The sequence below is a fragment of the Dipteris shenzhenensis genome, chromosome 27 (genome assembly GCF_047967505.1).
Source record: "Dipteris shenzhenensis isolate YYH24624 ecotype China chromosome 27, Dip_SZ_1.0, whole genome shotgun sequence".
Lineage (NCBI taxonomy): Eukaryota > Viridiplantae > Streptophyta > Polypodiopsida > Gleicheniales > Dipteridaceae > Dipteris > Dipteris shenzhenensis.
This window is the reverse complement of record NC_141622.1, coordinates 22,833,803-23,122,160: the sequence shown is the minus strand read 5'-3', so window position 1 is coordinate 23,122,160 and position 288,358 is coordinate 22,833,803. Positions and strand designations below refer to the sequence as shown.

General features: G+C 42.9%; 3 protein-coding genes across 3 annotated transcripts; 1 reads left to right on the top strand and 2 right to left on the bottom strand.

Annotated features, from left to right (window-relative positions):
* Window positions 1-52,195: 52,195 nt before the first annotated feature.
* On the bottom strand, window positions 52,196-259,363 carry LOC147884051 (Carbohydrate-binding-like fold). Its single transcript, XM_087398136.1, has 31 exons — window positions 259,089-259,363; window positions 241,006-241,120; window positions 239,897-240,074; window positions 207,682-207,737; window positions 207,350-207,550; window positions 207,110-207,175; window positions 198,223-198,309; window positions 182,568-182,624; window positions 163,251-163,315; window positions 162,965-163,146; window positions 162,595-162,656; window positions 162,395-162,478; window positions 161,117-161,276; window positions 137,382-137,497; window positions 136,925-137,053; window positions 136,621-136,692; window positions 122,821-122,916; window positions 122,657-122,740; window positions 92,217-92,345; window positions 64,943-65,131; window positions 64,570-64,776; window positions 64,332-64,445; window positions 62,112-62,365; window positions 57,997-58,084; window positions 57,623-57,871; window positions 57,292-57,522; window positions 56,785-56,876; window positions 56,101-56,332; window positions 54,550-54,906; window positions 54,141-54,214; window positions 52,196-53,238 (listed from the first exon to the last, which is right to left on the bottom strand). Exons 1-31 carry the CDS (start codon window positions 259,361-259,363, stop codon window positions 53,130-53,132), a joined length of 4,410 nt encoding a protein of 1,469 aa, XP_087254262.1. The 3' UTR covers window positions 52,196-53,129.
* LOC147884052 (uncharacterized) lies at window positions 158,920-160,822 on the top strand. The gene is made up of 3 exons (XM_087398821.1): window positions 158,920-159,108; window positions 159,475-159,574; window positions 160,737-160,822. The coding sequence occupies exons 1-3, from the start codon at window positions 158,929-158,931 to the stop codon at window positions 160,820-160,822; spliced, it is 366 nt and encodes a 121-aa protein (XP_087254947.1). The 5' UTR covers window positions 158,920-158,928.
* A 4,634-nt stretch (window positions 259,364-263,997) lies between the features above and the next one.
* Window positions 263,998-266,239, bottom strand: LOC147884050 (heat shock factor protein HSF24-like). Its single transcript, XM_087398592.1, has 2 exons — window positions 265,188-266,239; window positions 263,998-265,035 (listed from the first exon to the last, which is right to left on the bottom strand). The coding sequence occupies exons 1-2, from the start codon at window positions 265,437-265,439 to the stop codon at window positions 264,166-264,168; spliced, it is 1,122 nt and encodes a 373-aa protein (XP_087254718.1). The 5' UTR covers window positions 265,440-266,239; the 3' UTR covers window positions 263,998-264,165.
* Between the last annotated feature and the right edge of the window lie 22,119 nt (window positions 266,240-288,358).

Here is a 288,358-nt window from a genome sequence, read left to right as displayed (position 1 = left end):
CTGGTGGAGTTTACAAACAGTTCAGTTGCCAAAAACGTTTTTCAGTCCATGTGTTGGACCCAGTGATTGGGACCACGGTTTCCAAAACCGTTTGTCCCATTGCGTTTCCGACACCTAAAAACCCGTACCTGTCAGTTCTTGCATGATTCGGTGGAGTATTTTCAGAGTTATAGATCTCTGTGTATTTGATTTCCTCTCTCTATTATGCATTTTTTATTCTAAGGTTTTGAAACCTGATTTATGCCACATGGTAGTGGATAAGTGTTGACTCCCATTTCTCACTCATCGGTTGGTATTTTGGAGTTCCAGCAGAAGAGAGATTTGCAGATTGTCTTGCTGAGTCTGATTATGCAATGGCGCCCATGTTTTGAGGCATTTCAAGTTCTATTTTTAGTAGCGGTCATTGCCATGGGACCAAGATTTCTTGAGCATACCTTACGCAGATCACTTTGGTTGTAGTTTTGAGCTCGTTTTGAGCCGTGTTTGCTCATTCGTGGTGTGCATTGGGTTGCAATGGATGATTTATAGGCCATTTGGATGCATTGCGATCCTCATTGGATGTGCTGATAGGCCCAAATTGCCTTGTGGGATGCTATTTTTTCTAGATTCTTTGCACATGGATGCTATTTTATGTTGAGGGATAGCCATTTGACACATTGCATGTGATGCACTGATAGTGTTATGCTCTCTTGGATGAGATATTGTTGATGCATATGCCCATGGACGGTGTTTATGCTTGAGCCATTTAGCACTTATTGGCATTTTGGATTGCCATTGTAGTTGGCATTTTCCTTTTGGGCCAGATTTGCTCATATGGATGCATAGTACATGCACACGAGTCAGCTGTATCTTTTGATGCTTTGAGCTTTAAGTTTTGGTGATATTTCACTCTATTGTGGCATACACATTTGGGTGCACCTGGTATTTGGTGTGATTCTCTCTTACAGGCACTATCATTTGGGATTTTGCTTTATTTGCATCATGGCATCCTCTTCCATGTCTGAAAAGGAGTTTTTTAGCATTAAAAATTTTGATGGGACAAACTTTTCTTTGTGGAAAGAACAGATAAGGGATGTGCTTATTCAAAAGAAGCAGATAAAATCCTTGCAAGGGATTGCATCTAAGCCTGCAGCTATGTCCACAGATGAATGGAATGAGTCGGATGCATTGGCAAAGTCTACCATTAGAATTCATCTTAGGGAGACAATTTATTTCACAATAGTCACTGAAAAGACTATGGAAGCTTTATGGAAAAAGCTGTGTGCTACATATGAGAAAGAGATTGCCTCAAACAAAGTCTATCTCATGAAGAGATTGTTTGAGCTGCACATGAAGGAGGGAGTACCCATAGCTTTGCACTTGAATGAATTTAATATCATTTTCAGTCAGCTTCAAGCTCAAAAGCTGAATTTGGATGTGGAAATGAGGGCAATATTTCTCTTATGCTTATTACCATCCTCATGGGATACTTTCCATGCTGCTATCAGTAACTCTGCACCTGGTGGAGTATTGAACTTTGATGATGTGGTTGGTAGCTTGCTAGCCGAGGAGATTAGACGAAAGTCAATGGAAGGCAACAAGCAGGATGCAGCCTTAAATGTGCAAAGGAGCAAATCACAGTCCAGGGGAAGTTTCAAGAAAGAGGGAAGTCTCGTAGCAAGTACAAGGCACGGAGCATTGAGTGTCACTATTGTGGCAAGAAGGGCCACATGAAAAAGGATTGCTACAAGCTTAAAAAAGAGCAAAAGGATAAGAAAAAGAATGCAAATTGGGGTGTAAATCAGAAGGAAGAGAGTCCAAGGGAGGACACAGGAAAAGTGAAGATCGAGGAGATCAACGCAGTCACACATGATAGTGACAATGACATTCTCTTCATGTCTAGTTTATCTGCAGAGTTGCTTACCATTTCAAATGATGCATATTCCAAGGATTGGATTTTGGATTCTGGGTCTTCATTCCATGTTACTCCCCATAGGGAATGGTTCTCCACTTATGACAGCGGAAAGACAAGTTGTGTGCATCTTGGAAATGACTATGCATGTGACATAGTGGGAGTAGGTGACATAAAGTTTTCTTTTGCAAATGGGTCTGCATTTATTTTGAAAAATGTGAGAAGTGCCTAAGCTGACCAAGAGTCTCATTTCAATGGCTCAGCTAGATGATGCTGGTTTTCAGACCATCTTTGGTTCTGGGAGTTAGAAAATTCAGAAGGGCTCTATGCTTTTGGCCAGGGGTGCCAAGTGTGGGACTTTGTATCCCTTACATGTATCAGGGGTGTTTGATCATGTTGTTGCAATAACTGAGCAGCCAAGCACCTCTTTATGGCATTGCCAGTTGGGCTATATGAGCCAAAATGGGATGAAAGTCTTATGCCATTTGGGTTATGTACTGCACTTGAGTTTCTCTAATTTTGAATTTTGTGAGCACTGTCTGTATGGGAAGTAGAGTAAATCAGCCCATAAAAGAAGGGGAAAGAAAGAGTTTGAAAAGATTGATTTGGTGCATTCAGACATATGTGGTTCCATGCCTACACGGTCATTAGGCGGGGCTGAATACTATGTGACATTCATTGATGATGCAACTAGGAAAGTGTGGGCTTATGCTATAGCTTGGAAGAGTGATGTGTTCCAGGTATTTTAGAAATGGCTGGCCTTGGTTGAGAATCAGTCAGGTAGAATGCTTAAATGCCTATGGACTGACAATGGTGGAGAGTATCTCTCTCATGACTTTTAGCGTTTCTGTGATACACGTGGGATTAAGAGGAAGCTCACATCCCCTCGTACTCTAAAGCAAAATCCAGTTGCAGAAAATATGAACCGTACCATTCAAGAAAGGTTGCGAAGCATGCTTTCCAATGCAAGTCTTTCTGGTGGTTTTTGGGCTGAGGAAATGAAGACTATAGTGCACGTGATCAATTGATCACGTAGTAAGAGTTTGGATGGTGGTATTCTGAAGAGGCATGGAGTGGCAAGAAGCCCTCTTACTCTCATTTGCGTATATTTGGGTGTGAGGCATATGCACATGTGCCAAGAGAGCTTCAAAAGAAGCTAGATCCTAAGTCTAGGAAATGCATCTTTCTAGGTTATGGTGAAAGTGGAGAGATGGGCTATCGTCTCTGGGATCTAGAAGCAAAGAAGATCATACGTAGCCATGATGTAGCCTTCAATGAGAAGAATATGCATAAGGCATCCATGAGGGATGTGGAAATGAGGAGAATCACTTTCCAGGATGTGAATCCACCTGCATATGTTGATAGACAGCAAGCTGTCCATGCACCAAATGTGCAAGAAATGGTACCACCAAGTACTCCCACAGGTATACAATCAAGGGTAGATGATGGGTCATCTATTAGTGGAAATGATGAGCCAAATGTGGCTGATATGCAGGTGGGATAGCAAGCTGAAATGCCCTTGAGAAGATCATCTAGAGTGTCTAAACCACTTGATAGGTTTGTTCCAAGGGTAGACTATGTGATGCTTACTGATTATGGGGAGCCTTCTTGCTACAGAGAGGCTATGATGTGCGAGGATCAATGCAAGTGGGAGTATGCTATGCAATTAGAGATGATTTCAATTATGAAGACTAAGACTTGGGACTTGGTTTCTTTGCCACATGGAAAGAAAGCATTGCCATGTAAATGGGTCTACAAGATGAAGGTCACAGGTGATGATGTGCCTAGGTACAAGGCCCGTTTGGTCGCTGAAGGGTTCAAGCAAGAGAAGGGTGTGAACTTTGATGAGATATTCTCTCCGGTTGTGAAGATGACCACACTTAGATGCATGCTTGGACTAGTGGCAACAGAGGATATGGAGCTTATGTAGATGGATGTCAAGACAGCTTTCTTGCATGGGGATCTGCATGAGGAAATTTACTATTGAGAGTTGTGGTGCCATGAGCACTTGTAGAGCAAAGGTATGAGTAAAGGGAAAGCTGCCACATGGCATGGAGGAGATACCCCACATGTGAGCAAGCAAATGGATCTAAGTACCCTCACCTATAAAAGGGAGGTTCATTTGAAGTAATATCAATCAAGCACTTTGCACTATCTCAAGATTCTCTTTATGAGTCTAAGTTAATCTATCTTGGAACCTAATTGACTTGAGGTACATGTCATGAGCACTCTCTTCATCATGTTTCCACACAGGTTTCATCCACCTTAGAGTGCTCCATGGAAGTTGAGGCACACATGTTTTGTCATTTACATGGTGCAGCCAGAAGGCTTTGAAAAAAAGGGCAAAGAGCATTTAGTTTGCAAGCTGAAGAAGAGTCTCTATGGTCTTAAGCAAGCACCTAGAGAATGGTATCAGAAGTTTGATGCTTTCATTCAGTCCCAGAGTTTTAGACGGAGTGAAATTCATCACTGCCTCTACACTAAAAGGGCTAAGGATAATAGCCTGATACTCCTGGCACTCTATGTGGATGATATGCTATTGGCTAGCAAGAATACTTATGCACTGGATGCATTAAAGGACAATTTGCATGAGGCCTTTGATATGAAGGATTTGGGACTTGCAGGTCATAATCTTGCTATGCGCATCACGATGATTGGAGTAGGAAACTCCTTTGGCTTTCACAGAAGGAGTATGTTACAAAAGTATTGCAATGCTTCAATATGGAGGGGGGGAAGCCAGTGAGTACTCCATTGCCTCCATATGTGAAACTGAGTCATACAGATAGTCCCAAATCAGATGAGGAGAGGGCCATGATGGCCAAGATTCCTTATGCATTAGCGGTTGGGAGTCTTATGTATGCTATGATAGCTACTAGACCAAACATTGCATTTGTAGTAGAGTTGTTAGCCGATATATGGCTAATCCAGGAAAGAGGCATTGGGAGGTAGTTAAGTGCATCATGAGGTACATGAAGGGTACCAAGGAGATGTGCATCTACTTTGGTAGAGGAGACATGCATGTACTTGGGTACATAGATTCAGACTATGCAGGGCATGTGGATAGTAGGAGATCCACTTCTGGTTACGTGTTCACCTTTGCAGGTGGTGCAATGTCGTGGATGTCTCACGCATAGAAGTGCGTTTCTTTGTCTACCATAGAGGCTGAGTATGTTGCAGCCACAGAGGGTTACAAGGAGGCTATATGGCTTGATCGGCTTTTGTAGGCATGTGAACTGGCAAAGTAGCACGAGGCATTTTATGTTGATTCATTGGACACTGTGGGGAGATTTGGGGATTCATACAGGTGTACCGACATTGCATAGTGATTCCATGAGTGCTATTCAGCTAGCATGGAATCCGGTCTTTCATGCAAAGACCAAACACATTGAGGTCAGGTACCATTTCATCAGGGAGGTACTTGAGGACAAGCGCATAGAGCTTGTCAAGGTCCATACAGATGATAACCTTGCAGATATGCTGATGAAGAGTCTACCTAGTCAGCGGCTTGAGTATTGTCATGTATTGATGGACATTGGATAGTATGCTCACTGGTTGTTCTCCCTTAAAGGCACATTGTCCTTTAAGTGGGAGGTTGTGGGGGTTAAAGGTCATTGTGCCTTTACCTCGATTATCTACAATACTCAAACACATATAAATGAGTGAAAAAGATTAGGGTGTTCTGCACCCACCAAAACTTGTGTGGCTCTCTGTTTCTCTCTCCCTCTTCCATTCTGCTTCCGTTGAGAGCACTCTCAGTTCAAGCTAGTATAGGACGGCTCTGTTACCACCACCAATACTGGGCCCTCAACCTTAACTACCTTGTATAGCTCCGGTCAATCAAGTATTGGTAGAGGAAGTACCCAATGACTAGGAGGAGATGGATCTAGATCACGGACCCCTCAACTACTACCCCTACAAGGAAGGAAGTGGCACCCTAAGTCACTATCTCCTGCAAGAGGATTAGCAAGTCCCCATGTTCTAGACTGTTCCCGCGAACTCAAGGGTGAGAGACCTAAACTCATTTGCCCAAAGGCCCCCGATCCAATGCTATGCCTGCCATGGCCCCCACAGGTCATCAGAGGTACTTCAAACCCTCTGGTGTCATACTTCAAGTGCTAGGGGCCACATTGCTTGAAGGACTATCCCTATAGGGATCTTACCCCTGCCACTCTGCCCATGACTAGCTCCACACCCTTGTGTGTAGGGTGTGGAATCGAGCATTTGCGGTCCATCGACAACCCCAGTTACCCCACCTAAGAGGACCAACCTTAACAAACAAGCCAAGGTGGCCACCGCCACAGTACCCTTAAAAGTCATCACAAGGATGCAAGCCAAAGCATTAGGTAAGGCAATGTGGAAACTAGCAAGGAAAGATAAAGGGCCCCTACCGCAAGGCCTTGAGATCCCTCAACATCCGCTGATCCGGTCCAAGAAGGCCATAAGGGTAGGTGATGGGTCTGCCAGGTGCTCATCCATGATGGTTTCAATGAGGAGATAGCCACCCTCGCCACCTCCTCTGCCTCCTAACATGCTTCCACCCAGGGTGACCCTGAGGTACCTCCGAGCTCAAAGGTAAACAAGCCAGTGGAGGCCCAAGGCCTAGCACCCCCGCCCTCTTATAAGGAAACCTATCATGACGCCCGGCTATAGAAGTAATACGTAATATAGGCTCAGAACTTGGTATGGGACTACCGGGAAAAGTTTGAGCATAGACTCAAGGCAAGCAGAGGGTCGGATACTATCCGTCCAGCCCACCTAATGGGCCACCGAGGGGCAAAATCGCTCAAGGTGCCAGAAAAGGTGGAAGAAGAGGAACGTTTCAGCTTCGATTAGTCAGAAGCTCTGGATGTGATGTAGAAAATGTTCTAGGAAGATCCTGTATTGCAAAACCTTTATGGTTTCAAGGACCTGTTATCCATGGAAGGAGAGTCTTCAAAAGAACCTTGCAATAGTGTCGGGTTGGCTACCTTCCTATTATCGACAAAGGTAAAAATGCCGATCGCCTCCTTGCTAAGAGGGAATCCCATCCATTGGCGCGACTTATCCAACTAGATGAACAGACCACTCTTGCCCCCATGCCCTGCCAGCATAAAGCCAACCAATTGTCACTAGAAAAGGGGCGAAACTTACCCAAGGTTCCCATCAATAAGCTATGCCAATACTTCAAGGGTGATGGCATGAACACCACTATCCCCATAATATATCAACACCAAAAGGTTGATGCCATCCTAGATGGGGGGGTGGGAGTGAGTGTTTGTACCAAGGAATGAAGGGTAAAGTGGGGAAAACCTACACTTGAGAAAACCCATTTGGTAGTGAAGTTGGCCGATGGTGGAACTGTAGAATCCTTGGGAGTTCTTACTGGCATTAACATTAAGGTATTCGGATTCATGTACCTCGTCAGGTTCGTAGTCATGGACTTCACTTGGCAGCAACCAGGAGATGAGGCAATCCTAGGCAAACACTTTAATAGCTCTCCTACGAGAATACAAGGACTTCATGTCCTGGAAATACACCGATATCAAAGGGGTGCCTATCGAAGTAGTGTAGCACATGATCCCCATGCTAGATGATGCTAGGCTGGTACATCAACGTCCCTACCCTATGAATCCCAAGTACGCACTCATAGTGAGGGAGGAAATCTGAAAACTCATAAATGCGGGATTCATTTATGAGATTGAGCATACGGACTGGGTGTCACCCATCGTGATAGTCTTGAAGAAAAATGGAAAAATTAGAGTATACGTGGATTTGAAAAAGGTTAACACTGACTAGATGTGACCACTACCCCTTGCCATTCACGGAACATGTTCTAGAAAGGGTAGCTGTGGAAAGGAAGCCTATAGCTTCCTAGATGGATTTTTGGGTTACAACCAAGTGTCTATCGCCTCGCGAGATCAACATAAAACAGCCTTTGCAAAACTGAGTGGGGTGTGTATGCAGCAAGAGTAATGATATTTGGGTTAACCAATGCCCCTGCCACCTTCCAACAGATGATGATCATGGTATTCAAAGAGTATCTGAGAGACTTTGTGGAAGTCTTCTTGGATGACATATACATGAACTCGATGTGGGATGATCACCTGAAATACCTTAGGCTTCGTCCTCGAGAAGTGCCGCTTATACCGCATATCCCTAAACCCTCTTAAGTGCCAATTCTGGGTCAAACATAGTTTAATCCTTGGCCACATAGTGTCCTGGAATAGAATCTCTATGGACCACAACAAAATCAAACTCATCTTGGAATTACCCCCCCCACCAACGCCAAGGGAGTCCAACAATTTACTGGCCATAGGGGCTACTATAGAAGGTTCATCTTGTTCTACGTGAAGGCCCATTATACAAACTGCTAGTATCCTTTGAGTGGACCGAGGAATGCCAAAAATCCTTCGAAACCCTCAAATTAGCCCTAGCCACCACACCGGTGTTGAGAGCACCCGACTGGAATCTAATATTCCATGTGCATATCGATGCCTCCAACTTTGCTATCAGGTGTGTCTTGCCCAACAAGGGGAGCATAACCTGGACTACTCGGTGTACTTTGCGAGCCACCAACTAAATGAGGCCGAGGTTGACTACACAACAACCAAGAGGGAAGGTCTGGACATGGTCTATGCAGTCAAGAAGTTTAGGCACTAATTGTTAGCTACTAACAAGTTCGTCTTCTTCATGGACCACCAAGCATTGTTATACTTGGTCAACAAGCCATGCATGAATGGACGCATCACTAGTTGGATTGTAATCCTCTTGGAGTTTGACTTCATAGTCGATGTACGTAAAGGGAAAACCCATCTCCTAACTGACCACTTCTTGAGAATCCCAAACAATGAAGCCCCAACGGGAGTCGAAGATGACCTCCTTAATGCTTCCCTCTTCTTCCTCGACATCATACCTGAATGGGCCATCGAGATCGATCACTACCTAGCCAACAGCCTACCCTTGGCCAAGCTCCAACTCTCTTCAGGGACGTAGCCGAATTCATCAAATGGTGCAACCCCTACCAGCATGTCCAAATCCCACACAAGCTGGACATGATGCCCCTAATCGGAATCTTAATCGATCAGCCCTTCGAGAAAATGGGCATTGATTTTATTGGACCCATAAGTCTAGCAGCTAATGGAACCAGGGCTAGATACTTCATCTTGGTTATAGATTTCTTCACCAAGTGGGTAGAAGGGAGAGCCACCATGAAGGCAAATGCAAGATCCACTGCCAAATTCTTATATGAACGAGTTATCTCGTGGTTTGGATGTCCCTTAGAGTTAGTTAGCGAGACCGATGAACTCATTTCCTCAACGAAACTATAGCAATCCTACCTAGTGAGTTTATGATCATACATAGGAAGTCAATGCCATACTACCCTAGGGAAAATGCCTTGGCTGCTGTAAGATCATAACTTGTACAGTAGAGGCCAGTCATACCGACTGGGAGCATAAGCTCATAGCAGCATTATGGTCCTATAACATCCTACAAGGTGGCCACGCATTGTACCCCCTTCAGCCTACCCTTCGGGGTGGAGGCAGTGATGCCAATGGAGTATGTAGTGCCTAGCCTTTGTCTTACCATTAAGGAAAGGCTTATAGAAAATGCGTTGGTAGAACGGCTAGTTGACCTTGAAAGGTTAGAAGAGACAAGGTTGCGTGCAGCCTACTCTTTCTAGGTGGAGAAGGCTAGACACAAAAAGTGGTTCGACTGCAACCTCAAGAACAAAGACTTGGCAGAGGGAGATTTGGCACCCCTCTACAATATCTGCAATACCAAGCGCAAGCTCAAGTACTGAGGTATGGGTCCCTACCACGTGGTTGAGATCACTCCACAAGGGGCATGCCGAATAGCCACCCTTGATGGGACAGAAATGGATGGCTACCTTAACGGGAGCAAATTAAAAAGATACTATGGACCACTCACATTGTCTACCCTTCAAGCCATCCATAGAGAAAAAGAACTCAAGGCCAAGGTAGCCAGGATGAAATACTAGGCCATCGAAGAAGCCAGAGCCCGTAACACTAAGCTCAGACAGTGTAAGCAAATGACACCACTTAAGGCAACGATTGAATAGGTGGAACTAATGGATGAGCTAATAGTAGAACCAGCTAGGTTGCTTGTTCAACTGCAGATCTTATGCATGAGCATCAAAGCACTCGTAGATCCGGAAGCGAAGCCACAACTTCATCTCCTGAGAGGTATGGGAAAAGCTACAAGTACCCCTACCCTCACTGTTGCTTCAAGAAGGGCCATCAACAGCCAACTCATACACACCTTGAGTTTTGTGAATTTAAGTCTAACAGTTGTTCGCCAGGTAGTAGAAATACACTTTTATGTTCTCCCCACAGAAGCAACTGATGAATAGATCATATTGGGAAGGACCTGATGCTACGTTGTGAATTGTCAAATCGACTGGCACACCCAGGCTGCTTCGCTTACAAATGGGGGTAGAATGGTGTAGTCCCGTTGTGTGGACCAAGTCCTGCTCCTTCAGTTTCACCCTCTCTAGCCCATGACAATGCAATTATACGAGAGGGCAGACCGGAAGCCCCATCCACCTCCAACCCCTCAAAAAGAGTCCAACCCTAAAGGGAGCAGAAGGCCAACCGCAGTGGCAACCCGGAGCTATTGCCCATTTTGTTTCCATTGCTGTCCTCCACTCAGGAAAGTCATGAACAGCAACAACAAGTACAAGTGGCTATCCTCTGTGCTCAATGCTACTTTAATCGAAACCAATGACTAGAGGGGGTCCAGGTACCACAGAAGTCCCTAATTGCTCCAGAGACATCTCTTTCGAAAGCATCCATGCCAAGAAGAAGGACATGCCGCCATCCCGCACTTCGGACTCCAAGCTCCAATCCAGCTCCTCAACCGCAACATCCCCCCAAATGTTGGGTCCCCACCAAGCCCTTGGAAGACCGAGGCAAGCAGGTCGCATGGGTGCCAAAGTTTAATGTACAAACTGCGAAGGTTCTGAAGGTAGCAACACAAGAACCTGTGTTGAACCGAGATGTAGAACCACAAGAACCTACCAACAAACCGAACATAGCAAACCAGCCCCAGAGTCCTGAACATGCTCTATTACCACGAATCATCCAACTCAACACGAATATTGCCAAAGGCAGTGAAGGAGCAACATAAGAACCGACCCCTACAATGCTGGGTGTTACACAAGAACCTCCCTCCAAATCCAAAGATGAACCCTCGAGGGTAATTATGATCGTACCATCTCGGACGATACTATCCTACCCATGAGAGCAAAAGTTTGCGCTGAAGGCAGTCACACAAGAACCCACTTCCCCCACAACCAAGGACCATTTCGTGATAACTAGTCATAACGCCAATGTGCCTCTCATGTCCAAGGTAAGACACAAGCTGGACAGTTGCTCTACATGGCTTTTAACATGCTATGCAGCCGCACAACGTCCGTCCACACCGCATTCCTCATAATTGTCAAGTCTAGGTCTAGGTGAGTTAGTATGGTAGGCAAATCACCCGATGCACCCATAGCCCACAAGTCACTGCCAAACACACACACACACACACATCCACGGTTAGCACTAGGTGATAAGGGTTAGTACGTCCCTTTTGCATTTTGTTGCCATCTTGCAGTAGCAGCTGGCCTCATAATCTGTCCCACACCGCACTGGTGCACCCCACCCGTCTCTATCTCCCTCCCACCTTTCCACTCCTTCACACTTTTCCCCTCTTTCCCTTTTCCTACTCTTCTCAGTCAATATCCTGTCGGTTGTTGCTATAGCGTTATCCCGTTGACCATCGCCATCAAAGAATCTCATCGATCGTTGCCATCTCCATATCACGTCGATCGCAGCCATAACCGTATCTTGCCGACCGCCACCATCCATGTACCCCACTGATCGTTGCCATCGAAGGATCCCACCGGTCGTTGTCATAACCTCATCATGCTGACCGTCGCCATCCATGTATCATGCCGGTCGACACCATCCACGTATCATGCTAGTGGTCACCATCCACGTATCATGCCGACCATTGCCTTCTGAAGATCCCACTGGCCATGGGGATACAAAGATCTATATAAGGAGGCCCTATCTCACCGGGTTATTGCCATAGCATTTTCCCCTAGACTCTGTCAAAATTTCAATAGAATTCTCACAACCCCCTGCCCTCTTCCATAGCCATCTAGCACAGTCTGTTTATGTCCTCCCACTCTTCCTCTTCCACTGATTCCCTCATCACTCACTACCCTCACTCTTCCCCATGGGTCCCGAAAATGAATTCTTAGAATTCAAAACAGAGTTGGAACTCCACCCCTGACCTATCCCACAAGCCATTAGCCCCTCTGATTCGCAAAGCATGCCTTCGGCAATGATCCACATGCCCTCCAAATTCCCCATCGAAGATTTGCAAGGGGAGGAGGAAGTGTCCAAGAGACAGTAGGCCGCCTAGGAGGGTATGACAATAGCAGGCACGCCCCCCTCAAGATCAAGGAAGCACACCCCGTCTCCCACTGAAGGAGAATACAAAATCGTGTGCTCCCAAACGCACTCACCGCTCGGGGAAGCCTGGCTCCAAGAATTAGATGAATGCACCATTCACTCGTGCTTCGCCTATGAGGGTCATGATTACACCCTCCATTACCACATAGCAGCAACTTATGCGGCAAAGAAGCACTAAGAGTTGCAGACCGCCTTCCATGCCATCTGGACATGAAAATCTTGGCAGAGTTCCTCCAGATGAGTTCACTCATAAATAATAAGACTTGAGACTTGGTGTCTTTACCACATGGAAAGAAAGCATTGCCATGTAAATGGGTCTACAAGATGGTCACAGGTGATGGTGTGCCTAAGTACAAGGCCCGTTTGGTTGCTAAAGGGTTCAAGCAAGAGAAGGGTGTGGACTTTAATGAGATATTCTCTCCGGTTGTGAAGATGACCACACTTAGATGTGTACTTGGACTTGTGGCAATAGAAGATATGGAGCTTATGCAAATGGATGTCAAGACAACTTTCTTGCATGGGGATTTGCATAAGGAAATTTACATGATTTAGCCAAAAGGCTTTGAAGAAAAGGGCAAAGAGCATTTGGTTTGCAAGCTGAAAAAGAGTCTCTATGGCCTTAAGCAAGCGCCTAGAGAATGGTATCACAAGTTTGATGCTTTCATTTGGTCCTAGGGTTTTAGAAGAAGTGAGATTGATCATTGCGTCTACACTAAAAGGGCTCACGATAATAGCCTGATACTCCTGGCACTTTATGTGGATGATATGTTATTGGCTAGCAAGAACACTTATGAGCTTGATGCATTGAAGGCCAAGTTGCATGAGGCCTTTGACATGAAGGATTTGGGACCTATAGGTCATATTCTTGGTATGCGCATCAAGTGTGACCGGAGTAGGAAACTCCTTTGGCTTTCACAGAAGGAGTATGTTACAAAAGTGTTGCATCATTTCAATATGGAGGGGAGGAAGGCTATAAGTACTCCATTGCCTCCATATGTGAAACTGAGTCAGGCAAATAGTCCCAAATCACATGAGGAGAGGGCCATGATGGCCAAGGTTCCTTATGCATCAGCAGTTGGGAGTCTTGTGTATGCTATGGTGTGCAACTAAGGAAAATGCAATTGGATCCCATGACATGCCATTAGATGACTAAAAACAAGCACGGTGGTTGTTTGGCATATACTAAAAACAAGCATGGGGTTAATCTATTGTTTGGGATTTACAAAAATAAGCATGATGGTTTTTTGGGACACATGGTGATGATGATACAGGTGGCCTTTCTTGCAACACATGATGAGGATCCAGGTGGCCTATAGACTACACATTCATCGGGTAGACATGGTCACGATCCCCATGGAGCAATGCTCCAATATGACTAGATCTCAAGTCATTCACAGCTTGCCTGCACAGGTCAAAGCATATGTGTGTTTGGCAAATTGGCAACAACAAAGTACATTCTTGTCTTTGAGTTTCCTGATATACCAAGGATTTCAATGCTCAAAGCTCCTCTGCCCAATTGAAATGTTAGGATTCTGTTTGTGGGAGCTATTTTCCTTGTGTGCAACTAAGGAAAATGCAATTGGTTCCCATGACGTGCCATTAGATGACTAAAAACAAGCACGGTGGTTGTTTGGCATATACTAAAAACAAGCATGGGGTTAATCTATCGTTTTAAATTTACAAAAATAAGCACGATGGTTTTTTGGGACACATGGTGATGACGATCCAGGTGGCCTTTCTTGCAACACATGATGAGGATCCAGGTGGCCTATAGACTGCACATTCATTGGGGAGACATGGTCATGATCCCCATGGAGCAATGCTCCAATACGACTAGATCTCAAGTCATTCACAGCTTGCCTGCACAAGTCAAAGCATATGTGTGTTTGGTGAATTGGCAACAACAAAGTACATTCTTGTCTTTGAGTTTCCTGACATACCAGGGATTTCAATGCCCAAAGCTCCTCTGCCCAATTGAAATGTTAGGATTCTGATCCATAAAATTGAGATACAATCCGTCTGCTGACCCAACATGTAGGCCCCCTTTTTGCACTACAAGGAAAACAAAACAAAATACAGTATGTGAAAAAACAAAATACAGTATGTGGGTCATTGTTTGCTTGGGTGTAGCCATTTTTGGTGAGGTTCAGGGACTTTTTTGTATATGAGTATCTTGCATGACCCATAACTTATGCATTGCTCAATGGAATTTGGCAAACTTTGTCTTCAAGTTGTAGTACACATTTCAAACTTGAACATGAGAACAAAAAATTATAAAATAAGGATCTGGAACGAGACTGTTAAAGCATTACAAGTGCTATGTTGCATGTGAAGCATGCATCTTGAAGACTATAGGATATAGCAATTTATTTAAAAACATCAAAATTTTGATCTATACATACATGAAACAAAGTAATCATTCTAAAGTACACTATGTGGGATTCTCCTCTATCCAAGGACATACCTAAATGAGATCATTATGTATGGGTTAATGGGCCTCCAATGGTGTGCTAAAGTGATGCATACCCATTTGAGGGCACGCTCCATAACTTTTTTTTGATTTGTTGAAAACCAAGATAGATTGAAAAATTAGAATCCAAACTATTGAGACTAGTGCATGGTGGTCTTAAAACATTGATAGTTGTTGGTATTGGTATCTACATTCACTCTAAAATGGAAGAAGTTGGAAAAGTGCAATTTGTGCATGTGCAAAGATATTTTAATAAATCCAACACTATTTTTAATTTAGAATTGTTTCTTTTTCCATGCACTTACTTGCTATATGGCTCATAAGCATGCCAAAGGTTATTGCATTTAATAATACATAGCATCAAACCCGATAGCATGAACTTTGGCCTATTTGTGTTTTGAAGCATTTTAGGCCACATTGCACTTGTTTGGGATATCCAAGTCTGCTGATGTGTATTGCCGGAGGGGGAAAAAACTGACGACTGAAATTTCGTTACTCCCATGAATTTTGAATTTCACACCTCCTGCCCATCAAATCTTAGAAGATTAAGTACTCGCAACCTGACCCCGCCCTACTAATGCCCTATAACCTGCATGCACCTTGACATGACCTTGCACAAACTTTGGTTTACCATTGTCTTCTTTCGGGTAAGTTGTCTTCTATTCTTTGCTTGCCTCACCAGCTAGCTTCTCTAGGTCTATTCTGGACTAATCGTGGCCATGGAGTCAATGGCAACATGTAGCTTGCCATGGTGTCAATGCCAACATGTAGCTCGCCATTGCTTGCAAGAGAAGCAGATAGAGGCTGCGAGACAGGAAAGCCAAAAAGCTAGGTCAAGGCATAAGGAATACAGTGTGGGTCAAGGAAAGCACTGGCACGGTATCAAATCGACAACGGAAGACACTTTTACAACATCTGCGAAGGGAGAAACAATGAGAAGATAGAAGACTCCTTGCAGAGCAGCAGTAAGAAGTGGTTGCAGATGCATGCATTTGATCATTGCCATCAAAGTGAAGAACACAAGCTATGGTGTCACAAGTGGTGGGAGCATTTGAGGCAGCAACATCAGGCCATTCAGGTGATTACCAGTCTCGAGTCTTCACAAGCTTTCACATGCACCCTAAAGTTTGTAGAGTAACAACCCTACCAACACCTCGGAAGATGCACACCCAAGAGGTGATGCTCTCTAACCTAAGAAATGGCCTACAAAAAGTGAAAGGGGTGCACAGCTTAGATTAACTAGCTGCAAAGAGGGCGACATTAGCTATGTTGGTGTCCCTTGAAACAAAGGAGAAATGGCTTGGGTGCACAATGTCAAAGATGTTGTCAATTAGGACCAATGTGGCTCCAGCGATTGAACGTAGAGCAAAAGCAATGCACGATCATCCCAATCTGAGAAGTCTGTGGGCTTCCACAAAACGCAAGAAAAGCAGAGATAGCCTAAGTGCAAAAGTCATTGCTACAGTGATGATGTTTTGGCACGAAAATACGAGAGTTTCTCCAAATAAAAAGGACATCTGTAAGAAGTGGAGGGGATGCAAGGTGTTTGAGGAGCACATCATACACATGCTAGATACAATGCAGGTCAGTGGTGGTGTCTAAACCAGCCCGGTGGTGGTTTGTGATTGAGCTTTGGGATAGATTACTTGTTTCATTCCTTAAACCAGGCTTGGACTAAATGTGATTGTCCTAAACTAGCCCAGTGGTTGGAACATCATGCAACCATAGGCTGGTTCATCTCAATCGCTAGTTATGTGATTGTCCTGGAGCAACATGATTGAATAAACATTAGTTGTTGTCCAGCCTGGTGGAATGGTTGCACAAAAATTAATAGCAATATATTTTGCAATATATTGTTATTTTACTAAACCATCTCGGTGGTTGGAACATCATGCAATCATGGTTGCTTCAGCTCAATCACCAGTTATGTGATTGTCCTGAACTAGCGTGGTTGAATAGACATTAGTTATTAACCAACCCGGTGGTTGAAGTTATTGTGTTTCTTAGTACTTAAATTTGTTAAATTTAATTTCTTGCTATTTAGGTCATATACCACTGTTAGATTGTGGAATTCAAAAATGAAAAAAAATATATTGTTATTTTCTAATGGTGAAATTCAGAAATGAAAAGCAATATACTTGTTATTGTCTAATATGTGAAGTTGAGACCGTCAGGCTAAACCATCTCGGTGGTTGAAATTGTGACTTTCCTAAACATGTCCTAAACTAGCCTGATGATTGAAATTGTGACTGTCCTAAACCAGCACAGTGGTTGAAAATTGTTTTGCTTCATTATATACTTTAATTAGACTGTGTTTTGTATTCTTTTAGTAGTAGCAAAAAGGGGGCTCATTGTTCTGTTGTTCCCGCATGTTGGGTCAACAAACGGAGTTATATCTCAAGTTTGTGGATCAGAATCTGGACATTTCAATTGAGCAGAGGAGCTTTGAGAATTGCAAGCCCTGCTACATCAGGAAACTCAAAGACAGAAATGTTTGTTGTTGCAAAGCACACATAGACTTTGACCTGGCCCGACAATCTATGAATGACTTGAGATCTGGTCGTGTTGGAGCCTTGCTCCATGGGGATTCGATGACGATGCCTCCCTAATGAATGTGCAGTCTATAGGCCACCTAATCACCTTCTTCACAAGTTGAAAGGAGCTATAGTATTTAGCAAAATCGATCTTAAGTCAGGGTATCACCAGGTGAGAGTGATCGAGCCTGATATTTTCAAGACTGCTTTTAGGACCCAAAATTATCACTACGAATCCTTGTTATGCCTTTTGGGATGACTAATGCACCTGCCATATTTAGTCAAACGATGAACCGTATTCTCCTACCCTATCAGGACATTATGGTAATTTTCTTTGATGATATCATGGTTTATATAGCAAGAGTTGAGAGGAACATGCGAAACACTTGGATCTCCTTTTCTCCCTCTTACGCAAGAACCAACTTTATGCCAACCCAAAGAAAAGTTCATTTTTAAAAGCTGAAATTGAATATCTTGGTCACATTATTTCATCTGAAGGTATTCAAGTAGATCCCAGAAAGTAGTAGCAATAGTGAAGTGGCCACAGCCTAAAGAAATTCATGAGTTTACAATCTTTTCTAGGTTTGTGTAAGTTTTACCAAATATTTGTTAAGAACTTTGCACACAAGGCACATCCATTGACTGAACTTCTACGTAAGACACATGCTTTCTCTTCGGAAGGACAACACATGTTAGCCTTCTAGCGACTTAAAGAGGCAATATTTTGAGCACCAGTTTTGACCATACCAAACTTCACAAGACCTTTCTTCATCATGGTCACTAACACTAGTGTGGGTAGGGTTTTGGGGCTGTGCTTATGCAAGATAACCATCCGATTGCATTTGAGTCATGTAAGTTGAAACCATCAAAGCTAAACTATTCCACATATGATAAAGAGTTAGCAACTATAGTCCATGCCCTTAAACTTTGGAAGCCCTATCTTATGGGTTCTGAATTACTTATTAAGACTGATCACCAAAGCCTTAGACATCTCCTTACTCAACTGGTGATCTCTGATAGACATAAAATGGGCTGGCTTTATTGACCATTTTAAACCAATAATCCAATACCAACCAGGCAAAGACAATATAGTTGCTGATGAACTGATCCGATGACCTAGCTTATATAATATCTCAATCATCAAGGGAGACCCTTTTGAGCCTATGAAGGATGCCTATGCCACTGATTGAGACTTTTCCAAAATTTGGTATAAAATTAAGCAAGCCGATGGTACCCCTATGGCTTCATATTCCATTCATGATGACTACCTTTTCTACAAAAAGTGCTTGTGCATCACTGCATCATTTTGGCATTTGGCACTAGAAGAGGTGCATCAAAAACGTTACATGGGGCATAGAGGTATCTTTGTAACATATCAAACTGCAGTTCAAGTTTTTTTATGGCCCATGCTTATTATTTGTTGCACACTGCCTTATTTGCTAGAAAGTCAAGAGCTACAAGGGAAAATATTAAGGTTTGCTTATGCATTTACCAATTCTTGACCGCCCATGGGAACAAATCTCTATGGATTTCATTATTGGATTTCCTATAGCTAGCTTAGGTTTCAATATGATTTGGACTATCATAGATAGATTTAGACAATAGGCTTATTTTATTCCGTGCAAAGAGACTTTAACAGCAGTTCAAGCTGCTCATTTATTCATCAAGCATATCTTTGTTCACCACGGCCTTTCGAAAGTAATTGTATCAGACCGAGATAGTAAATTTTGTAGTAACTTCTAGACATCGCTTTTTGATAATCTTGGTACGAAGTAAGACTTCTCCACACTGCTTTTCATCTGGAGTCCAATGGTCAAACTGAAGTCACATAAAATACTATTTGTGACACGATGCATGCTTATGTATCGGGTTAGCTAGGCAAATGGGACAAATATTTACACATTTTATAGTTCACCTATAACAATACTAAGCACTCTGCTATAGGAAAATCACCATTTCAAGTTGTGTATGGGAAGACTATTCCTACAATGTTGACCCATCTTAAGCATCAAGTAGAGGCTACAGACCGATTCACTGAGGACTTCTCTACAATTTTGACTACTATTCATAAGAACATAGAGCACGCTCAAGTTGTATATACTAAATGAGCAAACAAGGGGAGAAAAAGAGTTATATTTGAAAAAGGTGACCTAATGATGTTACGAATCGAAAAGTGCCAAGACTTAAGAGCATTGAGACACATACTATTGTAAAGTTTGCCCCTAAATCCTACAGTCCCTTTAAAATTTTAGAGCATATCAATGACAATCTCTATCGGTTAGAAATAATGCCACATTGGAAAATTCATAATTCTCTTCATGTGCATCTCTTAAAAAGGTCACCCCTAAATCCTATGGTCCCTTTAAAATTTTAGAGTGTATCAATGACAATCCCTATCGGTTAGAAATACCACCACATTGGAAATTCAGAACTCTCTTCATGTGCATCTCTTGAAACCTTTTTTGTGGAAACCCACCAATTTGACCTATTGTCCATAGGAGGCACCTTTTCTTCAAGGAGAGACCTAGCTATTAGAGCCAGACTGTATCATTGATACACAAATCACTGAGACAAGACATGGAAATTCATATCCCATTTATCTTGTTACATTCAAAGACCACCCTATAAAGGATGCTAAGTGGATGGCCACAAGTTATTTTTGCCCAGTACCCTGATTTTTTGACTACGTTTCTTTCACACAATTGAGGATAATTACAATATCAAGCAAGAGGCATGTTACGAGAATTGGGATTATCCCATTATTTTTTATCTTTCAATATTTAGTTGTGAGATCTATCATTTTGTCGCACAGCTGATGTAGTGTGTGCTCGCTGTTTGTATGAGTGTGTAGAAGTGTGTGCACCACTTACAAAACAAGCGACAGTATGTGTAGCAGTATGTGAACCATTTGTATGCATGGCTGGATGTATGGCTATGGTTGTATGAATGTGTAGCAATGTGTGCACCACTTATGCGATGATGGTATGTGTAGAAATGTGTGCACCATCCATATGATTATGCATGTGTACTAGTGTGTACACCATGTGATGTTATGTGTTGCATGTATACACCACCCACATCTATGATTTGTTGATTTTGCATCACTTAAATGCTAAAAGATTGAATAATATTGGTGATTGATTCCAAGGTTTCTTATGCTTGAAATATTTTCATTATTTATGGATGTTGTGAATTCAGGGGAAGAGTAATTAATTGGGCGATGGCTATTGATAGCAAGCATGATTTGCCATATTTTTGTGCGTGTGAGGCAGTGATGTGGGGAATAAACAAGGCTTACTTCAAAAAGCCTAGTTTTTTAAATTACAAATGCTCATGTACATATTTTACTTTTTAGAGCATTAGAGACTTAGCCTAAGCATATTAACTAAAGTGGGAAAAGCAAACTCTATTTTTAGAAAAGGCAAGCTATTTTGGAAAGGGTGTGTGTGGCTTATCTCCAGTTCATGCATGGAGGAGATGTACATGAGCTTGTATCAGTTGTTGCTTGGAAGTTATTAAATCAATCAAATACATAGGAGGTGGAAGACGAGCACCACTCCTATTGGGGGAGATTACACCTAGCACACTTTTTATATTTTTCGTTTATAAGTTTGGGGTGAGTTTTGAAAGATCGTGCATATTTTTGTGTATAGTTTTCATCGTGTTTTTAATGATTTGCAAGTTCCATGAGCGATTCCCATTGTACTCCTCCAATTTCAAAATGGCCCTGAAATCCAAGGCTCGCAAAAATTGTTGCCATTTTGCTTGAAAGAAAGATGATTCAAGCTGTATCTATGCTCACTTGGATTGTGACCTGTGGGTGTTAATAGTTTGGGCATCCTTAATTTGCAGTAGCACGAGGGAAAAAATTTGAATGCAGAGGGGATATCAAATGCTACAAATGAGGGTATACATGATTGAAACATCTAGCTCCCAAATCCCTTGTGTGATGTATAGGATAATAGGATGATGAGAACGTGGGAGACTAAAGTATCCACAAATCCAATGCTCTTTGATTCAAATTTTTTCAATCTCTTTGCATCAAACATTATAGATTAATGCCCAGGCTAATCCTTAATCTGACATGGATACTTTTGGTAACTAGCTCAATAGCGCTAGGCTAGTGAATTATGAGGTTATTAGTGCATCGGTTGATCCTTTTGCATTATGAGATTATATCCATCAAATGACAATACCTTATACTTTTGCACAGTGAGAAGGATTGCAAGAGAGTTGGGCCCCTTCAATGACTTTTATAGGAACCGCCGCAGAGGGATATACCCGATGTAACTTATCATACATGGTTTAAGGATGTTACAAGTTGCCACTTGGGGAGACTATGATCCAATCAATTTGGTTCGACCTCAAAGTGGATTGGAAGTTGTGGGCACAAGTAAGGAAGCAAGAGTTTTGATAGAGACTGAACTTAAGGTAAAACTCAAAACATAGGAAATAACTACACATGCCAAAAAAAAGGGTCGAAAATCTATGCATTGGTCTACTCATACAATGATCACCATTTGTGACACACTGTCGGAGCTTGCAAAACTAAGTAAGGAGCCATGGAATGATCTTGGAAAACAACATAAACCTCTAGGCGGTGGAGCACAAGGAGCAACGTTGATGTGAGGACACATGAAGATACAAATTCTTGACAAAATATGAAGAGGGGAGAGGAGAAGAGTGGAGATGAGGAGAGAGGGCACAGTTAGAGAGCACACAACAAATGACTAACTGTACACTAGATTTAGTTGAAAATGTAGAGTATATACAAACCCATTTAGGGTTAGGGTTAGGGGATCTAACCCTTTCCTTTATAGCACTCTATGCTATTGGGTTAGTGCTATGCACATATGATCACATGATGGTGCTATGCACACATGATCACATGATGTTGAGCATGAACTCTCAACACCTTCCCTCAAGATCAACATAATGAAGTAGGCCTCCCCTCAAGATGATGATTTTGGGGACTCGAAGAAGGACTGAACATTACATTCCATCACACCCCTTTAATGGGAATGTCCTTCCTCTGCGTCAAACCAAGAGCTAGTTGGTGTTTCTCGAATAGCTCTTTACTGAGTGGTTTGGTAAAGATGTCTGCAACATTCTCTTTGCTATCACAATGTTGCAGTGTGATGTCACCAAGTAACACTCTTTCTCTGATGAAGTGCTCTCTGACATCAAAATGTGCTTTGTCCTAGAGTGATATAGTGGATTCTTGGCTAATGCTTGAGCCGATTGATTATCACAGTATATTGTTGTTGGCTTTGACTCATCAAAGTAATCTGTTTCTAACAATAGTCTTTTGAGCCATATAGCTTCACATGCACCTGTAGTGAGTGCTTTCTATTCTGCTTCTCAGTCAAAGACAAAGAAACAGTTGGCTATTTGTTTAACAACCATGATATAGCACATTGACCAAGGAAACATGCATATCCCTGTGTCGATCTCCTGGTCTCATGATCTATGGCATAGTCACTATCACAATATCCATGCAACCATGGATGACTTCCTCTGTATTCTATCCCAAACTGTCTTATACCTCTGATGTATCTCAAGACTCTTTTGGCTGCATTCCAATGAGACTGTATTGGATTTTCCATAAACTGTGCTACTGAGCTTACTGCATAACAAATATCTGGCCTTGTGATAGTTAGATATATAAGAGATCTGATGAGCTGCCTGTAGTACCTATCATTGACTGTAGGATTTTCTGAATCTTTTGTAAGTTTCAAACTCTGTTCCATGGGAGTGGCCGCAATCTTGCAATTTGCCATATGAAACTTCTTCAGGAGACTGTCAACATACTTGAGCTGACTCATGAATGTGCTATCTAAATCACTCCAGAACTCAATTCCAAGACAATAGAGCATAAGTCTAAGATCTTTCATGTTGAACTCTGCAGATAAGTCTTGTTTTAGTTTTTTGATGAAGCTATCTTTGCTTCCTGTCACAATCAGATCATCTACGTACAAAAGTGCAATAGTAATGTCTTCCCCTTGAACTTTGTAGTAGAGAGTATGATCTGCATTGGACTTCATGTATCCCAGATCAGCAAAATATTGTCAATTCTACTGTGCCAACTTTTGGGAGCTTGCTTTAAGCCGTAGACACTTTTCTTGAGATGGCAAACCTTATTCTCCTTTCCTGATTCAACATAACCTACTAGTTGTTGCATGTAGACTTCCTCATCTAGATAACCATTGAGAAATGCATTCTTGACATTGAGTTGATACACATTCCATGTGCTGAGTGTCGCTAATGATATCAAGAACCGTATGGAATCCATCTTTGCTCTACTAGAGCATAAGTCTCATCATAATCTTGACCATATTGCTGTGCAAATCCTTTTGCAACTAGTCTAGCTTTGTATCTTTGATTACTTCCATCTGGATTGTACTTACTTTGTATAGCCATTTGTTTGCTATGGCCTTCTTTCCTAGTGGAAGGTCACATAATTCCCAAGTATTATTCGTATACAAAGCATCCATTTCTTCATTCATATCAATTTGCCATTCTGGCTTGTCTACTACATCTTCGAAGTACACTGGCTCTTCTGTAGCCATGATGGTAGTCATAAGAGCATAGTTGGTGGTTTCCACCCGAATTGCTTTGCCTTTCTGAGCATATGTCAATCTGGCTGGAGGTCTGCTCTCCCTACTAGACCATCTGAGCTGCTGTGGCTTTGCTTGGGGTGTTGCTAGCAATTCTTGCTCTTCTTCATCAACCTATTCTGTAGATAACTGTGAAGTCGATGCTTCCATCTCCTGTGTAGGTGAGGTTTTCCATTCTCATTCCTCATCAAAGATTACATCTCTAGAGAAAATGACTTTGCGGTTGATGGGATCATATAACTTGTATGCTTTGCTTTCCTCACTGTAGCCAACCATGATGCATTTGCATGACTTTGCATCCAATTTCTAGCGATGATCATCATGTATGTGGGCATATGCTATGCAACCAAATATGCGGAGATGCCCAATGTGTGGCTTATGTCCATTGAATGCTTCATAAGGAGTCATACCCTGTATCGGTTTGGTAGGGAGCCGACTAAGTAAGTAGTTCACAGTGGCTATTGCTTCTACCCAATACTGATTCAGAAGATGCTTTTTACTAAGCATTGCTCTAGCACTATCTGCTAAAGTCATCCTATTCTTTCTTTCAGCTCTTGCATTCTGCTGAGGAGTATCTACACAAGTGAATTGTCTTCGAATGCCGTGATTTTTGCAAAAGTTCATGAATGTTGAAGACATGTATTCACCTCCTCTATCTGATCTCATGACTTTGATCTTTCTACCTGTCTGGTTTTCTACCATGGCTTTGAATTCTTGAAATCTAGAAAACATTTCAAATTTCTCTTTCAGAAAGTAGACCCAACAATATCTATTGTAGTTATCATGAAAGTCAAGTAGTAAAGTGAACCATCGATGTTGTAGGTTTGGGCATAACCCCATACATCTGTATGTATCAAATCAAGAATACCCCGTGCACGAGAGGTACTTCTGCCAAAGTTGGTTTGCTTTTGTTTATCGAAGCAGCATGCTTCGCAAACCTTTCCAAGAAACTGTAGCTTCGGAATCCCAATTGCCATATTCTGATTCCTGAGATCTAACAAGTACTTGAAGTTGACATGACCATATCTCTTGTGCCATTTTGCAGATAGTGGCATCTGTTGTGAATGAGCTGACATGGCATGCTTTTCTGGTACTGTAGCTAGCATTCTATATAAGCGTCCTTCCTTGACACCTTTTACTACTAGTAGCTGACATCTTTTGGATTTATCTCTGATAGTGCATTCATCTTCATCAAAGATGACTCGATAATTGTGTTCCGTCATTTGACCTACTAACAAAAGGTTCTTTTTGAGCTTCGGAATATAGAGCACATCTTTCACCAATCCTTTCATACCAGTGAAATTGTTCATAGGGATAACACCTATCCCTTGAACTAGATTCGGCGTATTGTCTACTGTGTAGATGACATTTTTTCGACCTTCTAATGGTTTCATCTCTGTGAACCATTCCTAATGATTTGTCATGTGAGATGATGCACCGCTGTCGATATACCAAGGATCCTGTTCCACTTGGTCGACTTGATAGAGCTGAAATCCTCTTTGGGATTGAAATCAGTATCTAGGTACACTATACTAGTTTGATGCATTTCCTCCTTTGCAAGAAACATATTCCCATGTTCATTTGCAAAATGACTATGACTAGAATGTCCACCATGATGATTTCCTCTACTGCGAAAATTGCCTCGATTGCTGCTCTGACTGCCTTGGTCGTACTGCTTCTTGTGCGGCAATCTCTTTCATAGTGTCCAAACTTGTGAGAGTAGTTGCACTGGATGTTTGACATGTTGGTGGATGCATTCCCTCATCCTTCAAATCTTCCTCAGTTGGAATGATTTCCTCTTTGTGCTGATTCTGATGTTGTTGAGGATGATGCCGATGCTGATGCTAATTCTGATGCTGACTTTGATTCTATTTTGCTGATGATGACCACTCCTCTGATATATGATTTGCCTCTGCCTCTGCTTCTATCTGAAGCTGTAAATGCCTGATCATTAGAATGACCTTTATGTGCTTGAATTGCTTGAGTTCTGAGTTCTTTACCAAGTAGGACTGACTGAAGTTCTTCCAGTGTTGGAATTTGCTGTTGGATGGCAATACTCTGGACTAGATTCTTGTATCCCTCTCCTAGTCCATTCAGGATGAACCATTTTTGCGGGGTTCTTAGTCTCTCCTGCTGCTGCAAGTTGATTATTGTAGTCTTTTATCTGGAGTACATAAACATGACCGGCGGTCTTACTACTGTTGTAGAAACTTTGGTTGATTTGGTTTCTCGATGTGAGAATCCTGGATGTGTTCTTTGACTCGTAGAGAGCTGCAAACATATCCCATGCTTCTTTCAATGTCTTGACTGTGTTGAGCTGTCCTAGCATGACATCTTGCACATTCTGCTTGATCAGATGATAGGCGTACTTGTCTTTCTTATCCCATTTTGACTCAGCTCGGGCAATGGCAAGGTCTGCTACAAGTGCAAAAACTGTTTGTGTAGCTGTAGATCCCATTGTAGATCCTGCTACTTGTGCTATGACAATAGGTGGAGTAGAGCTACCATTGGCTGGTCATCCAATGGTCTAGGTGTAGACCCATCGACATACTCCCATTTGTCCTGAAGTACAAGAATGGTCTCCATTTGGTATTTCCATGTACCGTAATTAGAGTTGTCTAACTTAGCAGATGCCTCTAGATTGAGGTTGCTAGTCGTAGACATGGTGCAAGAAATATACTCAAAAGTGTCGTGAAAATCTCTGTATGAATCAACTGCAAATACACTGACTGTGCCAAGTGAAATCTCTGAACCATCGATGAAGATAGAACTGCAATATATAAAGTCTAATATGTGTTACAAGGCTTGTGGCAAATGATGCGGGGAATAGCCAAGAGGCTTTACAAGGCTGAAATGATGTGCATAATGCCGTGAAATAGCTGTGTAGGCTTTACAATGGTGGCATGTGTGTGTGAAATCAAATGCTATCTCCCCACTGAAACAATTTGCAATGCCTCCGAACTCTGAAGCCTGCTCACTGAACTAATGAACATCAGGTTTCAGGTAATGTAATGATGTGAAACCGTGTGTGAGCATATGGACTGACTCCGAGTAAGTACTAGTTGGGAATTTCGAGCATGGCTTAGATTGGCAACCTGGGGAAATTCAAAGCGTCCCCTTTATGGCGATCTAGTCTACTCTGATCTAGATCTATACCAACCATCGATCGAAGAAAGAACAACAAATAACTCCTTTTCTTTTGTTATTTTTAAGTGTTGGGTCAGATGCATCGATCTGATGTGCATGTAGGAAGTGGTTTTTTCAGAGGATAAAATGTGAGTGTAAGTTGTGCCAAAATGTGTGCATGATGTGACGAGCGCATAGAGCATGAAAAATCGAGCGACTTTCTTTTTTGGAGCACCCTCAAATTCTTCTTGTATCAAGAGATACGACTTGATCTAGGTGGAGGGGCAAAAGGAGTGCAAATGGTGCTCAATGATGATGTGTCACTGTGGGTCACATGCAATGATGATGTGGCACTGTGCCTAGCAAGAGGTGTGCCTGTGGAGCCTTGTACTAAGGTGGCACGAGTGGTCACATGGAATGACTATGAAGCACTGTGTGTGCCTGCAAAGGATCAGTGTGCCATGTGGCATTGATGATGTGGCAACTGATTGGTAGTGTTGACTGGTCAACTATTCACTGATGAGGTGGTAATTGACTATTGACTGGTCAAAGTGATAATGTGGCAATGATGACATGTCACTGATGACATGGTAGATGATGTGTCAGATAACATGGCATAGGTGATGTGGCAAGCGTTGACTGATCAACGTGTTGATGTAGCAGTGACTAGTCAATGAGATGATGTGGTAGTCAATGATGACATGGCTACTGATGTGGCTTGCTGTGATATGGCACGATGATGTGGCACAGTGGATGAGGTGATGACTTGGCAGATAAGGTGACAGGTGGAAGGTAAGATGATGTGGCTGATCAGATGACTTGATGACATGGTAGGATAAGAGAGATTGCTGACGTGGTAGAATCTAACTAGTGACCAAACCCAGGTTCCACTGACCTAACCCAGATCAAGGCCTATCCTACCACGTGTCATTGTATTGGCAGCCAAAATCTATGGAGATTTCGTCTATCTGTGGATTTTTGTTTGTTTGTTGGATGTTGAAGAAGTGCTACGCTACCATGAGGAGTTGTTGAGATCGAGAGCCATGTCGTGTGGAGTCGTGGGCTATTGTAGAGACTCTGTGTTGTAGGATGTGTGTGAGGCCCGTCGGTTGGTTTGCTGTGTATGGAGAGCAGGAGCCAGCGTAGAGTCACATTGGGCAGACGAGCATTGGGGGCAAGGTTAGAGCATTGGTGGCATCACCTGAGAGAAGGAGCAACTATTGTTGAGTGTCGACAGCCTGTAGGGAGCGAGGAGGCTAGCAGGAGGGGTGCGCTATGCTAGAGTCGGGGCTCTTGGAGCTGTTGGAGATGCAGGTGCTATAGAGAGGTGGTTGAAGGTTGTTTGCTATAGAAGAGTCATTTGGCAAAACGAAGGTCAATTGCTTGTCGTCAGAGATGGAGGCTCGTTGAAAATGCTGTATGCTGTAGAGGAGGCGTTGGAGAAGTGGATCGATGGATGATGGCAGAGCGTTGGCTATGGAGGTGGCTCATTGTGGAGCGACCGTTGAGACTGCTATTTGCTGAGGCTGGCCCTTAGTTGGGTTGCATGCGTTATCATTGTAGGAGATAGATGCATGAGCTACCCACTGCTGCTAATGTTTGGTCAAGGCTGTGCTACAGTCTCGCAGCTTTGCTCTATAAAATAGCTATGTTGAGCATTGCACTGGGTAGAGCTGAGTCATTTGGAGGCTCGTGGCTATGATGTTGGTCATGTGGACGTGTCAGAGCCATGAGCTACTATAATTGATGATGGTATTATAGAGGCGGCCTTTGTTGGAGATGCTTGCCTTTGCTGCTCTGCTGAGACCTAAAAGTTTCTCTTACTTCAAAAAACCAGAGATCTCTCTCTCTCCTTTATCTCAAAGCAAAAAAAATCTCTCAAGAAGAATGCCTCTCTTAGAACTCTTACAAATGGAAATCACTTGAGAAGGAAATTTCTCTGTCACACAATCTCTCAACGGAAGAGATGTCTCTCAGATCTTATTATTGACGGAAATCTCTAACAAAAACTTCTCTTTCATCAATGGAATGAAAGGATGATCACTCAATCGCTCTATCTCTCAATCAACCACACTCTCACACAAGGATCACCATGCCTCGGAAGGCAAGGGAGCTCTGATACCATGACAAAATATGAAGAGGGGAGAGGAGAAGAGTGGAGATGAGGAGAGAGGGCATAACTAGAGAGCACACCACAGAAATGACTAATTGTACACTAGATTTAGTTGAAAATGTAGAGTATATACAAACCCATTTAGGGTTAGGGTTAGGTTTAGGGGATCTAACCCTTTCCTTTATAGCACTCTATTGGGTTAGTGCTATGCACATATGATCATATGATGGTGCTATGCACAGTGATCACATGATGTTGAGCATGAACTCTCAACAATTCTTTCTCCTATGTTCTCCCTTAGTTTAGTTTTAGAATATAGGTTCTTCCTTATAGAATAATCCATATAGAATCAAGAGTGTTGAATAATATGGGCTTTTGCTAAAGACTAAGTAAGCATGAGAAAGAGAGAGATAATGGTCACATCATCCATAAGGTTCGATAGGGATTAGCCACTATAAACTATAGGATTATTTGAACTAATAGTAGTCAAGCATCATAAGGATATATGCAAATACATACATACATATGTACATCTTTGTATCTCTTCCTTGGTACATTGAAAAGGGATGAAGGACATATGAGGCGAGATATAGTCATAGGTTTGAACATAACTTCCAACCGTCATCTTCTCAACTACAAAACAACTCAGAGGAAAATTATGAGACTTCATCTTCTTCCTTGGGAGACACTATGTCAAGTAGGAGGGCTTAGCTGGAGCGGCAAACTCTTTGTCTCGGTAGAATGCATTTAGGCATGAATTGGTAGCTGTATTAGACACAGTGGGAAGACTAGGTGTTGTCGGGGTGGTATGAGTGGTACTCTTTGTAGAGGGTGCAATAGCAATATTCTTGGCAATCAGGGTAAACGTAGTAGTAGAAACAATAGGCCTATCACCAACAGGATGATACTGATAGTTCAGAGTAAAGGTCTCATGCTTGACTTTGTAAGTTGGTCATTTCGAGAGATAGGATGCTTGAAGAGGGTTTTGTCTATTAGAGGTTGGGGTGCTAGAGTCAAGTGTGGCATGAAGAGGTCAAGGTCCTATTGAGGGAGGGAGGGTCCCATAGGAGGATAATCATTGCCCAATGGGGGAATTGATTAGGTATTCTATTATTGGCTCTGGTTGTTTTGCATCGGGGGTTCCCTCTCTTTTCTTCAGTGGTTGACAATTAGAATCTACACCTGCTCCATGATCGTAGCCTGTTTTTTAGCATACTCCATCTCTTTCTTCATACAATCTTGAACCTATTTAGAGAGCTATTTTATGAGCCGAAGGTTGTCTCCATGGACCTGGGGATATCATCAAAAGCGAGAAAAGAGCATCAGTAGTAATTGTTTCATTAGAAAACACCTTGGCACATCTTTGAATCCAGATGCACCATAACACATCACTTCGAATAGAGTTCTAGTAGGGTGGGGCCCTAGTGGGCTAGTCTCCAACTAGTATGTAGGCAAAATTGAAGGGGAAAGATATTATTCACTTTGCACTATATCCCGTAGCGCTTTGGAAGAAAGATAGTTGAGGAAGAGGTGGGGAGTGTCCTCCTGTGCTCTATATCATTGTTTGCACAGACCATCTCCTTGACCAATTCTCCTAGCTCTACTAGCCAGATTAGCCACAAAAGATAGGATTGCTTTTCTGGAATACTCCTGTCCCATGGTTTCTCAAACCTTTGTGCCCATCTCTTTTCTAAATCTCGTCTGAGCTTAAGTTGATCTATCAAGATTTGCGCATCCAAAAAATTGTGGAATCTGGAAAAGCCCTGTCCATCTGAATTCTCGTAGCGAGGGTTGCACTATCCCCATCCAAGGAAGATTGTCCCTCTTCCAAAGGTTCTTTCTTTCCTAGAGCAAGAGTAAGTCGAACCTGTTCAATCTGAATCTTTCTTGGAGTACCTCATCTTTGATCCACTGGTTGTGCCCATGATTCCAGAGGTCATCCCAAACTTAGACTCCTTTTTAATTGAGCCTTATTTGAGTGCATTTTTCCAAAGCAAGCTATTGCCCTAGATAATGAAGAACCAAATAGAGTCGTGTGATTGCAAAACATTCCTGTCTTCCTAGTGAATCCTTTCTAGGTTAGGACTGAAAGATTCCCACAATCCCAAGCCTTCCACAAGCCCTTCTAGAGTTCGAACCCTTAGCTGTGCATGATTTTTTCCCAAAGAAGGCTTCTCTTAGTGGGAGGTTTTTCCAATGTTTACATCTCGTTATCTTTACCCGGAAGATATTTTTATGATTAGGGAGGCCCAAACTAAGCTTGGGTTTTAAAATGCTTTCAATATACATTGTACCATAAATCTGGCCACAGATTTTTCTACATCTACAATGCCTAACCCTCTAGCTGCCCTTAGAGGGTACAGACTTGCCACCTTACTTTGGCCATCTTTCTTTGTCCCATTTCCCCGCCCCAAATGAAGGTTCAAAAAAGACTACTTACCTGGTCAAAGCCTTTCTTTTATGGTAACCACAGTAGGATGTAAAGTAGATTAAAGAAGGATGGATATAGTGGTTAAGTACAAAGTTTCTTCTAGCAAGAGAGGGTTGGAGTCCCTGCCATCTTTGCACATTTATTCTAATTTTGTCTAGAACCCACTCCCATCTATCTTTGTTTGAGCACTTGAAGCCCATAGGAATTTTGAGCAGTCTAAAAATTTCTCCTTCCTTTATGAATTTGCACCCTTTATCAACTAAGAGATGAGAGGGTGGACTCCTAGTTCCAAAGATACCTATCTTTTTGTGGTTAATACTAAATCCAGAGGTGCTACAGAATATCTCAAGGCACTTTATCACATTTCCAATTGATTGTTCCTCGTTCTGTGGGGTGAGATTGGTGTCATCCATGAATTGTTGGTAGAGGATCTAACCTCCTGATTCTACACAAATGCCACCTATCGTTGCCTTGTCCACTTTATCTTGAGTGAGCCACTTGAGAGAATTTGCCACAATGGCAAAAAGCAAAGGAGATAACCTACCTAATTGTAAGTGCAAAGGAAGGCCAATCCCCATATCTTGAAGGGAACATAGAGCGAATCCCCACTCCATTCTATCATAAGCTTTGCCGAAATCGATTTTGAGAAAGCATATATCTTGATGGGTTTCAACTGCGTGTTCCAATCCCTTGTGAATTGCCTCTTAGATGTGCTTGCCTTTAATGAAACTCTTTTAGTCTTCTCGAATCCATTTCTGCAACTTCTCCTTGAGTCTTAGTGCTAGAGCCATTTCGAAGATTTTGTAACTAGTGTTTAACATTGTTAGAGGGCACCAGTACTTTAGCTCTATCTTAGGCCCTCCTTTTGGGATTAGCTTGATCATTCCAATGTTTATCATTGGGTCAAAAAAGCCTTTATCCATGGTTTCTTTCCATAGGTTTAGCAGATAGGGGCCAACCGTATTCCAAAAGATTTGGTAAAATTCAATTCGGAGCCCATCTTCTTCGAGGGTTTTTCATTTTTTCCATATGATCAACTGCACCCTTCATCTCTTCTAACATCAATTCTCTATCTAAAAAAAGGGCATCAAAACTTGCTACAGTTTTCTTCCTAGCCCTATGGTAGAGCAATCTATTCCTTGCCTTTTTTGTTGTCATCACTTTAGGTTCCCCTAGTAGGCTCTAAAAATGGGAAACTACGGTTGTCAGGATCTCTCCTGAGTCCTCTATCACTTGGTCACCTTGAACAATGCAATCTAGTGTTTCTTGAGCATGTTTTTTCCTAAGAATTCAGAACATATCCTCGTTAGCTCTATCTCCCTTGCCAGCCCACCAATCCCTTGTGTAAATCCTTGCCTGAGATGTTTCTATAGTAGCTTCTACCCAAAGCACGTCTTTGCACTATTTTAGCCTTTTTTTCCTTCCTCAATGCAATCACCCTCTGAGATTCTAAAGTTGTCTTCTAGATTTTGTCTCCTCTCGTTTCTTGCTCGGTCCGCTCTCTTTTGAATTGCTTGGAGAAAAATCTTGGTCCTTTCCATTGTGTTGACCCATTTATCCATAGTGCTCGCTGATCCTTCGAAAGTGTTATGCCAAATGTAGGTTACTTTGTTCTAGATGTAGGGGAGTTGGAAGAAGAATGGGTTTGCTTTGAACTAGGATTTGGCTCGTTCTCCTTCTCCTTTGTTGACGCTAATCAAAATTGACTTGTGGTCCAAGAAGGGTAGAGAGGATAGTGAACTGATCTTATAAGTTAGAGTTTCAACAAGTATTACTCTTGAAATCTAAGCTGTATCAATTCTGGCTTTCCTATGGAAGTTCCCTACTTGGTTTTTAGTACAAGTAAATGAATTGTCCTTTAATGAGTCTACCAATTTAGTTGCTTCTTTTAGGGCATTCCAAGAGGCAAGCTCTCTACCTCTAATGAAATTCTCCAGACCTTGCCAAGATTTAGAGAGATGGCTATTTCTTCACATGTACATAAGATTGTAATTAGACACACCAAATGAGCATTTGCGATTGACTAAACACAAAAATTATCCAAGTAGATGGCCAAGAACCTAGTTAGATATTCTCAAAAGGTGTTCACCATGCATTGATGGTGCATTTTGACATCTGAGTTAAGGTTTCTGTGAAATGAGACAGATATAGTTTAGAATATAACATGTTTGTGCTTGGCTAGATAATCTATAAAATGATGAAGGATTTGATAAATGACCATAGATAAATTTAAATTAAAGTTTTCAAGCTTGACCCTTTGCTTGTGTAGTTCATAAAGAAGGACATTATAGAGAGTTCATGGCAAATACCCCCACAAATAGAAAGGCACTCGAAGTGAGCCAAAGGAAACTTTGGAAGTTCTTCTTAACTAAGTTTGGGTACAATGATGAGCATACCATGTAGCACATCAAAGAGGACCATCAAATAAATGTATGGCAACATATATCCTTGGCCATGTCATTTAGAGGTAATGCCACCCTTTTGTTTGGATACCCACAACGCAAGCATGCATTGAAGTTGGTGAGGGTTCACAACTATTCTTGGAGAGTCTAATGGTGTTAAGTGATTTCTCATGTATCAATGTGCTTTGGAGGCTTTGAATCTCCATGAATCAAGCTACATGTGAGAGCCATTTTTTCATCAAATTGACATTTAAATGGGGCTTTGAATGCTTATCCTTTATGATGAGCTGATAGTCCCTTCACAAATGCATGAAGCTCATCTTTGCATAGTAAAATCGCATGTCCCCATGGCAATGATCCCTTTGATATACCTTGAGGTAGAATTCATGAGCTCTTGATCTAACGTCATTGCATCATATTGTAGTACTTATGGTGGTCAATTTCCTAGGTGCCCCTCTATATGGAGTTTTCCCCATCCCTTTGGAATTGCAAGATAAATTTCTTGCACCAATGACTTCTCTAGATTCCCTGTGTAGCCTATTCTCCCTCCCCTCCACCAAATAAATAAAATACCCTCCTTTGACATGAATTCCTGAGGTCCATTAGATGGTGTCTAGCACAGGTTGTGGAGGGTGTGGTGGAAATCCTTTAGAGGCACTCAAACCATGCATGCAATGGACAAGCACTAGCCTTTTCCACTTGGATGGTGTCTGTAGCACACAATTTGAGTATATGGTTTTAATCCTTATGCACAAGCATCATTTAGAGGTGTTAAAAGCATACATGCATTGCACAAGCACATGAATCCTCCAATTTGGCCTACTCTCAAGCAGTTAAGTAGTCTCTTGCCCCTATGTGGAGGATCTTCTATTTGCAACATGCTAGATTGTGTCTTAGAAAACACATGAGTGGGATGTTTGAGTTAGCACATGAGCAAGGGTGCAAAACGTGAGCACAATATTTTGCATGCATAAATACAAACACATCGATGTTTGAATTTCATTGCATGCAGGACATTACAATGCAAGATTGAAATTTTTTAAACAATTTTCAATTTCCAAGACATGACTCTACAAACAACCATGGCGCAACATTGTCAACATGATTTAACAGATGAAGATGATGCAACATGGTATTCACAAATATTTCAAGAGATTAGTGGTCGAGGCAAAGGCCAAAAGATGGATTATATTCCAAAAAGTGGTCATTTCATTTTTCAAGAATCTTTACCAAATTCTCATATGTACAAATATCTCAAAATATACTATTCTTTGGTTTGCATGACCCAATAGATTGATCTACAAGCATTATTCCAAACTTTGGCATTGAAGGTATGTTTATGGGTAGCGATAAATATACCCAACTTTCCATGAGAGTTTTTATGTATTTTCAAGGTTCTACACCACACATTGCAATCACAAGTTCCACCTCACTTACTATATGTTAAAATGTCACTTTTATTTTGACAAATGATGCAATGCTATAAGTTTATTTGAAAACAATCACATCCATAGATATTACATTGAGAAACCCTAAAACTACCTCTCTCTCTCTCTCTCTCTCTCTCTCTCTCTCTCTCTCTCCTCCCTCTTCTCTCTCTCTCTCTCTCTTCCCCCCCCTCCCCCTCTCTTCTGTCCCCCTCCCCTCCGCCCCTGCCCGCTCTACCCCCCCTCCCCCTCTTTGCACTCCCCCTACCCTCTGTCGCCCGCCCCCGCCCTACGCCGCCCCACCCGCCCCCACCCTCGTGCCGCCCCACCCGCCCGCCCCTGCCCTCGAGCTGCCCCACCCGCCGTGCTGCGCAACCCCACCCACTCATGCCCCGCGCCGCCTTGCCTGTGCCCCACCCCGCCCCCCTCCCCTCTTCCCCCCGTGCCCTCCCCTTCCCCCTCGCCGCTGCTCCCCCCCACCCCCCTCCCCTCTTCCCCCTACCCCCTCCCCTCCCCTACCCTCTGCTCAAAAAAACCCCTCGCCGCCGCCTCACAACCCCCCCTCGGCCACCGTCGAGCAACCCCCCCCCCCCCGGCTGCCGCCACCGCTGTGAAAGCCCCTTCCCCCCCCCCAAACCACAGTCCCCAAAAAAAAAAACTAACTAACCTAAACATAACCTAACCTACCCTTTGGACTAACCTAGGTTAAGTTAGTAGGACATGTTAGGTTAGTAGCATCGGTTAGGTTAGTGTTAACCTAGGTTAGGTTTACCCTAGGTTAGGTCCTAACAGTTAGGTTAGTTTAACTAACCTTTAGTTAGTCACTAACTGTAGTTAGTAGACTTAGTTAGGTTAACCTCCCAGTTACAATAACTAGGAGGATATAGGTTAGTTAATCTAACTAGTAAGACTTGGTTCAAACCCCTCAGTTAGACTTAAAGTCCATTCACACCACCCTTAGGACCCCCCCAAAAAAAAGCAAAATTTACAACTACTTTAACCCCTCGTAACTCATCCGTTTGGGACCCAAACTGGACCCCGTTTGAACCCAGATTTCACACACGGAAACACCACACTACGAGGTATTTTTCTAGCCCATTGCACACCATTTCAGCATCCCTAGCACTCGCCCATTCATGCCCCCGTGTGGGCCTTATTTTGCACAAATTCATTCGTATCTTCACGCCGTGACCTTCGATTAACGATCTGTCTGCACCGACACATTTCCCTACACATGTAGGACAATCTTAGGCACATTATTAACACGACAGTCCCTACACAAACTAACACCACTCTAACCCTCCCAACAAAACTTTATCCACACCCAAACTTGTGGCAGAGACACCCTTGGCAAATCTCGCCCAATCTGCATGCAGCTACATTCCAGCCAATGCCTCTGACTCCACCACTTGCCAAATCCACATACAACTCTGCTGCAACCACCGCCCCTGACAATCCTCTACCCCGAATTCCCCCCTGAGATTCAATCACTCCCTTTAACCCCTCCACACCCCAACATGGCTGGATGCCATCGTGACAATGATGGGGATATCAACCTCAATGCAGAGGCTGACAATTCCTTTAATCGAAGAAATATTAACAATCAAGGCAGATGCCCCTTGGGAAAACTAGAATTTCCCAAATATAATGGTAGGGGAGATCCAGTCCGATTCCTCCAGCATTTTGATGCCGCATGCCGAGTAGGTGGAGATCAATCCCATGAAACCAAGGTGTCTTGGTTTCCCATGGCCTTGACTAATGAAGCGTCTGAATGGTACCTAGACCTTCTCATGGAAGAGCGCGCCACATGGGACCTACTTCAAATGGAATTTAAAAGATGCTTTCAAACGGAGAGGCTACAAGATGATCCCGCTCTCCAACTAAGCAAGATCGAACAAGGTCGGCGAGAAGATGTACGCACGTACCTAGATAAGATGAAAATATTAATCGCCAAATGTGATCCATGCCCAGATGCAAAGTACCTCACGGCATGTTTCATTGCAGGACTAAGAAAGAAAATTCGAAAGGATATGAAAAAGATTAGCAGCTATGAAACATTCAGTGCTGCTCATGCGATAGCCATTGACATCACGGATGGCATGACCGACCCAGACACTAGCAGTGATGATGACAGATCTAGTACACGAGATAAGCGCTCAAAAAAGGGTAATTCAAAGGACACTATCAAAACATCAAATGAAGATCGCCTAGAGGCCATGACCAGCTGAAAGAAGACATGATGTAGGCCATGGAACAAAAACTTCACTTATCTCAGCCACTAACTCAGACATATCCACGGCGATAAAATGTCTGGTGTCCACAGTGCATGGCCAATCATACAGCAAATGAGTGCCCAGTCCTAAGAGCTAGGATCACTGCACAAGCAAATCCACTGCCAAGGTTGTGGTGCCATATCTGCATCGTCGGTGGCCATGATGAGAACAGTTGCATCTTCAACATGCGCAACAACTCGCCTCGACCTCAACAATACCAGGCGGCACCCATGCCAGTATACAGGCAATTGGCACTTGCATAAGCACCCCCAGCTCCGAGGATAAATCCTATTCCCATTCGAACACAAGTCCCATAAGTACTCAGGAATCCGAATCCACGACCATATCTAAGAGCACCAAATCCAGCTCCTCATGCAGTTCCAATACATCAATTACAAGCCGAGGAAGTAGACTCACCATTTGAGTATGAAACAGAGTACCCATTGTACTATGTAGAAGGTGCAGAGGTCTAATACTAGTTTATGCAAATCAAGTACGTCCCAACACATATTGAGCACCAATCAAGTGCTACAGTTGTGGTAAAAATCACTGGATCACGGAGTGCCCTCATCGTGGTAGCCCAGCTACTTTCCAACCACTCTACAGAGATTGTGGCATAGAACATGCCTATATGGATTGTCCCATGAAAAATAAGGTCCCAGAACAAACAGATGTTAAGTCTGATGTCCCGATTGGCATCATTGGGGTGGACCATCAAAGTTTGGGTCTGGCAAGTGTAATATCACAACCTGTAAATGTAATTACACGCTAACAGAAAGAGGCCACCAAGGAACCTAACATTCCAATCCAACCAAAGTGACTTCTGAAAAAGAAAGCACAAGTGCCTCCACCTCTGCCAAGCAATGAGCAGCCGAGCTCATCCACATCAACTCCTGAGCCTCAAATAAAAGAAGCTCCATACCCAAATGCAGAGGTGGAGAAGGCTCGTTTTCAGGCACTTCAACAATGGGTACAAAGCGAACAAGCTGAATTTGAGGCTGAGAAACAAGCTCAATTTGAGACTGAGAAACAAGCTTCAGACCCAATCCATGACTTGGCCCCACAAAGGATCGATACTGTACTCGAGCCTCTGTTCCAACAATAGACTCCACAACATAATGTACCGCCACGTCAACTTGAAGGAGTCGCACTCTCTAGCATCTTGAGTTGCCCTATGTCAATTCCCATCGGAATCCTCCTACAGAATTGTCCCAATCTCTGGGAGAGTTTCAAAGGATGGATTGAACTCGCAAATCCCCCTCCACCTATAAACAACATCAAAGATATCCATGTGCGGATGGGTGAGAGAGATGACATATGCAACATTACTATGCCTTTGATCCACAAGGCATATAATGAAGTCCAAGCCATAGTGGATGGTGGAGCACGTGTAAATTTCCTATCAAAGGAGCTCTACGAAGAATGGTGTCTCCCAGCAATGCAAAAGTCTAACTTTAACATATGCCTTACCGATGATTCACAAGCTAAACCCTTGGGAATAGTGAATGGTGTGTCCACAAAGATCGCAGGAGTCTGCTTTTCCCTTCAATTCACAATCTTGGATCTCCCCAAAAAATCCTATCAAATCTTACTAGGACGTCCTTGGTTACAAGAAGCATCAGTCCTCCATGACTGGGGAACTGATAGACTGACAATCCAAAATCGCGACACCATAGTCAAGGTCAATGTGGGAACAGGAGTTATAAAACCAATTGTCCCAGTACAGGGAACACACCTTTTCAATTGGTGTACGGCCTTGAAGCTGTGGCCCCACTCAAATTTATAATACCAAGTCTATGCATAGCAGTACAGGAACGCATGGGAGACTATGAATCCTTGCAAGAAAGGCTCTATCAGTTGGAGAAGCATACAGAGACAAGACTAGTCACCTACCATGCCATGACAACAGAAAAATGCAGAAGAAAGGCATGGTTTGATAGAAATCTGAAAGCTAAAGACATCAAGGAAATTAGTCCTGTTATACAATGCCAAAGTACACAAGGGGAAACTAAAGTATCTAGGTCAAGGGCCCTACCAAGTATGAAAGATGAATCCCATCGGAGCTATACTGCTAGAAACATTGGATGGAGTCCAATTCGACACAACAATAAATGGGAGCTGACTGAAGCGCTACTACATCAACACGCAAGCCATCCTCGACAAAAATGAAGATTTGGGAAACCAAGTCTTCCTTAGTTAGGATTGAATTGTATCACGAGCACTCACTTGCATATGTACGTCTTTGCACATATAGGTAGCATCAAACGATTTTAACCTAGGGCTCAGAAGTGATGCCTAAGTTCTAACTGCCCTATGAAAATCCCAGCGATAAAAAAAAGCATATAGTTAGTCCATACCTAGCTACTAGGTCGTGTGCACTCACATGCTTTCACTTAGACACATAGATGATTACATGAATAATTGTACCACACACTTTCATTCCACACTCTCAAAGCATGTATAAAAATAAGATCTCTCACACACACACAGAAAGGTCATACCAGCATTCCAACCAATATAATGATCAATGGTACACCACATGCACATGGATGTAGGTTTAGAAAAGATGCCGCCACTAAAGAGGATGCGCAGAAAGAGCCCACCGCCTCAACCATGAGACCCCCTCTAGAGTTTGCAACCATCTACATCCTCTCAACCACAGCGACCACAGCCATTCATGGTCCGGAGTGAGAGCTCCGAAGAGAATTCAGTGCATGACCAAGAAGAACAAATGCCACCCCAGTCACCACCAGCCTACGCAGCCATTGATGGGGCCCAATCACTGGAACTTGTTTGGCCACCCACATCGACTTATGCTCTTTCCCAAGAAGCAACATCTTACTTAGTGCAAAGGGGTCTAGGCAGTTTGCATGAGAGCCTAAAATCCTTGGAAGACAATCCCACAATGACCACATACATCAAGGACTTTCTCCATTCTTACCACTCTAGCAATGCAAAGGTTGGCAAGTATGGTACAATCACTATACATCAGAGCCCACTAAACATTATCCTCGATAGTACAGTTATTCAAAGGGCTTTCTCACTGCCAACACAAGGTGCCAAATACCCTAAACAGCCTGCTGATGCAAAGTTTCTCGAAGTACAGTCTCTCCTCACCAAGGGCACACTGATCCATAGAGACGGCTTATTGCTTCACACAATCCTTGACCATCGCCTCAAGGAAGTAGCACAATTCCTATCCACAATCTTGGAGGTTAAGTGCGGCAAGAATCGATCCCTTCCACTCTGCACATTTGTCTTGTTGAGTAGGAAGCTAAAACCAAACTGGGTCCAACACTTCATCATCTTATTCATAAAGAAACTAGATGGTTCTTCAGGCCAAAAATGTAAAATTCCACACTTATTGGCTATAATCATCAAAAAATCTCGATGATTCTGTAGTACTTGGGAGAGGTTGTTCCAATGGTATTTCAATCCCTTGTGTACAATAGTCATACTATTGATCTGGCACTAGCTCCCCTTGTGGCTCATTGACTGGCATGGTGTCGATGGGCGGTTCAAGTGCTGATGTAGCCTCAGGCTCTGGTGTCAATCTTTCCTTAGGTTCGGGTGATGATCTTGCCTCGAGCTCTGGTTGTTGCTGTTGTTGGAGAGATATTGGTTACAGTTGTGCATCAAGCTGTAGCATCTCTTGGGGCAATTCTACAATCCCGACCGCCAGAATAGGTATTTCTTCTAAGGCAACTACACTTATCACTATGATAGTAGGAGAAGTTGGTGACGGCTCCCATACTGGTGAGAAGGGTATGTCCAATTCCTCAATTGGTTTTGGTGACTGGGGCATAATCATTTCTCTTTCTTGTAGTTCTACATGGGCACCACTTGTATCAGCAATATTGCCAGACCTCATCACCGTCTGTCATTCTCCAACATTAAGCTAGCCAAATGATCCAACTGTCAGAACTATTCACTAGCTTTGGCAAGGAAGAATATGCAAGAGAATTGGAAAGACAAACTGCAATAGAAATCGAAGACCAATTCTAGGTAATCGCCATAGAGGTCAAATCTCACATCCAACTTCCCATATCTAACCACTCTTTCTACCAAGATCATAACCTCACTTACCCTTGTTGCTACCACCCTCTTAACCTTCCCCGAGCTCCATTCCAACATCTATTCCCTCCATCGTCTCTTTGCTCATGCCTCTCACCATTTTCAACTAACCCAATAGTCACAAACTTACGAGCCCCTCACACCTAGCTTCTTCCCCTCCCTTGCTAATCCTACCCTTGAGGATTACCAAGCTGCTCAAACCATTTTCCTAGTTCTTCCCCCCCTCCCCTCTGCTCCCCCTTCCGCAACTAACACTCTTCCATATTTCTCCCCTATGTCTCCAAATTCTCTACCTGCCCCGTCATCACCTCCAACACTACTTGTGCTTCCATCAGCAGAAAATGACACAATATTTGATTTTGAATATCAGGATCCGGATAATCCAATTTGTACTCCCATGCCAAGTTCCAATGATGGGTATGATTTTGATGAGATACCACTTCCCAGTAACCCCATCAAGGAATTTTGGAGCAAATATCCTGATATGAAAACTCGAGGTGGATGGACCCTAAACAACTTTCCTACCAACCTTCGTCAGTGTCAAATTAGTGAAGGTTGGATTAGCAAGTTGGATCCACAACCTAATTGGCTCCGCCCCAAGCTCTTTGATGTAATCTTCTTGAAGGAGTACCTGTGTGCACCTCCATGTCTCAAAACCCATACCAAGTTCTATGTAGTTCCACGGTGTAAAAAAATGGGAAGCTAATATACATGCTTTGGATGAAGATCGAACCATTAATTGGCCAATGATCGAACCATACTCTGGTGTGGAATGGAATATCCAAGGCACAATGGTCCGAGCACTTCAGCAGCATGAGCAAATAATGTGGGGCAACATTGATCGCTTCCTTCGCCTAAGTGCTATATTCTATAAAACATTGGAATTCATTCCGGAGGTCCCATGTTACCTCGATTCGCATTTACCTCCACTCAGTTTCAATCCCAATGAAAGGGTCAATGCTCAGATTACAAGCTGACTCTATTAAAGAGTGATCTTCTTAGAAGCATGCCACATATCTCTATTCGAGCAAATGGTGGATACAGGCTACCTGGAAATTGAGCAAAAATTGTATGGTGCCAAGGCTTTATAGCAGGATCGACTGGCACAACACAAGTTCGACAGCCACTGGACTAAAAGCCTAGCAACCCAGGTACGTGCTCACAATCAGCCATAACCCAAGGACGGGTAATAAAATGGATCCGGGAGTATGTTGTCTCTATGCCAACATGGACTTAGGTAGAACAGAATGTGTGTTTAGAGCAGTGGCAAAGCTCCACTTGTACTTACATGAGACTAGAAATAATCCCTCTTAGAAATCCAACTTGCGTGTTCTACATACAAGTTCTACATACAACTCCTACATGCAACTCCTACATACGAGTTCTTTGAAGACATGTCAAAGTGTGTGCAAAAGATCAATTTTTCCTAACTATCAACATTCACAACATTTACTTTCAAGTCTAAAAGTCACTCTAAAGGCAATTCAAAGATATGTGTTATAATTATTAGTAAACCATGGGACTTTAAAATTATGAAAAATCTTATTTTAAGCAAGATGTATGGCCCTTTTATCTAAAAGAAGAGAAAATCGCTTGATATTTTGGTTGACAACTCAACCTTAAAACTTCAGGTAAAACTCAAAGTCATAGGTGAGCTCCAATACATAACAGATCCAAGTTATTTTTAGCACATATGTTAATATGGTCAACAATCAAAACCCCAGAGTACCTCATTATAGGGGAATTTTGGACTCTAAAAGGGCCTCTTATATTAGGGCCTTAAGAAATTGAGATTAGGGGTTGGCCAATATGAAGGGTTGAGCATTTAAAGAATGGATTTTTTTAAACCTATTCTGATTGGTGGGACAGATGACAACCTCCCAAGACATCAATGGTAGAAGATTGACTATAGTTCAAGTTGATCCTCACCCTTGAATGTGTGGCATGTGACCAACTGTGAGCCCTTAGATTTGGTGATTGATCTAATGGTAAGGATGAAGTGACTTGCACACACCCTTAGATGGTGGCTAATCCAACGGTTAGAAGTCGATGCATTGTGGCCCACGCATTTAAGTGGCAGTTGTGAGCCCTTAGATTGAGACACTGATCCAAGGGTGAGTAGTAGGTGCCTCACATGCACCCTTGATCGAGAGTCTGCTCCAATGGAGGAGATTTGACACATTGCGTGAAGCATCCAATTGGCATGCATGCTGAATGGGGCCTGTGGGAGCTTGCTAGCCATTGGATGGGATGTAGATCCAAGGTTGAGGAGTAGGCGCCTCACCTATGCCCTTAGATAGGATGAGATTGGAGGGTGGAAAAAAGGCACTGAATCTACAACTTTAGATCAACAATCGCATCTCATATGCACCATTGGATGAACTACCAAATGACCCATTCCACCTCTATTTAATGAATGTAAAACCATCCCATTAATTGCATTTTACAAAGTCACTTTTAAATTGAGCATTAGGTAATTAGCCATTTTCCTAATCATATTCTTATGAATGTTTCTTCTCAGTGTTTAAAGAGAAAGTAAAGCAAGGTACTTTCCTTCATCATTCTGAGAAATCGAGTGAAAGAGAAGAAGAACAGGAGATTGACAATGCCAAAGATGAAACTTTGCAGACATCCATACAATGTGGAATATTTGATGACATGCTACCTAGCATAACAAAGAAACCATAAGGCAAAGAAGTGGTAAATGAGCGGAGGAAATTGTGAATAAGGACATGAGATTGCAAGCAATTTTAAGGTGTTGGTACCACAAGTCAAAGAGATTTTAAACTTTGAGAGGAGATAGAATCCAAGGAATTGGTTGAAACCATGGAAGAAGAATATAATGCCATTCTAGAAAATGAATCTTGGGAGTTGGTAGAACCACCAAGGGAAAGAATGCCGTTGGCTAGAGCTTTGACATAGCTTCCAAGTGAACTTCTACATGCGTGGGGAGGGTTGAACTTACGGAAGTGACTTCAATAGATAGAGAGCAGGGGATGGCCGTATTGCTCCGGCGGAATAGAGGTGCGAGAAGCTGCGTGAGATGAAGACGTTGGCTAGCCTTGGAAGGAGGGATGGCCACACGACGTGGAGCAGCAGGTCGCATGATGAAAGCGAGCCAGTCATCAGCAACCACACAAGTTTTCCAAATCTACTAAAGATCGACAGGTGTGCAGTTGGATTACCTTTCGGAGATGAACTTGAATGCAAGGAATCCGATCTCTGGTTGGACACAAGGTCAACAAAATCTTCAAATATCTGCCACAGCTCGAAAGGCTGACTTGACATTTCCAGCATCACTGCTTGCCGAGCGCTTAAGCGCCTTTACCTTCGCTATTCCAGAACTTGTGCGGTTGGCCCCATGTTTCTCAATTACATTTCCTCGAGGCACTTGAGATCTAAGAGTGCCAAATTAACAGTGCCTTCCTCACTACGCTATCCCGCTCTCCTCTCTTCCTTAGGAACTTGCCTTTATATCGTCAGAGGCCCCTGACGATCAGCAAATGGCCCTATTCCACCGGCGGAATAGGGGGGAGATGGCAGCTTGGATCGTTTTGATAGAGAGGAGTGTGATGAGATAATGAAGAGGAGGAGAACCTTGGATCCGCAATGTCTGCAGCTTTGGTTTTGCTGGCAGGGGAGGGAGTGAGAGGCGTAATGCTTTTCTTTAAATCCACTATTCCGCCAGCGGAATAGGGGAGATAGAATCTTGCAGGCATGAAGCCAGTGTAGTATCAAGCTTAGATAGACTTTGCTTAGAAAGTAGCTCGGCTTCAAAGTACTCATTCTGTCTCGTACTTGCTATCAGATTCTGACGAACTCCTATTCAAGCATTCGACAAAGAGAGGCTCTATTTATCGCTAATCTTGAGAAGATCTATGCTGATATATGCATATCGGACAATACCTCTGAACATAAGTAATCAAGAGGAAGAGTGGGAGTCACAATCTTCTATTATCCAAGAATTTGATTTACGAAACCTTACGAATCTTAAATGAATCGTGAAAGGAGAAATCTCATATGGGCTAGCTAGCATTTCAGCCAATGCTATGCAGGACGAATCGTAATCTCTGAGAAGCTGGAAACTGCTGAACAAAATTGCGGAATCAGCGCAAAACGGACGCACTGTTGCATACCGTTTCGCATAAGAAGCTGAGTTATTGCAAATTTGTTCATGCACTACAAATTTTTGAAAACAAACGAGAGGTATTCGAGTATGGATGATCTTCGGATCTAGCATCTTTCGGTCCCAACTGAAATGAAAATGCTCCTGCTGCGACCCAAAACTGAGGGAGACGTTAAACCATTGCGAGACAGCGCGGTTTAACGGGAACGAGCGAGCCACTTTGGAAGAGGAAGTCGGTGATTGGCGTGAAGGAGTCTTATCGGAGAGAACGTTTGTAGCAGAAGACTCCAATGGCTCTTGCTGCAGTAGAAGACGAGGGTGGCTATGCAGGGTGGCAGCCGTTGGAATAAACTAAGGCGGCGTGAAGGTATCGAATGGTGATGGAGAAGCTAGATCGGGTAAATGCATGCACGAACGTACATCAAGACCATTTGTCCAATCCATCATGTGTACAAAAATGCGTGTTTCACGAGGTTGATGGTTTCACTAGAACTCTAACCATGTGGCTAATCAAATCCAACTCCTCGAGCATGGTAGGAAATCACATATTTCAAATGGACATTGTAGTCACATGCATTATTAGAATGTTATCTTTCTCAATCTAAACAATAATTTATACCAAATTTTACAAGTGTCTTGGATTAATTATCAATGCAAATGAATTTCCTTTTTTTTTCATAATTTGAAACAAAATATTTATGATATCAAAATACAACATTTAAACAAAAACAATACAAGGTATACACTAAGTTTTGAGACAATATTATTTAAATGCAAAGTTGATAGATTTTAAAAACAACATTTGGGAGCAAATCCCTTAGGAGCAAATATATTACAAATACTTGATTGTTCATCGTTTCGTGATGGATGCTCAAGGTCCTAAGTATTTAATAGTTATGCAGTTGTATGTGATCATATGATGGATGCTCAAGGTCCTTAGTCTTTAATAGTTATGCAGTTGTATGTGATCAATCTTTCACATTGTAATATATCATTTGCAAGACAAATGCATTGTAATATGTTTTTCAATCACCCCCTTAAAATGTTTTTTAATCACCCACTTAAAATTTAGAAGAATACAGGCATTTAAAAGTATACCCCATCCTTTATTGGTGGCATACATCATATGATCACGTACAACTGCATAACTATTAAATACTTAGGACCTTGAGCATCCATCATGAAACGATGAACAATCAAGTATTTGTAATATATTTGCTCCTAAGTGATTTGCTCCCAAATGTTGTTTTTAAAATCTATCAACTTTGCATTTAAATAATATTGTCTCAAAACTTAGTGTATACCAATGCATTGTAATATGTTTTTCAATCACCCCCTTAAAATGTTTTTTAATCACCCACTTAAAATTTAGAAGAATACAGGCATTTAAAAGTATACCCCGTCCTTTATTGGTGGCATACATTTTCTCTACATTTTTCGAGCTCGCGTTACCGTATCACTACTCCACCACCTTCCATGGTAGAAGAATAATGGCATTTATAACTGTACCCCCTCCTTTCATGAGTGCCACGTAATTTAAGAGTTGTCATTACTGAATCACTAGTCCAGCACTTGCCTCCAAGTTTCATAGCTTGCTAGCCTTTTGCTATGTTCGCACCTGCCTCTATGTTTCACTTCAACCGTCATTTTTTCTTAGGTAGCTCCACATAGTACTTGAGGTGTCTTCGAAAACTTTCCCTTCCTTTTTTGGCATTATGTATGGGGCATTGCAAGGTAGATACTTTCTGTCTATTGACTCGCCTTCTATAGCCTACTGCAATTGCTTTCACAGATTTTGAAGCTTCTTCTGTAAAAGGAAAAGCAGTTATCCTTGTTCGAAAACTTTCTGATAAAAATGAAGAGTAGTGCTATGCTTCATGATGAGAATGGTGTTTTGTTGCTACAAAAGGTTGCTCAAAATGGTGTGTGCATGCTTGAGGAGAATGAAATAGTTTCGGTCTTCAATTTGATTTCTTCTACCATCAGGATTCACCAGTATATGGATGTGTCACAATAGCAAGACGTTGTGTTAGAAGTGAGTGCCATTTGCAATGAGAGATGGGAGGGAATATACCTTGGACATTCAATTTGGGAATAAGTTCATTGTGACTGGGGATAGATTGCCTTCAATAGAAGAAACAAAGATAAGCCATTCCACAGTGTCGTGGACTTGTTACGTGAATTGCCACCTTCTAATTCTCTTTTTATTTCTTTTTAAATGGTCTCTTCAATTAAATTTGTCGAGGAGCTACCCAGGTCATATGATGGAAATATTATGTTAGAGTTGCCTCCAACTTCACAGGAGCAAAAGACAGTAGGATTCAAAAACAAGTTTGATGGTCATGTCTGGAGTGAGGATGTTACAACAAATATCACCAGCTTCAATGGGATAGTTAGATTGAGAAAATGTGTCAGTCAATTGCAATGTGATTGTAAGTTGTGTCCTTTCTTTTTGAGATCAGGTGTTAGAAATGAGAGTCATTGGAAGGGACGATTAATAAAGATTCCTGAGATCCACCAAGTCACAGGTGGTACTCTCAAATGCTATCATTGTTGCAAGAATAGTCCACTTGCATTGCTAGCTGTCCTTGCAAGTTGTACATATGTCTTCCAAGAGACACCATGGAGTATCCAATGAGTAGATGTGCGATTCATGTTGGTTTTCATATGCATTTGGTGGCGGAGGGATCATCTAGGAGTGAGTTGGAGGAGTTGGAAGGAAAGGTTTCTAAAATGGTGGAATGTAAGCATCCTTCTAGGCCTAAGGCTTTACAAAAGAAGATGGTTGAAGAGATGGTGTTGGAAGCTATCATTCCAAACAATGAACAATACAATTCCTTGACTGACACTGAACTGGATTCATTGCTAAAAAAGATAGAGCCTTTGCTTGACAATAAGAGGTGAGGTGTTAAGTACTTTTTCATTACTCTTCTTCTTGAATGCACAGTTCGTACCTTTGAGTTTAATGAGTTATCTTTTGTGCATGTGTGTAGGCTGTCTAGATGGAAGAAGGATGTGGAGAAACAAAAGGGTGGAGATGAACAAAGCCTTGACAGTATTTTGGAATTGAACTCAAGGAGTAGATACGAATACATCCAAAGTATTGTTTTCCCAGGACAAGTATCCTTTTCATCCTTCAATAGGTGCCACATTTTCAAGATGTCTACAAAGGGTCCTGGTTCTGGTGTGGACCTAGTCAACAAGATGCGACCCAATGGGGAGCTTCGGCAGTGTTGGGTTTGCTTTGAACATGTGAAGAGGATTCAAGGTTGGTCAACCATGGCTTGCCATGTTTACAACCCTCATCTTCAAGAACTCTAAACAATAGTCATTGGGGATTTCAAAGGTGAGGACACAGAGAGTCAGATGATATTTTGGGAATTGTTGAATCCAGTCCTGGACAAAGATGGTTTTCATAAAGCAAAGTTTCATGGTTTCATGGGGGATGAAGCCCATGCAAATTAGACCGTTGTAGAATTGTCTTTAATGGGGACCTAGAAAATTTGATGCCGAGGAAGGAGCGCACTTGTTTGTGGCATTGGGAGGATAATCTTCATAAGCATGCTACAAGATGCATCCCACCTCATGACCAAGAGGAGTTCAAGATGAGATGTAGACAATGAGAGAATTCTCCCACCAAGGAGGCTGCCATGCATGCATTCAAATCATTGTGTGAATGGCTTGAAAATGATCATGCAATCGAAGGCAACATCCACTTTATCCAGACATGGCTTACGTGGTGACACTCAAGAGTTTACCACTGGGGAGAATACATTTTGAAAGTGAGTGACTTGAAAATTTTAACATTGTTAATCCATTAAAATTTTGCATCACTGCTTTCTTCTTACCAAAGTTGATTTCTTATTGTTGTGTAGGAGATGGAGGCTGAAGAACGTTACCTTGTTGCTAGGACTAACCTGTCTGAATCAATCCATGGTAGTTGGTTGAGCACAAACAATGGTGTCAAGTATGTGTTGTTGTATGATGCATGCGTGCATCACTAACATGATTGTAGCAATCTTGCAAAGTAGTAAACAAGGATCCTACATGAGAGGCAAACATATTGGTGAAGGTCCGACAGTGCAAAAATTGAGAAGAGAATCTATGTAAAGTAAACAATCCTATTCGAAAAGAAATTTCATTTACCTTACAAAGGATGTGGCTACAGAATTTGGAGTGGCACATAAAGATGGGATTGACCTTAGAGATATTAGAACAGTGCTGAAGAAAAGACCAAAGTCCATGTCCTCTACAATCCATAAAGATGACTCCCACAAACCTGAGTATCAAACAGTTAGCACACCCGTGCCAAGAAGAAGATATTCAGGTTCATTTGTAATGACAATAACAATCTTGCTGGTTGTGAACAGGGTGTGGCAGAGGTGCAAATACATCACACAGTGGGCGATTCGACGTACGCAAGCAGGGAGTCAAGTCTGCTACAAAAGATAACTGCATCGATGGAGGGGGAAGTGTAACAAGTTAATTGACTCAAAGGGCAAAACAGGAGCTTTGGGAGTGCCTACACCTTCATTTTTTGGGAGGATTAGAACACGAATACGTGTAAAGTCACAAATGATCTTGTTCTGTAGAGATAGCGTGGACCACTCTTCGAATCCAACAACAATTTAGGCATTGCAAGAACCACTGCCAGCAAAGTGGAAGGTTGCTGAAGGGACTAATATTAGCTTAAAAGAGTTGCATATTCTTATAAAAGAAGGACTTGTTTAAGAAGAACCACTTCAAATGGGTCAAGGAAATCTAAACAGAGCCATAAAAAACATTTGGAGAATCAAGCGAGACCTGAATTTCGAGAGGGCCAAAGAGTTGTCTTTAGAAAAAAAATAACTAAAGATATGCAAGCAAGGGCTATGGAATGTGATGTGCTTCATGTAAATGAGGTGGAGCCTAAGGAGCATGTGGAGTTTATTGTTGGTACACTTGGGTCTCGCATGAGGTGGCCTCAATATACAATGACCAAATCTATTTTTCCATCTTGCACTTGCGAAGACTTCCTATTTAGATTTGGAAGATTGGATCGTTACATTCCTTGCAAGCACATTTACTACATACTATTACAGTACTTGTGTCTAGATGCAAAAAATCACAAAGAGATCCACCAAGCATCAATGATAAAACAAGAGCTTTACAATGCACTTTCAAGAATCCCGTGATGTGGACATAAGTACCTGTTGCTGCAGTATTCTATAGATAGAAAACATTTTGTGCCGAGACACTGCTCACTACATTGTGGTTTTGTGTACTATTTGTGGTCATGACATGTCTCCATAGGTTTCTCACTACAATTTTGCGCTGCCATTTTGTGGTTGTATGGTGCACCTCAAATTGTCACTACATAAATGGTACAAATGAATTAGTGTCTACCTAGTGCAACTTTTTATAATTGTCATTTTTTAATATAGCTCAGTTTGGTAAATGTGTTTTAATTAGATAACAATGAAAGATTCCTTGACATTTTTAACTGCTAGTTCTTTGATATTTTTATTATCTTGTAATATTGCTAGGTTTGGTACATGTGTTTTAAACATATTGCAATGAGATATTCCCTCGCATTAAATAATCAAATACTAAATATACATATTCCTTGGAATAATATTGGTGATGTGATGTACTACATTTAGGTCCAAGAACAATGTTTTTGACAATATTCCCTCATATTGAATAATTAAATACTAAATAAACATATTCCTTGGAATAATATTGGTGACGTGATGTACTACATTTAGGTCCAAGAACAGTGTTTTTGGCCATATTCTCTGACATGCCGCTTGCCACTCGGGGATTTCTGCTCGGAAAACAATCAAAGTAGTTAAACCCTCCACCCTCAATCCTACACCCCACAAGCATCAACCTTTGAAAATCTCAGCATTCCTATGCTTGGCATGCAAAATTGCTCCAGACACATTACAATGTCCTCCACCGTATATGACCAAGGGTGCTTTATATGTGACACTGCAAAGACGAAAGCCTACATAATCACTTGGAGCAAATTGAACAATGGAAAGACAATGAAAATCACCTTCCTGTCCCTTGTATTATTTTCCACACCTCTTAATTTCTAAATTGAAAGGTACATCATATTTATGATATCCAAAAAGCCATGAAACCACAAGAGTTAGGAAAGATCATTCATCCAAATCGATTGACTTGAGTGAGATAGAAGTTCCAATACAGCAAAGTCTTTGAATAATATGAAGTAAAGTGTATGTCTTGCTTATGTTTAAAAAGCAGCGTGTGTTTCTGTGAAGCAACACAGATTTAAATACTTTACGTGTTTATGTTGCAGTCAATATTAATGCGAAAAGCAGAATCCAGATACTATTCTACATGAATAAGTGGCACAAGGTTGATCTTTCAAGCTTAGATTCGTTTCAAGCTCGTAAAATTGATTGACAGATTACAAAACATTATGTTATTTTGCACATGTAGAGAGTGCACTTAATAGTCCAGTAAACGACCAAAAAAGGCTACAAAAGAAAGAATTTTTCAGATGCATAACAAACTGAGCCTGTAATGCAGGAGGAGAGGAAGGACCTCTTTGCCTAAGCAATTTACTCTATGATCTGTAGTATTCATTGTGTGACTCTTTATTGTGCAACCCAAAAAGGACGCTGAGTCATTTAGTGGGATCTTAGTCTAGTAAGTACTTCTATCCTGCTCAAACAGTCTAGCACTGCTCAATTATCACGTGATGTCCTGCAATGAAGGCGGCATTCGTCTGCAATTCTGGTCTCACAAGCTTGCGGTTTCGACAGATGCATCTTTGTACTTTACACCATGAAGAATAACAACCATGTATCCTGTAGCAAGAGTTTACATTGCGATTCTGCAACTGCTATAGCTTGGTCAAAATTTTCAAATCCATCCCTTGTCGAAAATCAGACCATCTTCATGTACCACATCTGTCTGCATAGCCTCAAAGAACTATGTTACAAAATGCCAAGTAAGCATCCAGTTCCTTCATGTTCCGCTTCCTAAACTAATGACTCAAATTTTCAAGCGCCTCCAACTGAAGCATAAAATTGAGATTCTGCTCCTCAATCCCAGTAGTAGGATAGGTAGGATATGCCATGGAGCTTGGAAGAAGTTGCACTCTGCATTAAAAATGATATATTGTCTTAATCCACAAAATTCAAGCACCAGGGTCAAAACCGTAATGCCTTAGTATGTTCTTTTCCTGATCGCCAATTTTCGAATATCCCTTTTTGGTTGCACACTAGCAGTGCCGGATAGTCCGGAACCAACAGCCCATTGGTATGCATCCTTGAACCTGTAAAGATGCCATCAGTCAAATCGTGTACACCCAGTTCAAATGTGTCAGTTTAAAAAGTGAGATCCACAAAAAAATTCTTATAAAGATCCACAATAAGGGAAGCTCAGAGCACCATGCCAGCCAGTTAGTCCCTGCTGGAAGAGCAGACAACAGGAGGCAGAAAACCAAACATGACACAAGCTGTTAACTCACAACTCTGCAGAGCACAGACTCCACAACTTTGCAGAGCACATGAATATCAGCTCATTCAGCCACCTGCATTCTAGGACTATAACAGCTTGTTATCATTGACCACTTGCTGTTGCTAGTTGAAATACTGCAGCCACATGGCAACTGCCATAATTATTTCTGTTTCTCTACTTCCATGCAATGGAAGTTTTTGCTCGCCTAGAAGCATCAAACTCCTTTGTTTTGTCTTCATGTCAAAGTCACATCTATTACAGGTGGAAACTCGGTATGTACGATTTTCTGTGTTCCACCTTTTGACTCACTGTTCCCAAACGTACTGACATCGACACTCCCTTGCATCTAATCTTTTGCACTCCGTTCTATTTAAAAGATTTGGGGGGTAGCCATAAGAAGTAATGTAAGTGCTTTCCTTAATGCCCTTTCTCTTAATTACAGAATCTTGTGCTCGTGTGATGATAATACTTGTGGAGTTACTGCTAACAGTGTGCCAGAAAAACGAGTTGGATGAGCCAAGGCACAAAACATCAACTTTAATCACTTCACTTTTCTCACTCTCCTACATGTGTATCTTGTCAACAGCTATTTTCAAACTGCTATTGTTAACACCCTATTAATGTGGACCTGAAGGCATACGAGCAAGTGAGAGATAGCATGAAGGAAGCTCGATTCTATCATCCATTGCATGGGGGTATGCCACAATTCAAGCGTACCTTGGCATGCTGGCAAACACTAGAATCACCATCAAGCCTACTATCACCGGCAAAACTGGTGCAGGTGTCAAATCCTGCAAAAAAGGAATGAAAAGATTCAGTTGCAGATGCATACGTATAGTGATACATACACTTCAGTACATGGTGATGCCATCATCTGATCAGTGGGATCAAATTACTATCCGGTCATCCTCTTCCTTCCTCATGTAGAAAATTTAATCCTCCTTTCTTACAAGCAAAAGTGATAAATAAACCCTTGAAGAAAGATTTGGAAACTTCCACAAAAACCAGCTTCATTTCCCACATAGGGTTTGTCAAGGCTTCCTATATGAACATATAAACAAATTTAAAGATTGAAAGCTTGTATATTTCTAGAGATTGCAAGTGTTTTTGGTAGAAATAAGCATACCTGCTTCTGATACCGTTCTACTACTACAAATTGCAAAGGTCCAACATGAACTTGGGGATTCCGCTCAAGATCAACCTCCACAGGAAAAGATTCAAAGTTGTGTGTCTTCTCTGAAAGACCTAACATTAACTGTACGGAGTATTTTCCTTTTGGAAGGCCTTGAACTTCAAAGAAATACGACAATGGAAGAGGTATAACCCGTTCTATTTTTGGGGCATCATTAACGGAGATGATCCGTATTGTCAAATGTTGCTGCCAAATTTTAAGACCGGCACCTTTGGCATAGCCTGTGATTATGGTAGTAGAAGGTTGGTCAAAGATCACAAAATCCACACCAGCAGTATCGTTTTTTCCCACCTGCAAGTCATAGCTAACATGTCACAGGTAATCTTCAGCCAATAACAGCATCTATAAAACCACCTTCCAAGACAAGCCCATATTTATTTCCCTATAAAATCACCCCTAAGCATGCACAACGAGTGAAACCTCAGGCAACCAGCTATAGAAAACCATTTTGAGAATTCCTCGATAGCACATTCTCCTGACTCCTGCACTATGGAGAATCAACTCTTTGAGTGCTAGAGGGAGGCCATAGTCAGATTCGAGGAATAAAGGAAGGCACTTTGGTTTCACGTTCACCAAGAACAGCTTGAGGTGGCATAATTTGCCTCTTCATAAGTTGTTTCTTGGTATCACTTAGGTCACGTACTTAATCGTTGAGATGCTCTATTTGATGCTTGTCCATTCCATTGTTTTTGTTTCCAGAGACGTGATACGTTTTCACTTATTTTCAGCTATATCCCACTCAGACTAGTAAAGAAAGTGAATGCCTTCATAATAAGTTTACCCAAACAATGCACACGGGCCCAATGGACAATGGAATTTCAATCTATTTAAATGAAATGTATATGCATATGGGAAACAAGCTAAATGGGTACAAAAAGCCTTCATGAACAGATGAGGGAGCATCAGATGTCTTTCACGGTGCCCTGGTTTATGTCGGGCATTATTTTACATTGTTATATGTCCAAGCACGCACACGCAAGAGTCTTCATACACGGCAACATTTGCTAAAACAAACATCCACTGATATCACATTTATTTTGTGTGCATGATTGACTTAAACACAGCAAGAAAGTTTTTGCGTGCATGTTTGATTCAAACTTCTGCAACAGCCTGGTGCCTCATGGAAGTCCTTCAAAATCACCTCCCATTGCCAACCATACTTGATAAAACGACTCTCTTGAGGGAAGGAGGGCAAAAGAGAAGAGAAAACACTAGAGTATGCCCCATCTGCAACAGCTTGGCACTTTATGGAAGTCCTACTTAGAAAGGGCAAATTACCTCCCCCTTCTGGCTTTAATAACTAGAAGGACTTACTCTTTGAGGGAAAGAGAAGAAAACAGGGAGAGAAAACATAGGGGCACACCCAAAGGGGCACTTGGAAAGAAGGCGGAGTGAGGGTCAGGTGCTGGTGGTTTGGGAATTGTGTTATCTATGTAAGCACATTTGGGAGGAATATCTCATGTGAGACAGTTTCAAAGTATGTACCTGCACAGTGACTGATCTTGGCGAGGCACGTTCAATTCTTGCAATCCCCTCATTGTCTTCCTTCAAGACAACTTTGACCGAGTAAGCTGTCCCTGGTAATAGCCCTCGCAGACGATATCTTCCTTCTGCGTCTGTGATTGTTTCCTCGTAATAACCTTTTGATTCTGATCGAGCTTCCAAAGAGATACCTTCCTCCGGCTTTCCAGTCAGTGATGTCACACTTCCAAGGACACTGCCATACATAAATAGGGCATAGAAACCTCGATGCATTAAGACAACCTTATAACAATCTCATGCATTTACTGCACCATAGCCCAAGTGATATCCTGGATCCCTTCATGTGGTGCCAAAGATTAAAGACAAGGCCAGCATTTACCCTTGATAATACCTCCCTAGTTGACTCATTCTATTCTTGTACAGATGCATTCAACCCAAGGGAAGCAGTCGCTTTCTCCTTGCCACCAGTAAATATTAATTCTTTTTTTTTTTTAAAAGGGCAACTGTGTTGGTGTGCACATGCGCGCCTGTCCATGCATTGTGTTGTCTTGTTCTGTGTGCTTTGTTTGCATGCATGTGTGCGTGCACGCGCATGAGAGAGAGAGAGAGAGAGAGAGAGAGAGGGGGGGGGGGAGGGGATAGAGAGATTAGCATCTCCCAGTAAAAACAAAACATGCAAGAACATACCTGTAAGAAATCCGGGAGGCAGAAAACTCCACTTTCACAACATTTCCTGATTCCAGGTCAAGTGCTCGTGATGAAGGTGAAAAAGTGTACTCCTACAGATAAAGATATACATATTAAACATGGCAAAGGTATAAACACAAACATGTGAGCCACCCTTTCCTGATTCCAGGTTAAGTGCACGTGAATGAAGGTAAAAAGTGTACTCCTACAGATAAAGACATACATTTAAGGTACTCCTACAGATAAAGACATACATTTTAAGGTATATACAGAACATTTCCTGATTCCAGGTCAAGTGCTCATGATGAAGGTGAAAACGTGTACTCTTACAGATAAAAATATACATTTCAAACATGGCAAAGATATTACACAAACATGTGAGCCACCCTTTGCTGTATGGCTAGGAACCATAACTCACACCTCAAACCACTGAAGGTTTGCTTAAAGCTCATGACTATCAACAAAGGTCAGTTGTAAATATTCTGCATGAACTCTACCCATGTGTACCTTCAAAAGAGGACGAAGAAAGAAACTTCCTGGGAAGAGACTGTTAAATATGTATACTCCTTCAGAGCTTGTAATTGCATTTTTACGAAAGCCATCATCTCCACTAAGTGAAAGAAGCACTGAAGGCAACTGAACCTCAGCTCCTTCTCCAGGAAGGATGTGAACAACAATCTGACTCAGTTTCTGACATGAGAACGAGTGACCTCCCAATGGCTTCAAGTGATATCCAACCTGAGAACAAAAAAGCTCATTTTTACTACAACTAAGTGTCTTACAAGTTCCCTCCATCTCGGAACTTTTGGAAATTCAATATACATAAAAAGTGCTGTACCTTTGCAGCTTGAACAACATAATCAATATCATCATACAAAGGTCCGGCACGATAAGAACCATCATCTCCTGTAAGCATCATCATAACCACATCTCCCTTTTTTATGTCTCCATCAATGCTATCATTGTTTGCAAGAATCGTGATATTGACGCCATCCAGGGGCGGCGTAACACTGCCTTCAATGTACATCCCTGGACGGCCCGTGAAAGAAGGGATTTCTGGTTGGCAGCCATCCACTGTCAGATGAACCTGATCAATGACAAGGGTATTTTCTTTAGTTAAATCTCTACTCTGAATCGCCTGGCATTGTCTTTATAAGTGATTATAGTCAGTGGGTGTCAACCCTATAGACAAATCACACAGAAATTACTCACATTGTGTTGCCTAGGATAGTAGAGAAATTTCTTGGCAGGTGTAATGGAAATCTTAGAATGAAACTCCGGAACCATAATATCCAGATCACTGTCAAAACATATCCTGTGTAAGAACATGAACTAATCACAGGAAAAGAAATACAAAGAAGATAATCTGGGCCACACAAACATCAGCACCTGTGCAAATCTAACAATGCAACAACAGAATAGTTCATAAGAAGCAGCCCACTTCTGCGCTGCAAAACCTACTTAAGGTTAGGTCAACCTAAATCCTTCACATATTGAGCAAATTAAGCTAGTTGAAGTAACCAAACTGTGTCGACTGAACCAGCATAGTCATCTAGAGACCCCTAAAGAATTCGTTCCTTTACAAATAGTCATTCATCAATGTCTACCCATGGCTTTGTTGAGCAATATTATTTTGCTTCTGACAGGCATGTAGCGTTGTCCGGGACCCCTCTCGGTACTTGGAGGCTTTGGCTTTATAGGGGTGTTACAAAAAAATTCTTCAATTGGGCCTGGGCGGGTGGGGATGGATGGTAGCAAGCAAATACGCAAAGGGCCTTCCCTTCTTTGACTTTACATTAAGTAATGCCAGGAAGTTTCAGATTGCTGCCAGAGGTTGAAGACCCTCCAGAACTCATCATTGGGCGAGTTTTCAGATTACCTGGAGATTCAAATATCTTTTTGGAGACTCTGAGTTCCCTTAGGGATAGAAAAGTCATTCTCTTTTTCTGGCTTTCTATCGATGGAGGGATTGCAGTGAATCAGTGGAGGAGCACTTTTTGCGCTGATCCCTCTTGTCCACAGTGCCCCTTAGCTGCTGAGTTTTTTCGGCACTTTCCTTTGGGAGTGTAGACAGGGCAAGATCAAGGATTACTGAACTGATATGCAGGTTTTCCCTCTCTTCATTACTAGGGGTTCCAAGGCCTAGTTCTCTCTCACTTCGGCCTTATATTTTTTTAATCAGGACTCCTTGTAGGCTATCTTTGTGCGACAACAGCAGGTGCAGTTTTGCAGAATCCAGGCTGTCCCTTCCTCGTAGGACATACTCGCACATGCATTAATGAACACTTGCTGGGAGATTTTACTGAGCATTACTGCCTGATGTGTTTGGAGATCTAGATGCACAAAGGCTATTGATGGCACCCAGGTCCACCCTCCTCATACCTTGGCCAGCAGCATTTGGACACATAATGTATGCACTCTGCTGGCTATTTGGTCTAGGATGCATGGTTCCTCTGGGTCTGTCCTTACCATCAGAAGCATGACGCGGAACTTCTAGCCACAATCGTGGTTCTTATCTAGTTTTTCATCTTGACCAAACTCTGTGAGTCGCAAACTTTTCAAGATCATCACTCAGCTGTTCAGACCCATCTTCACCTACAATTTAAGCATACAAAATACACGTTTTCCCATGATCTTTTTAGGCCATCCGAACACTTTCATGGCCACCTTAAATGGGAATGTCATCATGAAATTATGAATGGGACTGCTAGCAGGACTGCCACATTATCATGAAAGTACTTCATGCAAATCCCTCAGCTATTATGGTCACCAGGAACATCTCAAAACAAATTATACAAAGGTTTAAGTCATTTCAGAACATCATTAAAAAACATAAATGCTAAAACCAAAGCTACCCCTACAAAAGCAAGAGGGTGCCATGCATACATGTGTACATATAAATGCATACATACCTCCCTGTGCGCACACGCCTGCATGTGTGTTGGAGGGGGATTCAACAAAGCACAATACATGCATGACGTCTTGGACAGTGCATAGGTGATGCAAAAAAAGGTACCACATAGGGCAAGGAAAACCATGTCTCTTTGTGTCTTGGGAATGATGGAATCCACCCTCACTCCTATCAGCTAGATAAACCTTTATTCCTCCTCCATCAGGCACTGTGGACGTTGATCTTAACAACAGAGTGATCCGATCCTGGCTGTGTATACTTGATGGACAGCAAGGTGCACTCTCATCCTTGGTCCAAGTCTCCTACATCTTACACTCATAGAAAAAACCTCCTTAGAAAACCATGTCATTGATTGCCCCAACCTAAACCCTCACTGGATCTAGGCGAAGAGAGAAAATATTTCACCTTTTAGCAAACTCATCTATTGTCATGAAATTAGGTAAGCTTCGAAGTTGTCAGTGTGACAACCAAGGGTCTTAAGGAGCAGATGAAGCTCCAAAACTGGTAAGATATCAAGAATACTACGATCACTACGGTCCAAGACCCATAGATCCACAAGGTGGATAAACTGTGACAAAAAATCAACATACCTTAAGAAGAGGTAGTATTGTGCAATGCAATGCATTGTATCTCTGAATCAGCTTCTCCAAATGACAAGACCTGCATAGCAATTGTATACCAACAGTTGCATTCCCAATTGCTTGACAGCATTGAGATATCGCAACAACTATGAAGTTTTTGAACAAAACTGTTCCAATGCATGTAAACATGTCCAGTACATGGGAATGCATGACACATATCCAAGGCTGAGCATACTTCGTTTTCACTAACCTTGCCAAGACCTCCACTTTTGAAAAAATCCTAGATAAGCGGCCCCAGTGACAATAACGTACATGATGTATGGGACCTCATATCAACTCATATGAGCGCTCAAAGAATGATGTGAATGAGAGCCCATCTCAATTTGGACATGAGCAAACTACTCTTGGTGACCATGGGTTTTTTTGCCCTTTCTGTATTCATTTTTCTTGCTGCTGCCCTCAGCCTCCCCCCTTGTTTTGAATGATCCTGAGGTTCTTAGGATTACCAATCATTTAAAACCTCATGTCAATGATTGTCATTACCAGTTGTGCAGAACAAGGTCAAGACCACTAAGTGACTTTGAGGTCCAAATCTCAGCATAATCACTTCTTTATTGCAAATATAACCTGCAAGTAAAAGAACAAAGAGACCCCAGACAGGGAAACATAGCATCACCACGTGCATATTTTCACTTTTACTTGTAGAGAGAAAAGCAAGAGGAGAGGAGAGCAGACTAACAAACATTCAGTCAAATCACAAATATAGCACAATAGAATTAACACTCATCCCTTTCAATTTTGGAGAGTATCTAAATAACACCTCCTTTGGATAGACCGAGTAATGAATATAAATAGCAAAAAGCAAACCTGAATAACGTTGGTGTTGGCATAGAAGTACAATTGAAAGAACAGAAAGCAAAACGTATTCAACTACCCTTTTTCCAAATACACCCACCATTGCCATTACCTCTATCTTGAAATCCTAAAAGACAATGTTTGAAAACGCTTACAAAAATAAAACGAGGCCAACACAATTGTTTGGGGGCCACCCCAGGGTCTTCATTATCCCTTACTCCACATGTGGCAACTGTCTCACTGTGATCATAAATTACACCCAAGCCATTACAACATGCAAATATGCATGCCCCTTGGCATTATTCTACACATAGCCAAATGTCTCAGTCTGCCCACAAATTCCAAATTGACCTGTTCCAGGTTCAAATGTTTGGCCACCTGTCTGCACACAGGTGCAAATGTAATTTGTATGCACATACACATGCATTTAGGTGTGTTGAGATGCATGCATGCATCATATATAGATTTTAGTTTTGAGTTTTAAATACTGAACATACATTGCATGCTTTAGCATTCCAGTCATTCTCCGCAGCTAAAAGGTGGTGTATGACCCACCCTTATTAACGCGTACTTTCCTGTCCTGAGGACAAGATTGCCAGCTGAACAGGAAATTCTCCGTAGTCCTACATATACTTATCAGACTCCAGACAAATTCCCTTTGAGTTCACCATTTCACATTCAATATCCTTATGCAACCAAAACCATCACTCTTTCAAGAAGGATCTTAAAAAATAAACGTTCAAGGGAAATTTCATTCATCTCAAATCCCCCCCCTTCCCTTTCGCCCACAGGCAAACGGAAACAAGACCCCCCCCCCCTCCAAAAAAAATAAGGCTTATGCTCCTAAATTAACCCTCACAAGGACAAATGCATGGAGGACATAGGCATTGGCTCTCAAATAAGCATGCAAATGTAAATGGATGAAAATTGAAGGTTTTCAAGAAGAAACACAGACAAATACTCCTATTAATCAGTTTTACCTTATGTGCTTGGGAATAAAAAGTAGCTTATCACCCTGCTGAGCCCAATGATTGTACTCCAGGGTGACCACCTCTGCACTTGCATTCACATCAGAGACAAGACGCAGTCGATTGTTTGAGTCTACAAAAGACCCATCTTCTTTCCAGACAATAATAACTGTTTGGTCAGCCAATTCCTCATCATTTTCATGATCGGTAGAATAAATATATATTTTTCCTGTCAGAAGATACTTCTCACCAACCAACTGAATGGGCTGCAACACAAATTCGAATAGACTGAGGACACAGGTCACAAATTAAACAACCAAATCTGATTATGTAACTTACATGTGCTTCCCCTCTTGAACTATACATCATAAGCAACAATGTTCATAAATGTCAAAAGGAACAAAACCATAACAAGTAGGGTCCATACTCTTATGAGCTTAGAAAGATTCAAGACTTTACCTAGATTCAGGAAAACTGAAGGTGAAGGGGAGAGACGCATATGCACCTTATGTGGCCTACAGGAGGTTGAGTCTAAGGAGCATTTCAATTTCAGATGCCCAATGTACTATGAGATTCGAAGGCGCTTCTATTGTCTAGCTCCGGGTTGTTATCCCATTTCCTCTCTTTTCCATATCAAAGATGCTTGGCCACATTAATTCACAAGATAGTTAGACATCGTAAGTGCCTACTTCGATCACAGAGACAGGAGGGTGTACCCTGGTACACTCTTCTCAAAGCATGATCACAGAGTTCTTCCAGCCAAACCACACAAACTCCCCCCCTATATGCCCTAGACACAATAGGGACCCAGAGCCAATGACACGACAGCTCAGGCAGAGGGTCGATGCACAGATTACACGCTTGGGGACATTCCCTCCCTGTTCAGAGTAGGAGCGCGACTGACAAAGATCACTGTCGCCCTTGTTAGACGTAGAGTTGTGACCACGAGACAGCACAGGACTGCGCCCACTGGCGGCTAGCCAACAGCATTCTACCTCTGATTTTATGCTCTCACTCCCCCACCCTTGATGAGGGGAGACCATAGTGACATTGGAGCATATTTCACTTTGAATTCTGATGAATGTTGATTTGATGATGATGATGATGATAGCAATGATGTAGAGGACTATTATTTTCATATCACTATATAGCATGTAGTTTTTGCTTTTTTGCATGGGTATTGATGCTCGGTTAATAGCTTCATCCTTTCAGCTTGCTTGAGTCAGGTTTCCCACAGTCTCATAGACCCATTGGTCTTCCGAAGACTTTAATAAACTTTCTTTTTTTCTTTCTCCCCCCCCCCCCCCCCCTTGCTTCAGCCCACAGAGGCTTATATGAGTTTCTTCGCTTTATGTACATTGTCCCATAGGCCCGTGAGGCCTTCCGAGGATGTTAATCTCTCTCTCTTTCTCTCTTTCTCTCTTTCTTTTTTTCAAAAATTTCTCAATTTGTGAAAATTGAATATATTCTAGTCTAATAAATTTGTGCATGCCTATAAAGTGCACACCTTACTTTAATGCAGCACAATATGCATGTGATGTATGCAATGTCAGCTCTAAGAAATTATTCACACTATTGAAAACCATGATGAAAAATCATCCAAGTTGGGTATATCTAAGAATGAGCATTATCCTTCACGGTTCTTATATTATCAAGTTATCACATAGGGCACTACCTCTGTCAATGTGGAGGACACTTGGAGTAACACTTTTGTGGGAATGTGGCCTAGGTTTCATGTGTAGGATCATACAAGGAAGTTTGTTGATATACCCAAGGGCAAGTATGTAAATAGGCTTACCAAGCTAGGTAAACTACAATGGTAACCATAAGGCTTTTACTCTTAGCCAAACCCTATTTACAAGAACATAACATTGACTAGAATGGGTGTCAGAACCAGACAAATCGGTTTTAAGGACATTTTGGACAAAATCCAATAGAAAGGATCTGGAAACATAAACTAGTATAATGTTAAAAATGCACTCGACTAATGCCAGTTTCCACAAATCATGTAAAACGTGATGCTTTGTGGAAAATATCTATTAAGAACAACATAAATAATCAGCCCGCCACAGCTTATTGTCTGGTTATATGATCCTTGTGGAAAGATGAAGCAATCAAATAATTTAATGTGTTACACATACAACAACAAATCAATATATTCGTGGGTCACTACAACAAGCAAGCTCTAAAGAAAGCACGGTAGATCAATTAATTCTGAGTTAAGAATATTACCACAGGGTTCGATGTATCATAAGGAAAAGAAAAAACTCCAAAGAACACACACGGTTTCAGGAAATGTAACTCGTGAATTCCTGGATGTTCCAAACAAATTTGTTGCCATCCTTTCTGCAAAACATACAACTTATGCTATTAGATAAAATACACGTAATAAGAAATCAAACTAACACACATCACTCTTTTTTGCCATTGCTGAGACTTGAAAATGTTGCACAATTATGAAATAATGCACCTTGATCTGGGTCTGCAAAGCTTCCCCATGGGGCTGTAAAAGTGACGCTTCAGCAGGATGTGTGGATTGGATATTCAGCCAGAATCCTTTCTGTATAAACTGCATATTTCTAAGGTCTTCTGTTCCAACATCTGTTTCAATTGTGCTCATCTCCCAACACCACCCATCATCCCAATCTGGGTGTCCAGAAAACGGTTCATGCTTTACCTGCCCAGAAGTGCAGAGGTAAAAAGGATATTCATGAGTGCCTTCTATTGAAGCTTGAAAAATAACAGTTTCTCTGCTATACATAATACAAAAGGTCTATACTTTTCACAGAACTCAGTAATTACAAACATATAAAGAGTTATCATAACAAAGAGAAGCATTTTACCTTAAGTTGGTATTTCCCAGGGAGGACCTTGTCAAAGACAAACTCATCTTTCCCACTTGTCAATCTTGTTATCTGCGTCCTGCCTAGGTCAATATCCCTCATCCCAGGGATGAAAGGGGAAAGGCTAACAGAGATATTGGTATCACATCTATCAATGCACTTCACAAAACCAGAGACAGTAACTTGAGCCTGCACATTAATTTTCCAAAAATGTGAGACGCAATATACAGAGTGGCATCAAGGTCAGAACTGAAAAGAACACAAATGACCCACTTGATGCATACAGATGGTCCTGCATTTCATCTTCATAAATAGCTTGCAGCATCAAGCAGACAGAGGGGGTTATCACATTGACGACAATTACTGCACCATTCAGGTATTCCAGTCTTCCTGCAGCCTTAAAGAGTTCAACATCTCCTTTAACCCAAGACCCTGTTCTGCAACTGACTGCCTTAATGAGGGGCTCTTCCCTATTAGAAAGATCAAGCCCAATATCCGCAACGCATGATAAAGGCACAAAGTAGCCCTCACATATAAGATCTACCCCTGGCTGGCTTCGCCAGGCCAGCTGCTCTCTCCCCATCCAACAAGGTCCCAGGGCTTCAGAGAAGGGGTCTTAGCAGCCCTTTTATTTTTTCAAGCTTATTTGCAAATATATTTTACTTGATAACCCACTACTTCACCACATGTTCCTCAGGATTTTTGGGAAGTCGTGTATGAGCATGTACAAGGAAAAATTCATTCCCAACAAGGCTGTTCGGTCCAGTCTCAAGCAGCACTAGGGTTAAACTCAAGTGCCCTTTATTCCCCATTCTTTTTTAGGCAGATGCATCATGGCAAGGGATCCGCTCCGCAATTTGTAACATACCTATATATATATATATATGTATGTATGTATGTATGTTAGAATTATTATTATAATTCAGCAGTGACCAATGTAATGTAATAAGTAGGTTAGGGGCACTTTTCCCTCCTTTAGAGGTTTTTCCCCCTAACCACAGTTAGTTCACTAACTACGGTTAGTGAAGGATAAGGTTTTGTCACTTAGACAAAACCCATCCCACTTCTTGTAACAGTCACTTCTTCTATTGCAAGCACTACGTTCAGCTCTCTTGCTTCCTGCTCTCTCACTCTCTCATTTCTAACATTTGGTATCAGAGCAGCAAGACCCTGCTCCTAGCTTCCTTGCCTGCAAGCTTCCTACCCAGCTACCCTGCTCCCTGCTCTTCCTGCTCGTTGTCCGTACAGTCCATCCGTACAATCTGTACGGACTGATTCCGTACAGCCCGTACACTCTGCCGTACAACATGCGCTCCTCTACCGTATAGTCTTCCGCTACATCACGTCACATCGTCTGTACTGTGCCAGTTCGTACCTGCGTTGTCCGTACCTACTGCCCGTACACCCCGTACATTTCTGCACAGTCCCGTCGCCATGCCGTACCAGTTGTTGTACACGCCTCCGTATCTGCATTCCGTACTGTCAGCGCCGCCGTCCGTACACACGTACGGATCCTGTACTGTCCAGAGCTCCGTACAAGTCGCCATACAGCAGAGCTGAAAGGCCCCGTACAACACAGCCCGTACAAGTTCAGTGCCATCCGTACAAATTCGCCGTACACAGCCCGTACATTGTACGGAATCCGTACAGACATTTCCGTACTGTCAGTTCCGTACAAGCTGAGGAGCCCGTACTTCGTGCAGAGTTTTTCTTTGCAGGTGGACTTTGGAAGGTGTTTTTTGGTAGGCATTTGCACAGAGAACCATTGTTTGGTTTGCATTTTGAGAGCTTTTGCATTTTTTGCAGAGAATTCAGAAATTTGGGCCTTTTAGTTGATTTGTCCCTTTCAGGTGCAATTTCTTGCATAAATTTGGGGCTTTTGCATTTGTTGCAAAGAATTGCAGAAATTGGGGGTTTCTAGTTCATTTGCGCCTTTCAAGTGCAATTTCTTGCAGAAATTTGAGGCTTTGGCAGGCAGAGTGCAATTTGTGCAACATTTGGGGCTTTCAGACCATTTGCCCTCTTTTGTATGCAATCTCCCACAAGAAATTGGGGCTTTTGCATTTAAGTTGCAATTTTGCAGGTAAAAGAGCAGTTTGGAAGTTTGCAGACAGTTTTGGACTCAGTATGAGTCAAATTGCAGACTTTTGCCACCTTTTGCAGATTCTATTTGCAGATTTTTGGGAATTGAGCAGAGCATTGTGGTGCATTTTGAGCCTTTGACAAGCTGTGACAGTATTCGTGACTGTGGGCATATTTTTCTTTGCAGATTTTACTTGTGCATCTTACATCCCAGGAAGGGATTCTACTTGTTCAGTTTGCTGTATTTCTGAGTTTATCTAGCAAAAATGGCACATAACAACTCAAATGAGGTGTTCGGGGTTCTCACACAGGAGGATAAGTTGGATGGCACCAACTACTCCTTGTGGAGTTTCATGGTTCGCAATATCTTAGTTGGCAGAAATCTTTGGGATTATGTCAAAGGAGATGAAGAAAGACCATATACAACGCCTATACCTGTCACTCCTACAGCTGGAGGCAAGGGTAGAGGTACAAATACAGCATAGGTAATTGAAGCAGCCGCTCCAGGAGCTCCCACAAAAGAGTAGAAAAGATGGGACTCTAGAGATGCACAAGCTCTTTCAGTAATTTCCCTTTTTGTCAAGAGGCTCATTATACCTCATATTCGGTCATGCAAGACATCTATGGCAGCTTGGGTAATACTGGAGAGTATGTTTGCAGCAAGTAACGATGCCAGAGTTTCCTTTCTGAAGCGAGAACTTTCCCATACAGATATGGAGGAGGGAGATTCCATGAATTCTCACCTCACGAAGCTTCAGGATCTCAGGGAAAAATTGCTGAACATTGATGAAGTCATTCCAGATTCAGAGATGATCACCACTCTGAACTCTCTTCCCGAGTCATATCTTGGTTTCCACACCTCGCTGAATTTGTCATTGAGGGGGGGCAGCAATCCTCTCTCCTTTCACGAGTTGGTAGGACTTCTATTGCATGAGGAACAAACATGCAAAAATATGGCAACCCGGGCTGGTGAGCATGCTATGCTCTCTAAGTTCAAGCCCAAGGGTAAAGGGCAGCATACGCCACATGCCCATCAGCCCACACATCAGCATAAAGCTGATTCTGGATAGCCTTCTTATAAGGCACAGGGTGATACAAACAAGCAGAAAAAGAAGGGCATCTGCCATTACTGCAAGAAGCCAGGTCATTATATTGGAGAGTGCAAGAAGCGCATAGCCAGAGAAAAGAAAGGGATTCCGGTATGGCTGTATCAGATGCATCAGGTCCACATTGCCATGATGGAGGAGATGTTGCAGCCAACTTGGTTGAAGAGCACTATACCTTTTTGACTTGCACTTCAGATTTTTTAGTGGGTAGTTCACATACTACAGCCACTAATGATGATGACCCATATGCTTTTTTGACTTGCAGTTACGATCCTTCAAAGGATGAATGCTCTTTCAGTGTTGATGAGACACTACATACTTGGTATTTTGATAGTGGTGCTTCAAAGCTTCCAAGAAAAATATGTTTGTAACTCTGCATTCTTCACCCACCAAGAAGAAGGTCACATGTGCAAATAATTCTTCTCATTCAGTATGTGGAGTGGGAGATATTATTCTCACATCCACTGATGGCACACATTTCAGAATTTCAGATGTACTCTATGTGCCAGGTATAAAGAAGAATTTGCTTTCAGTGTCCTCACTCAATAGAGGAGGATTTCAGGTTGTTTTTTATGATGACAAGTGTGCAGTCAGAGACAAAGAAAATGAATATGCTTTGAGATTGTCTGGCACTTTGTATCAGGGTCTTTTTCAGCTTGTTTTATATGAAAAAAGATCCCATCTTGCACTATCAGTTAGCACTTCCACTGCTGCAATGCACAATGCGGAGTTATGGCATGCCAAGTATGGGCACATGAGCTATGGTAGCTTAATGACACTTCAGAGGCATGATATGGTTGATGCATTACCTCCTTTGGAGTCGCTTCCTCCTCATGCATGTGAAGGTTGTATTCTCGGCAAAATGCATAGGCTTCCCTTCACGGAAATTACAGCTTATTCACAATAATGTCTGCGGTCCCATGAGAACACCTGCTTTTGGGGGTTATCTCTATTTTGTTACATTCATAGATGACTTTACCAACTACACTTGGGTCTATGGTCTCAAGGCAAAATCAAAAGTGTTTATGCATTTCAAACACTTTGTGGCTATGGTTGAAAATGAGACACGACTCAAGGTGCAGGCACTTCGCACAGATCGAGGGGGGGAGTACATGTCTCATGAATTTGAGACATTTTTTAAAGAAAAAGGGATTATGCATCAGCTTACAGTGAGGCTTACACCTCAACAGAATGGAAAAGCTGAGCGAAAGAATCGCAACACCATGGAAATGGATAGATGCATGCTCACAAGTAAGAAGTTGCCTCACAGGTTTTGGCTGGAAGGCCTCATGTGTGCCAACTACATTTTAAATCGGGCTGCTACAAAGGCTTTGAAGACAATCACTCCCTATGAGGCATGGCATGGGAGAAAGCCTTCAGTGGACCACTTCAGAGTTTTTGGTTGTGTTGCATATGCCCACGTGCCTGTGGAGTTCAGACACAAGTTGTCAGATAAGGCACTAAAATGCATTTTTGTGGGATATAGTTCACAAAGCAAAGGCTATCGTCTCTACAATCCTGCTAACGCAAGATTTTTGTCAGTAGAGATGTCATATTCTCTGAAAATTCTGCACATACAAATGCTGAATTTCAGATTCCGGCCTCTTCAAATGATGTATTTGAGGGGATGCTTCCTATAGCATTTGGTTCCCCCGCTGAAAATCAGAATTTACAGCAACCTCCGCCAGCTCCACAAGTACAGATTCAGCCCCCAGCTGAATTGGTACAACCTCAGGGTGTGGATGAAGTTGTCAGGCAAGAAATTCAAGAGATACATTCAGCCAAAACAGTCCCACATTGGTTGCTTCAGACTCTCAGGGAGAGTAGGCTTGAAGCTCCATTGCCTGGCAGAACTCCTAGTGCAGTAAGGCACATGGAGGAAGCTCATTCGGTTGAATCAGCTTATGCAGGTACTCTTCTTGATGAGGAGGAGCCTGAGACATTTGAAGAAGCAAAAGATAATGTGCATTGGATGAATGCCATGCACGATGAGTTACAGTCCATTAATAAAAATCAGACTTGGGATGTTGTGGATTTGCCACCAGGTAAAAATGCCATAGGTACACGGTGGGTTTTCAAAGTCAAAAGAAAGCCAGATGGGTCTGTTGATCGGTACAAAGCAAGGCTGGTTGCAAAAGGATATGCTCAGAAAAAGGGCATAGATTATGAGAAGACTTTTGCTCCTACATCCAAGATGACAACCATCAGGTCAGTTATAGCCATGGCTGCAAATTTTGAATGGAATGTTCATCAGTTGGACATTAAAACAGCTTTCCTTACTGGAGACTTGTTGGAAGAGGTTTATGTCACACAACCTCTGGGATTTCAAATTTCAGAAAATGCACTTCAGGTATGCAAGCTGAATAAAGCTTTGTATGGGCTGAAACAAGCCCCACATGCATGGTATGCCAAAATTGATGCCTTTCTGACCAGCAAGGGGCTGCATAATAGTCCAACTGAGAGCACCCTCTACATCAAGAAGGATGGGGGGATATTCTGGTCATCATTCTTTATGTAGATGACATGCTGCTCACCGGATCAAATGAGGAAGTAATTGCAGATTTCAAGGCCCAATTGAAAGCTACATTTGATATGTCAGACTTGGGCTTGTTACATTTCTTTTTGGGGATCCAGTTTATTCAAGAGAAACGTGGCATTGTTATGTCTCAGTCCAAGTATGTTCAAAAGCTCTTGGACAGATTCAACATGCATGATTGCAAGCCTATGTCCACTCCCATGGAGCCGGGGCTGAAGCTTACAATGCATGATGCGGGTGAATCAATTGATGTCACACTCTATAGTCAGGCTGTTGGATGCCTCGTTTATCTCTGCAATACACGACCTGATATTCAGTTTTCAATTTCTCAGGTGAGCAGGTATATGCACAGCCCAAAGATTATGCATTGGCAGGCTGTAAAACGCATCTTCCGTTACTTGCAAGGTACAAAGTCTTTTGGCTTGATGTTTCCCAGGGGGGTTGACTTGCAGATGCATGCTTACAGTGACTCAGATTGGACTGGAGACTATGATACTAGGCAGTCCACCAGTGGGAATTGTTTCTTTCTAGGACATGCTTGCATTTCTTGGTTGAGCAAGAAACAGTCTACAGTGGCTACCTCCTCATGTGAAGCTGAGTACAGGGCAGCTTTCACAACGACAGTTGAATGTGTTTGGCTGCGTCATTTATTTGCTCATCTTCATCTTTCATTGGAGGGTCCTTCTCCGATTCTCACTGATAGTCAGAGTGCTATAGCAATGGCAAAGAATCCTGTGTTTCATGCTCGCACGAAGCACATTGAGGTTCACTATCACTATGTCAGAGAGAAGTTGCATGCAGGAGATATCAGTATGATCTATGTGTCAACACATGACAATGTTGCAGACATCTTTACCAAACCACTTCCACGTGAAAAGTTTGAGGCATTTCGTAGTGGCCTGAACTTATATCCTTTCGGTGATTGATCATTTCCTTGTACATGACATTGGCACTGCAGGGAGGTGTTAGAATTATTATTATAATTCAGCTGAGGAGCTGAGGAACTGCTGCTCCCCGTGATGCCACGCCGCCCCTGGCTGTCTCCACCCCATCTGCCCCCTCTGCACTCCCCTGCCCTCCCCGCCATCTCTTCTGCTCTTGCCGCCGCTGCTGCGTCCCCGCCCGCCCCTTATTCTCCCACCTCCGCTGCCTCCCCGCCCGCTTGCTGCACTCCCCTCCGCTCGCTTCGCCTCCCGCCACCCCTCTTCCCTTCACCTCTGCCTTCTCTTCCTCCATCTCCTCCAGCTTCGCCCCCCGCCAACTCCACCTCTTCCACCTCCCACGCCCTTCTCCTCTCCCCCGCCGGCTTCATCTCCGCCTCCTCTCCTCACCTTCTTCTCTCCTCCCCTCGCCTTCTCACTCTCCGTCCTCTTCCACCCTCCGCCCTCCGCTCTCCTCACCTTCATTCTTCCTCTTATGACCTTGCCCCCTCCTTCGCCCCGCCTCGTCTCCACCTCCCCCTCTGACGTTTTTTCCCCCTTTTTCTTCTCCCTCCCTACAGCGGGAGCACTTGTGCTTGTGAAGGCAAAAGAAAAACCTTGGTGGTGACCCTTGGTCTGGCCAGAAGGGCTCTATGGCAGCACCCTTGAATCCCACAGCCGTTAAGGTTCTTCTTTCCCCAGCTGACAAGCAACAGGTACAGCAGGCAGTTCAGTCCTCCAAGACAAGGCGCTTGTGGGCAGAATTGTGGGCCTCACAGAGACAGGTGCGAGAGTGGATCCACGCGAGCTTGGCATTAGAGGAAGACCACATCCAGGAGGTCACCATCTATGGACAAGGCGTTTTCCTCATCCAACTGAGCTCCCCCGACACCGCCTCGACACTTGTGGAGCAGAGCCCCATACTCCTTGGCCCGCACCGTGTCTACCTCTTTCCTTGATATCATGGGTTCACAGTCGAGGACATGGATACGACACACCATGTTCCACGGTTTTCGGTTACACTCCGCTTCCCAGGGCTCCCCAATGTAGGCCATCTCCTAGTGGTTCTAGTGATGCTCTATAGGCCATGGTATGTGCCTTGTAGGCATAAATATAGGCACTCGTAGTGTTAGTGTCTTTTAAGCCACATAGGACACTTTGTCCTATGTGACACCTAGGACACTTAGTCCTAGGTCTAGGTACAAGTACCTTGAACTCCTTTTTTCACTATACTAGTTGACATGACAGCTGCTATCTTCAAGACTCTTGTACCTTGTACTTGCTCTCTCGGTTATCGATCCTACAATGGTATCAAAGCTAGGCTTGACTCGTCTTCCTGCCCTCGGACTCCCTGCATCACCTTCTGTAAAGTCCGTACGACTGTACGGACGATTGTACTCAAAGCTTGCATACAGGTCCGTATTGTGCTGTACATCTTCCGTACAAGCGTACGGAAGGTCTTGTGTCTATTCAGTACTTGTCACGCCGTACAACTACCGTATAGCTCCGTACTTCAACCACTGTACAAATTCGAATTTGCATTTCGTACAGTCGTACAACGTACATGAGCAACCGTACAGATTTGAATCTACATCGCCGTACGTCATACACCGTAGAGCCGTACAATGTACAACGTAGTACCAGCACCCGTACAGTCAGGTACCTGCATCCGTACACTACAGTCCATACCTACTCAGCACGTTGGACCTGCAGTCCGTACAACTTGTACCTTACAGTACATTATCAAAATTTGGGGCTTTTGAGGATTTTTGTTATCCTTATCTTCCTTCTACTGTTTGAAATCATCTCAAGACATTTCAACAAATTGGAAAGCCTACATTTTGAGGTCCATACTTTGGGACAGGTGCACTTTTGCAGTCAATTTGTGGACAGCAAGTCCTAATTTTGCAGTTGCAAGCCTTGAGGCTATTTTTGGGATTTGGTCTGCAATTTCTCGTTTGATCGCAATTTATTGGGTCAGATTGGAGAACATTGAGTCACATTTGCAAGACATTGAGTCTTTTCAGCCGGACATTGAGTCAGACTCACATACATTGGGTCACATTTGCCAAATTTCAGCAAAATTTGAGGCTTTTCTGCATTTGCCCTCTTTTTGGCCTATTTGCCCTCATTAGATTTGGGGCTTTTGCCAGATTTGCTGTTTTTGTAGTGAACATTGCCTGCCATAGTCACATTTGGGTCAGATCTGCATTTGCCCTTTGATTTGGGTCAGAAATTTGCAGATATTTGCTGTCATTTTTTGGACAGCCAGCTTTTGCAGTGATAGCCTTGAGGCTTTTGGGTTTTCAGGTCTCTTTCAAGGTATCACATTTGCTATGGCTGGGAACAATCAAGATCTATTTGGCGTTCTTCGTGAAGATGATAAGTTGGATGGCACCAACTATCCGATGTGGTCTTATCTTATGAAACATATTCTAGTTGCAAAGCATTTGTGGAATATTGTTTCTGGGGTTGATCTGAGGCCAGCCAATGCTACAGTGGCTGCCTCTACTGCTGGTCCCTCTGCAGGGGGTACTCCTCCTGATGCCTCATCTTCTAGCACTCCTGCTGCTGCTCTTCCAACTCAGGAACAGTCAAGATGGGATGCAAGAGATGCAAATGCGTATTGCTTTATCATGCAAGAGAATCATTATTCCACACATCCGGTCTTGCAGGACAGCAAAGGATGCTTGGAATAAATTGGCTTCTCTCTATCAGATTCACAATGAAGCTCGTGTTGCATATTTGACAAGGCAATTACAGGAAGTCAGTATGAATGAAGGTGACTCTATGGATGCATACCTGACAAAGGTCAAGGACCTCATGGAACAACTTGCCAACATTGATGAAGTGGTGCCAAATTCACAGCTCGTACCAGATTGAATGGACTGCCAGATACATACCAAGGGTTTGCTACAACCCTTCGATTAGTGGCCATGGGTAATCCAGACCATTATTCTTTTGATCAGCTAGTTACTTTGCTTTTGCAGGAAGAGCTAAGTCGAGCTAATAGACAAGCCATTATTCCTGATCATGCATTTGCTTCACCGCAGACAGGAAGAGGCAAGGCTTCCAAGCCTATGGGCAAGCCAAAATCTGCACATAGCAGCTGCAATTCCTCCCATGCATCTAAAAATACAGCAGACAAGTCAAAGAAGAAAAGATGCAACTATTGTCGCAAGCCCGGACATGACATTTCAGAATGCAGAAAGCGCATTGCTTCGGAGAAAAAGAAAGCAGGATTGATAGTTAATGCCTCACATGCTATTGAATCCCATGAGCCAGCAGATGCTTCACATGCACATGCTCTTCAGGATGATTGGGCATGGGCTATCCATTGCTCATTTGATCCCTCCAAAGCTGATGCACTCGTTATTGCTAATGATGCTCAGTCCTCATACTTTGATAGTGGTGCTTCCAAGCATGTCACATCTTGCAGACAATTGTTTCACTCTTTACCTGATGCACCTCGAGGGGGGACTGTCACATGTGCTAATAATGCTTCATATGCTGTAAAAGGAATTGGAGATGTGCAGTTCACATCTATTTCAAAGTCATCCTGTCACTTTGACAAATGTTCTCTTTGTGCCTGGAATTGAAGTCAACCTGATCTCAATTTCAGCAATTGCTACTTTAGGTTTGAGAGTGATTTTTGATGACTACAGATGCCTAGTTTATGATCTTCGTGATGACAATGCCATAGTTCTCACTAGTACTGTGCAAAAAGGGCTTTAAAACCTTGATCATCACTCAGCTGCACTTTCTATTGAAGCATTTGCTATTTCAGATTCACAGCTTGCTGAAACTCATCTTTGACATGAGAGAATGGGTCATCTCAATTATAGAGCTCTTGCAAAGCTACATTCACAGCAGATGGCAAATGATGTCCCTCAAACTCACACAGTTTCCCAACATGTGTGTAAGGGTTGTCTTTTGGGAAAGATGCATCGGTTTCCTTTTCACAAGAATTGTCCAAAACTCTCACAAAGGAAATTGCAGCTAGTACACAGTGATGTCTGTGGCCCAATGAGGACAAATGCCATTGGAGGGTACAAATATTTCATGACTCTCATTGATGATTTCACAAGATATTGCTAGGTATATCCTTTAAAAGCCAAATCTGAAGTTTTCCCATGCTTTTAGAGGTGGCTGAATATGGTTGAGAATGAATCAGGATGCAAGCTTGTCACCCTCAACACAGATAGGGGGGGAGAGTATATGTCTAAGCAGTTTGATGCATTTCTGTCTTCATGGGGCATTATTCACTCATGCACTACTCCTTACACTCCTCCGCAGAATCCTCTTTCTGGAAGGAAAAACAGGTCCACAATGAAGATGGCTAGATAAGCATGGCCCAGTCTTTGCCCAATAAATTTTGGCTTCATGCAGTGATGTGTGCCAACTATGTGCTGAATAGATCACCTACACGGGCATTGAAGACTGTTATGAAGCATGGAAAGGCAAGAAGCCTTCACTTTCACACATGAGAGTTTTTGGGTCTCTTGCATATGTTCATGTACCATCTCAGCTGAGACATAAGCTTGATGACAAGGCAATCAAATGCATATTTATTGGTTACAGCCAGGAGAGCAGAGGGTATCGGTTATATCAACCAAATACTGGGAAGATTATTCTCAGTAGAGATGTAATCTTTGCTGAACATTCAGCTTCTTATCTTGTGGACTGCAAAGCTAAGCCAGATGTTGACATGTTTGATGCCTTTGAATCTTGGTTACCTCTGCCATCCTCAGAAGAGGACCTTGTCAAGCAACATGAGGCTCCTGCAGGCCCTCCACCAAGCAATATTCAGCCACTATCCCATGCTGATTTGCAGGTTTCTCTTCCAGCACAAAATGATCCCACTATTCATGATGCAGTCATTGAAGAAAGAGCTGTCAATAGTCAGCAAAGGCAAGTTCCCATATGGCTTCTTGATACATTGAGGGACAGCAAACAAGATCAGCCTTTTGCTGCCCGAACAAGATCAGGGAATAGACAAATGCATCGTCACTTTCTTGAATTTGCACTCCTTGCTACAGCTTGCAATGAAGAGCCCTTGTGCCATAAAGATGCTTTTGACAGCAAAGAGTGGATGGATGCAATGAGAGCTAAGTTACAATCCATTGCCAAAAATGACACATGGGAATGAGTAGATCTCCCTCCCGGCAAGCATGCCATTGGTACCCGGTGGGTCTACAAATTAAAAAAGAAATCTGATGGCAGCATAGATCGATACAAAGCCCGTCTTGTTGCAAAAGGGTATGCTCAACAACAAGGCATTGACTTTGAGGAGACATTTTCTCCCACATCCAGGATTACTACCATTAGATGTCTCATTGCCATTGCAACCCATCATCATTGGCAAGTGCACCAACTTGCCATCAAGACTGCTTTTCTTCATGGGGATCTGCAGGAAGAAGTATATGTCACACAACCTCCTGGCTTTGAGGTTGTTAATTCTGAAAATAAGGTATGCTAGCTTAGAAAAGCCCTTTATGGCTTGAAGCAGGCACCCAGGGCATGGTATGCCAAAATCCATGCACACTTACTATCCCTTGGTTTTCAGAATAGTCCCACAGATCCCACTCTTTATGTCCGTGGGAGTGGATCTGATTTTTTAGTGCTGACTTTATATGTGGATAATATGCTCATCACGGGCCCAGATACTCAGCAAATTGCAGCTTTCAAGGCTGATTTGCAGCAGATTTTTGACATGTCAGACATGGGACAGCTCCATTATTATTTGGGCGTTCAGTTTGCTCATGTTGAGGGGGGTATCATGATGTCTCAGTCCAAGTATATTGGACAGTTCCTTGATCGTTTTCAGTTTGAGGATTACAAGCCAATCTCTACTCCAGTGGACCCTGGCTTCAAATTCTCAGCTCATGATGGGAGCCCACCATGTGATATCAGCAAGCTGTTGGGCCATGCCTTGGGGCCTATAAATGCAGAGGCTCTTGCCTCATTTCAGTATCCAGCAAGTCAGCAGACAGAGGAGCAGCAGGAGCAGCAGAAGCCTGATCTTTGGGCCTACATCCAGGAGGCAAAGCAGGGCCAGAGGTGCTGCAGACTGAGCTCACTTGGGGCTGAGCCTAGGCTGTCTACTAGGGCAGCAAGGTGCTGAGATCTTTGGACGGAAAGTCTACTTACGCTCGAGGTGGAGCACGCGGGCTTGAGTCTAGAGATAGCCAGCTGATAGGAGAAGGACCTTGTGGTAAGATTAGAGGACCACACCATTGGTGGCACTCTGGATCTATCTCTCTTGTATTGTGTCCATAGTTTTGGACGGAAATATATATTTTGGTGGTTTCTCTATCTGGCCGGTTCATTGTCTATTGATGAATCTGCACATCTATTGAAAGCACATAAGGAAAGAAGTTTGTGATTCCACACCCACACCGCACACTGTGTGAGCTCCTTGTCACACCAGACCTGACTTACAGTATGCAGTATCTCGGCTCAACAGATTCATGCACATGCCCAGTTCACAGCATTGGCAGGCAGTGAAGGGTCTTCAGATATCTCAGAGGCACTCAAGATTTAGCCCTCTTCTATGGTGATCAGGGTTCACTTACCATGCATGCTGACACGGAGAGTGACTGGGTAGGATGTTCCGACACCGGAATGTCACATACTCGCAATTGTTTTTTGCTTGGCAATTCATGTATCTCTTGGCTTAGCAAGAAGCAACCAACAGTTGCCACATCTAGCTATGAGGCTGAGCACAGGGCAGCTTTCACCGCTACAGTAGAGTGTATTTGGCTTCGACAGTAACTTCAGATCTTGGTATGCGCCAAACATCCTCCACTACTGTCTACACTGACAGCCAGAGTGCTTTGGCCATTGCGCGTAACCTAGTGTTTCATGTGCGTACCAAGCATATTGAAGTTCATTATCATTATGTTCGGGAGCGGTTGTCAGCAGGAGACATAGAGTTGTCATATCTTCCCATGGAGGACAACATGGCAGATATGTATACAAAGGCACTTCCTCGTCCCAAGTTCGAAGTCTTTCGACAGGCTTTACACTTGGTTCCCTTTGTTACATGATCTGACATCCCTTGTACATTCATAGGTGGCTATATCCTTTTGGATGAACATGTGCCACCATGACCAAAAATTACCAGGTATTCTGAGACATTTCCAAAGTACTTCAGCCCATCCCATGGAGGGGGGTTTGTAGGCCATCTCCTGGTGGTTCTAGTGATGCCCTATAGGCCATGGTATGTGCCTTGTAGGCATAAATATAGGCACTTGTAGTGTAAGTGCCTTTTAGGCCACATAGGACACTTAGTCCTATGTGACACCTAAGACACTTAGTCCTAGGTCTAGGTGCAAGTACCTTGAACTCCGTTTTTCACTATACTAGTTGACGTGACGACTGCTATCCTCAAGACTCTTGTACCTTGTACTTGCTCTCTCGGTTATCGATCCTACACCCAAGGAGCATCGAGCCATCCTCCCTTCCATTGGTTGGGTATTTGGCACAGTGCTTCAATCCCCGCCAGAGACAGCCGCCTCCGTTCTAGCAGATGAGTCCCCAGGATCAGACTGGTGGTGGAGAGTGTTGGAATATGGAAGAACTAGAAACTAGAAAGGAAATAACAAGATTGAAAGACAAGAATTACCTTGAGAAGAGTGTAGACAAGACACAAGCTAGACAGATAGATTGCAATGATGTGACCCAAAGTACAAGACATAAAGCAAGAGTGCTTATGGGATAATTGTAGAAGTGCCACATGGCACACACTCAAGACATAAAGACTAGACTTAGACTTAGACAAATGTAGACTAGGAAATAGTACACTTAGTGTGCACTTATCTCCAACACCCTCCTTAAGTGGACACTAGGAGTAAGACAGAAAGACAAGACTAGAAGACAGACATAAAGACTGATAGACTGAGAGACAAGATAGAAGACATGACAGACAAAAGATCCTGAGACACCCCTCCTCAAGTGATATCCTCATGTGGGTCCACAAGGGTAGGGACAAGATGGATCTAAAACAAAACACAGTCAGATTGATAGACAAATAGACAGCCAAGACTAGATAGACAGAAGACTGACTGTAGACAAACAGAAAGACCAAGACACTAGAACCCCTTGACCTACATCATCGGTGGTCAAAGTGGTAGACAAGAAATAGAAGTAATCAGAAAGCCCACTTCTCATCATGTGAGGAAGCAACAGCAGGATCAGCTGATGGAGATGTTGCAGCAACATGGGCTGAGGTCGATGCTGGGGCTGATGTAGAGGTTTTGGAGTAGCAGTCCCTCTCCCGGTGATTATCACGGCCACAAATGGTGCATGGATGAGCCTTGAAACAGTCCTTCTCCATATGATTAGTTTTGCCACAATGGGTGCAAGGCTTTCTTACCTTAAAACTTCCTTTCTTTGCTAAAAAAGCAGTGTCAGTTACCTTTCGTTGTTGAGTTCTTTCTTCCTCTTGGAGAGCATTGATGATACCCTCAAGAGAAGGATTATTATGATACTTGAAGGTAGTAACAAGAGTAGCATAGGTGTCAGGTAAGCTTTTGAGAAGCACAGCAATAGCAATATCTTCGGAGATGGGAGACTTGACTGACGCAAGCTGAACCATAAGACTGCGAAGATAATTGACATGGAGGCTATAGTAGCTCCTTCCTGCATATGTAGATCAAAGAATGAGATCATAAGTGCAATCTTAGAGTTTTTAGATCGGGCTCCAAAAAGGGTATCCAAAGTGATCCATGCTTGAGGAGCAGACTGTATGTCGGAGATGTGGTGAATGTAATCATCTCCAAGGCCGAGCAATATGATAGCATAGGCTTTGTCGTTCTTGGCAGTGACAACTTGCTCAGAGGGACCTTCGGGAGCAGCACGGTGAACAATGTCCCAAAGACCTTCTTTCATAAGATGGCACTTGATTTTGATTTGCCAAGTATGAAAGTTGGACCCATTGAATTTGTCGATAGATATGAGAGAATGAGAGGAAGATGCCATGTTGGGAAGGTCTTACCTCTTGCTAGGATGCAAGGGCAGTGTCTATTCCCTTACAATATTGCAGAAAGAAATGAAAGGAGAGATCCAAGAAGCCGGTTCTCTCACCACTTTGTCAAGGCCATAGCATATGACAGCCCATCGAAGCAAGAGGAACCAGCAAAAAAGAGAGACTGCTCAGCAAACTGAAAGAGGCAAAGCACAGTACCTTAATCCCAGGCAGAGGTAGAGGTGCAAAAAAGGGGCGCAGTCCAGGAGGTCGAACAGATGGCGCAGATCTCCGTGAAGATGGAGCAGATCTCGAACAGCAGCTGGAGAAGTCAGCCTGTGCAGGTACGGATTCCGTACAGTTGTACGGACTGTATGGACAGCGGAGTACGGAGTACGGACGGCGTACGGACGACAATGTATGGAGTACGGAGTACGGACGGCGTACGGACGGCGCTGATCTGTACGGACAGCAGGTACGTTGATGCAGGAGTGACAGCAGGACTGCGCAGATCTGGCGCTCAGATCTGGCAGAAATGGCGCTCAGATCTGTGGCTGAACTGCAGATCTGGTGCTCAGATCTGGCAGAAATGGTGCGCAGATCTGGAGCGGAGATCTGGCGCAGATCTGGAGCGAAAATATACAGATCTGGCACGCAGATCTGGCGCGCAATGGCAGGGCAGAAAGAGGGAAAGATGAGAAGAGGGAGAAATCTGAGAAGAGGGGCAGATCTGCAGCGGGGGAGAGATCTTGAGAAGAGGCAGACTGAGGGGAGAGAAGAGGGATCAACCTGGCTCTGATACCATGTTGGAATATGGAAGAGCTAGAAACTAGAAATGAAATAACAAGATTGAAAGACAAGAAATACCTTGAGAAGAGTGTAGACAAGACACAAGCTAGACAGATAGATTGCAATGATGTGACCCATGAATATATGGGCCAAAGTACAAGACATAAAGCAAGAGTGCTTATGGGATAATTGTAGAAGTGCCACATGGCACACACTCAAGACATAAAGACAAATGTAGACTAGGAAATAGTACACTTAGTGTGCACTTATCTCCAACAGAGAGCCCGGAGTCCCTCCCAGAGTTGATCCTTCTAGAGACCCTGGAAGGGGGCACACTTCGCCAGAGGGTGGAGATCCCCGGGTTACCAAGCCAGTGTCTTCGATGTAGACAGATGGCTCACCTCGCTAGAGATTGCCCCCGTGCACCTCCCCCCCTCCTCTGCAGAGTAGGCAGAGTCAGTAGGCCCGAGTTCAGCGCCCTCTCAGGGAGGAGCAACAGGAGTCTCAGACCCCATGGGTTACCCCCTCAGCAGGGTACTGGACATAGGTTTTTAAAAAAAAGAAACAAAGTAAGCAGGCCCGCAAACGCCGTTGGCAGAGGGCCAATCGCAGAAAGAGGGCAGGGTTGACCGAGAGGCCTCGAAGGAGGATTACCAAGAGCCACCTCCTCTGGTAGTAGGGGCCACCGCCCACTCTACTGATCCTCCAGCTTCGGAGGTTCAGCCTCCGCACCCACCCTTACAACAGCAACGAGCCCCAGGAGCTCCAGACGCGGTGATGGCGGAAGCTGCAGTCGCTAGTTCAATAAGGACTGTGGAGGAGCCGATCCGGAGCCCTGGCAAGCCAAATCAGCAGAGGAGACCTGATGTCGTCCTTATCCCTCCTCCCCCTCCCCCTCCCCCTCCAGGGTTCCCCCCGCCCCCTCCCCCGCCCCCTCCCCCCCCCTCCGCCCCCCCTTATATAGTCACCCTCACCACCCGCCCCCCTCCCTCTCTTGCTATCCCCCTCTGCACTTCAATAGCAGGTTCTTCCGCTTCGACAACCCTACCAACTGGCAAGGGAACAATGGCGCCCCCCTTCTGCCTCCTCATCGCAGCAACACGCCTGTTCAAGGAGGGATCCTGAGGGATGAGGCTCGTCTTTCTAGTCAGCGGTCCCTAACCTCCAACCTGGGCGTCCCTTACCGTGGGATTTCTGGAGGTTAGGACCCTGGAACTATCTGGAAGTTCCAAACTCTTATCCTCTACCATTGGAGGTAACACTCATGGTCCTTCATCCCCGAAAGGGGGGTTTGATCAGTGCAATGGGATCTCCGACACACCCCGTTTCGAAATTTCCGTTTGCCTCTACAGGGGTGAAGAAATGGTCCCCGGAGGTGTTCGATGCTATTTTGGGAAATCAGATTACACTCATGATGGATGAGCGGATGGGGCCACATGGACTAGACCTTTGGTACGCCCATGGTGCGGAGGTGAACTTTCAGTTAAGCTTCACACGCAAGGGGCCTGTGTGTGGTTTGGCGACATAAGTTATCAGATTGCCGCTAGAGGCAAAGATGGAGCAGGCACACCTCTAGCCCCTCCAGAAGTGTGCAGAGCTGTTCGGGGTGGAAGCCTCCTTCATGATGAAGTGGGCACAGAAGATCAATATTGAGCCGGTATCCACACTAGTACGGCGACGCACGGATACTGACTACTCGCCCTCTAAAGCCCCGACAAAATCACACAAAGCAGTCTTTCTGGGACAGGCACCCACTCAAAGGAGAGCCTTGTTCCCGACTCCCCCATCCTCATGAGCTAGACCATAGTGAGTTGGAACGTACACGAGCTCCACAACCGTGTTCGTAGCCAACCGCAGCACCTGATACTCCACCAAGAGTTGCAGAGGGCAGTGGTAGGACGGGCAGTGGACACCCTTATGATTCAGGAGCACATGTTTTCAGCTTCAGACGTCAGACAACGCCATCACCTTCTCCCAAGGAGAGGTCCAGAGGAGTGGTCCCTTCCGGTAGGACAAAGTGGAGGCGTCTGCATCTCAGTCTCACAGACTTTGGTCCCAGCAGAGGTCTATGATCAAGGCGAGCTCATTCCACAACGGGCAGTTTGGATGGGAGTTCGGACGGGAGAGTCCAAGATCGGGATCCTGAACGTGTATGCCCCAGCGTGCAGTACCGCCCGGCCTTTTGGAGGAGGCTGTCAGAGTGTCTTTCAGATGTAGACTCCTAGATTGTTGGAGGTGACTTCAACAACCTGGAGTTTGGGGAAGACAAGCAAGGCGGAGCCTCTTTTTCTGAGATGCCAGTAGCAGAGCGTAGCACCTGGGAGCAGTTCATTTTCATGATCAGTGGCAGAGACCCGTGGAGAGAGCCAGATTTCAGCAGGACACCTGGCAGCCTTCTCCTTTGGACAGAGGAGACACGAAGGATTGCTAGAGAGACTAGACCGTTTCTATGTTGGGGACTGGGCACTACACAGAGGCGGATCTATCGGGATTCTGGCAAGTACCACGATGTCAGACCACTCTCCAGTGGTACTTCACTTGGATCAGCCCCACCGAGGTCTCCCCCAGAAGGGGGTCCGCATTCCAAAGGACCTCCTACTAGACAAGGAGATTCAACAAGTCATGGCAAGGATTTGGGAGCAGTCAGAGACGACACCGTGTGAGGGCTGGGCTATGTGGGTGGCCGATGCCATTCAGAGTAGTGAGGAGCTGCAGGCTCACGCCCTTCGACGGAGGAGTACCCTTCAAGAGCGAGAGCGGGCTTTGAGGAGAGACCTCGCCTCCATCGAGAGGCTCAGGGAGCATGACCCAATGTCTCAGTGGCTTAGTGATAGATTCAAGAGCGCTCGTCTCGAGCTCTAGGACACCGAGGTGTGGCGGGCTGAGTTCTCCTATCATTCCTCTCGGGCCCGATAGGTGCAGCAGGGGGACAGGATGACAAAGCAGTTCTTTCATACCACTGGACCCTGATCGGCAGGCATGCAGCTACAGCGTCTCCGGGACTCGCAGGGCATCATGCACATTGACCCGCAGGAGATTTTGGACATGACCACGGGTTTCTATAACCAACTCTTTCAGACGGAGAGGATGACCCCAGCTGGTCTTGCGGCCCGAGAGCTAGTTTGGGATCACGTTCCGCCAATAGTCTCGCAGGACTTATGCAGCAGACTTGAGGAGCCTTTCACAAATGAGGAGCTCTCTCCCGACCCAGAAGTGCACGAGTGAGGATGGCTTGACTCCGGTCTTCTTCCGGAACTTCTGAAAGATTATCTCCACCCCTTTCCGTCTAGCTTGCCATGAGATTTTTGACATAGGCCTTCTCCCTCAGTCTTTGAGCAAGGGGTGGATTTGTTTGATCCCGAAAGGGGGAGATAGGTCAAACATCCGACAGTGGAGGCCGATCACTCTGTTTGATACTGCATACAAGATCTTCGCCAAGGTCTTGAGTTTGCGGTTACGGCCCCATCTTACCGACATCATCCATGACACACAGATTGGGTTTATCCAGGAGCGTAGCATCCTGGACAACATCTTCACGTTCTAGGAGGTAGTGGATTGGTCCAAAGAGGAGTCACAGCCGTTGGCCGTCCTTCTCTTGGACTTTGAGAAGGCCTACGACAGGGTGGAGTGGTCTTTCTTGGAGGGCACTATGAGGAGATTGGGTTTCTCAAACAAATGAGTCAGAGGAGTTTCAGTGCTATATGCAGGGAGCTCTAGCCAGATGCTTATCGGAGGACACACAGGCGAGGCCTTTCCTCTCCGCTCAGTCCGCCAGTGCTGCCCACTTGCTCCCTTCCTCTTCTTGTTTGTGGCGGAGGCTTTGGGCTACTATTTGAGATCACAAGTGGCGGGTCTCACAGGGTTGAAGCTCCCAATCAAACAGGAGGAGCTACTTGACTCGGAGTTTGCAGACGACACAGCCTTGTATGTTGAGGGCACCACAACGAATCTGGAGAGAGTCAGGGGCGCCCTGGCTATTTATTGTGAGGCCTCGGGGGCACCGATCAACTGGACGAAATCTATAGGTTTCTTCACAGGCTTTGAGGAGACACAGGAGATCCGGGAGTGGGGGAGTGACTTTGGCTTCACATGGATACTGTGGGGCTAGACAACGAGATACCTCGAATGCCAGGTGGATATTGACATTACAGCAGAGCAACAGATTGCCTGGTCCTTGAGAGTATTCGGCGCAAGCTTCTCTATTGGAGCTCAGCCAAACTCTCCTTAGCAGGTCGCGCCTTAGTGGCAAACCAGGTCCTTCTTGCCACGGCCTGGTATATCGCCTCTTGCTGGTTCTTTCACAGAGGTTGGATTGGGCTGCTCCGACGGTTGGTACGGAACTTCCTTTGGGCAAGTTCAAATGGCACAAGGAACACTAGGGCCCAAGTAGCTTGGCAAACAGTAATCATGCCGCAGGCACTGGGAGGCTTGGGTGTCATTGATCCGGAGATGCAGAGCAGGGCCCTTTTGGGCAAGTTGGTGGTTCGTGGCCTCACCCCAGGTGCAGAGCCTTGGAAGCTCCTCTTATAGCGAGGGCTTCAAAGGAACACCCCACGCACTGGGGGACATTCGTAGCCTTCACATCGATGGATCTTCTCAGAGGCCCCCCTTACAGGGTCTTATAGCGAGGGCTTCAAAGGAACACCCCACGCACTGGGGGACATTCGCAGCCTTCACATCCATGGATCTTCTCAGAGGCCCCCCTTACGAGGAAGGGCTCCCCCCTGATGAGGAGTCTTCACAGGGTATGGCAGAGACTGGCAAGGGGTCTCATCCGTGCTCAGCCCAAATGCAGAGAGGAGTTTGAGCGCCAACCCATTATGCGGCACCCAGAGATCAGAGATCAGGAGGGCCGTATGCTCAGACAGCGGACTCAGATTGATTGGGCACAGTGGGACAGTGGTCCAGCAGAGTCCTTTGGCCGTTGGAGCAGACTACCTATGGAGACAAAGGCGAGGCTTGATGCCCTAGTGCATCTGCGAGGGGCAAGGCAGCGGATGGGTGAGATTGACTTAGCCCATTCCGGAGGGGAAGGAGTGCACGAGATTTTTGAGGAGTACTTGACTTTACATGCAAATTTTCCTTAATGATTTTAGGGTCTTTAGTGACCATACACCTCAATCATTTTGTAATGTGCTTAATAAAGTGTCAAGAGGCTCGATCCTCCCTTAACTTGTCCAAGAATGCTTTTGCAATAGGTAGCCAAATGCTACTAGAACACATCATTGCTGCAAAAGGGATCACCATGAATCCTAGCACGGTAGAGTAGACCTGAGAGGCTTCACCATTAATCAATAGCAAACAATTGGCATGATTTCTAGGACAAGTTCGATGGCACAACCGAATGCTCTGGTATCTTGTGTATGTGGTAGTACACCTTAACAAACACATCTAACTCCAAAATGTGATATGTCATTCCAATGTATGAAGCCATGTTGGCCAATGCTCTGATAGCCCAACCAATGAACTTCCATTCCATGTCTGTGGATGCCTTCAACATTGAAATCCAATTTGTACGACTAGTATATTATGCGAGTTGGCTATTGTCAAAGGCTAAGAAAAAAAAATCCAGCAGTGATATATTCTGTGAGCAAGTTTTGACGCTACCTCTTGGGTAACAAGTTCACCTTCCAAATGGAACATTCCGCACTTCTGTACCTCATCAACAAACCAAACCTCATAGGTACGTGGGCCGTTTGGGGAAGGACTGGCACATTGACCGTCCTAGTATTTCAGAGCAGGGTGCCTCTAGATGGCGCCTTTGGCTGTGGGAGGGTAGATCCCTGAGGGAGGTCCAGCGGGATCCAAGAGAGTGGTTCTCGCCCTCCAAGGGCGGCCCAACTGAGCAGGTGGATGAGGTGCCCTTCTTTTCCTACACCACACGGATTGACAGGAGGCTTCAGATGGACTCATCGAGGTGGACCCCTTTGAGGGAGAGACATTGGGTGACCCAACGAGTGCCCCGGGATGTGTGCTCCAAGTTTTGGACGTAGTTGTGGTCCAGCTTGCGGCCAAGGAAGATCTCTTACTTCTTCTGGCTGGCCACCCACGGAGGCTTGCCCATCAGACCGTGGTTGGAGCAGATGCGAGTGGACGGGCAGTGCCATTGTTGCTCTGATGGTGCCCTGGAGACTATCCCGCATTGCTTGTGGAGCTGTCGTAGCGCAGCGAGGATCTGGATGGGAGCCCTCAGGATCATGACACGTATGCAGAGTCTTCAAAGAGACTACACCTGGGGGATGGTGGCTTGATTGACCGAGGGAGGACACGCATTTCAGATTGATGAGATCTCCCCTGCCTACCGGATACAGGGTCAAAACATCCATAAGATCGCACTCCACGAGGCAATCCCTCCTGACAGTCTAGCTCCTTCTCCTAAGGAGAACAGTATCTGGGAGGTGGTAGCCAGCATCACGGCTTGGAACATTTGGGTGGCTCGCTGCAGTCTTGTGATGGGTGAGCACCCGGTTCCACCCGTGGCTACCCTAGTTGCCATATGGTAGGATATCATTTACACTCTACAGTCCACCTGGGAGCGCCGGACTCCACACTCCACGGCGACTATCGAGAGGCATGCTCGTTTCTGCAAGGCTTGGCCTGCAGGTGTTTTCTACATCTTCACTCCGCGAGGGATTCGCTGGCTGTACAGTCCCCCCACTTGGCTGTTAGCCCCAGTTCCAAAAATCCCCTAGGCAGTGAGCTGGGTTTCTCTGGAACAGGCCGATTTTTCTTTCAGCCTTTTCCGGTTTTTTCCATACTCAGCACCTTCAGGGCTGCTGTCTTGTATGAAAATCTTTCAAGCATTAACAGAAGGTTCCTTTCTTTGGGGGGGGGAACACATACAAATCCACACACCCACACACTTGACAGTATCCATTTATACAAAGGTCTTCCTACTAGTTTCTCTCGGCACTCCAGAGGTGAAGGGCAGACGTGCCTACACTTTTTCTCCGCTTCATTCATGGATCATTATTGGATATCCTATTTTCATTTACTTTTCTTATGATCATAGCTTACTGAGACACATGTGAGTTTTTTTTGTGTGAGTTCTTGTGACAGGATTTCACACCCTGGACAGTTATCTTCCACGAATCATGTGGACATGGTTATTCACAGTTCAGAGCACTTCTCATGGCCAATAACCATATATGCTATCTTCAATATAGCTCTTGTCACCTTCAATGTGACCATTCCACGTTCAGCGTGACCACCTTATTTACAGTGGTATCTCCAATATAGCCTATGGCACCTCAGTTTGTCCATGACACCTTCATGTGTCCATGCCACCTTCAATGTGACTCTATCACCTTCAGTGTTCTTGGGTATAGCACCCTTCATAGGTGACTTTCAATACCTCATTTTTTGTGACAATTTATGTGCCTTGGATCTTTCATATGATTATGGTTGAGGGGTGGGAAACCCGTCGATATTCTAAACGGCTGTTGAAGCCTCCATGAAGATGTTCAACATGGCTACCTTGCATGGATCGGCTATGCACATGTGGTACATTTGAGGAGCTCAAGCAGTGGTTCAAGATTCTGTTCTCAGGTCGTGGCTGTTTATGTGCCTTGGATCTTTCATATGATTATGGTTGTGAGGAGTGGAAAACCCGTGGATATTCTAAATGGCTGTTGAAGCCTCCATGAAGATGTTCAACATGGCTACCTTGCATGGATCGGCTATGCACACGTGGTGTACATTTGAGAAGCTCAAGCAGTGGTTCAAAATTTTGTTCTCAGGTCGTGGCTGTGTGGAACAGCTTACTTGAAGGTTTTCCTATGAGAGTCGGCAGTGTGGCCTTTCTCTAGTTGCCAAGCCTTCACGACTGGCTGGTGATTTGCTTTAGAGTCCTATGATCTTCTCAGCTAGGTTGACAAATCATACTATCGAGTCTTGGGTCTTATAAACAGCAACAATCCTCAGTAGAGGTGCGCTGCAGTATATAGTCGACGTCCCTTTGTAATCTTCAATGCCTCTTTCATAGTTAATGTGTGAAGCTCATTTCGGGTTCTGATTATAAATTTGCATGTATTGATCAAAGAGAGAGAGGGAGAGCAGTGTTAAGAATATATCTGTTTTTCTTACAATGGTATCGAGCCGTTGTCATTGAGGGCTTGTGAGAATTGCCAAGAGGCAGCCGGTCATAGCTCGTGAGGGTTTGTATGAGGGATTCTGGTCTCGGCGAGAAGTCCGTAAAGGTTTGTAAAGCGGGGTTCACACCACTCGATGGCTATCCTCCAAAAGGTGGTGTGAATGCTGCCGTCCCAGTTGGCCCAATAGGAAGGGCGGCCCTAGACATTGACAACAAAATATTTGTGTCCGGCCACCTACTCCATGGCCAACTCCTCCAACTGCTACACGATTGGCCCATTCCATCTCCTCCAACCACTACTCCAATCGCACGTTGGTGACATAAATTAGCAGGCTGATGACCGCTCAACTCGCGTGAGCCACCACACCCAATGGCCATGCTCCAATTCTCTTTCCTCCTCCATGGACAGGCAGGTGGTCTGAATCTAGCCTAAGTTGCTGCAAGAGAGTCTGAAGATGGACACCTAGAAAAAGTCAGGAAAAAAAGTGGAGCATGCAGTCTTGAGATTCAATGGGAAGAACTCTGCTTCAAGGCAATTGTAAACACGTTTATATTTCATTCAAAAGGGTTTGTGGGGCATAGTTTCAGGAATTCAAAAGAAACTGAAGAGCGACGAGCCCGACAAAGTCTTGTGGGCATGCTGGCGAGAGCTCTTGGTCCAAAACATTCCCGGTACAAAGATGATGAATTCTAAAGCTATTTTAAGCAGGAACTATTCATCTTTCACATGGGTGAGTCGGGAAGTCTAGGCACTTTCCTAAATCGAATGCAAGTGGTTTTGAAACAGTTAGCTGCTCTAGGTTCTAAAGTTGACGAGGAAGATGCTAAAGCAATTTCAAGCTTAACTCATAGGCTTCTAGATCTAGTGCAAAAACTTCGTAGTAGCTTAGAGAACTAGATTCTCATGCTGTGGTTGCATTACTATTAAGTGAGGAAAAAAGAATGGAGGAAAGTTTACCTATTGGGGAGCATGCCTTTGCTGTGAACGCTGGACAAAAGGAGTCAGTAGCAAAGAAAGAGACAAGTAAAGGGAAGCAGCTGCTGAAATGTACATATAGTGGGAAGGATGGACAAACAGAGAAGTTGTGTTATCGTAAGGCATTTGAATCCAAGAGAAAACAAGAGAAGGCATGTAATGTAGATAAATCTACACCAGATGAGGACCTTGCAGGTTTAGTATTGGTAGAAGGATATGGATGATAATTGGGCCTTTAAAAAGACTTCAGTTACCATGTTTTTTGTGTGGGTGGCTCATAATTATTTTGGTTATGCGCTGTGTAAGTGTGATCACTTTTTGTTTGATGGCGCTGGTGGCTTTGGCACAGCCCTGTGTGAACATATCATCTACATGGCTCAGTGTTCCCTTCCTTTTCCGCTAGTATGTATTGGTCTCCTTCTCAGATCAAGGAGGGATTGTTCCGTATTGTGACCTTCGTAGGTGACTTTCAATACGTTATTTTATGTGACAATTTATATGCCATGGATATTTCATGCGATTATGGTTGTGAGGGTGGAAAACCCGTGGATATTCTGGATGGCCCTTAGAGCCTCAATGAAGATGTTCAACATGGCTACCTTGCATAGATTGGCTGTGCACACAGTGTGCATGGTGCCAGCTATGATCCTCCAATCTCCTTGCAGCAGTTTCAATATTTGAGGAGCTCAGGCATGGTTCAATTTTTGTTCGCAGGTCACAGCTGTATGGAGCGACTTACTTGAAGGTTCTTCGATAAGAGTCAGCTGTGTGGTCTTTTCTCTGGTTGTCAGGCCTTCACAGCTGGCTGGTGATTTGCTTTAGAGTACTCTGATCTTCTCAGTTGGGTTGACAGATATAAGACTGAGTTGTGGGTCTCCTAACCAGCACTAATCCTCAATAGAAGTTTGTCGTAGTCTATACTCAATGTCTGTCCCTTCAGTTCTTTATAATACTGTCTTTCGGTTCATTACTATTTAACCATGAGGCGGATGTGATCTTCAGAACACAATCTTTTAGCGTTAGGATTAGCACCTTGATCACCCGCATGCATCTTAGCTACAGCACAACGAGGTCTAAAGGATGGCTTCAGTTTGGGTGAATTTTGAATTGTTTAAAACAAGTTACGAGCATAGCAAACCTGGAGGGTTGCATTTGTTCTACGGCTACTTTTTTAATTAATTGCATGCATGGGTGGAGGGGACATAGGGCTACCAATTTGCATCACTTTATTGCTCCAAAACAGATCTAGTATCATACCTAACAATCAGCACACATGCAGCCCATAAGCTGAAAGTCCACAAAGCAATCTCCCTATCCCTAAATGGAGTAGCAGGAGAAAGAAATAACAAATGAAAACAGGTAACTCTCATGGGTGAAGGTGAATTACAGCAAATCACATGTATATAGACAAAAGTTGAGCGAGAATTGAAAATGTGTGAATGGCAAGGAAGCTCCACAGAAATGAACAACTCGTTGACAAAGATATTAACTGAAAGGGCTCTTTCTTTCAGATGTACATAGAAAACAGTTGAGCGAGAAATGAAAATGTGTGAATGGCAAGGCAGCTCCACAGAGGTGAACAACTAGTTGACAAAGGTCTCTCTCTCTCTCTCACACACACACACACACACACACACACACACGAACATGCATCTAAAATTACACATTCACTATTGTGCCCCATCAAACATTGGCAATAATCCAAAAATCTAGTCTACAAAATCTATAAAGAAGCTTTTAATGTAGTATGTGCACACACTACAGCTGGCCTCTTTACGCAAGTAACCCATATCAATAGACCTTACCTGTGTTAGCACTGTATCAAGAATAGGACCATTTACAAGAATGTCCAAGTATGGAGGAGAGAACAAAAGACCACCCAGACTCTCAGAATGACTGGTTATGGGCGAAAGTCTATATTCCCCTGGTGGCACCTACATAAAAATACAAGACACTATTTAAAACAAAATATTGTCCTTTTCTTATATCTATGCCTCAAAAGACTCTTAAAATGAAATTATAACATAAACCAAGTTAACAACAAGATTGACTTAGTCATGCTATATTTAACAACCTTCCTACAAAATGTAGCATTTATTTGCTTCAAACCAAACCTCCATAAAAATCATTTCCACGGTTTTCTGAGATAATTATCACCAATACAAAAAAAAGCTGGTTTTCAAACATGTTAAACGAAAAGCTATGTCTTCGATCCTTATCGTAGGACTAAAAGCACTGATAACACACTAGAACCTTCTATTATCCTACTCCCATGTAATAGCACCACCTCTTAAGATGTGTCTCGTTCGTAGATAGTTGTTGCCCTAGGATTCCTTGATCAGTTGATCCTTCTTATCATTATGCTTATGCATCCAAATTATGACAATGGCACATGTAGATTGCTAGAGTTGTCCATGAACTTCCTGCTGATCTGAATTTTATGAACAAGGAAAAAAAATCAAGGAAAAAAAATGGTTGTTCTCCTTGGCAAAGAACTAAGTAGGAATCTTACATAGAAACATTTCAAAAATATTATTGGCATGAACTCATCCAAATGTTTACAACGGATTAGGATTAACCATTTGCTAGGTCCATAGTTGCACACACAATAAGCATCCCCTCCAAGTTCACAGAATAGTCCAAATCCTCTACGTAATCCGGTCCCTCATCTGGTGTGAAGGGAGGATGATCGATTGTTTGAAGTATCGTCCCTCATCAAAAGGATGGGTGACATCTCCTAATATGCTCAGACATTCCACATATGTCCCACTTAAAAGGCCATGTTCCAAACAAGACTATCATCTGTACCGTCTGAATTAGCTTCCGAACCCCTCAATTTGAAAATCTCTATTGGGCAGTTTCAGGCATCGACTCCGCATTGAGAGTGTCCGAGCTGATGGAGTCCCAAAGAGAGATGCTATGTACCTTGTATGATCTATAGGAGATCAATTCAGAGAAGCATTCCATCTTCAAGTGTCCGCTGTCCTACGAGAACCGAGGCCGCTACTATTGTCTCTTTAGAGATAGCTTCGAGCTCCTCTCCCACTTCCTTTCTTATTTAGATCAAAGATGCCTGGCCATCTTCATCCATGAGGCAGTTAGGCATCGAGAGCGCTTGCTTAAACCACAAAGACAGGAATGGGACACACAGGGAGATCATCTCAAAGTATGAGTACAAAGTTCTTCAAGCTAGACCACACAGATCACCACACCAGAGAGAGCTAAGGAGAGAGAATCCATAGCCAACAACACGACACATCCAACAAGGGACGGATGTACAAATTATGCTTGGACACATCCCTTCCATGTTCAGAATCGGGGCACAACCGACACGGATTATTGTGGCCCTTGTTGGACACGGAGCTACTGCCAGGTGACCACGCCTGACCGCATCCACAGATCGCTGCCAGCGTTCCACCTCCGGGCTCCCTTATAGCATCACAGCATCACCAACCACTAGGCCCTTATGACCTCCCTTCTACGGGCCTCTAGTATCGGCTGTACCAAACCATACTTGGCACTGGATTTAATGTGATATGATGATGATAATGTGGATGTTAAGACTATGTAGTACAATGATTTTAAGGCCAATGGAAAAGCAGATGACACATTGCATATAAAGGCTGAGCTACTAAAATGGGCAGGTGACTACACACGAATTTGCCTAGTTTCTTTGCTTAATGATGCAATTGCTAATGGTTTCCCCCCAGAGTGGCAAGAAAATTGGGTGAAACCAATATATAAAGGTGGGGATCGTAACCAGCTTTCCAACTATAGAACCATTATGGTGGGATCCACCATGGCCAAGCTCTTTAGCACAATCGTTGAGACAGAACTTAGTCTATGGGCAGAACTGAATGGAAAGAGGGCCATTGGACAAGCTGGTTTTCAAAGAACCATAGCACTGTGGATCACTTGGTCACATTACGGGTTCTAATGGAAGAGAGCCGGCTACAAGGAAAGCCTCTCTATTGCTGCTTCATAGATTTTAAGAAGGCATTTGACACAGTGCCTAGAAACAATTTGTGGGAAAGAATGGGCTACTTAAGAGTGCCAAATCACTCGAAAATAGCAGTCTTCAGATTATATGAGAGAGTAACTTGCCAACTCAAAGGTAGAAACGGATTGTCAACTACATTCCATAGTAATATGGGGGTTAAACAGGGTTGCCCTCTGTCACCAACATTATTTGGACTATGTATTGACAGATTGGAGGAGTTGGTCAAAGAAATGATGCAAGAGCAGCAACTAGAGAGCCCCCAAATCTGTGCATGCACCGTACTACTGTTGTTATATGCAGATGATGTTGTCTTTTTCTCATACACAGCAGAAAATATGCAGCAGATGATGCACATTCTACACAAGTTTTGTGCAGAGAGCGGCCTCATGGTAAATGTCACCAAAAGTAAATTGATGATAGTAAAAACAAAGCAGCCTGCAAACACCCCAAGTATTATGTACAATGAGCAGGAAATCGAGAGAGTAAACACATTCAAATACCTGGGAATAGATGTGCCAGCAAATCATAGATGGAATGATTGTGTCCACAGAAGGATTGATGCCGGGTGGGGAAAATATTATCATTTTGAAAATGATTGCAAAAATAGTGACACTAAGAGATGGAGCATCAGACGGATTTTATTTGATGCTTATGTGGTGCAAACAGTCCTATATGCAGTAGAAGTATGGGGAGGTACCATCTCAGCATCAAAATGGAATGATATTGAAAAAATACAGAAATCATTTCTAAGACGGCATCTGGGAGTTAAAATTACTACACCATACTCAATCATGCTTATTGAGACTGGTACAAGGCCCATTGAACTGAGAGCACTACGAAGGGTTTTCAAATACATAAAGAAGGTCAAGTCCATGGGGTCGCAAAGATTACCAATGAAAGCATGGGAAGCAAGTAAAAGGCCTCAAAAGACAAACAAAAGCAAGACACTATCATCTGGTTGGTGGCAAGACATTCAGAGATGGTTCCAAAGATGGAGAGTAACATCCTACCTGGAGATGTCATCCGGGGAGATGGATGAGAAGGCATTTCATAAAGCTTTGTTGGGAATATTGCAGCAAAAATGGCAATCAGCTGAAAAAAGGGCTAAGTATGAGTACTATTGTACGCATGTCAATCCCATTTATTGGGACACCTACTCCAAGGAGGAAGAAAATGCACAAAAATACATAACTATGCCCATACCTGCAAATGCAAGGAGAAGCATTGCACTCATCTGCACCCGATCACACACTCTAGAGATAGAGAAAGGTGCTTGGGGAGACGTCTCAAGGGAACAAAGATTTTGCAAGCTGTGTGACCAAGAACAAGTAGAGACAGAAGCACATGTCCTCCTTACATGCACACGGTATGCCTGCATAAGGAGGGATTTTAACAATATTACAGAGGAACACGACACCCTAGCAAGCTTGCTCTCACATAGCCATATAGCCACTCTGGGTAACTATATTGCCAAGGTTCTTAAATATCGTGAATGTTGTATTACTCAATGTATTTCAAAATAATTGTTCTCCCCCCCTTCCATAAAAGGAAGGAGACACTTGTATCGTGACTTTTCTGGGTCCCATGGGTCGGTATTTCAGCCCCCAGAGGACGGTAATACATTCTTCTTCTTCTTCTTCTTCTTCTTCTTCTTCTCTCTCTCTCTCTCTCTCTCTCTCTCTCTCTCTCTCTCTCTCTCATGGATTAGGGTGCTTGTTTAGTAGCGCCACCCTTTTTGCTCATTGTATCTGCTTTTCTATCAGTCTCATAGACCCATCGTTCTTTAGTAGACTTTAATAAACTCTTTCTCTCTCTCTCTCTCTCCATCCTGAGAAGATGGCCACATATCGTGACCATTTTCTCAGGATTTCAGAGGATGGCTTCATCATATCCCCAGGATATATCGGCGTTCATATGTCGCACTCACTCAGGATTGCCTTGGGCCAGCTCAGAGTATCTTCCCACAGATTAGACGTTGAGGCCGGCAGGATGCGTCGTACAGCTACCGGACATAGACCCAGGCGAGAGACTAGGATATGCCCTTGTTGCACTATGGGGGAGGTGGAGACTGAGGAGCACTTTGTTTGCAGATGCCCTTTATATTATGAGATCCGTGGCAGATTTCACTGTTTATTTGGGCACGGATTTGGACCTCTCTCTCGGATTATGGAGTATGAGGATCAGTATCGCTTAGCGTTGTTCATCAGGGAGATCACCAGATACAGAGAGAGATTCCTCAGAGAGCACCGTCGCATCCCTGCCAGAGACCTGGTTATTCATGAGGAGCAGGACGAGGCACAGGACCATGAGCACAGAGATAGCCCATCTTGCCAGAGAGCACTGATGGTTCCACCCCGAGGATGTACATATGACATGATCCGACAGCACCGCAGGATGATCTTACACAGAGGCCGTACCCGTCGCTTTATTTCTAGACGACGGAGGATGATGGCAGATTTTCGGAGGAGATTGCTCCATGGAGACTTGGCACCGCCAGCAGCCCATTTGACACTTGCCCAGATCTTCACACTCATGGCAGGAGGCATGGTCGATGGCCATGACTTCCATCATTTCTTTGGATCACAGACCCCTTAGGGAAGACGATGTTCCTCATATTTCATATTTTACATTTTGTATCTAGGCATTTTTGGTACTCTATTTCATTTCATTTTGTATCTAGGATTTTTGAAGCCATTTTTGGCATCTTAGCGGTATTACGATGAGGCCACCTAGTTGGCGCATCGTTGATGATGTATTTTCCTTTCGGATGATTTTGTGTCCCATAAGCCATGTATGGCCTTCCGTGGACCTTTAATAAAATTTCTTTCTTTCTTTCTTTCTTCCGTGGACCTATGGAGTTGGCACGATCTGGGGCCCGATACTACTGGTACTTCAGACTCACTAGGTGGCTCACATCTCTTGGACTAGACATGGATAGACTGCCTCCCTTCCGATACAGCATAGATGCCCCTCATCTCGAGTTGACTCGCCACGAGCTTAGCCAGGTCACGAGAGCAGACTTGCTGCAGCTTCATACGTATCACACTTGGATTTATCCCACGCAGCTTCCGACGAAGATGGCCACATATCGTGACCACTTCCTTCGGATCTCAGAGGATGGATTTGCCATTCCACCAGGCTATACAGGTATCCACATGTCCCACTCACTGAGGATTGCCCTTGGCCAGCTTAAAGTCTCTTCGCATCAGCTCGAGATAGAGGCTGGTAGGATGCGACGCATGGAGGATGGACGGCGACCAGGCCGAGAGACCAGGATCTGCCCTTGTTGCACCATGGGAGAGGTGGAGTCAGAGGAGCACTTCATTTGCAGATGCCCGCTATATTATGAGCTCAGAGGTAGATTCCACTGTCTCTTCACGGATGGCTTTGGACCTCTCTCACGAGTGATGGACTACGAGGATCAGCATTGCCTAGCTCTTTATGTCAGGGAGGCCACTATGCTTCGACGAGACTACCTCAGAGACCATCAACACAGACCGGAGCGTGATAGAGCCCAACCTGATAGAGCTCAGGCACACGCTATACCAGAGGACAGAGACCAGGAGGAGCACGAGGAGGTCAGAGCTCACACAGGACACATGCCTCCACCCTGTGGATGTACATATGAGATGGTTTGTAGACGCCGCAGGATCTTGTTACATAGGGGACGTACTCGTCGCTTCATCTCCAGACGATCCAGGATGATGGCAGCTTTTCGGAGGAGACTTACTCATGGAGATCTCGCCCCACCAGCCGCTCACCTCACCTTTGCTCAGATTTGTACTCTCATAGCAGGAGGCAGAGTCGATGGACAGGATTTCCAGTATTATTTTGGTTCTCAGACTCCGTGACACCTGGACTTGTATCTTTGCATTGGCATATTGTACTCATCCCCCCATTTTGCACCCAGGGGCGGTTTCCTTGCATCTAGTTTACTTTGTATTTAGGCTCAGATTTGACATTATGTACTTTCACTTGCATTGTATTGCGTAGCACTTAGATGATATTCGACGATGCCTCTTCTTTGTGGCACGTTGATTTTGTGCTATCTTGTATGCAGAGTTCTTGATGTCCCATGGGCCCATTTTGGCCTTTAGTGGACAATAATACACTTTCTTTCTTTCTTTCTTTCTCTCTCTCTCTCTCTCTCTCTCTCTCTCTCTCTCTATATATATATATATATATATATATCAGTTTGTTGCAGTATGCTACTTCCCTCCCGAGACCTCCCACTTTGCTAGAGATATTCGAGATGAGGGTGAGACATCTCCATTTGCAGCTCTATATCAGTTTATTGTTGACTTCTCAAGCCGCGGAGAAGTCCTCCTAGTTGGGGACTTCAATGCGAGGACAGGCAGCCGCCAGGTACCACTCCTCGACTTCATGGATGATTCCATTCTACTGCCAGACATTGACCTTGAGAAAGCACGTATGCTACGGCTTTCAGCTGACAGACGAGGCCCGGTCACATCTTATGGGCAAGCCCTATTGGATCTCGGCAGGATGCATGATCTCATTATTTATAATGGTCTTGATAGATGGCCTGACTCAGGTGGTCTCACATGCTTTCCACATGGGGGAGGCTCTAGTGTTGTTGATTACATCATGGGATCCCTTGCGTTCACATCTCGCATTACTGATTTTATTGTAGCACCTCTTCCTCCAGAGGTTGATCATACCTACCTGTTCTTTAGTATTCCCACTCCCCGTCGCACAGCACCTTCGACTCCACTAATTTTTTACTCCACCTATCATGACATATGCTTCGACCGCTATCTTTCACCTATTTACTCAAGTCATATGTACATACTTCTCACTTAAATTGACTTCATACCCCTATTAGAGGACCGCATTGCCCTGATTACCCACTCACTACATGAGGCTATCTTTCAAGCTTTCCCTCACACCACTCGCTCCACCTGCCCACCACCCCCTTGGACCGTACCTTATAATAGTTGGTACAATGATGAGTGTAAGGCTTTACGCCATCAGCTCAAATTCGAAACCAAAAACAATCGTCCGAGTGAACAAGAGACGCTACGCTAGTATCGTCGACGACTGATACATAGAAAGAAACTAGATTTCGTTCATCGAAATGAGGAGGAACTACTGAACATTTTCTTTAGTAACAACTCTAAGGACTTTTGGCGAAGATTTCTCAAGGGACGGTCCCCCTCACCACTCACCTTATCTCATCCTCAGCAGAGGGGCTGCAGAGACACTTGGAGGCCCTAGAGGTGTTCTATAGCGAGAGATACCTAACAGTCAACCTTGGGAAGACCAAGGTTATGGTCTTCAATACCTCACATGCAGTCCTCCGTCGACTCAGCTTCACTTATTGAGGCGAGCAAGTGGAGATAGTACAGTCCTACACCTATTTAGGAGCAGTCTTCACAGGACCCCTTTTCACTGTGACACATGCAACCCATGCACGACTCACATGGGAGGGAGGTGCTCTAGCCTAATTGAAGAGACAGTGCTTCCAGGCACACTTTCACGATCCACCGACAAAGTGTTGGCTCTTCGATACCCTAGTGCAACCGACCGCCATGTATGCAGCACCCTTCTGGGGATGTGACCTACTGATAGCAAAGTGCAGGAGATTTGAGCGGCTACAGGTGACTATGGGATCTAGGATGATTCGGAGCAAGCCCTCGGTCCCGCATGAGATAGTAGAGGCAGAGTTCGCCAAGACACCACTACAAATTGATGCCATCTTCCAGACAGTGACATTCATTCACAGAGTCTAGGACTTACCCTAGTGGAGACTACCGAGGCTGGCTCTGTTGGAGTCATCCAGACGACTAGCTGAAAGCAAGGCAGACACATGGTATGCACGTATATCCACATGGTTTGCCAGACACGGGATTCATATGGACAAGCTCCCTCCCTTTCAGTACAGTATGGATGCACCCCTTGAGTCAATTCCATGAGCTGAGATTAACCGTATCATATGGTTAGACCTCCTCCAGCTCCACACATCTCGGGCTTGGGGGGGAGATCAGGAGCTCCCCACCAAGACCCAGTTCTACCACGACCATTTCCTGAGAGTCTCGGAGGAGGGATTCATCACCAGACCCCAGTATCTCAAGGTCAGGGGAGTCTCACACGCACTGAGGATCACCATTGGGCCGATGCAGGTCTCATCAACTGAGGATTGAGACAAGGAGAGCAGCACGTATACCCAAAGATCAAGAGATCTGTATGTTATGCACACTAGGAGAGATTGAGACAAAGGAGCACTTTCTCTGCGCCTGCCCAGCCTACTACGAGATTCGAGGGCGATACCACTATCTTTATCAAGATGGGAGTGGGTTCGGCCCACTATTGCGATTGATCCACTTCTATGACCAGGTCATTGGGCTCTATCTACTAGAGATGCGTTGCCACAGGGAGACCTTGCTACGACAGATCAAGGAGCAATAAGAGGGGACCAAACCACAGGATACGGAGGCTAACTAGACACACAGCAGCATGTCACAGATTTCTATGCATTTGAGTCAGCTCCAGGACAAAGTACCCATGACACAGAGAGCGACCAGAGCACACTCAATTAAGATCCGACCTATCACAGCTTTTCTCAAAGGAGACCGCCCGAAACGAGGAGTCACTCTGAACATGGCCCGACGAGTTCAGAGATCGAGGAGACCACGCCCTCCTCCACCACCACAACGTGAGACGACCAGACAGACAGATTCGAGACATCTTCGCCGCTCATAGACGAGCCACCACAGTGCCGGGTTTCGGATTCTGAGATCCTATCCCAGTCCCAACTCTCCTCCTACTTCAACTAGCACATGACATCACATGGTATGATGCAACATGTTTTGTATTTGATTTTGCTTGAGCTATTGAGCTCTTTATTTCAGCATTACTCAACCAGGGCCTTACCACACCCTTTGCTCCAGCCCTTTGTGGCTTGTATGATGAGATTTCCCCCTTTTGGTGTTTTCCGCACTTTGTCCCATAGGCCCGCGAGACCTTCTGTGGACCTCTCTCTCTCTCTCTCTCTCTCACTCACTCATACAATACATAACAAGATCGCCAAATATGATGTTTATACAGAGGTAAGAGAGCAGCAAGCCAAAGCAAGTAAGAATAAGATTTTACGTATTGGGGGATTGCAAGATAGTTGCCTTAGCTATTTTGAAATGGAAGAGGAAGAGGAATGTATTGATGAGGAAAAGATTATCCACCAACTCAGGGAGGCAATGCCACAAATCGGTTGGGATGAAAATGACAAAAGTATTATCACTCGAAAGGGAAACCAAGCACAGATTTAATTCAAAGAAAGGATTTTAAGAACCAAGATCCTTAGACAAACCAACAAGCTCAATGGTACTAGGATTTGGATATCTGAAGAGCTCACTCTGACCCAACTCAAACAAAGGGCAAATGAACTTATCAAAGTGAAAGAAGCAAGGAAAGAAGGTAAATGGGCGGTTTATCGAGACGGGCAAGCACTCATTAGAGATTTCAAACCTAAACCCAAAGACTCTCAATCTTAAACTTATGTTATTCAGACCACCCTTAATATAGTACTTGAATGTAGTTATGCTATAATAATTTGGGGCTGAGCTGCTATATATTAGAATTATTATTATATTCTCGCAGTGACCAATGTAATGTAATAAGTAGGTTAGGGGCACTTTTCCCTCTTTAGAGGTTTTCCCCCCTAACCACAGTTAGTTCACTAACTATGGTTAGTGAGGATAAGGTTTTGTCACTTAGACAAAACCTTTCCCTCTTCTTGTATTCAGTCACTTCATCTATTGCAAACTTACGTTCAGCTCTCTTGCTCTATCTCTCTCCTATTTCCTACATTTGGTATCAGAGCAGGACAAGCTCCCGGACCTTGCCAAGCTTAGCTCCCTGCCCAAGCTCCTCCTACAAGTCAAGCTGCCCAAGCTTCTGCTGTTGCATTGTCCCTACAGCCCTATGTTTTGCTGCTCAGCCGTACAATCCACGCCCAGCCCACACTGTCATCGTCCATACGACAGTTTTTGCCATTCCGTACAGAGCACGCAGGTCTTCGTACGTGAAGGACTTGTTGTCCATACAACTGCTTTGGCGTCATCCATACAGCAGTGATTTCAATCGTCTGTACATAGTATGGATTTTAGTACCAGCTTAGCGCCGTACGTATCTGTCCATACAATCTGCATCAACTTCAGCGCCGTACAAATCTGCAGATGAGGTATAATGAACCTCTTGACAGAAAGAGAAATCACTGAAAGAGCTTGTGCATCTCTAGAGTCCCATCTTTTCTGCTCTGCTGTGGGAGCTCCTGGAGCGGCTGCTCCTACCACCTGTGCTGCATTTGTACCTCTACCCCTGCCTCCAGCTGTAGGAGTGACAGGTGTAGTTGATGTATATGGTGTTGCTTCATCTCCATTGACATAATCCCAAAGATGTCTGCCAACCAACATATTGCGAACCATGAAACTCGACAAGGAGTAGTTGGTGCCATCCAACTTATCCTCCTACCCTGAATACCTCATTGGAGTTGTTCAGAGCCATTTATACCAGAAAATATCAAAAAATGCATTAGACTGACCAAGTGAAATCCCTTCCTGGAATATAAAATGGACAAGTAAAATCTGCAAAGAAAAATCTGCCCACAGTGACAAATACTGTCACAGCCTGTCAAAGGCTCAGAATGCACTTCAATTATCCTGCAAATGCTCTCCAAAACTGCGAAAAAAACATTGCAAAATTTGCCAATGTCTGCAATGTCACTCAAAATGAGTCCAAAATTCCTTGCAACAGTCCCAAAATGCTTGTACACTGCCAAATTGCATCAGAATGCCAAAAGCCCCAATTTCTTCAAGGAAATTGCATCCAAAAGAGGGCAAATTGCTTGAAAGCCCAAAAAATGCAAGAAATTGCTGTGTGAAGAAAAGAGCCCCAAGTTTTTGCAAGAAATTGCAACTCAGAAAGGGGCAAATTGTCTGAAAGCCCCAAATGTTGCAAAATTTATAGTGCAAAACCAAGAGCCCCAAATTTTGGGGTGAACTTGAACTGAAATTGAGGCAAATCCACAAATCCACGAAAAGCCCCAACTTTTGCAAAATGCCTGATGCACAATTGTACGGACGACTGACAATCCGTACGATTGTACGGATAGCAGAAGCAGGTGGTACGGCGTAGAGACCTGTACCTGTACGGACAGCAAATAGTTGTACGGACTGTAAAGTGTGCAGTACGGTCAGATGATGCACGTACCGGCTGCTGCTGTACGGAGGTACGGACGGGACATGTACAGAACAGTACGGAAGGTTGTCATGCAAGAAATGATGCCAGGGTTTCCTTTCTGAAGCGAGAACTTTCCCATATACATATGGAGGAGGGAGATTCCATGAATTCTCACCTCACAAAGCTTCAGGACCTCAAGGAACAATTCCTGAATATTGATGAAGTCATTCCGAATTCAGAAATGATCACCACCACTCTGAACTCTCTTCCTGAGTCCTATCTCGGTTTCCACACCTCGCTGAATTTATCATTGAGGGGGGGCAGCAATCCTCTCTCCTTTCACGAGTTGGTAGGACTTCTGTTGCAAGAGGAACAAACTCGCAGAAATATGGCAACCCGGGCTGGCGAGCATGCTATGCTCTCCAAGTTCAAGCCCAAGGGTAAAGGGCAGCAAAAGCCACATGCCAATCAACCCACACATCAGCATAAAGCTGATTCTGGACAGCCTTCTTGTAAGGCAAAGGGTGATACAAATAAGCAAAAACAGAAGGGCATCTGTCATTATTGCAAGAAGCTAGGTCATTATACTGCAGAGTGCAAGAAGCGCATAGCCAAAGAGAAAAAAAGGGATTCCGGTATGGCTGTGTCACATGCATCAGTTCCACATTCTCATGATGGAGGAGATGTTGCAGCTAACTTTGGTGAAGAACACTATGCCTTTCTGTCTTGCACTTCAGATTTTTTAGTGGGTGGTTCTGATATTACAGCCACTGATGATGATGACCCATATGCTTTTCTTGACTTGCAGTTATGATCCTTCAAAGGATGCATGCTCTTTTAGCGTCGATGAGACACTTCATACTTGGTATTTTGACAGTGGTGCTTCAAAGCGCATCACTTCCAAGAAGAGTCTGTTTGTATCTCTGCATTTTCCACCCACTAAAAAGAAGGTAACTTGTGCGAATAACTCTTCTTATTCAGTGTGTGGGGTGGGAGACATTATTGTCGCATCCACTGATGTGTTAGGGATAAAGAAGAATTTGCTTTCAATGTCCTCACTCAATAGAGGAGGATTTCAGGTTGTTTTTTATGATGACAAGTGTGCAGTCACAGACAAAGAGATGCTTTCATGTTGTCTGGCACTTTGTATCGGGGTCTTTTTCAACTTGATCCATATGAAAAAAGAACCCATCTTGCATTATCAGTTAACACTCCCACTGCTGCGATGCAGAATGCGGAGTTATGGCATGCCAGGTATGGGTACATGAGCTATGGCAACTTAATGACACTTCAGAGGCATGATATGGTTGATGCATTGCCTCCCTTGGAGTCGCCTCCTCCTCATGCATGTGAAGGCTGCATTCTTGGCAAAATGCATAGACTTCCCTTCACAAACGATGGTGCAGTGAAAGGTACACGGAAATTACAGCTTATTCACAGTAATGTCTGCGGTCCCATGAGAACACCTGCTTTTGGGGGTTATCTCTATTTTGTTACATTCATAGATGACTTTACCAACTACACTTGGGTCTATGGTCTCAAGGCAAAATCAAAAGTGGTTATGCATTTCAAAGACTTTGTGGCTATGGTTGAGAATGAGACAGGACTCAAGGTGCAAACACTACAGATCGAGGGGGGGAGTATATGTCTCATGAATTTGAGACATTTTTAAAAGAAAAAGGCATCATGCATCAGCTTATAGTGAGGCTTACACCTCAACAGAATGGCAAAGCTGAGCGGAAGAATCACGCTGCCATGGAAATGGATAGATGCATGCTCAAGTAAGAAGTTGCCTCACAGGTTTTGGTTAGAAGGCCTCATGTGTGCCAACTATATTATAATCGGGCTCCTACAAAGGCTTTGAAGACAATCACTCCCTATGAGACATGGCATGGGAGAAAGCCTTCAGTGGACCATTTCAGAGTTTTTGGTTGTGTTGCATATGCCCACGTGCCTATGGACTTCAGACACGAGTTGTCAGATAAGACACTCAAATGCATTTTTATGGGATATAGTTCACAAAGCAAAGGCTATCGTCTCTACAATCCTGCTACACGCAAGATTTTTCTTAGTAGAGATGTTATATTCTCTGAAAATTCTGCACATACACATGCTGAATTTCCGATTCCACCCTCTTCAGATGATGTGTTTGAGGGGATGCTTCCTATAGCATTCGGTTCCCCCGCTGAAACTCAAACAGCAACCTCCGCCAGATCCACATGTCCATATTCAGCCCCCAGCTGATTTAGTACAACCTCAGGGTGTGGATGAAGTTTCAGGCAAGAAATTCAAGAGATACACGCAACCAAAACAGTCCCGAATTGGTTGCTTCAGACTCTTAGAGAGAGTAAGCTTGAGGCTCCATTGCCTAGCCGGACTCGTAGTGCAGTGAGGCACACAGGGGGGGCTCTTTCAGTTAAATCAGCTTATGCAGGTACTCTTCTTGATGAGGAGGAGCCTGAGACATTCGAAGAAGCAAAGGATAATGTGCATTGGATGAATGCCATGCACGATGAATTGCAGTCCATTCATAAAAATCAGACTTGGAATGTCGTTGATTTGCCACTAGGTAAGAATGCCATAGGTACACGTTGGGTTTTCAAAGTCAAAAGAAAGCCAGCTGGGTCCATTGATCGGTACAAGGCAAGGCTGGTTGCAAAAGGATATGCTCAAAAAAAGGGCATAGATTATGAGGAGACTTTTGCTCCTACATCCAAGATGACCACCATCAGGTCAGTTATAGCAAAGGATGCAAATTTTGAATGGAATGTTCATCAGTTGGACATTAAAACAGCTTTCCTTAATGGAGACTTATTGGAAGAGGTTTATGTCAAACAACCTCCGGGCTTTGAAATTTCAAGAAATGCACATCAGGTATGCAAGCTGAATAAAGCTTTGTATGGGCTGAAACAAGCCCCACGTGCATGGTATGCCAAAATTGATGCCTTTCTAACCAGCAAGGGGCTGCACAATAGTCCAATTGAGAGCACCCTCTACATCAAGAAGGATGGGGGGGATATTTTGGTCATCATTCTTTATGTAGATGACATGCTGCTCACCGGATCAAATGAGGAAAAAATTGCAGATTTCAAAGTCCAATTGAAAGATTATGAGGAGACTTTTGCTCCTAGATCCAAGATGACCACCATCAGGTCAGTTATAGCAAAGGATGCAAATTTTGAATGGAATGTTCATCAGTTGGACATTAAAACAGCTTTCCTTAATGGAGACTTATTGGAAGAGGTTTATGTCAAACAACCTCCGGGCTTTGAAATTTCAAGAAATGCACATCAGGTATGCAAGCTGAATAAAGCTTTGTATGGGCTGAAACAAGCCCCACGTGCTTGGTATGCCAAAATTGATGCCTTTCTAACCAGCAAGGGGCTGCACAATAGTCCAATTGAGAGCACCCTCTACATCAAGAAGGATGGGGGGGATATTTTGGTCATCATTCTTTATGTAGATGACATGCTGCTCACCGGATCAAATGAGGAAAAAATTGCAGATTTCAAAGTCCAATTGAAAGCTACCTTTGATATGTCAGACTTGGGCTTGTTACATTTCTTTTTGGGGATCCAGTTTATTCAAGAGAAACGTGGTATTGTTATGTCTCAGTCCAAGTATGTTCAAAAGCTATTAAACAGATTCAACATGCATGATTGCAAGACTATGTCCACTCCCATGGAGCCGGGGCTGAAGCTTACAATGCATGATGCAGGTGAATCAATTGATGTCACACTCTATAGCCAAGCTGTTGGATGCCTCATTTATCTCTGCAATACACGACCTGATATTCAGTTTTCAGTTTCTTAGGTGAGCAGGTATATGCACAGCCCAAAGATTATGCATTGGCAGGCTGTAAAACGCATCTTCCGTTACTTGCAAGGTACAAAGTCTTTTGACTTGATGTTTCCCAGGGGGGGTGACTTGCAGATGCATGCTTATAGTGACTCAAATTGGGCTGGAGACTATGATACTAAGCAGTCCACCAGTGGGAATTGTTTCTTTCTAGGACATGCTTGCATTTCTTGGTTGAGCAAGAAACAATCTACAGTGGCTACCTCCTCATGTGAAGCTGAGTACAGGGCAGCTTTCATAGGGACATTTGAATGTGTTTGGCTGCGTCGTATGTTTGCTGATCTTCATCTTTCATTAGAGGGTCCTCCTCCAATTCTCACTGATAGTCAGAGTGCTATAGCAGTGGCAAAGAATCATGTGTTTCATGCTCGCACGAAGCACATTGAGGTTCACTATCACTATGTCGGAGAGAAGTCGCACGCAGGAGAGATCAGTATGATCTATGTGTCAACACATGACAATGTTGCAGACATCTTCACCAAAGCACTTCCACGTGAAAAGTTTGAGGCATTTCGCAGTGCCCTAAACTTATCTCCTTTTGGTCATTGATCATTTCCTTCTACATGACATTGGCACTGCATGGGGTGTTAGCATTGACCAATGTAATGTAATAAGTAGGTTAGGGGCACTTTTCCCTCTTTAGAGGTTTTTCCTCCTAACCACATTTAGTTCACTAACTATGGTTAGTGAAGGATAAGGTTTTGCCACTTAGACCAAACCTTTCCCTCTTCTTGTATTCAGTCACTTCATCTATTGCAAACTTACGTTCAGCTCTCTTGCTCTCTCACTCTCCTATTTCCTACACTATACTCCCCCATATACTCTCAGTCTCTGACTGATGTGTGAATTTTGTCCCATGGACCCATAGACCTGTGAGGTCTCCTATGGACGTTAATCTCTCTCTCTCTCTCTCTCTCTCTCTCTCTCTCTCTCTCTCTCTTGCACAAGAACAGTTCAGCCTGCATCTCAGGCAGTAAATTGAAATTCCTGTCTTCTATGGCACTTGCAACAGGGGGAGATCAGAGGTGTTGGTATGCACACACAGAGAGATGGTTTGCAGGACTAGGGCTCCACATGGACAAACTACCCCCTTTCCAATACAGCATGGATGCTCCTTTCTCTCCCCTCCTATCACACGAGGTCAACCAGGTTATCCGTGAGGATCCTCTACAGCTACACACATTCAGGACTTGGTTGGGCCCGAGTGATCTTCCAGTGAAGCTAAGATTCTACAGAGATCACTTCTTACATATCACAGCGGAAGGGTTCATTGATCCACTAGGATACATGCAGATTCAGCTACCCCAGTCGCTGAGGATCTCCCTTGGGCAGTTCCCGGTCTCTTGACACAGACTTCGTATCAAGAGCAGCCGAGCAGAGCGGTTACCCAGGGAGACGCGCATATGCACAGTGTGCGACATGCAGGAGGTTGAGACAGAGGGGCATTTCATCTTCAGGTGTCCTGTTTACTATGAGATCCGAGGGTGTTTCTACTTCCTCTTCAGAGATAGTTATGGGATGTTGGCTCGTGTCCTCTCCTACCCAGACCAGCGATGTTTGGCTGGTTTCATTCATGAGATGCTCAGACACCGAGATAGGATACTCTCAGACACCGAGATAGGATACTCCGAGCACGGAGACAAGAGCAGCCTTCTCCCTTGACTGATACCTCTCAAAGCTCTATCACGGAGTTCTTTCAACCAAATCACATAGACTCCCGTGAGGCGAGACCTCGACATGACCGTGACCCGAAGCCTGTAACCCGACAGCTCAGACAAAGGGTTGACTCACAGATCATAGTTGGGGACATCCCCTCCTTGTTTAGGGTCAGAGCCCAACCGACGGGGGTCACAATGGCCTTGGTTAGACGCAGAGCTACGACTAGGAGATGTAACCAGGACTGCACCCTTGAGGGGGCGACAACGTTCTATTGCTGATCTCATGCCTCCGCTTCCACAGCCTCATTCATCTTGATGTCCTGTTGCTGACGATGATGATGATGATGCCGACCATGATGCTGAGATTGATATATATATATATATATATATATATATATATATATATATATATATATATATATATATATATATAGTCAGGATATGACTATGTTGTACTTAGGACTTAGTACTGCCATTTTGCATTTGATTGCATTCTGCATTGGTGTGGATGCGCGTTTAGTAGCTCCACTACCACAGCTCATTGTATTCAAGTTTTTTTGCAGTCTCATAGACCCATCGGTCTTTCGAAGACTTTAATAAACTCTCTCTCTCTCTCTCTCTCTCTCTCTCTCTCTCTCTCTCTCTCTCTCTCTCTCTCTCTCTCTCTATGATTGGCCATAGTCTGGCCAAGATTTATGAATCGGTTCTAGAGAGGGAACTTAGCAGTCATACAGAGGCTCGGGGGCAGCGAGCACTAGGACAGGCAGGATTTCGGAGACAACACTCTGCCCTAGATCACATCTCACTTTGAGGGCTATCATTGAGGAGGCGAGGTCTACACACCAGAAAGTCTACACATGCTTTGTAGACTTTCGGAAGGCTTTTGACACTATCCCACGATACCGCATGATCAGGAGGTTACAGGAGCTGCAAATTCCAGAGACACTGATATGGGGGGTGATGAGCCTATATGAGTCAGTCAAGGGCCGAGTTCATGCCCCATGAGGCCTATCGGATTGGGTCAAGAGTACGATTGAAGTGAAGTAGGGATGTCTCCTGTGGACGTTAATCTCTCTCTCTCTCTCTCTCTCTCTCTCTCTCTCTCTCTCCGTACACGATGCAACAGGCGACCAAAGCACACACGATCGAGGTTCGACGCACACACGATCGAGGTTCGACCTATTTCAGCTCTCCTTAGGGGAGATCGACCAAGGCAAGGCATCACCCTTGACATAGCCGACATCCCGACAGATGCAAATACGTGAGCACTTTGCATCTCATCAGAGAGCCATCATGGAGCCTGAATACGTAGACCCGGTCCATGCACTTGGGACTCTACCTCTGAGCACTTGATATCTTCATGCCACTTTCATTTTGCTACTTTGCTATTTTGTACTAGTATAGCATTTTAGTACTCAGCAAGGGCCTTAGTGAGCCCTTTGCCCCGGCCAAGACTGGGCTGTACGAGTTACTTGATTCCGTACTTTATCCCATAGGCCCACAAGGCCTCCCGTGGACGTTAATATATCTTTCTTTCTCTCTCCCTTGCACCAGAACTGTTCACCCTGCATCTCAGGTAGTAAATTAGAATTCATGTCGTTTGCCCTCTCTCTCTCTCTCTCTCTCTCTCTCTCTCTCTCTCTCTCTCATGGTTTGCCAGACACGGGATTCAAATGGACAAGCTCCCCCCCTTTCAGTATAGTTTGGATGCCCCCCCTGAGTCGATCCCGTGAGATGAGATTAACCGTATCATACGGTTACATCTTCTCCAGCTCCACACGTCTCGAGCTTGGGGGGGAGATTAGAAGCTCCCCACCAAGACACAATTCTACCGTAACAATTTCCTGAATGTCTCATAGGAGGGATTCATCATCGGACCCCTATATCTCAAGGACAGAAGAGTCTTACATGCGTTGAGGATCGCCATTGGGCAAATGCGGGTTTCATCCCATCAGTTAGGGATTGAGACAGGGAGAGCAACATGTATACCTAGAGAGCAGCGGACCTACACGCTATGCACACTGGGAATGGTTGAGACAGAGGAACACTTTCTTTGCAACTACCCAGCCTACTACGAGATCCAGGGACGATACCACTGCCTCTATCAGGACGAGAGTGGCTTCGGCCCACTATCACGCTTGATCCATTTCCATGACCAGGTCTGCATTGGGCTCTACCTGCTTGAGCTGCACTGCACAGGGAGACCTTGGTACGACAAATCAGAGAGTAGCAGGAGGCGATCACACCATAGGATGCAGAGGCTTGACCACAAACAGTGGCACGTCGCAGATTTTTATGCTTTTGAGTCAGCTCCAATACACAGTGGGGTGGAGAAGGAGGAGCTAGCTGCTATGCGGGCAGTCTGGATTATCGAGAGAGGACTACTAAGCCCACCCATGACACGGAGATCGCCCCGAGCACACTCGATTGAGGTTCGCCCTATCACAGCTTTTCTCAGAGGGGACCGCACGAGACGAGGGGTCACTCTGAACATAGCTCAGCGGGTTCAGAGATTGAGGAAACCACGCCCCCCTCCGATGCCACAGTATGAGACAGCCAAACAGACTCAAATTCGAGATATTTTCACTGCTCATAGACGAGCCACCACAATGCCCGGTTTCAGTTTCTGAGTTTTAAGTCCAGTTCTAGTTCTCAGCCTCCTCCCAATAGCAGATAGCACATGATATGATATTATATATTTTTTGTACTTGTTTTTGTTTGAGCCATTGAGCTCTTTTTATTTCAGTACAGTACTCAGCAAAGGGTCTTAGCACGCCCTTTGCCTCAGCCCCTTGTGGCTTGTATGAGTTTTTCTCTTTGGTGTCACTTTGTCCCATAGGCCCGTGAGGCTTTCTGTGGACGTCTCTCTCTCTCTCTCTCTCTCTCTCTCTCTCTCTCTCTCTCTCTCTCTCTCTCTCTCTCTGGTCTTGCGTCGAGCCTCGTCCAAGAGACCGAGACGCACGGCACCCCTTGACGGGCACTAGCGTCCCATCACCGGCTATGCACCAGCCAGGGCGACATGACATACGGAGGATTCCGCTCCGCTCCGATCCTTTTCTTTTCATTGTTACATCCAGATGTATTTGATTATGTATGATCAGACTTAGGATTCAGCACAGATGATGATGCTTGTTTCAGTAGCTCCACCCTTACTGTGATTTGTATCAAGTTTTCTTTCAGTCTCATAGACCCATCGGTCTTTCAAAGACTCTAATAAAATTTCTTTTCTTTTCTTTCTTTCTTTCTTTTCTCTCTCTCTCTCTCTCTCTCTCTCTCTCTCTCTCTCTATCTCTCTCTCACCCCCCGCCCCCGCCCTCCCTCCCTCCCTCCCTCTCTCTCTCTCCACCCCACTCAATTCTTACTCCACCTGCCACAATATATGCTTTGATCAGGATCACTCATCTTCTTACTCTGGCCGTCTGTACATACTTCTCGCTTATATTGACTTCATACCCCTTTTAGAGGATCGTGCTGCCCTTGTCAGCACCCACTCACTACACGAGGTTGCCATTCACGCTTTCTTTCACACCACCCGCTCCACCTACCCACCACCCCCTGGGACCGTACCCTGTAATAGTTGGTACGATGATGAGTGTAAGACTTTACGCCGTCAGCTCAGACTCAAAACAAAAAATAGTCTTCCGAGCACACCAGATACGCTACGCGAGTATCGTAGACTGGTATAGAGGAAGAAACTAGAATTTGTTCGTCGGAACGAGGAGGAGCTACTGAACATTTTATTTAGTAACAACTCTAAGGATTTCCGGAGGAGATTTCTAGAAGGACGGGTCCCCTCCACCACTCACTGACACTTGGATCTGGTTTGATTATGCACGCACACTTTATAACATCCTAAATCAACCAGTCCCTGATCTCTCACACATGCCTCGACCCACATCCTGCACCCTCTTCACTAGAGGGGTAAAGGATGCCATAATGAAACTTCATAATGGCCGACGAAGAATCATGAGGGGTTATGCACTAAGTTCATTGCATATGGGATTAACCTCCTAGCCTCGATCTTAGCAAAGCTTTTTTACGAAGCTGGTTGTTTGCGGTTTCCACACACTTGCACCATTAACACTATCTCATCCATCCATGAGGCAGGGGATCCCATGAGCCCGGAGAACTACAGGACCATTATGATTGGACATGTCATGTCCAAGATTTATGCATCAGTAATTGATTCTTAGGTCAGCAGATTTGCAGAGTATCGAGGACTTAGAGCAGCAAGACAGGCCGGTTTCAAGCGAGATCATGGGACCATGGACCACATTCTCGCGCTCAGATGTATCATCGAGGAGGCGAGGGCACGGAAGTAAAGGGTTTATTATTGCTTTGTGGATTTTCGCAAGGCATTTGACACGGTTCCGAGAGCCCGCCTCATACGGCGCCTACTAGACTTGGGTTATGACCAAGAGATCATTTGGGCTATCATGGCACTTTACGATAGAGTTTCAGGCACAGCTCGGGCACGATCCGGATGGACAGACGAGATCATGAGCACCATCAGGGTCAAACAAGGGTGTCCTTTGTCGCCTACCTTGTTTAGCCTCTACATTGACGAGCTTGAGACCGTGATGCACACACAGGGGGGTGTAGGTTGCTCTCTTGCGGGCACGCTGATCCAGATATTGCTCTACGTAGATGGCGTGGCTCTCTTGTCTTCCTCGACAGAGGGGCTCCAGAGACACCTAGATGCACTACAGTCCTTTTGTGAGTCTCATGATTTGAAGGTTAACCTGGGTAAAACCAAGGTCATGATCTTCAATACATCTCAAGCCCTCATGCGTCAAGAGCAGTTCACATTTGAGGAGTCACCTGTTGAGATAGTTTCATCATACACTTATCTTCGGGTTATCTTTTTTGGACCCAGCTTCACTACAAGACCCGCGATGCAGGCACGCTTGAGCAGAGGGTATGCTTCATTGGCCAGATTAGAGAGGCAGTGCTTCCGCTCGCACTTTCAAGATCCACGCACCAAGGGGTTGCCTTTTGACTCCTTGGTTCGCCCAGCGGGGATGTACGGCAGCCCTTGTTGGGGGCCAGACTTGTCGGATACAGAGTGGGCCCGTGTGGAGCGGCTATAGGTTCTCATGTTATCACAGAGGATTCGTGGAAAGCCATCCGTTCCTCATCAGATCATTTAGGCTGAGTTTGGGTCACCCCCTTTACAGCTAGATGCTGCATTTCAGGTCATCACGTATCTATACCGAGTTAGGGAATATGGGGATTACACCTCGGGGCGTAGCAGGCTACCATGGATAGCTCTATCCTCTTCTATGGCACTTGCGGTGCTGGTATGCACGTACAAAGAGATGGTTTGAGCGACTGGGGCTTCACATGGATAGACTTCCTCCGTTCCACTACAGCATGGGTTCTCCCTTTTCTCCCCTCCTATCACACGAGGTCAACCAGGTTATCCATGAAGATCTACTACAGCTACACACATTTCGGACCTGGTTCGGACCGAGTGAACTCCCATTGAAGCTTAGCTTCTACAGAGATCACTTCTAAGTTCTTACATATCAGAGCGGAGGGTTTCATTGACGCACCAGGATCCACGAAGATTCAGCTACCCCACTCGCTGAGGGTCTCTCTTGGGCAGTTCCAGGTCTCTTCAAACAAACTTCGCATCGAGAGCGGCAGAGCAGAGCGACTACCCAGGGAGAGGCGCAAATGCACATTGTGTGACATGCAAGAGGTTGAGACAGAGGAGCATTTCATCTTCAGGTGTCCTATTTACTATGAGATCCGAGGGCGTTTCCACTACCTCTTCAAGGATAGCTATGGGATTTTGGCCCGTTTCCTCTCCTACCCAGACCAACGGTGTTTGGCAGGTTTCATTCATAAGGCACTTAGACCCCGCAAGAGGATACACCGAGCATGGAGACAAGAGCAGACTTCTCCCTCAGCTGATCCCTCTCACAGCTCTATCACGGAGTTCTTTCAACTAGATCACATGGACCCCCACGAGACGAGGCCTCGACGTGACCGTGACCCAGAGCCTGTGAACCGGCAGCTCAAACAGAGGATCGACACACAAATCACACTTCAGGACATCCTCTCCTTGTTTAGAGTCAAAAGCCCAACCGACGGGGGTCACATTAGCCCTGGTCGACGTAGAGCTACGACCAGGAGACGTGCCAAGACCGCATCTCTGAGTGACCGATAGCACTCTATTGCCGACTTCATGCCTCTACTGCCTCATCCATCCTGATATCTTGCTGCTGCTGATGATGATGATGATGATGTTGATGATGATGCTGAGATTGATATATAGTCGACCATGGACATGACTATGTTGTACTTAGGACTTAGTACTGTCATCCTGCATTTTTGCATTTTGCATTGGTATGGATGCTCGTTTAGTAGCTCCACTACCACAGCTTGTTGTATCAGGATTTTCACAATCTCATAGACCCATCGGTCTTCCGAAGACTTTAATAAACTTTCTTTCTTTATTTCTCTCTCATACGTCGCCTACAGAAGTTGGGTTAAGACCAGGAAATCATTTGGGCTGTCATGGCACTTTATGAGCGAGTTTCAGGCGGAGACCGGACAGGATCTGGATGGACAGACGAGATCATGAGCACTATCGGTGTCAAACAAGAGTGCCCATTATCACCTACCTTGTTTGGCCTCTACATCGACGAGCTCAAGACAGTGATGCAGACACAGGGTGGGGTAGGTTGCTCTCTCGCGGGCACGCTAATCCGGATACTGCTTTACGCAGATGACGTGGCTCTCTTGTCTTCCTCGACAGAGGGGCTCCAGAGACACCTTGACGCACTACAATTCTTTTGTGAGTCTCATGATTTGAAGGTCAACTTGGGGAAAACAAAGGTCATGATCTTCGAGTCGTCATGCGCAATGAGCTTTTACATTTGATGCGTCCCCTATTGAGGTAGTTTCATCATACACCTATCTTGGGGTCGTCTTTTCCGGACCCATCTTCACTATGAGACCTGTGATGCATGCACGCCTGAGCAAAGGATATGCTTCATTGGCTAGACTAGAGAGGCAGTGCTTCCACTCTCACTTTCAGGATCCACGGACCAAGGGTTGCTTTTTGACTCCTTGGTCCGCCCAGCAGGGATGTATGGTAGTCCATGCTGGGGGCCCAACTTGTCGAATACAGAGTGGGCTAGGGTGGAGCGGCTACAGGTTCTCATGTTATCACGGATGATCAGTGGTAAGCCATCCAACCCTCACCAGATCATCCGGGCGGAGTTTGGGTCACCCCCATTACAACTAGATGTTGTATTTCAAGTCATTACCTATCTTTCCGAGTCAGGGAGTATGGGGATTACACGTCCGAGCGTAGCAGGATACCATCGCTAGCACTGTGTCATCCTACTTCAACATGTATCCACTTGCTTGGTACTATTTCTTTTTGTTTTTCAATAGTATGCTTATTAAGAAATGAAATGTTTTCCTTCTGTTCAGTTACGGACAATGGGGACTAGGTCTAGCATTTGAGGGTGGACCCCCTTGCTTGGGGTTATGGGCATTAGTGACCCACAAGAGTGATGGCCTCTCTTTGAGAGGGACATCTAGAAACCACACCCCACCTGAGTACCCAAACATGGGACCAATCAAATGCACAGATTGCATACTGACCTAGGAACCATTCAAGAGAATGTTCCCTGAGCTTTGGGTGTGGGCCTGGCAGCATGCCAAGAGTAATGGAGATACAAGATAAGACGACAAACAAATGAGCTCAGTATGGCTCAATTATGACCTTAGAGTACGTCAATAGATAGTCTAAGCTGTTAGGAACCCGTGGGTGCGATCAGAATTAAATTCTGACAACTTTGAAATTTTAGGGTTTTTGGGAGTGACGTGGCAGCTGACACGTGGCAGACTGCCACATGAAATCTGAGCTGGCAGGTCAGTCCACCTGTCCCACACATGTGGCAGCATGCATGGCAAGTGGCAGGGCATGTAGGCCAAGTGTTTGGCCCCAAATCTGGTAGATTTGGGGCAGGTTGTGAGCTGTCCTCTTTGGGACTGCAGCCCACCAAAAATCTGGGACAAGTGTCCACCTTCCACTCTAGGCCTAGGGGGGGGGCTGAGCCTATAAAAGAAGGCCTCTCCCCTTCATTCCACACATGAAAATTTCGTCACTTTTCTTCTCCCTCCTTTTGGATGATGCAGCAAAACCTCTCCAGCTCCTTGGGTGCAGCCAGCTTCTCCCCAGGCCATTCTCTCACCTCAGCAGCACTTTCTCTCTCTACAACAGCACATTCTCTCTCTACAGTTCCAGCCCCTCCTCTCAAGAAATCTGCCCCCTCTCAGCTCTTGTGGAACAGCAGCAGCATCCTCTCTCCTTCACCTAGCCTGGAGCAGCCACAGCCCCTTTCTCTCTCCTGCTGCAGTCTTTCTCTCTCTACTGCAGAATTTCTCTCTCTACTGTTCCAGCCCATTTCCCTTGCAAAAATCTGCCTTTCTGTGCACCTCTGGAACAGCAGCAGCTCCTCTCTTACATCTCCTCCCTTGGGATCAGCATTGGCACTCTCTCTCTACAGCTATCACTCCATAAAAGCTTTCTCTCTCTAGCCTACAGGCTGTTTTTCTAAGCTGTTCTCATTCCAGCCCCATTTCCACACTCTCCTCACCCAAGGTAGCTTCAGAGGCATCAAGGATTTCATCTACAAAAGGGTCAAGTCACGAAGGGAGCCTGTATTGTCAAGTTTATCTCATTTACAGCACTATTTCATGTTGTTTCTACTATCTTTCTAGAAACTAGTGCTTGTCTCTAATGTTGGATGTAAGTGGTGATTGTTGCAGGCTTCTTCCTTGTGGATTGGGCAAGCCAAGAGCTGAGACCTGAGCTTGGAGTCCTCCTTTTTTGTTGTCTACCTTGTACATATGCTCTTGAGTCTTGTATCTAGGTCCTAGGTTTTCACTGAGTTCATCAGTTTGGAAGGTGCATTGCACCTTGGTCTTGTATCTCCATTTTCAAGAATAAAGTGAGCCTGGATAAGGGGGGGGCCCCGTCTTGGCCCCTCAATCATATTGCATCCTCCAATGATGTCATTTTGTGTTTAAGCTGTATAAGTCTTAATTCCAGCTTAATTGCAAACTCTTAAGTTCAAGTATATGTGTTTGGCAACTCGCAATCATCTCATTCAAATGCCTCTGCAAAATCCGTTGTTTGAATTGATAGAAAGCACCGAGTAGTTTACACACTGTCCTCTTCTATGGCACTTGCGGCAGGGGGAGACCAGAGGTGTTGGTATGCACGCACAGAGAGATGATTTGCAGGACTAGGGCTCCACATGGACAGACTGCCTTCTTTCCAATACAACATGGATGCTCCTTTCTCTCCCCTCCTATCACACGAGGTCAATCAATTTATCCGTGAGGATCTACTACAACTACACACATTCCGGACTTAGTTGGGCCCGAGTGATCTTCCAGTGAAGCTGGGCTTCTACAGAGATCACTTCTTACATATCACAGTGGAGGGTTTCATTGATCCAGCAGGATACATGTAGATTCACCTACCCAACTCGCTGAGGATCTCTCGGGCAATTCAGATCTCTTCTCACAGACTTCGTATCGAGAGCGGCAGAGCAGAGCAATTACCCAAGGAGAGGCGCATATGCACACTGTGTGACATGCAGGAGGTTGAGACAGAGAAGCATTTCATATTCAGATTCCCTGTTTACTATGAGATCCGTGGGTGTTTCTACTGCCTCTTCAGAGATAGTTATGGGGTTTTGGCCCGTTTCCTCTCCTACCTAGACTAGCGATGCTTGGCCGGTTTCATTCATGAGGTGCTCAAACACCGAGATACAATACTCCAAGCACGGAGACAGGATCAACCTTCTCCCCCGACAGATACCTCTCAAAGCTCTATCACAGAATTCTTTCAGCCAGATCACATAGACTCCCGTGAGGCGAGACCTCGACGTGACCGTGACCCGGAGCCTGTGATCTGACAGCTCAGACAGAGGGTTGACTCACAGATCATACTTGGGAACATCCCCTCCTTGTTTAGGCTCGAAGCCCGACCGACGGGGGTCACAGTGGTCCTGGTTAGATGCAGAGCTACGACCAGGAGACGTACCAAGACTTCACACTTGGGGGGGCGACAGCGCTCTATTGTTGACCTCATGCCTCCACCTCCACAGCCTCATCCATCCTGATGTCCTGCTGCTGCTGATGATGATTATGATCATGTTGACGATGATGCTGAGATTGATTGATATATACAGTCGAGATATGACTATGTTGTACTTAGGATTTAGTACTACCATTTTGTATTTTTTGCATTCTGCATTGGTGTGGATGCTCGTTTAGTAGCTCCACTAGGTTTTTCACAGTCTCATAGACCCATCGGTCTTCCGAAGACTTTAATAAACTCCTAGAGAAGGCATTGGACAGAGAAGGATCAGTTTGCATTGCCCCTAGGGTTTCCACTTCGGATCACTTTCCGGTGGTTCTAATGGTTCCCAAGCCGCATTTGAGAGGACAGTCTGCCAGCATTAGGATTCATGATTTATGCAGAGGAGGGCCTGCTTTGCAGATCTAGGTTTCTCATGTGCAGAGTGGAGTGCCCTTCCCTTCACATATGGCAGCAACCCTCTCTAATATTAGCGACTTTAATCATCTAGTTGGTAGTACCAGGAAACGTGAGATTTTCTCAGGCGAGAGATTGGTATTCGCCAGCAGCAGCTCGCAACTTTGCAGAGGGAAGAGCAGAAGAGGCCACTTGATGCTTGGATTCAGAAGCGCCTTGCTGCAGCATGGGCTCATCAACTGATTTTGTTGGATCAGAGAGCAGAGTTTGCCTTTCATGCACAAGAGTCCTTCTGCATACAAATGGGAGGTAGAGTCAATAAGCAGTTCTTCTCTACTCATGGCCCCAGACATAGTAGAGAATGTCTCTCAGCTTATTGACTCAAACGGAATTTTGCAGTCAGAGCCAGATGTCATCATGCGCATAGCTACATATTTTTATGCCTCCCTTCTTTCAACAAATCCTGGTAGTGTGGCTGCAGATGATGCCAGACAGGTCATTTGGCAGTGTATCCCTAGGTTGGTAAGTCAAAATATGAGAGTCTCTCTTGACGCACCTTTTACCAACCTAGAATTCAGGCTAGCTCTTCTTGCCCTTCATAAAGGTAAATGCCCAAGTTCAGATGGGCTTACACCCTCCTTTTTCTTGACCTTTTGCGATATGCTTGGGGATCACATCACCTCAGCCCTGCAGGGCGTTTGGAGCTCTGGTGAGATGCCTGGCTCACTTACGAAGGGTCTCATACATTTAATCCCAAAAGGGAGGTGCAGAAATTTAGTGTCACAATGGAGACCCATCACTCTATTGGGCACCTGTCACAAAATCCTAGCGAAAGCAATCTGCCTGCGGTTGCATCCCTTAATCCCTGATCTTATTTATGATACATAGGAAAGGTTTATTCATGGCAGAAGCATTTCTTATAACATATTCTCCTTTCGGAAAGTTTCTGAGTAGGCCATGCAGAGCAGTCAAAAGCTTGCAATTCTACTCTTAGACTTTGAAAAAGCCTGACAGGGTAGAGTGTGGGACTTCTTGGAGGGCACCCTTCATCACTTTGGATTTTCAGATGCATGGATCACAGGGGTCTCAGCCTTGTACAGGGGAGCCCACAGCCAGGTGCTCATAGGAGGGGTTAGGGAAGACAGTTTTCAGATTTCCAGATCAGTCCATCAGGGATGCCCTCTTGCCCTTCTCTTTGTGGCTGAGGCTATGAGATTTTTCTCAGGTCTCGAGCTCACATTCTTGGGCTCAAATGAGAAGAGGACCTCGTGGATAACAGGTGCTCACATCAATTGGAACAAGTCCAATGGCTTTTGAATCTGTGACAATGACACTCCAGATTGGGGGGGACGGTGATGCTGATGCTGATGGTGGTTGATATAGAGTAAACCGGTGGTGGGGCGGTCCTTTGATCTTCTGAAGTGGAAGGGTTTTCTCCCTGCTTGGGAGATCTCCTATACATTCGAAAATAAATAAAGACTCCTATTCTATGCAAATTCAAATTTGTATGTTTCTTTCTTCATTTCCACAACTTGGTGCCTTTTAGAGGCTAGGCAGACACCCCATCTTTTGATGGCAAAGTGGAAATGTATCTATGCACTCCCCGCTACAGAGTTAGCGGAATGCATTATGAAAAGAGATGTTATCTTCCTGCCTGAGAAAGAAGTGTCAAAGTTTCTGGTGTGTTTGGATGTCTGCAGTTTGCCTATCAAAGCACAAGCCTCACATTAAAGGATGCAAGGGAGTAGTTGCCTCATCTACAAAATCGTATCACTATGGCTAAAAGAGAGGAAGATTCAAGCATCCATGTAGAATTCGAAAAAGACCCCTACACCTTGCCACAAGATTTGTAAGTTGCACTTTACTATTTTCTAATAGTTGCTACCTGAAAATATACACATTTGTGTACTTGCTATCGAGCTTCGCAGCTTCATCTAGTCCACCAAGATATGACTTGGATCAGTGATCTCTTAAGCTTATCACCAAGCAGTAGCATTGCAGCACCCTCTAAACCCTTTCATCCAATAACTATATCCCATTGTACTCACTACAATTCCAGCCTCCTCTCCTCTCATTCGAAATTGATAACATCAGACCTCTCACTTTATTGCAACATCTGAACAGCTGCCTGGTACCCTCTTACAATCCCATGCAACATTGACCAGCTCACCTTCTTTTAAACATTTTCTGATGTCAGCAATTACCTCTTACTCTACAAGTCCATGACTCTCTCAATACGCTCACCACCAAAAGTAATATCAGCACGACTAATTGCTGAAACAAAATGTTTAAACCAGGTGCAATGGACCTTCTATTTAAGGGATCCATGAAACAAAAGACGGCATAGCGAGCATGCTGCACATTGCATAACCTGCACATCCAGGCTCACTAAAACAGTAGATGTATAGTTACAACCAAACATCACTGATTTGGAAAACAAGGCCAAAGATGCCACATTCCATAGTCAAGATATAAAAATAATTTTTTCAGCTATAACACACAAAATTTAACAGTAAGATTTCTTTAGACCCCAAGTTAGACAAACTTACCCTTAATATCACAGGAAACAGTAGCTGATTTCAAATGTAACACGCTAAGGTACAGCTTTGATTGAAATTTCACAGAAACCAGTTAAAAAGGGTCCAGTAAACACATGATGATACAGAAGCTTGACTCTTTTTAGATTAGGGTATGGGAATCCACGACACAAAAAGGGGACAATAACTTGTCACCCATAACTGTCATCAAGTGCAAGACACAGTCTTAAATATTTCAGTTTAGAGTGTGAAGGCTTAACGTTTAACATCGCTAGTGTTTTTTTAATCCATTGCAATTCGCAGCCTAGAAATGGCATCTACAGAACTATGACACAGCAGCATGAAAGCCTGCACTTGTTGATTCCCTCCTCCAGAGAAGAAAATTTTAAAACGTTGTGACAGGAAGCTTAAGTGGTCATCGAGAAAACACACTCGAAAAAAAACATGGCAAAAAATTCTAGCATACCTCAAAACAAAAAGAGCCCTTATCATCAATGGATTTTGTTTGTGGCTTCACATCCGCTGGTCCATGAGTTAAAGCTACTTGGCGCTGCAGAACAAGTATACATCTAGTAAAGAAAGAGGTGGCTAAGAACATCTGAAAACCATCAAGTAAACTTTTTCGCTTACCCTTCCCCGATGTGTGCTGCTATCAAGAACAACGGACCCACACAAGTCATATTGGAATGCTACAAGGTTTGGTATTGAGGCAATGTTTGGTAGCACCTGCAGGTACCATGGAAAAATTAGACATCATTAAGCAAAACATACGAAGAAGATATTTTCACACTCAAAAGGACTCTCAATTTTGAGCCTTTCAAATGCGGTTGGCCAAGTGGTAAGGTGCCTATCTCCCCCAGGGCCCATCATGCTCAAATCTTCTCACCCATGCTCTTTCCTTGGACATACATGTGACATTTGTGACTTCTGAGAATTCTGGTGTGCATGAGTGTACTCAATACCCATTTACATACATGAAAAAATAATTTTCAGATCATGTTTAGAAGTCCTTTAATGAAAGTATCATGTAACCTGCCAAAGCAATAGTAGCCCTGTGCAGATTATGGTCTAAAAGGAAGTTCCTAATACCAAAATTGACAGAATGATGCCACTCAGATTATCCGTGCAGCTAAGCAGGCATCTCCTCACACCAATGCTTGAATCTCCAATAACAGAGGTTCCAAATTATTCAAGCTACCCATGGTCAAGGGACCTTTCATTGTCACATGCCAATAACAACTGAGATAGAAAGTTCTACGAACTTTGAGTTGCATATGTTCTTGAATGTGTATAACTTTCATCAGATGTGTCAAAATGTCGAGTTTAAATGTCTAAAGGTGAGAATATATAAAGTTTATAATAACAATAAATAAATAATAATGCACAAAATAAGTGAAAATCTAGATGCCTACAGATATTTTATAGTTGATATTGCTACAAAATGAGACTTAAATTCTGCTATTAGAAAACTAGAGGTTTCTCTGATCTATAATTTAATGGCTGGACGATATTTAAATTGTGACTTACCCTTTTTGGGTTAAGTTTTTCATGTTTTCATGATGGACTTTTCCTAGAGCTTTGCTCGGGGGTTTCTTTCATACAGTTTTTTTTTTGGGGAGAAACAATTGTAACTATATTCCAAAGACCTACACCAGTCTGAACTCAGTGCTCCAAAATTCAAACAAATTTCTAGTTAATGGGGTAGCACAATAGTATATTTCGCAATAGAGAGGGCTAAAAAGGAGCATATATAAGCCTCACCTCCACTCCTTTATAGGCAGCTTATGTTTGGCACCTTGTCCCTCTTCAACACTAATGGAATACTTGGGGTGCATTTTCACAGGCCCCAGGTCTACCATGAAACCAGTGTTGGAAAGATCACCTCCCCATCTGTAAGCCCCCAAATGAGGAGAGCATGGAGGAGGGAGACCTAAGGCAGGCCCAAAGAAGAGAGAGGGAGGGGGCTGCCACATAAGCAGCACCTCACAGCAACTGTACGGGTCTGTGAAGCAGCATGTACGGAGCTAATGGAGCTGGCAGACATGGTACAGACATAGCAGGGGCAGCAGGGTCAGCCACTGGATGGAGCTGGTAGGGCTGTTGGAGCCAGCAAACCAGGCCAGCAAGAGGAAAGACAAAGGGGCTGGGCTCCCTCCATGGAATGAAGGCCAGAGGCCTGGTTTTATAGAGCCCCACAGGTCGGTGGGGAGGCTGAGAGCAGGTCGGCCAGCAGACCCTCAATGAGTCGGGATTTGGGCCTGGCACAAGCCCTATAAAAGGGTGTGGTGGAGGGGGCCAGCCAGGTCACTTAGCACACACAACAAGGGGGCTGCGCCCCCATTTATATCCAGAGCAAGTCGGCCAGCAAGCAGGTCGGTTCAACCCCTGCTGGGTCAGTTCATTTGGGGCAGGATTGCCCCTATAAAAGGAGGGCCTATTGACCCATATATTGCATCCAGCAAGTCAACAAGTGTTGGAGCAGAAGGAGCAGCCAGAGCCCCTCCTTGGGCCTAAATCCAGGAGGCAAACGAAGAGCAAAGGTGCTGCAGACTTAGCTCTACACAGGCTGAATCCTAGGCTGTCTACAAGGGCAGCAAGGTGCTGCAATCTGGACACAGAAGCCTGAATCCTAGGCTGTCTACAAGGGCAGCAAGGTGCTGCAATCTGGACACAGAGTCTACATACGCTTGAGGTGGAGCACATGGGCTCAGAGATCTAAAGGTATCCGCCGGCAGATAGTCGAAGAACCTTGTGGTAAGATCAGAGGACCACGATTTGGTGGGACCCTGGATCTATCTTTTGTATTGTGTCCATAGCTTTGGATGGGAATATATACATGAGCTGAATGGGTGGAGCCTCTCAGCAAGTGTCTACACACAATACAAGTGCAACATAAAAATAGAAATACTACTATATAAAATGTTTGAACCTGTGAAGAGGATGGAAGCCATGGTTTGGCATCACTAAGATGGTCCTCTAGATGCTGGCGGGGGCATTGAGCCTATGGGAATCCTCGTGATGTACAAGGATGGGGTGGCATAAGACCTATAATAGAGCACCAGCGACAATCAGTATGTGCGGTCCGTTGTTGTCTCCTACTTGCGGCCTAGCATCGAACAAGTGCCACTCCCTGATTCTACATGGGGTATTGGGTGATGCACTAAGGTGAAGTCATGCGTATTCTGGTTGGGATGACGATGTCAGATCCCTCCCAGATCGTGTTCCACTTTAAGCAGCCCTGTATTAGACCCCCTTAAAAGTGAGTGCAGATCCTCGATGCATTGCCACAAGAGGAGGAGATTGAGCACACCATAGTAGAGATTTGGCAGCAGCAGGTTTCGCCCCCACATGACGGCTAGGCAAACTGGGGAGTAGAGGAGATTCAAATGAGTAGCAAGGAGCTACGGTTGCAGGCACTTCAAAGGCGACCATCTCTGAGAGAGAGAGAGAGAGAGAGAGAGAGAGAGAGAGAGAGAGAGAGAGCGTTGAGATGGGACTTGGCTTCCATAAGAGACTCAGGGGCAGGACCAAGCCTCTCAATCGATTATCACTCCTCAGGGGCGTGCTAGATCCAACAAGGGGATAGGATGACCAGGCAGCTCTTTTTCGACCACTAGCCTGCACTCAGCAAGGACCATCTCTAAAGGACTCCGTGGTAGGGTGCTAGATCCGCTCGACCTCAAGAGATTCTAGAGCTAACCATGTCCTTCTACACTTGTTCCAGTCCGAGGAGTCCCCACTGGTTCGTGCATCCCAGGATTCGGTTTACGCCCACACTCCTTCACTGGTCTCCCCGAGCATGATAGTGAATTCCCCGTTCACGAATGAGGAACTCTTAGAGGCCCTCAAGGCTCTCCCTTCATAGAAGTACCTGATGAGGATGGGCTGACTCTGTCCTTCAAGTGCTTTTGGAAGTGCATTCATGCTCCCTTGCAGATAGCCTTCAAAAAATCTTTGACCCCGGATTGCTCCATGTTGCTCAATCATGTGGATGGATTTGTCTAATCCCCAAAGGGGAGACCAATCTGATATTCAGCAATGGTGCCTAATCACCCTTTAGGAGACCACTTACAAGATCTTAGCTAAGGTCTTTGTAAACAAAATGAGAGCAAGAGTGAGAGAGAGAGAGAGAGAGAGCGAGAGCTGAACGTAAGTGTACTGAATAGTGGACTGAAATGAAGTACAGGGTTTTGTCTAAGTGACAAAACCCTATCTTATCCACTAATCGTAGTTAGGGATTAGACTGTTGTTAGGGGGAAAAACCTCATAGAGGGAAAAGTGCCCCTAACCTACTTATTACAATACATTGGCCACTACCTAGAATGTGATAATAATTCTAACACCCCCTTGCAATGCCAATGTGGTGTACAAGGTAGTGATCAATCACCAAAAGGAGATAAGTTTAGGCCACTGCGAAATGCCTCAAACTTCTCACGTGAAAGTGCTTTGGTGAAGATGTCTACAACATTGTCATGTGTTGACACATAGATCGTACTGATCTCCCCTGCATGCAACTTCTCTCTGACATAATGATAATGAACCTCAATGTGCTTCGTGCGAGCATGAAACACAGGATTCTTTGCCACTGCTATAGCACTCTGGCTATCAGTGAGAATTGGAGAAGGACCCTCCAATAAGAGACGAAGATCAGCGAACAAACGTCGCAGCCAAACACATTCAACTATCGCTGTGAAAGCTGCCCTGTACTCAGCTTCACATGAGGAAGTAGCCACTGTAGATTGCTTCTTGCTCAGCCAAGAAATGCAAGCTTTGCCCAAAAAGAAGCAATTACCACTAGTGAACAGCATAGCATCATAGTCTCCAGCCCAATCTAAATCACTGTAAGCATGCATCTGCAAGTCACCCCCCCTGGGAAACATCAAGCCATAAGACTTTGTGCCTTGCAAATAACGGAAGATGTGTTTTACAACCTGCCAATGTGTTGTCTTTGGGCAGTGCATATACCTGCTCACCTAAGATACTGCATACTGAATATCGGGCCTAGTATTGCACAAATAAATGAGGCATCCAACAGCCTGGCTGTAAAGTGTGACATCCACTGATTCACCTGCATCATACATAGTAAGCTTCAGCCCCGGCTCCATGGGAGTGGCTTTAGGCTTGCAATCATGCATGTTGAACCTATCCAAGAGCTTCTGCACATACTTGGATTGAGACATAACGATGCCACGCTTGTCTTGTATAAACTGGATCCCCAGATAAAAATTTAACATACCCAAATCTGTCATGTCAAATTCAGCTTTCAACTCAGCTTTGAAATCTGCAATTATTTCCTCATTTGACCTTGTGAGCAGCATGTCATCTACATAAAGAATGATGACCATAATATCCCCCCCCCCATCCTTCTTGATGTAGAGGGTGCTTTCCATGGGACTATTATGTAACCCCTTACTTGCCAAGAATGCATCAATCTTGGCATACCATGCACGTGGGGCTTGTTTCAGCCCATATAAAGCTTTGTTAAGCTTGCAAACCTGAAGTGCATTGCCAGAAAGTTCAATCTAGGAGGTTGTTTGGCATAAACCTCTTCCTGCAAGTCCCCATTAAGGAAAGGCTTTTTTATTTCCAACTGATGGACATTCCAAACAAAATTTGTCACCATGGCAATAACTGACCTTATGGTGGTCCTCTGAGATGTAGGAGCAAAAGTCTCCTCATAATCTATGCCCTTCTTCTGTGCATAGCCTTTGGCAACCAGCCTTGCCTTGTACCTGTCTATGGACCCATCTGGCTTCCTTTTCACTTTAAAAACCCACTTGGTACCAATGGCATGCTTACCTCCTGGCAAATCCACAACATCCCGAGTCCTTTTTTTCTCAATGGACTGGAATTCATTGTACATGGCATGCATCCCCAATGCACATTATCCTTGGCTTCTTCAGAAGAGTCAGGCTCTTCTTCATCAAGAAGAGTACCTACATAAGATTTCTCAACTGAAAGAGGACCGCCAATGTGTCTTATTGCACTACGAGCCCTGCGAAGCAATGGGGCCTCAAGCCTGAGAGACTGTAGCAAGCGATTCGGAGCTGTTTTCGCTGCGTGTATCTCTTGAATCTCTTGCCTAACAACTTCATCCACACACTGTGGAGGTACAAAATCAGCGGCTGAATCAGGGCATGTGGATGAGGAGGAAGTTGCTGTAAATTCTGATTTTCAGCATGAGCCTCAGGGGGGGAACCAAATGCTATAGGAAGCATCCCCTCAAAAACATCATCCGAAGAAGCTGGAATTGTAAATTCAGCGTGTATGTGTCTCTACTCACAAAAATCTTGCGAGAAGCAGGATTGTAGAGACGATAGCCTTTGCTTTGTGCACTATACCCAACAAAAATGCATTTAAGTGCCTTATCTGACAACTTGTGTCGAAACTCCACAGGCACATGGGCATATGCAACACAAGCAAAAACCCTAAAGTGATCCACTGAAGGCTTTCTCCCATGCCATGCCTCATAGGGAGTTTGGCTTCAAAGCCTTTGTGGGAGCTCGATTCAAAACATAGTTTGCACACATGAGGCCTTCGAGCCAAAACCTGTGAGGCAACTTTTTACCGGTAAGCATGCATCTATCCATCTCCATAAGAGTGATTCTTGCGCTCAGCTTTACCATTTTGCTGAGGTGTAAGCCTCCCTGTAAGCTGATGCATGATGCCTTTCTCCTTCCAAAATGCCTCAAACTCATGAGACATATACTTCCCCCCTCTATCTGTGCGGAGTGTCTGCACCTTGAGTCCTGTCTCATTCTCAACCATAGCCACAAAGTGTTTGAAATGCATAAACACTTTTGATTTTGCCTTAAGACCATAGACCCAAGTGTAATTGGTGAAGTCATCTATGAATGTAACATAATAGAGAGAACCACCAAAAGCAGGTGTCCTCATGGGACCGCAGACATCACTTTGAATAAGCTCTAATTTACATGTAGCTCTCACTGCACCATCCTTCTTAAAAGGAAATCTATGCATCTTACCAAAGATGCAACCCTCACATACATGAGGAGGAGGTGACTCCAAAGGAGACAATGCATCAACCATAGCATGCTTCTGAAGTGTCATTAAGCTGCCTTAGCTCATGTGCCCATACCTGGCATGCCATAACTCCACATTCTGCATCGCAGCAGTGGGAGTGCTCACTAAAAGTGCAAGATCGGATCTTTTCTCATATATATCAAGCTGAAAAAGACCCCGATACAAAGTGCCAAACAACATCAAAGCATAGTCATTCTCTTTGTCTCTGACTGCTCATTTAGCATCATCGAATATAACCCGAAATCCTCCTCTATTGAGAGAGGACACTGAAAGCAAATTCTTCTTTATACCTGGCACATAGAGAACATCTGAAATTCTGAAATCTGTGCCATCAGTGGATGTAAGGATGATGTCCCCCACTCCACACACTGAACAAGAAGAATTATTTGCACAAGTCACCTTCTTTTTAGTAGGTGAAGGATGAAGAGATGCAAAAAGACTCTTCTTAGAAGTGATGTGCTTGGAAGCACCACTATCAAAATACCAAGTATTCAGTGTCTCATTGACACTGAGAGAGCATGCATCCTTTGAAGGATCATAACTGCAAGTCAAGAAAGCATAAGGATCATCCTCAATAGTGACTGTAGCATTTGAACTACCCACTAAAAAATCTGAAATGCAAGACAAAAAGGCATATTGTTGTTCCACAAAGTTGCCTTTAAATCTCCGTCATCATGTGCATGAGGAGCTGATGCATCGGGCACAGCCATACCTGAATCCCTTTTCTTTTCTTTAGCTATGCGCTTCTTGCATTCACCAATATAATGACCTAGCTTCTTGCAGTAGTGACAAACGCCCTTCTTTTTAGGCTTTATCTGCATCACCCTTAGACTTATAAGAGGGCTGTCTTGAATCAGCTTTATGCTGATGTGCGGGCTGATTGGCATGTTGCTTTTGCTGCCCTTTTCCCTTGGGCTTAAACTTAGAAAGCATGGCATGCTCGCCAGCCCATGTTGCCATATTTCTTCGTGTCTACTCTTCCTGCAACAAAAGTCCTACCAACTCCTGAAAAGAGAGAGGATTGCTGCCCCCCCTCAATGACAAATTCAGCGAGGTGTGGAAACCAAGATAGGACTCAGAAAGAGAATTCATAGTGGTAGTAATCATCTCTGAATCCAGAATAGCCTCATCAATATTCAACAACTGCTCCCTCAAATCTTGAAGCTTTGTGAGGTGAGTATTCATGGAATCTCCCCCATCCATACGCGTATGAGATAGCTCTCTCTTTAGGAAGGAAACTCTGGCATCATTTCTTGCTACAAACATACTCTCTAATATCTCCGAAGCTACTTTTGAGGTCTTGCATGACCGAATGTGAGGAATAATTAACCTCTTGACACAAAGAGAAATTAAAGATAGAGCTTGTGCATCCCTAGAATCCCACCTTTTCTGCTCTATTGTGGGAGCCACTGGAGCAGCAGCTCCAATTACTTGTGCTGCATTTTGACCTCTACCCCTGCCTCCAGCTATAGGAGTGATAGGTATAGCCACACAATCTAGCCTTGATTCATCTCCATTGACATAATCCTAGAGATGTCTACCAACCAAGATGTTGCGAACCATAAAACTCCGCAAGGAGTAGTTGGTGCCATCCAACTTATCCTCCTATGTGAGGACTCCAAACACCTCATTGGGGTTGTTCTAAGCCATTTTTGCCAGATAAACTCAAAAACACAGCAAACTGAACAAGTAAAATCTCTTCCTGGAATGCAAAATGCACAACCAAAATCTGCCTAAGAAAATATGCCCACACTGACAGATACTATCACAGCCTATCAAAAGCTCAAAATGCACCACAATGCTTTGCAAATGCCCAAAAATCTGCAAAGAAAATCTGCAAAAAGTGAAAAAAGTCTGCAAATTGACTCACACTGAGTCCAAAACTGCTTGCAAATCTCCAAAATGCTCTTTCAACTGCCAAATTGCATCCACAATGCAAAAGCCCCAAATTTCTGCAAGAAATTGCACCTGAAAGGGTCAAATGAACTAAAAGCCCCAAATTTCTGCAATTCTCTGCAACAAATGCAAAAGCCCCAAATTTGCTCCCAAAATGCAGGCCAAACAATGGCTCTCTGCACCAATGCCTGATAAAAAAACTCCTTCCAATGTTCACCTGCAATGAAAGCTCTGCAAACAACCACCTTTCTAGAGTACCCTGTAAAGGCACCCTGACCTCAAGAACAGCAACAGTCCGTACAGTACATACTTTACAGCTGTACGGACAACTGACGTCAGCTGTACGGCAGATGTACGGACTGAGCACAAAAAGGCGCTGTGCAGAATGGTGTACTGAACCCAATACGGGCTGTACGGTGCTGATGCAACAGGAATAGAGTTCGCACATGTGGCACAGCTGTACAGATGTACAGCAGCTGGTACGGACCTACAGCAGTACGACGAGCTAACGCAGCTGTACGAATGTACGGATGCAGGTTGTACAGGCGCCAACAAAATCCGTACAGCGGTGCAGATCTACTGGCGATGGAGATCGTACGGACGAATGGTGCAGGAGCTGTACTGACGTACCGACCTGATGCGCAGGTACGAAATCCGTACTGATGTACGGACGGGCGGGAGTGAGACTTGAAGATGGAGCTTGTGGGCTAGAGGCACGAAGGCCCTGCTCTGATACCAAATGTGAGCAAGATGAGAGCAAGAGTGAGAGAGAGAGTGAGCTGAACATAAGTGTACTAAATAGTGGACTGAAATGACGTTAAGTACAAAAGAGAAGTGAGGGGTTTTGTCTAAGTGACAAAACCCTATCTTATCCACTAACCGCAGTTAGGGATTAGACTGTGGTTAGGGGGGGGAAAAACCTCATAGAGGGAAGAGTGTCCCTTACCTACTTATTACAATACATTGGCCACTGCCTAGAATATAATAATAATTCTAACAGTCTTGTGTTTGCACTTGCACTTTTGCTAACCTTGTTCAAGACACTCAGATAGGATTTGTTTAAAAGCGCAACATCTTGGACAACATCTTCACTTCTTGGGAGGCAGTGGATTGTTGCACGAGAGGAGTCTCAGCCTATTGCAGTCCTTCTCTTGGACTTCAAAAAGCCTTGTGATAGGCAAAGTGGCCTTTTTTGGAGGTCAACATGGGAGGATGGGTTTCTCCAAGCATTGGATTTGGGGGGGTCGCTGCCTTGCCTAGGAGGAGTGCCTGTCGGATGCTTTTTAGGGGTCATATGAGGAGGTATTTTCTCTTTACCGCTCAATACAACATGGCTACCCTCTAGCTCCGTTTCTTTTCATTTATGGTAGAGGCTTTGGGCAATTTTCTTTACGCTTAGGCAGCTCACCTCACAGGGATGTGCCTCTCAATTCGGCAAGAGAGTTACTAGACTTAAAGTTCGCAAACGACACAGCCCTTTTTGTGAAGGGTACAGCATAGGATCTAGATGGAGTCCACAATGCATTTGAGATGTACTCTAAAGCATCTAGGGCCAACATCAACTGGACTAAATCACTCAACTACCTCACGGCGACTAAGGAGATTCAAGAGATGGGCTTGAGGATGAAGTATATGCACTGGACCCTTAGCGCCTCTTGCCCCATGCATTACAGAATGGGGCCAAAGGGGTCTTCCTCAGCTACAGACAAAGGAAGACCGAGAGCTGGATTAGGCCCTAGAGAAGCTAGAGTGGCAGCAGATTGGAGTAACAAATAGAGACCTTGAGATGATTCTACACTATCTGTGGAGCTGTCCCACAAAGCAAAGGATTTAGCAAGGCACCCTCCAGATCATAGCTAGAACACAGAGGATGCAGCAGGACTTTACTTGGGGCATGGCAACAGGTTGAGAGGGAGGCCCCGGGGGGGGGGGATCATGCCTTATCGATTGACCCAGCTACGCCAACTTAAGGATCCAAAAACAGAGGGTCTTTCGGATTGAGGTGCAAGATGTGATTCCTACTTCCTGACAACATTCCATATCTTCACCTCGGGATACTATTTTGGAAGACAGTGTCCATCCTGTGCGCCGTTTCAGAGCGAAAGACAATGAGATCTTGGACGATCACCGCTGAGAGGCAAGTGTGTTTCTACAAGTTTGGCCTGCAGGCGTATTCTACATATTCAGAGAGTGAGGTTGTATAGTCCTCCACCCTGGTTGTTGGCCCATGTTTTAGGGACTCCCTAGGCAGTGAGCTGGATTCTCTAAAATACGTTGGTTGACAAATAGTATTTTTCTTTTTCTGTTTTCTTCCACAATCAACGCCATACAGATAGCTGAGTTTGTATGGTTGGTCTTTTTTAAAGCATTAATAGAAAGCTCTTCTCTAGGGGGTGCTACCAATGTTGATGCCGAAAAAGCAATGTATTGGCTTGATCAGTCACAAACAATTTCAGATGTAAATAAATGGAATTGCACTTGGAGGCACTTGCGCTCATAATCCCCAAGCATATGTACGATGAGACAATCTCAACTTACTCTCTGCACTATATAAAAACCTGCATGTGCATGGCTGACAAGTATTCAAAATCATAACCTTGGTTTACCACAGTTGAAGAAAATGTACATATTGTTTACAATTGTTTTGAGAACCTCCACTCAATAGCAACTGATTCTTCTAGCCTCCTTTGATAAATTGTCATTGGGGCATGGACCTCCTTTCAGGCTCTCAAATCACAGATTGTCTTTTCAGATAAAGGTTCACTTATGGTCGTGGAATCTATCTACATAACAGCAATACACACTCACTTTTTCTTGTCTGATAAGACTCCACTAGAGCTCACACCATATTCCAAAATAGATTCCTGGAACAGCAATGAACTCAGATGGAAAATTGGGGGGAATAAGAAGGGGGCTCAAATTATCGAACAGAGACAGACTCTTGATCACTATAAGGTTGGCATTGCAGGATGGCAGTATCAGCTGCAAGGGTGGCTCTCAGCTCAACATCCAAAAAGAATTCAGCCGGGAAGGATGTTCTAATTACTTACTTATCCCCTCTGTTGGCGGTATTATCAGGACTCTTAATGCTAGGTGGAAACTTGCAGATAGCTCTTGGATTTGGAAGGCCAGATTCAGTAGTATTTGGGTTAAAGAGATTCAGTAGTATTTGGGTTAAAGAGATTCAGTAGTATTTGGGTTAAAGAGATTACAAAAGAAATGTCCGTTCTGTTATGGTTCATTTTCCATCAGCCTGTTTGGACAAATGCAAGAGGACTGAGAATAATTAAATATGAAGGGATATGCAAGAAATGCCCTGGTCAAAAGGAAGACATTTTTCATCAGTTTTTTGCATCTCCACCTACAAGTTGGAAGGCCATTTCGCTTGGGAATTCTCTGAAAACTAAAAGGGCTGATTAGTCCAAAGTAAGAGCCTATGCACTATGGTTCATTCGAACAGCTACGAATGATTGTGTATTTAATGATGTATCTTCCGCCCTAAAATCAATTGCATGTCTTGGTACCGCAGTAGGAGAGAGCCCTAATGGACCAGGTTCAGGAGGCTCAGAGAAAATGTAGGTTCTGTTGCAATGCTTGGATGTTCACCACAAATACAGAAGATTTCCGTTTATCAAGATGATGATATTTACCCATCGTTTTCAATAACTTTTCACAGCTCTCTGAGTACCAGAACTGCCTATGGGCTTCCTTTTACAGTTTTATTTTGTCTATCGGCTTATGCTGGATCTTTTTGTTATATGCCAGATCAACGATTGAGATGATGTAAATATTTTACTTAGTAATACAACAACAATTTATTTTCTCAAAAACGAAGTTGACATTCAAAACTACGTTGCCACATATATCATGTTGGGCCTGCAGGTGCTATTTGAGGCAACTAGCAGGGGACGTTATGAGGACAGCCGCAGACATCAGATGATGGCGCCACCGCCTCCCAGGGAGATAACCAGCGGTTTTAGTCCCCAGCAATGGGAAGGAACAGGGATGTTTCTATTTCAATAGCCCAGATTTTGGCCCCGGATGTGTTTGATCAGGGAGATCTTATAAGAGGGCTGATGGCCTGGATTGGCTGGCAGATAGGAGACTCCAGGATCGTGATCAGGGAGAAAGAAAAGAAAAAAGTTCATTTAAGTCTTCGGAAGACTATTAAAGTCTTCAGAGAGCGTATAGGAGGGCTGATGGCCTGGATTGGCCGGCAGATGGGAGACTCCAAGATCGTGATCCTGAACGTTTATGCCCAGGCTTATCGGTAGCAGCCACCTCTTTTTGGAGGCGGCTTATAGAGAGCCTCCCAGATGTTGACTCCTGGATTGTTGGAGCAGATGAAGCAAGGTGGAGCTTCCTTCTCGGCAATGCCTTCTGCCGAGTGTGGTACTTGGGACCAGTTTACCTTCACGATCAATGGCTGTGATCCTTGGAGGAAGGCAGAGTTCTCCAGACTCTCGGGCACAGCAGCGGCATGATGGATTGCTGGACAGACTTGAAAGATTCTACGTGGGGTTTGGGCGATACACAGAGGGGGAGCATGGGTATTTTTGGCAAGAAGGACAATGTCAGATCACTCAGATCATGATGCACCTAGAGCAGCCCCCTCGTGGGCTCCCGTAGAGGGGGGTCTGCATTCCCGATACATAGCCATCGTTGTTCCTAATAGAATTCATATGAACGTTATTATGTAATGGGATCTACACACATTTATTTACGCCTGCTTAAAAAGCTTTGGTTAAATGGGGACTTACCAAGGAAATTTATCATTTGAACCACATACACATAAACCAATTTACACTTGCTAGGAAGGCTATCGTTAAATAGTGACTAAAAGCATGCATAAAGCCTCCAAGGATTCGGCCTACTAGTTTTCATACGGTGTCCAGTGCTCACATCATGGATTCAGGTCTTGGAAGCACCAATCTTCAAAGCTTCCATAGTAGTTCTAGAAAGATCCTATGGTTTCCCTTGGGTACCCATATGAAAGGGGGGAGGATGAACCCTCCCGCACTCTCTAGAGACATATCTGCCCTCTCTTGGAGGCTTACACTCACCACATGCAAATAAGTAGGATACAAGCAAGTCATGTGGGTGAGTTCAAGAAAAACACAGTTTTTTAAAGAGAGAGAAAAAGACACATAAGTTATCTTAGAGTGTGCGTGTCACAACCCAACATAGTTAAGTCTCTAAAAATGAAAGGATCACTTATATGGTCTCTTGTGCCAATACTGCTTCCATAGCAAAAATCACGCGCAAGAGGAGAAATAGAATATAAGCAGTTAGCATGCCATAATTTTGTCTATTTGTATCCCGTATGGAGCTTGCTCTAACGGTTTTCGTTAATACTTAATAGAAGTCTCTTTTTGCAACAACAAAAAAAATAAATTTGTCTATTCATTCCAAAATTTCTCAGTGTACCAACTATGGTACTTCAGCAAAGAGGATTTCAAAACTTCGAAGTACAGTAATGCACATGCTTACCATAAAATTGTCTAGTGTAGTAAACTTGTAATGAGTCTTTTGAGCCTTTATCGTGTACTGGGTCGATGTGACCTTTCCATACAAGGACAAGTTAACACATGAAACTTTTGATTGTGTTCTGAAAACAAAAATTGGAGTAAAATCAACAATGCAAAGACCTGTTCAGAAATTAAAATCGTAACCGTATTACCGACAGCAAGTATGATGCAACCAATGTTTTGTTTGTGACCTCAAGCATAAAACAAAAGAGTATCCACAAGCATTCTTGTTTGAGCAGAAATGCATGCTCAATCCAGAGTGGCACCTGATCAAGTTTGTAGAACCCCCATGCATCTGTCATGGCTTTATCAACATCATTTACAAGTATCTGTACACCCTCCACACCTGTTCCTAGATGGTCTACAACACGGCCTCCAACAGAGAATCCAGTAACCTTCATAGCATTCAGGAAAGATAAGCAAGGTGTCAAAACAGGTTACGTAAATTGTGCAGCACAGAGAACAGGAGACTTTGGAAAGTTATGACCATATACAGTAGTAACCTTTACACATTATTCTGCAGATATGGTATCTGCGGCACACAAGAGAGGCCACTTTGGAATGTATATGATAGTTTTTACGCATGATAAGAAAAGCAATCCCTGAAGTAATATAAATTTCAGACACATTTTGATTCTGTCAATCAGCTTTATTAAGCATTTAGGAGGTTCCACTTGAAGAAATTAAAGAGCTACCATGTCCACGAAAAATCAAGTTGCTTACTTGGAAGGGGCGAGCAAGGATCGCATCCCCATGTCCAACAACCACCTCACTTGACGCAGGTGAGACATCAAAAACTGTATTTTCTCCTCTGTAGTACGGCAAAAGCTTATATTTCCCTGACATATGAGTGTAGTATGTCAGCTAAATAATACAACCAACAATCCATCACAGAGGTTTGAAGATATCACTTTGAGTGACTTGTCAGACACAAACAAAAGCCAGCTCTGTCCAGGCTTCAAGAAGGGATAAGTACAAAAATATTTGGACACCTCTGCTAACCACCAGGAAGAGCTTAGGCAACTTATTATAGAACATTATCACTCAACTCAAATCTCTAACTTATGATCTTACTTACAGAAAAAAAAATGTACATAATATACCCTTAGCTTTCAGGGAATCAATTAGGAATGGAGATTATGTAAGCACATTGTGATAATAGAAGATGGGAGCTTAAAAGGAATGGATGAAGGGAGGCAGAAATAGTTCTCTATTTGCTTCTATACTCAAGAATGCATCTCAAAGATCAAAGGAAGCTACGATACAAATTCATTCAAATTTAGAAAACATATGTCTCAAATGAAGATGTATGTAAAGAAAAATGAAGATGAAATGATGAGTAACTTAACAATATGAGAACTGAAGAAAAGGATGCCAATTTCAGGAGCAAGGTTTCATATGTTTAGTCAAAAGCATATACAGGAGGGAAATTCTCTGCCATAAAAAGATTGTGGAGAACGGGCTCTTCTCTGCCACCATCCCAACCCCAAAGACAAAAAACATGGAAAAACCTCATCAAGGACTCCAGGATGTTGCAGTTTTGCTGTCTTAATCAAGAAAACTTCAAAAAAACACTTCTATGTGGCAATCTCTGGTTCGATCCCGTTCGGCTTTGCCTCTAGCATCAGGTGTTAGACCACGAAGTAAGACACTCCTCATCATCATCAATAATATAATGTCAATATTGCAGTCTGTTCTAGTCAACAGAAATTGCTTGAAAAAGTACGAACTCTGAATGGTATATAATGTGTTTAATGTTCCTAGCCTATACATTTAATTGAATAGCCATAAATGTGTATATGTGTGGGGTGGGTGGACGTGTGTGTGTGTAAGGGGGGGGGGGGGGGGGGGGGGGGCTTTCTGGATTTTCGGACGGCACCCTATCAAGCCAGGGTATGAGCTTTTCTCTATTGGGTTTGCTATTGGGCTCTCTTGACTATATGGAAGGACCACAACCATAGAGTTTTTGGAGACCCTCTCTTTCATAGTTTCTCTTTCTTCAAGGCATCGTTAAGGCAATCTTTCTTTGGTTGCTTGAGAGCCCATCATATGAGAGTTCTACATATATGTTATTAAAATGACCTTTTCTGATCTTGTAATTGCTGCCCCCTTCTTTTAGGGGGCTGCAAATTGTAAAATAAATATAACTGGATTTCACCACACAAAAAATGTGTGTGTGTGTGTGTGTGTGTGTGTGTGTGTGAGAGAGAGAGAGAGAGAGTGTGTGTGTGTGTAGATATTTGGGTGTGTGTGTGTGTAGGTCGGGGGGGGTGTGTGTGTGTGGTGTGTGTGTAGATGTGTGTGTGAGAGAGAGAGAGGAGACGGTTTTGCCCTGCAGCCGTTGATAGGACAAAAATTGTATCAAGTTTTTTAGCACTATACATAGCTGTGGGTAGGCACATAGATGTACACATCTAGGGTAGGTGTGGGCTTTTGGTATTTGTGGATTTTCTTTCACAAGCATGATGGACTGATCTATAGTTTTTGCATGCAAGCTTTAATGTGCATGCTAATGTTGTGTGGGAATTGTGTGACTAAAGGTCAAAAATGTGCCTTGGGGGGTATTTGCATTTTTTAATGGGAGAGTGGTAAATTCCACGTGATGACATGGCTGGAAAATATGGAAGGGAACATGTGCATGCAAGGCGGCTACGTGATGGATGAAGGGGAGTTTTCTAGACGGTGAGCTGGAGCTACGTGGGATGGCGGAAGGGAGCTGATCGGGTGGACGCTAGAAGGGTCCTACGTTGCACTTGATGAAGGCTTCTAGGAGAGAAGGAAAATAACGATGAGATGGAGGGAGAGAGGCTGAGAATTGAGGAGAGGTTGTGTGTGAGCAGGAGGCTGAATGTCCATCGCATGAAGACCAATGCGGGCGACGGGTTCTAAGAGTCTTGGCATCTTGATTCGTTGTGTGTGACGAAGTGGCGCTTACTGAAGTCCTATAGAGTCTTGACTATGTAGTTGATGGGACGGCCTGAGAAGAGGATTCTCGGCGACGGATGAACAAAAAGTATCATTGGAATCTTGGCTGTAAGAAGTGTAGCTATTATGAGGTTTAGGCAGAACATTTCGAATGACGGAGAGCATGCACTACGAGCAAAAGAAGAGGTTGAGGCTGTTGCTTGAGGTGTCTTCTATGTAGCTTGTACGTAACTGGTTATAAGCTATCGCCTAGAGAAAGCTTGAGTTAGGGTCATGATATCATTTGCTGCTGACTGGAGGACTGTTGGTGACGTGAGCTATGAGCGTGGAGTACTCTACGACAAGAGAAGGATACATACGCTTGAAGTGGTTGTGTAAGGCAGAGATGGTTGATGCGATCTGATATGCCAGTCCCTTTCACTCTTTGGACGTTGACTGCAGCTTTGGGGAGAGTTACGAGCTGTTGTCCTTGATGGAAGCTTAGGAGTTTTGGCTGTGGGTTCATAGAATTCAGAGGCTGGCTGTTCTCTGAGTTTTGGGGGAAAGTTCAGTTCTAAGTTTATATGTTTCGAGCTGTGTAGTCTTTTGGTTTTCTCTGAGTCTGTATGATTCATGTTGAGTCAGTTTTTGTGGGGGTTTGTCTCAGAGCCTAGTACAAAGACAGCTACTCTGGAATCTGGTTCATAAGCTCATCATCTACGAGCGCACATTGCTGCTGATCCCTATAAAATCTCAGCTATCTGACGTGGTAGAGTACATAATTTCCTGGCTGTCTTTCCTTTTTTTTCGTTATCACCTTACAAACCTGAACGTCCATACAGCCCCCCGTCCATACAGCTTTCAGCCTCCGTACAAACCTGAACGTCTGTACAGCCCCCCGTCCGTACAGTTTGTAGGCCATCTTCTGGTGGTTCTAGTGATGCCCTATAGGCCATGGTATGTGCCTTGTAGGCATAAATGTAGGCACTTGTAGTGTTAGTGCCTTTTAGGCCACATAGGACACTTAGTCCTATGTGACACCTAGGACACTTAGTCCTAGGTCTAGGTACAAGTACCTTGTACTCCTATTTTTCATTATCTAAGTTTGACGTGACGGCTGAACTATCGTGCGACTTCTTCCATACCTGCACTCTCTCTCTTTTGTGATCGTCCCTTCAGTGGTATCAGAGCCAGCTTGGACTCGTCTTCTTGCCCCGGACCTTCATCTTCTCCCTACCCTCCTTTTCCGTACAGTCCATACGACTGTACGGACGTCCCTTGTACCTGCGCCATACAATCGTATGGCTTTGCTCCGTACTCAAGCTATACCTCGTCTGTTTGTACAACGTACAGTGTAGTACATGCATCCGTACAACGTATCTGCACCCGTACACCCAGGTACCTACATCCGTACACTGTTTGTACTTGTTTCGTACTTCCTACACCGTACGACCGTACAAGCCGTACCTGCATCGCCGTACATCGTACATTGGGCACTGTACTGTCGTACAGCCGTACGCCGTACAATCTATACAATGTACTTTGGATCTGTTTCCTACATCCGTACAGTTGTACTTGTTTCAAGATTTCCATACAGGTTTGGCACGTGTGAAATTTGCAGGACACTATCAAAATTTAGAGCTTTTGAGGATTTTTGTTATCCTCATCTTCCTTCTACTGTTTGAAATCATCTCAAGACATTTCAACAGATTGGAAAGCCTACACTTTGAGGGTTCACACTTTGGGACAGCTGCACGTTTGCAAGACATTGGCGATTTTGGGGCTATCAGCTTTTTTTTTTCAACTCCTTTGGTTGCAATATCTTGCAAGAACACTGGAGTTCTCGGATTTGGTCTGCAATTTCTTGTTTGATTGCAGTACATTTGGTCAAATTGCAGGACATTGAGTCACTTTTGCAGAACATTGAGTCAGATTATCATACATTGGGTCACATTTGCCAAATTTCAGTAAAATTTGGGGCTTTTCTACATTTGCCCTCTTTTTGGCCTATTTGCCCTCATTAAATTTGGGGCTTTTGCGACATTTGCTGTTTTTGCAGTGAACATTGCCTGTCACAGTCACATTTGGGTCAAATCTGCATTTGCCCTTTGATTTGGGTCAGAAATTTACAGATATTTGCTGTCATTTTTGGACAGCCAGCTTTTTGCAGTGATAGCCTTGAGGCTTTTGGGTTTTCAGGTCTTTTTCAGGGTATCACATTTGCTATGGCTGGGAACAATCAAGATTTATTTGAAGATCTTCGTGAAGATGATAAGTTGGATGGCACCAACTATCCGATGTGGTCTTATCTCATGAAACATATTCTTGTTGCAAAGCATTTGTGGAATATTGTTTCTGGGGCTGATCTGAGGCCAGCCAATGCTACAGTGGTTGCCTCTACTGCTGGTCCTTCTGCAGGGGGTACTCCTCCTGATGCCTCTTCCTCTAGCACTCCTGCTGCTACTCTTCCAACTCCTGAATAGTCAAGATGGGATGCAAGAGATGCAAATGCACATTCATGCATTGCTTTATCATGCAAGAGAATCATTATTCCACACATCCGGTCTTGCAGGACAGCAAAGGATGCTTGGGATAAATTGGCTTCTCTCTAACAGATTCGCAATGAAGCTCGTGTTGCATATTTGAGAAGGCAATTACAGGAAGTCAGTATGAATGAAGGTGAGTCAATTGATTCATACTTGACAAAGGTCAAGGACCTCATGGAACAGCTTGCTAGCATTGATGAGGTGGTGCCAAATTCACACCTTGTCAGTACCACATTGAATGGACTGCCAGATACATATCAAGGGTTTGCTACAACCCTTCGATTAGTAGCCATGGGTGATACAGACCACTATTCTTTTGATCAGCTAGTTACTTTGCTTTTGCAGGAAGAGCAAAGTAGAGCTAATAGACAAGCCATTATTCCTAATCATGCATTTGCTTCACAGCAGACAGGAAGAGGCAAGGCTTCCAAGCCTATGGGCAAGCCAAAATCTGCGCATAGCAGCCGCAATTCCTCCCATGCATCTAAAAATACAGCAGATAAGGCAAAGAAGAAAAGATGCAACTATTGTCGCAAGCCTGGACATGACATTTCAAAATGCAGGAAGCACATTGCTTCAGAGAAAAAGAAATCAGGATTGACAGTTAATGCCTCTCATGCTATTGAATCCTATGAGCCAGAAGATGCTTCACATGCACATGCTCTTCAGGATGATTGGGCATGGGCTGTCCATTGCTCATTTGATCCATCCAAAGCTGATGCATTCTATACTGCTAATGATGCTTAGTCCTGGTACTTTGATAGTGGTGCTTCCAAGCATGTCACTTCTTGCAGACAGTTGTTTCATTCTTTAGCTAATGCACCTTGAGGGGGGACTGTTACATGCGCTAATAATGATTCATATGCTGTAAAAGGAGTTGGAGATGTGCAGCTCACATCCATTTCAAGCCATCCTGTCACTCTGACAAATGTTCTTTTTGTGCCTGGCATTGAAGTCAACTTGATTTCAATTTCACCAATTGCTACTTCAGGTTTCAGAGTAATTTTTGATGGCTACAGATGTCTAGTTTATGATCTTCATGATGATAATGCCATAGTTCTCACTGGCACTTTGCAAAAAGGGCTTTATCACCTTGATCATCATTCAGCTGCACTTTCTATTGAAGCATTGGCTATTTCAGATTCACAGCTTGCTGAAAAACATCTTTGGCATGAGAGAATGGGCCATCTCAATTATAGAGCTCTTGCAAAGCTACATTCACAACAGATGGCAACTGATGTACCTCAAACTCACACAGTTTCCAAACATGTGTGTGAGGGTTGTCTTTTGGGTAAGATGCATCGATTTCCTTTTCAAAAGAATTGTCCAAAACTCTCACAAAGGAAATTGCAGCTAGTGCACAGTGATGTCTGTAGCCCAATGAGGACAAATGCCATTGGGGGGTACAAGTATTTCATGACTCTCATTGATGATTTCACAAGATATTGCTGGGTATATCCTTCAAAAGCCAAATCTGAAGTTTTCTTATGCTTTCAGAGATGGCTGAATATGATTTGAGAATGAATCAGGATGCAAGCTTGTCACCCTCAACACAGATAGGGGGGGAGAGTATATGTCAAAGGAGTTTGATGCATTTCTTTCTTCACGGCGCATTATTCACTCATGCACTACTCCTTACACTCCTCAGCAGAATCATGTTTCTGAAAGGAAAAACAGGTCCACAATGTGTTGGAGATAAGTGCACACTAAGTGTACTATTTCCTAGTCTACATTTGTCTAAGTCTAAGTCTAAGTCTAGTCTTTATGTCTTGAGTGTGTGCCATGTGGCACTTCTACAATTATCCCATAAGCACTCTTGCTTTATGTCTTGTACTTTGGCCCATATATTCAATGGGTCACATCATTGTAATCAATCAGTCTAGCTTGTGTCTTGTCTACACTCTTCTCAAGGTATTTCTAGTCTTTCAGTCTTGTTATTTCATTTCCAGTTTCTAGTTCTAGTTCTAGTTCTAGTTCTTGCTTCCATATTCCAACATGGTATCAGAGCATGTAGATCCCCTCTCCTCTCCTCTCACTCTGCTGCAGCCATAGCTTCATCTTCTCCTTTCAACTTATCTCTCTCTCCGCCTGCTGCTCCTGTTGGCCACTATATCTGAACCGCGCCCCCCTTCTACACATCTGCCTCTTCATCTCAGCCTCAGGCCGCTGTCCATGCTGCACCTGTCTGCCCCACCAATAATGCGAGCACCTCTCCATTTTCTGCGCTGGAGCTGCTCCTGTTTACTCTAGATCTGCGCTCCAGATCTGAGCGCCAGATCTGCGCGGCTCAGCCACAGATCTGAGCGCCAGATCTGTTGTCACGCCAGATCTGCGCAACATCTCCTGTCACTGACAGATCTGCACCCGCTCCTGCTGTTGTACCTGCTATCCGTACAGTGCCGCCGTCCGTACGCCGTACTTTGCTCGCCGTCCGTACGCCATACTCTGTTCGCCGTCCGTACAGCTGTCCGTACAGTCCGTACGACTGTACGGAATCCGTACCTGCACAGGCTGAAGACTTCTTCGACTTCATCTGCACGAAGATCTGCATCCCTTTCTCATCTCTATCTCTGCCCGGGATTGAGGTACTAAGCTTTGCCTCTTTCATTTTGCTGAACAGTCTCTCCTTTTTTGCTGGTTCCTCCTACTTCGATGGGCTGTCATATGCTATGGCCCTGACAAAGTGGTGAGAGAACCGGCTTCTGGGATCTCTTCCTCTCATTTATTTTCTGCAAAATTGTAAGGGAATAGACACTGCCCTTGCATCCTAGCAAGAGGTAAGACCTTCCCACATGGCATCTTCCTCTCATTCTCTCATATCTATCGACAAATTCAATGGGTCCAACTTTCATACTTGGCAGATCAAAATCAAGTGTCATCTTATGAAAGAAGGCCTTTGGGACATTGTTCACCGTGATGCTCCCGAAGGTCCATCTGAGCAAGTTGTTGCTGCCAAGAACGACAAAGCCTATGCTATCATATTGCTCGGCCTTGGAGATGATTACATTCATCACATCTCCGACATACAGTCTGCTCCTCAAGCATGGATCACTTTGGACACTCTTTTTGGAGCCCGATCTAAAAACTCTAAGATTGCACTTATGATCTCATTCTTTGATCTACATATGCAGGAAGGAGCTACTATAGCCTCTCATGTCAATTATCTTCGCAGTCTTATGGTTCAGCTTGCGTCAGTCAAGTCTCCCATCTCCGAAGATATTGCTATTGCTGTGCTTCTCAAAAGCTTACCTGACTCCTATGCTACTCTTGTCACTACCTTCAAGTATCATAATAATCCTTCTCTTGAGGGTATCATCAATGCTCTCCAAGAGGAAGAAAGAACTCAACAACGAAAGGCAACTGACACTGCATTTTTAGCAAAGAAAGGAAGTTCTAAGGTAAGAAAGCCTTGCACCCATTGTGGCAAAACTAATCATGTGGAGAAGGACTGTTTCAAGGCTCATCCATGCACCATTTGTGGCCGTGATAATCACCGGGAGAGGGACTGCTACTCCAAAACCTCTACATCATCTCCTGCATCTACCTCAGCCCATGTTGCTGCAACATCTCCATCAGCTGATCCTGCTGTTCCTTCCTTACATGATGAGAAGTGGGCTTTCTGATTACTTCTATGTTTTGTCTACCACCTTGACCACCGATGATGTAGGTCAAGGGGTTCTAGTGTCTTGGTCTTTCTATTTGTCTACAGTCAGTCTTCTGTCTATCTAGTCTTGTCTGTCTGTCTATTTGTCTATCAATCTGACTGTGTTTTAGATCCATCTTGTCCCTACCCTTGTGGACCCATATGAGGATATCACTTGAGGAGGGGTGTCTCAGGATCTTTTGTCTGTCATGTTTTCTATCTTGTCTCTTAGCCTCTCAGTCTTTATGTCTGTCTTCTAGTCTTGTCTTTCTGTCTTACTCCTAGTGTCCACTTAAGGAGGGTGTTGGAGATAAGTGCACACTAAGTGTACTATTTCCTAGTCTACATTTGTCTAAGTCTAAGTCTAAGTCTAGTCTTTATGTCTTGAGTGTGTACCATGTGGCACTTCTACAATTATCCCATAAGCACTCTTGCTTTATGTCTTGTACTTTGGCCCATATATTCAATGGGTCACATCATTGTAATCAATCAATCTAGCTTGTGTCTTGTCTACACTCTTCTCAAGGTATTTCTAGTCTTTCAATCTTGTTATTTCATTTCCAGTTTCTAGTTCTAGTTCTAGTTCTAGTTCTTGCTTCCATATTCCAACACAATGTAGATGGCTAGATGCATGCTTAAGGCCAAGTCTTTGCCCAATAAATTTTGGCTTGATGAAGTAATGTGTGCCAACTATGTGCTGAATAGATCACCTACACGGGCATTGAAGACTATTACACCTTATGAAGCATGGAAAGGCAAGAAGCCTTCACTTTCACACATGAGAGTTTTTGGGTCTCTTGCATATGTTCATGTACCATCTCAGCTGAGACATAAGCTTGATCACATGCATATTTATTGGTTACAGCCAGGAGAGCAGTGGGTATCGGTTATATCAACCAAATACTGGGAAGATTATTGTCAGTAGAGATGATCTTTGCTGAACATTCAGCTTCTCCTCTTGTGGACTGCAAAGCAAAGCTAGATGTTGACATGTTTGATGCCTTTGAATCTTGGTTACCTCTGCCATCATCAGAAGAGGATTTTGACCAGCAACATGAGCCTCCTGCAGGCCCTCCACTAAGCAATAATCAGCCACAACCTCATGCTGATTTGCAGGTTTCTCTTCCGGCACAAAATGATCCCACTACTCATGATGCAGTCATTGAAGAAAGAGCTGTCAATAGACAGCAAAGGCAAGTTCCCAGATGGCTTCTTGATACATTGAGGGACAGCAAACAAGATCAGCCTTTTGCTGCCCGGACAAGATCAGGGAACAGACAGCATGGTCACTTTCTTGAGTTTGCACTCCTTGCTACAGCTTGCAATGAAGAGCCTCTGTGCCATAAAGATGCTCTTGACAGCAAAGAGTGGATGGATGCAATGAAAGCTGAGTTACAATCTATTGCCAAAAATGACACATGGGAATTAGTAAATCTCCCTCCCAGCAAGCATGCCATTGGAATGCGGTGGGTCTACAAATTAAAAAGGAAATCTGATGGCAGCATAGATCAATACAAAGCCCGTCTTGTTGCAAAAGGGTATGCTCAACAACAAGGCATTGACTTTGAGGAGACATTTGCTCCCACATCCAGGATTACTACCATTAGATGTGTCATTGCCATTGCAGCCCATCATCATTGGCAAGTGCACCAACTTGACATCAAGACTGCTTTTCTTCGAGGGGATCTGCAGGAAGAAGTCTATGTCACACCACCTCCTGACTTTAAGGTTGTTAATTCTGAAAATAAGGTATGCCGGCTTAGAAAAGCCCTTTATGGTTTGAAGCAAGCACCCAGGTCATGGTATGCCAAAATTCATGCACACTTACTATCCCTTGGTTTTCAGAATAGTCCCACAGGACCCACTCTTTATGTCCGTGGGAGTGGATCTGATTTTTTAGTGCTGATTTTATATGTGGATGATATGCTCATCACGGGCCCAGATACTCAGCAAATTGCAGCTTTCAAGGCTGATTTGCAGCAGATTTTTGACATGTCAGACATGGGATGGCTCCATTATTATTTGGGCATTCAGCTTGCTCATGTTGAGGGGGGTATCATGATGTCTCAGTCCAAGTATATTGGACAGCTCCTTGATCGTTTTCAGTTTGAGGATTGCAAGCCAATCTCTACTCCAGTGGACCCTGGCTTCAAATTCTCAGCTCATGATGGGAGCCCACCATGTGATATCACTCTTTATCAGCACGCTGTTGGATGCCTTATTTATTTATGTCACACCAGACCTGACTTGCAATATGCAGTATCTCAGCTCAGCAGATTCATGCACATGCCCAGTTCACAGCATTGAGAGGCAGTGAAGAGAGTCTTCAGATATCTCAGAGGCACTCAGGATTTAGCCCTCTTCTCTGGTGATCAGGGTTCACTTACCATGCATGCTTACACGGATAGTGACTGGGCAGGATGTTCCGACACCAGAGTCTCACATACTGGCAATTGTTTTTTGCTTGGCAATTCATGTATCTCTTGGCTTAGCAAGAAGCAACCAACAGTTGCCACGTCTAGCTGTGAGGCTGAGTACAGGGCAGCTTTCACCGCTACAGTAGAGTGTGTTTGGCTTCGACAGTTACTTACATATGGCTTCACAGTGCCCATCTCGAGCTCCCAAACTGCCAATGCAAGGGAAACGGTCCCGCCTCCAGATAAGAATTTAAATGCCTCTTCTGTTATGAAAAACAAAAACAAACAGTTTCTTGTTGTCTAGGATAAAGGCAAAGCCCCGGCTGCCTCGAATGCTCCTCCTCCTCTTTCTATGCCTTCGGCATCTCGGCCTCAAATGAAGGGCAAAAATTTGGATGAAGCATGGCAAACTCCTCGAAAAATTCTCTCCTAGGAGACCTTTGCCATCCAAGACTTAGAATAATGCATCCTCACAGGGAAAAACCCCCGCTGAAAATTCTGGAATTGGTTTGACTTGGGCAGTGGTCACTACAAATCGTACCCTCTGTCCTAAAGAGGAAGTCGCTACTCTCTTGTCTTCTCCTCAAGCTGATTCTTCTTCTCAGGGCAGAGGCCCTGACCTTGAGGTGGAGATGCAGGCATAGTCAGCTTGTTTGTTTGATGTACATACTTGTCCTATATCTGTAAATATGCTTGACCACATCAACTGCGTTACACTCAATGTACAGGGTTTGTGTGATCGTAGAAAGTGGAAACTTGTGTGGATGTACATCAGACAATTGCAGCCAGACATAGTGGCTTTGCAGGGGCATAATCGGCACATGTATGCTGGTCACACAAGACATTTTGCTGGTTATGATATTTTCTATGCTGGGGAGCACTTGTTCTCTGGAGTAGCTTTTTTGGTGAGGCATGATCTTCAGCCCATTGTGGCCCTCAATGATCGCCATGGTAGATGGATTATTATGCAATGCCTCATTCAAGGAGAAATATTTGAATTTGCAACGGTTTATGCCCCTCAATCTTCCAAAATTCGAGCTTTGATTTGGGATGCCATGAATAATTATCCGTGGAGACACTATGCATTCATCTGTGGTGATTTCAACAATGCTCCGCAACCGGGAGATAATACTTCAGGCCACACTCATATGTTGGCTTCTGAACAACAAGCATGATCTAATTTTTTTGTTCAGCTGCGTTTGGTGGATCTCTGGAAGGAATTACAGCCCACACTCCCAGGCTATACCTTTCAACACAATGCTCAATCTTCCTATCAGACACGCTTGGACAGATGGTATCAAATTGATCCAGAGCATTGTGATGCCTTTACTTATCAACTTTGGGTTAATCATGCCTTCATGTATTCTAATCATGCACCTCTTTGGTTGAGGCCACACTGAGGTTCCTGCACACCCTGAGCCACTTCTGCCTCCTGGCTGCCTCCTCTGCTGCCTCAACTTCTGCCTCAAGCACGCTTGGACAGATGGTATCAGATTGATCCAGAGCATTGTGATGCCTTTACTTATCAACTTTGGGTTGATCATGCCTTCATGTATTCTGATCATGCACCTCTTTGGTTGAGGCTCTCCATGCATGACTTTCCTGATGACAGATTGCCTTGCAGATGGCTTTTGTTGGTGAATAACAATTATCTGGAACATGTTGATTTTAAAGCTATGGTTTCTGATGCCATTCAGCCTCTCTCTTCTCAAATGCTTTTTGACTTGATTATGCATGGCAGGCTTTTGTTGCTCGAATGCAAGCTGTGATTCGGGATTATGGTAAATCATTTATGTGAGCCACACAAGAGACCGTTGTACATGCTAAACGCAATTGCCAGAGTCTGACTAAGCTTAAGTCACCTTCGGCCTTTGTCTTCTGATGAAAGCATGCACTTATGTCAGGCCAAATTCTACCTCCAATCAAATGATCGAAGAAAGCTTGCTAAATGGGAAACCCGATCTCGATAAAGGGCTTTTTTTTATAAAGGTCGCTCTTCAAGCAATTTTTCAAAAGTTTGCATTACAAACGACAGGCTACAAATATTTGTCGAGTCCCGATACCTCATGATTCTTGGTCATCATCTCACTCTGAACTTGATGATTTTTGTGTGCATCACTTCTCTATGATTGCTCAGGCATATGCTGATGATTCCTTTTTTACTCATCAGAATACGCAGCAGAATCTCTCTTCTTTGATGCATGCTCTCTCTCTTTATGGTTTAGCTGCTGGTCTTCATGTGAATTTTCAGAAGTCCAAGCTCTTGCATGTGCTTTCTAAAGATTGGCATTCTCTTTTATGGCCAGGTGATATTATCCAACCTACTCAGTTGATCCGTCATCTTGGTTACCCTCTTGGTTGGATGATCACGCGTCGTCAGCAAGTTCATTCGGTTCTTGAAATTTTTTAAAAAGAAGCTGGAATACTGGAAGCTTGCTACTTGGCCCTTGCATGTCAGGCTTCGTATTGTGATGGCATATATACAGTTTTATCTGCCTTTGATTATGTTCAGCAAAGGGGATTTTGCAGTTTTTATGTCCATGGTTATGGAGACTTTTTGGCGCTCCAAACATGGCAAGAAGAGTTTGCGTTTGCTTTCTATGCAACATCTGTGTTCACCTAAGATGCATGGAGGCCTCAATATTCTGAACCTTCATGTGCACATTCTGGCTCACAAGGGCAACATGATGCTGCAATTTCTGCAAGGATCACAACCATGGGCTGCCATGATACGTCACTTGCTTTCTCAAATTACTACCTCTGCTTTTGGTTTTTGGCAGCCCACTCCCTGGGATTTCCTTTTCGGTGCTCTTCAAGGGAAAATCAAAGGTTGCGCTCTAGTTTCCAATATGTTGATGGATTGGAAACATGTTCTTTCGCATTTAGAATGGGATGGCCGGGATACTTTACAAGGTAATTCCTTGAGGGCTGAAAGTGTACACTGGTCTCGGGTCTTTTCCCCTCCACTAGCTTTGCAAGAGCCTCGACGGTCTTATTTTTTGAGTCTAAAGGGGATCCTTTTGGTTTCAGATATTGTTCATGATGATGGGACCCCTCTTTCTTTCCCTCAGGCTGCTGCAAAATATAGTCTTAGATTGCATTATCGTCCGGTGTGGCATAAGATTATCTCCTTGATTCAGAATTTTACTCATGTACTCGCTTTGGAAGTGGAGGATCGACTGCACGACTCGACTCTTCATTTTCCAGGATCGACATGTCGTCCTTTGCGGCTGTCCAATATTACAGTTTCAGCGCTCTATAAAGTTCTTTTGCCTTTGCCTTGGGCTGCATAGAGGGCAAATAGAATTTGGCATAAAATAGAGCGGCAAAGTGGTGGCGAAAAAGATTGCATGGGGTTTGGAAAGTAAAAATTCCTCTTCGGCAACAGGTGTTTTTGTGGCGTGTTTTATTGGAAGTCTTTCCAACTCGGCAGTTTTTGGTACAACGCCGTGTTGCTCCACCACTTTGTCGTCAATGTTTGGCGCCCAGGGAAACAGTGTCTCATCTCTTTTAGCACTGTTCTCATACATGTGATTTCTTGGCATTATTGGGTCAAACTTTATGCACCAGATTTCTAGGCTTTACTTTTGGCAAGTACTTCTGGCTGTTCTTTGCTTTCAAAGGAAGCTTTTACTTTCAAGAAGCGATCCTTCTCCTCCCATTATATTATGGTCGTTTTACAGACTATTTATAAGCCTGACAACCACACAAAAGGTGCCCACAGCATGAGACAACACGAGTACAATGCTAGGTGCTTGTGCTGTTAGACCGATGTTTGAAAGTCAACCGTAGCGTGAGTTTCAAAAACTTTATTAAGTTATAAAGTTAACATTTTGCCTAATTCATCTAGACTTTAAAAAAGCCTTTTCTAATGATCAAGATTTAAGCTCAAGCTGATTTCTTGTTGCCTTTCCATCTGGTCAGGACTATGAGCTTGTCACTGCCTCTTCAATAGCTCTTTCACGCCTTCAAGATAAGGTATATAGTTCAATTGCTAATAAAGTCCACAACCATAGCAAAGCAAGAACCTGGTAACACACCTGCAGATCAGCCTACTGACAAATCGGCAGATTCATGGCTTTAAAACCACATTCAAATGATTTGAGCATATGCATATTGTATTCAATTCAGCTGGCAAGAACTCAGAATGATTTTTAGTGTTTCAAGCCAGCCGTTCAATAACCTTGTGCTGGTTTTGACCCACCACTATAGAATTTCTCTTGACACTGAGCTCCTTTCATGAGTACCAACCTTGTGCTGATGCCAACATGATGATAATGCTAGCATTGCCTAATGCCGCGCTTTAGAAGTGTTGCTGCCTACATAGATCTCAAAGGCCTTCCCTGGTGTCTCCCTTGCAAGACTGTTTCCCAAGGCAGATGCATAGGTGCAAGGATGTGAGAGCCAAATCCATGTAGTAGGGCTAGTCCCTCAAAGGACGTCAGCCAATTGCTTCTCTACTGACATACTATGAATCCCATTATTGCTCAAATCCATCTAATGAGTTTGCAACTTAAAAGGTACTTAACGCAATACTGCCTGCAGAAATTGAGAGAACAATCAATTGCAAAGATGAGAGAACAAAAACCAGATGACCTGTTGCAATATAGACCTGCACAGAGACCAGTACAGCAGCATATACCCCTCAATACAAAGAGGCGGTCTCATTACAATGAGAAGAACAGCAATAAAGAATGGAAAGGTCAAAAAGGGAAGCTAACCGACTTAATAGGCTACTCTCGCATCTAGTAGCTAGCCTATGGCCAACCCTCAGAAAATTACATAAACCGATCTGTTGACACTTTAGTAAAAAATACCATCTTCTGACCTGATTAATGATCACCCACTGATGTGCCGGCATCATTGCTGACATCACGATTGATGTGGACTGTTCTATGTGACATGTAATTGAAGCACAAAGTATTTACAGGAGAAGGAATGCCAAGGTTGGGTTGAAACTGCTCAATGGCATGACACATTCCTCATGCACCTTGCATAAGAACTGTGCTTTCTAGAAGGTATCACAGGTACATGTGGTCTACAGCAGGCAATTTTTTCGCTCCTGTGAGCTTCCCCTCCCTACCGCCGCTCGCTCTACCTCCCCTTAGCTCCTCCCCCCGCCGCGACCACCTCCGCTCCCTTCCCTCCCCCTCCGCCCTCGCCCCCCCTCCCCCTCACCCGCCGGTCACCTCGCTGCGCCCCTCCCCTCGCCTCGCCTCGCTCTCGCCCCCCCCCCTCGCTGCTCTCTCTCGCCCGCCGCTCCGCTCCAACCCGCCCCCCTCACTGTTCTCCCGCCCCGCCCCGCCGCGCCGCTCCATCTCCCCTCACCCCCGCCGCCCCCTCCCTTCGCCTCTACTCCCCCCTTCTCCCCCGCTCCTTCTCACCTCACCCTCGCCGCCCCCTCCTTACGCCTCCACCCCCCCCCTCCCCCTCGTCTCAGCCGCCCTCTCACCCCCCCTCCGCTCTCATCCACTCCGCCCCCCTCCGCCCCACCTCGCTTCACCCCTCCCCCCCCCTCGCTTCGCCTCACCCCCTCCCTCCCCCGCTCTGCCTCACCCGCCGTCCCCTCTCACCTCACCCGCCCCCCCGCCTCCATTCCGCTCTCCCCGCCCCCCGCTTTACCTCTCCGCCCCCGCCACCCCCCCCGCCCTCCCGCGCCCCCCCGTTTTTCCCCGCACCCCGATCCCTTCACCCCGCCCTCCGCTCCAACCCCCCCCGCCCCCTCACCTCGCCTCGACCGCCTCACCCCCAGGCTCCACCTCCCGCTTCGTCCCCCCTTTTTGGGGTGGCAGCCTGTTCATACTCCCCATCGGAAGCTTGCAGTTAGTCTTGGCGGTATGGCGGCCCCCTGCCCGGATCCGGAGGCCCAGTCGGACCCTCCCTCTCCAGATGCCTACCGCGTTATCCTGACAGAGCGACAGTCATCTCGTGTTCAGGAGGTTGCCATTGACTTTGCGCGTACCTCTGTTTACGGTAGAGTCATTGGTCACTCCCCCTCCAGGTTAGCCATCAGGGACTGGCTCCAGTCCACTCTCCTGCTAGAGGATGGCCATATTGAGGAGGTGGCCCTTATGGGAAGGGGCATCTTCTGGCTCAAACTCTCCACTGAGAAAGCTGCGAGCAACCTGATTGCCAGTTCCCCCACCTCGGTGGATGGGAAGATTATCATGATAGTCCCGTGGTACCGTGGATTCAGCGCAGCGGAGTTCGATGCTCGGTTCCGCATACCTCGACACCCAGTGACACTTGTTTTTCCAGGGCTTGCTGCAGAGTTGCGCCCGATTGTCAGGGACTTGGGCTCCCATTTTGGCTGGGTTATGCACGACACCTTTGCCGACGCGGTGACCACGGCAGGAGCCCCCCGAGTCCGAGTGGCGGTGGCGGATCCTGCGACTCTCCCTGCTGTGATCGAGATTGTGACAGGTGCCGGCAGCATCACCCAGAGCATGATAGTCACCGGACAGCCAGGTCAGTGCCTGCGGTGCCACGGCTTTGGGCACTTGGCGGCTGCTTGTCCACGTTTCGCCAGCTCGTCTCGACCTCCCCCGCCCCCGACCCCTCCGCCCCCACCCCCACCCCCTGGACAGCCACGTCAGGAGGAGCCGAGACAGCAGGAGTCGGGTCCAGAGGTAGTGGGCGGTTGGACCGAGGTTAAAAGGAAAAGGGGAAAGAACAAGAAGACTTCGGATAAAGGCAAGGAGGCAGAGGTTACCCTTCCTGCAGCAGCACCCCAGAGACCTGTCAGGCAGCCGCCCCAGGGGTCTGGGAGAGCTTCTTCTTCGACGGCAGCCCGCCCTCCACAGCCTCAATTCCCCCTCTCTCCCGTTCCCCCGCCCCTTTCCTCCCCGCCCCAACCCCCTCCCCAGTCTCCCCCCCCCCCCCGTCGCCCGACCCGCAGTTTCAGCCCCCGCCTCCTCTTCCTCAGTCTTCTCTTCCTCCCTCTCAGCCCCAGCTCCAGCTGCACCCCCATCCCCCCCCCTGGTCCCCCTCGCCTCTCCCTCAGAGTTAGCTGCACCACCGGCTTCCCAGCCGTGTGCAGCCCCCGCTCCACCTCCTCCGCCAGTCGCCTCCGTGGAGTCAGAGCTGCCTATCCCTCAGCCTCCTCCCCCTCCCCCCTCGCTGGCAGGACACCCGGAGTCTACACCACCAGTGGAGCAGGCTTCCCTTCCCGCTAGCCCCTCAGTGGTAGACTCAGTTGGGTCTCAGCTCCATGAGAGAGAGCTTCCGCGAGACTTCTACAGATCTGGCCCCTGGGACTACCTGGATGTGGCCGACCTTGGGACCTTCCCGGCTTGTCTCGACATCAGTATTTTCCTGCTCCGCAAAGGGGCGGATGGGAGGATTGGTGCCTTGGCTCCCAGGGATGGCCCTAGCTTCGCTTTCACGTTCCTCAGTGATGGCACCGAGACCTGGACAGACGACTCGGTTTGGGAGGCTCTCAGAGAGCAGACGCACGCCCAGGTGTGTTCCTGGATAGGCCCGTCCGGTGGGCAGCTCCTCGAGACTCAGTGGTCCGAGGGCGACGTGCGCTTGCGGTGGCGTTGCGCCGCCAAACGCTTCCGACTGATAGTGATCCTCCGACCTCCCCTGTCATGGCCTCTCCCCCAGGATGTCAGAGCTTGGTCCCAGCAGAAACTCCGAACCTTCTACGGGATGACCTCTTCAGAGATCTCGAGCTGGCTCGAGAAAGCATTTGCTCATGGCACCAAAGGCCTCTCGCCTTTGCTGAAGGTGTTGAAGAACGGGCAGGACGACCCCGTCTCCCCCTCCAAACCTTCTCATAAGCGGCAGCGCCTCCATTCCGATACGTCTGGTTCTTCTTCGACTTCGACCGCGAGCAGACAGTTGTTCGCAGCCCCCCATCCCTCTCCATGAGCTTACACCTCGTATCCTGGAATGTGAACGGGTTTCACTCCTCTGGCACCCGTGGTCCCACGAAGCTCATTTTGCGGCAGGAACTTCAGCCTGCAGTGATTGGTCGTTTGGATGTACTTCTGCTCCAGGAGCACAAGCTTTCTGTGGCTCATTCCCGTAGCTGCGGGAAGATTCTCCCTGGACGGTCCTACACTTATTGGGAGCCCTCGATCGGCGCTCAGGGGAGGAGTGGGGGTGTCTGTACTTCCGTGTGCGAGCAGTTAGCCCAGGGAGTTTTTGGTCACGGCACGTTGATTCCTGGCCGAGCCCTTTGGGTAGGCCTGGACTTGGAGGGATCCAAAATAGGCATCCTCAACATTTATGCCCCCACAGACCTCCGTTGCAGAGCCACCTTCTGGAGGACACTTACAGGGATTCTTCCAGACATGGATTCCTGGATTGTTGGAGGAGACTTCAACAACCTGGAGACCCTGGAGGACCAGCAGGGCAGAGGCCCGGAGTTCACAGGTATGGCCCAGGCAGAGCAGTCAGCTTGGGACTCTTTCATCTTCGAGACGGGAGGGAGGGACAGTTGGAGAGACCCGTCCTTCCGGCGTTGGCACGGGAGCCTGGACTTCTCTTGGGGCTTCCGCAGGGAAGGAGGCAGACTCCTGGAGAGGCTTGATAGATTTTATGTCAGTGACTGGGCCATCAGCAGAGGCGGCCAGGCGGGTATAGTTCCAGGGACGACACTCTCCGATCATGCGCCTGTGCTCCTTTCCTTAGATTCGGCAGCCCAGACCCTCCCCTCCCGATCATGCAGGATTCCCGACTCCATCTTCTCGAGGGTGGACGTGCGCAGCAGCATATGCAGTCTTTGGGACAGAGATTGGGGGGAGGGCGTGGATCTGGTAGACTCAGTCGCACAGGCTCTGCAGGAGTCTAGCCAGATCTGCCAGCTCGCAGCTTTACAGGTTCGACAGGATTGGTGGGGCAGAGAGAGAGCTCTTCGGAGGGACCTCGCCTCCATTCAGCGACTCCAGCAGGCTTCCCCGGGTTCGGAGGAGCTGCGGATCCAGGCCCTTCGAGCCAGAGCCCTCCTGGAGGAGACATTCCAGCGTCGTTCCGAGTTTTCCTTTCACGCCTCTCGCTCCTTTTGGGCCCGAAAGGGTGACCGGATGTGCAGGGAGTTCTTTAGGACGCATGGCCAGAGAGCTGCAGGTGATCAGCTTCGGAGTCTCAGGACAGCGGATGGTCACATCGTTACGGATCCAGGGGAGGTCCTGGGGTTGGCCACGGACTTTTACAGGACCCTCTTCCAACAGGAGCCGCTTGCCCCTCGTGCCAGTCGTGCCCGTGAGGAGGTGTGGAGGCACATTCCATCCCTGGTCCAGCCTAGCATGCAGGCGACGTTGTTGGCGCCTTTCACCTCGGATGAGATGTTGGAGGCCTTGATGGCTATTGATGGTCAGAAGTGCCCAGGTGAGGATGGGCTATCCCGAGCTTTCTTCACCTCCTTCTGGGACCAGATCCATCAGCCCCTCCTTGCAGCTCTGCAGGGGATTTTCAACAGCGGTCGGATGCCAGAGAGCCTCTCCTCGGGACTGATTTGCCTCATCCCGAAGGGAGGAGATAGACAGGAGATTCGCCAGTGGCGTCCGATCACTCTCCTTACCTCTGCCTACAAAATCCTCGCCAAGATGATCAGTGCCAGAGTTCGGCCTCTACTTTCAGACCTCGTCCATGACACTCAGACAGGCTTTGTCCAGGATCGCAGTATCCTGGATAACGTCTTCACCTTTTCAGAGGCGGCGGAGTGGGCTCAGCACAGCGGATCACACCTTGCCATTCTACTTCTCGATTTCGAGAAGGCCTACGATCGCGTGGATTGGTCCTTTTTGGAGGGGACTCTGGAGCGGCTAGGTTTCCCGGCAGGTTGGATTCAGGGTATCTCAGCTTTGTACAGGACAGCGTCTAGCAGAGTCATCATTGGAGGCAGGTTGGGCGAGCGCTTTAGCTTGGAGAGATCAGTACGTCAGGGCTGCCCCCTGGCTCCTTACTTGTTTCTCTTCTTCGCCGAGGCCATGACTTACTACCTTCGGGCGAGGTCCACAGGGCTCAGGGGTATTCGCCTTCCACTCCGGGAGGACACGGAGCTCTTGGACTCGGAGTACGCAGATGATACAGCCCTTTATGTCCAGGACGACGAGCGGATGCTAGAGAGGGTGCGGATGGCCCTGGAGGTTTTCTGCTCGGCCGCTGGGGCGAAAATCAATTGGAACAAATCCGTTGGTTTTCTCACAGACCCTGGGGCGTGTTCTCAGTGGGGGCGATTTTTGGGCTTCAGATGGATTCCACGTGGACAGACAGCTAGATACCTTGGCTTCCAGGTTGGCCTAGACATCACACCAGCTCAGCAGTTTCTCCCGGTGCTAGATTCCATCCGACGGAAGCTGGCTTTCTGGAGCACTGCTAAGCTCTCTCTTGCAGGTCGTGCCTTGGTAGTCAACCAGGTCCTCCTAGCCACGGCTTGGTATGTGGCTTCCTGTTGGTGCTTCTCGAGATCCAGCGTGGCACAGCTCAGGAGGTTGGTTCGGAACTTCCTTTGGTCTGGGGAGGATGGTCATAGAGATATCAGAGCCAGGGTTGCGTGGCAGACAGTCATTCTTCCGCAGGCTGAGGGTGGCCTGGGGGTCATTGATCCAGAGCTTCAGAGTCAGGCCTTGTTAGGCAAGCTTGTCATTCGCGGTTTGACCCCAGGGGGGCAGACGTGGAAGATGCTACTTCAGCAGGGAGTCGGCTCTTGTGTCCCGCGCCGAGGTGGAGATTGGCTACCGTCCTTCAGGTGGATCTTCACCTCCGCCCCGCTCACTCAGCCCCGTTCCCCTCTAGTTCGTAGCCTCCTCATGGTCTGGAGGCGGCTCCGTCTCAGTCTCATTCAGTCCCCTCCCAGCTGTCAGGAGGAGATCGATCGCCAGCCGCTTATCTGGAACAGTCAGGTCAGAGATGCCGAGGGCCTTCAGTTGGGGGAGAGATCACATATCAGGTGGGACGGTTGGATGAGGGGCCCAGCCCGATCCCTGCGTGTTTGGAGGGATACGTACAGACATCTAGAGATGACAGATCTTGCAGACGCAGCTGGAGGTGCACGTGGAGCCCAGGCGAGACGCATGGAGATCGACGGAGCGATCCCAGCGGCTTGGTTGGCCCCACCTGAGCCCCAGATCATCATGCCTGGTGACACCCGATGGCTGGGACAGTTCACCCCCCATGGCATTCCACTGGTGATCGCAGGACGTTTGGATGACTCTTCTATTTCCTTCTTCGCGGTTTCTGGGGAGGGACGACTCAGGACAGAGGGTGCGCTCATCGACCCCCTACTCCCGTGGCAGAGGGTTCGGGTCGTAGGCCTCTTGGGGAAGGTCTGGCATACCGACCCTAGCATCGAGCAGGACCAGGTGCAGCTCTGGCGTCTTTGGCTTTGGGAAGGGCGGGCCTTGGCACAGCTTGATTGGGATCCAGGAGAGTGGTGGTGGCCAGAGATTGTGACAGGTCAGGGGCCGACCTCTTTCTTCGCCTACAGTACGACTTTGGGCAGGCGAGTTCTCGGGAGGATGCAGAGCCGCCCCCCCACCCAGCGACCCAGCTGGTACGCACAGGGTCTTTCCAGGTTCTTTTTACAGGCATTCTGGAAGGCCTTGTGGGAGAGTTGGCGGCCACGGAAGATCTCATACTTCCTGTGGCTTCTTGCCCACAAAGGTCTTCCAGTGGGGAGCTGGCTGAGGCAGATAGGCCAGGACGGATGTTGCCAGATTTGCCATGCGGATGAGGAGACACCAAAGCACTGCCTGTGGAGCTGCACTCGCGCCCAGGAAGTGTGGAGGTGGACTTTTGGGATTCTTACTCGCGCAGCACCAGAGCTAGGATTGATCACTTGGGGCGCGTTCTGTTGGTGCAGCACCGCACCTGGTCTTCATCACTTTTTTGAGGCATGTCAGCAGGACCCCACTTTCCTTGTCACACAGGGCACGTGGGGACCGCTCGAGGGTATCCCACAGCACCTAGCAGAGGCTGACACAGGAGTTCGGGAGAGGCAGCCAGTATGGGAGATTATTAGCAGCATTACAGGGTGGCACATCTGGACCTCGCGCTGCGCGCAGATCCTCAGTGGCACCTCCTTATCGACTGCCCAGATCATGGCGGAGATTTGGAGTGAGATTATCCATACCCTCAGAGGCCAGTGGGACCAGATTCAGGGAGACTCCCGGGCCGGTCAGGAGAAGCGGAGACGCTTCCTCCGGACTTGGGACACACAGGGCCTCTTCTTCGAGCAGACTACGCAGGGCCTTCGGTGGCACTACTCACCACCCCGATGGCTGTTCGTTCATACTCGTTTTCTCCCTCCGTGAGAGGATGGTTTTCTATTTTGCTACCTTTTAGGGCTGTGTCCGATTTGTGACCGCAGCCGTCAGCTATAAGCTGACCCCTTGTATCTTGTTCTCAAAGTAATATAATTAGCACTGTTTTTTCGGAAAAAAAATCACAGGTACATGTCATATCAATGAAGTGGTAAAATGTATGAGAAGAAAATGAAATTGATGAGGACAAGCTACACAAGATTTTCGAACCTTGCACTCGCCTCCTCCGTTTCTGTTGGTTTTTTTAAAAAAAAGCTCTCAATCTATGAAACACAAATTTTCATACGTTCATACAGAAACTAATGAGTCTAGGAACCCAATATACACACTTAATCCAATGATGTATGTTCTAGATCACTTGCAAGTTTCAGCTAGCAAGTAAATTCATCCAAACAAGCAACAGTGGAGCATTCAGCATAGAGAAGATGGCCATCTTAAGCAAAGGCCATTACAAGTTATAACATGTCAAAATCTAACTTTGCAAGGTACATGTCTACTGCTTGTTACTCAAAGGCTTCTTGAATATCTAACATTAAGAAACATATGTAATCAAAGAATGCCTTTCCTGCAAATGGTAACAAAACCATCAAGAATATATGTGCTTGAACATCATACAAGGATATGCTTTGATAGTTTTTTTTATTTGACAGAAAAAAGGCACAGAAGAACAACTTACCACATGGAAGAGAGCTGAAGATAAACTTTCCGTTCACATTTGATATGGCATGGCATAAAGCTTGCTCAGGCCACGGTGGGTTTCCTGCTCCTTGTGGACATGGAACCTCTGGAACATCATCTGAATACAGGTACACATGAACACCTAATACAGGGTTTCCCTGCAAAAGAACCATTATTAATTTCCTGCATCAAGAATCAATGCAAAAGATATGGCCAATGACCAAAGTGAAATGCATGGCCCCCCATTTACAAGAGACGCGTGATTGGAACCAACGTATGAAGCAACACTTAGGAATTGCCAAGTGATAATAGCATATTTTACTTACCCCAATGCATTCAAAAGACTTCCAAAACTGGGTGCATTGCCTTGTGTGCATGAGATGAAGTCGCTACTTTTAAAATACAGTATTAAAAAATAAAAATGCTCATACGCCAAAGGGGTAAGCAAATGCTTCCATTAATGAGCAGTTGATGAAATGAATTACCCAAAAAACATGTAAACAAACAAGCCTGAGAGTGGCATGGAGGTGCAAATCAAAACACAATGAACAATGCCTACAATGAGGTTAAGGGTGTAGAATTAACAATACAGGGAAGCAGAATAACGCTGAGTCATCAGATACCAAAAAACCATTATGGTATAACCTTTTCTTAATGATGGTACATCCCTAGACTTTGTAAAGTAACAGATACTTAACGTGGCAAATACCATCAAATATTTGTGGTTGAATGCTACTAATGCAGAAAATGGGAAACTCTTGCCAATTCATCATTCCTTTGGATATCATGATGTGCAAATTATTAGGTGAAGACTTCTGTGTGTTCAATGCACCAGATCAATCAAGCTTTCCTGCTGAGAAATACAACTCAGAATTCATCCCATCAATCAAGCATCTACATAAGAAAATAGAACTGTATCTTTTTGTTTGTTAATCTCTGCCCATTGCTTCAATAATCCCAGAGACAAAATTTTTGAATGATGACATAAAGATCGCATCCATGTGAGAAGTAGAGCTGTATCCCTCCATTTGTTAGTCTCTCTCCATTGCATCAGTATTTCCAGAGACAAAATCTGAATGATAAAATATTACACTCACCTTCGTTGAATACAAACAAAAGTAGTACTCCACTAATTAGACTTATTTTTATTAGCATTTCTATTTTGGTAGAATTTGTCAAAAAGGTGACCTAAATAGTCATGTTTGGCAGATTTTATGATGATACAATATCCTGCATCTACACACAACGTGAGCATATTATAAAAAAAGAATCATACCTGAGATACAACTAAGCCTTCCACATTATAACCAGGAATTAAAAACATGTCATCGATCTCAGCATTTCCAAAGCCGAGTGTCACCTGCAAAGTATGTAATAGATTATCAGCTCAAAAGAACCCAGCATTCCATAGATTGCTATGGCACAACTAAAACTACCAATAATTCCCAGAATCATAGAAAAAGGCAGTCCATGCACCTCCGAAGGACCTTTTAGATCCACCTTCAACGTTGGATGATAGGCCTCCAGCTGGAACTTACCTGTAGTGCAAAAGCTGATTAGGAGTCCACTTCTAAAATGAAGGTCATCCACGTAAATATGCTGATTATTTGCATATAAAAACCATGTGTGATGCAACTTATAAGATTATATGCATGACGCAACATATTCGAATGCATAAGCTACATGCAAGTGTACCTCATCAGAAGAGAAAAGGTTTCGTATAAACAACAAAACTAAGAATCATTCTAGAAAAGGCCTGCAAGATATTTCACAATTACAAATTATCCAGCCATAACAATAATGTGGAATTGGATCAGAGAAAAAAGTATGACAGTCAAACCATAACCTGGAATCACGTTGTCAAATTTAAAACTTCCTCCAGGTATTGTTGATACTGAGGCGACTTCCCGTGTACCGTCCATAGAATCAGCAGAGAGTAGAGAAAACTTTACTCCTGCTGGGCCTTCCCCTTTCCTCTCACAGCTGTCACCTCCTACAGCTCCGACAACTTTTCCAGACAGGGTGAACCTAGAGCACCACAAGATATACTAAGTCTAACATAATTCCTCTGTTACAGCCAAAAGTGTCAAACAAAAAATCCACCAATGGCAAAGAATCACATATATCCCCACCCAGTATAGCGAAAATTGATATCTTCATTATCATTGCATCCATTTTGGTCAGCCACAACTGTCACCTGTTCAAAGAAAATTCTCATAGAATGAAATTTCAACTGACAATGGATATAAATCAATCAAAGAATAAGTGTCCATCAACCTCTAGCATGTACATCAAGCAGAACATAAGAAAGCAACATAAGAGCTTCAGCTTTAAAATAAACAACCTGTGTCTTTAAAATAGTATAGCCATACTCCACATAATGCCACACACACATTACCACCAAAAACATTGCTCGCTTTAATCATTTTCTCATTTGAGTGTCCTCATGAACTGTTATATCTCTCCCTCTTTCTCTTTTGCTCTCTTCATGATCTCCCTCTTTTCACCTTCTCTCCCCTTCCTCCTGTGCTTTCTCTGCTCTTTTTCCTTGTCTCCTCTCCTCTTTCTTCTTATCTTCTCTTTATTGTCTCTCCCACTTTCATCTTTGCTCTCCTCATTCGCTTCCCTCTTTGTCCTGTTGTTCCTTTCCTCTTCTGTCTTCTCTCCCCTTTCTCCTCTTCCTCTCCCTGTTTCTGATCTGCTGAACTCTCATCTTCAAACAAATATATCGGTCATTTGCACAGATGGGCATGCCAGATATATGTAGATCCACCTCAAGAGACCCCAAACAATAGCTGTGTACATTACAGCCTCCTACCTTCCTCCACAAATCTGGTTATCTATGAACTCCTCAAGAAGAGGGCAGATCTCACCTTTCTTGGCACTTAATGAGGACATCAAGAGATACAGGCAGTTGGGAGAGGCCCTACTCATTGGGAACTTCAATGCCAGGAACCAGGACACGGGCAGAGACCTTTGATTTCCAGGGGGATAATGTAGCACTGCTCGATCTTCAGCTGGGAGTTCAGCTGCAGATTAGGACACACACACCGGATCTTCTATCACGCAGTAAGGGTGATATTTGCTAGATACGTGCACCAATCATGAGCTTCTTATCTACAATGGGCTAAAAAGGTGGCCAGGCTCAGACAGAGATACATGAGAGCCTGGAGGCAGGCACAAGTAGTAGACTATATCATGGGATCATAACCAGATCTTGGATCTATATAAAGAAGAGTCTAGCCCCAAAGATTCATCCAAAAGAACATCTATAGACAATCTACGCAGATAATATTCATAGTTTGCTTGTTTGGATCAGTCCCATCTTTCTTCTTTTCAAACGATAATGCGGCTCCCCACGGATACGAACTCGGTCTAATAAATTTTTTCTTTAGCAACTCATCCACCTGAAGTTTCAATTAAGCATTCTCTTGATGTGTAAACCTATGCGATGCTCTAACATATGGGACTGTCTCTGGTATAAGCTCTATTGCATGATCAAGGGATATTGGAGGCGGATCACTCACATGTGAATTCTGGGCATGTGGACTACAACTCCCCTCTCTCACCTCTTCATCTTCCTCCTCTAACCTATCGTCCATGTCCTCATCATTCGATGTCCAATCATCTCATAAATCTTCGACCATTTTTCGATCTATGATCCCAAGACTTGTTGCATCCAATCTAATGTGTACGCTTTCATAGAGGCTGCTGCTCCTCCCCGACCCTTGCTGCCCCCTCTCCATCAGCCCCTCCCTCCCTTCCTCTTAACCCGCCTCCCCCCTCCTACACTCCTTTGCCCCTCCCCCGCCCCCTCAGCCCGCACCTTCCCCGTCCCCTCTCCCCCGCCCCTCTACCCCGCTCCCTCCCCGCCTCTTCCTATGCCCCTCCCCACCTCCTCTTACGCCCCCCCCCGCCTCTATGGTCATCTTCATTCATCTTAATCCAATCCAATTCTAGATTGTGAATGGAGAAGAAGTTCTTAATGGTCACCACTCACATGTGAATTCTGGGCATGCGGACTACAAACCCCCTCTCCCACCTCTTCATCTTCCTGTCCATGTCTTCATCATTCAATGTCCAATCATCCCATAAATCTTCAACCATTTTTCGACCTATGATCCCAAGTCTTGTTGCATCCCAATCTAATGTGTACGCTTTCATAGAGGCTATTGCTCCTCCCCGACCCTTGCTGCCCCCTCTCCCTCAGCCCCCCCCTCCTTCCCCCTTCCCTCTCAGCCCACCCCCCCTCCCCCGCCCGCCTCCCCCCTCCTACGCTCCCTCTGCCCCTCCCCCTCCCAATCAGCCAGCCCGCACCTTCCCTGCCCCCTCCTACGCCCCTCTACCCCACTCCCTCCCATCCTCTTACACCCCCTCCCCGCCTCCTCCTTCGCCCCTGCCCCGACCCCTCCTTCCGCCTCTCTCTCAGCCCCCTCCCTCCTTTCCCCTTTCTCCCTCTCGCTCTCACTCAGCCCCTCCTCCCTTTGCTCTTCCTCTCCTCCCCTCTCTTCTTCCTAGACCTCTCCACCTGGCCTCTTCTTCCCGCAGCACTTCTAGGTCGGACGGAACTTATTTTTGTTCAAATTGGCCTTCTCACCTCGATTGGCAAAGGATTTCCACTCAGCCAATCCTACTCCGCTTCCACTAGAAGCGAAAGCAGTTACATTTGCAGAAGACCAGTTGCAGCAACTCAAGAAGGATGTAGAGCTTGAAAGCTCTACCACTTTGATCGCGTGCATCTATGGGTCTCACCCTTCCAAATCACAAGCCAGAGTCTGGATGCTCGCGGCGCTACTCTCAAACCTCACCCCTCAACTCAAATATGTTCGCTTACTGGGGCAAGGTTTCTTCGAGGTTGTTTTTTATTCATCGGACGCTGCGAGCGCTGTGCTCAAAGCTAGGTTCTTGCACTTGGGACACAAAAAGATTTTCTTTGACCCCTTCATGCTGGGCTTAACCCTGTGAAGGAGGCCAAGTAGGAGATTTCATTTTTCATATGATTCCCGTTCTCCCCAAGATTTACCATCGCTTACTCCCAATGATTGGGGAGTGCTTTGGTATTGTCACTGAGATCCCCCCCCCTCCCTAGTTTTCCCTTGACAACTACAGAGGCGATCAGGTTTGACGAGGTTCCTAGAGTTAGGGTCCTCACACTGGACCCTAATATATCACATGGTTAAATTATGCTTCAGCGTCCAGATGGTTATTTCTTTTGACAGAGAGTGGAGATCGCGAGCAGACAAGACCAGTGCAGGACCTGCAGGACCATTGGGCATTTCACCAAGGAATGCCCTAAAAGGAAGAAGAGACCCAAAAGGCCTTCTGGTACAACAGCTCCCCCTAGACCTCGACAGGGGGTTGGTACAATTCCAGCACCCCATCCTCGACCTTGACAGGGTGTTGGTATAGTGCCAGCACCTCCTCCTATTGGTACAGTTCCAACACCACCTCCTTGACCTCGACATGGTGTTGGTACAACTCCTCCACTTCAGAGTGCTCTTCCTCAACAGAGTGCTCCTTCGGTACCTCCACCTGCTATCATGGCACCTACTGCACCTAGATGGGTTCCAGTTCATGTGCGGCCTTCACACCCTCCACATCAAGAGGCCGCCGTCCAAGACGCCACACGGACTTATCCTTCCCTCTAGAGCTCAGTGGATTCTTCTTTCGATTGGAGGACGTAAGGTTGGATTCCTCAATCTCTACGCCCCTAATAATAGACGGGATCGTGTCATGTTCTGGAAGGTGTTGCTCTCTTGGGCCCCCATAACAGATTCTTAGTTCATTAGAGGGGACTCCAACATGGTGGAGTCACTCTCAGATAAAAAAGGGGCCAGAGAGGGCGACATCCACTCTTTAGAGAGGGCAGATTGGGATGCATTCCTTTTCAATTCCAGTGGCAGAGATGTTTGGTTGGATGATGCCTTTCACATTCAGTCACAATCACTCATGTTTTCTTGGTCAAACAGGAGGCCGCAATGCCTATCCGTGCACGGATTGACCCATTTTATGTTGATGATTGAGCCTTGGATAGATTAGGATCAGTATGCATTGCCCCTGGGGTTTCCACTTCGGATCACTTTTCAATGGTTTTGATGATCTCAGAGCCGCACTTGAGAGGATGATCTTCCAGTTTTAGGATTCGCGATGCCCTTTATGCAGAGGAGAATCTCACAGAGGCAGCTTTGCAGATCTAGGTTTCTCACACACATGGTGGAGTGTCCTTCCCTTCACATATGGCAGCAGCCCGCTCCCATATTAGTGACTTTTACCATGTGGTTGTTGGTACTAGGAGACAAGATATTGGCGTTCGCCAGTAGTTGGCAACCTTGCAAAGGGAAGAGAAGAAGAGGCCCCTTGATGCTTGCATTCAAGACTTGCTGCAGCAAGGGCCCATCAGTAAATTTTGTTGGATCATGAGAGCAGAGTTTGCCTTTCATGCATGAGAATCCTTCTGGATCCAAATGGGAGGTAGAGTCAATAAGCATTTCTTCTCTACTCATGGGCCCAAGCATAATAGAGAGGGTGTTTCTCAGCTTGTTGACTCAGATGGAGTTTTGCAGTCAAATCCGGATACTACTCGAGCATAGCTACAGATTTTTATGCAGATCCTGGTAGTGAGGCCACAAATGATGCCAGACAAGTCATATGGCAGTGTATTCCTATGTTGGTGAAACCATATAGAAGTCTCTCTTGATGCACCTTTCACCAACATAGAGTTCAAGTTTGCGCTTTTTACCCTACATAAGGGGAAAGGCCCAAGTTCGGGCTTACACCCTCTCTTTTTTTACCATTTGGGATATGATTGGGGATCACATCACCTCAGCCTTGCACGGTGTTTGGGACTCCAGAGATGCCTAACTCACTTACAGAGGATCTCATACATCTAATCCCAAAAGGGGCATACACAAATTTAGTGTCACAGTGGAGACCTATAACATTATTGGGCATTTGCTATTAAATCCTGTCACAGTGCATCCCATACTTCCAAATCTTATCCATGATACGCAGATGGAATTTGTTCATGGCAGAAGCATTTTTTATGATATTTTCTCTTTTTGGGAAGCTTTTGAGTGGGCCACGCAGGGCGGATAAAAGCTAGCTATTCTTCTCTTGGACTTTGAAAAAGCATGACAAGGTAGATTGGGATTTCTTGGAGGGCACCCTTCATCATTTTGGATTTTCAGATGCATGGATCAGAGGCGTTCCAGCCTTGTACAAATCAGCCCACAGCCAAGTGCTTATCAGAGGGATCAAGGGAAACGGATTTCAGATTTCCAGATCAGTCCGTCAGGATGCCCTCTTGCCCCTTTTCTTTCCTTTTTGTGACTGAGGCTATGAGCATTTTTCTTAGCCTCGAGCTGACATTCTTCGGCTCAAACTACCGCTCAGACAGGAGGAGGACCTCTTTGATTCAAGCTAGCAGATGATACTACTATTTTCTTGGAGGCCTCCCCTAAGACTCTCACTTCCTTTAGGACAACATTGAACTTGTTTTGTATTGCAGCAGATGCTCACGTTAATTGGCACAAGTCCAATGGCTTTTGGATTAGTGACAATGACACTGCAGACTGAGGGGTTGATTTGGGCTTCACTTGTGAGAGTGCTCTCAACGGAAGCAAGAACGGAAGAAGGAGAGAGAGAGACAGAGAGCCACACAAGTTTTGGTGGGTGCAGAACCACCCTAATCTTCTTTTTCATTCATTTATATATGTGTTTGAGTATTGTACATAACTGGGGTTAAGGCACAGTGACCTTTAACCCCCACAACCTCCCACTTAAAGGACAATGTGCCTTTAAGGGAGAACAACCAGTGAGCATACTATCCAATGCCCATCAATACACGACAATACTCAAACCGCTGACTAGGTAGACTCTTCGTCAGCATATCTGCAGGGTTATCATCTGTATGAACCTTGACAAGCTCTATGCGCTTGTCCTCAAGTACCTCCCTGATGAAATGGTACCTGACCTCAATGTGTTTGGTCTTTGCATGAAAGACCGGATTCCGTACTAGCTGAATAGCACTCATGGAATCACTATGCAATGTCGGTACACCTGTATGAATCCCCAAATCTCCCACTAGCCGATCAAGCCATATAGCCTCCTTGCAACCCTCTGTGGCTGCAACATACTCAGCCTCTGTGGTAGACAAAGCAACGCACTTCTGTGCGCGAGACATCCACGACACTGCACCACCTGCAAAGGTGAACACATAACCAGAAGTGGATCTCCTACTATCCACATGCCCTGCATAGTCTGAATCTGTGTACCCAAGTACACGCATGTCTCCTTTACCAAAGCAAATGCACATCTCCTTAGTACCCTTCATGTACCTCATGATGCACTTAACTGCCTCCCAATGCCTCTTTCCTGGATTAGCCATATATCGGCTAACAACTCCCACTGCAAATGCAATGTCTGGTCTAGTAGCTATCATAGCATACATAAGACTCCCAACTGCTGATGCATAAGGAACCTTGGCCATCATGGCCCTTTCCTCATCTGATTTGGGACTATCTGTATGACTCAGTTTCACATATGGAGGCAATGGAGTACTCACTGCCTTCCCCCCCTCCATATTGAAACGCTGCAATACTTTTGTAACATACTCTTTTTGTGAAAGCCAAAGGAGTTTCCTACTCCGATCACGCGTGATGCGCATACCAAGAATATGACCTGCAAATCCCAAATCCTTCATATCAAAGGCCTCATGCAACTTGGCCTTTAATGCATCTAGCTCATAAGTATTCTTGCTAGCCAATAGCATATCATCCACATATAGTGCCAGGATTATCAGGCTACTATCCTTAGCCCTTTTAGTGTAGAGGCAGTGATCAATTTCACTCCTTCTAAAACCCTGGGACCGAATGAAAGCATCAAACTTCTGATACCATTCTCTAGGTGCTTGCTTAAGACCATAGAGACTCTTTTTCAGCTTGCAAACTAAATTCTCTTTGCCCTTTTCTTCAAAGCCTTCCGGCTGCACCATGTAAATTTCCTCATGCAAATCCCCATGCAAGAAAGTTGCTTGACATCCATTTGCATAAGCTCCATATCCTCTACTGCCACTAGTCCAAGCATGCATCTAAGTGTGGTCATCTTCACAACCGGAGAGAATATCTCATCAAAGTCCACACCCTTCTCTTGCTTAAACCCTTTAGCAACCAAACGGGCCTTGTACCTAGGCACATCATCACCTGTGACCTTCATTTTGTAGACCCATTTACATGGCAATGCTTTCTTTCCATGTGGCAAAGAAACCAAGTCCCAAGTCTTATTCTTCATAAGTGAACTCATCTCTGATTGCATAGCATACTCCCACTTGCGTTGATCCTCACGCATCATAGCCTCTTTGTAGCAAGAAGGCTCCCCGCAATCAGTAAGCATCACATAGTCTACCCCTGGAACAAACCTATCAGGCGGTCTAGACACTCTAGATGATCTTCTCAATGGCATTTCAGCTTGCTGTCCCACCTGCATATCAGCCACATTTGGCTCATCATTTCCACCAATAGATGATCCATCATCTACCCTTGATTGTATACCTGTGGGAGTACTTGGTTGTACCATTTCTTGCACATTTGGTGCATGGACAGCTTGCTGTCTATCAACATATGCAGGTGGATTCACATCCTGGAAAGTGATTCTCCTCATTTCCACATCCCTCATGGGTGCCTTATGCATCTTCTTCTCATTGAAGACCACATCATGGCTGCGTATGATCTTCTTTGCTTCTGGATCCCAGAGACGATAGCCCATCTCTCCACTTTCACCATAACCCAGAAAGATGCATTTCCTAGACTTAGGATCTAGCTTCTTTCGAAGCTCTTTTGGCACATGTGCATATGCCTCACACCCAAATATACGCAAATGAGAGTAAGAGGGCTTCTTGCCACTCCATGCCTCTTCAGGAATACCACCATCCAAACTCTTACTAGGTGATCTATTGATCACATGCACTGCAGTCTTCATTGCCTCAGCCCAAAAACCACCAGAAAGACTTGCATTGGAAAGCATGCATTGCAACCTTTCTTGAATGGTACGATTCATCTTTTCTGCAACTGGATTTTGCTCTGGAGTACGAGGGGATGTGAGCTCCCTCTTAATCCCACGTGTATCACAGAAATGCTGAAAGTCATGAGAGAGATACTCTCCACCATTGTCAGTCCGTAGGCATTTAAGCGTTCTAGCTGACTGATTCTCAACCAAGGCCAGCCATTTCTGAAATACCTGGAACACATCACTCTTCCGAGCTATAGCATAAGCCCACACTTTCCTAGTTGCATCATCAATGAATGTCACATAGTATTCAGCCCCGCCTAATGACCGTGTAGGCATGGGACCACATACGTCTGAATGCACCAAATCAAGCATTTCAAACTCTTTCTTTCCCCTTCTTTTATGGGCTGATTTAGTCTGCTTCCCATAGAGACAATGCTCACAAAATTCAAAATCAGAGAAACTCAAATGCGGTACATAACCCAAACGGCATAAGAGTTTCATTCCATTCTGGCTCATGTGCCCCAACCTGCAATGCCACAAAGAAGTGCTTGGCTGCTCGGTTATTGCAACAACATGATCAAATACCCCTGATACATGTAAGGGATACAAAGTCCCACACTTGGCACCCCTGGCCAAAAGCATAGAGCCCTTCTGAATTTTCTAACTCTGAAAGCCAAAAGTGGTGTTAAAACCAGCATCATCTAGCTGACCCACTGAAATAAGACTCTTGGTCAGCTTAGGCACATGTCTCACATGTTTCAAAACAAATGCAGACCTATTTGCAAAAGAAAACTTTATGTCACCTGCTCCCACTATGTCACATGCATAGTCATTTCCAAGATGCACACAACCTGTCTTTCCACTATCATAAGTGGAGAACCATTCCCTATGGGGAGTAACATGGAATGAAGCACCAGAATCCAAAATCCAATCCTGGGAATATGCATCATCTGAAGTGGTAAGCAACTCTGCAGATAAACTAGACATGAAGAGAACATCATTGTCACTATCATGTGTGACTGCATTGATCTCCTCGATCTTCACTTTTCCTTTGTCCTCCCTTGGACTCTCTTCCTTTTGATTTGCACCCCAATTTGCATTCTTTTTCTTATCCTTTTGCTCTCTTTTCAGCTTGTAGCAATCCTTTTTCATATGGCCCTTCTTGCCACAATGGTAACACTCAATCTTCCGTGCCCTGTATTTGCTACGAGACTTCCCTCTTTCTTGGGACTTCCCCCTGAACTGTGATCTGCCCCTTTGCACATTTAAGGCTGCATCCTGCTTGTTGCCATCCATAGACTTCCGTCTAATCTCCTCGGCCAACAAGCTACCCACAACATCATCAAATTTCAGTACTCCACCAGGTGCAGAGTTATTGACAGCTGTACGGAAGGTATCCCATGAGGATGGCAATGAACATAAGAGAAATATTGCCTTAGTCTCCGCATCAAAATTCATTTTCTGAGCCTGAAGCTGGCTGAAAATAATATTGAATTCATTCAAGTGAGAAGCAATGGAGACCCCTTCCTTCATCTGCAGCTCAAACAACCTCTTCATGAGATAAACTTTATTAGAGGCAGTTTCCTTTTCATAAGTGGCACACAGTTTCTTCCACAAATCTTCCGTAGTCTGCTCATTTACTACTGTGAAATAAACTGACTCTGCAAGATGAAGTCTAATAGTAGACTTTGCTAATGCATCCAACTCATTCCAATCATCCTCAGACATATTTGCAGGCTTAGCTTCAATACCTGCCAAGGGTTTAATCTGCTTCTTTTGAATAAGCACATCCCTTATTTGTTCTTTCCACAAAGAAAAGTTTGTCCCATCAAACTTTTTAATGCTGAAAAACTCCTTTTCAAGCATGGAAGAGGATGCCATGATGCAAATAAAGCAAAATCCCAAATGCTAGTGCCTGCAAGAGAGAATCACACCAAATACCAGGTGCACCCAAATGTGTATGCCACAATAGAGTGAAATATCACCAAAATTCAAAGCTCAAAGCATCAAAAGATGCATCTGACTCATGTGCATATACTATGCATCCATATGAGCAAATCTGGCCCAAAAGAAAATGCCAATAAGTGCCAAATGACTCAAGCATAAACATTGTCCACTGGCATATGCATCAATAATGTCTCATCCAAGAGAGCATAGCACTATCAGTGCATCACCTGCAATGTGTCAAAGCTGTCCCTCAGCTTAAAATAGCATCCATGTGCAAAGCGTCCATAAAAAATAGCATCCCACAAGGCAATTTGGGCCTATCAGCGCATCCAACAAGGACCACAATGCATCCAAATGGCCTATAAATCATCCACTGCAACCCAATGCATACCACGAATGAGCGCACACTGCTCAAACTGCAACCAGAGTGATCTGCATAAGGTATGCTCAAGAAATCATAGTCCCACGGTAATGAGCGCTACTGAAAATAGAACCTGAGATGCTTCAAAACATGGGCGCCATTGCATAATCGGACTCAGCAAGAAAATCTGCAAATATCTCTCTTCTGCCAGAACTCCAAAATCCCAACCGATGAGTGAGAAATGGGAGTCAACACTAATCCACTGCCATGTGGCATAAATCTAAGGTTTCAAAACCTTAGTATGAAAAATGCATAACAGAGAGACGAAATCGAATACACAGAGATTTATAACTCTGAAAATCCTCCACCGAATCACGCAAGAACTGATAGGTAGGGGTTTTTGGGCATCCGGAACGCAATGGGACAGACGGTTTTGGAAACCGTGGCCTCAATCACTGGGTCCAACACACGGACTGAAAAACGTTTTTGGAAACAGAGCTATCTGTAAACTCCACCGGAGTGCGAATGATGAGCAACATAGAAGTTTTAGGACCTCCTGAGTCCACCGGAACTGACAGATCTGCAAATGGTTGCTCCAAACTTGAGTTCCAACACCCGGGCAAAAAACGCAGGAACTGACACAGTGAGTCAGAAATCCACTGAAATGATCCCAGATTCAAGAATGAAGGTGTTTCCAAGCTCCTGAAGTGAAGTGGACACCAAAAGCAAGCAATAGTTGCCTCTACAAGTCAATATGGAGTTGTTGTCATCGAACGGAACAGGGAAAAGCTCAAAAAACGACTTTTTCTTTGAAACCACTTAACAGGCTCTCAAAAACACTTCGTAAAGCCAACGTGACTTTTCCAAAGGTTCCTCCAAGGTCTCTGCACACTGGATGCAAGTAAAGTCGCCCACAAAGCTTCCCACAGAGCTTCTCCTTCCTCCCACAGAGCTGCTGAGCTTCCAAGCATTCACGCACGCTCAGCTAGATCACCCGGGCTCTGATACCAGTTGAGAGTGCTCTCAACGGAAGCAAGAACGGAAGAAGGAGAGAGAGAGACAGAGAGCCACACAAGTTTTGGTGGGTGCAGAACCACCCTAATCTTCTTTTTCATTCATTTATATATGTGTTTGAGTATTGTACATAACTGGGGTTAAGGCACAGTGACCTTTAACCCCCACAACTTGGACTTATAGGGGTGTGCCAGTAAGATATTTAGGATGCCAGGTGGGTATGGGTATCTTCTCCTCGCAGCAGTTTGCTCTAGTGTTGGAGAGCATTAGGAGGAAACTCCTTTTCTCGAGTTCAACTAGATTGGACCTTGCATCCGGGGTGGTGGTTGCTAGCCATGTTTTGCTGGCCATGGCTTGGTATGTTTGCTCTTGTTGGTGCAGCTCTAGGGATTGCATCACTCAGCTCATAAGTCCTATAAGGAATTTTATAAAGTGGCTAAATGGCACAGCAGACACTATTGCTAGGGTGGTGTGGGAGACCTTGATCCTTACAACACAGGAGGGGGGAGATTTGCAGAGTAAGGCCTTGCTTTGTAAGTTTGTGGTTAGAGGTCTTATGCTTGGCCTTCGAAAAGAAAAAAATTCATTGCATCCAAACCTACTGGCCCTCCTCAAGAGGCCATTTTTATGCGGGATTTTATGCTGACACCTTTGATGGGGTGTGACATGGTCCTTGGGATTTAGTGGCTCCGTGAGCATGTACCGACGCCTGATTGGCGGTATAACACCTTTACTATTGTGGAAGGTTTACCTGAGCCCGCCGTGATACGCGATGATCAGAGCATACTAGGGATTCCATTAATATCTCATATCCCAGCAGATCGTGCTGTCCGCAAGGGTGCAATGTGTGCACTTGTTTATCTCCAATGCCAAATCAATCCAACCGCTCCTCCAATAGGACAAGCAATGGTGGTCCGTGGATCTACTCCACGAGTTCCAAGACATTATGCTTCGGGATGATCTGCCACCCCAGCTACCTCCACACAGATCGCATCGATTTGATTCCGGACTCCACACCTCCAAGTAAGTTTTCGTACCGACTTTCCAAGTCTATGGAGGGGGAGTTAAGAGCAGCAGTTGTCTCAGTTATTGCGCGCAGGGTTTATTAGACCGTCATCTTCGCCATTTGCTACACCCATTCTATTTGTGGCAAAGAAGGATAAGTCCGCACGATTATGTGTAGACTACAAAGCACTCAACAAGCTTACAGTAAGTAACAGGTTCCATATGTCCCGCATCGAGTATATCTTGGAAAGACTCAATGGTGCAAAGTTTTTCTCAAAGATCGATCTCAAGAGTGGCTACCACCAAGACCGGATTTTTGGAGCTGACATCCCAAAGACGGCTTTCCGGATAGAGCGACCTCATTATGAGTTCGCGGTCATGCCATTTGGTCTGAGGAATGTGCCACCAAAGTTCAACAAGATGATGTCTCGGGTATTTGCTGATTATATTGGGAAGTGCATGTTCATCTTTCTAGATGATATACTTGTCTTTTCGGCTACAGCAGAGCAACATAATAAGGAGCCCTACAGTTATTGTGCGATAACCAGCTATACCTCAACGCAAAGAAAAGTGAGTTTGGGTTGTTGGAAATCAAGTATCTAGGATATATCATTAGTGCTCAAGAGATTCGATCGGATACAAAGAAGATTTAAGCTATCGCCAGTTGGGCTGTCCCCATGACGGCTCAAGAGATCCGATCCTTTGTGGGATTGTGTCAAACCTACAGCTTGCAGATGGATGGATTCTCAACATACGCAGCCCCTCTTACAGATTTATTAAAGCGGGTACAGAGAGGCAGACAGAAGATTCAAATTACAAGGAAAGCTTTGCAATCTTCAATGACTTGCAATGGTTGGCCACAACAATACCAATCATGAAGATCGCCTCTTCAGATGATCCATTACTGGTAATCACACATGCTACCAATATCGCCATTGGGGCAGCTTTACAACAAGAGGATAGGCCTGTGGCATATTACAGCAGAATGCTCAACGATGCCGAAAAGAACTATTCAGTTTATGATAGAGAGCTACTCGGTGTCATTCAGGCATTAAAACATTAGAAGCCTTTCCTCTACGAACGGACTTTGACCGTCAAGACAAATCACCAAGCCCTTAAGTGGCTTCAGACAATACCTAGTTCACAATGGAGTGATCGGCAGCAACGAGGGAGCTAGATATTCCAACGATTTGGAGGAATGATGGAGTACATCCTGGCAAAACAACCCCATTGCCGATGCTCTTAGTCGAAAAGGTTCGATCCAGACCATTGAGAAGGCCACTGTGCTCGAAATCAAAGGAAAGGATCTAGATAGTATGAAGGCACAGTACGCAGAGTCATCTGAGTTTGGCACACAATTCCAGTTAGCCATGACTCTGGCTCTAGGCCACTACTCAGTAGAGGACGGTTGGCTTTTCTATAAGAAAAGATTATGTGTACTCATAGTTAAACGGCAGTTACTTCTTCATGATGACTGGTCATCGAGGTATCAATGATACTTTGGAGAACTTATAGTGCTATTTCTAGTGGCCGAAGATGCGGAAGCAGCATCCGCACGTACGAAACACCAAATGTCTTACTATTGTTTGTCACTTTAGTAAATATTGTATGCTTATTCCCTGCAAGCAGACGGCCAACGCGGAAGACATAGCTCGTTTATTCATAAAGTATTGGTATATCATTGGAGGGTTGCCAAGGACCATCACATCCGACGGTCCGACGGGGACTCCAAATTCACGTCTAATTTTTGTCGAGCCTTGTTTGATAATTTTGGTACTAAGCTGCAAATGACACTTTCCATCCACAATCAAATGGAGAGATGGAAAAGCATAATACTATGGCGTTTCATATTTTAAAATCATATAGTCATGATGCTCACGAAAAGTGAGAGCAATTTCTTCCGCTTGTGCAGGCCATTTTGAACGATATCTATTCTTCAAGCATTGGTCGCACACCTTATGAAGCGACATTTGGACGGCAGTTTACATCACTCCTCACTCGGATGGTGTCCCCATCTCTTGAAGCCAACAAAACCACGGAATCGATGGCAGAGATTACGGAGTCCGTGAAATCCCGCATAAGATCATCATCATTGACATCCATGTGCCAAACATCCAGTGTTGAAAAGACATACAACCTCGTACAGCATGATTTTTTTTTTGCTAAAGATGAAAAAAGATATTTATGAATATGTCACACAATGCTTTTCGTGTCAAGTAAGTAAGGCAAAACGGGTGAAAGTCACAACCATTGGAAACACCATCAGGTAGATGGGAGAGCATTTCCATGGACTTCATCATTGATCTACCACAAACACAAGGAGGGTATGATTCTATCCTTACAATGGTTGACCGTCTTACCAAGATGGCTCATCTCATTTCGACTAGACAGCCAGTAAGCGCCCTGCAAGTAGCAGATTTCCTTTATGAGTAATGTATTTCGTCTGTATCTACTACCGAAATCATGGTATCAAACTTACATAAGAGATCTACAAGTCAATTTTGGACTATTATATTTGATTCATTTAGGACTTTTTTGGAAATGAGTAGTGGGGATCATCCTGAAACGGATGGTTGGACGGCAAGATTCAACCAAACTCTGGAAGATATGCTCAAAGCATATGTTTCCTTAAGGCAATATTCTTGCAACAAGTGCCTTCCATTGTTGGACTTTGCCTATAACGATAGAAAGCATTCATCCACAGGGATGAGTCCTTTCGAGCTGAGCTATGGATTTAGATCAACTAATCCAACTACAATTCGAGTTCCACAAAAAGTACCTAGAGCCCTGAACTATATAGTCCAAATGAGGAATATGTTGGAACTGGCTAAATCAAACATCTGCCAAGCCATAAATAGGGCTAAGATGTATATAAATGAAAACGTAATTTTTAGAGAATTTGAAGGAGAGAGTTTTTCTCAAGATTCCTTCATGCATTAAGTCCTTAGCTATAGGACAATGCATGAAGTTATCACCCCAATATTGTGGGCCGTGTTTAATTCTAAAGAGGATAGGCTAGGTCACCTATCGATTAAATTACCAAAGGGCTGCAACGTGCATCCAATGTTTCATGTGAAACAATTTTTGCAACAAACAAACTCATTAATTGATTGAATGTTATGTTACAAGAACTACATTTAGCTATCTGCATCACTTTGGTGATGACAATAGAACAAGATGTGGTTGGACAATCTCCTGTTCAAGAAATCTTTGGGAATACAATCACTTAGTTGAAACTTAGACTTTGATGGTCACTAAGGTGATGTGCTTGTGCCACTCTGGTGATGAACTCAATTGAAGTTGGTGCTTTGGAGTATGGATTCACTCTTGCCTCAATTGAAATGATGGAAACTTCTTATTTTCAATTCCTCTCGTGGACTAAGCCCCAGGTGTAAAGGAATGCTAAGTATCAATCCTAAATGAACTATGGAATTCTTGCCATATGCTCTGCCTAGTGTTAGTAGGTGTATTATAGGATATAAGCAACCTTGCATTAATACGTTTGCTCAAAAACAAATTAGTGTACTCACTTATGCTTTGTAAATGCAAGGATCCATGGTAGGTATCGCTTCCCAGACGTGAGAATATGCTAAGCTCACATGTTAAATACATGTTAGATCCAAATTTCACAAAAAACTAAAAAAGCTTAATTTGATGTGATGGGATGCATCATTTGTACGAGCAGAAACCTATGAGCAGTTTTATCCGAGCGTGTTTTTCAAGAGATTTAAAAAATTGTATTCTCTTAGGAAACATGGTTTTTGCACTTTTATTTTTACAAGAACTAGATCACTTTATCATAAATATATACAGAATAGTCACTCATTCACTTTCACATAACATAAATTTTCTTGTTCATAGACATCCTTTGTACCCATTTTATTACCTAAAAAGAGTGTTGAAAAATAATTTCTTTAAGAAACATCCCTCACAATCACTCTCAATGTAATAATATTATACATATGTAATTACTTATTAAACACATTTATGTCAATATGACAAGAGCTTTCTAGTGTTCTTATAGCATAATAACAAGACATTTATGGATATGTTCGAAAGAAGTTAAAATTACTATGAATAAGTATTAACCATTGGGTTTATGTATCTACTCTCATATAATATATGCAAGATTTAAGATAGTATATGCATAATTTTGTAAAATATAACCCCCTAGATGCGCTCAAATGGCATTTTTCGGTCAATTTGAGTAGTTGAATGACTATATTTGGACATTGGATGTGAAAGTTATGTCACTTTTAAAGTGATGTCCAACGTAGTTTCGCCAGCGAAACTACATTGGGAGACCTACTTCAAAGAGGTTTCGCTGGCGAAACTACCTTGGATGGATTTCTTCAATGAGGTGTCTTTAGAGAATAAATATAGGTTGAGAGAGGGTTTTCAATGTCAACCCCTATTTAAGTAAAAGTTATAAGAAGGATCATAAGGGAATTTTCATAGAGAAATCTGCTCAACATGTGGGTTTCTTCAAAAGCCATCCCATTATGTTATTCACCATCCCCAAAGATTCATGTAAAGATTTGTGTATAAAATAGGCAATCCTATAGTACTTTGCCTATTTCCAAATGAAACTGTGTTTTCTTCCGATCCATTTTTGCCATACTTTTACATAGTTGAAAGCTTTTTTTTTTTCCCTTCGCTCAGATGCTCGGAAAATGCTCGTCCCCGGTGTGATGTAAACTTGGTGGATTTGAATATGGCTAAGGTTGCTCCTATGCAAATAAACATTGTAGATAAGTATCATGGCAGAAATAGGCATTGCATGAATCACATGTCCAGATGGACATTCAGAGAAGTCAAGATGCATACTTGACTAAGCTTCCAAGTGTACCTATCTCACGGGCATGGTATTTTGGCTAAGTACAAGTCTGGTGGGGAGAAAGTCTTGAAAGATTTTCCAAACTCTAGCAATAGATTCACTATTTTCACAAGTAAAGATGGATTTGTTTGGACCTTAATTTTAAATCCAAATATGTCATCTAGATGGATGGTCTTAGAGGTATGGGACATACATATACTATTCATGGAATGCATTGGAATTCCTAAGTGATAGGAATATGAAGCCAATACCAACGGGTCTTTAATGTCAATTAATGGTACATGGTTTAATACCTACAAGAAACATTGGTATCTGGTTAGAGGACAAATGTTCTTTAGGGTTTTCCAACGTTCAGTAAAGCTAATCACTTTGCGAGGGCTAATGTGATTATGTAATATTGTTATAATCAAGAAGTTCAGTTGCTTGATCCTTTGTAGTATCACAAATTGCCTTTTGGCAAGGAGTCTTCAAAAAAGCCATACCCAATAGATCTTGGATAATGTGATAAGTGACTTGCTAAATCTCATGAATATTTAAAGTTTTCACTATTGGTTTATTTAACTTTCTGTTAAGAAAGTTAATAAGAGTGTAGTAATCAAGTTCTAAGCCTAGCAAGTGCACATTAGACTAACACTCCTCGTTGCACCTATCCAATGGATATTATCTTGAGATACTACATTGAATCTAGATCTGAAAGGGAAGTATAGTCTGGTAAACTATGGCTGACATTGGAAGATTATAGCACTGATATTGTTTGACAGAAAATTGTTATGATTCTCAGATATTTAGAATCAAGATAGTCGACAAAATGTTGAATATTTCCTACTAAATCCTTAGATAAAGAATTGAGTAAGTGAGCCACATCAATTTCTAGGTTTACTCAGAGGATAGTAGACTGATACTTCTCAACTTACCTTTGTATGGTAATTGTATACTGTCCAAGTTCTTTATCGATACTACATTACAGATACTACTTTTGGAATCTGATTCCGAATGAGAAGTAGAATCTGAGAATCATTAATTACTTTTCCTACCCTGATTTATGCCAACATAAATCTATTTTTAAAAGTGGGAGAATCTTATGTCCATAACTGGGGTAACTATGCAAGCTAATCTATGCTGTCGGAAAGGGTCTAGGATTAGGGTGTAGTCTAACCTAGGGTTGAGGCTAGAGCTAGCATGGATGAGGTTTAGATCCTTTGGATTGGCTAGCCTAAGAAAGCATGGTTATTAGCAGAGCTAATTAGAGAAAATCGTGGATTTAAGTAAAGCAAAACTACTTTATGCATGAAGCCCAAACTTAGGGCTAACTACTAAAGAAAGCCACTACAAGGCCTATAAGTATGAGCCACGGGCTCACTATTCGAGGTCCGCGCAATTCGAACCTCCTCTAGACATAGACCTTATGGCCTGGTAGTGGCAGCTAGGGGAAGGCGCGTGTGGTAGAGATGCTTGTTCAGACCTTGAGGTTGGTCAAAGGAGATGAGCTTCTGGCTCTACCCTTATGGGATGTTTTCCGGGTTTGTCTCACGGTTTCGAGGACTCTGGCTTGGAGTTATACTGGACGAAAATGATGTCACTTGACCTAGTTGGCAGTGTTTCACTTGATGGGCTGAGTTACTGCAAAAATTTTGATTCTAGCTAAGGTATCATAAAAGAAAATCTAATGTAGTACCACATCCCATCACCTAAATGCCAATGATCAATTAATTGAGTTTTACTCAACTTCAAAAATGACATCCTCGAGTCCTTAAAAGAAAAATATCAGTATGATACTCCCAACTTCATGTATAGAAAGCAAGAAAAAGATATAGTAAACATCTCTATCCCCATCATTCATCTCAAAATTAACCCTCAATCTCTGCTACAATATGTGATACAAAAATAGAAATATAAAATAATGCGAGTGCAAGCATGCGCACGCGCACACACACACAACATTCTCGGATACGTTTACAAGCACAAATGCACATGCATACACACACAAACCAACCTCATACAAGAGAGAAATGGAAGGAAAAGGAATTCCGTACTCTTCCTATACAAAAGAAAACAACATTTTTGACCATTCACCAATAATTCATGCTAGATCCATTTAGCAAAACTAACAAGTCCAAACTAGATCATCAATACAACTATAGCTTAATTGTCTGTCCACATTGCAAAAAACGAAGGATATGCAAAGTTAGATTGTTTAGAAAAAAAAGAACTTTAACTTAAGCATAATAGCATACATTTTCCGTTTTTGAAAGCAAAGAAAGGTAGCTTAGAGGTACCCACCTGGCGTGGATCCCAAGACCAACCCGCTGGTCCTTTCACTTGAAGAATAAATGTCCCCTGGCAAAAAATTTACAAACTAAATAAACAGCTTTCAAAAACAAGTTTTACTATGGCCATACTAATGTTAAAAGGCCACATAGATTGCAACAATATTGTTTTATCACACAATCTTGAAGGCCCACAAATATGTACCTAAAAGTAAAACACAACCCTAGAGAAATCATTGGGGGACCTATTTTTATGACTTGGAACCATCACGTTTACTGTGACACGCCACAATGAACCAACCCAACCTCAAACCAATTAACAATGATGATTCCTTTCTTAATTTCCATTGTCAAGTTCGAAAAAATAGACCCATTTGGCTTTGGTTGAGTCTAAAAGATTGATCCTTCATGTATATATATGTATATGGATACATGTACATACACCCATAAAACTGCTGAAGAACTTCACAATGCATGTGACACTTTCAACTACTGCACTCACCCAAGGGATCTCCTCCACGCGCAGATCAAGTTAATGAGAAGCACATGAAGTCCAAACAATCATGGGAAAGCCTATCATTACAGGAGTCCCATAATCCTGCAATTTGAGGCATTATCCATTACGACCTAATCACAGTTAATGGTTGAGTTTACGGCTGAGTCAGTTTTAACTCAAGTCTAGGGTTAACCTAGGTTTTAGGGTGTTGGCATGTTGACACCCCGTTGTACTTTCATTCTTGCAACTTCAAATCAGCAGAGTTCCACGTTTTTGCTCTCTCCTCCATCTCCACTTCTCACATTTGGTATCACAGCTTCCTATGTCCTTGCCCCCGCACTCATCGCTCCAATCCCAGTCTAGGAGAGGAGTTCTATCACAGGAAAACACCTCAAACAACTTCAATCGAGTTGTTCGCCAAAAGCTGCCTCATTCTGCCTGTTGTACGAACTTGTGCACCTCTTCCGATGCACACTTGCAACAATTCTGCAGCTGTGGAACCACTTCTGCTGCCGTTTTAGAGGTTCTACTGCTGTTTTGGGGGTGCTCCTGCAGATTTCAAGGCATTCTGCATGAGTGCTGTGCTGAAATCTGTGCAAAACCAGTCCTCAAACCTCTACTACAACTTTTAACGTGCTTCTGGTGGTGCCTGCACAGTTTTCAAAATGTTTTTGACCTGTTTTTAGGGTTTCAGGCTGCTGCAGCTTTTGACAGGCTGCCTACAGCTTCTGGAGCAGCAGCTGGCAGCATGTTTTGAGGTTTTTTGGACAGCATACAGCTGTACAAAACTGTCCATACAATCACAGCCTGCTGCCCGTACAATAGCGCCTGCATTTGAAGGCATTTTCAGAAGCCTATTTACACTTGGAGGCAATTTCTACACTTATTTGCAGGTTTTGGGGCGTGTGCAAACATTTTGAGCTGTTCAAACAGCTACGACCTGTTGCAGGCTCATTTTGAAGCAGGCTGCACTCTTGTTGAGGCCCTGCTAGCTGTGGAACAGCTGTATTTGTCAGCAACGGTCATCTAGATGCCTTTGGATCTGCTTTTGTTCGCAAACTGTGCATTTTTGGGGCAGATTGGATTCTGCATTCTGAAGCTTCCTTGACACACGTTACAAACACTGTTTTTTTTCATGCTTTCAAGCTTCATTTGGAGGAGACTACTCTGGTATCGTTGCTGTTCAGTTTGAAGAAGCACAACAGCATTCTTGGACTGCTCAATAGTCCCATTTTTCCCATTCAACATTGATATATTTAGGTTGCATTTGCCTAGCAGAGCATTGGCTTGTGGAACAGTGTTCTTTTATTAGAGCAATATAATTCACTGCAAATGAACTTTTGGGACTGTTTGTGCATTCATCTTTGAAGATGGCTCGGAATCAAATCAAATCCCAGAGATGTTTTGGCCTGGGAGGATACAGCAAGCTCTGGTGAGGCTAGCTGCACCACCAGTTGCACCTACTATCCCTACTCACAATCTAAAAAGATGGGATGCGAGAGATGCCCAGGCTTTGTGACTCATTGCCTTGATTCATCTTACCTCATATTTCCCCTGGACTTCCAGGAAGCTTAGGAAACATTGGAGAATATGTATCCTGCAGGGAATGAGGCCAGGATCTTTTATTTGAAAAGACAGCTTGACAGTGTCAGGATGCAAAAGAGTTAGTCAATCTCAGATCATTTGACTAAGATCCAAGATCTTAGAGAACAGCTGTTGAAGGCCCAAAGCTCCCTGATTCCTGGCCTCCCTGCTGCTGGAACTGCAGCCTATTGTGAGGTTCTATCACTGAGTTCTCTAGACCTCCCTGCTCCTTAAACCGGAGCCCAAACTGAGACACCAAAGACTCCTTGATTCTTAGTGAACTCCTAACTCTTCTCAAGGTTTGTAACCTCTGACGGAGAGACAAACAACTCAGAAATTGTAGTAGATGATTCTGTGGTTGCAGACATTCATTTGTGGCATGAGTATTTTGGGCTCTGAATTATGGCACAGAATATGCTTGTTAATCTCCCAAAGATGCATGCATTGTCCAAGCATGTTTGTGAGGGATGCTTACTTGGGAAAATGCATCGGTTTTCTTCCCTAAAGATGGAAGTGTTGGTGCAGCCTTTAAGTTGCCATTTAGTTCGCAGTGATGTGTGTGTCCAGCATACTTGGGCTTTACCCATTGAAATCCAAGTCAGAAGCCTTTGCTTTGCTTCAAGCAACTTCATGCTATGGTTGAGAATGAAAGCAGACACAAGCTTCTCACACTCCGCACTGACAGGGGGGTGATTATATGTCCAGAGAGTTTGCTGATTTTCTAGCATCTCGTGGTATCATACATCAGTGTACTGTGCCATACACATCACGCAAAAATGGTGTTGCAGAATGCAAAAATAGAATCTTGATGAAGATGGCACGGTGTATCATGAAGGGTAAGTCTTTGCCCAACAAACTTTGGTTGGATGCCGTTATGTGTGCCAATTATGTCCTAAACAGGTCACCCACCAAGGCATTAAAGACTATTACTCCTTATATGCTTGGACAGGTCATAAGCAGTCGTCTCACACATGAGACTGTTTGAATGCCTTGCATATGCACATGTTCCATCTGAATTATGGCATTATGCTTGGGAGAAGGCAATTAAATGCATTGTTATTGATTATAGCTCAGAAATCAAAGGCTATCGGTTATACCAGCAAAGTACTGGCAAGGTTATCATTAGCACAGTTGTTGTCCTTGCTGAAAATTCTGTCGTGCCGTCGTTGGATTGTCAAAAACAGCCAACAATTTTCGCTTCTGATGTCTTTGATACATTGTTACCCTTGTTCAAGTCTGCATCAGACTTTGAAGAGCCCGTGCAGGCTCCAACTGAGCCACTAGCAAGTAACTACAATGGATCAAGCAATGACCGAAGAGAGAGCTGTCTTTGTCTAGATGCACAAGAGCTGCTTCTCGTCACATGCAAGGAGACTTAGTGGAGGTTACATTGATTGTTACAGCTTGCAATGAAGAGAACCTCTGTCACAAGGACGCCTTTGAGAGAAAATATTGGATGGATGCTATGAATTCTGAACTAGGCTCAATTCATCAGAATGGCACTTAGGAGTTGTGTGATTTGCCTAAAGATAAGCGTGCGATAGGGCACCAAGTGGGTACACAAACTCAAGAGCGCTACAAAGCCCGCCTTCTTGCGAAAGGCTATGCTCAGCAGCAAGGCATTGATTTTAAGACGACCTTTCTCCCCAGTGCCCCACTTCATGCATTACTGCCATCAGGTGCAGCATTGATATAGCAACCCGTCGCCGTTGACAAGTGCATGAGTTGGACATCAAAACTGCTTTTTTTCATGAAGATTTGCAAGGAGGTGTAAATCTCTCAACCTCCTGGTTTTACAATCAAAGGGTCTAAAAATAAGGTATGCTGGCTGCACAAAGCAATTTATAGTTTGAAGAAGGTACCCCAGGCTTGGTATGTCAAGACCCATAATCATCTTATCAGGCTTGGTTTTCATAACAGCCCTACGGAGAGCAATCTCTATGTCCACAAACGTGATGCTGACTTGCTGATTTTAATTTTATATGTTGGTGATACGGTCTAGGCTGGACCTTCCACTCAGCATATTGCAGCCTTTAAGGCTGATTTGCAGCAGTCATTTGCTATGACAAATTTGAGCAAGCTTCACTATTATCTTGGCATTCAATTGCTCATGTTGAGGGGGATATTATGATGAGTCAGTCCAAATACATTGGAAGCTCCTACACAAATTCAATTGCTCGTGTTAAGGGGGATATTATGATGAGTCAGTCCGAATACATTGCAAGCTCCTACACAAATTTTTGTGTGATGACTGTAAACCAATTTCTACACCTATGGAGTCTGCTTTCTGTTTCTCCATGAATGATGTTGTTGAGCCTTTTGATGCCACTCTCTATGAGCAGGCTGTTGGATGCTTGATAATTTGTGTCACACATGGCCAGATCTTTAGTATGTTGTGTCACAGTTTAAGAAAATTTATGAGTACACAGTATTGGCAGGCTATGAAGCGTGTCTTCTAAGATACAAAAAAAGGCACTCAAGGTTTGTGCCTTCTCTATGGTCACCACTCTTCCCTTACTCTGCATGCTTTTATTGACTGGGAGGGACGCTATCAGCAAGGCATATACACTGTCTTATGTTTAAACCGCAAGACAATTTGGCAGATATCTTCACCAAGGTGCTTCCATGACCCAAGTTTGAAGCTTTTCGGAAAGTTTTACACTTGATTCCATTTGTTAAGTGATTCTACCATCCCTGCACCTTCCATAAGTTGCTATATCCTTTTGGATGAACATGTGCAACCATGGCATTAGTTCCAGGTATCTCTGAGATGTTTCAAAGTACTTCACCCATACAATGGAGGGGCTTTGTTAGGGTTTAGCCCATAGTATGTCCTTGTAGGCCTTGTACGCTAGTGGTAGTTAGTTCTAGTCTTAGTATTTCATTTTTAGCTAGGTCAACTCTTTTAACGTGAGTTGATCAAGCTAGGGTTTAGGGTCAGCCTTCATAGACTTGTACCGTAGTCATGTTTGCACTTGACTGTTGCTGCAATAAACTCTCAACTCGACTTCAGCTCTTGCTCTCTTGCTGTCGCATTTTTGCTTCCTTGCTCCCATACACCCCTTCACTGAATAGTGAACTGCCCCTCCAAAGACCCTTTTTATAGGTCTGGAATGCCCCTAGCCCATAGACTGTCTGCTGCTCCTGACTAGCCCTGCTTGTGTGCCCAACCTGCTGTGAAAGCTGCCAACTAGCAGTCCTTGTTGCTGCCATCTCCAGGGCCTATATGATAGCCCTAGAAGTTCATGCAGTGCGCACTGCCTTCTTTTGCCACCCTATTCTTCTCCAATTGTCTGTAGTTGTTGTGTTTTGCCAGCCAGTGCCATGACCTGTACTGCCCTTGTAGGGCCTTCTCAACTCCAGGCTGTAGCTGTCTCTGACGCGGCTTTCTAGCTCATGTGGCCTTTGTCATGGCCCCATGGCTCCCTACACACAGCTGTAGGCCAAGGACACATCTGGCCCAAATATCTCAGTCGATTCCACCCCCCACTGCCCCAATCCACCCTTGAAGATCCTGCCAGAGTTACTGAATCTCTGATGGCAGGCCACACGCTCTGGCATACTGCTCAGACACATTCTATAGACAGCCCTTACCATGCCCATGTGACAGCCTCCATGCTGTCCACATGGCAGCCGCTGTCTAACCTTTATGTCTCTCAGATCCACCCTTAATGGCAGCCTGTCTCATAGCCCTATTTAGACGCTCGTACACCTCCCCATGTACTCCTCATATGGGGGCTCATAGATGGGGAGGAGACCATGATAATCCCAACAGATCAAACGGAAGAGACTGGCACACAGATTTTGGATGGAGACACACATTTTGAACAGATGCCCCATCAAGGCCATGAAAACTATGACTCCTTTTAAGGCCTGGTATAACAAAACATGCAAGGGGGATTACCTCAAGGCCTTTGGGTGCATAGTCTATGCACATAAGCCTAGTCAGCTGAGAAGCAAGCAGGATGGTAAGGCCATTAAGTGCATTTTGGTTGACTACAGCAGTGAGAGCACGGCTTACCATCTCTACAATCCAAGGGTGCCCTTAATGTCAAGAAGGACAAGAATGGATTTGTTGATAGTCATCTGTATGTGGATGATATGCTGCTCACAGGCAGAAAGTGAAGATAAAATTGCACAATTCAAGAATGATCTTGAAGCTCCATATGAGATGGCTAATTTGGGACTTGTTATTCATGCATGGGTCTATTAAGATGGCTGATCTGGAACTTATTATTCTTGCGTGAGTCTATTAAGAACATCAAGTTAACGTTCATCCTGGATAATGCAAGCACTCACAATTTCACTGACACATTGGTACAAGAATTCAATCTTCTTATGGTGGGCAGTAACCACCCTTTTGTGATTCAAGTTTGCCAAAAAAATTCAAAGATTAGGGATTGGTGTGTTCCTGCCTCCACACTGCAAATTCAAGATTAAAAAGAGGCTCTTCTTTTCGTGGTTTTCTTGGCAAGGACTGGTTCTATTGTAGGAACCTAGTGATTAATTTGATGGACAACAAATCGATTTGATTGCCAACATCAACGGCCCTATGGCCAGGTTTTGTAATCCATGACTATGTGATAAAGACAACCAAGTTTTATTTCAAGATGCCTATCATGACTCTTCTTCATCTTTATTGTTTGGCAATACAATGGAGGTTAATAAAATGTTACATGAGCCAGATCGTATTCTCACTTATGCTTCATGAAACCTAATTTCTCAACAATTTCATGTTCTTCTGAGAAAGTTTATAAGCCGAAAATGTCATTTCTTTCGTGTGTAAATGACGCATTAAGTCCTAATAAATCAGTTTTTTTAATAATCTGAAATATTTAGATAGCTGCAAATGTCCCTCACATTCAGTTCATTCCATGGATTTAGAACGTAGTCCAGTAAATTCTGAACTTACTAGCAAGGTTATAAATATTTCAGATTCTAAGGTTCATATGGATGGTCTAAACATGCCCTGAGTGGACTTTGAGGAATCTCAGCTTCTCTAGGAACTATTAGCTGAATACTCATTGCCTCATGGTTTATCTCCTCATTGGAGTGCAGATCATAACATAGAGCTCAGTCTATTTTTGAGCAACCATATAGGCTGAGTCTGAAAGAAAACAATGAAATGGTCAGACATATTTGGCCCAATAAATCCCCTTGGCATGCACCAATGATTTTGGTGGGAAAGAGGATAAATCCATGCAGGTATGCATGGATGATAAGGATCTTAATAGTGGTTTTCCTTTACCTTGGAGGATGACTTTGCATGGTGCAATTTACTTCACCAAGCTTGATCTTCATATAGGATACCATCAGATGTGCATTAGGGAAGAAGGTGTCCTTAAGATGTCATACAGGGTATTGCCATTATGAGTTCTTAGTTTTGTCTTTTGGACTCACAGATGAGTCTACTACTTTGCAACAAATGATCAATGTTATTTCTCATCCATATCTAGGAAAGTTTATCATCGTATTTTTAGATGATACCCTTGTGTACACAACAATTTATCACACTTCAAGATAGCTTTGATTGTTCTTTAATAGGAGATTCTTAATACGAGTGCACACACACAAGTGTGTGTGTGTGTGTGTGCGTGTGCGTGTGGCGTGCGCACGAGCATATCGCTCCTGCTCTATGTCACAGATGTTTGGCTCCTAGGGAATCCTTGCTCCATCTTTTTTGCAATTGCCCTATCACCGTGACTTCCTACTATTTCTTTAGCAGCGCCTCTAGGCCCACTTTCATATTGCTTGCCTTGGCAAGCTTTTTTTCAGCACCCACGAAAGGCAAAGTTTGATCTTTTTTTCACATGGGTTCAATATTGGGCACTCTGGTCTTTGTGGAAAGACAGGAATCATAGAGTCTTTAGAGAGCCTACTTCTTCCATGTTCTACTATTCCCGGATGTCGCTCAGGCAATCCTTTTATGATTGCATGTCTGTTTGTCAAATAGATTATTCAGTCTACTTGCCTTACACTGAAATTTTCTGATCTTGTATTTGCTGGTCTCCACTTTGGGGACTGCCTCTTGTAACATAAAAATACAACGATTTCACCCCCCTCCTAAAAAAAAGTGTGTGCACATGCATGTGTGTGTATACACATATATGCATACAAACATACATACATGCATATGTGTGTGTGTGTGTGTGTGCACGCCCGCGTGTGCGCATGGCTGCAAACACTCAGATCTATGGATACTCCACTGTGGATGTTTATCATTTCTTCCTTTCCTCCTTGCATCGCTCTCTTTAGGACGAGACATTCTCGTGGTACAGTATCAAAGGCTTTACGAAAATTCACAAAGCAGCAATAGACCCTCTATCTCCGTGCCCTCGCCTCCTCTATGACACTCCTGAGTGTAAGTCTGTGGTCCATGGTCCCATGATTATGCCAAAAGCCTGCCTGCCCATCTGCTTTGAGTCCCAACATCTTTGCATAGCCACTGACCTCCATATCCAGTACTAAAGCATATATCTTGGACATGACATGCCCGATCATGATGGTCCTGTAGTTACCTCGACTCATGGGATCCCCTGCCTTGTGGATAGGTGTGATAGTGTCGAGGGTCCATGTGCGTGGGAAACTGAGACAAACTGCTTCATTAAATAGCTTTGCTAGGATAGGGGCTAGGCTATCAATCCCATATGTAACAAACTCAGTGCATAAACCCTCATGATCCTTCGCTCGGCCATTGTCAAGCTTCATGGCCGCATCCTGGACGCCCCCCTTAGTGAATAGAGTGCAAGAGGTCAGTCATGGGGTGTGTTAGAGATCAAGAGTCGGCTAGTTGGGGATGTCAGTGTGTGTGCGGGCATAGTTGTGCCCAACCGTGAGTGGTGATTGGTGAGGGGGACCATCCTTCAAGAAACCGTTGCACGAAGTCTTTGGAATTATTACTGAACAGGTGTACACTAATTTTGCGCAATGTATCCGGTTCGCTCGATAGGCCATGTTTGGATTCGAATCAGAGTTGTTGACGAAGAGCCTTGAACTCATCATCGTACCAACTATTACATAGCACAGACGCTAGAGGCAGTGGACGGTTAGAGCATGTGGTGTACGAGAAGGCGTGAAGGTCAGCCTCGTGCAATGATCCAATAATCAAAGCCGCCCGGTCCTCTAGGAGAGCTATGTGGTTAATATAAGTGAGTAGAGTGTAGAGTCATGCAAAATATCTTGGTGAGAGGCTGTAATCAAAATCTATGTCGAGATACTAGTGTAAGTAGGTGGTGTGGTAGATGGTGTAGCAAGGCGAGGGGTGGTGATATTAAAGAAGAGATATGTATAATCAATCCCAAGTGGAGGTGGTGAAATTGAGAAGTCCGTGATGTGTGATGTAAAGGCAGGGGATCCCAAGATATAATCAACCACCACTAGATCCCCCTCCATGTGGAAAGCAAGTGAAGCCACTGGAGGAGGGCCATCACTCAAGACCATTATAGAGAATGAGATCGTGCGCCGTATCTAGACCAAGGACTGCATGTCCAAAAGAGGTAATAGGGGGCCGTCTATCCGCAGACACTCGTGATATGCCAACGTCAACAAGGTCTATGTCAGGAAGTAAAAGAGCATCATCTAGCAGTGGCATCTAACATGTTCCTGTTCTCACGTTGAAGTCCCCAACTAGGAGAAAATCTCCGCGGCTCGAAAAATCCATGATATCCTGGTGGAGGGGTGTGTATGGTGATGTCTCAGCCTCCTCCCGCACTGCCCTGGCAAAAAGAGAGGGGAAGAAAGAAAGAAAGAAAGAAATTTTATTAGAGCTTCAGAAGACCGATGAGTCTATGAGACTGAAAGAAAACCTGATACAAATCACAGTAAGGGTGGAGCTACTAAAATGAGTATCATCACCCGTGCTGAATCCTAAGTCTGATCATACATAATCAAATAAATCTGGGTATGACAATGAAAAGAAAAAAGACTAGAGCAGAGCGGAAGGGGAAAGAAAGAAAGAAAGAAAGAAATTTTATTAGAGTCTTCGGAAGACCGATGGGTCTATGAGACTGAAAGAAAACCTGATACAAATCACAGTAAGGGTGGAGCTACTAAAACGAGCATCATCACCCGTGCTGAATCCTAAGTCCGATCATACATAATCAAATACATCTAGGTATGACAATGAAAAGAAAAAAGACTAGAGCGGAGCGGAATCCTCCGTATGTCATGTCGCCCTAGCTGGTGCATAGCCGATGATGGGACGCTGGCGTCCGTCAAGGGGTCCCGTGCGTCTCGGTCTCCTAGAGCAGGCTCGACATAAGACCAGAGCTACCGTGACTTCCGTGGGGCGTATCCCGAGTCTAAACAATGACGAGAGGTCCCCCAGAGTGATCTGTGTCCCCTCGATGTCTCGTGTGTCGTGTTACGATCATCGGGTTGGGGTCTCTATCACGTCTACGGCTAGACACTGGACGATCAATGTCACTCAATGGGAAGAACTCTGTGATCATGCTTTGAGAGGTGTCTGATGGTGTGCCAAGCCCCGTCGCCTGAGTAAGTACTCTCTGTGTCGGACCCCCTCGTGAATGAATGCCGCGAGACATCTCTGATCTGGGTAGGCGAGGAATCTGAAAAGGAGCCCGAAGCCGTCTCTGAAGAGACAGTGGTAGCGACCTCGGATCTCGTAGTAACCTCCTAACAATCGCACAATATGCATATGCGATGCTCCCCTCTGCTCTACCGCTCTCTATGGGGAGACGGTGTGATGATACCCGAAACTGTTCGATGGATATCCGTAGAGAGTGAGGCACATGAAGCTCAGTGTACCCCGGTGGTGTGATGAATCCCTCCTCCGAAATACGAAGACAGTAATCTTTGTAGAAAATCAGTTTCACTGAGAGCTCCATCGGCTCCAACCAGATCCTGAAGGTGTGTAGCTGCAGGAGATCCTCTCGAATGACCTCGTTGGTGTGTGGCCCGATCAGGATGGTGGGTGGGAGTACCGGAGGGGCATCTAAATTATACTGAAAAGGAGGTATTTTATCGATATGAAACCCTAGTCTCACAAACCATATGTGAGTCCGTGCATACTAGCATCGCTCATCTCCCTCTGCTGCCAACCTCATGGAGGAGTCAAGAGCCAATCATGGCAACCTATGTCTCCCTGATGTGCAGTCCCCATATGATCTAACCCGGTGTAGATATGTGATGGCCTGAAAGGCTGCATCTAGCTAGAGTGGAGAAGCACCAAACTCGGCCTGAATGATGTGATGTGGTACAAATGGTTTCCCCCAGATCATTCGTGAGAGCATGAGGATCTGCAAGCGCTCCACCCGTGTCCACTCTATCTTTGACATGTCAAGTCCCCAACAAGGGCTGCCATACATACCAGCTGGTCGGACCAAGGAGTCAAAGAGAAGAGCCTTGGTCCGAGGGTCCTGAAAGTGGGAGTGGAAGCACTATCTCCTAGCCAAGGCAGTGAGGTGTATCCCCTACTTAGTCTGGCCCGCATCGCTAGTCTCATCGTGAAGATCGGGCCGGAGAAGAGTACCCCCAAGTAAGTGTATGAGGATACGATCTCAACTGATGACCCACAGAAAGTAAAAGTAAACTGCTTCCGTTGCAAGTTTGCTTGAGAGGTCGTAAAGATCATGACCTTGGTCTTGCCAAGGTTGACCTCCAAATCATGGGATAAACAAAAAGCCTGCAATGCATCCAGGTGTTGCTAGTCCCCCTCGGGTGTGGACAACAAGAGTGCCACATCATCTGCATAAAGAAGAATCCTGATGATGATCCTGGCAAGTGAGCAACCGGTCCCTCCGGAATCCCTCATGAAAGTCTCAAGCTCATCGATGTAGAGGCCAAACAGAGTTGGTGATAAGGGACAACCCTGTTTAACCCCTATGGTACTCAAGATCTCATCTGTCCAACCTGCACCTCTCAGAACTCGGCCTGAAACTCTCATAAAGTGCCATGACTGCCCAGATGATCTCCTGATCAAATCCCAGTGTCTGTAGGCGTGTGATGAGATGAGCTCGAGATACTGTGTCAAAGGCTTTGCGGAAATCCACAAAGCAGCAATATACCCTCTCCTTCCGTGACCTGGCCTCCTCAATGACACTCCGTGTGAGTATGTGATCCAAAGTCCCATGGTCTCGCTTGAAAACGGCCTGACCCTCTGCTCTGAGCCCTCTCATCTCTGCGAACAGACTGACCGATGCATCCAATACTGTTTCATAGATCTTGGACATCACATGTCCAATCATGATAGTCATGTAGTTACTCGGGTCCATGGGATCCCCTGCCTTGTGGATGGGGGTGATGGTGTTGAGTGTCCAAGTGCGGGGGAAACCAAGGCAAACAGCATCATTGAATAGCTTTGCTAGGATCGGGGCTAACGTGCCGATCCCATATGCGATAAACTCAATGCATAGCCCCTCGTGATCCTTAGCTCGGCCATTGTGTAGTAGGCTTAGAGACTGACTTACATAGCTTGCGCCTGACTGTCCTTGGACAAGGGCTTACAAAGGGGTCACAACATAAGACAAAATCTCCTATAAGGGAATTATTACGCACTTGTCAATGTAGCCAGTGTGTCACATTGCACCCAAGTGCAGGGGTGCATGTGACACCGGAAGATGAAGACAAAGATGGAACAGATTCCACAACTAATATTCACCACTGTAAAGGACACATCATTATCAGATTCAGCACACTGGATATATGCATCAAGCTTCTTCACCAATCTAACAAGCTGAAAGGGACCAAGATATTGATGGTCGAGGAACACTCACAAGCTCAGCTGAATCATAAGGCAAGTGGCAACTGAATTGGCCAAGGTCAGGGCTGCTAGGAAGGATGGAAAATGGCCAGTGTATCATGAGGGCGTGGCCCTAATCAAGAAGTTCAAATCTAGACTGTCAGTCTTAAACTGATGTATTGCTGTTTATTGTCTTAATTTTCAGTCTGTTTATTGTCTTAGTTTTCAGTCTATAATGTAGGTACCTTATAATAACTCGGAGTTGCTTCATGCACTCCTTGGGAGCTGCTTTGTGCCCTCCCTAAACGGATGTTTTAGCTGGTTTTGTCCCATAGCCCAGTTGGTCTCGTGTGGACATTAATAGACTCTCTCTCTCTCTCTCTCTCTCTCTCTCTCTCTCTCTCTCTCTATGATGTCCCACATCAGCCTACTCCAGATCTCATACACACCTCGCCCCACCACTTGCACGTTATTCACCAGAGGGGGAGTCAAGGACGCAACATAGACAGTCAGTCTTGTTCACTAGTACCCACTGGAGAACAGTAGGTAGGTAGTGTTTCCATCTCAGGTTAGGTTAGGTCTAGGTCATAGCCTAGGGTAGGAGCCCCAGAGGGGACAACAAAGGCTGACCAAAGGACCAAAGGGGAGCCAGCAAGGCAGCCTGCAAAGGCTGCCCACAAAACTCCCTGGAAAATGAGCCAGGGAGGGGTTTTTATAGGCTGGAACTGAGCCAACCAGGCTGCAAAACAGCCAACTCAGTCGGCTATTTGCAGCAGGCTGGTTGGCCCAGCCAGCCCTATAAATAGGGAACTGGCCGGCCCTCTTTCCTCATTCAGCCCTCCTTGCCTTCAGCCACTCCTGCAGCTCAGTGCCAACCCCTGTGCAGCCCTGAACACTCCGAGATCCGGCCCTGATCTAGCGTCAGCCCTTGGCCATCAGTTTCAGCCATTCCTAGGAGGTGTCTACGCACTCGCTAAAGGTTTAAAGAAGGTCTTGCTGCGATTACATGATTAAATTACCGTTGCATGTTACATCCAGCGATGTAATACTAGGGGTGGCTGCTTTTGATTTTTGCTAGTTTCTCATTGTATGTATCCTCCTCTTTGAACCACCCTTCAGGAAGACCACCTATTCTAATCGTCAGTGCATTACTGCATTTGGCTTCGTATTGCTTGATCTCATCCTTAATGTCAGCTTTATTTGCTTTGTATCCACAGTAGCCTTGCAGGTCTGCATTACCTCTTTGATTACTGCTTGCTTCCCGTGTCCTTCAAAAACTTGGATTCGCACTTTTGTGGCTATGAGCTCCTTCTTGGTTTCTTGGATTTGCTCTTGAATCTCTTGAACGGGGTCAGGCTTGCCCTTGAGAGTGGCCAGCCTAGTTTCAACCTTGCTAAGCTAATCCTTCAGGACGGTTTCGACCCTGCTGAGTTGATCCTTCAAGGCAGAGTTTTCACCTCATAGCTTCTCGATCTCAGCTAATAAGAACACCTCCCATGAGCTTGAGCTTTGACTAGTTAATGGCTTGGTCGGTGTTACCAAAGCGCTGGCAAATGATTTCCTTGGCATCTTGCTGTTAGAGGTGACATCTCCTGTGTCATAGAGTGAGGGCCTTGGTTGTGGGTCTGCCCGCCGATGTGAGGTAGAGCGAGGGCCTTGTTTGTGGGTCTGCCCACCCAAGAGAAGACGAGGGGGTTGGTTTGCCGGTCATCTTCGAGGCACATCAGCCATGGACAGCTTTGTGGGTGCAGGACTGTTTTTCACCCGCCCCCCGGTTCGTACCATGCTGTTTTGGAGCCGCGTCTGCGGCGGGTCATGGAGAGGGGTGCGGGGCCATATAGTCTGAGTTTTATCTGAATATGTTCAAATCGAACATATTTGTCCCAACAAACCTCTGCGGGCAGCACCAATAATTTTGGTGGGAAAATAGGATAAATCCGTGCAAATGTGCATGGATTATAAAGTCTTAACTCGGATGGATGATCTTATTGAAAAGTTGCAAGATGCAATGTATTTCACTAAGGTCGATCTTCATATGGGGGACCATCACATCCGCATCAGAGAAGAAGACATCCCTAGACAGGTTTCCATGCCATTATGAGTTCTCTATTTATCACCAGAACTATTTATCACCCTATATGAAGTACCAATATCTATGCACATGTCTTATTCTCCTTTTATAGACTAAGCTTGAGAGATCATTGCCAGCGTTACTGCATGGCATCTCAATCTCAGTGATCTGGCGGGATATTGTTCACCTCCTCATGGCCACTTGGGCCGAGATTCAAGGCTCCTCACGCGCTGCAGTGGTCAAGAGAGCTGCTTCCAGAGAGTGGGACCATGGTTATTCTTCACATATACAGCCACAGCCTTCATAGCATCTCCACCCTTGGGATCGTTTACAACAGCCTCATTTCTTATTCACATGATTTCATATGAGGCTCTTACAAAATCTTATCCTGGATTTTTGTAATTTGGTCATACTTAATAGAAGTTCACTCCCACTAGTCCTCGATAGGGCATTCCAATATCCTTCCTATTAGGCAATATGTGGGCCTAATCTTTTTATTACCTTTATCCCAAAAAAGAAGGTGTCTCATCTTCGATATCCGTAAGAACTTTCAATCTAGAATATAGAAGAATAATCTCACTCTTGAAAAAATAGATCAGCCTAATCCTTAATGCAATTCCCATACATCCCAATTTCCAAAAAAGATAATTTCAAACCTTTTCACATCGGTACCAGCTATTGGATTCCTCTCAAATCATCAGCACAAGATTCCAACTCATACTTATAAAAAACCCAGCTTGGGCTTATGTTCTATGATCATCAACAATTGGATTTCATATGAGTAACAGCATTTGTGCCAAAAGCAGGCAAGTACCAACCTTATCATAAACAGGAACAAAATAATATCCATTCGGCGCACATTGAACCCTATCTTTCACAAGACCATCCAGTGTATAAAGTTCTACCTACATCCACAAGCAGTACACATACACAAGAATAAGTGAAATAAATAATCCATCTCAGCAAAATATCTCAACTTGTCAGCATAACGAAAAGGAAAAATATATACATCACCCTAGCAACATTGATCTTAATCATTGTGGCGCTTCTAGCTAAAACTTTGGGCATTACCATAAGTGATTCTTATCATTGATAAATGGAACATAAATCTGTAAAGGTTTACTGGACAAGGATGCTTGCACTGTTTAAGGCATGCCACGCATGAAGAACTCTACTTGAATGTAAGAGACTTGCATTAAAGAATAAGATGTACAAAAAGATCCAAAGAGACATCAACAAATTGCTGAGATGACTGCACTTCACAAAACTCATCCACGTATGGAAATTTACATGCCCTTTGAAAAATGAGATTCACCACCAATAGTATTGGCATAAAACAGGAATACGCATGTGTGCATGGACGCATATATTCTTGCCATATATATGCATGCGCATGTGCATGTGGATGGGGGAAGTGTCTATCTCATTAAAAGCCCAAAATGCATTCCCAAACTCAGCACCATAAGCACAGCATAAAACATTTTGCCTTCATTCTTGGGTATTTTGACTCTCCGAGAGGACTTTCCATTTGTCACATTTGCCCCTTGCATATGAACGATTTATGACAACATTAACAGATTACATATCCAGGCATACAAGAGAGTGGCATTAAATAGTTGTGCCACTTCCATCGTGAACTTACAAGGCTTCATGCCCATAGCTCACAATGACTAGTTCATGGAAGCTAGCAGCCTCTAGCTCCACTGTTTAAAATTTCATTTACGTACTTCTAAATGCTAGACCCTATTCAACTAGTACCTAACTGAACGATAGGAAAACAGATGCTTTCTTTTGGCAAACATCCTAATTTAAAGAGCTTGAAATTTAAGAACATAAAGATATACAATAAATGAATTTAGCAACACAGAAGCAAGAAAAAGAAGAAATGCTTCTATTGCAACCAGCCAAGGCATTATGAGAGGGTATATGGGAGGTGGTGCTCTCAGACATTGTAACACGCGCGGACGTTTTTGGCACATTTTGTGAATACAAGCATTCTTGTGTACCATTCTTTGCTCCCTTGGTTTTCTTGCTAGCACTCACACACGAGGTGGGTTGAGCGCACGTTAAAGCGAGGGGGACCGGGTTGAACGTCCAGGCGTGTGCTTGGGTGCACGACGCATCGCGCGAGGCATGATGGGCTTGAGACCTCAGCGGACAAAGGGTGTGGGTCGCGGAGACCCCCGTGTACGTTTTCGATCATAACTTTTGCGTCCAGACTCCGATCGGACTCCAATTGAGGAGTTTCTTGAACCGTTGCGACAGGCATGTCGTGCTCTCCAAGTCTGAGCCAGTGGATGCCCAAGGGAAGACTCCAAGCGGAAGTTATTCAGGCTGAAGCCAGCGTGGGTAGTGGCTATGTTTGAGGGGCATAGAGCCTCATCGAGACCTCCCACGGCTAAGGGGAAGGTGCGGTACCTTACACTTGGTATCATAGCCTCACTATGAGGTGCACAGTGGGGAACTGTGACTCAAGGGAGGATCTTGTAGCTTGAGGACTCAGATTCGGACAGGATGCCGCACCAGAAACTAGAAAAGATTGACTAAGTACCCGAAGAGCACAAAGAGACAGTCAAGAACAACAAAGCAGAGAGGAAAAGAAGAACCAAAGGAAAGGAGAAAACTGGAGACCCTAGACACGGATCATGAATCGGATGTTATGGAAACGCCCAATGTGGCTAACGAAAGAAAATAGGAAGTCGATGAGACAACCAATGTGGGCACCAAAGAATCCATCCATGAGGATAAAAGCACTCAATCAGAGTATGAACACGGTTGGGATGAACTCAAGGAGGAGGAGAAAGAGGCGGAGACTAGCAAGGCGAACTCGCATGAAAGTGTTTTTGCTTGGATAAGCCAAAAGTTGGAACAAGGAGATAGGGAAAGAAAGAAGCTAACAAAAGACATGAGCAAGGTTAATGACACACTCAAAGAACTAGTGGCGACCTTGAGGAAGGGTCAGTCACAAAGAAAGAAACCAAAACCTCCAAGGAGGAGGAAGAACAAGATTGAGGTGGACTCAAGTAGCGACTCTGAGGATAATAGGAAGACAAACTACGGAAAATATAAGCCGCAGTTGCCTGAGAAATACGCTGGAGACAAGAAGTCTTTAGCAATCAAGAAATGGATCCGGGAGAGGGAAGATTACTTGGAGATGGCGGAAGTGCCTACAAGATACCATCTCAAGATCGCCATCAAACAATTGTCAGGAGAGGCCTACAATTAGTTTCTAGCCGAGGAGGCTCATGATGAGATAACAAATTCGAAGGAACTGAAGACGAGGATGAAGGCAAACTTCATCCATTAGAATGAAGTGTTCAAGATTCATGACGAGTGGCGAAGCCTTCATCATAACGATGGGAAACTTCGTGAATATGTGAATCGCTACAGGCAAGTCATGATCCCAGCCGGGAACATGACGAAGGTAGAAAAATTACATGGATTCTTGTATGGTCTACAAAACTGGATGCGGCGTGAGATAGAAAAACAAGAACCTGAGAAGGATTATGCAGCAACCTTGAAGATGGCTCAGATAATAATTTATCTAGAGGGCAAGAAACCCTTCACAAAGACTAACTCTGTTGGTGGTGCGTGGATGAGCAGACCCGCTCCTAAACCTAAAGGCAGGTCAAAGAGTGTCGCGTCAAATACTAGCATGACTAACTCTTGTGAAGGGCTTCATTGGGAGAGGGGGCTTTGCAGGTAGAGGTGCCAGTTCTTCCGGCACTAGACCGTCCCCGACAAGGGGTTTCTTTGAATGTGGAAAAGACCACTATGTGAAGGACTGCCCGGTACGTGGCGAATTTGGAAGGCCTCACGTCGCCTTGGTCCAAGTTGAGGAAGCCGGAGATCATGACGACGTGGGAGGAGGAGTTCAAATCATGGAGATTGAGGAAAGGGACTCTTCACAATTGGAGGAACATCCCAAGATAGGGGCATGTAGAGTAACTCATGGAGATTGAGGAAAGGGACTCTTCACGATTGGAGGAACATCCCAGGATATGGGCATGTAGAGTAACTGCAAGGTGCATGGCCGCAAGGGTGGTGACAGGTTTTCCCAACATCTATGTCGATGGACAAATGAATGGCATCCCTCAAAGGGTGATGATTGACTCGCGGGCCACACACAACGTGATCACCCCAGAAACAACCAAACGCCTAAAAATTAGGACGACCGATCTAACAAATATACAAGTGGCTTTTGGGCAAGGAAAACAAGATTATGTTAAGATAGCATGGAATGTCCCATGCCAGATTGGGAATGGAAAGCGAAGATGGACTTCCTGGTAGTCCCCATGGATTTGTATGAGGTAATTTACGAAATCGAATGGTGGGACAAGTATGTGATTGCAATGATGGGCAAGGGAGTGGATTCCTTAATCTTAGACATGCAGGGACGTGGAGTCCAAGTGAAATGTGTCAAATCAGGTGTATCACCCAAGGATGCTAAGAGTCTTCTCTGTGATGGAAAAAAGACAGTGGTGGCTCAGAGCTCAGAACTTAGCCACTCAAGTAATAAGTAACGCTTCCGACAAACTGATAAGTGCAAAACAACTTAACAAGGAAGTAAAACGAGGTTCGGAAGTGCATTTACGAATGATGCGCATGGTGGAGGCTGACCATGGCAAAGGTAGCGTTCATTGTAATGCATCTAGCGCAAGTCAACGGGCGAGCCCGGAGAAATCCAATGGATTGGATATAATCTTGGAGGAATTTGGTGATGTGATGCCAAAAGACCTTCCCAAAGGATTGCCGCCGCAGAGGCATGTCGACCATAGAATTGAGTTGATTCCCGGTAGCACACCACCAACAAAGACGCCATATCGGATGAACGATGAACAACTAAAGGAGTTGAAGAGGAAACTCAAAGAGCTAGTTGAGAGTGGATTCATCAAACCAAGTAAATCGCGATATAGGGTTCCAGTCTTGTTCGTGACAAAAAAAGATGGAAGTTCTAGATTATGTGTTGACTATAGAGCTCTCAACAAAATCACAATTAAGAACAAGTATCCAATGCCACTATTGGATGACTTGATGGATCAGCTAGCTGGGGCTAAGTATTTAACCGTATCGATCTAAGATCTAGATACCACCAAATAAGGATTGCAGATGAGAATGTTAAGAAGACGGCTTTCAGAACTAGGTATGGGAGCTATGATTAGCTAGTCATATCTTTGGACTTACCAATGCTCCTCCGGCCACGTTCTGTACCATGATGAATGACATTTTCAGGGAGTACCTAGATGACTTTGTCATCGTTTACATTGATGATATCTTGATTTCCAACCAAACGATGGAAGAACATCAAGATCTGCGGAAGGTGTTTACCAAACTTCGGGAGCACAAGCTTCTCGCCAAGCGCAAGAAGTGCGAGTTTGGGGTCAGTGAGATAGACTTCTTGGGGTTCGTGGTGGGAAAAGATGGGATCAAAATGGACCCATCCAAAATTGAGGCAGTTAAAGAATGGGAGTCGCCAAGAACAATACGTGGAGTACGAAGCTTCTTGGGATTATGTAACTTCAATCGGAGATTCGTAAAAGAATAGTTTAACTACAACAACATAGTGCATCGGAGCACGGGCGCATCGACATGTGGGTGTTGGCCCACAAGGGGCGGTGAGAAGGGGTGTTGGGATTATATAGGTCACCTCCCCACTTGTGAGCCCCCAAATGAGGAGGACATAGGGGAGGCATGCCAGCAGCGCATAAGGACAGAGAGAGAGTCCATGTGGTCTCCCACAGGGACAGAGCAGTAGCAGAGCTGCCACATGGGCAGCATGTAGGCTGCCATGTTTGCGTGGAAGGACGGCTACAGGGCAGCAACAAGGACAGAAGTGTAGGTCAATTACAGGCCCTGACATTGCTCGGCAGAAGCAGCAGCAGATGCAGGACTGGGCATCAGCAGACCCTGTTGGTAGACTGCAGAAAGCAGTCGGGGAAGTGCAGGGGCAGGTTGGGCCAATAGGCAGCTGCCATGTGGCATTGGAGTGGCTGAATCTGGAACAGTGATGCATCAGGCAATTGGTCATATATTCCTTCATGTGCTTTGTGTGATTCAAGTCTGCTTAAGTAGTCTACAATTGCATGCTGTCGACTCGGAGTATGAATTACTAAATAATCAAATCCTTGAAGCAACAAAATCGATCTGGCCAATCTTCCAGATAAATGTTGTTTATCAACTAAATAAATGAGATCTTAATGATCAACATGAAAATTTATCTTAAATAATGCCTAAACTTCTTCAGTGAATATACAATACCCAATGCTTCTCTTTCAGTTATTGAATATTTTGGTTTTTCTTTGTTCATCATTCACTGCATAAATGACTAGTTTTTGTTTTGCTTTGCATTAGAACTTTTCCGACTACTATTTGTGATGCATCCACAAAGATATGAAATGGTAGTTGCCAGTCCACAGACTAAAAAATTGGAGTACAATCAACATTTTCTTTAACCGGTAAAAAAATCTTTTGTTGTAAAATCCTTTCAGGTTAAACTTGTCAAAGGTTGACAAATATACGATAAACACCTTAGAAAGCTATTGTGCCATTTAGTCTAACCAATGAATCTACCCAAATGCTTCAGATTTTTGGCTACAGGAGATTTTTGAATGACTTCAACCTTCAAAGAATCTATTCTAATGCTTTCCTCTAAAATAGTACGTCCCAAAAGAACTCCTTGTTTGAGTCCAAATGCACATTTATCAAGATTCATACTTAACTGTTCCATGTGACACTTGTTGAAACAAAGCTTCAAGTGATGCATATGATCTCATTTCTTGCTAAACACACTGAAGTCATCCAAGAGTACTCTCATAAAATCAATGAAAAATAGAGCAAATGCTTGCTGGATGCATTTTTGGAAAGTAGGTGGAGCATTCTTTAGATCAAAGGTGATTACATTACTAGCAGAGAGTCCCCATTTAGTTATAAATGGTGTTTTGTTTGTATCTTCAGGAGCCATGAGAATCTGATCGTATCTGCTTAATCTCTCAAGAAAATTATACATTTCACGACCCGCTACTGCATCTAACAAGGTATTCACTAAATCTGTCAAACAAAGGTGTACATTCCATGACCTGCTACTGCATCTAACATGGTATCACAGAATGGAAGTGGAAACAAGAGCACAGACTGCATCAACCCACTTTGTGGGACTTGCTGGTCCAGCCAGTCTGCAGATCTGGTCAGTGTATTACTGGTGGTTGGCATAAAGAGAACAGGTCAGCCCTGTCTGGCCAGTTACATACTAGATTGGGGTAGATGGCGGGGTCCGCAGCCTGCCACAAGTCAGCTGAACTCTAATCTGGGTTGACCAATGAGAAGGCTCAAACACTTTGGGGGGTTGTCAGCAACTCATTCTGTGCCTCACAGTTTGGCTGCAGACCTTGACCAGTTGACAAGGTTTGGATGTCTTCTACGGAGGTGGAAGGCATCATATGGGAGTGCCAACAGTCCGGCAGCATACAGGCTGATAGATGATATTAGGTTGTGCACTGCATTTTGTATCAGAGTTTATATACCTAGATGAATCCAGGAACATTCCCAAACTCATCCTCTAAAAACACAACATAGTGCAGTTTCAATCTCACGATAGTCACTCATAAGATTGAAAACCATAAACTCCATCACGCATAGCAGGGACTAGCTACTATGACATCCCCACTGACGTCATCAGCGCCCAACAGTGGGTGTAGACCATAGTATAAAAGTATGCTCTCACACATACAAATCCACACACCCACACATACTTGAGCATACATTTATACAAAGTCTTCGTACTGAGTTTCTGTCGGCACTCCGGAGGTGAAGGGCAAACTCAGCCATGACGAAGGCTAGCACTAAAGGAGAAGGCTATTTGTATCAGAGTTTGCCTATTTTTATGCAATCTATTCTACATGTTTTGGCTATCTACTGTAGCATGCTCCAGCTTATAGCAATGTATATTGGCTACCCTACGGAAGATCTTGTACCAGGCACATCAGGCCGACTGAGCAATCTATTCTACATGTTTTGGCTATCTACTGTAGCATGCTCCAGCTTATAGCAATATATATTGGCTACCCTACGGAAGATCTTGTACCAGGCACATCAGGCCGGAGCATTGAGTCCTACCAACCAGCAACCCCTCCTGACTAGTCCCAGCACAGGCCCACCACATCTGATTCAGCCCAGGCCCAACCTCAGCTTAGCCCTCCTCGGCAGCTCCTCCAGTCCCTGGTCAGGTCTCTTCCATGGCTTCCATGCCCTATAAATGCCACTTACTTCCCAGCACACGTGTCTAGGCCTTTAGGCCATGTAGCCCATGTGCTGCACATATGGCAACGTTGTTTTTGCCCACAATGGCAGCCATTCATGACCCATAGGTGGACCACTTGTGCCCAACAGCCCATATATGGCCCAGTGGTGAGCCTCCTTATTGCTGTTCTGTATGGAGACAACACCCTCAAACAAACCTAGAAAGGATCTGTACGTGTCAAGCCCCATGTCCTTCACATATGGGGGCTCACATCTGGGCGACTGACCTTTCTTGTCTGGCACACCATTGAATTAAGTCATAAATCCATGAGATTAGAAAGGCATAGTATGTGACATCTTCTTTTGCCGAATTTCTGCTTTCATATAAGCAGCAAGAGTCCTACAAGCCAAGTGGCCCAACAGCAGAGCCTTGCATGTACAAAAGTATATATGCCAACTTAATTTTCACCCAAGTGGCAATTCCATATACTTCGAGTGCTGCAGCCAAAAGCGCCCATTTGGACCGGTTGCACCGTTCTCATTTTCAGCCTGATTATGTAGACCTTCCATATGGTTGTTGCTCACGGGAGTTACTCCAGGTTTTGTTGTACTTCGGTTATACTTAATAGAAGTCTCTCTCGCTTTTTTATGTTTTCCTTTTCTTTTCTTTTCTTTTCTTTTCTTTCTTTTTTTGTGGAGGGGGGCTGGCGGGGGTGGGGGGCACTGCCTCTCCCTCGACACAGGATGAGGAAACTCATATGAGAGGTCCACTGCCTCTCCCTCAACACAGGATGAGGGAACTTCTGCCATGCAAAAGGAAAGTGAGGCTGCACTAAATTTTGCGATCTAATTTGCAGTATCTCTACTAAGCAACATCAATCTCAACAGTCCCATGATGCACATCCAACCTTCACACCAAAGATTAACTTTGATTTGTAAAAGGCCCAATAAATTATAACTCAAAATTTTGACGAATATTTGAAAGACATTCTCGTCCTTGGCTGTGTCCCATGATGGGGTTGCCCTTGGAATAATCAGTACCTCGTGGAAGAATTCTTGTATTGTATGTAAAGGCAATGCGTGTCTTGTGATGTGATTTGTCTAGAGTTTTTCCAAGCCATTCCCATTCCAGTTCCCAATCTCGTGTGACTATGATGTCAACTAGTTGACAGGTTTACTTGTAAGAAGTACGAACTTTGCCATTTTAACTGAACCAATAAAATACTGTGTGTCCTCTTGTTGAGTTTTCCTTGAGTGAAGCTTTGCCAATCCACAAAATTTGAAAATTGCACTGGAAAAGATCTTTAATTCAATGTTGCAACGGCAGAAAATCCAATTCTATACACGCTCGAGGAACGCTAAACCAACGTGCATCTGGCCATAAAACCAACGAGTTCGCTTTTAAATGTATGTTATTTCTCTGCCTTGAGGAGAAACACACTCACGTATCATTCTTAACGAAGGTCTTACCGTGATATGAGAGTAGTCCAGCTTGGGGTCAGACGGCTTTCTCATCTTGGCCAACGTTGGGCTTGCCTGAAATGCGAGGTGTAAATTGCAGATCGCAATCTAACGTAAGATCAATGGGGAAAAGACTAAAGACCGCCAACAATTGAAGAAAAAAGTGCAAGTGGAGCTGAAACAAAACGGGATCGGTCTTCAAAATCTCGCAAAAGCTACAGAGAGGGAAGGGGTAGAAAGAAATGCTACCTCGACAAAACCACCACAGCCATGGATGGTGTCATCAGAGGAGGCGGGAGTAAAGAAGACGAAAGAGATGACTAAAGGAACTAGCAACAGTGCAATGCTGATCCGGGAATTGCAAAGATCCAAGCTCAGGGACGCCATAGCCGGAGGGGTTCTACAGAACCTCTTCATTAGCTCCACAGACACAAATACTTCGGCTACATTCTATTAGTTAGTACCCTAATTAAACACACCATTAGTTCAACACTATCTTTCATAGTTAACATCCAAATTAGCCTCACACTCAGTTAACACTACGAGTGGTTTACACGCTAGACTCCCTACGAGTGGTTTACACGCCTTTCAAACTGGGCAGACACAGTGACAGACGAAACGTCTCCAAGCTCGGTCCCTTTCAAGACACAAAACATGTAAATGGTTTTGACACAACTGACCAGTGCTTGGGGACACGGACGGACAAAGCCTCCTTCCCCCGAAAGATCTCAGACGAATAGCGACCTGCCATGTCAATGGACACTCTTATGAGACGGGTGTCATCCGGACAGCCTGAACCCGCCCATAGTTAAGTCCCAAGGTTTGTCTCAAAAAAAATATCGTGTATAAATTTTCCTAGTCTCTTTGATGTGTGGTGTCAATGAAAGTGATGGAGTGGTTTGTCCAATAGGAAAATGATGTGCATGCATCCATTGTACCATACATGATCTACATGTGATTTATAAACTGTTGTGCTTTCTTTAATGAGGAGTTTCGTGCTATGTGAGGCCACTGTATTTTATAATTGTGTTGATGCTAATGTTTCAACATTAATATCTCTAGTATTATTGTTTGATTATATGAAAGGAGTTGTCTAAGTATGTGGCATACGTACAAGTGGAATTTCGGTGATTTGATGTTAGTCATTTGTATATGTGGTTGATTCTATGTGTTTTGATTATTTTGGTCACAATTACTATTGTGACCTCGGTTATGTTCTCTTGCATTGTTCTAGTGGATATTATGTGGATTTCTTTATGGATCAAGGTACTTGTACTAACGTATGAGAAAAACTAATGATTGGTGTGAAATGATATGATATATATATATATATAGGTTAGGATTGTTCCTCCTAAAATAAGATACCCATGAGCTCCTCAAATTGTAAAGATGAGCATTGCCTCTCATAGGACAAAGTGACAAAAGTGTTGAAGTTCATGTAGACTCTAGCAGTGACTACAATGTCTTGGAGGTTGTCTTTTTGTGAAATGATATCGTCAAATATTGAGGAGTTTCTCTTTAGGATCCTAGATCTTAGTCAAATGCTCTAACATACTAGCTCCCCCATGCATATTTAAGTTCCCAAAATCTTTCTTGAGATACCCTTGCCTCACTCTTAGGCTTATACATTGTTTTACGAGACATGCCACACATATAAAGAGGTCTTGTAGAACCTGATGTTAACAAGAATGAACCTCTTGATTTACAAAGAAATCAGGGCTAGAGCTTGTATATCACAAGCATCCCATCTTCTTTGTTTAACTGTAGCAATTGCAACTGCTATAGGTGTCTACCACTATAGTTTGGTTTCTATTAGATGCGGTTAGAGATTAACAGAGAAAATTTGCACATGCATTTGAAGCAGCACAGGAAAACAAACGTAGCCTTGGCCGAGCTTCCAACTAGGAATCAAGTCATGGAAGCAAAAGCTTGATTCACAAAAGAAATAGCCGTAGGATGGGATGGGTGTGAACGGGGATGTTTGATTTGTGGCCAAATATGGGCCACATAAACAATGCATATGTGGGGAGGGTTGAAGGGAAGAGTTTTTCAATAGTTGTATGAGTGTGGAGTGTAGGCCCATTGAATATATTGGTATAGATTTTTATTTTATTTTAAAACAAGTTGTTCCATCACATGAGCGATGGTCGAACAATGTGATTGATGATTGAGCATGAATTCAGATGGTTCGTTTGAACGTAGAATTCTAGCACCAAGCAAGTATGTCTCTTCTTCTCTTATATAAGAGTATCTTGAAATCACAATCCATGCATTGCTTCTATCTTCCATTCAAGTTTAAGATGGATTTGCACAGAATGTGAAATTGTTAGTAGCCCTTGCCCTTATGCATCATCATTGGCTCACATCTCAAACTCCTTCCTTTTTGGAACTCTCCCTTAAGATTAGTACCCATTGCTTATCAGTAGATTTAGCACCCTTATAAGCTTATGAAGCACTTCTCTGCAATCCCATCTTTGTTGCTAATCACCTAATTGTTGTAGTCTTCTTCTCCCAGTGGTTAGCCATGGACCCAAACTCTACTCCAGCAATCGAGATTTGACTATTCACGTTGTGCACGAAATAAGTTTTCAAAATTGTCGGCATGTAACCAGTTGTCCACGTGCTATGGTAGCCTGTGCCCATTGATGCTAATACCATCTTCGATTCTATCAAGGCTTTCCTTGCGCAACCTTGAAATTGGGATCTCAAAAAACTCAGCACATGCAACTTTTCTTTGTTCCTTCTGAATGCTACTATTGCCAAATTAAAAAACGTACATCTTTGCAAAACAAAGGGTTAGCTCCATGTTCAGTGGAGCTTCCTTTGGTACACCTTGGAATGAATTAAATTTTGCTTGATGTGAACTGTTTCTTCACTAATAAAATTCATGGACCCAACAAGCTAATGCTAGGCTACATAAGTGCAAACTAAATGTATCCACAAACAATTATCCCCTTGGAGTGAGGGCCAACCAAATAGGTAAATAAGAGCAATAGTCCGAAGCAAGTGCCAACTTAATGGAGCTCTTTCTGAGTGCTTCTACCTGCAAATGAGTTAGATTGCATTTGAAAGAGATAGATGAAAGAATGCAAATAATGATCCAAAAGGCATGAAACCTAAGATATCTATTTTCTATAGCTCATTGTATTGGAGTTCTTTAAAGATTGCACATCTTTTAGATCCCATGGACATGTCCAAGAATATCATAGAAACATTATGGAGACATATGATTGATGAGACAAATACAATAGCTTCAAGGAAAAATATTTGAATGGCCAATACAAAACCTCACCTATGGCCAAAAAAGAATATTGATGAATAGTTCACTATGAGATGGTTTTTATGGATCTTATCTAAGGATGAATATTGGCTTGTGAGGGGAATAATGGTACCCATAAGAATACCTACTAGATATTGAGCATCTTTTAGAAACCTTTTATGATGATTAATTATCTATCATAACCTATTATGGGTCAATGTTAGGAATTGTTTGAATATTATTGGGTCACCCTCGTAAATAGTTATAGCTTGCCTAATTTTTGTTTAATAGTGTATAAATGAATTGTTTGAATATTATTGGGTTATCCTCATAAATAGTTATAGCTCACCTAATTTTTACTTAATAGTGTATAAATTATCTACTGCCCCCCAAGGGCCCCCATGTATAGGAACTAATATGCCATCTGGCGTCTACTAGTTTCTAAATAGCCTAGCCAAATAAGGTTAGGCTAGTTGGTTTGTAAGCTTGGTTGCCCCAATTTGTAAATTGGATGACTAGGTTAAACTTTTGGGGGCCTATAAGTCCCCTATCCTTGCTTCACTTCTATTGGGATACACCTAGCTCCAATCCTCAATATAAGGGTTTCTTGCTAAGCATTGCCTCAGCCTTTGACCTTTTGCTCCAAGATCATGAGCATCCCTAATCAAGGACAGAATCCCACATGGACTAATCAACATATTGTGGAGGCCAAATCAATTTGTAAGAAGGATTCTATATGATGATGTAAATTTTTTTGTAATCAAATGTTGGTAGCGAGTATGTGTTAACAATTGCATAGGTTGGCACTTAATAGGTGTCAACAATCGTGTTATTGTTGGGTGATATTTGTATCATGATAATTTCAATGCCTTTTTGTATTTTTTGGGTGAGTTTTATACAAGATTATTTTTGGGATTAATGTAGGAAGACTGATGCGTTGACACGTGCATAATTATAGATAGCAATGCAATGCGATGGTTTGAGTTTGGATCTTTATGTTATGTCTTAGAGGTAAATATTGTTTGATGTTATAAGATTTACAATTGTTTTTATATCCAATTCATATTTGGATAGGATCCATGTATTCAAAGATTGCACTAGAAAAGAATTTGGATATCTAGATGTGAAGTTTGAGATTTCTAGTGTCCATTATACTTATTCTCATAATCATAACATATCTTTATAAACATCCTTATGAGTGCTCATTTGAAAGTGGCTCTAGGAGATCTAGTTTTATATAGTCTTTACTTTGATAAAGCTCTACATGCAAGGCCATGCCTATTTGCTCTCTTTTTTGAGAAAGTGCTAGTATTTGCATTGTCAGCCCTTTTGATCTATGTACAATCCTAGTAGGCTAGTTGAACAAGGAGTTGTTTCATTATGAGAATATTTATTCTTGATAGGAACTTTTAAGGGTGTCCTCCTGCCATATATATTGCTTATGCACATGTTTTTGGTATTATGCCACTTGTGTAGATGTTTTTGTTTTAGTAACCTATTTGTATTCTAAGTTTTTGTTTTGTTTTAGAACCCTATATGTACTCTAAGTTTTTGCATCAAAATGACACTGTTGGTGTTGTAAGATGACATTATCCTTGATATTCACCATCGATTTTGTTCACGAGTACGTAAGGTACATTAATATTTCACAACATATTTGTACTAGCATTCTTTCTTTCATCGTAGTTGTCTTGTAAAGAGGGTGGATGTCTTGTGAAGTGGTCTACTCCACGAGTGTGATTTGTTTTCCAATGTCCATTTTGAATGCTGTCAGGTCATATTTAGTTGCATGCTTGTATGCAAAGAATAGATGTGAGAAAGTGTAATCAATTGAAATCTTAATGGATGTCTTTTATTAAAAAAAAAGATTTAAATCTAAGACATTTTAGTGTGTGCACATACTTGAAATGTAGTGATGGCATCAATGAAATCATGTCGTGCACAAACTGTATTTCTTAGTTGATAACATGTGGTGCTAAGCTAATAAGTACTTATTGCTAGCACTTTAATGAAGTCATTTTTTGCGTGATTTCTTAGCTCATGAAATTTTGGTACAATGGTTATCTAACAAGTACTAGCAATCATTCTAGAATCCATTTTTATAGATCCAAGAATCTTTGACTAGTTCCACCTAGATAGAAGTCCCTCATGTGGTGATGTCCATGCTTGTTAGAAATTTGTCTAATTGTGCACACTCTCATGTTTGAAAATACAATCTTTTGTGCACGATTAAAAAAAATGGCTTATACCTATGGCTTAAAGGAGATGTGGCACAACTATGTCAGGAGGTGTCGAATCAAACTGCATCATTGAGACTAGAATTAAACCAATCCCAACCATTTTTAGACTATGTTGAGCAAGGATCATAGGCAAATAGCACAAGCAACCTCTAATGGGCTGGAAAGAGAAGGTGGTCCTAATTCTACATCATTAGAAGGTGAACTCTTTACTTCTACTTAAGTTATGAAGAGAAGCTAAAGTATAGACCAAGCTATGACCCAAGGGCATCTAGAGAGACCAAAAAGAAACATAGCAAGAAGTTTGGATTCAAGGCACACGACTGACCAAGAGAACATGCATTCAAGACAAGACAAAATCAAAGACAAAGTATGGAGTAAAGGCATGCAATTGACTAGGAGCACATGCATATGAGACATGACAACCAAAGGTGCAGTCTAGAGCAAAGATTTGGTCTTGAACATGAATGCAAGAGTTCACACTCAAGAAGCCTCTCAATAGGAAATTGGAGGATGGAACTTGTGAGACCAAAGGCCATTAAGATGGAAAAATAAAAGACCGATCCCCTCTACAATCAATGCACCACAAAAGTGAAATTCCATGACTTGGAAGGGCACAAGACAAAGACCCATACAATAATTTGCAAAGATTCGTTTGAGCGTGTGCCATTGATGGGTGCATGACAAAAGGACAATATATGGAATACTTTCCCTACATGCTAATAAAGATGGAATAGAGGTGCTTCAACTTATTGGCTATTTTGAGGATTGATAGCGCATGATAGAAGCCATCCTAAGTGGGATGCTAATGGATCCTTTATCCCTTGAGAAAGTGAATCTAAAAAGAACCTATTAAGAGTTTCTTGACATTGAATTTGCCTTGAAGAAACAAGTGTACATTTTAATTCATTTTGGTACAATGGCTATCTAACAAGTACTAGTAATCCATTCTAGTGTTTTAGAATTTATTTTGTAGATCAAAGGATCATTGACTATTTTGCCTAGTAGAAGTCAGCACATGTGGTGATATCCATGCCTGTTACAAATTTTATTGACTATGTGCACTCTCATGTTTGAAAAGTCAATTTTGCATGCATGAACCAACAGGATTTCATAAAAAACAATGGCTTATACCTATGACTATAATGTTGAAAGTGCATCTAGTCTTACACATGAGTTGTCAAGTTTTGTGTGTGGATAATTATAGATAGGGTGTATAGTGGAGACATTTATATTGCATGTTGCCTTGCATGTGTTACACGTGTATGATGCTTTGTATAAGTACTCTTGGAAAGTTTTCATTTATGTCTTTTATTGATCAATTGTAAAGCTTAAGGAGGCCTTGAACCTAAAGACCTTGTCTTCCAAGTGTCTATTGTTGGGGCACAAGAAACAAGTGTATCTTTTAATTTAAATCCAATTTTTTCATAGATTATGTCATTTACTAATTTTTATTATTCTATATGTAGTGTTCTTTTTTTTACTTCCGTTGTTGATGTCATTTGTGTCTTTATAATTGGGAAGCAGTTATTCATGGGAAGCATTCTTTTGTAATTTTATAACTAGCAAGTTGTTATTTATGGTTTTCTAACTGGGTAGTGGTTGTTTATGGTTTTAAATAGTTATTTTTTATTTTATAAGTAGGAAGCGATTTTATAACTAGGAAGTAATAATTTGTGGAACAATGTGTTTTTGGTAAGTATGCATGTTTAGTCCTATGTAATTTTTTCCCAATAAGTTCTTTCTATTCTATAATAATAAGTTTTTTTCCTGTTGTTTGTTGTGGCACCACGTGCTTAAGGGTCCCATAAAATCTAAGCTTTGTTGACATGTCTTCTTTAAGGAGGTCTTTATAATGATAATTAAAAACTATGGCATTGCTTTCAATTATGTTTTTTTCTATGCAGTACGCGTTTATTGATCATCATCTATTGTTTTGAAGGGAACAAATAAAGGAGGAGATATTGTTTGTAAGAGTTTCCAATATCTGTGAAGATTGTATTTGGCGTGTTTGATTATGCATGGATTTTTCCTTTTTCTAGGCTTCCAGATACCCATTTGTATTGCTAATTAATGAGACTAAGAACATGTTGTCCGTTTGTTTTCATTTTCAAATATATTTGTTGTAATACTCTCACAAATTATGTTCATCAAATTTTTTTATAGTTGATGCTTTTGTTTTTAGAGTGAATGCAAGAATGCCTTTTGAATTTGTGTTAATAAATCCAATTGTTAGGAGAAATGTGATAATGGAGCAACAATGCGAGAAGCGAAATGTGTAAAATACACAATATAGAAAGTGCACAGAATGGAAGCAAAAGAGAGACACCGATATATGGGGTTCACCCAGTGTGGGCTAACATCCACAGAGAAACAACCAGTCTTGCGTTCTTCTTATCCAACAAGTGAGAAGATACAAGATATAAGCAATATATCCACTACTCTCTTGCTATGTGAGCCACACCCTTATCTTACAAATTTGACCACACAACTCATGTACCAATTTTCATGTATTTTTGGCTTTGGGGGCACTACCCCCCGAACCCCACCAAGGGGGGGCCCGATGCATGTCACCGGCCCCCCTTGGAACCCCTTAGTAACAATCCTAGGGGGGGGATTGCCCCCCTGACCACCCATTCGTGGAATGGGTTAAGCATGCTTGGGTCCAAAGCACAGCTCAAAACAACCTTTGGAAAAAAAGATCATGCTCCACATACAACACAAATGGGAGAGATAATACATTAAAAGATGCAAGGTGTGCATTCATCTATTTTGCAAGTAAAAAAGTGTTTCTCATTTTGTGCACTCTCTTGTGTATACGTATTTGAACTATATCTATTAGGTTCTTTGCTACTATTCTATCCATTTTTGTTATGTATGAGGTATAATATGTATAGGCTATATATGGATCCATTAGGAACCATATGATAAGGTTTTACTGCTAGGAGTAGCTTAATTTCTTATTGAAACTACTTCTAATTTCTTATTGAAACTTGTATATCTATTTAGTTTATGTTTATTTGTTTGAGAGTCATAGATCTATGATGCATTTTATAACCATCCTTCAAATGTGAAGGTAAAATCTATTCAATTGCAGTAAATTAAAGTAGATATGTGTATATTTTTTCACTTTTGATTTGATTATCATCTTGTATGGGTGTTAATATCATTGTTCCACTCATCTTTGTCTTAGATAATTGATGTTACATTATCTTTATTTTTTTATCTTATAGATTGATGTGTGTCAATGTGTTTGACTTTCCTTTGTATTGATGTTCAAGAATTTCTTATCACATTGTATTGTACTCATCAATAAATATTATTTTAGGACTTTGAGTTGTTGTTGTTGTAAATTGGTGCATTATTGATCCATACAAGCCCACGTTCATGCTTGCTTTCATGGTGCATATTTATTATTTGGTTTTTAAAACGTAATTTATAGTTAGTAAATAATGGATTTTTTCTTTTATTATATGTTGCCTTTGAGCAAAATCTCATTGGAGACTACATTCATTCAAGAAAGGAGAATGTAATAAAAAATGTAGGCAGTCCTAGTTGGTGCATCATTGTGAAATCATGTTTTTGCAATATTTCTTTGTGATGGGGGGATGTTCTTAATTTCTTAAAATCTATATAGTCAATATGACAGTGTAGTTACCTTTCAACATTGGTGTTGTCCACAATGTCTCTTGCTTGTAATGAATTAGTAGTTAGTACAACTTTTCTTAGTTGAATGTTGATCACATGCTTGAAGAATTAATACTTTGATGAACTTGAAGAATAGCTTGGTATGCTTTTGTGACATCAAGAAAATGTGTAATATTTCGCATTTCATAGTGTGTAATATTTTGTATAGATCTTTGAGATCTAAAGAACATTGTTAAGAAGTGTAGCTCTTAAGTGGGTCTTAAGTGCATCTTCATTGCCTCTAGCAAAGATACCAATCAAGGAGCCAAGGTCCTTTGAGGAATCAAATGACAATTTGGGTTGGCAATCTATAGATAAACCAAAATGGTAACAATTGTGAGATTTGGACTTTGGGATCTGGTGGTTCCAAGAACAACACAATGCAAAGTCATAGAGACAAAGTGCATATGAAGGTCAAAGACAAGTTTGATGGGACACTTAACAAGTATAATATGTGGCTAATGGTTAATGGGTTTGCACAAAGTGACGGTCTAAGATACATTTGCTACCATTGCTAGAATAGAGATGATCTTTACTATGATCACATTCTACCCAAAAGATGTAATTCTTAATGGTGGGTTACCCCCCAAGGAAAATTATTGGCCCTTAATTTATGATTCAGAGACATGGAGTACCCCCCTACATCAATTGATTAATTCTCGTCCTTAATTACCTTCTCTTTAATTAGGGACAGTACAAGAAATACAAGTGCCTTAAATGGTGAGCTACTAGGTCAAATCAAGCATGGAGCCAAAAGGTCTTCCATTTGGAATTGAATTTCTTGTTGCTCAATCGGACTATGTCTATATGGTGCCTTGCATGGTGGATAAGATCAATCTTATGGTCCTTAGGTCTAGACGAGGAAGGCTAGGGGGTAAGTCTTCCATAAAACAATCAGCATAGGTAGCTACAAAAGGATCAAGAGGCTCTTGCTTAGATTTTTCAATCTCAAGACTAGCCTCGACCTTTTTGACCATAACAAGATATGTTTTGTCATGTTTGCACAAAGATCTTTTAGCTTAGGTATGCGACAATAAAGGCCACGAGGGGAGGCTCTTGTCACATTCCAAAATCATGGTCTCAGTGTTCTAAGTCACAATAATAGTACGCTCAAGATAATTAGGTTTGGCATTGTGATCAACGTGCCAAGGCATCCCAAGAATAAGATCTTTCTTGCGCAAAGGAGTAACTATGAAATCACACCTCTCGTTGGCTAATGGCCCTATAATCACCTCAAGATGCTTCACCACTTGCAAACATTCTGTGTCTGTCCAAATGAAATGAGGGAAGACAACCATGTTGCTCTAAAATGGAGGACATTTGAAAATGTCAATGCTGAAGGATCCAATAAAAAGAGATGGCTACTGTCATATAAGAGTACCCAGCCAAGGGAGCTTGTAGGTCACGTGGTTCAATCCATCCCAAAATATGCGCTTCACAATTTCACAGCCAGCTAGCAGGATAAGCAGTTCAGGATGTGCCTTGCCAATTTTCCTCGTGACACTATTGTATCTGTCATAGATTTTGCATAAAATTATTCTTTTCAAGAACAAGATGAGATACAAAGTGCTCACTGGTACAACAAGCAGATAACAATTCTTGTGCATATCACATACAGTCATTTGCTTGATTCTTCCATGCCTGATGCCAATTTGCTTGCTGACTCATAGGAGTCTAGATCAGTGCAATGCACTTACCATTTCTACATTTCAGATGATAGGGAACAGGACACCCTATTTATGCAACATGCTTTTCTACTGTATTGGGAATGGCTGAAAAAGGAAAATCCCCATGCAAAAATATAAAACAACATTGGTTGTGGTCAGATGGTGCTGCCTCTCAATTTAAATCAACACGTGGATTCTACTTTGTCTCAAGGTTCAAATCCCTAACGGATCTAGACATGATGTGGAATTTCTTTGTGTCTAGCCATGGCAAAGATGAACATGATTGATGCAGTGCTGTTATTAAGCAAGCTCCGTTTAAACACCAATTAGCATGTCCTCAAGAAAAACTCAATGATGCCCATGATGCTGTAACATGGCTTACAACCAACCTCTCCACAGGTGCGCATTCAACATACAGTAAACAAAGCCTTAAGAATACTGTAGTACGCATAGTGTTCCATTAAGTGAAAGTGGATGAAGTGTAAGGAGAAGCCAACATGATTGCAAGAAAATTAAAGGAGTTTGTGGTCTGCATAGCATATGGGGCTTTTCAAACAACCAACTGATTAAAACGAGAAAACTTTCTTGTTTTTGTAATGCGAGCATCATAGGGAATCATGACGATTGTGAGAACATTGCAATTGCGCAGACATGGGAGCGAGTTTAAGTTTTCCCTCTACGTTCAGATGGAGTGACAAACAATGGAGAGAGAAACGACTCGCCACAGTTTGGGGAGAGTTTCGATGATCTCATTGACTATTTGGAAGAGGGGGATAACTTTGTAGTTGTTACAGATTCTGGGAAGAATGAGGAAGATGACCCATACTTTCTGTTGCAGTGCATAAAACCTAAGTACAAGGTTGAGGAAACATTTAAGGATGATTGGGGAACAATCTATGAGAAGTGGGATGTAGTAGTTAGAGCTTTTTGGTACAAAAAAGCATCCAAGAGAGGCCGCAATTACGAACTGCTACATAAGAGTCCACAAACATGTGTGTACTCTCATCTAGTAAGAGCTATTACGTTCCAGATGCAACCTGTGCCACAACGAAAGAAGGGCAAGAGTGTCTTCAAATTGGATTTAGACACGCATGAGCACATCTTGGGGTGTCTTGGAGCGGTGGACGAGGACGACTGAGATAGTACTAAGAAAATGTATATAGTCTCATTGCAGGGAAACAATATGACCACTTGTCCTACAAAATTGAATTTGTATCAAGACTGCTTCTTTTTAGTATATCCCAAATAACCACCGTGCTGGTTTAAAATTGTTTTTATAAATCCCAAACGATAAAACCCATGCTTGTTTTTAGTATATCCCAACAACCACTGTGCAGGTTTCCCATAATAAATCCACACATCCTACAAATCCATTCATCTTGTAATAATAGAAGCAAACCACCGTGCTGGTGGCTGTTAATATCGTAGTGCAAACCAACCACCATGCTAGCGATAACTTATCTTGCACTACTACCGTGCTATCCCTACACTATTGCCATGCTATTCTGAAATTTATTGCACAGTGCTATACTAAAACAGTGCCCTTTAGACTATTTATCATTTCGTTAACCATCAGATTTCATCCCATGCTTGCTTTTAGTATATCCCAACAACCACCGCATTGGTTTCCCATAACGAATCCATTCATCTTGTAATAATGAAGCAAACCACTGCACTGGTGGCTGTTCATATCCTAGTGGAACCAACCACCATGCTAGCGATAACTTATCATGCACTAATCTTGCATTACTACCGTGCTATCTCTACACTACTACCATGCTATCCTAAAATTTGTTGCACACTGCTAGTGCCCTTTAGACTGGTTATAGTTAACTGTCAGATTTCAACCATTGGGCTATTGAATATCCACAAGTTCAAGAAATGCCTGCAAGATTTTTATTATTTCAAAACACAATGACATTTTGCATTTTAAGGAAATTCCAGACTCCCAACTATCTTATCAACCTAATCAAAGGTATAAAATACAACAGTGAGAAGCACCCAAGGTGCAATACATACACCATCTCCAACAATCACCCAAGGTGGAGTACAAAAAACAACCCTAAGTATTTTTGGGTCTCCTAAGATGTACAATAAACTACATATCCTTCGTAGTCACTGTTACCCTGCTCTTGTGGATAGCAGCCAGCTAGACATCATCAAAGAGGTCTACCATGTAGGCCTCAGCTGCATGCTGCAACCCAAGAAGGGCATTTGCTAAAATTCGCCAAGGGGCCTCCCCCACCCCTACTGCCCCCCCCTCTAATACCATCTATTCATGGTACCTTGGTTGATGTCCTGTAGTACCTTGTGCACCACCTTTGCAAAGCTAGCCTTTGGGATGAGGAGATCAACGGACTTCTGATACTTGCAGATCTCCTGTAATGCCACGGTCACTACAAGGCATAGGCTCTTTTTTGCTGGAAATACTGCCTTTTTTACACGAAAAAGTTTTTTTTTGATGGACGCAAAGGTCGGTATTTACGTCGCTATTAGTGTTGAAAAAGAACGGTCGTTTTATAGCGATACTAATAAACATCGCTATATAGCAACACTAGTAAACGTTGCTATATAGCGAAACTGGTAAATGTCGCTATATAGCGACGATTAATAAAAGCTTTAAAAAAACATTAGTGGGGCTAAACAGGGCCACAACAAGCCCTGTTTTGCCTAACTAATGTTTTTTTTAAAGTAACTACAGAAGAATTTGTTTGTTACAAAATTTCCCTTGTGAAAAGGGTCATACAAAATCACTCAAACGAGCCGAGAGCGACAGAAGCATATACATGTCGAAGATATACAACATTGTTTATTACAAAATTACCCTTTCGAAAAGGGTGATACAAAATTGCTCAAATGAGTCGACATATAGAAGCATATACATGCGGAAGTATATACAAACTACTACTACTACTACTCCTCATCCGAATCATCATCCTCATCCTCATCCTCATCCTCATCCTCATCATGGTCGCATTGGCCTGTTCCCTGGCCCTCGTGAGCTATACCTAATCCTAGGCCCTCGTCAAACTCATGTAAGCCAAATCCCTTGTCTCATCATCACCGGTCACCTCTGCTGATGGAATGTTTGAGCTTGCACTCTAAGAATGAAACCATATTAATTGGAAATTAGATTGGAACTTAAAGAATAAAACAATTTAAAAAGTGAGATTACAAGTAGGAGTAGACTTATACCATGTGAGCAACCACCTCAGCCCAATCGATCGTCACTCCCATGGCCTCCATCTCAATAAACCATAGCTTTGTTTCTATGTGGAATGCGCGTCTCGCCTCTTTGTCTCTAGGAAGGTGACCCATTGCAACAGCAGCACCTGAGCATAAGCATAGGCATATGAGTGTAAGCATAGGCAAATGCATACGCTTATGAAAGAGAGGAAATAAGAGAGGGGGAAAAAAGAGAAGAAAGAGGGGAAAAGAGAAGGAAAAAAGAGAGGGGAAAAGCACATGAGCATATGAGCATATGCTCATGCATAAGCATAAGCATAGGCAAATGCATATGCTTATGAAAAGAAGAGAAAAGAGGACGAAAGAGAGGAAATAAGAGAGCCTCGAAAAAGAAGAGAAGGAAAAGGAAGGAAGAGGGAAAAAGAGAATGAAAAAAGAGAGGGGAAAAGAAGAGGGGAAAAGAGCATAAGCATAAGAGAAGGAAAAAGAAGAGGGGAAAATAAGAAAAGAGAGGAGAAAAGAAGAAAAGAGGGGGAAAAAGAGAAAAAGAGAGAAAGCATATGCTTATACTTATGCATGAGCATATGAGCATATGCTCATGCATAAGCATAGGCAAATGCATATGCTTATGAAAAGAACAAAAAAGAGGATGAAAGAGAGGAAATAAGAGAGGGGAAAAGAAGAGAAAGAAGAGAAAGGAAGAGGGGAAAAGAGAAGGAAAAAAGAGAGGGGAAAAGCATATGAGCATATGCTCATGCATAAGCATAAGCATATGAGCATAAGCATAGGCTAATGCATATGCTTATGAAAAGAAGAGAAAAGAGGATGAAAGAGAGGACATAAGAGAGGGGAAAAGAAGAGGAAGGAAGAGGAAGGAAGAAGGGGAAAAAGAATGAAAAAAGAGAGGGGAAAAGAGCATAAGCATAAGAGAAGGAAAAAGAAGAGGGGAAAATAAGAAAAGAGAGGAGAAAAGAAGAAAAGAGGGGAAAAAAGAGAAAAAGAGAGAAAGCATATGCTCATGCATAAGCATAAGCTTATGAGAGAGATACATAGACAAATAAATATGCTTATGAAAAGAAGAGAAAAGAGGATGAAAGAGAGGAAATAAGAGAGGGGAAAAGAAGAGAAAGAAAGAGGGGAAAAGAGAAGGAAAAAAGAGAGGGGAAAAGAAGAAAAGAGAGGAAAAAATAGAAAAAGAGAGAAAGCATATGCTCATGCATAAGCATAGGCAAATGCATATGCTTATGAAAAGAGGAGAAAAGATGATGAAAGAGAGGAAATAAGAGAGGGGAAAAGAAGAGAAGGAAGAGGAAGGAAGAGGGGAAAAGAGAAGGAAAAAAGAGGGAGGAAAAGCATATGACATAAGCAAATGCATATGCTTATGAAAAGGAAAGAAAAGAGGATGAAAGAGAGGAAACAAGAGAGGGGAGGAGAAGAGAAGGAAGAGGAAGGAAGAGGGGAAAAGAGAATGAAAAAACAAAGGGGAAAAGAAGAAAAAAGAGGAAGGAGAGGAAATAAGAGAGGGAGGGAAAGAGGTGGGAAAAAGAAGAGGAAATAAGAGAGGGAGGGAAAGAGGGGGAAAAGAGGGAGGAAAAGACGAAAAGAGGGAAAGAAGAGGGAATAAGAGAAGAGAGGGGAAGAAAGGGTTCCTACGCCCATCACTATAGCTAGTGCTTAAAGCGCTAGCTGCAGGCCAATGCAAATAACAGAAATAAAAAAAGGAAATAAGAGGAAGCACTTTCTTGCTTGGAAAAGTCCCGCTCGTTGTTTCGTGGACTGGCCCTACAAAAGAGAGGAAACATACCATTTTTCAGATAAATCTCTTAGAGGAAGGAGGAGTTTGGAAAATCAGCTTTCCAAAGGGATTGGATTGAGGGGACAAGCATAAGCCTACAAACAAGGAGAAAGCACGAAAGGAAGGGAAAGAGGAGGAAGAGAAAAACCAAAAAGAGAAGATGTGAGTCTTCTTTCTTTCACCAAATCTCATTTTTTGTCCTTAATCTCTGAAAATCAAGCATGAAAATTAGCACATAGGTTTAGCAATGCAAGGAGAAACATGCTTCAACACTTACAAAATGAAATCTCACAAAAAATGAACCTACATTGCTTAAAGAGACACACCTTCTTGAAAAACTTCCTTTCACACAAGTAGAGAGAGAAGGGTGGAGAGGGAGCACAAGTATTGGGAGAGGGGCTTGGTAGGGGTGAGGAGTGTGGGGAATAGCGGAGGAAAGCGAGATCACCGAATATAATGTGGGAGGAGAGATTTTTGCTTTTGTCACAATAGAGTTGTGAAAGACGGCATCGCGTGAGGTTTCGGGTTTTAGTTCCCCAACGTCGCTATATAGTGACACTTATATCCTAAAAGTGTCACTATATAGCGACACTTATATCCTAAAAGTGTTGCTATATAGCGACACTTATACCCTAAGTGTCGCTATATAGCAACACTTATACCCTAAAAGTGTCGCTATATACTTATACCCTAAAAGCGTCGCTATATAGCGATGAAACAGGGCAAAGTATCGCCATATAGCGATGGTTTAGGGCACTTGATCTAAGAAGAGAGGGAAGGAGCTCATGGGTGGCTATTTTTTAGATCTTAATGGATTTCCTTGCATTTTGTGCTGTGATTTTGGAGGAAGGGATGAATGGAAGCTTGTCAGATGATGTGCCAATGCTCGGGAGTGCAGAGTAGGTTATGGAGAGGTTGTATTGTCATGCACCACTTGAGGATGTATGGGGAGGAGCCCAAACTAGTACCCACCGTTGGTGGTGCACGTGGTGATGGATCATCAAAAAGTCAATGCTATTTGAGTTCATGATTAATATAGCATGTGTACACGACACGAAATCTTGAGACAAGATCTTATATTTACACAAAACCTTGAGACAGGATGAGGAGGGTGGCGAGGGTGTGCGTATACCTTCACACTTTGAGGAGTATAGTCCCCCGAATGTGCCAAATGATGATGAGGGTATGGTGGACATGATGGATTCTATTTTTAGGGGCAATGCACATGTGATGTCCGAGTCTGAGACCGTGTACATGGCACCTTTGATAGAGGAGTTATAGATCTTATGGACAGGAGAGCGGGTCTTTGATATTTCCAGAGCTCCTAGACATAGCAATGACATTTTTGCGTGGAACACATCGATTGAAAGAGAGTCATGTATGATTGTGGAGTCATGGCTAACTTTACACAAGATAGTCGAGCAAGTGCTTCAGATACAAATCTTCTCTCCTCATAGTTGGATTATTGTGGGACCATATGCAAAATCTATGAAATTGATTTCAGACGATTTGGTATTTTCATTCTTGAAGTAAAATGATTTAAAACTATTTACGGTGGCGATCTTTGTTCTCCCCAAGCATTGTGAGCAGGTGCATACTGATGATTTGATTAATTGAATCTTTCATTTTTAAATATCAATTGGTACATGTACTAAGCATAATTTCATATAATTGATGGCATTTGGCACCCATCTTCAATATAGGTGGTTTTTCATCCGGATCGTTCTGATCCAAGATGGTGGTACGTGATCCAAGTTGCACCATGAAGTAAGCAAATTTTTGAAGATAGAGATGTGGATATGGAGATGCCACTACCAATGCCGGATCCAATTGATCTAGATGGATCTAGCGAAGAAGATGAAGATCACAATATGAGCAAGAGGAAGATGTGTATAATGACATTGTACGGGAGGAAGATAGAGATCACGATATTGAGGAAGAATATGACGATCATCAAGAATCACCCAAATTTATTGAAGAAGATGATCAAGTCTTAGGTGAATGTACGATGCCAAAATACAATGATGATATAGGAGATTAACTCGGTATAGAGTTGGAGAGGGAAAAATCTTTTGGCGAGCTTTTTAATGTGAGCTTTTTTACCATTTCCTTTGTTTTTGTGAGCTTTTTTTAGAAATCCATACATGTTTTTGTTATAAGAAAGCTAGGGAGGTTAGAAAGAGGGGGAGAGGATATAGGATATGTTCATTTTCATAGCATGTGGAAGGGGTGGAAGAGTGTATACTATGCACAAGGGGGGGGCGGATATGAGTGGCAGTAGGAGGCAAAAAATTATGGAAGATATGTCCATATTCAAAGTAGAAGGGAGGAACTGTGGGAGATATGTTCATTTTAAAAGTGTATAATTTGAAACTTTTGACCTCATATTTGGATTACTCGTTGAATTCCGGTCATTTTGAGTACCAACATGACCATATTCCGATAAAAATTGGAAAAATGGTGTTTTTGTCATTTTGGCCTGTTTTGGGCCTATTTTGAGTCTGCGCTAGGCCTATTTTGAGTTTGCGCTAGACTCAAAATAGGCCCAAAACAGGCCTAGCGCAGACTCAAAATAGGCCCAAAACAGGCCAAAATGAATTCATAACAAAAACACCATTTTTCCAAATTTTATCAGAATATGGTCATGTTGGTACTCAAAATGACTGGAATTCGACGAGGAATCCAAATATGAGGTCAAATCTATCAAATTATACACTTTGAAAATGAACAAATTTCCCATATGCTCTCCCTTCCCCTTTACATTTAGTAGATGAACATAAGTTTCACATTCCTCATCCTCTCTCTCCTCCTTGCACTCCTCTTTGCATACCTTATAAGTTCCCCCTCTAACTATAATGACAAATATATGTTCCAACTCCCCTCCCCTCCCTTCTCCATGCCACTTTACCCATGCGAACATCCCTCCCCTTTTCCTTTATCTCCCCTCCCCCCCCTCTCTCCTCTTAACTGCAACCATAACCCAAACTTTCCACCCACCCCACTCTATGAAACCCCCCCTCCCCCTCTCTCTCTCTCTCTCAGGTGAATGAAAAGCTCACAATATTCATGAAAATTGAAAAAAAGCTCATGACAAAAAGCTCACCAAAAAATCACACCCAGTTGGAGATAGACTTGTTTGGTGCACTAGACTGAGCCGTTGATGTAAATACTCTTCATTGATTTTTTTCATCTCAAACTGAACATGAATATATGAGCTTCAAACTTGATGTACATGCTCTTGTACTTTTATTCTTTCAAAGGATCAAACATGTATGAAAATAAATTTTTTTTGTCATTGGGTAAAACTATCTTTAAAGGTCGGTATGGGGAAAAACACTCTCTATAAAACATCGCTATATAACGACCTTATACAAGTCTGGCAAGTGTCACTATATAGCAACACTTTTATAAACATCGCTATATAGCGACATTTATAAAAGTGTTGCTATATAGTGACACTTTTTAAACCCGCTTTGTGTACCGATGATTAGCACCCTGCGCGTGCTAAATGTCGGTGCTTAACCATCGGAACAAGGCCTGTGTGTAGTAGTGGGTGCCAGATTTGAACCTATAACTCCTTGCAGGGGGAGGACCTCTCATTCTTGGACGTTGCGGCTACAGGGCTGAGCATGGACGCTAGTTGTGGCAGTGGGCGTGGACATTATGGCTGCAATGCTGAGCAAGGATGTTGCCATTGATGTCCCCCATCTGTACGAGGACCCTGGCTCATATGTGAACGATGTTGTGGATCTGTGTGTTGCTTAGTCCTGTGCTCCTACTATTGATGGACATCCTCTTCTATCTCTTCTTCTGTTTTCGTGTCCATGGCCTCATCTTCTAGTACCCTCTCATTCCTCCACACTAGAAACTTCTAAGGATGGGATGGTTCTCCTGAGGGGGGTGGTTCGCTATAGGTTATGGGGGCTGGGTGGTTGATTGCTACCAGAGTTGTCACCAGAAGGGGTGGTAGGCTGGCCAAGCTTCTTGGCCATCTACTTTTTCCTGGCCATGGGGGATGGAGAGAGAAGGGGAGAGGGTGCGAGAGGGGGATGGGGGATTGGGGGCAAGTGGGAGGGGGTGTTGGAGTGTGGGAGTGGAGAGATCTTTAAACAATGAAATTAAAATGAGACCTAATTCCTTTATATAGGGACCATAAACATAATTTTAAAAAAAAATCATTTTATCATAGACTCCCTCTTATCTCCCTTGCCTCCTCCTCTCCCTTTGCAACCTTTCCCTCTCTACCTTGCCTCTCCCTCTCACTACCTCACTGCCCTCTCCCTGTCCTCTCTGCCTCGCCTCTCCCTCTCCTCTTCACAACCACCTCATCCCCTTGCCTTCCAACATTATGCTCCACCTCACTTACCACCTCTCCTCTCTCCGCATCCACATCACCCTCACCACTGCCCTCTCCACTACCCTCAAAATTTGCTTTCTTTATTGCAATCACTTTGCTTTATATAGGGCCCAAAACCCTAATTTTTAAAAAAATTACTTGTTTTCAACATAAACTCAAGATTGTAGAGTTGGCACAAGCCAGGAAACCTATGATTTATATCAAACAACTCAAAATTTTCCTTTTCGTAGCCTTGATACATTGACTTTACTACACATCACATAACTAAAATTTACAAATAAAATTTGAAATTTATGAATGGGCATCCACATTAGAAGAGTCTACCCCAGCAATTTCATCTGACTCCCACCAACGTGCACCCTTCTCTATGATGGGTTGCATGCCACCTTGCATGATTTTGTCTTGCATTTGATGAATTGTGTATTCTTCTTCTACGCTCAATGTTAACATCTCACATTGCATGGGACACTGAGGACTCTTTGAATGCTAGTGTTGTAGCTACTCTTATTTTGATATGCCTGTACCACCATTGAACGAATTGAGCCATTAGGCTAGACTTAGTTCTACCACCTCCGCTCGGTTATACGCACAATGTGCTTACTAATGCGATTGTTCCATGCCCTGAGTGGTGGACCACACTCCAATGCTTCCATAATGCCATGGCATGTATGCATGGGCATATAAAATGTGCTGCAAAACAAGGAAAAAAATTAATAAGTATGGGATCAATCAATATGTACATCTTAACATGTAAGATAGAGATTACCATGTAATGTGTGAAATGATTCTTTCCCTTAGCGATCTCCATATTCTGGCTAAAGTTGTTCGTAGCATTGATGAAATGATCCACATCATCATCTTCAAACCTTTTCTTTTGTAGCAAAGGTACCAAGATATCAAGAGCTAACCAAACTCGAGCTTTTTCCAATCTTTTTTTCCCCCTCCCCCCTCGTTCACAACAGGCAATGTGTAGCTTTTGCCATACATCAAAATCATGAGCACGTTTGAGCCTATCATTCTTTTTCTTTGCAAAAAGAAATTTTAAAGCCTTTGAGACCTCCAAAACTTGGCTTACAAGGAACATTACCTGTTTTTCCAGATCTTTTCTCATCTTTTATAATCTTGACTTGCCCAGAGTGTAGTCCCATAAATGAAAGCATCTTTTCAATTCTTGCAATAATCCTCTTATTTTCTTGTTGGGGCTTTTAGTTATACACATCACTAGCTTTTTAATTTTTCTAACAATAGCATGAAGAAGAGCACAAATGCGTACTCTCTCAAGAGTAATTTCAAGGATTGGGCTCCATGAAGGATCTTTTTTTAGAACATCATGATCCGGTGACTTAGTCTGATTGATCTCTGCAAGTTCACAAGCCCATTGCTTTTGGTTCTTTTTACCTACCTGCTGCAATGGTACTCTTGTTTGCATGCACAATGGACAAGGATGCCTTTTATTTTCTACATGTGCCACATTAGACATACATTTAATAGTCTTGAGGTCAGCAACAGCAGAGCTAGATGCCATTCTATGCAGTAGGATCCATAGCCCTCAACTTCAAGCATATCACCATTGTTATGACCTTTGATCACACTTGGGATATCGGTCTGATCAAAGAACCACTTCAAAATTGAATGTGACTCCTTTGGAACCTGCAAAACCAACTCACATTCTATTTTAAAATATTCTAAGCATATTCCATTACCAAATCAAAATTCAAATTTCCATGGTACCTCAAATGCAGCCAGCCAAAATCTCATGTTCTAACACTGAGCTGCCTTGGATCATCAAGCTCTGCTTGAAGGTCTAGTATTCTATTCATCAAAGTCTAACTGACTCTTTCTAATTTTTTACCTTTGAAAAGCTCACTTTCATCAAGCTTCAGTACAATCTTTAATTGACCATTGCATTCTTCCATATGCATATCATAAAACTTCACCATCGCCTGCAAAAATCTTCGAACATCCATCACAAAGTTGTTGATTATGAGTTCCAATTCTTTCAACTCTCTAGCCTTTCCTTTCATAGTTAGCATACTACATACATGCTGAGGCTCACTAACTATATCAAGTACACCCAAATTGAGAGCATGCCTTGCCTTATCGACATCGGTTGGTTTTGGAAGCGAGGCTTAAACTTGTGTTCCTATAGAAAGGAATGCTTTCTTTAAGCTCTTAAACATGAGAAGATATGCCCTCATACTTATCCTAGTAGTATCTTAGACTCCCTGTGCATTAGTTGCATTGAATTACTCCACAATTTTGCTCATTCACTCAGATGTTATCTTTGATTTTAGACTTTTGAATTTGGGATGTTGTATAGCAGACTCTAATATTTTTTTCATAAACACTTCACCCATAGTACCAGAGTGTTCATCGTGGTGGATAGAAAAAAGTTTTGAAACAGTCCTGCAACCTCACTCGACACTTCCAATGACCACTTTTCTTGGATATTTCCTCATCATCTTTAAGATATGTGTTTTGCATCTATAAGTGAATTACATTTACAGTGTGCTCTCCTAACTGAGCATCTAATGTTTGAACCTTTTCCTGTAATTCTTGATTTTTATTCTCTATGCTAGCATACCATTCTTCTTTTGCAGCCATTTGAGCATTTATACCTTGCATATATGATACCAAATGGTAATTCCAAGACTCTAACATTGCAATCCTTTTATCTCTTTCGTTAAGCAAAGATTCATAGTGGGTTTAAAGGCTCCTTGCTCCATGAGCAATCAACCTTTTACAATATCCTAACAAACCATTCTCACCCTTACAAAGAAAATTTATTAAGCTAGTCAACCCATGGAATTGAGGAGCCTGAAAAGTTTATGGATCTAGTACATATATCTTCCCATCTAACCACAAATACATATGTGTTTTTCCTTGATTTTGAAGAGCTAACAAATCACTTTCCTTTGCTAGGGAGGATTCATTCCTCTTTAGAAATGGTGCATTTTTTGCATCAATTGAAAATGGATGTCCTCCTTTTCCTTTTTCCTAAAAGGGCCTCCATGGTTTGATACACTTTACACGTAACATAATAAAATATTGACATCAAAAAACGACATATATATTCAACACACAAAACTAATACCGTATACATAGATTACATAAATAATAAATAAAACATAGTAAGACACTTAACTTAGTAGATTACATAAAACAACACATAATAAAATTCAATATCACAAACATAGTTAAATAATTCAAAAAACAAAATTTAAAACAAACTATATCAAACATGCTTTAAAAAATAATGAATAGAGATAACATCAGCACATATACATGGTAAAATCATAGAAAACAATACTAATATCACATACAAATATATCACACAATAAATAAATAAATTTACTTGCATGCTTTAAAAAATAATGAATAGAGATAACATCAGCACATATACATGGTAAAATCATCGAAAACAATACTAATATCACATACAAATATATCACATAATAAATAAATAAATTTACTTGCATTAGCAAATTTAGAGGCATACTTGACTTCATAAATCATAAATAAACAACGCAAACCACATCTAAATACTATAAATATTGTTAACTATCAAATAATAATAATAATATATTTTTTTGAATGAACAATACTTGATTCTTGAAACAAGGATCTTTGGAGAAAAATGTGATCAAACTTGTTTTCCTCAGTGGCTCCTCTTATATTCTAGGAGGCTGAAGTTAATGGATCTTGCTTTAAAGCAAATCATATGCTCCCAAACATCTCCAAACATATGCTCTCAAGCATCTCCAAACAAAGCAATCATATGCTCCCAAACATCTCCAAATCTATTTTAAACAATATTTTTTAGAAAAATATACATAGTGAGAGTGTAGGGACTGCTCTTTTACTGTTGCACTATTTTTTCTTTTAAGAAAGCCTTTATGAGCTCACTTTTTCATGAAGTTTCTTTCAAAACAAAAAAACCTTTCAACATTTTCAAACAATGTAGTAAAAGAAAACAATACAACTACACAAAACAAAGTACAAAGTAATAGTTTCTTCAAAGTTGCACCATTAAATTTAAAATGTCATCATTTTCACTATCTTGCATTGTTCCAAAGGATATCTCACCTCGACCTCCATGAAAGATGTTTGGATAGATCCTAAAACTTCACAAGCTCTTCGAAATCATGCTACTCCAACCTCAACCTACATAAAATCTACTTGGGATAGATCCCACAACTTCACAAGCTCTTCAAAATTTAAATCTAGTCTTTTTCACTGTCTTGCATTGTTCCAAAGGATATCACCTCAACCTTCATGAAAGATTCTTGGATAGATTCCAAAACTTCACTAGATCTTTGAAATCATGCCCCCTTATAGACCAGTGTTGAGAGATGGGCAAAAGAAAGATTGATTTTCATGCATAAGCAAGTGTAATTCTTGAAAACCAATATTCTTTCATCCTTTCTCAAAGAGTCTCATCCAGTAGCTCCTTTTAAGCTCGAAACACCCTTCTGCATCATTCATGGTTCGTCTAAAACAATGATTGCCTCGAAGTTCTGCACGAAAATGATTTGAGATTGCAAGAGAATCTTAGATGAGAGAAGAAGTGGTAGGATTTGAAAGAAAAGCACCCAAGATAGAGCAAGAAGAAGGTAGGGTGAATCTTGCTTGAAAATCTTCAAGGTTTTGAAAGAATGAAAGTGAAATGGAAGGGAAATGCAAGTAAAGAAGGAAAATGACAAGATTTTAGCATGAGATTCCATCCCTTGATAGAGCGATACAGAGAAAGAAGCTTCCTGCTCAAAAGAAAGGCAGAGAGTTGAAAATAGGGGAGCAAGAAAAATTCAAAATGGAGCTCAGAAATGAGGGAGAGGGAAGAGAAATGAGAGAGGATGAGAGGTGTGTGGTAGTTGGATGGGAGGATTTGGTTTGAGGACAAATGGTGCAAGTTTGGTCGAGAAGCTAGGTTTTCTAGTTTGGTTACAGTTCAAAAACGTGATGGGAGAGTTGAGGCAGCAAGTGGGAGGTCTACATCAATCTTTGGTCCATTGAATAAAGAAATAGGAAAGTCACGCCATTTTCAATATTCTATTTCCCTCTACAGCCAATATTTTACTCAATTTTATTCACCTCATCGTTCCATGTAACTAGTCCAAGGGCTCTCTTTCAGGGCCCTTTTTGAGTCCAAATTTTTTGTAATGTAAATGAATGCATAAAAATTTTGATACTTTTCTCTAGGTGCTTGCTTAAGGCCGTAGAGACTCTTCTTTAGCCTGCAAACCAAATGTTCTTTGCCCTTTTCATCAAAGCCTTTTGGTTGTACCGTGTAAATTTCCTCATGCAGATCGCCATGCAAGAAAGTTGTCTTGACATCCATTTACATAAGCTCCATATCCTCTGCTGCCATAAGTCCAAGTACACATCCAAGTGTGGTCACCTTCAGAACCGAAGAGAAGATCTCATCAAAATTCACACCCTTATCTTGCTTGAACCATTTAGCAACCAAGCGGGCCTTGTACTTAGGCACATCATCACCTGTGACCTTCCTCTTGTAGACCCATTTACATGGCAATGCTTTCTTTTCATGTGGCAAAGAAACCAAGTCCCATGTCTTATTCTTCATGTGTGAACTCATCTCTGATTGCATAGCATACTCCCACTTGCGTTGATCCTCACCATCATAGCTTCTCTATAGCAAGAAGGATCCCCACAATTAGTAAGCATCACATAGTCTACCTCTAGAACAAATCTATGCAGGCGGTCTAGACACTCTAGCTGATCTTCTCAAGGGCATTTCAACTTGTTGTCCCGCCTGCATATCAGCCACATTTGTCTCGTCATTTCCATCAATAGATGATCCATCATCTGCTCTTGATTGTGTATCTGTGGGAGTACCTAGTGGCACCATTTTCTACACATTCACAGTGTATGGACAGCTTGTTGTCTATCAACATATGTAGGTGGATTCACATCCTGGAAATTGAGTCTTCTCATTTCCACACCCCTCATGGGTCTCTTATGCATCTTCTTCTCATTGAAGACCACATCATGGTTTTGTATGATCTTATTTTCTTCTAGATCCCAGAGATGATAGCCCATCTCTCCACTTTTACTATAATCCAAAAAGATGCATTTCTTAGACTTAGGATCTAGCTCCTTTCGAAGCTCTTTCATCACATATACATATGCTTCACACCTAAATATATGCAAATGAGAGTAAAGGGTTCTTGCCACTTCATTCCTCTTCAGGAATACCACCATCCAAACTCTTAATAGGTGATCTATTGATCACATGTACTGCAGTCTTCATTGCCTCAACCCAAACAACACCAGAAAGACTTGCATTGGAAAGCATACATTGCAACCTTTCCTGAATGGTATGGTTCATCTTTTTTGCAACTAGTTTTTGCTCTAAAGTACAAGGGGATGTGAGCTCCCTCTTGATCCCACATATATCACAGAAATGTGGAAAGTCTTGAGAGAGATACTCTCCACCATTGTCAGTCCATAGGCATTTAAGCATTCTACCTGACTGATTTTCAACCAAAGTCAGCCATTTCTGAAATACCTGGAATAAATTGCTCTTCTGAGCCATAGCATAATCCCACAATTTCCTATTTGCATCATCAACTAATGTCACATAGTATTCAACCCCACCTAATGATCATGTAGGCATGGGACCACATACATCTGAATGCACCAAATCAAGCTTTTCAAGCTCTTTCTTTCCCCTTCTTTTATGGGCTGATTTGGTCTTCTTCCCATAGAGAGAATGCTCACAAAATTCAAAGTCAGAAAAACTCAAATGCAGTACATAACATGGAATGAAGCACCAGAATCCAAAATCCAATTCTGGGAATATGCATCATCTGAAGTGGTAAGCAACTCTGCAGGTAGACTAGACATGAAGAGAATGTCATTGTCACTATCATCAGGGTCTACATTAATCTCCTCGTTCTTCACTTCTCCTTTGTTCTCCCTTGGACTCTCTTCCTTCTTATTTGTACCCCAATTTGCATTCTTTTTCTTATCATTTTTCTCTCTTTTCAGCTTGTAGCAATCCTTTTTCATGTGGCCCTTCTTGCCACAATGGTAACATTCAATGTTTCGTGCCTTGGATTTGCTACAAGCCTTTCCTCTTTCTTGGGACTTCCGCTTGAACTATGATCTGGCCACTTTGCACATTTAAGGCTGCATCCTACTTGTTGCCATCCATAGACTTTCGCCTAATCTCCTCGGCCAACAAGCTACCCAAAACATATTCAAACTTTAGTATTCCACTAGATGTAAAGTTACAGACAGTTGTATGGAAGGTATCCCATGAGGATGGCAATGAACACAAGAGGAATATTGTCTTAGTCTTCGCATCAAAATTCAGCTTCTCAGCCTGAAGCTGGCTGAAAATAATCTTGAATTCATTCAAGTGGGAAGCAATGGAGACCCCTTTCTTCATCTGCAACTTAAACAACCTCTTCATGAGGTAAAATTTATCACAGGCAGTTTCCTTCTCATATGTGGCACATAATTTCTTTCCACAAATCTTTCATAGTCTGCTCATTTACTACTGTGAAATAAATTGACTCTACAAGATGAAGTCTAATAGTAGACTTTGCTAATGCATCCAACTCATTCCAATCATCCTCAGACATAGCTGCAGGCATTAGCTACAATCCCTTCCAAGGGTTTAATCTGCTTCTTTTGAATAAGCACATCCCTTATCTGTTCTTTCCACAAAGAAAATTTTATCCCATCAAACTTTTTAATGTTGAAAAACTCCTTTTTAGACATGGAAGAGGATGCCATGATGCAAATAAAGAAAATAAAAAATGCTAGTGCCATGATGCAATTAAAGAAAAATCCAAAATGCTAGTGCTTGCACGAAAGAATCACATTAAATACCAGGTGCACCCAAATATTTATGCCAAAATGGAAGGTAATATCAACAAACCTCAAAGGCTCAAAGCATCAAAATGCATCTGAATCATGTGCATATACTATGCATCATATGAAAAAATCTGGCCCAAAAGAAAATGTTAACCTGCAATGACAAAACATGGCAAACCCAATGCCAATAAGAGCCAAATGCCTCAAGCGTCAACACCATCCATGGGCACAAGAATCATCAATGTCTCATCCAAGAAAGCATAGCACCAATCATTGCATCAAGTGCAATGTGTCAAAGCTGTCCCTCAATATAAAATAGCATCTGTGTGCTAAATGTCCATCAATAAAGCATCCCACAAGGCAATATGGGCATTTCAATGCATCCAACAAGGATTGCAATGCATCCAAATGGTCTATAAAGCATCGATAGCAACCCAATGCACACCACGAATGAGTGCACATGGCTCAAACTGCAACCAGAGTGATCTGCATAAGGTATATCCCAAAAATCACAATCCCATGGCAATGACCACTACTAAAAATAGGACCTGAGATGTCTTAAAAACATGGGCATCACTACATAATCGGACTTAGCAAGACAATCTGCAAATATATCTCCTCTTCTAGAACTCCAAAATCCCACCCGACAAATGCAAAACGAAGAGTCAACCCTGCAGTTTACTTGCAAATAAGACCTTAGGAAATTAACCTTAGCAAAATAATACCATGTGGCATCTGTGTGAAAACTATGAAGAAACTACAATAGAGAACGAAATGATGACTCAGAGAAGGTTACTCCACGAGATACTCCGCTGAATCGTGTAAAACTTTGTAGAACTCAATTCTAGCCCCTGTCTCGGATCCACTGGAATAGACAGAATCTAAAATGGAAGTCTATGCGATCGGGTCTGAACCACGGGCGTCCAAGACTAGCAGGAGATCCAGATTACAAAATTCCTGAAATGTTGCTTCCAATTGGATTTTCCTACTCCTACTTCTTCTCTCGAGCTAGCTGAAAGCTATAGGAAGGTAATGGGATAGCTGGGATACTCACGAGATGGCTTTACGAAAAAGAGACGTCAAAGCGCCTGAATGACAGCTCCACTGGAGTCGCAACAGTCAAGATGACACTCTCTCATAGCCTCTTCCCAGATCTTCCCAGATCGGAATGTCTCGAAGACAAATCTTCACAGTTTTTGGGAGCTCAAGGAGCCGAGCCTCAGGGTCCTAGACCCGACACGTGTGCATAAGGGGCACGACGAGTTCTTAAGGGGTCCTAACAAGTGCTCCAAGGGTTGAGGAATGGTAGGTGCTTGCGGGTTCGGGATGACACAAGTGCTCAAGCGGTTGGGTGCACGATGATGGTCCATTCCGATGAAGGAGCTCGAGGCACTGACACCATCGAGGAACATCAGGGTTCAGGAGTGACACGGTTGTAGGATGAGGTTCAAGGGCAACACGAGTGCACAATGGGGGTAAAGGGTGACTAGGGTGTGTGACAAGGGTCGAGGGCAATGCGGGTGCTCAAGGCTCATAGCGTGACGGGGTTGGGGCTGATGTGAGAGCTCGAGAGCCAACGTCAAGGTCTGATAGTAACATGTGTATGCGGGGGGCTGGCAGCACAAATGAGGGTTAGGATGGTGCAGGTGCTCGGGTGGCAGGGGTCAAGACCGACACGGAAGGTCGAGGGGCCAACGTTGTCAAGGACCAAGGGTGCAGGACATTGGAGGCGCAATGGCATTCGGGACAACGCAGGTGCTCGAGGGATTGGGGGTGCGATAGGGCTTAGGATGACACACGTGCTTGGCAGATGGGATGTGCAATGGGGATCCAGACTGTCGTGGGAGCACTAGGGCACTAGTTCCATCAAGGGCGTGTTGGGATCTAGGAGTGACGTGGGTGCACGATGGAGGCCAGGGACAATGCGGGTGCATGATAGGGGCGTCGAGGGATTGGGGGTGCAACGGGGTCAGGATTGACACGAGAGCTTAGGGGTTAGGGTTAGTGTTCAGGAGCAACACATGTGCACTAGGGGTCAAGGGCATGACGAGCATCGGGACAGCGTGGGTGCTCGAGGGTCATCAAAACAAATATGCAGGAAATTTAGAACAAATACGCAATAACCACAAGACATCAGCACAATCAATTATGTATGCTACGACAAGGTGCCACTAGACTTGATATTGCCTTACTTATTCTATACAAACAAACAAGTATGTGCACACAAGGAATACATATTCCAACATATAGATGGTGATGTGTATATTTTTCCCAATAATAGACAGAGAAAACAACAATAGTCCTGATTCATTGTCCCTCTTACATGATCCTAATAAAACTACTGGGCTCCACAAAGAAATATAAATAAAAATAGGCATGGTCATTGACCTGGGGCGCCAACTCAATATGTAATATGTTACTACCCTCGTGCAAAATCCAGGGTATGGGGGGACAAGGTCCATATATAATATGCATGGCTTTCCTGAAAAAGTTTCAAATATGCAACTGAAAAATATGAAAATTTCATGTCCCCCCTCCCACAAAATATAAGGTATATCTTGAAAAATATGCAAGATTTTAAGATTTGTACATATTTTTCATAATATGTGAGGCCCAAGGGGAGGGATCTTTTGGATGGGGGGGGGCTAAAACAAACACATTATCAAAAGCAAATACAGCTATAGCAAATCTCATGGAGCAACATCACTTGCAATTAGTAAACAAAGACCCAACAACAATCTACAGATCTCAAATTGACCATATTTGGACAAATGCACCGATTACCAACACTTACATTAGAACAAACTCAATCGTACTAGACTTACCATAGTTCTGTTTACATTGCGTATCAATTTCTAGCATGCCTACCATTATTTACAACACCTTAGGATTCCATGCTTAAGTACCTAAACTTGAAACGATCACAGCACACTTCTATCACAGATTAGTCTACACCTTGAAATCCACTATATCTAGACAAATGCACCAATTACAAACATTACTTTGGAATGATGGATACTCGAGAAGTTTTACCGAGCATTTTTAAACCCCATCAGTTCCTATGACCATCTAGTTACCCAACTTTTGTGCTGGGACATTTCAACGGCAACATACTAGAACCTCAAAAGCAAATACAACCAACAAATCTCATGGAACAACATCATCTGCACTTAGTAAACAAGGACCCAACAACAATCTACAGATCTCAAATTGATCATGTTTAGACAAACGCATCGATTACCAATAGTTATGTTGAAACAATCAAGCATACTCCAGTGCACCTTTCATTATTTACAGCACCTTACAATTTCATGCTTAAGTCCCCAAAGTTGAAATGATCACAACACATTTTCAACTAACTTCGAATTCCGTGCTTAAGTTCCCGATCTTGAAATGTCATTACTTAGTCAAGTCTAGCTATGGCACAGTATTCAATGGGACCACATCAAATGCAACAAGAGTCCTAGTAAACGCTTTGTGTGGTTTGGCTAGGGGCGCCTACCTAGCATAACATTTGCCATACTACATAGCCAATATTCTTGATAATTTCATGTTAATATTGTTGTTGTTAGTGCTATTGGTCTTATGCTTGATTACTGTACTCTGAATGCAAACATATTGGAGTTAGTTCATTCAGTGATTTGTTCAATTGACCGTTAGTAATTAACATAATTGGCAGCTAAAATACCGATGATGAAACTAGTACAAGGGATTGGAATTAATGCCATGGCCAATATTCTTGGTTATTTCATGTTAATATTGATGTTATTAGTGTTATTGGTCTTATGCTCAAATATTGTACTTCGAACGTAGTCATATTAGAGTTAGTTAATTCAATGATTCGTTCAATTCACCGCTAACAACTAGTGTAATTGCTTGGGGGGTTCACTTAATAATTTACATGACTATCACATGAGTTCAACATAAGGGAATATTCAATTTCATTTGTTCCGACATTTTCACAAACAGAAGGGTGCCAAAAAATGTATTTTAAGAGAAAATTTATAGATTGAATTGGAAAAGGATGCATTTTATTCATGAGAAATTCAGAGATAAGGGGTTTTATAAATAGGCCTTGAATGCACGTGATATATAGGGTTCATACATAGTGAACCCCCCCCCCCCCCCCGCCCGAGCATTGATTCAATGATTCATTCAATTCACCACTAATAGCTAGTGTAACTAATGCAAAGATACCAATTGAGATGTCGCATAGTGCGTGGCACATGGCCATGAGCCAAATTTTGTATTTCATAGACATTGTAAATCTAGGATAATATATTACAACTTTCTTATTAAACAAAAGCCAGTGCTTATGCACACTTGTGCTCTCCTATTCTCAAATGAAAAAGGGTGGGCCAATGCCTCACATACTCGCCACGTGGATGTGAAGGCTCATGGCCCTAGGATACTGCCACATAAGCCCTTCTACACACATGCTAGTAGTGATGACTGCCAGCCCTCTAATTTTGGCCCATCCAGTAGCTAGATGGTAGCCCTAGATGCTACGCCACCCCTAGTCCTGTCGTGTGTTGCATCGTAGTTGCAATCGCCAATTCTGACCGCATCTTCTAGTTTACTGCCTCTCAACCATATATCGCAATTGCCATGTGGTTGTGTCAGACAGTCAGACTACCATATAGCCCGTGCCTTTCTCTGGACCTTTTCCCAGTCTGTGAGTGACTGCTTTGCAACTGCCAATTTTGCTCACGTAAAACTGTGAGATTGTCGTCCCTTCTCTAGAGTTTGGACTTTCCACTTGCCCTTCTCTGGTGCAGACTTGATGTCCACTTGTTCGCTCCATGATTGACTCGCTCTGTCCTTCATTTGTATAGCTACAGTGGACTTAGAGGCCATTCCTGCATCTGCATAACCTGGCAAATATGCCAAGGTTTGCCAAGGTTTGCATCGTTCCCCTCCATCACCCCGAAATTCTCGTTGCTACAAATTGGCAAATCCAGACCCCAGCAGAGACGAAAATGTGGCCTCTCCACCCAGGCATTTAGGGGCTGAGGAGAACTTTCATGCGCCCTTGGTGACGAATTTCCACTGGCCTGGTGCAGCATGCTATTCGTGGGGACAGATGCTAGGCAATGCTCCTCTGTGCCGGGGGGTTGGCATATGTGCTAAGATTGGCGAACGCAGGAATAGCCTCTTAGCTTCTGTTTGGGAGCTTCCTCCACCTCACCGACAGAGAGCCCTCTTTGTGAGAAGGGGACTCTCTTTGAGTGCCACGTGAAAACGTCAAGTAAGATATGCATCATTGAGAGTATTTTGCCACTTTGTATACATGAATCAATGTAACGTGCTTATAGGAACGTCCTTTAACTCGTCTTCTTTGCGAATCTATTAGCCATTGCATTGAATGCTGTGAGTTCTTTCATGACCTTTGCTTGTTACTGCAAGCTGTTTGCTTATATTAGCCTCTTCTTATATTGATTTGCGTCTTTGCTTCAGTTGTTTCCCTTCACATTGAGCTTCCATCCTCGAAAGCTGGATACTCCGCCTGCTGCTTGCACATGCCGCCGCCCTCACCTTCTTTCGACTCATGTGACTTGCAAGCTGGTTTTGTCGTCACTAAAGTTATTACGCCCACAACTCTTCTCCTTTTTCGTCGCTCCTTCCTTTAACAATTTCTTTGGGCGCCTCATTCTCTGTCGTCATTGCCTTTTCAGACGTCCAGGGAGTCCTCGAAAATGTTTCTAAAGCCCCTTGCTCCCGCTCCAGCATGCTGAACCCGTCCTTCCGCCTTCTCTGCTTCCGCTTCCTCCTAGCACGTAGTGGGTGGCCAAGCGAGTCTGTGGAGAATCTACTGGCGTTCATTTGCAGCAAAAGACCCTCAGAAACATGTCCTAACATAGTGGTGCTTTACACAAGTGTTATGGCTTGTCGTCTTCCCAGTAAGGCGTTCTTCCTTCCCATACAAGTCTCCATTTAGCATTCTGGAAGACCAGAGGATGGTGAGGAGAAGCACTTTCACGACGACCCTGCTTCCGCACAATCGTGAAAATCTACATCTTATATCATTTTTCGGTCCACACAAGCTAGACTGTAAGAAGAAGGCAGTTCAAATGAGCAACAAAGTCCACGTTTCTCGCATTCACGCTCGGCTTTGCACTCTGCACTCTCTTTTGGGAAAGTTAAGAAAATCATGCAAACGAGTTTTTCGTGCATCTCTTGTGCAACGTGATTACCGTGAGGAAAAACTCTCGAAACACAGCCAAGGGGAGGCCGGGGGAGCAAGCACATCAGTTTTATACAGTACACGTAGAAGCTGGTGTTCCACAGACGCGATAGCGGATTGCATCGAGTTCATGAAAATATCCGCAAGGGAGGAGAGTCTCATAATAAAGAGAGAAGGATAAACAAGAGAAAGCTGCAGCTTGTAGCATGGTTTCATGGTTTCTATTGTAATTTAACAACAGCAAGATATCACTTCATATAGCTTGGGTGGAACACTTTCATCACAGCTAGTATGCAATCAACACGTGGCTTTGCCTCTACATGATTCGTGGTTCCTGTTGTTGGGTGTCTCTTCAATCCTTGATCCACTTCTCATGAGTAATTTCGGCTTCTAATCAACTCTTGTTGGGCGTGTCTTCAATCCTTAATCCACTTCTTATGAGTAATTTCACCTTCTAAAATCAATTGTTGTTGGGTGTCTTCAATCCTTAATCCACTTCTCATGAGTAATTTTAGCTCAACCTCTATGCCTTGACGTTAAAAACTCTCAGGGATCGACTTTCGAAAGCAATTTCGATAGCTTAGGGTTTGTGCCCTAACGTTAGAAACTCTCTCTCTCTCTCTCTCTCTCTCTATATATATATATATATATATCTATCTATCTATCTATCTATCTATCTATCTATCTATCTATCTATCTATCTATATGTGTGTGTGTATGTGTCTATATATATATATATATATATTCATTCATTCATTCCAATCTTGATGTGCGCCTTGTCCACTAATTACAATAAACGTTACCATCAGATATTCCCTAAGAAATAGAGAGGCAAGGATCTTATGATTGATTAGATGAGAGGTGGATTTCTAGGAGAAACAAGAATCTCACAAATGTTATCACAAATGTCAAAATTTGAGTGACTTAAAAAAGGATCTTTGATTAAGGCCATGTTACAGGTTGGGTCATTGTTTGCTTGGGTGTAGCCATTTTTTGTGAGGTTCAGGGAGTATTCTATATATAGGTATCTTGCATGATCTATAACTTATGCATTGCTCAACGGAATGCGGTAAACTTTGTCTTCAAGTTGTAGTATATATTCCAAACTTGAACATGCGATCAAAAGATTATGGAATAAGGATTTGGAACGAGACTGTTAAAGCATTACAAGTGCTATGTTGCATGTGAAGCATGCATCCTAAAGACTATAGGATATAGCAATTTATTCAAAAAAACATCAAAATTTTGTTATGTACATACATGCAATCAAGTAATCATTCAAAAGTACACTACTTGATCTTCTTCTCAACCCAACGACACACCTAAATGAGAACATTAGGCATGGATTAACGGGCCTCCAATGTTGTGCTAAAATGATGCACACCCATTTGAGGGCACGGTCCATAACTTTTTTTTGATTTGTTGAAAACCAAACGGATTGAAAATTTAGAATCCAAACTAGTGGGACCACTGCATGGTGGTCTTAAAACATTGATAGTTGTTGGTATTGGTATCTAGATTCACCCTAAAATGGAAGAAGTTGAAAATGTGCAATTTACGCATGTGTAGAGATCTTTTAATAAATCCAACACTATTTACAGCTTTGAATTGTTTCTTTTTCCATGCACTTGCTTGCTATATGGCTCATAAGCATGCCAAAGGTCATTGCATTTCATAATACACAACATCAAACCTGATAGCGTGCCCTTTGGCCTATTTGTATTTTGAAGTATTTGAGGCCACATTGCACTTGTTTGGGATATCCAAGTCTGTTGATGTGTATCACCGGAGGGGAAAAAATTAGCGGATGAAAATTTAGCTACGCTCGCAAATTTTGAATTTTTACACCTCCTGCCTGTCAAATCTTAGAAGATTAAGTACCTGCAACCTGTCCCCATCCCCGCCCCTGACCTGCAACCCGCACGCACGTCTATATGACCTTGTGACATCTTCAGCTTGGCATTGTCATCTTTTAGGTAAGTTATCTTCTATTATTTGCTTGCCTCACAAGCTAGCTTCTCTCTTTCTGGTTTGGCATTGTCATTTTTCACTGATCGTTGCCATGGCTTACAAGAGAAGCAGATAGAGGCTGCAAAAATGAAAAGCTAAAAAGCTTGGTCAGGGCACAAGGAACAGAAGGCTCCTTGCAGAGCAGCAGCAGGAAGTGGTTGTAGATGCACGCATTCGATCATTGCCATCAGAGTGAAGAACATGAATTGTGATGTCACAATTGGTGGTAGCATTCGAGGTAGCAACATCAAGCCATTCAGGTAAATACAAGTCTCGAGTCTTCACAAGCTTTATCCTGCATCCTAAAGTTCATAGAGTGACAACCCTACCAACACCTCGAGAGATGCATGCAGAGCGGAAGCAATGCTTGATCATCCTGATCCAAGTAGTCTATGGGCTTCAATAGAATGTAAGAAAAGGAGAGACAACCTAAGTGCGGAAGTCATTGCAATAGTGGTGATGTTTTGGCACGAAAATACGAGAGTTTCTCCAAATAACAAGGACATCTGTAGAAAGCAGACAGGATGCAAGATGTTTGATGAGCACATCATCTACACATGCTTGATACAACGCATGTCAATGGTTGCCTAAACCATCCCGGTGGTTGTTTATGATTGAGCTTTGGGATGGCTACCTAAATAAGCCTGGCGGTTGTTTGTGATTGAGCTTTGGGATAGTTTACTAGGCTAGCTTGGACTTAATGTGATTGTCCTAAACCAGCCTGATGGCTGGAATATCATGCAACCATGGGACTGGTTCAGCTCAAACACTAGAACTAGGCTGGCTTGGACTTAATGTGATTGTCCTAAACTAGCCCAGTGGATGGAACATCATGAAATCGTGGTTGGGTCAACTCAAACCCTAGTTATGCGATTGTCCTGAACAAGTGGTGTAACAGTAATATTTTTCACAATAGAACAACAATATATTGTTATTTTACTAAACCAGCCTGGTGGTTGGAACGTCATGCAACCATGGCTGGTTTCAGCTTAATTTGTACATGGGTCAACGTTTGCTTGGGTATAGCCAATCGCGAAACTATTTTCGGGGCCATTTTGAGGCCGTAACGTGATGCGTTCCTAGGTGAATATTTGAATTTTGCATGGATCCACACTCTCGCAAAAATTTTCCCGTCATAAAGGTGCACTGGCATAATAATGAGATGCAATCTATTTGTTCAAAACACCACATAGCTTGATGCATGGCATCTCTGCACTGCTTCGTGCAGCGTAGTCTGTGGCCTACATCGCTTGATCACTTATCATCGTGTAGCCTTTTGCTGTAGCTTTGCCACCTGTCACTGGGACACGCACCCATGCAGATCATTAAAATTGTTGGATTGTAGAGATCACCGCACTGGTTCTTGGCATAATAATTAGACGTAATCTATCATTTGGAACACTGCCGTAGCATAGTCTCTAGCCTCTGACCACCTATCATCGTGCAGCCTTTTGTCACTTCTTTGCCCGCAACCTGTGCAAATCATAGGTTGTCTTGGAGAGACCACCGCGCTAGTTTTTGGCATAATAATGAGACGCAATCTATCATTCTAGGCATCACCTCAGCGCACTCTCTGGCCTAACGACCTATCATCGCCCAAAATTCAAGGTTCTTAGAGAGACCACCACGCTAGTTCTTGGAGTTATAGCTTTGTTACCTATTTTTACATATTACAGGAGGAGGTCTATGACGACCAGCATATTGGCAAATAGAAGGAGATCTATGAAAGCCATCACGCTGGTTCTTGGAGTTATATATTTATGTACCAAGGAAAATGTATTCTGTTGTACAACCAAGCAAAATGCAATTGATGATATGGCCCTTGAGGGGTCCCCTCTAGGGGCAAGGGCCATATCGACATGCCATTTATGTCTAGTGGCATCCTGGATATTGTATAATGTACATCGATATGGCCCTTGCCCCTAGAGAAGACCCCTCAAGGGCCATATCATCAATTGCATTTTTTGAAAGTTTAATTGTATTTTTCTAGATGTATCTCCATGCAACCACAACGGTGGGGTCGCTGGAGTTATTTTAGCACTATTTTGGTCATAAACCAAGGAAATTATAGTCCTTCTTTCTTGGTATTTTAGTTCTTGTTGCAATAAATATAAATGAGAGAAAAAGTACAATTTATCGAGTGAAAATTGAGCAAAAGAGACTACAATGTACATCTACGTCCAATAACAGGTTATATAAAAATTACCAACTTATACCGAGCAAAAATTGAACTAAGGATCTTTTACATTTATGAAAACTCAGCAATTGCTTAGATCCTTGAAGGCCAAAAGATTACAAGTAGCAGCTGCCGTAACCATTCAAATACAAATATGAAAGTTAACAACAATGCATACTAAGAGCCTCGAATTTAACAAAAAGAGATTACATAAATGCCTTTAAGACCAAAACATTACATCGAGTGAGCCAAAAGATCATTGAGAGCCTAAAAGATTACATCTAGCCATTACTGAGAGCCTCTTTTGAGTAAGAGGGAATTTGTACAACTCAGTTTTCCGCCAGTCTAGCTTGTTGCATTAAAAAATTTTAGGGAGCCAAAGGAGGATATGATGGAGAGGCTGAAGACCATGCACATTGCTAGGACTCAGATTACGGCCCCCCAATAAGTCGAGAGTACTCTGCTCTGAAAATACTGAGGCCTTCGTCAACATCTAGGGGAAACCCATACAGCACAGCCATAAAGAGGCCCTCTGTGAGCATGTCATCTAAGGTGATGGCATTCATATGTGTGGGGAATCGCTTGTGGAAACAAAGGGTCTCCACTAGTGCTAGCATTTCTACTCCCGGTGAGTGCAATGCAATCACCTTATATGAGAAGGAAAATATTGTTGGGATCACAAAGCATCGAGGAGGGGTGGTAGTAGGCATGTTGAAGATGAGTGGGTGAGCAGATGAGCAGGGGAGCAGATGATTAAGTGAGAAGATGAGTGGGTGAGCAGATGAGCAGGGGAGTAGATGCAGTGATGATAGTTGGAGAAGGGAGCATGGAGCAAAGTAGAGCAGGGGTGAAAAAGAGCTAGAGGAGGGGTGTGGAGCAAAGTAATAGAGTGTGTGGAACAAATTAGTAGCACATGGGCGGTGGATCTGAGCAACGTAGTAAAATGCCAAATGCCATGTATCTTATATATATTATAAAGTTTGAGCCACCATGTTGGCTGGAGCCCGAGGTTCCATCCATATTAATTGTAGGTCATCGTGGTGGAATCCCCTAGACAAGTTGGTAATCATGAAGAAGACCCATGTGGTGGTTGGTATAATTAATTGCCAGCCCGGTGGAATCCTAGCCACGATAGACATGGCTGACGAGAGCCACCACCACCGGGCAATAATTCCCATAAAGGTAAATTATGAAGCTCTAATCACTCATTACCATGCCTAATCACTCGTTACCATGCACTCTAGTTCTCTATTGAGTATGCGAGCCTAGTGACTCATAATTTTTACTACACTTGTAGTGATCATGCATGCTTAAGCGTGGTGGTGGGTGAGCGGTGGCACGGTGGAATCGTAGCCACGATAGATGTGGCTGATGACAGCCACCACCATCGGGCAGTAATTCCCACAAAAGTAAATCATGAAGCCTAATCACCTCTAATCCCTCATTACCATGCACTCTAGTACTCTCCTGAGCATGCAAGCCCGGTGACTAGTAATTTACTGTACTCATAGTAATAATGCATGCAAGCCCGATGATGGTGGTAATTGGAAGTTGAGTAGTTGCGGGCCACTGCGGTGGCTGGTAATTAACTGCCAACCTGGTGGGTCTTAGCCGCCACCACAAATGTGGCTGGGAATCTTAGATGCCATCACCTCTAATCATTCATTACCATGCAAGTCAGTACTGTCGCCTTGAATTATTCAAATTTTAGGCCAACCACCATGGTGGCTCTCACCTTGACAGTAGAAGGGCTACAACCACTGCAGTGGCTCTCACCTTGAAAGTGTAGTCGCGGGCTTCAAACTGCTATTACATTTCCTTCACTACTTCATCTTCTATCCTTCTCGACCATTTATTTCTCCCTTGCAATCGGACTACAAACTCAAGCCTCCACTATTCCATTTCCTTTACTGTTTCATCTTGTATCCCTCTCGACCATTTCTATCTCCCTTGCACTCTTCCTGCAACTTCTATCCCCTCTCATAATGGACCTGGCATAGTCCAGGAGCTCCTCACACAATCTTTCCTCCTCCTCTGCAGCATAGTGTGAGAGCCCCTCCTCCCCTAATCTTGAAAACATGACATATGGGAACTCCTCTCTCGCTCTTCAAAAGCCCAATTTGGATGCTCTCCAAAACTTCACCAGGTTGGTACAGGAGGTGAACATGAAGGGGGGGCAACTAGTCTGTCAGGTCATAAGATTACCATCAATGAAAGCATGATTGAAAATGCTATAGGAATTTTTAAAGGCAAGTTTGCAAGCACACTTTTTTGAGAAGCAGTGGAAGAGACAAGATATTCTAGACATATACCCCAACGCTCATATTACTAAAGTTGGAGGAGTCAAGATTTTGAGCTTGCCAATAGACCTCCAAGATGTGCTGAAGAAGCCATTCACTTCTTTCCTGATACGAGAGGAACCTGCAAGTTTTGGCAGGTTCAAGCAGCAGTAGAGCAACTAAAAGGACATGATGTATCTTTCTCAAGGGCGATCTCCAAAAGCGTGTCAACCAACCTGAAGAATTGCATGGAAGGCAAATTTCGATTGTCATCTATGTCCGGTAGAGTTGTAATGCACCTGATGGCATCGATCCTCAAAGGGATTTTTGAGCAATACGATAAGCAGATGTCTTAGAAGGTGACTTTTCTACAAGAGAAAGCCACGGATGCAGCAAAGGCAACGCAACTTGAGAAAAGCCTTAGGGAAGGTGCAGAAGCCAAGGTACAGGAGGCACAATCGAGGGCCTTGCAGGCACAAGAGCAAGCTAAGGCCACTACAAAATTGGTCAACATGGAAAGGCATAGAAGAGAAGAAGCAGAGAAACACATGAAAGAGCTTCGAGATAGGCTCGAAGAAGTAAGAAATGATGGGGACATGGTGGACAAGGAGCTAGAAAAGATGCAAAAGGATCTTGAAGATCAGAGAGCCAAAAAGGAGGGTCTTTACAAATGAATTATATCTTTTGGGTAAGTCATTTATGTCCCATGTGTTATAAGGTTTGTTGGATTTATTGTAGTCATAACATGTACAAGGGTTTCCATATATCTAGATTTATGCTTAAACTAGACAAAGTGGGCTATGAATCATTGATATAATAACTACCAATTTCTTTTCCTAGTCTTTTAAAAATGATATATGGGAATTGGATCACTAACAATCTTGATGCAAATGCAACAACTACGTTTTTAAAACACAAAATCACCTCTACCCCCAAGAAATATCAAGCTCTATTTCCTTTGCAAGCTTCCTTTGCCAGTTGCAAACGACGACAACAACAATGTAAAAAAAATATTACTCTCAATAATCTAGTTAGGAATTTTAATATTTTATTGAATTTTTTTCTTTTAATTTACATTTCATCTAGTTCATGGTGATAGAACTCTATATGGGCCTTCTTTTTGGATCAAGAAATATGATGTCATCATGTGATCGAGCCATACTAAGCCAGATGCAACAAAAATAAAACCTATAGAGATAGCAGCTAGTAAGTGCTGGTGATATCCAAAGGCTTTACAAGGCCTGAAATAATAGTACAAGATGGCAATTCCAATTAGTCAATAGTGACTCTACAAGGTGGCATGTGAGTACATCTGTGTTTCACTATCCTAAATTAGTAATCCCAATTTGCCAAGTGACTCACAAGGTGGCATGTGAGTACATATGTGTTTCACTATCCTAAATTAGTAATCCCAATTTGCCAAGTGACTAAAAAAGAGTGAATCTCCCGAACTAATTGGCAATTTTCAAGCAAGTTCTTAGTTGGATTTTCGAGAGTTCAACTACCTCTTCTTGTATGCAACGGACAATAACAATGAAATGAAAGTAGATAATAGGAAATTAAAGAGAATATAAAGTTGTGATGTAAAAAAATTAATGATACAGTTGATGGTGACCGCTGTGTTGTCCACTTATGCACTCTCACATGAGAGTTTAAATGGTGATATGGATAGATGCTAGATAGAGGAATATGAGCACTGAAGATTAGAGATTATATCAAGACAAGATTATAAAAAGCACCATGCAAGCCAATCAGACTAGCAGACTATAGATCCTTAAAAAGTCATATTGTTGAGACAACTATTAACTGTACACAAGTCATACTACCAATGGGATGAGGGATGCCATATGCCCCTTGAACATTGATCGTGGCTGATTTTGCCCTCCCCAAACCCCCACCTCTTGGGGGACTAACAACCCCCTTGAGGCAAGTATCAAGCTCTATCCCACTTGACTAGATGTGAAGTCAGCATAAGACATCTCATAACCATTTGGTCTATAAACTAAGATCCCTTTCAGTGTATAGATTGGGGACCATCCTAATATCTAGTGTCATCATCCAAGGTTCTTACAACATTGGGCACTTGGAATATTGGTGAGTAACTTACATTAGAGGTGGATATTTGAGATAACCCTTGCTTCTGGTATGCGAGCTAGTCCTATAACTACTTTGCTCATCATCAATTGAGGAGAAAAAGAAATAAAATAAACATTATCTTAATTCACTTTCAAGGGTTGGGTTTGGGGACTGGTTGCAATGTGACCTAGAGTAGTTTTGATGATAGGGTTTGAGTGTCGAATATGTACCTTATGTGGGTCAAGCCTCAAATCAAAGGTCCACGACAAAGAGATAAAAAAGAAATTCTTCAAAATTCTATTTTAACCAAAAAATATAGAAGGATTTACCCTATTTGCTAGTTGTCATAGCCTACCTAGTAGAGCTTGTGTAGGACTTTAGTTGTCATAGCCTACCTAGTGGAGCCTTTGTAGGACTACTATAAGTAGTCATCATAGCCTACCTAGTAGACCTTGTGTAGGACTACTATATGTAGATGCTACAAAGATGTGTCCATCACCCTCCAAATGTGATGGGAAATTGCATCTAAGTAAAAAAATCAAATTCGTGATTCAAAAAATGCGGGAAAATTGCTCGAATGATTCGAATGAAAGAAAAAATTAGGTTAAAAAGTGGGGACACGTCACGTGTTTTACATAAATCGACATGTCATCCCTCTATATTCGTACAAATAGATTTTATTCGTACGAATAACGTATTTGTATAAATAAACCTGTATTAGGACGAATATGTGACTACGTTTCTGTATATAAGGTCACTTTTTGCTAGTGTCTCTTATCTCACGCTTGGTTCCCTAGCCGAGCATAAGAGATCAAACAAGGAAAAGAAGGAGAAAGGTCCTTCAAGGTTGTGAAAGCAATCTACAAGGTCTAAAATAAGATGGATTTTGTGTTAAGGAGCTTTAGGATCTCATTTTGAGTTCCTAAGATCTCTTGTGAGATTTGTGGTTTTAGTCTTTGTGTCTTTGTTTGTGGGAGTTCTAGGTTCTCTTTATTGAGTTCCTTCGATCTCTTGTGAGAAAAGTGTCTTAGGTGTTTTTGTGTCTAAAATTTGTTTGTGGGAGTTCTAGGATCTCCTTGTTCAGTTCCTTAAATCTCTTGTGAGAAATGTTCTCTCAGTGTTTTTATGTCTATGAAATTTGTTTGTGGGAGTTATAGGATCTCCTTGTTGAGTTCCTTAGATCTCTTGTGGGATAAATTTTTTTGTGGGAGTTTTAGGATCTCCTTGTTGAGTTCCTTAGATCTCTTGTGAGAAATGTGCTTGTTTTTATGTTTATGAAATTTGTTTGTGGGAGTTCTAGGATCTCCTTGTTGAGTTCCTTATATCTCTTATGATAAAAATTTTGTACGTGGGAGTTCTAGGATCTCCTTATTGAGTTCCTTAGATCTCTTATGAGAAAATTTGTTTGTGGGAGTTCTAGGACCTCCTTGTTGAGTTCCTTAGATCTCTTGTGAGAAATGTGCTTGTTTTTGTGTCTATTAAATTATGAAATTTGTTTGTGGGAGTTCTAGGATCTCCTTGTTGAGTTCCTTAGATCTCTTGTGAGAATTTTCGTATGTGGGAGTTCTAGGATCTCCTTGTTGAGTTCCTTAGATCTCTTGTGAGAAATATGATTTTATTTTGTGTTTGTATTCTCACACTTTCTTTGAATGAATATTTAATATTCTTTCAATAGAATGTGAAAGAATACAAAGAGTTTTAAAGGTGTATGAATTTAAAGTTTTAAAGGTTATTAGAGACTTGTATCATTCTTAAACTTTTTTTTAAATGAATATTTAATATTCTTTCAATAGAATGTGAATGAATGATTTTCAATTTGAGTATATTCTTTGAATAAAAATGAATCCATGCCTCTATTTTTATTACTCATTCTTCCACTTTCTTTGAATGAATATGTAATATTCTTTCAATAGATTGTGAATGAATGATTTTCAATTTGAGTAAATTCTTTCAATAGAAATGAATCAATGTCTCTCAATTTTTATTACTCATTCTTACAATTTCTTCTGAATGAATATTTAATATTCTTTCAATAGAATGTGAATGAATGATTTTACAGTTTGAGTGTTCTTTCATTAGAGATGAATCCATGTCTTCCAATTTTCATTACTCATTCTTACACTTTCTTCTGAATGAATATTTAATATTCTTTCAATAGAATGTGAATGAATAATTTACAGTTTGAGTGTATTCTTTCAATAAAAATGAATCCATGTCTCTTAATTTTCATTACTCATTCTTACACTTTCATTTGAATGGATATTTAATATTCTTTCAATAGAACATGAAAGAATGACAATTAATATATTGCATTCTTGAAAGTGTTTTTTAAAGGATATGTGTTGTTTTCGACAAAATGTGTATTGCAGTACGTTTCTATTGCGTACTCAAATTAATTTTTTTGCATTTTGTTTTTTTGCAACTTCAAAAGCATGGTGCGCAGCAAGATTTGGTCATATGTGATGGAGATACGAAAAGTACATGTCTCGGTCTCTTTTGTGTAGTGTAAATATTGTGGACACAAGTTCACAGGTGGTTCTACTCGCATCAAGCAATATTTTCTCAGAATAGGCAGTGACGTTGAAGCTTGCTCCTACACTCCATCTGATGTTCTTCCATTATACAAATTGTATTTAGAGAAAGTGGTTAATATGAGCCTGATAAGGAATTGTCCAAGTCAACAAGATGTGAGCGCTGAGGTTGATGAGATGGTTGAAGGAGAAGCACCAATAAATGCGAGGGGTGTATCCATACATGAAGGTGATGTAGATTTGCTAGCAAGTGGGTCGAAGGTGAGTTTTGATGCGACTAATGCCTGTCAGGTAAAGAAGAGAAAAAAGGCAGAACAATCTTCTATGGAGGATGGATTTCTTCGGCAACAAGTGCATGAAGAGCACTTAAGATGGATAGAAGCATTTGTAAAAAATGGTATACCATTCAATGTTATGAGAGAGGAGATGTTTCATAATGCCTTGAAGTCATGTGCTAGACCAGGATTTATTTTGCTAGATTATAATAAAATGCGTACAGATCGTCTTGATAGAGTCAAACAAACTGTGGTAGATTGCCTTTAAAAAAAGATATTGGATTTTATTCCTACATATGGGTGCACTCTTTCTTTTGATGGATGGACTAGCAAGTAGGCCAGACCCTTAAAAAATGTAATGTGCATTACTCCTAAGGGAACTATGTTTTTGGAGAGTATTGATACATCTCTAAAAGAAAAAACTTCAGCATATATTGTAAAAATATACAAAAGAGCAATTCGTAAAGTTGGTGGTAGTGAAAATGTTAGTACTGCATTAGTAACAGATAATGCATCGAATTACAAGACTGCGAGTGAGATGGTCATGGCAAAGCATCTCACTCTGACATGGGTGCCATGTGGTGCTCATACTCTCAACTTATTGTTGAAGGATATTGGACAATTGCCATTTATGCAACTAGTACTATAAGATGCTAACGCCGTAGTGAGTTTTATAAAGAGTCATCAATACTTGTATGCAGCATTCAGAGAGCACTCTGTGAAGCAACTAAGGCAATTTTGTCAAACTAGATTTGCCACTTCTTTTCTAGTTCTTGCTAGATTGTTGGAAGTGCGTCAAGCTTTAGTCAAGACTGTTGCTGATAGACAATGGGCAAATTGGCTCAAGAAAAGACGCAATATGCAAATACCAGGTAGTAAATGTGTGCATCTTGTACAATCATCATTATTCTTGAGAAATGTAGAAAGAATAAAAGAAGGTGTGGAGCCATTTGTGACAGTATCGAGGATGGTCGACGTTGATGCCTTTGTTATGGGTAAAGTGTATTGGAAGATGTTAGAAGCAATACGATAGGTTAAACAATTCGTGCGCTTTGCACTTAGGGAAAAGCAACAAGTGGTATATTTGGCCGATAAGAGATGGAAGCAAATGCACACTCCTTTGCATGGAGCTATGTTTGCAGTACATCCACAATATCAAATGCATGCTCAATCACAGAATCCAGAAGTCATAACTAACTTTTGAGAGGTTTGTAAGAACTTGCTTTTGGGAGATCAAGGCAAATTGGCCTACCAACAATGAGTGAGGTATATAAATCGCGAAGGCTCTTTTGGAGATCCTTGGAATCTTGATGCTATTAAGATGACTATTGCACCTACTTGGTGGAAGGAATATGGTGGAGAGACATTGGAGTTGCAACATGTTGCAACTCGTGTGCTCTCTATTGCTGCATTATCAGGTGCATGTGAGCGAAATTGGAGTGCAATACGATTTTATTCATTCTAAGAGACGCAATCGCTTAAAGCCATCAAGTGCTGTAGATTTAGTATTTTGCTTTGGAAATCTATGATTGTTGAAAGGATTTAATATTGTGGCTAGGGCAGCAAGCGAAGCCGCTGTAATGAGAATTGCTGGACAATGGTTGACTATAGAATTAATTGCTGAGGGTGCATTCAATGAAGAAGAAGACGAGCTTGAGCTACTTAGTGACAATCGTGAAGTCAAAGAGATAGACGATATTGTACCTGTGTTGAATGCAATATAGAGTGTTGTATGTTACACATGAGGGGATGGATAAGAGAATATGATAGGTGATGGAAGAGTCATATGCTCATATTCATCTCATCTCATTTTCTACTTGGAAGCGATGGATTAAGCTCTAAATATGTGGGATGGTATGTTGTATGTGAGGGGATGGATGGGAGAATATGCCAAGCGATGGAAGAGCGCATATGCTTGTATCCATCTCGTCTCATTTTCTACTTAAAATCTAGAACCTTATGGGCTATAAGTAATGTTGTGTTGTACATGGAAGCGGTGGATGAAGCTCTAATTATATAGGATGGTATGCTGTATGCGAGGGGATGGATGGCAGGATATGTCAAGAGATGGAAGAGCACATATGCTTGTGTCCATCTCGTCTCATTTTGTACTTAAAAGCTACAACCTTGTGGGCTACAAGTTATGTTGTTGTATTGTAATTATTGAGATTGTAGATGATTTGGTATACATAATAGCTAGAGCCAACCTTGTGACTTGCAAATACTTTCAAGGCAACACTGGAAAAAAGGAACGAATAATCGAATATGCGTAATCGAAGTTTATATTTTCAAGTCGCAAGGGTTGATCTAGCTATCATGTACACTAATTCACATCGATATATTTCAACATTTTTGCATTAACTTTACAAGTCCACCTAATCCATTGAAACCACTTAAATCACTTATACCACTTAGTCCACTTAAATCACTTAAACCATGTAGTCCACTTGAATCACTTAAACCACCCTGTCCACCTAATCCGCTTATACCACTTAAACCACTTCCTTCACTTATATAACTTAAATGAGGTCATTCACTTATACCCCTTAGTCCACTTAATTCACATTAACTCAAGGTTATGTTGACAGTGTCGGCATTAAAATTAAAGTTCAAAATTATTTTCTAGTATCTCCTCTAGGAGCATTAATAGTGGGATATTTTGACCAAATATTAATAACTTTTCATCTATAGTATCTCCTCTAATAACTATCAGATCCACATCCTAAGCCTCATCTTTCATCCTTTTTTAGTAGTCTCTCGTAACCAATGGAGCTTTTCAAAGTTAATGCTTTTATATTTTTTTGCAAAACTCTATTGTATGAAAACATAGAGGTAGAGGTAGGTAAGAATGGTGGTTTCCATGGGCTCATGGAAATGACCATTTCTATCAAGCTTATACCACTTAAACCACTTCCTTCACTTATATCACTTAAACGAGGTCATTCACTTATACCACTTAGTCCACTTAATTCACATTAACTCAGGGTTGTGTTGACAGTGTCGGCATTAAAATTAAAGTTCAAAATTGTTTTCTAGTATCTCCTCTAGGAACATTAATGGTGGGATATTTTGACCAAATATTAATAACTTTTCATTTGTAGTATCTCCTCTAATAACTGTTAGATCCTTTCATCCTTTTTTAGCAGTGCCTCCTAACCAATGGAGCTTTTCAAAGTTAATGCTTTTATATTTTTTGCAAAACTCTACTGTATGAAAACATAGAGGTAGGTAAAAATGGTGGTTTCCATGGGCTCATGGAAATGACCATTTCTATCAACCCCTCTCTTTCCATTGAGTACAACTTTGCAAAAAATATAAAAGCATTAATTTTGAAGAGCTTCTAGGATTGCAAGGTACTACTCAATATGGATGGAGGGATAAGTTTATCTTAGATTTGGTAGTCATTGAGTACTAGATTGACAAATGAAAACTTATTAGTGTTTAGTCTAATATCTGACCATTAATGCCATTGGAGGAGATACTATAAAACAAATTTGAATTATCATTTTTATACAAATTGAGACTGCAATACACAACTCTCTTAAGAGAGATGAGTGCTAGCCTCAGGTAAAAAATAATTATTTATATTAAAATTGAAACTACAACACACAACAAAAACAGATAGCAACACACAACTCTCGCAAGAGAGATGAGTGCCAGCTTGCCTACACACTAAAATGGAATAAAAAACAAATATTAAATAATTTAAAAAGACTGCAGTATACAACTCTCCTAAGAGAGATGAGTGCCAGTCCTAAACAAAACAAAACAAAATAAACATTAATTACTAACGAAAGACTGTAACACAAGCAAGGGTGCAGTAAGGTACCTATGAAGAGAGCTGGTAGGTATCGCAAGCAAGCAGGAGGTAGCAGGTAAGCAAGCAAGAGGTAGCAGGTAAGCAAGCAGGAGGTAGCAGGGCTGGCCAGCAAGTGGCTGAGGTGGCAAGGAAGACAAGTGGATGTATTCATACGAATACCAAAAATGGCAGTTGCTGCAAGTTGATACTACGTTTATTCGTACGAATAAAATAGCAAAAAACGTTTGAAATGTTTTAAATTATAAAAAACGCGTATTTGAGTGATTTTTTTGAATTATAAAAATTCCCGAATTATTGCAACTTAGCATTGCATATACACCTTGAGAAGTGGAAGATGGTGGTGGTACCATGCACAAGAACTTTGGTGCTGCATGTTGAAATCTTTGAGACGGACTGTTGCATCGTGTTATGGATATTACTCCTCAATGATGAATAATGCACTTTAGGTCTCGTCGGCTGTCATCATTCTACAGTGGGCAATCTTGCCCACATCATGTATGATCCGAGGGTGGTGCACCAGTATGCATGTGATTTAATTACTACCAGCCACCCGCATGGTGGCTTCTTCATGATTATTTGGACATCTCGATTATTTTTAGTGCAATTAATTACCAATCACACACCGCAGTGGCATGTGATTGCATGCCAGGCTTGCATATAATTATTTTTGGGCCAAAATAATTCTCAATTATTTTTAGTGTAGTTAATTACCAGTCACTGTGGTGGCATGAGATTAAATAGCATCTCATGATCCTATGATTGGATGGGCTTGCATGCCAGCGATCATTTTTGGGGCAAAACAAGCAATCTAGTTCCAATCAATGCGGTGCCCTCACCTTTAATGAGAAGGCCAAATTTTACTATTTTTAAAGGCCTTCTGATGAAGCTTTGCATGGCAAAGAATGTCTGCAAATACAGCACTGCCCAAGCGGCTAGGCATGTGATTAATTGGCAGCTCAAATTTTAATTAATTGAAGATGGCTCATGATCATTTGGATGGCATGATTAGGCCTCTAGTCACTACACTAGCTTGGATTTTAGTGGCTTATTAAGATTTCTCATGGTTATTTGGATGGCACCACTAGGCCTCCAGTCAGCACAGTGGCTCAAATTTTGATTAATTTATGGTGGCTCATTAATATTACTGTGCCACTGTTACTATTTAACCATGGACCTAAACATGATTTGGCTACTTTGCTCCATGTTCCCTCCTCCACCTCTGCTTTGCTACTTTGCTCCACATTCCGTGACCACTATAAAATATCTTCAAATCACAAACACAATAAGATCATCGCAGATGAACCCATAACATGTATATTTCACCAACCTCTCAATCGCTTGCAACATCCCATAGTCTCTAGGCTACGGTATGCTGGAAACATAATATTCACAAACATAACAAAGGAAACCCTTCAAGCTGATTTTCCATAAAGACAAGCATACATAACATCTAACAAGAGGATCAACACTGATGTTAGGGAGCACTTCTCCCAAGGTCCAACCTTTGCTACAAGATAGGAGCTACCTGCCAACACCAAAACCAGTCGCCTATAGTATTATGTATTTTTTACCCTCTTTCTTACCAATGTAGAGCTTGACTTTTTCTAAAATGTTGTAGATCTCAATTTCAGCTTCGTGTTGATAATCAAAACTTCTAAATCCAAGCTATGGATCAAAAGTTATTGCAAAAATAGTGATTGCTTCCATTTTTAGGGAGGTGCGACATACTTTTTTAATCTGCATGCTCTTTACCCACACCTATCTACCACTAGTTCTACAATCAACAATCACTTTCTACCTTCATAACAATAAATATATAGTCCTAGCATGCAAAACATGACCTAAGATGTACAATAGTATCAGTTCCGCCTAGTTCCTACCACTAGCAGTTCAAAACTCCTCGAAATCTACCTATCATTTTTGCCCATCCTGCAGCTGCAAACATTCATATCCAAGAGTCTCCTTTTTCTTTTCCTTGTTATCCTCTCGGATCAAAAAAAAAAAAACCCTTCCTTCCATACTGATCACATCGCTTTGAGCCACCTACATCCAAGCATATTTGAGTCTCTTATCCCTGTGTCTTCAAAGTTTGTAGGCCATGTGTTAATCTCTCCAATATGCATGCCATCTTCAAAACCAATTATTCAATTGATTCCTCAAAGCCCCAATCAAGAACCTCTCTATTTTCAATTTTTTGTGCATAAACGTCTCTATTTGGGTACTCTCCATAAGATACATCATGCATTGACTCATGTGGCAAAGCATCACGTGCTATCTTTACCAGGTCATCCATGATTCCTTCATTGCACATGATCTAGAAAGATATATTATGTCAAAGGCATCCAACTCATAGGCTCCTTGCACTTGCAGTATATCCATAGCATCAAGAGGCATATTCCTACAAGAACCTTCGACCCTTTGCTCTTTCATTGGAGTTGCTACAATAGGCTTTGTACATCATATTGACATAGAACATCATGGCCCAAAGAAGGATAAGCAAAGGTAGAAAAAGAAGAAAAATGGTTACTTCTGTCAAAACACATCAGCCTCATAGAGTAAGAAGGCCTCACTATGCTGTTCATTATATTCTCATTGTCCTCACACCTTGTTTGCACTAGCACCACCTCTTCATCAATATGGGGTTGATATGGCTCATGTCCGCCCCCTTGTTGGCCTTTAGTATCTATGGGAATTCCTTCTTGTAAATCATCCATGACTGTCTCTGCCTCATGTACTAGCGACATAAATGCATCCCAAGTATCTACCTCTCCATCATGCTGAGCATTTGTCATGTTCAAACGATCTTCTTTCTGATTGCAAATATAAATCACTTGCTTCTCTTCTTCAGCATAAACATTCGTCTCATTTTTAGCATGCATGCTCGATTCTTCTCCAATAGGTCCTGGATCCTCTTCTAATTGAGCCTTATACCATAAGAGCTCTTTACTTCTTCATCATGTCCTTCAAGCATCTATGGCTCCAATTCATTTGCCTTTGCTAAATACGATTCCTCATCTATGATCTAAGAGTCCTAAGTGTCATCAAGCACGCCTTCACCACCTTTTTCTATAAAGGACTCTGAAGCACCTATCATTTGCGATGGCAAAAGCTCTTTGTCACATCCCATCACATCATTTTGATTTTCATTACATCATATCCAATTGCATTGTTGACATTTCCCAGTCTCTGAAAGTGATACATCAGAGAGAAATCCACTGCTTGGCGTATAAGGTAGCAAAGATATATCCAAAGAAGGATTTACGAGCTTTGATGCATAATTGTAAATTAGGCACATTGATCGAACCAAAGTGATGCATTTTCCACTACTTGGCACGTGCAATAGGTAGTAGTCTACTTTCTAATTGGGCGCTTGCTGGTTCCTTCCAAATTTGATTAGGATCCGTTTAATATGCATACTGGACAAAAAATGCAGCTCTTACGTCCTGATATTCAACATCATGATTCTAGTTTCCTGAAATACCTTGAAAAAAACTATAAAACCATATCCTTGCTTCACCTTGTAGACAATAGCCAAGGATTTGCAAAAGAACTTCGTGTCTATCTTTGCCTTTTTGTAGTGTTGTGAGCTCTAGGTCTTTGATGAATTGAGAAACATCCTCATTAGACAACCCAAGAACTTTAGGAAAATTTTCAGCCATGTCTCTCTTGCAATAATAGCTAGAAATGTGATGTGAGTACTCCTCAGTCACACGAAATTCTTGAGGAAACTCCTCGCCTGGAGCTCCAAAACAGTGATAAGAGAAACCGACGGACTGTAAGTGACCACTGTAACAACTCTTCAACTCACAAACACAATAAGAGCATCATAGATGAACCCATAACATGTATATTTCACCAACCTCTCAATCTCTTACATCCCACGCTCTCTAGACTGCGCTATGTTGGAAACATAATATTTACAAACATAATATATGAAATCCTTCAAGTTGATTCCCCATAAAGACAAGTGTACATAAAATCTAGCAAGAGGATTCGTGCTAATGTTAAGAAGACTTCTCCCATAGGTCCAATATTTGTTGCAAGATAGGAGCAGCCTGCCAACACAAAACCAGTTGTATGTGATATTTTTTGTTTTTGACCCTCTTTCCTACTGATCCCAAATCTGAGTTGTCGCAAAAATAGTGTCTGCTGCTTTTTTTGGGAGGTGCGACTACTACATGCTCTTTACCCCGTGCCTCCACTAGCCTATCTACCACTAGTTCTACAACCACCAATCACTTTCTACCTTCATGCAAATAAACATCTAGTCCAAGTACCTAATACGTACAATAGTATCAGTTTCGCCTAATTCCTACCACTAGCAATTCAAAACTGCGGTACTCGAAATCTTCCTATCAATGTTAGAGGTTAGTACATCTTTTATTTGTTCAATTTAAAAATTTGAATCTAAATATGTGTGCTTTGAGGATCTTACATCAATGAAGGTAATGTACTCCCCATTTTGTGCAAACATCTCAAAGAGTGCCTTTTGTAATATTTTGGTATGCATATCTATATTCTTACCCCTTGCCCATGTTGATACACTTAACATTTACAAGAAAACATATTTTCCAAATGATCTAGTTGCTACAATTCAAACGGACTCAAAGAAAACAAACAGTAGTGAACATATAAAATATTGATAGAAGGTATCCCTACATCCTGAGCCTAAGTGAGGTTGGCCCACTTTAGCCACCCTAGCAGCCACCGTCCCCCATTGCTGGTCATACTTTTGGGGCTCCTTAACTTTCTTCCAATCATCCTGGTGATCCCAAGAGAGCTTTCCTTCTCCATGTCTTGCTGCCCTATGAATTTCAAGATTTAAGTGCTCGAGAGATCTTACTCAACATCCAACGAGAGTCAAACTCTTTCTCATTTGGCACCGTTAATTTTGACCTCAATGAGTTTAAAAACCAATCCTTTTTCTCTGTAGGATAGTGCTGAAAGTCCTCCATTAGTCTCTTGAATGCGCAGCTAGAGCTGGCACATGCGGTTGATGTCCCTTTTACCTCGTGAATCCATCACGATGTACTTTTGGTCATCAACATCATAGGGTAGAGCCGTGGAAGCTTGACAGTCAGCTTCCATGGCAGTACTTCCATCTCCCATGGAAGAGCATATGTGGCATGAACTCTCCCTCTCCATAGCCTCCAAAGCACCTTGAGAGATACAGACGGAGGAAAGTGGTCTACCTCCTCTCTGCTCTCTTTTCTCTGTGATTTTTTGTAGGAGGTTCTTTCTTGTGGAGGGGTTTAAGCCCAAAAGCAATTTACACACTTTTTCCTTACTACTACCTAGGTGGTGGAAGAGCCCCTTTTCTCCCTCCTAAAGCATTGCTTGTCATTCCGCATTCCAAAGGTATAGTTCTCAAATGAAGCAGAAAAACGGGAAGCATAAACCTAAACAAGAAAAAGAAGGAAATAAGAATGGAGAAGATGAAGAAATAAGAATGGAGAAGAGGAAAACTATGTAAAAGCCCCCACTGCCTACACAGAAATATAATGCTGCAAAACATTCTAAAATATATATTAAAATCAATTTAAGAGGCAGATAAGAAAAAGTAAGAGAGCATCATAATTTGGCGAATGTCACACACACACATACATTATGTGTACACAGGAACTAGAGGTATCTTGTGCACCTCTATGATATGTAGCAAAAGGAAAACTATTGGGAATTTTTCAAAAAAATATGACGAGAATCATGTTAATCTCCACTGCAGGCCAAATGCTACCTATAGGACCAAATAGAAACTAGAGAGGCAAATAGACTTTCTTGTGCATGGAAAAACCAGATATTTTATTCATCAAATAATGGGCACCAAGCACCAAACTACATAAGTGCATGTCGGTGACAAACCAATTGAACTAGATGGAGCATTTCAAAGTCAAGATCAAAACATGGATTGTCTTGTATCTCAATCGCTAATAACAAAATGTCGAGCAAAGTTTTTAAAGCATCCAGTGCCTCAAAATTAAAGGGAGGGATGTGTTGGCATCAATGTTCACAAGAAACAGCAATGCAGACTCCAAATATCACGTCAGCTCCCTCTTCTCATAGCCTGGAAGACTTAAAATGCACTTTGCCCAAGGAACAGTCATTTCAGTGAGCACTTTGCAAGCAGTAAAATAGTGGAGATGACTCAGAATGCACTTTGCACAAGGAACAGTCATTTCAGTGAGCACTTTGCAAGCAGTAAAATAGTGAGGAGGTTGTGTGTGTACAAAGTTCAAAGTTTCACACACACACATGGAGAGAGAGAGAGAGAGAGAGAGAGAGAGAGAGAGAAGTCATGGAAGGTCTGCAAATGAGAGTAATAGATAGACATCTTGGCTGCAAGAGTGCACATAGCGCACACACAAGGGCAGAACCAATGCCAGCTTCAATGGAGAAAGGGATGGGCAGCTTTACATTAAAGAAGAAAAATGGGGCGACTTGCAAGAAAATGCTGTCAACATGTTCTTTCCAAAGTGTTTTCAGGCAACTTAAGGGAAAAGTCTACTATGTGCGACATCCATGAGTGAGATTATGTAGACATCCAAACAGTCATCAAAAGCAAAAATGCATCCATAGCTTTAAGGTGACAATGGATAACCCGGCTGTCACTTCAAACGCGCCATCTACCTCAACTTAAAATTATTTATAGATTTTAAATGTTGGGTGTTAGTGTACTGCAAAGCTTACCTTAAAGGATAATGCCCTACATTAGGAGGTATTTCCCCTGGAAAGCTGTTCATTGTTCCATTTTGTGTGCTCCATAAGATAAAAATCGTAAGCACAGGTGAATAGATCACGAATAAAGGAAGCACTAAGGCCAGGGAGAGCATCTTGAGGGTGGGAGCACAGGGCTGCACGTCAAAGAAGGGGAGAGCAAATCAGACGTAATTTGGAAATTTTTGGCAGGTACCTTTCCATGACACAAGGGAAATTCACGAATTTTGCCTCATCACAAAGGCCCTTACCAATTCAATATAATGGGATGATTAGCACTAGAAACTTAATTCCAAATTATAACGAAACGTTCTTAGTGGAGAACAGGTTCAAGAGGTCTAGTCATACCATTATATGCAGAGACATTCAATAATGCAATTACTGGTAAGCTATCAGCCTTGAATCACAGAACAGTCTACAAAATCAAGGATTCTGCTTATCCTTGCCATCAAAATGCCTAATCACTCGCCCTCCAATGTCTCCTCTCTGTGTGTAGTTCTGAGAACAGAAGTGCTGATGAGTATCTGTTTTGCATTACAGAACCGTCTACAAGGCTTATCCTTAACTTCAATACCTCCCCAATGTCTATTCTAAACTTATCTGTCCCATAAATACACCTTTACTTCACAACATGCAACCAGCACTCCACAAAGGAGTTGAGACACCGGTTGAGCCCGCAAGCACGCATCCATGTTTTCCATGCCTTTGATGAATTTTCAGCATCAAGTCTCTTTACCCTATTTGGGGCTTGATTACAGGAGTGTCAATTACAACTACCTGAAGTATCAAGACAACATATTCCTTTGATAAAACCATCAGTATTTGGAACTTAAGAGAATATAACCCCCAAATGTGTAGATAAGGGCCTCCGAACAGACTTCACCCATTGCCCCCTTTCCGTAGATAAGGGCTTACAGGCTGCAACCATACCATCTAAAATAGACTTTGGAGGGAGTTTAGCAGCCTGCCCTCAATGCAAGGAACTGCTGACCGAATCTACCTGTGCAGGCCCTTCTATCTTTACAGCACCTGAGAGGAGAGAGATTTCCATCTTCTCTTGCTGATATTCTTTGCTCGAGTTAGACCTTTTCCTGTCTTGCAAAGGCACTCCAAACAGCCTTGGAGGGCTTCTACAATTGCCTTGGGCTACAGAAATACAGTCACCCTTATCACAACCTGGCTCCTGAAGGGTGGCATCAGTTGAAGGAGGAGAGGATGACAATCTAAAGGTGGAAAGCAATGGCTCTTCCATCCTCGGGAGCAGATTCGGTGTATGATAATCTTCCCGTGGCGACCGAGAGAGCTGGCTCCTATCGGAGACCTCGTGAGGATGACTCTGAAGAGCACCTTCTTGCGCATTATCACTTTGCTTGGCTGATTCGCCCACCCTGCCTGCAGTGACCTTCTCGATCAGATACCGTTCCCAAGTGCTATAGTTGCAATGAAGAAACCTGCTTATGTTATCCCCATCGCGTGACGCACTTGTGGCGTGCTTCTGTATATACAGCAGAAGGTCACTACATAGTCGGCGCAAACAAGAAAGCTCAGACACAAGCAACAGATTTTCTTTCTTCAATCTCTCCGCTTCGTCTGAGCGCGAGATATTTGTTCCATTAGGAGCTCCCGTATCCTTAGGAGAAGATAGAGGAGAAGAGCCCGTAGACACAGCCTGTTCCTCGGCCGAGTTGGACGGGGAAATTGACCTCTTCGATGGCAATGTTACTCCTCCGAAAGGCTGCGATGTTTTCCGTCTGTGAATGTCATTTAGGAGATGCCGTTCCCCCCTCTTGAAAAAGTCGTTCGCAAACTCCCACCGATCGGGCACGATTTTCCGAAAGCCCTGAAAACCCATTATATTCAGAAGAGTGGGGAATGAATTAATCACGAGCTCACGAGAAACATGACACACGCAGATTGCTACAATACTCAATTGAAATACACAAGTTAGCAAAGCAAGCTTCTTGATCACTAGACGAGAATTTGAGGGCATACATAAGTATTCAACTGCCGGACGAAACTGGAGAAATTGTTGTGTTTGAAGTAATTGGGAAGGAGATCCCTGGCAAATTCGGCGGGTCGCCAAACCACGAAAGTGCTGCCGTCCTCGTTCCAAGAAATTATACTGTCTGTGTCGGCGTCATCCACAAGCTGGTACGTCTTGGTGAGGAAAGGAGCAGGGACGGACCTCTGAGATTCATTGGGGCTGGGCTGAGCACTCTCACCATGACCGTTTGCCTGCGCCATGTGCAAACGAGAAGCACTCACGCCTGCTGTCTAAGCTATGGCGATTGGTTGCGGCTCACATTTGCTCCAGCAACACGGAGATGCTCAATCGAATAGCTGTGCAACCCTGGGGGGGGAGGGCGCTCTTCCCCATCAACAAAGAAGAAAAAGATTTTGCAAGAGCAATTGTGGAATCTTGCTCACCGGCTTTCTTTCCCCCCGCTCCAGATGAATGAATGAATGAAACGATATGCCTTTTTCGTGCTGTTCTGCTTCTTTCCCCTTCGTTCTTTGGATAGAGAGAGCCTGCGTTGCAAGTGCCGGACCTTGCTCACCGCGGCTTCCTCTCCCCGCGCTCCGGATAAATGCCTTTTCGTGCTGTTCTGGTTCTTCTGCTTCGCACCTACAGCCTGAGTTTGCTTCCTTCTGCACAGAAAGGAACGAGTTTTCTTCCTTTCTGCACCGAAGGAGCCTGTGAAGAGGCTTTACTTCGCCTGCTTCTGCGCAGAGAGATCCTGTCGGAAGAAGCAGAACCGCTCCAATCGGCTCCAACCAAAAGAATGGAAATCACCTGAGCGTGCTCCGTTCGGCGCACCGAAGGGAACTATGTGGAGGCGTAATTCTATTGAGTCTGCGCAGAGGGGAAGCGGTCCGGAGAAGCGGAGCGATGGGTTGGCAATCGTGTCCCAAAAAAAGGATGGAAATCACAGAAAGGAGGAGATATGGAAAGGGGAGAGAGGTGAAGAGGAGAGGAAAATGAGGCTATGGAGATAGGATTGGAGCTATGGCGATGGGAGGCAAGCAACAGAATCGAAGAAGAAGAAGAAGAAGAAGAAGAAGAAGAAGAAGAAAATGACGACGACGACGACGAAGAAGAAGAAGAAAAGCAGCAGCTCCCTTTAATCCTTCATTAACTTCTAATTAATCCCTTTTCTTAGCTCCCTTAATCACACTTCTTGACCCTTACCAACCTTCTAGAAGCCTCCCCACGTGCTCCCCGCTCACCTTCCAGAAGATTTACGAGTGAATGGAATATCTTTGTGTGTGTGTGTTTGGGGGGGGCCTTTCCCACGCAAGCCTGGTGGAGTGGAGGCGCGGTCGCAAAATGTGTGTGCGCGCACGCGTGTGTGTATGTGTGTCGACATACTTGCCCATGCTTCCAACCAACCAATTGTGTGCATCCTTAATGAGCATTCAAACTCACTTTATCCTATCTTCCTGACTTCGATTCTGAGTAAAATCATGCCACAACCCAAAATGGTGACATGACAAAAAGAGCCATGTGTGTGTGTGAGCACGTGTGTATGCGTGCATGCGTGCCTATGTGTGTGTGCGTGTGTGTTTCACTTAAAAAAAAGTGTGTGTACCTAACGTACCTTCTCCAGGAACTTTACCTTCTCCAGGAACTTTTGTATATTTGGCAAGTATCACACATCCCTTGGCGCCTATCGCCCATTCTTTCTATAGGTTAGATTCACGACATTCCTGATTATTAGGCTCGATAGAAACCACTGCATGTCCTCTCATGCGTGTCTAGATACATATGTTTCCTTTAGGCATTCCTTGCATATGTCCCTATATGATGTGGTGACATTTCCATGCATCTTTCAGAAGTGTTTTATCACAGCTTCTAACTACCACACTTGGTGGCAGGATTTGTGAAATTCTTTGATTAATAGAATTGGTGTTTCAAAAAAAAAAGCGTGTTTGTGTGTACTTTGAATGTGCTGTTTTTGTCTATCCATGTGTGATCTAAATGTACTCATTAACCAACGCAACCATCCAATTGTGAGAAAGTTTTGAGTTTCCCTTACATCATCCTTACCATGTCCTATTCCCTCCTTAGTGACTCGAGCTAAGGTCATCTCACTCGAGTCCTACCCCCACATCGTCGGCGGTTTTTTGGCTACAATGCATGCCTCTATTTTTTGGCTACAATGCATGCCTCTATTTGTTCCTGTGTACACTTTGTTACTAGTCCTTTTGAGTAAAGCCTCCTTTTTTCCTGTGTACACTTTGTTACTAGTCCTATTGAGAAAAGCCTCTTTTTTCCCACCCCTCTATTTAGTTTAGGCCACTACGCCTAGCACCCCATGCCCCCTTGTTTCTCAACTAATGCGCTCCGAGAATATGATCCCTACTCAATTAATTTGCATTAATTAGTTCCCCCCCCCCCTTTCCCCCTTGAAGCGAAAAATTAATCTAAGTTTATAATAGTATCAAGCTCAAGATTAACCCCCCTCCCTCTCCTAAAGATTAATCCCCTATTTGATTCTCGTTCCTTTCTCTGTCCCCTCGCCATAGACTCCCTCTCTCTGCCCTCAAATTTATCATCAAATTTTCAACACCTACAAGTTTACAGGCTTCAATGTTTCAAACCATTTTACACACATTTGAACATCGTTTTAAACAAATTACAGTTAGTACAAAAAGTAAGAATCATGTCACATAAGGAAAATTTGAAATTCACTTTGAACCGAAGTTTTTCCCAAGCATTGCAATGTCCACCTTAACTCCCCAACCTATCATTGCTTCCAAATACTCACTCACAAGCTTTTCTCAATGAGACCTCACAAACCTTTTCTTGGTTCTAAACTCAAATGAGTCAATCGACCGCTCATCTCCACTTGACCTATCCTAGCCTTGCTTCACAACTTGAAGTTGTTACCTCAAACCTACCGTGTTGCCTTCAATGAAGCTAAAATATCATGCAAAAGGTACGATGCATGTGGTAGGTAGCATCATAGTGCAAGGACCATCATTCCCATGCATGCACCACATAACATCCAGGGTTGTGTAAAGATTGCATCCAGTTTTCCATATCAGCACGAGAACTATCTCTCTCTCTCTCTCTACACATATACACACATATGTACATATGTAAGTATGCACATACACACACAGACACATACATACATACATACATACGTATATACATGCATGCATGCATACATACATACATATATATATAGATAGATAGATAGATAGATAGAGAGAGAGAGAGAGAGAGAGAGAGAGAGAGAGAGAGAGAGAGAGAGAGAGAGAGCGAGAGAGAGAGTTCTTAGAAATTTCCATCTCTATAATTACAGCCTTATGTCACACATGGAAAGTCTGTTGACATATTGAATCCCCTTACGCCATAAATGAAGACTATCAAAAAAAGGATTACATTCGGCATACAACACCCCTACTATCTCCATTGCTTCTTTTTCCTTTGTCCTCCTTACTTTTGTTATGTTATGAGATTATTGACTATTGTAGGGGTCTTGAGTGGAAAATGATTTTCTTTCCCTATGGGGGAATGCTGGAAAAAGGAAGCCCAATTTGATACGTTTTCACCTCATCGCACAAGTCCATTAGAACGTGTTTTACAAAATCATAAAGAGTTATAATCCCCTTGCGTTTCTTAGTTTTGGCCTATGATTCAAACTAGCTATTTAAAAAGTCATTTCTTGGTCTTTTTCATATGAATGCTACTTACTTGCAAGTGTGCATAAATAGGTCCCTTGAAGAATTCAAAAGTGTATTAATCATTAAAAAGGGAGGAGGGGTTGGGTCGCTCATCTCTTATTTATAAGGTTGAGAATTGCTGATGGCCGATGGTGAAATGTTGTGAGTGGGTGCCTTGAGTTCAAGTCCCCCCTTTGCATGAAGATTGATGCTCCCTTCTTTGCATGAAGTTTTGAAGCTCTCCCCTTGATCTTAGCTTAATTGGGGTACTCCACCTTTTCACATAAGTAATCAATTGACTTTCTCAATTAAAAAATAAAGGCCTTTTCACTTACCTTTCTACTTAGGTTACGTTGTATATATGAAATGATTTGTAGTTTTGAAGCTATCCATTTGATCTTAGCTTAATTGGGGTGCTCCACGTTTTCATTCAAGAAATTAATTGAGTTTCTCGATTGAAGAATAAAGACCTTCTCACTTACCTTTCTCCTTAGGTTGAGTTATATATAAGGAATAAATGTGCCTTCAAAATAGGTAGATGGGAACTATAGATGAGCAAACTAATGTAGGAATAAGGTGAGAACCAATAGGACCCCTAATTGAAAAAAGTAAAAATTCTGGAGTCTTTTCGTTTGTCCTAAATTTTTTTTTCAAGAAAATTACTTGAAAGCATCTTGGATATATCAAACAATTACACCACTCAATTAAAAACAATGACGACAAAGGGAGGTTAAATGATGATGTATATTGCTTATGGAGTCCCATTAGAGGAGTAGTAGTACATGCCATTTTGGAAGAATAGAAATATGGTAGTGTTACACTCTTGTAGGTTAGCATATGATTTTCAAGCATAAGTGAAATATGAAGTACTTGAAGTACTTTTGTACTTCAACAACTGATTTCCTGTATTTAGGCTCGCTAATCGAGCCCTCAAGAAGGTGCTCTAGTCCGAGTCTATGTTACTTAATTACTTTTACTTTAATTAATACAAATCTCATTTCCACCCCCAAAAAAAGTTCGTTCTTAAAAGGATTAAAATGTGAGTCATTTGCAGCATCATTCTAAATTCCTTTCATCATGCATAGCCCCAAAAAGAACATATATAGATCAATACCTCTTTTGCAAGGAGACTTGACATGATGTCTTTGGCTTGAGCTCCCTTGGTGACCTACCCTATATGACACATTTTATGGTGATGAAATATTTGACGTACCATGAAGGGAGAGAGTAAAGTGGCCATCAAAATATGAAATGCATCATCCCTCTCATACAACTTTGTCAATTGTATATGAGGGATTCACTCTTAAATCCGTACCAACCACTTGCATGTAAGGAAAGGGGTTTTTAAAACTAGGAATGTCTCATATACATGGGGGTATGCTTTATTTTCAAGCAAATGCCTATACATATAATAGACGAGAGGGGCATATTTTTGAAATTAGGACCATGGATTTTTTTGAGGTTGTCCAAGCATGGACATGATAGAGACATATTTACTACAAGTGCATCCCTAGGTTGTATAGAAATTGATTTGTTGGTATATTCAATTGAAAATGTAATATACCAACAAAAAATTGGACATGGGTAGCAAGAAATCGTGATACTAGAAGCAAATCCCTCATTATGAAATTTACATTTCCATCTAAGTGGGACCCTATGCATTTACTTCAAAATAGTTTTGTTTTGTTTTGAGAACCAATGATGGGTCAAAATGAAAGCAATACCAAATTAGCAATGGAAAATGGTGTTCATGAAGAGTTTGCCTCTATGGAAGGTGAAATTTGCTTGGATCCCAATAGAATAATTGTACACCCAATGGGAATGAAAATGGATGTGTGGTTGAATTTATCACAACAAATAAAAAGAAAAGAGGGGAGGGAATTACAAAGACTCCTTCAACATGGGAATTGGAAAAATGCAAATGACTCATATAACTCTCCAACACTTAGATTTTGTCATCATTTTAGCGTAGATAATATTCCAAGATGTTATCAAAAAAGAAAACACTTCTCATAATTTAAGTGTAGACAATGTTCGATGTTATTAAAGAGAACAACGTTTCCAATATCCTATAAGAAAACTAGAAGATATGAAAGGCTCCAATATCATAAAATATATGAGTGAAAGGATACCTACTTTACTTCAACGACGTGTGATATTACAGAACTTAATGAGTGGATACTTTTGAATAAAATTCAATTAAACTATTTGGAGACATATGCTCATGCATCAGCATAAGCATAAGCATATGCTTTTGGATAGAGGCCAAATTCTTTTATTGCTTCTTGACTCATATGACCTCATCCCACAAACTAATGGGTCTACTTGATTCAAAAATTCATTTCTCTTGACTCAGAAGTCCGATTTATCTCGAATTTTTTGCGTCAAGTTTGTAATTTTGAGATTTAATGGACTCTACATTTCGTTTTGGCATTGCATCAACAACAAAACAAGAATGTGCAAAAAATGTATCTGAAAATTGTTCCATTAAGTTAAGCGGCACCACATCACGAGTGGTGTGTTGTTTATAAAATTGGTTCCATTAAATTATGTGGCGGTGCTGGGAGGTAGATCTTGCAGAATGCAAGTAAAGAGGAGAACTTGGAAGAAATGGCAAACAGAGGAATGTGCTGCAAGTTGGAATCATATTCTAGGCTGTTGCAGGAGATGCAGTAGAACAAAAAGGTAGAGCTCAGGTGCATAGCAAAGGTATCAGATAGGAGCATGCCAATGATGCATAGGGTGAGGAAAAGGGGAGAGAGAGAGAGAGAGAGAGAGAGAGAGAGAGAGAGAGAGAGAGAGAGAGAGGTGGCAACAGAGCGAGAGAAGGGTGAGGATATAGAGAGGGTAGAACTTTCTAGAGGGAGGGGCCATGTGTCATATCCTCCCCCCACCCCAAATACCCTTCCCCCCCTCCCCTCCTTTCCCCCCCTCTCATGCTAATGGACTTTTTTCTCTCATAGGGCCCCCTATTTTCTGCTCGACTCAAATGATTGAATCCCAAAATCTTTCCCTCAAGTGTAAGTTTGTGTCTTAAAAGTGCACCATTTAGTGGTTCAACAATTAAAGAGAAATTTGAATAATAAATAACGTGTGATAAGTGTCTACTCGTGAATAATCTAAAAGTCCATGTATCAAAAGGAAATTGTATAGGTTCCATGAGTGATGCCATTCTGAAATATATATAATGCTTTTGTGAGAAATGACTTTTGAGCATCTCAGGCTACTTGATTAACATCTCTTTGAATTGCACACAGAATTAGAAATAATTAAAGACCAAGTTATGAGTCATGATTGCATGTGCCAAGGACTAACAATCATCAATTTTAGCGAGAAGTGATAGCCTTGTTCAAAATGTTGACTACAAATCAAATTACTTGGAGAGATGCCAATTGCAGAATACCTTTGATATCTTTGTCATGTTTGAATTATGGTGTAGTCAAAACGTTTCTAAGTCACATAAGTGGGTATTGCTCTCTGTAGTTGCTTCAATGACTTTAAGTTTTATGTTCCCATATGGAATTTGCCATCCAAGGAGACTAATCAACACTAAGGATAAATAATTTTTATGATTCAAGTTGCCAAACTCCTCAAAATATCATGCCTTTAACTAAAAGGCACCAAATGATTTTTTGAGTTGGGAATTTATTTATCGAATATTTTCCTTCCACATTTTGTTGGTAAATAAGTCATGACATCTATACAAAGACATATAAAAAAATGAACACCCAATAAATCTTTGAGCCAAGAGCAACTTGACGCATAAATACATTCAACCATATACCTACCACGCCTTTGAATACCTATAATATATTTGAGAATGGCACAAAGACAATGTGACCTCCCTTTCCAAACGAGTTATCAAGTTGCTACGTGGAAAACTTTTGTCTCAATTTTCTTCTCATAGCTCTAGCTTGATGGGTGCATGAGTGGAGAAATTGTATGCAATTATGATGATATATTTATGATGATGTTGAAATTTCTCCATAACATATTCAACAATGTTGCTCTAAGAGAGTTTGATGTCAATAAAGTTATCCATGAAAGTCCTAGAGGCCCTTAAGTTCTCACCATTTTTCAATTCAAAGTTTGAAGAGATTTGCCTTGGGATGACTTTATATATTGTGTACACAAACAAAAAAACTCATATGGAAACACATTCATCATTGGACTATATAATATTATTATTCTCTCTCTCTCTCTAAACCTGTATTTATAATAGATAACAAGATGACACGATTGACTAATATTGATGTACTTGCTCAAACATGCATGCATAATTTCAATAGTGCGAGATATTTACCTTTTTCAAAAGCCTATATTTATAATAGATAACAAGATGACATCATAGCTAATATTGATGCGCTTGCTCACACATGCATGTGAAATTTCAATAGTATGACATATTCATGTTTTTTGATTTGCATTGCTAAAATTTTCTTATGGTTCTTTAACCAAATTTCCAGGCTTAGGTGAGATATTCTAATGATTGCTCTAAGATCTACCCTTATGATGCATTGTGATTAAGGGATTGGGTTTTGTGCAACCAAAATAATTAACAATGCACATCACCTTCAAGGCTTGATGTTCAATTCCACCCACTGCCACGCATAGGAATTAGTGAACACCTTGAATGATCTCCTATTGGTACCATGATTGTAGTAAGAACCTCCACTAGATCAAATTATTATTTAATGACACCATAATAGCATTGTAGTTATTGCTAGACCTCCCCTAAATTGAACTATTGTTGAATTGTGCCAAAAGTAGGATCCTGGTTGTTGTTTCTAGAATTCTAAGACCAAATGGAAGTCTAGTCCACCCTATAACCCTCAACTCTTAACCATCATTTATAGGATTTACACTCACCCTTAACTTACGCATCACTTGTCTTATAGTTTCATGGAATCCCATCACATGCCATTCTAATACTCATGTCCCCTTATAGCCTAAACTTTGACCATGTATGGGCATCACATTAGATAGGACTATTGCTCATTAAGGGCGTCTGTTCTTCTAGAAAAGGTTTGCAAGACAAGTCCACCCTTATTGTACCATGCAAAGGATGTAGCACGATATTCTAATGCAAGAGTGGCTTCTTTGAATTTACAAATGCATCAACACCACCTACATTACAAAACATAAATGGTTTAAGGAAGATCATCTTATACAATATATGCATACTAAAGAGATACCATCTTATGCAATACGGTCATAATAAAGAGAGACCATGTTATACAATCTATGCATAGTAATGAGATACCATCTTATGAAAAATATGCATAGTAAAGAGATATCATCTTATATAATAAATACAAAGAATACTAACCCTTAAATACCTCTTTCCAATTATGTATAATCCCAAAGCTTATGCACTCCAATGTGAAATGGTCATTTTCATAGCAAAGTCCCCTCGTTCAAAAGGCCAAAGGAACTTACCATTAGAACAATTTTATAAAATCTAAAAAAGAAAGAGACAAATTAAAAGAAAAATAGAGATTAGAAGAAAACACATTCTACATGACAAGGCTACCTATGGTTGAATATATTCAAAAAGTTGCATTGTTTACATTTGTAAAACATATCATTTATGTATAGAAACACTCCATTACAAGTGCAAAAATTTGCATTAGATAAACCCTTTATGTGTGTATACTTATATAAATTTAAAATACCTTTCATGTGAATGCACATATTATTTTACATTTAGTAATCGAATTGACTAGGGAAAGAACTTCGACCCTTTTAATTGTGCAAATGAAAGGATAGAAAATCATAGTTCCCATTGCACTTGGTACCACATATATGATCAAGAGGGAAATTTGATGCATTCCCTTTTTCACAAATGGATCCTCCAAGGTACATCAACGACTTCTCAATAAAGGGTTCGTATCTAGGCTTTAATGAATCCCTATATATCTCACTTTGTGTTAAGAAAATATAAAAATCCATCAATAGTACATAAAATCGAATCCATTTTTTACATTTGAAGGAACTTCTCTCTACATAGCTCCATGAGGTCAAACAATCTCAAGGCTTGATATGCCCTCATCCAAAATTAATTAAATGATTTAGCCCATAACTTAAAATACATTATTTTACAATATTTTTCATGGCCTTTATAAACAATTTGAGATTTCTCTTAACCCAAGTTATCTTCACCATCTCCATTTCTTTTTATCAAATCATCAACTATATTCAAGCCTCCAATGGTGTTAGTAATAACAAACTTTTAGTAAGTTTCAAACTCTGTTTCATGGGATTGGCTGCACTCTTGCAATCTGCCATATGAAACTTCTTCAGGAGACTATCAACATATTTCAGCTGACTCATGAAGGTGCTGTCTGAATCTCTCCAGAACTCAATACCAAGACAATAGTGCATAAGTCAGATCTCTCATGCCGAACTCTGCAGATAAGTCTTGTTTTAGCTTTTTGATGAAGCAATCCTTGCTTCCTGTCATAATCAGATCATCTACGTACAAAAGTGCAATAGTAGTGTCTTCCCCTTGAACTTTGTAGTAGAGAGTATGATTTGCATTGGACTTTATGTATCCCAAATCATGAAAATACTTGTTGATTCTATTGTAATGCTTTCATACTAGTGAAATTGTTCATAGGGACAATGCCAATCCCTTAAACTGGATTCGGTGTATTATTTGCCGTGTAGATGACATTCTTCTGAGCTTCTAATGGTTTCATCACTGTGAACCATTCCTGATGCTTTGTGATATGACATGATGCACCACTGTTGATGTACCATTCCCTTGATTGTTGCTCGATTCACCACCTTGATCGTACTACTTGCGGCAATCTCTTTCATAGTGTCCAAACTTATGATAGAAGTTGCACTAAATGTTTGACACATTGGTGGATACATTCCCTCGTCCTTGGAATCTTCCTATGTTGGAATGATTTCCTCTTTGTTGATTCTGATGTTGCTGTGGATGATGCTGATGCTGATTCTAACTTTGATGTTGATTTTGTTGTTGATGATGACCACTTTGCTGGAATGATCTACCTCTTCCTCTACCCTTGCCTCTGCTTCTATTTGAAGCAGATGCCTCTAGATTGAGGTTGCTGGGTGTAGACATTGGGCAAGAAATGTACTCAAAGTGTCTATGAAATCAGTGTTGGAATCAACTGCAAAACACTGACTGCAGTAGGTGAAATCTGAACTGTCGGCAATGAAGGTAGAACTACAATATATAATCCAATATGAATTACAAGGCTTGTGGCAAATGATGCCAAAAATAGCCAAGAGGCTTTACAAGGCTCAAATAATGTGCACAAATGCCAGAAAATAGCACGATTAAAGGCTTTACAATGGTGGCAATGTGAAATGCAAATGTGCAATAGTCTGCAATCTGCCCATTGATACAATGTACCAATACTACTGAAGATTGCTCACTGATCTGAAGATGCTAGGGTTTCAAAAAATGTAACGAGTGTGAAACTGCATGTGAGCATGAGGACTGACTTCGAGTGAGAACTAGTCAGGAATTTGGGGATGGCTTATATTGACAACTTGAAGAAATTCAAATCATGACTTTACTTCGAGTAGGAACTAGTCGGGAATTTGGACATGGATTATATTAACAACTTGGAGCAATTCAAATCATCTCCACTATGGTGATTTAGGCTACTATGATCTAGATCTAGATCAACCATCGAGGATCGAAGAAAAAAATAGCAAATAATTTCTTTTTCTTTGGTTATTTTTATGTGGAGAGGCAATCAATAGTCTGAATGATGAAAATCGAGCAAGGCTCATGAAGCAATCAATGAAAATCAAGCAAGAAAAATCAACATATGACATTTGACTTAACCCATCACATGTATCCAACGATTAGAGAGAAGAAATAGCCACAATTTGGCATAATGATTCAAGTAGTAGAATATCATATGTAAGATGTCATAGTACTACCCATTGTCTTGGTTAATATCCATGCAATTTAAAGTAATCAAAGACCAAGTTAAAGTATTACATTGATTGATAATTCCAATATGACAAACTCAATTTCAATTCAAAGTCTCTAAGTATTCATCTCATCAACAAATGTGCAAGGATCATTTTCCTTCTGTTTGGTCAGTTGATCATGCTTCTCACCACTAGTCTTTCCATTGCTATTGCTTACAAACACAATGTACATTGTAAATAGATTTAAATGACCAAATAGAATCATAGGCATGATCAATGTATAGACACTGATCGTTCTTGAATAAGAATATATTTTTATCGAATTGATTTATGACTACTATGCCAAAGTGGAAAAACAAATATCAGTCTACACATTAGATCACATATAATGATAATCATAAAAATAGCTAAAAATTCACAATTAACAATTGAATTTTCATTTTGTAATGCAAGAAATCTCTTACTAAGCTACATATATTTAGTGCAATTTCCTCAAATAATCTTAGACCATATCATTACAAACACCATGATCTATACCTATCTTCTTAAACAATGTGTATCATAATTGAATTTCACATAAGAAGCTACTGGATGCTATGTGAAGATAGTGGGAGAGAAGGAAGGAGTCTCACTTGCGGCTTTCTCACATACACAATGGGGGAATACACACAAAGGTGGAGGCTAAAAATAGTTTTCCTCTTCTTAGTTGTGAAAGCCAAAAGAACTCTAGTACAAAGAAATAGAAGAACCCTATATGTGGGTCTCAAACCAAACTCAGCTAACTAAGGTGGCATACTAACTGAGCCACGAACTAGAGTAGATAAGGATAGCTGTCATCCAGTTATTATTCATGGGCGGTGTACCAACCACATCTGCAGCTAACAAGTTAGTGACATAAATGCACAATGGTCACCCTGGCATATCACGAGTGGAGCTTGATATCTCAACACTCCCCCTCGAGCTCAATCCCAATTCCTGCACACCAAGTAGGTCTCTGAACTTGCACAGCTTCTCTGCACCCAATGCCTTCATAAATATGTCAGCTACTCGATCCTCTGTGCTGACATAAACTAGATCAATAAGACCTAGTAAAACCTTCTTCTGCACATAGTGATAATGCACCTCAATGTGCTTTGTTCTAGCATGATAGACTGGGTTATTTGCCAAGTGTATACTGCTCATGTTTTCACAATAAATGACAACTGGCCCATCTGTAGACTGATGCATATCATAGAGTAGCTTATGCAACCAAGCTACCTCACATGCAGCCATTGTTGCACCCCTGTACTCAGCCTCTGTGCGCGACAAGATAACTGTAGGCTGTTTCTTGCTGCTCCAAGTGACTGCAGCACTCCCAAAAGAGAACATATACCCACTAGTAGATTGTCTATTAGAAATACTACCAGCCCAATCAACATCAGTGTATCCATGCAACTGTATCTGAATCCCAGCCTCATAAAATAGTCCATACTGCAATGTGGACTTCACATACCTGAGTATGCATCTAGCCGCATCCAAATGTGATTTCCTTGGAGCCTACATAAAGTGACTTACCAATCCAACAACATAGCTCAAATCTGGCATGGAAATAGTCATATAAATCAAACTTCCTACTATGCATCTGTACATAGTAGGGTCTTCCAGAAGCTCACCTGCATTTGTGCTCAGCTTCACATTCTGCTCCAAAGGAACTAAAATAGGCTTACAACCTGTCATCCCATATTTGGACAGCATGTCCAATCCATACTGCCTCTGTAAGAGCTGTATCCCACTTGGTGATCTAATCACCTCAATGCCCAAGAAATAACGTAGCTCTCCCAAATCCTTCATCTCAAACTTCTACTTCAATAGCATTTTCACATGAAGGATATCTTCATCATTATCACCTCTGATGATCAAATCATCAACATAAATGACAAGCAGCATAATACCTCACATAAAGTGAGAAATCTACCTTGGAAATCTAAAAGCCAATAGTGACAAGATACTGTCCTATCTTGTTAGACCATGCTCTAGGTGCTTGCTTCAAGCCATACAAGGCTTTCTTCAACCTGCAAACAAACTCAGGATGAATAGCATGAACATAACCTGGTGGCTGCTCCATAAAGACCTCTTCTTGCAAATCACCATGCAAGAAGGCATTCTTTACATCCATCTGATGTAAAGACCATCCCTTTGATGCAGCCATAGCAATGATTGCTCTTATGGTTGCCATCCTTGTAACCGAACTGAATGTTTCTTCATAATCAATGCCATATGTCTGTGCATACGCCTTGACAACTAATCTTGCCTTGTATCTGTTCACAGAACCATCTGCATTGTGCTTGACCTTATAAACCCACTTACAGCCGGTTGCATTCTTGTCTTTAGGCAAAGGCACCAATTCCCATGTAGCATTTGCTTCCAAGGCATCCATTTCTTCATCCATGGCTTTCTCCCATTTTTCTTTTCCCATGGCTTGCTCAAAAGAAGTGGGTTCTCGTTCCTGTATCACTTTGACCATATAGGCATAGTGAATGGCTGTAAATCCATCATATTTCAGCCTATCGATAGGATATCTAGCTCTGGTAGACCTGTGCAAAATAGGCTCACTTCTAGGTGCTCTCAAAACATCCCTGGTCTTCCTTACTCTAGGTGTAACAACAAAAGGAATACCCAACTCATCATCAATGCTCTGTTCTGAGCCACTGGATTCACCATCCACATGAGAGTGACTTGCATTCACATCAAACATGGGCTGATCTACCTTCTCTTTTCCTTTTCGTGATACCTGCGTACCACTATCTGCATTGCTTTGAGGAGATTCTCCTGATCTCAATCTGCCTATCCATGGCAACGTATGTGAACCACTGCTAGAGGACACTATAGGTCCACTGATATTTTGTGATTGCTGCTATGAATTCTGTGTAGCATTACCATTTTGTGCATCTACATCATCAACCACATTTACTGGTTTGTACCAGCTGCTCATCTCATCAGAAACGACATCTCTGCTTTTTGTAAACTTACGAGTAGAAGGGTTATAGCATCTATACCATTTTTGCTAGAGCGAATAACCAATAAAGATGCACTTCTCAGCTTTTGGATCCAGCTTGGACCTCAACTCATTTGGCACATGAACATATGCAATGCAACCAAAAATTTACAAATGAGAAATATCTGGTTTCCTACCAGTATACATCTCCTCTGGTATCATGCCATGTATTGCTGCAGTGGGAGTCCTGTTCATTATGTAAACTGCTGTAGCAACTGCTTCAGCCCAATAATAATCTGGAAGATCTTTTTCATTTAGCATGGCCCGAGATACCTCTCCAATATGCCTATTTTTCCTTTCTGCAAGTCCATTTTGCTGTGGGGTATGACTGCATGAATATTGCTGCTTTATGCCATGCTCCTGCAGGAACCTTGCAAACTCATTTGAGAGGTACTCTCCCCCTCCATCTGACCTTAGAAATTTTATTTGCAGTCCTATTTCTTTTTCAACCATAGCTTTAAAAGCTTTGAAATGCCCAAACACTTCACTTTTCTTTTTCATAAAATGCACCCAAACTTTTCTGCTGTAGTCATCAATAAAAGTGACAAAATAATGATAGCCTCTAATAGATGCAGCTTTAGTAGTCCACACATCAGAGTGGATTAATTCGAATGGCTTCTTACTCTCTTGAACATGCCTAGGAAATGGTTTTCTTGCCTGTTTTCCAAATTGACAGGCTTCACATACCTTATGCATTTCTGCAACCTTGAATTTAGGCAATCCTACAACAATATTTTGGGCCTGCATTGATTTAAGTCATTGTACATTAACGTGACCAATGCGTTTATGCCAGATATCAATATCTGCAACAACACCGGTCCCATGTGTAAACATTGCTGCACTCAATTCAGGCATGTCTGCATCCAATGTAAACATCCTGCCCTTCTTCTTTCCTTTTGCTATCAAGCGACTGTTATTTTTCATATCCTCAACAAAGCAGCCATGAGGATTAAATCTGACCTGCAAGCCCTGCTCAACCATTTGACCAATAGAAACTAGGTTCTTGGTGATATTCGGGACATGAAATACATCATACAGGTATTTCTTTTTCCCATCCTGCATAGACAAAGGAATTTTACCAATCTGCACAATAGGATGTGCAGTATCATCACCAGTCTCCACAAATCCTGGTTTTTCCATTTTCCTTGCATCTTGCATCCATTTTGCATGACCTGTCATGTGGTTTGATGCACCTAAGTCAACATACCACACATCATTGCTTTCTTCTGCACTTGTCACAGAATTGGTCATGTGCTGCACCATAAATAGATGCTCATTTCTGTCATCACCCTGTCTACTAGAAGATGCATAATTGCCTTGCTGCAATTTTCCATTCATAATGTCATTCTGTTTTTTTGTAGCAGTCTTTAGCCATATGACCTATTTTACCATAGTAGTAGCATTCAACATTGCTATTTGCATTTTGGCCTCTCTGTCATCCACCACGGCCTCTTTGGCTCCCCTTGCCTCTAGAGTTACCACGTCCTCCTCCATAGGACTGGTTTTCTTGAGTTTGCTGCACATTCTGATTTCTACCACGGCCTCCAGATCGGCCTCCTCTACCTCTGCCTCTGCCTCTGCCTCTACCTCTTCTAGCATTTTCCTAGCTTGCGTATTTGTGTTGTACATTTTTGCCAAAGTATCCCATGCCTCCTTTGGCGTACTTGCATCCTGAATATGTACAATCATAGAATCTGAAATACTGATAGACAGCCAGTACATAACTTTTCTGGCTCTCTCATGCCATCCTTTAAATGCCTGCATTTCCTGTTGATTGGGAATATTAGGAAGAACTGGTTCTTCTTCATTTCCTGTAATGAACTCCCAATAGCCTTTTCCCATAAGGAAATTCGTCATTCTAAACTTCCATGCTTGGAAGTTATTCTTATCAAGCTTTTCAGTGATAATCTGTGAAAGAGAATCAGACATCATTATAGAACACTGCAAAATATTCTGTCACTACAAAAAACACAGCTTTTGCCTCACACGGGCAAATCTGCAAAACTGACGAAAGTGGTATTTGACCACACAGTCACTTCCTAGTGATGATTTTGCATCAACAGGCAATAAGGATGATTCTGCAACTCCCAATATCTTTGCACACAGGCATACAATGCAATTTTTGTGGCAACTTTTCACCGACCTGCAGAGTAGTGGTCGCACAGCAAAAACAAGGCCTTTTTCTGAGTGCCTACGAAGAACTTCCACCTTAAAAATGGGCCTCGAAATGGCCTCGAATTAGAAAAATAAAGTCACCGAAGGCTTTGCCCCATCCCGCAGCATATACTGCCCTCTCGCCACACTGCGAAGGGCGTCTCAATTTGAGACAGTGCACTCTTGCACTTCCGGCTATGCTACTTGCAGAGATTTTCTCCCAAACTCGAAAAAGGAAAGCAACACTGGTCCTCTTACCAGGACACCGCGAACTTGGTTTGATTTCTTGAGCTCCTTACCATGAACCAGCTCTGATACCATGTGAAGATAGTGGGAGAGAAGGAAGGAGTCTCACTTGCAGCTTTCTCACATACACAATGGGGGAATACACACAAAGGTGGAGGCTGAAAACAGTTTTCCTCTTCTTAGTTATGAAAGCCAAAAGAACTCTAGTATAAAGAAATAGAAGAACCCTATATGTGGGTCTTAAACCAAACTCAGCTAACTAAGGTGGCATACTAACTGAGCCATGAACTAGAGTAGATAAGGATAGCTGTTATCCAGCTATTATTCATGGGTGGTGTACCAACCGCATCTGCAGCTAACAAGTCGGTGACATAAATGCACAATGGTCACCCCGGCATATCACGAGTGGAGCTCGATATCTCAACATGCTATTCATCCTAAAGCATGGCAAGTGACTTCTACTTAAATAATAGTAGGATTTGTACTTCATATTCCAATAAATATCATATAAAACGGTATTTATTGATTCTATCATTTATGAAATATCACATGAGTGCATATATACATGAATCATATGGGTGTTTGAGAGGCTAAATAGTATACTCACTACCATCCTAATCAACAATCCAATCGAGCTCTCTTGGCACTAACAACCTACACAAGGGTCTCGACAACACCACCCACAATCAAAGTATCATTATCAAAAGAGAAGCATACATGCCCATTTGCCAACAATTCTCTCATGAGAGGTACAATATCACATCCCATGTCCATTCATAGGCCACCTAGAGGATCAAAATACATTCAATGATACTAGTGGATCCCTTAATTCTTATTGAAAATGCATGGTGGATCATGCTCCATGTTTCTTTTGTACCTCAAGCCTGATAAATGAGTCCATAAGTTACTCATTTTTTGTATATTCAACTTCTTAAAGGTAGGTTTAATATATACAATAAATATTGGAGGTGTATGGCCTAATTGCATCATAAACACAAGCACTAGGGAATCATTTACAACATGGAGGAAGGTATATCAAATACATTTGATCTCTTACATCGCACAATGATTCAAAGGAAGGAGCTTTCTAAACAACATATCTTCTCCTTCGTGTTTAGGTGAACATGTAGAATTTTATCTAGAACAACATGCAATGATCCACTCCAATAATTGCATGCAAACATATCATTCCATCTATGTAATGCATTCTCATTCATAGACAAATTATACAATAGTCGTATAGATAAAGAGTAGCCATGCTTAAACTCTTAAATAATAAAGAAGTACATTAAAGTATTTCCTACTACTAATGGGAAAATAAGGACTAACCACCATGTGATCATCCAATATTGTTGCAATCACAAGTATGCCACACCTTAAGTGATCCTTGAGATATGGTACCATAATGTATATATACCATCTCCACACATATCAAAGCCAAGGGGAAAGCCAAGAAACACATTACTTGCATGTAAGTAGCAGGGTGAAAGAATGGTAAGGTGGACTGCTATTTTAGCTATGTAGCATAAAAATAAAAGACAATATCTATAATTAGAAATCAAAATCTTTGACTTTATTGTGCATTTTATAAAGTAAAGATACTATAGAGTCTAAAAATCACCTCTTAATATTTGAAAATTATAGAAGATTCTAGAAATTAGTGCTTTACTACTCAAATTGCAAGTGTTCGAGACATGCTATTTGTAGCCACATTATGATGTTTTCCCAACAAGCTTTTTTTAACCAAAAAAGTCCAATCTCATGGCAATGCTATCCCCAAATACTCAATTATTTATGTCTCCATGACACATGATAATATCCATAGGTATTTTGAAATCATAAATATCCCAACAAAAAGGAGAAATTCCTTAATGTTCTTGATTGGTCCTCTCCTCATCTTCTTTATTAACATAAGGTGGACTCTCACCAAAAAATGACAAAACGAATCCCAACATTCAAACAATCAAGAGTATTAATTGGTCCAAATTTAATAATGAATCCTTTTTCCATGCATCATCAATTTGGGGTTAAGGATTTTGAGAGCCTAAGCTCCCTAAGAACAACTAAAAAACTATGATAAATTCCATCAAAGAGCATAAAATCAAATAAGAAAAAAATATTTTCACATACCATTCCCATTTTATCTGCATAATTGTTATATCCTTATGCATGACCAAAAATATATGATAATTATTAAAATTTTACCTTTGAAGTTGTAGAAGAGCTTGAGTACTATAATTTTGGTTTTTACATCATCTTGCTTGAAGGTATGTAGCAAAAGTTATGGCCTCTACAAGCAGAGATTCTAGGCATTTTGGGTCCATTCTGCACCGCATATTAATACTGCCACCATTAACTCAATAACTCAATGCTCCAAAATACCCAACTCTACTCTGGACACACACACACACCACACCCCAAAAGACATAGAGGGAGGAGGATGCATCAATTTTATGAGCAAAAACCTACGAGTAGGTTTATCCAAGTGTGTTTTTCAAGAGATTTAAAAAGTTATATTTCTTTAGGAAACATGGTTTTTACACTAGATCCCTCTATCATAAAAATATACAGAATAGTCACTCATTCATTTTTACATAACATAAAATTTCTTTTTCATAGACATCGTGTGTACCCCTATTATTACCTTAAAAAAATTGTTGAAAAATAATTCCATTAAGAAATATCCCTCATAATCACTCTTAATGTAATAATATTATACATACATAATTACTTATTAAACACATTTATATTAATATGACAAGAGCTTTCTAGTGTTTTAATAGCATAAATAACAAGATGTTTATGGATATGTTTTAAAGAAGTTTAAATTACTATAAATAAGTAACAACTTGGGCTTGTATATCACTCTCATAAAATACATGTAATATTTAATACTATATATTTTTAAAAATATATCCCATAGATGTGTTCACATGGGGTTTTCCAATCAATTTGAGTGGTTGAATGACTATATTTTGACATTGGATGTGAAAGTTATGCACTTTTAAAAGTGTTGTCCATGGTAGTTTTGCCAACGAAACTACCTTGGAAGACCTACTTCAAAGGGGTTTCGCTAGCGAAGCTACCTTGATAGCTTGATTCAATGAGGTTTCTTTGGAGAAACCCTTTCATAAAGCTAGGTTGAGAGAGGGTTTTCAATGTCACCCCCTATTAAGTAAAAGTTGTAAGAAGGATCATGAGGGAATTTTCATAAAGAAATATACTCTACATGTGGGTTTCTTCAAAAGCCATCCCATTATGTTACTCACCATTCCCAAAGTGTGAGAATACTTGCATGAGATGGGTAGAATGCCTCACTTGTGGCCCCAAGAGCATGTGCGTAGAACTCAGGAGGGTGGTTCAGGAACCCAAATACATCCTCCTAGAATTGTTCTCTCAAAGGCACCATGGATCCTTTCCAAGGTAGAGGAGGCAAGGGTCAAGGCGGATATTGCATCTTTTTAGATGCCTATGAGACACATGCGTTGCCTGAGGGGAGTGTTTACAAAGGACAATAAGCTTAGTGGCCTCAAGTCCCATAATTGGCACAAGGTCTTATAGGTATTCTACATATTAGCTTGAAAGAAGAGTAGAACTAAGATTATGATGCTTTCGTGTAACTTATATGATTGTGACACATTGTTATAACTCCTTTGTTGCTTGGGTATTTTTCCTCCCAATTATAGTGAGAGGTTGCTTATCCAAAGATGTCAAAAAATCTATCTACAAGATTAGTGGCATTGTCATGTATGCTTACTATCATATCACCTTCATTATATTTCATACAATTTTAAATGATTGGTAGAAAATATTGAATCTTATGGATGCATGTGGAATAGATTGATCTCACAAAAAGAGATATCTGTATCAAGCATTGAGAGGGCTAAGATGGACTCCATTAAAGCTATGTGATTGCTTGAGAAGCACTTTCCCTCATGCATTATGATGACTCAGGTGCACTTGCTTATACATGTAGTTGATGACATTGCCATTGCAAGAACCGTTCATAGTTGTTAGATGTTTTTCCTTGAGAAGTTTATGAATATTTTGAAGGGATTCGTAAGGCAAAGAGCTAGAACCAAAGTAAGCATGGCAGAGGGATGGCTTGTGCAAGAGCCATTAGTATACATCACAGAGTTTCTTTTATCCATGGGTCCTGATATGCCACATGCTTGGAACATCAAGGATGATGATTGTGTCATTGTGGAGGTTCCCTAAGTTAAAGGGGTTGAAAGAAAGATGAGCAAAGAGCAAAGGGAGAAATTCAATAAGTTTTGTGGCCTCAATAGTCCCGAGATGCAAAGATGGGTGGAGATGTGAAGAGGCCAAACCAAAAAGGAAAAATGAGAGTACAAGATTTAGAGTCATGCACAGGCAAAGGGTGCCATATCCATTGGACCTTTCTCTTCTCATAGGTGGCTACAAGAATCTCTTTGTGAACTCAAAGATGATGGAGAGGACATAACCGATCGAGAGCAGGAGGTTGAAATCGGATGTATGCCACATATAGGTTTTTTATCTTTCTACTTAATTTGGGTATTTATGATCACAATTGCTACAAAATGTATCCTCATTGTTTTAATCATGTTCTTTTATAGTACAAAAAGTACAGTGAATTGTGGTCACATGGATGGAGTTTTCATGTGAAACGCATTGATTCAAGGAGAGTCACATATGATTGTGGAGTCATGACTAACTTTGTACAAGATAGACAAACAAGTGCTTTTGATACCAGTCCTCTCTCCTCACAGTTAGATTATTGTGGGACCATACGTGACATATAGGAAGTTGCTTTAGTTGATTTAGTATTTTCATTCTTGATGTCAAATGGTTTAGAACTATCTACAATGGTCCCAATGCTACAATCAGGAAAGACAACAGTGGTTTCTTTTATATTGACTCCACCAGACCTTAGATTGATAAAAGTGATACTTTTGTTCTTCTAGAGCATTGTGAACAGGTACATATTAATGAATTGATTAAAAGCTAATATCTTCGTTTTCAAACAAATGTTGGTAGATGTTCATATATATATATATTTAAGCATAAATGAATATAATTACTAGCACCTAATTTGTATCTTCAACATAGGTGGTCTTTCATCTGGATCATTTAGATAAAAAATGGTGGTACGTGGTATTACCCTAATGGAAAATCTAGAGCCTTCTTCAAGTTGCTTGGGCTAATATTTATAATTTTATATTTAATATAGTTTCCCAAAAGTTAACATAACCTTCTCATGCAGCTCTGAATTAAGTCCTCCAAGTACTAAATTGATTGCCACAAGTCATCTAGACCCATCTATAAGGTTATATTTTTAAAATTCTACCTTATAAAAAACTTGTATATGAAATTCAAGTACAAATAAATGGTAGCATTGCCTAATATTGGTAAATTTATACTAGAGAAACTTTTGCCCAATGACATACACTTCAATAGGTGGGTTCCTGAAAGATTCTCCTGATGATCTACATTTCTATAACTATATTCCACTCTTATTTTTTACCCCATATCAGCCTCAACCACTCATGAGAGAAAATGAGAAACATTTGTAAGAAAGCTATAATTCTCTAGCCATTACAATTAAAAGAGAAAGAATTTAAGCTTCTCCTCTTTGATTTTTCTACTACTTGAAGGTCAATGCTTGCTAGAGCTTCTTGATGAGTAGCAATGAGCTTCAAGTGGTCTTTGACATGCCCCTCTATTTCTTTAATTACTTATCTTAAAACACGCATATTGGAACAGAGAGAAGGCATTTTTGGCATTAAATGTAGCTAAAGAGACACTCAATCTCTATCTCCCATAGAATACCACAAAGATATAAACTCAAAGGTGAGGCTAAATCCCAGCATGGGAAATAGAAAGGGTTTAGGGGAGGCATTGATTTGAGCTAACTAATAAGCTCCAAAAACACTCAATCTCTATCTCCCATATAATACCACAAAGATATAAACATCAAAGGTGAGGCTAGCATGGGAAATAGAAAGGGTTTAGGGGAGGCATTGATTTGAGCTAACTAATAAGATCCAAAAACAAGGGCTGCCTTTGCTCTCGGGGGGTTCACCTCCAAAAATTTTAGTGCACCACATGCATTCAAAAGGAGGGATATTTTAATCTCACTTTTGGAAAAAATTTA

Excerpts from the sequence above, each read along its gene's own strand:
- LOC147884052 (XM_087398821.1), top strand. The coding sequence starts at position 158,929 with ATGGTCTGGAGGCGGCTCCGTCTCAGTCTCATTCAGTCCCCTCCCAGC. Across the intron at positions 159,109-159,474 it reads GCCCAGCCCGATCCCTGCGT|GACCAGGTGCAGCTCTGGCG; the intron begins GTTTGGAGGGAT and ends AGCATCGAGCAG. Across the intron at positions 159,575-160,736 it reads GTGGCCAGAGATTGTGACAG|AAACTAATGAGTCTAGGAAC; the intron begins GTCAGGGGCCGA and ends ACGTTCATACAG.
- LOC147884051 (XM_087398136.1), bottom strand. The coding sequence starts at position 259,363 with ATGCATGCTAAAAATGAGACGAATGTTTATGCTGAAGAAGAGAAGCAA. Across the intron at positions 240,075-241,005 it reads CGACAAGCCATAACACTTGT|CAACGAGAATTTCGGGGTGA; the intron begins GTAAAGCACCAC and ends GCCAATTTGTAG. Across the intron at positions 56,333-56,784 it reads GCCTCCCGGATTTCTTACAG|TGTCCTTGGAAGTGTGACAT; the intron begins GTATGTTCTTGC and ends TATGTATGGCAG.
- LOC147884050 (XM_087398592.1), bottom strand. The coding sequence starts at position 265,439 with ATGGCGCAGGCAAACGGTCATGGTGAGAGTGCTCAGCCCAGCCCCAAT. Across the intron at positions 265,036-265,187 it reads TCCGGCAGTTGAATACTTAT|GGCTTTCGGAAAATCGTGCC; the intron begins GTATGCCCTCAA and ends ATGGGTTTTCAG.